The sequence below is a fragment of the Dendropsophus ebraccatus genome, chromosome 14 (assembly GCF_027789765.1).
Source record: "Dendropsophus ebraccatus isolate aDenEbr1 chromosome 14, aDenEbr1.pat, whole genome shotgun sequence".
In the NCBI taxonomy this organism is placed as follows: domain Eukaryota; kingdom Metazoa; phylum Chordata; class Amphibia; order Anura; family Hylidae; genus Dendropsophus; species Dendropsophus ebraccatus.
The window spans coordinates 34,578,427-34,866,784 of record NC_091467.1 but is presented as its reverse complement, the minus strand read 5'-3'; the positions used below and the strand labels follow the sequence as shown (position 1 = coordinate 34,866,784).

The window sequence follows — 288,358 nt, the reverse complement described above, 5'->3', positions numbered from 1 at the left end:
CATTAGGCATATAGGACTAAATATACATGAGAAGTACCATACTTGAACACTGGGGGCCACATAATACCATTAGGCACTGATAACTGAACATGCATACAAGAAATGAATGGAATAGCAGACCTGAATACTGAGAGGGGTGACACAATGCACACAGCTTGCAGTGGACCATAGCTTTCCAGAACAGAACTGGCTATGATAAAGGTACAGAGACAAAGTGACAAATAGATACTCTGTTCTGGGACACTGCAAGATCATCTCCCAGTCCCCAATTAGTATTGATCCCATTCCCTCTCACATATTCTCCATAACAGATAATCAGTTCTGGGTCCTCTCCTTTTCTCACTCTACACTTTTCCCATTGGAAAAATTATCAAGAAGTTTGGCTTTCAGGTCCATCTCTGTATGCCTCATCACCCTAGCATTCCAATAAAACAGCAAGTGATTGTTTGTCTGCCATCATGCCTCATCCTCCATAATCCGCACATCTCAATCCCGTAGGCTTATTAGCAATGTTCCCTCTAAGCTTCAGCCACAGCTGAGCGCAATGGCAAGAGAGCTAAGCAATGGTCAGGCAAAGTCCGGCAAATCAAAAACTTGACACAGGAACATTGGTACCAGAGTCTAAAGGTGAATGTAGCAGAGCAAATTAAATCTAGTAGAACAGCTTATGTCAAACAACAAAGATGCAATGGATGCCCCCCCCCAGTATTATCCCCCTTATTGATGGCTACCCCTGCATTATCCCCCTATAGATGCCCCCCCATGTCAAACAACAAAGATGCAATGGAGGCCCCCCCATGTATTATCTCCCTTATTGATGGCTACACCTGTATTATCCCCCTTAAAGATGCCCCCCCTGTATTATCCCCCTTATTGATGCCCCCCTGTATTATCCCCCTATAGATGCTTCCCTTTATTATCCCCCTTATAGATGCCCCTCCTGTATTATCCCCCTATAGATGCCCCTCCTGTATTATCCCCCTTATTGATGGCCCCCTGTATTATCCCCCTTATTGATTGCCCCCTCTGTAGTAACCCCCTTGTTGATGCTCCCCCTGTATTATCCCCCTATAGATGCCCCCCCTGTATTATCCCCCTTATTGATGCCCCCTCATGTATTATGCCCCTTATTGATGCCCCCCTGTATTATCCCCCTTATATATGGCCCCCCTGTATTATCCCCCTTTTATTGATGGCATCCCCTGTATTATCCCCCTTATTGATGGCCCCCCTGTATTACCCCCCTTATAGATGCCCCTCCTGTATTATCCCCCTATAGATGCCCCTCCTGTATTATCCCCCTTATTGATGGCTCCCCCTGTATTATCCCCCTATAGATGCCCCCCTATATTATCCCCCTTAAAGATGCCCCTCCTGTATTATCCCCCTTATTGATGGCATCCCCTGTATTATCCCCCTTATTGATGGCCCCCCTGTATTACCCCCCTTATTGATGGCCCCCCTGTATTATCCCCCTTAATGATGCCCCCCCTTTATTATCCCCCCTTTTTGATGGCTCCCCCTGTATTATCCCCCTTATTGATGGCCCCCCTGTATTACCCCCCTTATTGATGGCCCCCCTGTATTACCCCCCTTATTGATGCCCCCCCTGTATTATCCCCCTTATTGATGGCCCCCCTGTATTATCCCCCTTATTGATGGCTCCCCCTGTGCACAGCAGATTAAAAAAAAAAAACACACACACAACTCACCTAACAATACGCTCCCCCGTCGCTTCTGTCTTCTCTTCTGCCCCCGGCTGATGTGTTGCTCCCTGGGGGATTCCCGGGCAGTGCATACATCAGGAAGCTCAATGTGTGCCGGGGCTTGCGGTACAGGGAGCGTCTCTAACAGGGGCGTAACTAGAAATGGCTGGGCCCCATAGCAAACTTTTAATTGGGCCCCCCCCCACCCGCCCCCTCGATCGACCACTACGCCATCAACACACTCAGCTCTACATAGGCTCTGTACACCATATAAATTACAGTACAGTTATATCAGGTGACTTACATGTCTTATCTGATAAGAGTTGTTTCCTTTTCATCTTCTTCTTCATCCGTCCTGGGCCATTAGAACTTCTCGGAGCCACGAATTCACAGAATCTGCCAGACAAACATATTAGGCTCCACACTCTGTCACCATCCTCATCTCTCTACACACTGCACATCTGTATTGGTCCCTTTACACCCTCATTTAGTGGGTAGCCCTGACACTATGTGATCTCCCTTATAGTATATGCCCCTCTGTGTATTCCCCCTTACAGATGTCACTCATGTTGGCCCCTTATAAATGACCCCCCTGTGTTGTCCATTCCCCTTATAGATGGTCCCCCATGTTTTACCCCTTATAGATGCCCCTCATGGTGTCCCCCTATAGATGCCATCTCATTTGGTCCCCCTATAAATACCCCCTTATGGTGTCCCCCAATAGATGGCCCCTGTATTATCCCCCTATAGATGGCCCCCTGTATTATACCCCATAGATGCCCCCTGTATATCCCCCATAGATGCCCCTTGTATTATCCCCCTATAGATGGCCCCCTTATGGTGTCCCCCAATAGATGCCCCCTGTATTATCCCCCAATAGATGGCCCCTGTATTATCCCCCTTTAGATGGCCCTCTGTATTATCCCCCATAGATGCTCCCTGTATTATCCCCCTATAGATGCCCCCTGTATTATCCCCCTATAGATGCCCCCTGTATTATCCCCTATAGATGCCCCCTATATTATCCCCTATAGATGCCCCTTATATTATCCCCTATAGATGCCCCCTGTATATCCCCCTATAGATACCCCCTGTATTATGCCCAAAAGATGCCCCCCTGTATTATCCCCCATTGATGCCCACTGTATTATCCCCTATAGATGCCCCCTATATTATCCCCTAAAGATGTCCCCTGTATATCCCCCTATAGATACCCCTGTATATCCCCCTATAGATACCCCCTGTATTATCCCCAATAGATGCCCCCCTGTATTATCCCCTATAGATGCCCCCTATATTATCCCCTATAGATGCCCCCTGTATATCCCCCTATAGATACCCCTATATATCCCCCTATAGATACCCCCTGTATTATCCCCAATAGATGCCCCCTGTATTATCCCCTATAGATGCCCCCTATATTATCCCCTATAGATGCCCCCTATATTATCCCCTATAGATACCCCTGTATATCCCCCTATAGATACCCCCTGTATTATCCCCAATAGATGCCCCCCTGTATTATCCCCTATAGATGCCCCCTATATTATCCCCTATAGATGCCCCCTGTATATCCCCCTATAGATACCCCTATATATCCCCCTATAGATACCCCCTGTATTATCCCCAATAGATGCCCCCTGTATTATCCCCTATAGATGCCCCCTATATTATCCCCTATAGATGCCCCCTATATTATCCCCTATAGATGCCCCCTATATTATCCCCTATAGATGCCCCCTATATTATCCCCTATAGATGCCCCCTATATTATCCCCTATAGATGCCCCCTATATTATCCCCTATAGATACCCCTGTATATCCCCCTATAGATGCCCCCTATATTATCCCCTATAGATGCCCCCTGTATATCCCCCTATAGATACCCCTGTATATCCCCCATTGATGCCCCCTGTATTATCCCCCATTGATGCCCCCTGTATTATCCCCCATAGATGCCCCCTATATTATCCCCTGTAGATGCCCCCTATATTATCCCCTATAGATGCAGTCTTATAGAGGCTGTCTTCTCCTCTTCTCCCGGGGGGGGGGGGGCTTCCTGGAGGTAGTTCCGCCAGTGGTCTCTAATACATGCTCCCTGTACAGGAAGTCCCGGCCGGCGCACACTGAGGTCCCTGATACATGCACTCCCTGGCAATCCCCGGGACACCCCCAGGGGGGCAAGATTGCCGCTTGCGACCGCAAGCAAGACAGTGCTTGCGGTCACAGGAGGGTGAGGAGGGGAAGGAGGGGAGATCTCGGGCTGAGCGGGCGGCTGGAGGCACTGAGCAGGGCCTCCCTGTCAGCTGCGTGGCCGTGTCGCGCAGCTTAGAGGGTATGTTGCTTATTAGGTCCCCTAATTTGGTCATCCCAACCCCCCACCCCTACTTACCAATCATTTGCCCCTAACACACCTTCAAAATGTATATCTACAGTGTGGGTACCTGCCAGGTATTCCCCGAAATAATACAAATCAATTTCATCTCTGTATGCTCAAAGACTACATCTAGTCATCTGGGCATTTCTGCAGGTCCAACTAGTCATGGTCCCGGGGTTGGTTTCGCTGTAATTACACCTCTTTGGGGGATAGGACACTGCTGTACTGCGCATGTCCCCTAGAGCGAAAATGTCGGCTGCTAGGCCTGCCTCAGCATGATGACTGAATGACAAATAGCTGTAGGCAGCCTAGCTATAGATATTTGGAAAGTGTGCTAGGGGGTGTATTAGAATGGATTAAGAGCGTTATAATGTTTTTTCTCCCAAAGTACTATCTGGGGGTAAAAAATTAATATGGCTAGGGGCACCATAAAAATAAGCAAAAAGTGATACCTCCCCTGATCCCCTGCTGCCGGTAATTGGCTGAGTGAGGCAGATCCTGAGAGGATAACACATGAAGAGGTGGAAGTAGAGGCTGGGAGCATTGTAGTGGTGGCTGATGGGAATTGGGTAAGGTGAGTATTACTTTTTTTATTTTCAGTCAGCAGCCATATGTAAATTAGGAAAATACCATTGGACATCCCCTTTATGCACTACTACTTCTTCTACTACTGCTGCTGCTACCACTACTACAAATATACTACTACCATTATTGCACTTGTAATTCTTCATGATAATCTGGAGTTTAACACACTAAAGCCTATTGAGACCATCTTGGCAGCATGAGATGAAGGAGAAGGATCAGTATAAAAGAACAGAGAAGACTATTCATGGGAGTGAAGCACAACATGGAAGTAAAGGTCACTGGATATTAGTCATGGAAATAATGGGTTGGATGAAAAAGAGAAAGAGAGTAAGAAATCACTGATGAGGACTTTGAGAATGTCAGGAAATCTACAGAATGTTGAAAGATGACCTAAAGTCAATGGATAATATACAGAAAATATCAATATAGCCTAATTAACTAGTGCCTAAGCTTGCAGCTGTCAGGATGTGGTGCCCATGAGGAGGATAAGTGGAATAGTCCAGGGTAGAAGAGTGAAGTAGTCCCGTAGTCCCTCAGGCAAAGTCATTTATTATGTCAAGGATGGTTTTGTGGCCGACTAACTCCGGAGATCCCCCAGAGGACCTATGTACAAGGTAAAGAGTTCTTTGACACCAGAGTACACTTAGGGTCCTAATCCACGGGCCGAGCTGGGCCCGATCAACGATGTAAACGCTTGTTTACTGGCCCGACAAATCGTTAGCGAGGGCTTCAGGGACATCGTTACCGATGTCCTTGCAGCCCTTGTTTCATACATTACCTGTCCAGGTGCAGGTCTTCTCCTTCTCCCGATCTTGCGCGGCAGCATCAGCTGTGGAGCGGCCTGACTGAACTGACAGAACGCTCAGCCAATCACTGGCCGCGGGAGAAGGAGAAGACCTGCAGCCTGGACAGGTAATGTATGATGTTTGTGAAATCGTCGGTTGCCCGCCGCGCCCACTATTCCATGTAGCGATGCCAGGGTGGGGACCGATGATTTTAGGTCTAAACCTAAATGAACGATTAGCTGATGACACGATCATCGGCTGATCATTCTCTCTATTACACGGATCGATAATCGGCCGAATCAGGCCGATTATCGCTCCGTGGAATAGGCCCCTTAGTGAAGTGTCTGGGGGGGGGTAATCTGTGATGTTGTATGTAACACATAAGTCAAATACATTATTAGACCTTTCGACAATTTTTCCTTTTTTTTTATTAATTGTTTATTTTTATTAATTTTTCAATACAGACATAGAAGCAAAGATGCAGATGAAGGAACTGAGCAAGAAAGGAAACAGTTCCAGGCAATGAATAAAAAATGGGCAACACAACAACATTGTGTAGCAAAAAAAGTCAGTTCCATAACACTTTCAAACATATCTGACCAGGTTGCAGAGAAAACATAAGCATATAATTAAACATAAAACCAATGTAGAGAACACTTAAGACAAAACAATGACAAGACAAAGGAAACAGAAGGGTCAAGGGGGACAGACATGCAAAAGGAGGACTACGAAAGAGAGATCAAATTGGTAGGGGACACATCAAAGTACTTATCCCGCCAATACCATATTTTCCGAAAATGCTCTATTCTATTCTCCCGTGAAGCTGTTAGGAATTCCATCCTCCGAACCTCCTGTATCCTATTGATAAGTTCCACAGCTGAAGGAACCAGTGTCTGCTTCCAGTATTTTGCCAACAAGCACTTAGCGGCAGTCAAGATATGGAAAAGTAGTCTGGCTGAGTGCTTTGGTAAAGTTTTGAGCGGGAGATTCAGGATGTATGTCAGAGGATCCAGAGGAAGCAATCTACCTAATACAGTCGCCACCAACCCCTGTATACCCCCCAGTAGGGCCCAAGCTTCTCACAATCCCAAAAAATGTGCGGGAGAGTACCAGTCGCATTAGAACAACGCCAGCTTGCCAGGGTGTGTCCGGATAGAGGCTATGTAATAAATCAGGTGTGTGGTACCAATGGAGCAGTATTTTGTATTGGTTCTCCCGAAATGCTATACAGGAAGAAGATTTGGCCTCTTGGGACCAAATGATCTGCCAGAGCTGGTGAGGTATAGTTCTACCAAGATACGCCTCCAATTTCTCCATATAAAGATGACCGGTAACTTGACCCTCCTGCGGGGAGTTAAGAAAAGAATATATAGTGGAGATTAATCCCCTGGTAGATGGGTTACTCTTACACAATCTCTCGAAAGGCGTAGGCTTGGGAAACGGTTCATAGCCCGTCATCAACGCAGCTGCATGAGACATGGCCTCATGATAGGAAGCAGATCGCAATGGAAGATCCCGTCTCTCCCTCAATACCAAGAAAGGCTGGACCATTCTAGAGAAAGGGTCAACAACATCAGCAAAATGGAATAAGTTAGCTGCCTGCCATGGGGCCAAAGTCTCAAACGTACAGCAGTTAGCAATCGAGCTAGTGTAGATAATGGGCGCTAAAGGAGATGGGGTAGAACACAAGGGAAAAGAAGACAACACCTGTTGCCACACATCTAGTAAATGCTTCATTGGGCCTAACAGCGGAGAGGATACGTTGCTGTTTACGGGGGACCACAGTAGTTCACAGGAGTGAATGGGAGCCAGCCATATTTTCTCAATTTCCATCCATCTGGTGTATGCAGGCCTTGTGATCCAGGACGGCACCCACCGAAGGTGGACGGACATGTAGTATCTATACATATTAGGAACGCCAAGGCCCCCAGGCACTTTCCCAGCGCACATGACCGACTGCGAGACTCTGTGCCGACCCCCATTCTATATAAATCGGATCAATTTATTTTGGAATTTAAGCAGCGCCAGATATAGGAACAGGCAATGTTTCTAGCAAATAAAGGAAGCGAGGGAGCACATTCATCTTGACTGCGTTAATTCTAACAAATAAGGATAGCGGTAGAGATGACTAGAGATGAGCGAACCGGGTTCGGGTTCGAGTCGATCTGAACCCGAACTTTCGGTATTTGATTAGCTGGGGCTGCTGAACTTGAATAAAGCTCTAAGGTTGTCTGGAAAACATGGATAAAGCCAATGACTATATCCATGATTTCCACATAGCCTTAGGGATTTATCCAAGTTCAGCAGCCACCGCTAATCAAATGCCGAAAGTTCGGGTTCGGATCGACTCAAGCATGCTCGAGGTTCGGTCATCTCTAGAGATGACTATTAAGTAAGCTCCAATTCATTTTATATCCCGAGAGTGCATTATAGTCATCCAGGAGAAAGTGCAGGTTAGGAAGAGAGACCATTGGGTTACAGAGCATTAGCAGAATATCATCCCCGAAGAGAGAGAGTTTGAATTCTCTGCCCCTCACCTGGACTCCCTGCACATCTGGGGAAAGGCATATAGTAGCCGTCAGCGGCTCACTGCTAAGTATAGATAGTAGGGGGGAGAGGGGGCACCCCTGCCTAGTTCCATTACAAATCAAGACTGGCACAGAGGTGGCATGCGGCAATTTCACACGAGCAGTTGGCGACACTGCTTGGAGGAAAGGGCCCGAAATTCCATAGGCTTTCAGGGTGGCAAAAAGAAAGGCCCAGTTGAGCCTATCAAAGGCTTTCTCTGCATCTAAACTTAGAAGCAACCCCTGTGGGCCTTACTTGTTCATAACCTTTTATAAGGTCAATAGGGCGTCACAACAAATCCAACCTGATCCTTGTGTATGAGACCCGTCAGGAGCCCCCCTAGACGCAGCACCAAAATTTTCGTAAAGATTTTGAGGTCCGCATTTAATAAGGATATTGGTCTTTAGCTAGCAGAATCTGCCGGGTCCTTGCCCGCCTTAGGGACCACAGTAATGTAAGAATTCAACATAGGGGAGGGGATAGGTTTTCCTGACAGGAAGGAGTTAAAAACCTGTAACATGTGTGGAAGCAAGAGGGGGGAATAAACCTTGTAATATAGATACGGAAGGCCATCTGGGCCTGGGGACTTGCTGTTGGGAAGATCATCCGCAGGAAGTGTGGGCAGTTGACACTTAGCAAGGCATGTAGCAAAAAAGTCACGGTCATTGCTATTCCTAGGGAGCTGATCAGGGAGTGAGTAGATAGAGGAGTAGTACTTCGCAAACAGAGAAGCAATGCGCTCGGGGTAATAATCCAACACCCCTCTGCCATCCTACAACGCTGCAGGCGAGGACACCAAGTTTTGGTCTCGAAGCTGGGAGGCCAAGAGTGTGTGTGTTTTATTAGCCTTATCATAGTATTTATGTTTCGTGAAAGACAAAAGCTTTTCAGCCGCTTCAGCGCCAGATCCTTCAGTTTATTCCGAAGCGCAACTATATCCCTTAGTGTAGACAGCGAGGGCTGATCAACAAGGAGAGCTTCCTTTTCCGTCAGCTGCCGTTTATACAGTTCAGCTTGCAAGGAGGCAGTTTTCTTAACGTGCGAAGAAAGGGATATCCAAGCGTCTCGGAGACTGCCTTATGCGCTTCTCACAATACGGAAGAGTCAGAAACCGTGCCCCCATAAATCTAAAAGTACTCCCGTAAGTCTTGGGACTTGAGACTTGGATTGTGTGTCTCAGTAACGTTTTGTTAAGTCGCCAATGGCATACCCTACGGGGCTGCGACGACAGGTTAAGTTCCAGTGTGAAAGGGGCATGGTCCAACCAGGTGGTGTATTTCTGCCATGGCTCTAAGACCTAGAATGTTTCCTAAGAATAAGTCAATACGTGTATGAGTGGTGTGGGGGTGAGAGCAGAAACTGTAGTTTTTTTTGCGGTTGGATGACCTATCCTCCAAAGATCAAATAGGTAGTGGGCTCTCATCAATTTTCTAAAGGCTAAAAATAACTGGGCAGTACGCGCAGGCGGAGCCGAGTGCGACAGAGCTGAACGGTCCCTTGTCTCTGAGGGGAGGGGGAGGGGGGGTGTTATGTTGAAATCCCCTCCTAGAAGCAGCAGTGATGGAGTGAGTCGGGACAGTTTAGCATATATCCGTCCCAAAAAGCAAATTTGGCCTTTATTAGGGGCATCAACATTACAGAGTGTGACCTGTACCCCTGCCAGTTTACCATGCAAAATGACATATCTACCCAGGGGATCAATGTCCGACGTTTCCATCTGGAAGGAAGTCAGATTACTAAACATAATGGCTACACCATCCGTCTTTTTATCATTAGTAGCGGAGTAGACCTGTGGGTATTTATAGTGTGCAAATTTAAATGAACAGGATCTGTCATGGTGCGTTTCCTGAATAAAGGCTATATCCACTTTCAGCTGCGACAGCTCTTTCAAGAGAAGTCGACATTTAACGTTGGAGTTAAGCCCTTTTACATTAAACGTCAGAATGCACACCATAACCGAGCCAAGGGCAGAGCGGGTGAAATATGTATGTACCTGGGCCCCGAAACACAGGGCGACAAGAGCAAGAGGACGTGATCCCAGCCAGTGACGGCCTGTAGAGAAGTAAACCCAGACAGTCCTGCTAGAGAGTGTAGACACCCAGCCAGAATACCTCTCCGTCCGTAGTTTGTACCTGACTTCAGGAATCTAATCTGCAAAACATAGGAAAACACATAAGAAAGGGGGACAAGACACAAGATCACACAAATAGACCAAACATAGAATAACAAACCTATGCACTGGATGGGCTCACGGCCTCGATCCAGTATCCACTGAATTTAGTGAGTATGGCAAGAAGGAGAGACAGAGAAATTTTCCCACCCACTAAACCAACCAAAGTGGGTGAACGGAGAAATACTCAGTAGTATATAGGGGGAAAAGAACCAAAGAAAAAGGAGGAAGAGGCATAAGAGAAAAAGAAAGGTGAAAGACCAAGTAGCAATATACATTTCCATCCTAACATAATCGCTCCAGAGCAGCTTTCAAAGCATGGTAGTAAGCAAACTATGGCCGTCCATAATGTAGAAATGAGCCATGTGTAGTGCGAAGGGACAGAAAAGACAGAGAAGGAGTGAAGCTCCCAAACAGGAAAACTGTCTATCAGAGCAAAGGCAAAATAGTATATGAGCCACAGGGCAGATCACAACACATCATGGTTGCTGTGAGGTACAAGGCTGCAGGGGGCCTAACTGTGATGATCTCGGGCAGCCCGTTTCCTTGGAAAGGGCACGGGGCTGCCAGTTTAAAAGTTGTTTTTAGGACAATAACTGCATCACCTGCCGAACAGACCACAGGGCAAATCTTGGATTAAAAGCAGCTATCTGAAGGTACAAGCGGTTTGGGGGGGGGGGTCAGGTTGTGGGTACAGAGTCGCTTTAACAAAGGAACGTCGGTACCTTAGTCTAAAAGCTAATGTAGCATAGCAAATTAAATCTAGTGGAACAGTTAGTGTACTTCTATTCAGGCCCGGACTGGGCATAGGGCAGTTCTGGCAAATGCCAGAGGGGCCGATCCCGACCCCCTCCTTGCCCGCCCGGCTACTTCCTCCCCCCACGGCCTTTGCCTATTATTCAGTGCTGCCGTGCTCATTACAGTATATACCAGCAGAGGGCGCTGAGGAGCAGGCATAGCAGGGACACAGGCAAGTAGCAACAGGGGGAGGGGGGTCCGTAATGGTACGTTCCAGGGCCTTTCTTCTCTGCCTGGCCCAGCATGCCTTCTTGTTTCCCATGAACACACCTAAAGCGCCCACAAGGTCCTGGCTCTGGAAACACAGAAGGGGATGGAGAATGCACAGCTGTGTATCACTGTGTGCTGTGTAAGCTCCAATTAGCTTCCTCCTGCTGTCGGGCTTTGGGGGAGGAGGAAGGAGGTTGACAGTATGGCGGCCTGCACAGCATAGAGGGAACATGGAGGCCTGGAGGCTGCCTGCACAGCACAGAGGGAACATGGAGGCCTGGAGGCTGCCTGCACAGCACAGAGGGAACATGGAGGCCTGGAGGCTGCCTGCACAGCACAGAGGGAACATGGAGGCCTGGAGGCTGCCTGCACAGCACAGAGGGAACATGGAGGCCTGGAGGCTGCCTGCACAGCACAGAGGGAACATGTAGTTGGTGTGTGTGTAGTCAGTGTTTGTGGTCAGTGTATGGGTGTCTGTAGTCAGTGTGTGGCAGTGAAAGGGTGTCTGTAGTCAGTATAAGGGTGTCTGTAGTCAGTGTATGGGTGTCTGTAGTCAGTGTGTGGCAGTGAAAGGGTGTCTGTAGTCAGTGTATGGGTGTCTGTAGTCAGTGTGTGGCAGTGGAAGGGTATAAATATTTGTGTATAAGGATACATGTAGCGGAATTGCAGAGGATTTCATGCTGTGAGTTGCGCAGCAAAATCCGCTGCTATTCCTGCTACTGCCAGTTTGTATAGGTTTACGTTCTTGCTTCCACTGTGAGTATGTAAAGCCTCGCCCCCCTTACCCCGGCCATGCCTAGTGAATACTTTACTCGTCCGCGCTCCGGTTGCTTCTGGGGCTCCCTGGTGTCCCGCTCAGCCATTCAGTGCACTGTCCTGCCGCAGCCCCAAAACTATGTAACACCCAACCCCATAGGTTGTGAACTACAACTCCCAACATGCCCAAACAGCTATAGGCCTTCAGGAACTGCTGGGAGTTGTAGTTCTCCCAACAAAATATATATATTTTTATTAAGGTAAAATGGATACTCCAGAATTGTCTATTTTGTTGGGAGAACTACAACTCCCAGCAGTTCCTAAAGGTCTATAGCTGTCAGGGCATGATGGGAGCTGTAGTTCCCAATCTATGGGGTTGAGTGTTACATAGGTCTGGGGTATTCATTTTAAAATGAATACCCCAGAACTATGTAACACCCAACCCCATATATTGTAAAATACAACTCCCTGCATGCCCTGACAGCAATAGACCTTCAGGAACTGATGGGAGTTGTAGTTCTCCCAACAAAATATATATTTTTTATTAATGTAAAATGAATACCCCAGAATTAAGTAATACCAAACACCATCAATTGTGAACTACAACTCCCAGCATGCCCTGACAGCTATAGACTTTCAGGAACTGAGAATTGTAGCTCCCGGTATGTCCAACAAGATTATATGGTATATAGTGCTGCAGTGACATTTTATCATATAATTTTCCCCCTACGGTAAGTGGGCCTGTGTGCTTTGAAATGCCAGGGCCGATTTTCAGTCCCAGTCCGGCCCTGCATCTGTTGCAGATTTGATGGGAGTCCTTCTCTTTTTCTTTTCCATTCCAACTAGGCTGGGTAATCTTGAATACTTCTACAGGCCATGAATTCTCTCTCCAGAATCTTCCAGAGAAACATGCCAGGTTTCTTGCTCCAGCACATATAGTAGTTAAAGGGGTACTCCGGCGAAAATGTTTTTCTTTCAAATCAACTGGTTACAAAAAGTTATATAGATTTGTAATTTACTTCTATTTAAAAATCCCCAGTCTCCCAGTACTTATCAGCTGGTGTAAGCCCTGCAGAAGTGGTGTATTCTTTCCAGTCTGACACAGTGCTCTCTGCTGACATATCTGTCTAAAACAAGAACTGTCCACAGAAGGAGAGTTCGGCGCAGAAAATGACGGACTTAATAAATGTCCCCCATTGTGTCAGACTGGAAAGAATCCACCACTTCTTGCAGGACACACAGCAGCTGATAAGTACTCGAAGACTGGATTTTTAAACAGAAGTAATTCACAAATCAATATAACTTTCTGAAACCAGTTAATTTGAAAGAAACATTCTCTGGGGTACCCCTTGCCCCTCTGTGCCCCATATAGTTTTAAGGCCCCCCTGCCCCTCACCAGGGTGCACCTAGTATTATAGTTAAAGGGGTAGTGCGGCGCAAAAAAATTATTCACAGAATAACACACATTACAAAGTTATACAACTTTGTAATGTATGTTATGTCTGTGAATCGCCCCCTTCCCGTGTCCCACCACCTCCACCTGTGTACCCGGAAGTGTGTGGTGCATTATACATTACGTGATCCGTGTCGAGCCCGTCCGCCATCTTGAGCCAAACGTCATCTTCGGACGGGCGGCCGAATCGCTGCCGCGTCATCAGCTGCTTAGCCGCGTTTGGCTGAGCATAACTGTGCTCAGCCAATCACGGCTGAGCACAGTTATGACGCGGCGGAGGGGGGACGGCGGCAGCGATTCGGCCGTCTGAAGATGACGTTTGGCACGTTTGTCGGGCTCGACACGGATTAGGTAATGTATGATGCACCAACACTTCCAGGTACACGGGCGGGGGTGGTGGGACACGGGAAGGGGGCGATTCACAGACATAACATACATTACAAAGTTATAACTTTGTAATGTGTGTTATTCTGTAAATAATTTGTTACGCCGCACTACCCCTTTAACCCTTCCAGGATACCCTTAGTATTATAGTTAACTCCACCACCCTCCAGGATGCCCGTAGTATTGTAGTTACCCATGCCCCCTCCCTGTTGCCCCTAGTATTGTAGTTAACCCCTTCAATGCCAGGATACCCCTAATATTGTAGTTAACTCCTGCCCCCTTCAGGAGGCTCCTAGCATTGTAGTCAACCCATCCACTGCCAGGAGGCCCCTAGTATTGTAGTTAACCCCTCCCTCTGCAGGATGCCCCTAGTATAACCCCCCCTCCCCCCACGATGCACCTAGTATATTAAAGGGGGACTATCAGCAGGTGTAGTGCCCAGGAGAAAGGGTACCTTTGATCATGGACACTTGCGGACATTCGCTATAATGGAAAGTTATCACTAACTCACTTTATTGTATTTTCAAGGGTTAACTTGTACTGTGTTGTACTGTTGTGCACACTTGGGCTACGTTCACGCTATGTAAGTAGCGTAGCGTGCTCCGTACGAACTAACGCCCGGATCGTATGCAGCGCCGTAAAAAATGAACCAGACCATTGTTTCAGGACGGAAATGCTGTAACTTACGCCCGTAGCGTAACATGCGGTCCCGTACGTAGTGGGATTTCTTCATTTTAACACCTTTTTGTGCCGATCCAAAAGGTTCTGTGGGGTGTCCGGGGCTAGGCGAAGATATCCAAGTAAAAGACCGCTGTCAGATCGCTACGTACGCCGCTCGGGAAGCGTACGTAGCTTACGGGCGTAAGTTCGCGGACCGTACGTAGCCAGCCGCAACTTGCGTAAATCCCGGCCGGAGTTTTACACATATATGTCCGGACGGACATATATGTAGCGTGAACATAGCCTTGTACTGTTTTGTAGTATTGAACTTTGCTTGATATGTAATGTCCATTTGTTATGTTCACTGTAATTGCACTGTACTAGGAAGGGGTAGTAGTATGATGATGAAGGGGCAGTAGTATGAACATGGAGGGGCAGGAGGATGACGAACAGAGGCTGACCCATCAAAGCTCCTCCCTGTGTCACTCCCAGTTCAGCAGGCCAGGGTCCTCAGATTACAGTCTGCCGGGCCCTGTCATTCAGCTGCCTTGTCAAACTGACTCGCTAATATGACAGGGCAGAAGTTGTTGCCCTCTCAGGGACTTATGGTAGAAGCGGCCCTGGATACATGTTCCCAAGGTCACCCTTATATACCTTCCTGATGATGAGTCACCATGTCATTGTGTTTATCAATGCATTACAGGAATAGCTTGACCCAGTAAGACCTTTGTTCCCTTTAAGCTGCACAGTGCCGCCAGCCGCGGGCACTGTCAGGGCCAGTATATTGTGTGTGTGTGTGTGGGGGGGGGGGGGGGGGGGGGTGTTAGGCAATTGTCCTGGGTTATTGTCATGAGTGCGCAACCTCAAGGGGGGCCCCTGAGAGGCTCTGGCACATCTCTCATATACAATTTTATGCAAATTGGTCAGACTGCTGTAACCGGTTGCTTTTGATAATAGTCTGCGAAGGCTATAACCACACCGATTTATAGAAAAATAAGAGATTTATTACAGAAAACAATACTTAGCTGCAGTTACAGATGGTACAGATGCATAGATGTACCTTCCACAATGAAATGGGGAGCCCCATTGTATATTATGGACTAATATACACCCATTTTGCTCGATGACAGGGTGCTGGGCACCTTCCATCCATGGTCCCAGCTGAGGCTGACTAGAAGCTACATACCCCCGATCTTTATAGTAAGTTTGGGTGGGGGGTGATGTGCTTCCAGAAATGTCTATGTAGACCACTGATGACCATGAATGGAAGTTTCCCAGGCTTTGTACATGTTTATCAAGCAAAATGTGGTTGTACAATTACAGCTACATGCATTTGGACAATAACAACAACTGTGTCCTCCAATGTTGACACTACTGGGGAGGTTTATGGCCGAACAGTTGACATAACAATACATCTACCTATTCCCATGCACATAGCTAAATACAAACCAATCCCACTTACACAGCCAGCTAAGATAGATAGATAGATAGATAGATAGATAGATACAAATAAGACATGAAAACACTACATTCCTTCCTATCACATGAATAAGACACTTTAACTATCTGAAATAAACCCATCCGGTTACAACTGCAATAATGTGAATGATGTGCCAGAGCTGGATAGGCCGCTCAGAAGCAGTAAAGGCCCTATTCCACGGAACGATTATCATCCGTATTCGGCCGATATCGGCCGGTACGGACGATAATCGTCCCGTGGAATAGAGTGCAACGATTAGCCGACATCGTTCATGTCGGCTGATCGTTGCAGTCGCTTGTTTTTCAACATGTTGAAAAACAAGCGACTGATATAGCAGCGATCTGCTGCCGTCACTCTGTTGAATAGGAGCGTCGGCAGCAGACACTGCTATATCCTATGGGCTGCCCGGACGATCAGCGATCACCCGGGCAGCCCCCCGCAGGTCCCCGCCGCCCCCTCCCGCACTCACCCGCTCGCTGCAGCCACGTTGAATAGCGGCGGCAGCGAGCGGGGAACGAGGAGCAAAGGAGCGCTGAGAGCGCTGAGCCCGTGGAATAGGGGCTTTAGTGTCCCATAAACTGTCCTTATCTACCTACAAAGACCTGAAATGATCTTCCTGATGATGTCATCAGGGTCCTGAAAAGGGTAATAGGGAAAAGAGTATGGGGTGGGAAACAGTTGTATGGGGGACCATTATATGTGAGATGGGACCATAGGGAGCTCTATATTAGAGGGAATGGGGACTATATATGGATGGACCAGTATGAGCAGTATATTGGGGGGGGGGGGGGACTATTATAGCGGCAGATGGAACCTATTGGAGCAGTGTACATGAAAGCAGGGCTATGGGAGCAGTAACTATAGGACAGGGATCATGGGAGCAGCAGTATATGAAGGAGAGAGGGGACTATTACAGACAATATATGTCATAGGGGGATGTCATAGGGAGTGGTATATGGGAGGGAGGGGGGCTCTGAGGCTGGTAGTATTATCGGGTCTCTAAGGCTGACAGTATTAGACTTGCGGTATTAAAGGAGAAGTTCAGCAACAAAAAAAATATTCAATATGGGTAGGGGGGGGACATAATAACCAAAGTATAACTACCTGTCCCCATGCCCCCGCAGCGCTGCGTCCCACTTCGGGCCCCCCACCGGCATCCTCATCCTCCAGCTGATGGATTCCTTCCTCCCCCAGTCAATGACTGGGGCCGGACACCGCTGCTCTTACTGACGTATCGCGAAGCAAGGAGAGAATGACATCCATCAGGGGTCCGGGAGCCTGTTGACACAGCGCTGTAAGGGCACAGGGTCAGGCAAAAGTACTTGATGTTTATTGTGTTTTTGTTACTTATTGTGTTTGATATAGTAATGATGAAAATGTAATTGAAAGCCCAAATATTAATGAAAGTTTTAAGTTTTTATTGTAGATAATCCCTGATTTCAAAAATGGATGATACAAGACGCAAGGTTATATGGTAACAGCCATGCAGCATGACGTTCCACTGCAGAAACCGCTCCTGCCATAAGCTGGAGGTGAGGACAATTACTGAGACATGTAAGATGGTTGAAGGTAACTTTGCAGATGTCTATATGAAACCCTCGATTATGGGTTAATTGGCAAATTAGAGGTTTTGTTGGGTCCCTGGGCAAACCAATGAGTAAAACTGTTCAAAGAAGAAGAAGAGCTGCCATAGAGGGTGGCTGACGCAACGTTCAGGTTCACACAGTCAACTCCAGAGACGGATGATGGATGAAGCTGCCGATTCTGTGGTTTCTATGCTCTTCCCAAGGTAACTGTACAAAGTGTACAAGGGAATGGGGAGATGTTTCCGGTCTCTTCCTGAGGTGACCATACATAGCATACAGGTGAATAGGGAGATGTGGATCTGTTTGTTTTTAAGTCTTTTCCAGGGACAAGCTGCAACAAGCTGAGAGATCAGCAGATGGAGAAGAGGTACAGGGTTTGCCTTGTATCTTACTGTGAGTTATTGGACAAAACCAGCAGAAGGAATCCATATGTAATGTGATGTAGTATATTCACATTGGGCAGCCCAGGGGTCAACAAAAAGGTTTGTGTAGAATTGTATTATCTACACCTATCATAACCTACTGTAAGTAACATAGTAAAGTGCCTGTCTGCATAGTCTGTGATCTTCTTGCCTGTTTCTGGGAATGTAAGTGGACTTCATCCAACTGCCACAGGTGGCCTATATAGGTATGTCCTTACAGGTGGCCTATATAGGTATGTCCTTACAGGTGGCCTACAGTATATAGGTATGTTTCTATGACGTGTCAAAAGTTTTTTATAATGACAGTGATATTTTCAGCATCCCACCACCAAAGGGATGCTGACATACAGTATAGTGTGGTGTAGTGCAGCAGGCCCCATTCACTATTGTAGTCAGCTAGAGACTGTTTGGGCCACCCTCCACTGATATATACTAATTCACCTGGACTCAGCAGCGCAGTATACTGTGCTTTTATGTGCTGGTAAATTAGCGTTTACCATCAGGAAGCATATGTGGAACACAGCAGGGGATCCTATACACACAATTAGAGACCTTTTCTCGTGAGCGTACAGACTAGGATGACTGGCAGTGATGTGAGAGGCAACAAGGGCTTTATTTGTCGATGTTCCAGTCATTGTACATAGAGTCTCAAAGTGCCTATAGGTAACTGGACAAGCCAGTCACAAGCCATTTTCTGAGCTAAGGTACAAGTACAAAGTAGATGCCACAAAAGAGATTATAGAGAGGATGCAGAAGGGATAGCAGAGAGGGAGATGAGATTAGGAAATGTTATAGGCGGTGCTGAAGAGATGAGCCTTCAGGGCACGCTTGAAACTGGGGGTGGTAGAAATAAGTCTGAGGTCTTTGGGTAGGGAGTTCCAGAGAACTGGCACAGCTCGAGAGAAGTCTTGGAGGCGGGAGTGAGAGGTTTTGATTATGGAAGAGGTTAGTGTAAGGTCATTAGCAGGGTAGGATGATAGGTGGAGATGAGGGAAGAGATGTATGGAGGGGCAGAGTTGTGGAGAGCTTTATGGGTGAGGAGTTTGAACTGTGTTCTGTATTTAATGGTTAACCAGTGCAGTGACTGTCACAGGGGGCAGACATCAGTATAATGGCTGGAGAGGAAGATGAGTCTGGCTGCTGCGTTCAGGACAGACTGGAGAGGGGAGAGCTTAGAGAACGGAAGAGTTATTAGTAGGGATTTACAATGGTCAAGACTCGAGTGGATCGGGGCGACAGTCAGAGTCTGAGTGGTGTCAGTGGTGAGAAAAGGGCGGATTCTGGATATGTTTTTAAGATGAAGATGACCGGAGCGTGCAAGAGCTTGGATATATGAAGTGAAGGATAGATTAGAGTCTAGCATAACCCCTAGACATCGAGCTTGATGCACAGGGGTTATGCTAGTACCACAGACTGAGAGTAAGATGTCGGGTTTAGGTTTGTTAGAGGGAGGGAATACAAGAAGTTCAGTTTTAGAGAGATTAAGCTTGAGAAACAGAGAGGTCATAGTGTTAGAGAGAGCAGATAGACAGTCACGTGTATAACTGGGTCATCAGCACAGAGGTAGTATTGCAGGCCAAACCTGCTGACGGTCTGTCCGATGGGGGCTGTATAGAGGGAGAAGAGGAGGGGACCAAGGACTGATCCCTGGGGAACCCCAACAGAGAGAGGTAAGGGAGAAGAAGTAGAGCCCGAGAAGGATACACTGAAGGAGCGGTCAGAGAGGTAAGGAGAAAACCAGGAGAGAACAGCGTCCTTAGGACCAAGAGAGCTGAGCATGGAGAGGAGGAGCTGGTGGTCCCCAGTGTCAAACGCTGATAAGAGATCCAGGAGAATCAGCAAGGAGTAGTTTCCTTGTGACTTGGCCTTCAGGAGGTCGTTTGACACCTTGGTGAAAGCAGTTTCAGTAGAGTGAAGGGGTCAGAAGCCGGACTATAGAGGGTCAAGAAGAGAGTTATCAGAGAGATAGCGGGTTAGGCGAGAGTAGACAAGGCGTTCCAGGAGTTCAGAGATTAGGGGAGATTGGAGACAGGTCGATAGTAGCGGGGTAATTACAGAGTGTTTGAATGAGGAGGAAAAGATACCAGAGGAGAGGGACAGGTTGAATATTTTTGTGAGGTGAGTAGTGACAGCGGGAGAGAGTGACGGGAAGTGTGAGGGAATAGGGTCACTAGGGCAGGTAGTGGGAGGAGAGGAGCTTGGCGACTGGATCAAAAGCAGAGAGTGAAGAGAAGTTGGGAGAGGGGATGGGATTAATGGGGCTTTGGGGCGGGGAGGTGATGTCAGAACGGATAGTGTCAATTTTGGATTTGAAGTAGGAGGCCAAATCTTCAGCGCAGAGGTCAGTGATAGGTGACTGAACTTTGGGCTTGAGAAGAGAATTAAAGGTGTCGAAAAGGCGTTTTGGATTGTTTGACAGTGAAGAGATGAGGGAGGTGAAATAAGATTGTTTGGCGAGGTGAAGGGCAAAGTAATAAGATTTGAGGGTGAATTTGTAATGAATAAAATCTGTATAGGTTCTAGATTTCCTCCACAGACGTTCAGCCGTCCTAGAGCACCGCCAAAGAAAACAAGTTTCGGAGGTGTGACAGGGCTGCTGGCATCTGTGGGGGGGTGTGCGGAGTGTAGGGGGAGCTACGGAGTCTAGGGTGTTGTAGTAGTGTTGTGTGGCCATGTTTGGGCAGGTGAGGAATGAGATTGGGGACAGTGAGGATTGTAGGGAGTCTATGAGTTGTTGAGTGTTGATGCCATGCAGATTTCTGTATATGTATGGGGAAGGAGTGTCAGAAGGGGGGCAGTTGTTAGTAATTGTAAAAGAGAAGAGGTTGTGGTCGGATAACTCTGAGGGATCTTTTGTGAAGTTGGAGATTGAAAAGTAGCGGAAGAAGATCATGTCCAAGGAATTCCCACTCTTGTGTGTAGGAGAGTTTGTTAGCTGTGAGAGGCTGAAAGAGGAGGTTAGAGAGACGTGAGAGGAAATAGGAATATCGACAGGGATGTTGAAGTCGCCCAGGATTAGTGTTGCACATGGTCCGAAGTTTTTTGCGCAGCACATAAAAAAGTGCACTAGCGCAAAAAATTGTGCCAATGATATCTCCCCCCCCCCCTTAGTCTATGGGCTTTTGAAAGTCCCGTCCCTCACACATGGACCCTCACACCAGTTATGTTCTGTGTAGGGGCCGTGTCTTAGGGTGGTATTACACGGGCCGAGCAGGGACCGATAATACCTGTAAGCGAGCAGCGATCTGCTAGATCGCCGCTCGTTTACTGGGCCTATTACACAGCCCGATAATCGTTAAACAAGGGCTGCATTGACATCATTACCGATGTCCTTGCAGCCCTTGCATAACGATATACATTACCTATCCACATTCCAGGGCTGCTGCTGCGGTCTTCTTCTCCCCGGGTCCCGCACACTCTTACGTCAGAGTGGCCTGTCAGCTGACAAGCCACTCAGCCAATCACAGGCCGGGACCGCCGTGGCCTGTCAGCTGACAGGCCACTCTGACGTTACAGCGCGCGGGACCCGGGGAGAAGAAGACCGCAGCAGCAGCCCTGGAACGTGGATAGGTAATGTATATCGTTAGTCGCTGCCCATGCACCGCTATCACACGTAGCGGTGCGCCATCGGCGCCGGACAAAAATAGGTCAGAACCTATATCAACGATCAGTTGATGATCGTTGTCATCGGCTGATCGTTGTATTTATTACATGGAACGATAATCGGCCGATTATCGTTCCGTGTAATAGTACCCTTAGGGCAGCAGCACAGTTATGAGATTACAGCAGGCACACTGAGAAGATGAGAGTGTGTGTGCTTACTGTCATTAATGCCGCCCAGACATCCTGGTGTGACCCAGTGGCACCCCTCTCCCCCTACCTAACACTCTACAGATGCTCCCTCTCCACAGCAGATTAGCGATACCTACCTCCCCCAAAGATCGCAGAGATGCTACCTTCCCACACAACATTTTCCTGAGCTGCTCTATATAGGCCCCCCAGCACCCCCAGTGTGTTTCCGGTTATCACTGATGTCAAGGTGTTTACTATATATAGATTGTTAACAGGGAGATAACTACATATGGGGATATGGGCTAAGTAACGGGGAAGCCTAACATAGGGATGCTATCTAACTAACAGGGGAACTACCTATTGTGGAATGCCTACTATATTGGGGGATGATACATACTTGGGGGGGGGGGGGGTTACCTGTGGGGGGGAGATACTTAATCAAGTGGATATTATCCACTGGGAGGCTAATTACCAGGGGAATTATATACAGGGGGATGTCAAAGGGGGCAATAGTCGACAGTGTTACAGTGTGAAGCAATACAGATGGGGAATTTGTACAGAGGTGAGGAGAGAGCAAATTGCCTAAAATGTTTGGCAGATTATCTGGAGACACATGTTCTGCTGCAAAAACTCTGCAGCGTATGGCACTACACTATGACAGCAATAGGAAAAGTGATTAGGGTTGCTATGGGGGCATGGTATAGTTATGGGGCATGGCACATTTCATTGAATGTTTCTCTTTGCTCTCAGCAAAAGTTGGGAGGTATGCTAATGGGGGACAGGTGAGAAGGGGGAAATTGCAGCTGCCACTTGGGCTTAGGATAGGGACACTACTACAGCCAGTGGTATATACTGCGTTAGGTGTCTCCCACTGTACAGAGTAGAACCAGCAGTGGTGTCAGACAACATAGATGGTGACTTCAATGTCTGCCAGCTCTCAGGAGGACATGTCCGCCTCAAGGCCCTATTCGGCCAATAATCGTTACGGCCAGTAATCGTCCCATGGAATAGAAGGCAACGATCCGCCTACATAGTTCATTTCGGCTCATCGTTGCAGTAATTTGTCTCTTAAACATGTTTAAAAACAAACTACTGTGTTAGCAGCGATCTGCTGCCACCGCTCAGTGGAACAGGAGCGTGTAGTAGTGGTAGCAGCAATCGGGGAACAGGGAGCAAACGATCGCTGACAGCGCTCTTTTGCTCCTCTGCATCACCCCGTGGAATAGGGGCATCAGTACTGATGTAAAGGTGGTGGTGCTGAAAAGGTCTGTCTATAAGGGGGGGGGGGGTCTTTTTTTTTTTAAAGTGGTATTGTACCTCAGGCCATGAGCCTGTGGGATGAGTAGTTATAGTTATTGTGGAACACTGGACCCACCTGTGAGAGGAGTGTGTGTCAGATTACAGGAGAATCGGCACAGGACCAGGGATGAGGCAGCAGCGTTGTCAGGTGAAGGATTGGGGCAGGTGGCTTCGGATGCAGGTCGGACAGTCAGCAACGGGAGAGGCAGATGGCTCCGATCAGGTCAGCAGACAAGCGGAATTTAATAAAAAGGCAGAGGTCACAATACATGGAATAGCAGATAAAAGAACAACACATTTTCATGAGAACATAAAGAACAAGCAACACTCAGGCACGGAGCAACAAGCAGAGCAGTTTTAAATAAATGCATGGACCTAGAGATGTTATGGTGCCTCCCTCAGGTTCCTGTAAGTGTTAAGGGAGTCTTGTCCCCATTTACTGATGTTAAAAGGGGCCATCTTATGCCCCATATGAGGCAAATGAATCCTCCTGATGTTCAGGGCGCCTCATTTGCCTCTAGATGTTATGGGCGCCTCCTCCAGACTCCTATAGGTGTAAAAGGAGTCTCATCCTCCAATTACTGATGGTAAAATGGGGCTCCTCCTTCCCCTCTATGAGGCAAATGAATCCTCCTTATGTTAAGGGCGCCTCATTTGCCTCTAGATGTTATGGGCACCTCCTCCGGACTCCTATAGGTGTAAAGGGAGTCTTATCCTCCAATTACTGATGTTCAAAGGGGCCTCCTCCTCCCCCTCTAAGAGGCAAATAAATCCTCCTGATGTTAGGGGGCGCCTCATTTGCCTCTGTATATTAAAAGGGGTTATCTATAGAGCTGAAAAGGTGTTTCCTTTCCACCGTTACCAGTCTCTCGCTTCCAGTTTAGCCACATCTCATCCCAACATCTTCTGACCTGGCATAGGTCTGAGACAGTAGATCAGGTACTATGGTGTGATCACCACATGTGGGTGAAACTCGCCGCCAGCAGTGGCCAATACATACACAATGTTGTGATGACATCTGCAATATTGTGTGTACATTGACTGCCACTGGTTTCACCCGCATGCAACAATCGCAACAAAGTACCTGGCCCACTGTCTCAGGCCCTCACCGGTATGCCGGGGCGGAAGATGTTGGTCTGAGAAGAGACCAAACCGGAAGTGAGACGCTGGTGAGGGAGGAAAGGGAATGCCTCTTCAGTTACCTGAATAACCCCTTTAAGGGCGCCTCCTCCAGACTCCTCTAGGTGTTATAAGGGTCCCTTCCCCTATTAATGGTGGTAAAAGGGGCCTCCTCCTTTCCTATTTGAGGTAAATGATTCCTCCAGATGTTAAGGGCGCCTCATTTACCTTGTAGATGTTACAGGCGCCTCCTCCTCCAGACAACTCCCAGATGGTACGGATGTCTTCTCCTCACACTGTTGACGCGGTGTTACCTGGATGGGAGGTAAACCAAGCAAAGTGTTAACATTATATAAAGATGATATAACATTATTATTGATCACATTTTACATTTATAGGCCATGTTCACATGGTGTACATGACCGGCCGCAGACAACTGACATGTCAGTTGTTTGCGGCGCCGTATGGGAACCCGGACGGAGCTTATACTATGTGTATACGCTCCGGCCAGGATCCTACAGGAACCTGAAGCGCACCTAGGTGTTGCCGATGGCAACAACGGCCGTAATTTTACACAGTGTGAACATAGCCATAAGCTGTATATAAAAATATAATCAGGATAAAAGTGACCTCAGGCCTGAGGTGTGATGAAATATTGGTTACTTACTTTTACTGATCTTCTGTGATGCAGCTGCAGCAGAAAAGCGCCCTCAATCTATAAGGGAAAGAGAAAAACCAGCATGACTTTCCTGAGATCGCACACATCTTCTGGGGTCACAGCAATGATGGGAGAATAGATATTACACTGGACAGAGGGACATCAGCGCTATCCTAGTGGGTGGGATACAGGAGGACTATGGCGGCACCATGTAACTTATTAGGTTGTATTAGGTACATGAGGGCTTTGTTGGGTTTTTATGTTCCTGATAATATAATATATAGTGATCACATGAACATATGCAGTACAGCAATAGACGTGTGTTATCATGTAAATGTGCTGTCACTTGTATTTACCTGGATATGATGGATCTCCAGCTGATTCTGCTGCTGCTGCTTCTTCTGAGGAGAAATGACCAAGAAATGGTCAGAAATAAATGGTTAGTGTAATGCTACGTTTACATGGAACGATAATTCGCCCGATCGTATGATTAACGATGTCGAAGTAATGATGTGTTTTTCATAACGATCAGCGTTTAGACGGTACAATGTATCGTACGGAAAATTCGTTTTGCGATCTCTTAAGCCCATATTACACATAGGGTAAATCGTTGAACGACTGTTTACACGGAACGATAAGCAAATTTTTTGCGAACGATCATCAACGATTTGAGAACTTGTTGAAAGATCAAAATGAACAATTTATCGCTCGTCGCTTGATCGTTCCCAGCATTTACACGTACGATTATCGTTCGAATTCGACCATTATCGTGCGAATTCGCACGATAATCGTTCTGTGTAAACGCAGCATAAGGAAGCAGAATCCCTGAGCACATCCTATAGAAACAATACATAGGAAATGTATCCCTATACCCCGGCCATCAGCTCCTGTAGCTATATATTATAGTCAGGACTCTAGTTCTAGGACAGTAAAGGCGGTGGGTGCAGCTCACTATAATCTCCGGGGCCGAGGTCACAACTAGGCAGTGACTACCCTGATCACTAAATATCAAACAGAGAATAAAAGAAAGAAGCCTAGACCTCAAAGCTAGTGTAGGTATGCAGATGGGTAAAAATTGGTATGTGAAATGAAAATGGATAAGTGAAAATCCACAAAATGACAAGAACAGAATAAAAGCAGTTCAGGCAATGGCAACCCTAAGTAACAAAAAAAAAAAAAGGAGAGAGAGAGAGAGGAGCCTGGATGTCCAGGCAATATACCTAATGTCCACTTGACATTCCAAATAAAAAGCAATTTAATATTGGTAATAAAAGTAAAAATAGTGAAAATCTCAAAGCATGAATCAATGCGTCAGTGTAAAAACCGAGATATAAATATAATTACTAACAAACAGTGTCGGATTAAATGTACCCTGGGCCCCGGGCTGTCCACCCAACCTGGGCCCCCCCCCCCCCCAGTCAATTCGCCCACATTATAATCTGCTACTGCGCCTCCCCCCCCCCACACACACACACTGTCCCCAATAAACACTGCCTGCCTCCCCTCCCTGCTGGCCCCAATAAACATAATGTTTGGTCCCTTGCTGCTACCCCCAGTAAGCATTGCCCACCCCACCTCCACTGCCCCCAATAAACATATCGCCACCTCACCTGGTCCCCTGATGTTGCCCCCCCCAAGGTCACAGCAGCACAGAGGATGTCAGGAGAGGAGGGTGCTGATCTTATAGGAGAGGTCCAAGCAGCACAGAGGATGTCAGGAGAAGAGGGTGCTGATCTTATAGGAGAGGTCCCAGCAGCACAGAGGATGTCAGGAGAGGAGGGTGCTGATCTATAGGGGAGGTCCCAGCAGCACAGAGGATGTCAGGAGAGGAGGGTGCTAATCCTATAGGAGATAGTCCCCCTTTATAGATGGTCTCCCTCTTTCCCCCCCTATAGATGGTCCCCCTCTTTCCCCCTTATAGATGGCCCCCCTCTTTCCCCCTTATAGATGGTCTCCCTCTTTCCCCCCCTATAGATGGTCCCCCTCTTTCCCCCCCTATAGATGGTCCCCCTCTTTCCCCCTTATAGATGGTCCCCCTCTTTCCCCCTTATAGATGGCCCCCCTCTTTCCCCCTTATAGATGGTCCCCCTCTTTCCCCTTATAGATGGTCCCCCTCTTTCCCCCCTTATAGATGGTCCCCCTCTTCCCTCTCCCCCCTTATAGCTGGTCCTCCTTTCCCCCCTTATAGATGGTCCCCCTCTTTCCCCCCTTATAGATGGTCCCCCTCTTTCCCCCCTTATAGATGGTCCCCCTCTTTCCCCCCTTATAGATGGTCCCCCTCTTTCCCCCCTTATAGCTGGTCCCCTCCCCCTCCCTTATAGATGGTCCCCCTCTTTCCCCCTTATAGATGGTCCCCCTCTTTCCCCCCTTATAGATGGTCCCCCTCTTCCCTCTCCCCCCTTATAGCTGGTCCCCCTCTTTCCCCCTTATAGATGGTCCCCCTCTTCCCCCCTTATAGATGGTCCCCCTCTTTCCCCCCTTATAGATGGTCCCCCTCTTTCCCCCCTTATAGCTGGTCCCCCTCCCCCTCCCTTATAGATGGCCCCCCTCTTTCCCCCTCTATAGATTGTCCCCCTCTTTCCCCCCGTATAGATGGTCCCCCTCTTTCCCCCCTTATAGATGGTCCCCCTCTTTCCCCCTCTATACATGGTCCCCCTCTTTCCCCCCTTTATAGATGGTCCCCCTCTTCCCCCCTTATAGATGGTCCCCCTCTTTCACCCTCTATAGATGGTCCCCCTCTTTCCCCCTTATAGATGGTCCCACTCTTTTCCCCTTTATAGATGGTCCCCCTCTTTCCCCCCTTATAGATGGTCCCCCTCTTTCCCCCTTATAGATGGTCCCCCTCTTCCCCCCCTTATAGATGGTCCCCCTCTTTCCCCCTTATAGATGGTCCCCCCCTTATAGATGGTCCCCCTCTTCCCCCCCTTATAGATGGTCCCCCTCTTTCCCCCTTATAGATGGTCCCCCTCTTTCCCCCCTTTATAGATGGTCCCCCTCTTCCCCCCTTATAGATGGTCCCCCTCTTTCACCCTCTATAGATGGTCCCCCTCTTTCCCCCTTATAGATGGTCCCACTCTTTTCCCCTTTATAGATGGTCCCCCTCTTTCCCCCCTTATAGATGGTCCCCCTCTTTCCCCCTTATAGATGGTCCCCGTCTTCCCCCCCCCTTATAGATGGTCCCCCTCTTTCCCCCTTATAGATGGTCCCCCTCTTTCCCCCCTTATAGATGGTCCCCCTCTTTCCCCCTTTATAGATGGTCCCCCTCTTTCCCTTTTTATAGATGGTCCCCCTCTTTCCCCCCTTATAGATGATCCCCCTCTTCCCTCTCCCCCTCTTCCCTCTCCCCCCTTATAGCTGGTCCTCCTTTCCCCCCTTATAGCTGGTCCCCCTCTTCCCCCCCCCTTATAGCTGGTCCCCCTCTCCCCCCCCCCTTATAGCTGGTCCCCCTCTTCCCCCCCCCTTATAGCTGGTCCCCCTCTTTCCCCCTTTATAGATGGTCCCCCTCTTTCCCCTTTTATAGATGGTCCCCCTCTTTCCCCCCTTATAGATGGCCCCCCTCTTTCCCCCCTTATAGATGGCCCCCCTCTTCCCTCTCCCCCTCTTCCCTCTCCCCCCTTATAGCTGGTCCTCCTTTCCCCCCTTATAGCTGGTCCCCCTCTTCCCCCCCCCTTATAGCTGGTCCCCCTCTTCCCCCACCCCCCTTATAGATGCCCCTCTTCTCCCCTTTATAGAAGCCCCCCCAGTCAGTAAATAACACACAAATAACAAAATATAACTCACCTACCCTGCGTTCCCCCGTCGATCCTCTCTGCGTCTGCAGTCTCCGGCTGATGCGCGGCTGCCGGGGGTGTCCCGTCCTCTCCCGGCAGCGCGCGCATCACACAGCTCCTAGTGCCGCCTGGGCCCTGACTTCCGGTACGTGCGCTCCCAGTACCGGAAGTCAGGGCCCCAGGCGGCACTAGGAGCTGTGTGATGCGCGCGCTGCCGGGGAGAGGACGGGACACCCCCGGCAGCCGCGCATCAGCCGGAGACTCTTGTGACCGCAAGCGAAACAATGCTTGCGGTCACAAGATTGCAGTGGCAAGGGGGCCTCCCGGGCGGCATTATAATGTGGGCGGCAAGGCATGGGCCCCCCCGGAGCCTCGGGCCCCGGGCGGCCGCCCAAACCGCCTACATTATAATCCGCCATTGCTAACAAACACACATATTAGAAAGAACAAAAAAAACAAAAAACAATAATACATAGTTTAAAATGTGACATGTAACCATAGGGCCCTTATGGGGCCCTAGCATAACACCATAAGGACCCTATAGTTACATGTCACATTTTACATTTTAAACTATGTATTATTGCTTTTTGTTTTTTTGTTCTTTCTAATATGTGTGTTTGTTAGTAATTATATTTATATAATATCTTTCTCTCTCTCTCTCTTTTTTTTTTTTTTTTTTTTTTTTTGTTACTTAGGGTTGCTATTGCCTGAACTGCTTTTATTCTGTTCTTGTCATGTGGATTTTCACTTATCCATTTTCATTTCACATACCAATTTTTACCCATCTGCATACCTACACTAGCTTTGAGGTCTAGGCTTAGGACTCTAGTTCTGTCCTTCCAACATTTTTTACCAGCTCTATTCACTCCTGCAGTAATATAATATTAACCAGTACCCACAATACACCTGCAGACTTCATATATACCATATGTGCCATATAGAAGGTGATATAAGAACTCTGCACTATACTTTCTAAAACTTTGGAAATACACTCTAGGAGAGGTATATTTGCAATTCCTATGAATGTTATTGGCTTTGATACCATACCTGGGGGTCTCCACGGTCATCTTCTCTTCCTCCTCTTCTTCCTCAGCACTGTATATAGAACATAAATTATTGCATGCATAAATATTGTTACATTACACATGATATAGTTTATTATGGGGTAGGTGAATACAAAGTGCATGGGTTGAGTTGTACAATGCTGTAAGTGCTGACCATATAGTAACATAGGTGTGATCAGTCTAGCATCTCAACACAATCTGTTTACACCAGATTTGTATTTTCTGTCATGTTATCAGCAACTACAGGAAAGGCCAAGATCACAAGATCCCTATATGTGTTATATGTTGGCATTGAACTATATAGAAAATAACAATCCCACCTCTACCTAGAGCGCCCCCTGTCCTCTCTCTATACAGGATGGTAAAAGAAAAAGCAATTTAGCTTCCTCACCTAGAGATGTCCGCTGTCTCCTCGTCCTCGTCGATGTCTTCACTGTATATAGAACATAAACCAGCTCATATGTAAATGACTTGTTATATTACACATTATATAGTTTATTATAAAGAAGGAGATTGCAGACTAATGGACTTTGCAGACTATTGGAATTAGCTGTACATTGCTTTATGTGTCTACTGTCTAGTATAAGAGGTGTTAGGTCTCGCATCTCAACACAACCTTATTTTTCCTTTTCTCCATGTTCTAAACAGTTACAGGAAAGGCCAAGATCACAGGATCCCTATATGTTTGTAATGTTGGCATTGAAGTAAATGAGAAATATGGTTAGACCTCCAACTAGTGTGCCCCCTGTCCTGTCCTCCCCTGTTCCCTAGATGGTAAATAAAAACAAGTCCATGCATACACAATGTTATTGGGTTTGATTCCTCACCTGGGGGTGTCCTCGTCCTCCTCTTCGTCCTCTTCACTGTATATAGAACATAAATTAGCTTGTATATAAATGTTTTGTTATTGGGAATTGAGTGGGAAGTTTGTAAACACTGATATACCTGGACTCATATACCCATATACCTGCCTATAGAAAGCAGACTTATGATTTCAGCTCTGCTGCCTTCTCATACTTACAAGATGGTGCTCAGGCTGGGGAACCAGAAGTTGGGCTGAAATCTGAAATGCCTATAACAGAGAACATTTGTTTGGTTAGGATTATTCTATTTGAAGATTACAGAAAATCTTTTTGTTAATATCTCAATTAAACCATAATCCAGTCCTGTGATTTATTACACTCCCATTAGATTAGAGAGGAGAATTGTCTTTTATGTAAGATACATATCCCAGACTATTGGTATATCCCTTTGCCAAGAAGGTGCATTGTGAGACACTTACTGGAACATCCATGGTGCTCTCTTCACCTCCAGCTGCCATCTATTACATGTAACGCCCGGAGTAGTGGATCCACTGAACCGTCACTAGCGATGGCACAAACCTCACCAGGGAGCGGAGTCTAAGGGGCCGCTGGTTTTCACCAGAGCCCGCCGCAAGGCGGGATGGACTTGCTGCGGCAGGCGACCCCCAGGTCGCTACCCCTGGCTTGGTTGCTGGTGACGGCAGGCGAGGCGTGACAGGAGCAGGTACTGACAGTGGCGTGTAAGCGTACCGCAGGTGACAGGCTGAACACAGGAACAGCAGAGAGACGGGAAGCAGGAACCAGGGACTAGGAGTAGGGACTGGGTAGCGGACAGGAATCAGGAACAAGGACTAGGGACCAGGTAGCGGACAGGTATCAGGAACAACAGGGAGCTGGGCCAAACGCTATGGGAAGCATGTAGAGGCTCCAACACAAGGGACAGGGCATGCTGGGATTTATAGGGGAGTGATTGGTGCAACTAACCAATTAGGAGCGCACTGCCCCTTTAAATCTGAGACAGCCGGCGCGCGCGCGCCCTAGGAGGCGGGGACGCGCGCGCCGGCCGGCACAGACCGCGACATGCACGGAGGAGAGGTGAGGCGCCCCAGGGACCGAAGCAGCAGCAGCGCCAGGTCCCTACACAAGGACCCCGGCGGCTGCACGGGACAGGAGGCGGTCGCGGCGGCAACCCGGGACACGGGAAGCCGCCGCGGCCGTGACAGTACCCCCCCCCTTTGGCCTCCCCCTCTTTCTTGCCTGCAAATGGCACAGGAAGCCACAAAGTCTTTGACATCTTGGGATAGACTGGGCCACCAGTAGTGGCGAGAGATCCGTTGGCCGGTCTTACGGACTCCAGGGTGCCCGGCCTCCAACGAGGAATGTCCCCACTTCAAAATACCTCTTCGAAGCGCAGGGTGAACATGAGTCTTTCCGGGGGGTACTCTCCGAAGAGAGGAGGTGACGACTGGTACTAGGCGATCAGGCGGTAAAACGTGGCAAGGGAATGTGGGTCTGTGGACGAGGTCCTTCTGTAAGTTCTCCCGGTGGTGAGAGGACATGACCTCAGTCTTGGGTACGGAGAGAGGGTACACCTCGGCAGAGAAGGCATCCGCCGAGTCTTGGTCTTCTGCCGGTAGGCCGGATAGAGGCTTGGTAGGGACAGAAAACGACATAGTACACTTGGTCTGAGGTGACTTGAGACACTGGTTGGAACAGTCCTGACCCCAACTGAGAATCTCCCCGGTTCTCCAGTCCAGCTGAGGGGCATGTTCTTGCAGCCACGGGAGTCCCAGGAGGACCGCGGGGGAAGAATGGGGCAGGACGTAGAAGGATATCTCTTCTTGATGTAAAGGACCCACCTGGAGGACTAAAGGTGCGGTCTGGTAGTACACACGGTCGGTAAGAATTTCGCCCGTGACCGAGGAGATAGTCAGGGGCCTGGCTAGTCGTGTCACGGGTAGCCGCCATCTTTGGACCAATGTTGCCGCAATAAAACTGCCTGCTGACCCAGAATCGAGGAAGGCAGTAGTCTGATGATTTTGTCCTGAGGGGGTCCGGATGGAAACTGGCATAGACAGACTTGGGAAGGTGGCATTCACACCTAGGGACACCTGTCCCACCGGACCTAGGTGCGAGCATTTTCCGGATGTTTGGGGACGTAGGGGACATCCCAGCCGGAAGTGGTCGGAACCACCGCAATAGAGACAGAGATTCCGCTCCAGGCGCCGGATTCTTTCATCAGGCGTCAGGTGAGCCCGTTCCACCTGCATAGGAATCTCAGGAGAGGGCTGGGACATCGAAAGGTCAGGATTCTGGAAAACCGGCGCCAGCTGGGGATGGCGACGGGAATGGGTTAGTAAATGTTCATGCCGAACCTCCTCCTCCCTCTCCGAAAAACGAGTATCAACTCGGGTGGCCAGTAGAATGAGTTCGTTCAGGGAGGTAGGCAGGTCTCGGGCAGCGAGTACGTCTCTCACTCGACTAGACAGGCCCTTCTTGAAGGTGGCCAATAGGGCGGCCTCGTTCCAGTCCAATTCAGCTGCCAGGGTGCGGAACTGGATGGCGTAGTCACCAACAGAGGAGCTGCCTTGAGAGAGGTTGAGGAGAGCAGTCTCGGCTGAAGAAGCACGGGCAGGTTCCTCAAAGACGGAGCGAAACTCGAATAGGAAGGCCCGGAGATTGGCAGCAACAGGATCATCACGGTCCCACAGTGGCGTGGCCCAGGCCAGGGCTCTACCTTCTAATAGGCTGATGATGAAAGCCACTTTAGAGCGCTCGGTGGAAAACTGACTACTCAAAAGTTCAATGTGCATGGTGCACTGAGTCAGGAATCCTCTGCACAACTTAGAGTCCCCAGAGTACTTGCTTGGGAGGGCCAGTCGGAGTGAAGAAGCAGCGTCAGGAGGTGGTGTGCGCTGGGCAGTAGTCTGCTGCTGTAAGGCGGCAGTGAGTTGCTGGATCTGCTGTGACTGTTTCTGGATTTGTTGAGCCTGTTGCGCGACCACTCTGGCGACGTCACGGAGATCAGGCACCTCGCCGGGATCCATGGTTGGAGCCTACTACAACGCCCGGAGTAGTGGATCCACTGGACCGGCACCAGCGATGGCACAAACCTCACCAGGGAGCGGAGTCTAAGGGGCCGCTGGTTTTCACCAGAGCCCGCCGCAAGGCGGGATGGACTTGCTGCGGCAGGCGACCCCCAGGTCGCTACCCCTGGCTTGGTTGCTGGTGACGGCAGGCGAGGCGTGACAGGAGCAGGTACTGACAGTGGCGTGTAAGCGTACCGCAGGTGACAGGCTGAACACAGGAACAGCAGAGAGACGGGAAGCAGGAACCAGGGACTAGGAGTAGGGACTGGGTAGCGGACAGGAATCAGGAACAAGGACTAGGGACCAGGTAGCGGACAGGTATCAGGAACAACAGGGAGCTGGGCCAAACGCTATGGGAAGCATGTAGAGGCTCCAACACAAGGGACAGGGCATGCTGGGATTTATAGGGGAGTGATTGGTGCAACTAACCAATTAGGAGCGCACTGCCCCTTTAAATCTGAGACAGCCGGCGCGCGCGCGCCCTAGGAGGCGGGGACGCGCGCGGCAACCCGGGACACGGGAAGCCGCCGCGGCCGTGACATTACATAACAAGAAGAAATAAGAATAACAGATATTATAAGGTGGTAACAGTCAGTCCCCCAAGAGCTGCACATTGAGGAGTTTTATCAAAATATATATATTCTACCCATAGTAATTAATAAGGGTGTATTCACATGGTCCAGTTAAATAATTTACTGTATAACACGTAACTATAATTTTTCTATTCTGTATTTTTTTTCTCATTTTTTTTTTTTATTTTGTGCCTTAAAGGGGTTCTCCAAGCTTAGAAAAACATGGCTAGTTTCCTCCATAAACAGCTCACCACCTTCCTCAGTTTGGGGGCGGTTTTGCAGCTCTGATCAATTAAAGTGAATGGAGATGATCGGCAATGCCAAACAGAACGGAACAGGAAAGGGTTAGATCCTAGGTATTGGGTTTCTCTAAATTGTATTTTCTTGTGTTGCCTGTGAGTGTCCAGAAGGTGTGGCCTAGCAGGTGAAGTGCCACCACACTTACAAATCATGTGATTCAAAGAAAAACCTATGAATCGCCTGATCTGTGACTTAAATAATCAGTTATAGGAAAAACACCACAGAAATCAAACACCAAAAAACCCAGCTATTAGAATGTATCATTTACACAAAATAATACATGCTAAAGAATAATATAACACAAAGCAAACTCCAAACACTGGGATTTTCAGTGATAACTTTTTTAGGTCTAAACCCCCCCCAAAAATGTATGTGAACTCTCCTCCAATAACTCTGTTCATTGTACAGTATTTTACTATAAGACACTTACTCCCATTCCAGTAACGCCTCCTCGATGTCGGGGTCAATCCTATTAGTGACAGAATAGAGAAGATGGTGAGGACGCAACACACAATAGAGACTCATTCACTTCATCCCATTAGTATTATGTCATTTAAAAATACAATATATTTATTGAGATCTCTTTACATTCGTACAGTGATGATTGATGTCTATGGGGGAGGGGTTGGCTTTAGGCTCACACAAATGTTACATTTACAGGTAATATATACTAACCAGTCTTCTAGTTCTTTATCTAAAAAAAGGAAAAAAAAGTTTAAAATGATGTATTATAGAAAAAGCAATAATAATAATAATATTTTCACTACTTCAGGAGTCAGTAACACTTTTATTTTTGGCCTCCTCTCATTCTAAGATCCATGACTTTATCAATCCTCCCATTTTTATTATCTTTACCTCTATGCTTTATCTTTTATTTTCCATCTATGGAGCGCTATAGAGTCATTGGGGGAGATTTATCAAAGGGTGTAAAATTTAGACTGGTGCAAACTGCCCACAGCAACCAATCACAGCTCAGCTTTCCTTTCAGCACTGCCTAAAGCTGAGCTGTGATTGGTTGCTGTGGGTAGTTTGCACCAGTCTAAATTTTACACCCTTTGATAAATCTCCCCCATTGTGTTTTTCATGGTAAACTGTGTTTTTTTAATGATATCATTTTCGGGGACAAAAGACTTTGCCCGTTAATCCAAGTGTTATGGCAATGAAATTAATATTAATATTACCAAAGGGGTACTCCAGAGAATGAAATAGTTTTCTCATCAACTGGTGTCAGAAAGTTATCCAGATTTGTTATTTACTTCTATATAAAAACTATATCCTACTTATCAGCAGCTGTATTCCCAGTATTCTGTCCGTCTGAGACAGTGCTCTTTGCTGCCACCTCTGTCCATGTCAGGAAATGTCCAGAGCAGTAGCAAATCCCCATAGAAAACCTCTCCTGGCCCAGACAGAGGTGGCAGCACTGTGTCAGGCTGTAAAGAATACACCACTTCCTTCAGGACATCCAGCAGCTGGTAAGTACAGGAAGATTGAGATATGGGAAGTGAACAAGCAATGGCTCGGAGATGATATTCATAGACTGGCAAAACTCACCCCCACGCCGTCCTCGCTGTCGCTGTCCTGCATTAGGAAACACAGAGTAAGTGGAGTATAGAGACATGTCACTTGGGATATTGTTATAAAACAGTCAGTTTACCTTGAAGTAACTGGTCATGTTCAAATTTATGTATCCGGATATCACAATCTAAGAAATAATATAATAAAAAGCATGTTATCTTTCATCTTATTTGTAGCTAGAGTAGTATTTTTCTACTAATAACTTCCATAGCTGTATAGATACTTGGTATTGTGAATGAGCAGTGTGATTGTCTTGGACAGAAGAATATACAGTGGTCCCTTAGAATCATACTGATTGGCTCCAGGACGACCATTGTATGGTGAGTATAATTGTATCTTGACACCAAAACTCTATGGAAAACTGGTAATTGGTTCTGAAACTCCCAAAATGTAATTCCAAACTGAGAAATAATGAAGATTTACATAAACTAAGCAGGTAACTAATATGAATAAAGCAAATCCTTATATACGACAGTCAGACTTTCTATGTAGAGGACCGGAGTGTTTTCAGGGTCCTGTACAGATCACACAGGGTCCCAGAAAAATAAAATGAAGCCGCCCTCACCTGGTGCCTTAAGGAGCAGCTCATCCTGGCACAGGTAAAGAGCAGTACACGACATGTAGTATCACACTGTACTGTAGAGAGGCGCTACTAGAGCCCCAATCCAGCCGGCCGGGGGCAGATCAGTGTTCTGGGTAGCGGTAGTCCCAGCTCCAGTGCTTCAAAGCGCCCGATTAGCCTGGGCTATAACTATTAAATACACATATGGCACTGAGGATGAGGGTAAGAGACTTCCCTTCATCCTCAGTGCCCCATTCATAGAAGGGAGATATCAGCAGGTTAGATTAGTCTAACCTGCTCATGGTTTCCCCTAAAAAACTCTTTATTCATTCTCTGCCTTTATGTCTAAAATGGGAAAACTGCCTTAACCCTTTAAAGCGAATGTACCGTATTGCGTAATAAAAACTTTTTAATAAAACCTATTTGGCGCTGACATGTAGATCCCGATAGAATCGTCCATTTTTCAAACTGCCGCCCAGTTCCCATCAGTTTCTTGATATGCAATTAGGGCTGCTTGGTGCACTGGGAGCGAGCCTGTTCACCATTATACTTCCCCTCAATGATACGGCCAGACTAGATCCTGAAGGAGGCGCATCACCCGGGGAAGGAAATAATGGATGTTTCCCTTCAGTTTTTTCCTGCTTATGTTTAAAGGGCCATACTGCTTTATTTTTTTTTTACCTACAGACCCTCATGAGCTCCTAATTTTTGCGACATCATTTGTACTTTATAATGACACGCTTAATTTTTCCTCCAAATATGCTGTGAAACTGAAAAAAATTATTTGTGCTGTGAAATTGGCCTACAGGGACATATCAGCAGGTTAGATATGTCTAACCCGATAATAGTTTCCCTTCAAAAGGTTAAGTAACCATGTATATAGGCTTGTCTCCATTCTTTTCTAGGGGACTTACAGAAATAGTGGGTATAAACCTCGGCATAAAAGAGCGGGGTACAGGGACTCACTTCCTAACATATGTGGTTCTCAGAGGTGAAGAGGATACAAAAGGAAATATCCCTTTAAAGGGGTCATCCAGGATTAGAAAAATACAGCTCATTTCTTGCAAAAACAGCACCACCCCTGTCCCAAGGTTGTATGTGGTATTACAATTCAGCTCAATTTACTTCAATAGAAGTGAGTTGCAAAACCAACACCCAAACTGAGGACAAGAGTGGTGCTGTTTCTGGAAGAGTGCAGCAGTGTTATTGTAACCCTGGGTAACCCTTTTAAAACTAATATTTCCCTTAAGAATGTTTTCTTTCTCCATAAGCTATTGAAATGTATAGAACATGTCCTGTATCAGTGTTTCCATACCTTTTCAAGTCAAGTACCCCCATGAGATGTGATATTCCAACCATGTACCCCCAAGAATGGGATTGGTTATAAATGTTGGCTAAATAAGGCCAAGATCAGACTGCTGCCATAGGCTCTGTATACAGTCTCTGTTTATTCCCAAATCAGATCCCCCTGTAGGTCCCAGTCATAATGCTCAAAAAAAAGTAATGTGAAATAATAATGCCCCCTGTATCCAGTAATAATCTCCTCTTCCCTAGTAGGAATGCCTTCTGTAGCCAATAAATATGGTCCCTATAGCCGGCTACAATGCTCTCTGTAACCAGCATGCCAACTGTAGCGAAATGCAATCCTTCCTATAGCCATATATGCCCCCAGTATCTAGATATAATGCTTCCTATAGCCAGATATACCCCAGTAGCTAGATATAATGCTTCCTATAGCCAGATATGCCCCCAGTAGGTAGATATAATGCTTCTTTTAGCCAGATATGCCCCAGTAGGTAGATATAATGCTTCTTATAGCCAGATATGCCCCCAGGAGCTAGATATAATGCTTCCTATAGCCAGATATGCCGCCAGTAGGTAGATATAATGCTTCTTATAGCCAGATATGCCCCCAGTAGGTAGATATGATGCTTTCTTTAGCCAGATATGCCCCCAGTAGGTAGATATAATGCTTCTTATAGCCAGAAATGCCCCCAGTAGGTAGATATAATGCTTCCTATAGCCAGATATTCCCCCAGTAGCTAGATATAATGCTTCCTATAGCCAGATATGCCCCCAGTAGGTAGATATAATGCTTCCTATAGCCACATATGTCCCCAGTAGCTAGATATGATGCTTCCTATAGCCAGATATGCCCCCAGTAGCTAGATATGATGCTTCCTATAGCCAGATATGTCCCCCGTAGCTAGATATAATGCTTCCTATAGCCAGGTATGCCCCCAGTAGGTAGATATAATGCTTCCTGTAGCCATATATGCCCCCAGTAGGTAGATATAATGCTTCCTATAGCCAGATATGCCCCCAGTAGGTAGATATAATGCTTCCTATAGCCACATATGTCCCCAGTAGCTAGATATGATGCTTCCTATAGCCAGATATGCCCCCAGTAGCTAGATATGATGCTTCCTATAGCCAGATATGTCCCCCGTAGCTAGATATAATGCTTCCTATAGCCAGGTATGCCCCCAGTAGGTAGATATAATGCTTCCTGTAGCCATATATGCCCCCAGTAGGTAGATATAATGCTTCTTATAGCCAGATATGTCCCCAGTAGCTAAATATAATGCTTCCTATACCCAGATATGCCCCCAGTAGGTAGATATAATGCTTCTTATAGCCAGATATGCCCCCAGTAGCTAGATATAATGCTTCCTATACCCAGATATGCCCCCAGTAGGTAGATATAATGCTTCCTGTAGCCATATATGCCCCCAGTAGGTAGATATAATGCTTCCTATAGCCAGATATGTCCCCAGTAGCTAGATATGCTTCCTGTAGCCATATATGCCCCCAGTAGGTAGATATAATGCTTCTTATAGCCAGATATGCCCCCAGTAGGTAGATATAATGCTTCCTATAGCCAGATATGTCCCCAGTAGCTAGATATAATGCTTCCTATTAAACTGTATACATTACCTATCTATACTGCAGGGCTCCTCTTGCGCTCTGCTTCTCCCCGGGTCCCGCGCGCTCCAGCTTCAGAGCAGCCAGACAGTCAGTTCAGACAGGCCGCTCTGAAGCCGGAGCGCACAGGACCCGGTGAGAAGCAGAGCGCAAGAGGAGCCCTGCAGTATAGATAGGTAATGTAGTCTGTTTGCATAGCGTCAGCCGCTGGCCGCTAGCGATGCATGGTCAACACTCGACAATTATAGGTCCAAACCTATATCAACGATCAGCCGGTGACAACGATAATCGGCTGATCATGTTGTGTATTACACAGAACGATAATCGACCGGATAGGGCCGATTTGGCCAATTATCGTTCCGTGTAATAGTACCCATACACCGCTGTAGATGATTTAAAAGAGGAGTGACAGTACGCAGCTTTATGTAAATTGTGATGGCAGGAGCTGTGTAAGTTGTGTAAGTTGTGATGTGCAGTTTTAATGTGTCTGGTAAGGCCTTTTAGAGCATTGCCCCACCCCCAGAGCAATGATCTGCAGCACGCCAGCCCGTCCCTGATCGGCGCTCTGGGGGTGGAGCAATGCTCCAAACAGCCTTTCTGGAAACATGACTCCGTTAAAACTGCACAGGAACGGCGCTGAGGATGAAGGTAAGATGAAGGTAAGCTAATCATCAGCTCCCTGTGCGCAATTGAGCTGCTGATAGTTCCCTTTTAGGCCATGTTCACACTCTGTATAATAATTGCTGCTATTTGATTTTAAAATAATGGCTGTTCTTTTAATTCTTCAATGATTAACATTAAAGGGGTTATCCAGTGAAAATCTTTTTCTTTCAAATCAACTGGTATCAGAAAGTTATATAGATTTGTAATTTATTTCTATTAAAAAAATCTCAAGTCTTCCCACACTTATTACCTACTGTATGTCCTGCAGGAAATGTTATTTTATTTTTAGTCTGACACAGTGCTCTCTGCTGACACCTCTGGCCGAGACAGGAACTGTCCAGAGCAGGAGAGGTTTCTATGGGGATTCCCATGGAAGCCTCTCCTGCTCTTGACAGTTCCTGTCTCGGCCAGAGGTGTCAGCAGAGAGCACTGTGTAAGACTGAAAAGTAAAACATTTCCTGCAGGACATACAGCACAAATAGCAGCTGATAAGTATGGGAAGAGATTTTTTAATTAAAGTAAATTACAAATCTATATAACTTTCTGAAACCAGTTAATTAAAGAAAGTTAAAGAAATAGATTTTCGCTGTACAACCCCTTTAAAGTCTATGGAAACAATGGCCATTGGTTCACACAGTATATTAAGTAATTAAGTATATTAACGGACTTTGTCTGTCTTTGTACTAAAGTCAATGGACTTTTTAACTAAAGACACAGCCTAAAGGGTCCTCAGTCACCCAGACCCAGAATAATGTTACAGTGGCTGTCATTGCATGGCTGCTACAACATGCTAAAACATGGCCGTTATTTCATCCTCAAAACAATGGCCGTTATTTTGAGGAGCAAATAATGTCCATTGAAAAACAGCGTGTGAACATAGCCTTAGGGTATGTTCACACTGAGTAATAAAGGCAGAATTCCCGCCTGTCTCAGTTTCACACAGTGTCTCTATGGGATTGCTTGCGCGTCTCTGCTTCTGTCACTCTCCGCTCAAAGAATTGACATGTCAGTTCTTTGAGCAGAGAGTGGCGGGAGCAGAGACACCAGATGGGATTCCGTGGCTGGGAGTTTTGCCGTGAAATTCCGCCTATATTACTCAGTGTTAACATAGCCAGTGGCGTAGCTATAGGGGTCGCAGGGGTCGCCATGGCGACCGGGCCCCTACGCTAGGGGGGCCTGCACGGCCCCCCCTTGCCACTTCTGGACCTCTTGCCACCGGACCTCTTGTAAATTCAGTGAGCTTCCGGGACGCCGGCCCCAGCCGGAAGCTCACTGATGCAGGACCGCGGCGCCCGGACTTCTCCTCGCTCCTCCTTGGCAGCTGACATGTGACGTCATCACGTCACATGTCAGCTGCGTGCAGTAGAGAGGAGAAGTCCGGGCGCCACGGTCCTGCATCAGTGAGCTTCCGGCTGGGGCCGGCGTCCCGGAAGCTCACTGAACTTAAAAGAGAAGCTGCCAGGCCTGAGGGAGATCAAGGATCCAGGTGAGGTGAGTTTATTTATTTATTTTCATTTTTTACATAAATGTTGTAATGTGGGGGGCTGCACAAGGGGCCTATACAATGGTGGGGGGCTGCACAGGGGGTCTTTAAAATGGGGGGGCTGCACAGGGGGTCTATACAATGGGGGGGGCTGCACAGGGGGTCTATACAATGGGGGGCTGCACAGGGGGTCTATACTATGAGGGGGGGGGCTGCACAGGGGGTCTATACAATGGGGGGGCTGCACAGGGGGTCTATACAATGGGAGGGCTGCACAGGGGGTCTATACTATGAGGGGGGGGCTGCACAGGGGTCTATACAATGGGGGGGCTGCACAGGGGGTCTATACAATGGGGGGGCGGCTGCAAAGGGTGTCTATACTATGAGGGGGGGCTGTACAGGGTGTCTATACTATGAGCGGGGGCTGCACAGGGGGTCTATACAATGGGGGGGCGGCTGCACAGGGGGTCTATACTATGAGGGGGCTGCACAGGGGGTCTATACTATGAGGGGGGCTGAATAGGGGGTCTATACTATGAGAAGGGCTGCACAGGGGGTCTATACTATGAGGGGAACTGCACAGGGGGTCTATACTATGAGGGGGGATGCAAAAGGGGTCTTTACTATGGGAGGGGGGCTACAAAAGGGGTCTATACTATGAGGGGGGTTACACAGGGGGTCTGTACTGTGGGGGATCTACACAGGGGGTCTATACTGTGGGGGGCTACACAGGGGGTCTATACTGTGGGGGGCTACACAGGGGGTCTATACTGTGGGAGGGGGCTACATAGGGGTCTATATCTACATTATCTGTACTCAGAGATATCACTGTGTTATCTGTTGTGTTACATAGGACTGTAGGTGACATCTACATTATTTGTACTCAGAGAAATCACTGTTATCTGTGGTGTTACATAGGACTGCAGGTGACATCTACTACATTATCTGTACTCAGAGATATCACTGTGTTATCTGTGGTGTTACATAGGACTGCAGGTGACTACTACATTATCTGTACTCAGAGGGATATCACTGTGCTATCTGTGGTGTTACATAGGACTGCAGGTGACATCTACTAGGTTATCTATACTCAGAGATATCACTGTGTTATCTGTGCTGTTACACAGGACTGCAGGTGACTACTACATTATCTGTACTCAGAGGGATATCACTGTGTTATCTGTGCTGTTACATAGGACTGCAGGTGACATCTACTACATTATCTGTACTCAGAGATATCACTGTGTTATCTGTGCTGTTACATAGGACTGCAGGACACATCTACTACATTATCTGTACTCAGAGGGATATCACTGTGTTATCTGTGCTGTTACATAGGACTGCAGGTGACATCAGGTGACTTATCCAGGTTGCAGAAGTTCAAACGTCATCGTGCCCTGCTGATAGTTTGTTATGGGAGTTTTGCAGCATGTGGCTCTTCAGGTTGCAGCACAACAACCCCCATCATATCCAACTGGCAGTTCATGATGAGAGTTGTAGTTTTTCAGCTGTAGAGTCAAAGATTGGAATACAATGAATAGACAATGACACAGTACAGTCCATTAATTATAGGGGGCAGTAGTGCAGTACATGAGGTGGAGGCAGTGACAGGGCATTAGAACATGGTGGCACATTAGAGTAATTGGATATAACGTTAGATAGGACTTTCCCTGATCGGGTGAGATGGGGGGCCCCAAGCTAACATTTTGCACCAGGGCCCATCAGCCTTTAGCTACGCCCCTGAACATAGCCTAAGGCCGAGTTCACTGTCACTGAACGGGCTGTGTCAGTTAAGTTCATCCTGGCCAGTACTGCAGTACCGGATGACCTTTTGATTTGGAATGCGGGCGCATTCGGGTGCGGCTGCATTCCAAATCACCATAACCGATATTGTAAAGTTTGGCCGGTGCCGTACTTTACATTGTCTGCTCTGCTAGTCTTGTGTGGCCGCTATACAATGAACGTTGGCAGCACAAAACTGACATGTCAGTTTTCGGTGTGGCCACAAGGTGTGTATACACTCCAGCCGAGATTCCATAGAAGTAAATGCAATGTATTTATTCAATTAACAACGGCCGTTATTAATTGAATAAATACGTTGCCTTAATGTGTAATGATCCCCAATCACATATTTAGCGGTAACTGGACCATCATACACAAGGTCACATGACCACATCTCTTCAGGTTCTCAGGTCAGGGGGGTGGAGCTGTAAAGCATGTGTCTGGAATATAATCTGGGGCCTGTATATATTTAGGGGTTTATCACATCGATTTAGCCAGTATTATGCCCCCTGTAGCCTTTAGTATTCCCATCTGTAGACAGTAAAAATGTTTCCTTAAGCCAGTGACATAACCCTGGTTGCCAGTAATGTTCCATTTACCCAGTAATGTCTGCTCATGTTTTATGCTATTGATCTGAAGAAGAGGGACCCCCTCGAAATAAATACAGTTTTATTAGACCTACTACGACTCCCATCGTCCCTTTATAATGAGGGACCCCCTCGAAATAAATACAGTTTTATTAGACCTACTACGACTCCCATCGTCCCTTTATAATGATCTTGGACTTTCTGTGCAGCGCCTAATCCTCCAGGAAAAATATTGGACCTCTGACTGTGTTCATCTTTCTCAGATGCCCCCTAGACAGTAATATGCCCCTTATATCTAGTAATAGTTCCCTATTGACAGTGATATGCCCCTTATATCTAGTAATATTTCCCCTATAGACAGTGATATGCCCTGGTGTAGTCAGTAACATGCCACACTATAGCCAGAAATATTCCACACTGTAGCCAATGATTTGCCCTCTGTACTCAATTATACCCCCCCCCCCCCCCCCACCTCCATAGCAAGTAATGTGCCCTATAGTTTATAATAAAATTGTCTACTGGAGAGGCATCTAACAGGCTACAGGGGTTGAGAATATTATTGACTATAGAACGGTATAACTATTATGGTATACTTTTGCTGATACCCAATAGTTTTTTGTAAAAAAAAAAAAATAAAAAAAAAGAACTAATTATTACAGCAACATCTACAACATGTCTACTTTATGGTGACATCATTTTTGTGAATGTCCTTTTAATTTTTAGGATGTTAAAGGGCTTCAAAATTTTGCAGCGGTTTTTGAAAAAAAATTTAGGGACCAGATCGGTTCTAAAGTGGATTTGTGGGGTTTGTATGTTACCCCCATAAATCCCTCCATTGCACCCCTCAAAGTATTCAAATTAACATTTTATAGGATCATTAACCGTTTAGGTGTTTCACAGACGTTTAAGCAAGTTGGAGGGGAAATTAAAAAAAAATAATTTTTGGCAGATATTTCATTTTAACCTATTTGTTTTCTCTAAGGGTAGGTTCACACTACGTTACCCGTGCAGATTCCGTGGCTCGTACCCGTTCACGGTGGAGCGCATATCCACCAGCTCCATAAGCACCATTCTATGGGCGGGCTGATTCCGCTATATTGTATATGACTAGAGATGAGCGAACCTCGAGCATGCTTGAGTCCATCCGAACTCGAACTTTCGGCATTTGATTAGCGGTGGCTGCTGAAGTTGGATAAAGACCTAAGGCTATGTGGAAAACATGGATATAGTCAGCCCGGCCGACCCCCGCTAGTGACTCTTATACTTACCCCATTCACGAAGTCCTGCTCCTGGAGCCGCTCCCGCCGCCGAGATATCACCGTGGGAAGCCCGGAGCGTGCTTATCAGAGTCCGATGCTCATAGAGAATGAATGGAGCCGTCTTTCTTTATGAGCGTCAGACTCATCTCTGATGCGCGCGCGACGGGCTTCCCACTGTGACATCTCGGAGGCGGGAGCGGCTCCAGGAGCGGGACTTCGTGAACGGGGTAAAGTATAGGGGTCTGTAGCGGGGGTCGGCCAGGCTCTGTCCTCGCATGGGGGTGACAGGTTCCCTTTAATATTTTTAGGGGGAGAGATTAACAAAAAATGTAATTTTGGTTTGTCTTTTATTAATTGTTTTCTATGGCGTCAATCGGGCCAGTTGTACAAAAACACACATAGGAGGTGTGCCCATGGGCTAGACAAACACTAGCTGTTGTATAACTTTGGCTTTAAATAGAGCAACCAAAAAGGGGTGTGTGTAATGGCCGCACATCAGCAATAGAGTAATGAAGCTTCTTCCATTCTGCTGCCAGCAAATGTCCTATGTGAGTGTTCTATTCTCCATGCAGTGTGGTGCACACAGCTTATTATGTCAGGACAAGCACCACCTGCATAGGCCGATTTATAAATGAATGATGAGAAATCCAAAGAAACATTTCTCCATGTCTGACACTGACCGCACACTTTATTTTTATATCAATTCAGATCACTTTATTAGGTTTTCTTTATATAAAACAAATGTAAATGACATTATACACCCATCATAATGAGAGTACATACACTAGACATAGGAAAGATAAAACCACTTTTTATGAAAAGAACTTTTAATGAAAAGAACGGCCGTTGTTTTCATAGTGAAATATGTTGCATTGAAGTCAATGCAAACAATGGCCGTTGTTCACACAGTGTTTGCTGCGTCCATTAAAGTAATTAACATGTCAGTTATTTCCGGCCATTGTGCATTGGTTTTAATGCAGTTTCCAATGCAACAATGGCTGTTGTTTGACACTCAATACAACGACCGTTATTTCCAAATGCTAAACTACAGCCATTGTCCGTACATTGTATGAACATAGTCTTAGGCTGAATTCACATCCTGCACAAAATAATTATACTCTGTGCAAATACCCCTTAAATCTAAATAACATGTAGATTTGGTTGCAGATTCTGATGAAAGCTATGTTGCCACACTGCCTCTTTTTGGCTATTTTACGGCCGCCTTTATGGATGGCTGTCATAATACGGTCGTTACATTGCTCCAAAATGACGGCTGTCCAAAAAGACACCCAACAAGCGGCCAAGGAAAGACCTTGTGGGAACATAGCCTTAGGCTTTTTTTTCTATAGAGAAGCCTATGGAGAAATGCCATACTATAAGCATGCTGCAAAATATTGCAAATACTAAAAGTGCCAAAATCCAATGCAAACATAATAAAGAGAAGGTTTTATCGATCGTGAATGCAGAAATTCAAGCCATTATGTGATATCAGTCTAATGGTGCATTTAACCAGGCAGATTTATCTGACAGATTTTTGAAGCCAAAGCCAGGAACAGACCAGGAACAGGGAACAGGTCATAAAGGAAAGACTGAGATTTCTCCTCTTTTCAAATGGATTCCTGGCTTTGGCTTCCAAAATCTGTCAGATAAATCTGCCTGTGTAAAAGCACCATTACACTCTTTGTGAATATGTTTTCTTAAAGGGACACCAGAGAATTTTTTTTTTTACACATCAACTGGTTTGAGCAAATTATACAGATTTGTAAATTGCTTTTATTTAGAAATCTCCAATCTCCCAGTACTTATCAGCTGCTGTACATCCTGCAGGAAGTGGTGTATTCTTTCCAGTCTGGTATGTTACTCTTTGCTGCCACCTATGCCTGTGACAGGAACTATCCAGACCAGTAGGAAATCCCTGTAAAAAACCCTCTGTTAGGGTAAGTTCCTGACATGGACAGAGGTGGCAGCAGAGAGCACTGTTTCAGACTGGAAATACTCCCTGCAGAACATACAGCAGCTCATAAGTACTGGAAGACTTTTAAATAGAAGATTTTTAAATAGAAGTTACAAATCTGTATAACTTTCTTACACCAGGTCTGAAAAAGAAAACATTTTCTCTGGAGTGCACCTTTAAAACCCTCAACCAGTCCGCATCGGAGGAATTTATTGTCACATTTGTGTCACTTTATTGTGTGGATCAGTTACAATGATGCTGCATGCCATAGTTGTGCTATAATCTGTAGCTTTTCTTTTCATTTTTCTCAATTGTGTGAGGTGGGAAAAAGCCAACAATGATCTGAAAAATTAAAGGGCTATTCTATCGAATAACAATGATTACTGTTTGACGACATTTGTTTAATCAAGTTATATACCTTGAAAATATGTGTGTGTGTGTGTATATATATTTATTTATTTATTTATTTTAATACATAGAGTGGTAGCACTCTACTGTGGATTCCGCTTGAGGTTCTGCCTGTGCCATTAATTCAATGGGATTTCTCAAGTGTAATCCACCCAAAGAGTTTGTATGTCAATTCTTTTGGCGAATTGCGCTTGACAAATCCCATTGAATCAAGGGGACAGGTGGAACCCCAAGCGGAATCCGCAGCACGGATTCTGTTAGAAATTCCTCGCCTATGCCATAGTGTGAACATACCCTAAATATACCCAAAATATTAATTTATCACACTCCTGATCTCGCACGGTAAACGGCGTAAGCGCAAAAAAATCCCAAAGTGCAAAATTGCGCATTTTTGGTCGCATCAAATCCAGAAAAATTGTGAAGTCTAATCTAATGCTAACAGACATAAGAATGGAGCTTAAAAGGTACCTATAATTATTTTTTTTTACTCATTTATTGATACATACAAATCATATGATCGCATAAGGGACAATAAAGACATTAGAAAGAAAACAACAAAGTTGTGGTCCATTTTAGGCGCATACTTTTACGATGCAAGGAGCGCACCTCAGAAAATAACAGCATAATGCATGGTCAGTACATATCTAGAACAAGCGAAAAACATGCAAGGAAACCGGAACCCACACTCGCTCCTGTATAGGAGCTTATCGGCATATTGGCAATAAAGTAAAGAAAAGTAAAATAACGTGAAGCATCATGAATAGTTATTTAGTCAAAAAGGGAAAATAGATAGGTACCTATAATTGAAACAAACTTCTGACGTGTCATAGCAACATGTCAGAAGTTTATATCGGTCAGGATCCGGGTGCTGAGACCCTCGCCGATCGCTAGAATGAAGGGGCAGAAGTGTGCGCTCTGCATTTCCATCTCCGTCTCTTTGCTAGAGTAGCAGTCGATGGAATTATAATGGGAGTCTATGGAACTTCTGGTAATCGCTGTACGAGAAGTTCCATAGGGCTCCATAATAATTCTGTGGACTGCTACTTTAGCAGAGAGATGGAGATGAAGAGGTAGAGCCCACGCTTCTGCCCTTTCATTCATTCTTGGTGGAGGTCTCAGCATCCAGACCCTGACCGATATAAAGTGACATATAAACACTCACTTGTTTAAATGATAGGTACCCTTCAATTGTAAACCACATCTGAACTGGAGACAGAAAGAAAGTGGCCCCTTTAAAGGGTTTATCCAGTGTTAGGCAACTTTTAATATACTGCTGCTGTATAGAAAACAATAAAGAGCCTATGCTTACCTGTCCACGCTCCCCCGCTGTATTCGTCTGGTATCCCTACAGCATCTCCTTTTCTGAAACAAACCTGTCTCAGGAGTGACAGCCTGGTAAGCCAATCACTGACTGAGAGGGGAGAGTGCCACTGCAAGTGATTGGCTGAGCAGGCTGTCACTCCCGATAGAAGTTTGTCTCAGAATTGGAGCTTCTGCAGTCGGGGGGTGGAACACCGGGGACACCAGAGGAGGATACCGGGGGAGCATGGATACAGAGAAGGCCGGACGTAACGCAGTCAAGGGAGGCCAGCATGACAGGGGAGCTGGCACGGGAGGGGTTAACAGGAGAAATGCTCAGAGCGGGAGTTGCTAAGGGGAGGGGTAAGGGGGTTAGGGGAGGATATATATGTAAAAGGCTCTTCCTGTAGCTGGTCAGCACATGCGGAGCAGCAGTGAAGAGTCCCGCCCTCCCTCCCTTAGTTGTGGAGGACAGGAATGGGGTTGTGGTTGGTTCGTCTCGAGGGAGAGGGTTGGAGTGTAGTTTGTCATAGCAGCTGTTGGCGTGTTAGGGGGTCCTTGGGGTTGGAAAAATTTAAATAAAAGGGGGGTACACGAGGTGAGGTGCACCCCCATTCCCCCTCATTTTGATTAAGGATCATCGGGGGACTTGGAGGAGTCTGGGCTCCTGAATGGGGGGTGTCCCGGGGAGTAATGCGGGGTTTTTTTGAATATTCGGCCAGTGACATTGGTGTTGGGGTAGGGCTCCTGAGCCTGTGGGAACCGGCTGGGGGTCGGAAGTGAGTGGTAATAGCCAGATACTTTGTGGCACAATTATGGGTGGCCGGTTATAGTTTTAGCCTCAAGGACCTCCTTCCCGTTCAGGTTTTAGATAGCTGGGGGGTTAGTAGTGGCATGGTTATTTTTGCATAATGGTTTTATGTCATTTGTGTGTTTGTTAATAAAATTGGCTGCTGTGGCCAAAGTTTTTCCAAAACTGGGTCATTGTCTTTATTTTCTGTGGGGGATGGGGTCTTTGGGGGGTTTGAAGGGGGTGGGGGAAACGGAGGGATCAACTTCCCCATGTCATGGTTTTGCAGTGTTGCAATCCAAGGTCCTGTCAGTTCCCATGTGAATAATTACTTGCAGCAGATCTTTCAGACCACTGTGAGTATGTAAATCACTTGCCCCCTTAGGTGCGCTCACACCTTCAGGATCCGCAGCAAATCTGCAGCAGATCCGCAGCAGAATAGATGTTGCAGATTTGATGCTGTGTTCAGTTATTTAAATGAAATCTGCTGCGGATCCGGTAAGTGTGAAGCATCCTAAGGGTATTTTCTGCTGCGGATCCGCAGCAGATTTCATTTAAATAACTGAACACAGCATCAAATCTGCACCATCAAATCTGCTGCAGATCTGCAGCGGATCCTGTAGGTGTGAACGCACCCTAACCCACACACTGCCTGAACATACATCGCCCGTCCTCAATCCAGTTAGCTGCACAGGGTACTGGCTTCCTGCTCTCCTGCCCAGCCAATCAGTGCGTTGCCCAGCCACAGTCACTGATTGGCTGGACGGGATAGCAGGAAACCAGGACCCCATGCAGCAAACCGGATTGAGGACAGGCAATGTATGTGCAGGCAGCGTGTGGGTGAGTGATTTACATAGTAGCAGCAGTCTGAAAGATCCACTGCAAGTAAGTATTCATTCAGGATTGCAAAAGATCTTGCTGCAAAACTCGCAGCAAGAAATCCGCTGGGATTAGTTACGAGTGAAGGCACCTTTAAAGCAGTAATCCTGGATTTAGAAAACATAGCTACTTTCCTCCAAATAACAGCTGCACCCCTGTCCTAAGGTTGTGCGTGATATTACAACTCAGCTCCATTCACTTCAATGAAATGAGCTTCAATATGATATAAATTGAGGACAAGGGTGATGCTGTTTTTGGAGGAAAGCAAATATGTATTTCCAGTCCTGGATAACTCCTTTAAAGGGGTTATCCATTGAAAATCTTTTTCTTTCAAATCAATTAGGTTTCAAAAAGTTAAATAGATTTGTAATTTACTTCAATTTTAAAATCTCAAGTCTTCCCATACTTATCAGCTGCTGTATGCCCTGCATGAAATGTTTTATTTTCAGTCTGACACATTGCTCTCTGCTGACATCTCTGTCTGAGACAGGAAGTGTCCAGAGCAGGAGAGGTTTTCTATGGGAATTTGCTGCTGTTCTGTACAGTTCCTGTCTCGGACAGAGATGTCAGCAGAGAGCACTGTGTCAGACTGGAAAGAATACACCACTTCCTGCAGGACATACAGCAGCTGATACGTACTGGAAGACCTGAGATATTTAAATAGAAGTAAATTACAAATCTATATAACTTTCTGACAACAGTTGCTTTGAAAGAAAAATATTTTCGCTGAATAACCCTTTAAAGGACGAATCAAAATGGGCCACATTTAGGGGATCACACACAGCTTTGTTTAGTAATTCTGCTGAATGAAAACTTGCTAGAAAAAAGCTGCGACCTGTGACCTCCCACCTTATTGAGGTCTGTGCCTCTTACTAAGTTTGGTGTAATTTAGTTTAAATCACCTCAGTAAGGCTATGTTCACACAATGGATTATTTATTAACAGAACGGCCGCTGTTTTCAATTAAAACAGCGACCATTCCTTGCAGCCTGGGCAGCATTGCTTTAAAATCAATGCCGCCTCTTCCATGCTCACACTGCACCAACGGCCGTGCAAAAAAATGAGTATGTCAATTAATAACTGCCGCTGTTTTACAGCAATCTGTGTGTATGGAAATCAACGCTTAGGGTATAAACCCACACACCGTATACGCAGCAGATATGCAACAAATACGCAGCAGATTTGTTGGTACAGATTTGATGCTGTGTTCAGTTATTTAGATCTAATCTGCTGCGAGTTTGTTGCGAGTTTGCTGCGTATCGCAGCAGTAAATACGCTGCATATACGGTGTGTGGGTTTATACCCTTAAAGGGGTTTTCCAAGTTATTTTACCATAGCTTTAAGAAACTTGTATTGCCATAAAATTAATATGTACCATTGACTTCTATAGCCAATTCTGGCCCTTTCTCTTGTTTTCCACTAATTTACTTGGTGCAGTGACGTCACCGGCCCAGCCAGCCTCTGTCTAAGTATGGGCTTTCAGAGCCTTACAAATTGCTGTCTGTCGGCTGGATTTCGGCCATTATATCAACGGCCGTTGCTAAGCAACGGCCATTGTTATACAGTGTGTAAACATAGCCTGAATGTAAAAAGCAAAAAGTACCAAACACTGTATGACACACTCTATGTATCTTTACAGTATAGGTTCCACATTATGAGGGAGATTTATCAAACATGATGTAAAGTAAAAATGGTTCAGTTGCCCCTAGCAACCAATCAGATTCCACCTTTCATTCCTCAGAGACTCTTTGGAAAATGAAAGGTAGAATCTGATTGGTTGCTAGGGGAAACTAAGCCAGTTTCACTTTACACCATGTTTGATAAATCTCCCCCTATGTGTATATTAGACTAAGGCTGGGTTCACATTGCGTTTTTGCAATCCATTTTATGCCAAAAACACATGCGTTTTGATCTATTATTTGATCCTATTTTTATAATGAAAGTCAATAGAAAATGGAACAAGAATGCACACAAATGCATAAATTTTTTGCATAAAACGGATTATGAATCAAGCCAAACAACAAATCAGTGTGCTTAGCAGGCTCATGGCTTGCGGTCAAAAGAGTCTGGCTCCGTCTTTCCCACGGCTGCTGCTCGGCTGCCGGGGGTGTCGCGTCTTATCCCCGGCAGCGCGCGCATCCCAGAACTCCCTGCGCGCCTTGGGCCCTGACTTCCGGTTTCCGGCGCGCAGGGAGTTCTGGGATGCGCTCGCTGCCGGGGATAAGACGCGACACCCCCGGCAGCCGAGCAGCAGCCGGGGACAGATCGAAGGAGTGAGGATCAACGTGGGAGCGCGTTGTCAGGTGAGTTAAGTTTTGTTTTTTTATCAGCCTGTACGGGTGGGGGGAAAGGAGGGGGCATCTATGAGGGTGGGGGGAAAGGAGGGGGGCATCTATGAGGGTGGGGGGAAAGGAGGGGGGCATCTATGAGGGTGGGGGGAAAGGAGGGGGGCATCTATGAGGGTGGGGGGAAAGAGGGGGGCATCTATGAGGGTGGGGGGAAAGGAGGGGGGCATCTATGAGGGTGGGGGGGAAGGAGGGGGGCATTTATGAGGGAGGGGGGCCATCTATGAGGGTGGGGGGAAGGAGGGGGCCATCTATGAGGGTGGGGGGAAGGAGGGGGCCATCTATGAGGGTGGGGGGGGGGAAAGGGGACCATCTATAAGGGAGGGAGGAAGGGGACCATCTATAAAGGGGGGGAAAGGGGACCATCTATAAGGGAGGGGGGGAAAGGGGACCATCTATAAGGGAGGGGGGAAAGGGGACCATCTATAAGGGAGGGGGGGAAAGGGGACCATCTATAAGGGAGGGGGGGAAGGGGACCATCTATAAGGGAGGGGGGGGAAGGGGACCATCTATAAGGGAGGGGGGGGGGAAGGGGACCATCTATAAGGGAGGGGGGGGGAGAGGGGGCCATCTATAAGGGAGGGGGGGGGGAGAGGGGACCATCCATAAGGGAGGGTGAGGAGAGAGGGGCCATCTATAAGGGAGGGGGTAGAGGGGGCCATCTATAAGGGAGGGGGTAGAGGGGGCCATCTATAAGGGAGGGGGTAGAGGGGGCCATCTATTTGGGGGGCAACATAGGGGGAGAGGGAATACACAGAGGGGGGCATATATTATTAGGAGGTCACATAGAGTCAGGGCTACCCACTAAAGGAGTGTGTAAAGGGGACAGTACAGATGTGCAGTGTGTAGAGAGATGGAGATGGTGTCAGAGTGTGGAGCCTAATATATCTGTCTGGCAGATTCTGTGGATTCGTGGCTCGGAGAAGTTCTCATAACGGCCCAGTGCAGATGGAGAAGATGAAAAGGAAAGAACTCTGATCAGAAAAGACGTCTCCTGTGAGTCACCTGATATAACTGCACAGTAATGTATATGGTGTATAGAGCCTGTGTAGAGCTGGGGCCACCTCTATATGACTGGATGAGGTGATTTAGTATACTGGATTTGGTCAGTAACAATATGGTGGTGATGGTAGTGGTTGTGGTGTGGCGGTAATGTTTCCTCCCTATATACTGGTATTACTGGTAATATTGGTCTCAGTATACAGGATTTGCTAGGTAACAGTATGGCGGTAATAGGTAATATCTGTCTTGGTGTGTGTGTGTGTGTATATATATATATATATATATATATATATATACAGTGGTACCTTGGTTTAAGAGTAACTTCGTTTAAGAGCGTTTTGGTTTAAGAGCTCACAGTTTTTCAAAATTGTGACTTGGTTTAAGAGCATTGCTTTGGTTTAAGAACTTCCTGTATTGGGTGGGAGCACGAGTGGAGAAGGGGCATGGCCTGCATAGCGGGGTCTACAGCACTGTACTCTAAACACCTTCCAAATCATAGCAGATCCCCTTCAGGCTGGGGCTTATATCAGGGGACAGGACTGTGGGGGTAATCTCTCCATAGCTGTAACCCCTCTCTCCCCGGACAGAGAGTGCTGCATGTATGTGCCCACATCTGCCCTGCTCATTCCTTCCTGCTCCCTGCAGTCTATGTCAGCCCTTGTGTTTCCCATCCTCTCCATTATTGTACAGTACAGAATAATAAATATATTTGGGGTGTGGAACCAATTGTCTGCATTTACATGATTTCTTATAGGAAAATTTGCTTTGGTTTAAGAGTGGACTTGGATTACAAGCACGGTCCTGGAACGAATTATGCTCATAATCCAAGGCACCACTGTGTGTATATATATATATATATATATATATATACACACACACACACACACAACAATAGCATCAGTTGGTCGTGAAAGGAGGGGGGGGGGGGGCCCAAGTTGGCCTCTCGCACCAGGGCCCAGGAGACATTAGCTACGCCCCTGATCAGAGGCAGTGCAGATCACATAGCACACACAGTGCATGAGCCCGGCCATAGAGCATGATGAGCACACGGCAGTTACCATGCCAACTAAGCCCCGCCCCCTACAGGGAAGATGGCAGAATGGCAGTTGGGAAATGGCTGAACATGGGGACTGAGTGACACAATGTAAGGTATATGCAGTGTCCCAGAACAGCCCTTCTTATGCTCACACTTTCATTATAAATAGTTCTGTTCTGGAAAGCTATGGTCCACTGCAAACTGCATGTATTGTGTCCCCCTTCTCAGTATTCAAGTCTGCCATTTCAGTCATTTATTGCATGTGTATTCAGGTATCAGTGTCAAAAGGTATTATGTCGCCTCCTAGTGTTCAAGGATGGTACTCCTCATGTATATTCCTCTGTATATGCCTAATGGTGTGATGCAGGGCCGGGACAAGGAGTTTTGGTGCCCTAGGCAGAGAAGGCAAATGGTGCCCCCCCCCCAACCCAGTGTTATTAGAATCAGTGTGCCACAGATAGTATTATGCCCTGAAAGTGCCCCCACACTGTATTATGAGCCCCAATACATTTGGTAGTTACCTTAACATTCTTACCACCATACAGTGATTACATATTGCCTCTGAACAAAACCAAAAGATATCAACATTGATACCATTGAATAATACCGCCACAGTTGTATATAGACCCCCTGTGTGCTGCCCTCAGTAGTATATAGCCACCTATGTTCTGCCCTCATTTGTGCTATGATGAGATGCCTGCACTGCACCCATGGGAGCTTGTAATATCAGCCCTATGAGGTGTCTGCATACAGAGATTTATTGTCTATGTGCTCCATGGTGCTCTGGTCAGTGCAGGATCAGGATTATTATTAATAGACAACAGACTGCAGCCCCATCAATGTCCCCCAGTCATCAGACACACATCTGCCCACTGTCATCACACACACATCTGCCCCGTCATCACACACATCTGCCCCCAGTCATCACACACACACATCTGCCCCCTGTCATCACACACACATCTGCCCCCAGTCATCATACACACACAGCTGCCCCCTGTCATCACACACATCTGCCCCCTGTCATCTCACAAACACACACACACACCTACCCCCAGTTATCACACACACATCTGCCCCAATCACACACACACATCTGCCCCCTGTCATCAAACACACATCTTCCCCCTGTCATCACACACATCTGCCCCCTGTCATCACACACACCTTCCGCCTATCATCACACACACACACATCTGTCCCCTGTCATCACACACACATCTGCCCCCTGTCATCACACACACACACACACACATCTACCCCGTTATCACACAGACATCTACCCCCAGTTATCACACACACATCTGCCCCCAGTCATCACACACACACACATCTGCCCCCTGTCATCACACACACATCTGCCCCCTGTCATCACACACACACACACATCTGCCCCAGTTATCACACACACATCTGCCCCCCCCAGTCATCACACACATTTGGCCCCTGTCATCACACACACCTTCCGCCTATCATCACACACACACATCTGTCCCCTGTCATCACACACACATCTGCCCCCTGTCATCACACACACACACACACACACACACATCTACCCCGTTATCACACAGACATCTACCCCCAGTTATCACACACACATCTGCCCCCATTCATCACACACACACACATCTGCCCCCTGTCATCACACACACATCTGCCCCCTGTCATCACACACACACACACATCTGCCCCAGTTATCACACACACATCTGCCCCCCCAGTCATCACACACATTTGGCCCCTGTCATCACACACACACATCTGCCCCCATTCATCACACACACACATCTTCCCCCTGTCATCACACACATCTGCCCCCTGTCATCACACACACCTTCCGCCTATCATCACACACACACATCTGTCCCCTGTCATCACACACACACACATCTACCCCGTTATCACACAGACATCTACCCCCAGTTATCACACACACATCTGCCCCCAGTCATCACACACACACACATCTGCCCCCTGTCATCACACACACATCTGCCCCCTGTCATCACACACACACACACATCTGCCCCAGTTATCACACACACATCTGCCCCCCCAGTCATCACACACATTTGGCCCCTGTCATCACACACACACATCTGCCCCCATTCATCACACACACATCTGCCCCCAGTCATCACACACATCTGCCCCCTGTCATCACACACACACACATCTGCCCCCATTCATCACACACACATCTGCCCCCTGTCATCACACACACACACACATCTGCCCCCATTCATCACACACACATCTGCCCCCAGTCATCACAGACATCTGCCCCCTGTCATCACACACACACACACACACAATCTGCCCCCATTCATCACACACACATCTGCCCCCAGTCATCACACACACACCTTCCCCCTGTCATCACACACATCTGCCCCCATTCATCACACACACATCTGCCCCCAGTCATCACACACACACCTTCCCCCTGTCATCACACACATCTGCCCCCATTCATCACACACACATCTGCCCCCAGTCATCACAGACATCTGCCCCCTGTCATCACACACACACACACACACAATCTGCCCCCATTCATCACACACACATCTGCCCCCAGTCATCACACACATCTGCCCCCTGTCATCACACACACACACATCTGCCCCCATTCATCACACACACATCTGCCCCCAGTCATCACAGACATCTGCCCCCTGTCATCACACACACACACACCTGCCCCCTGTCATCACACATCTGACCAGCCACATACCTGCACTCATACGTTCTGCTTCTATAATGGTGATGGACTAACCAGGAAGTTGAAAAGTCACCTGTGGGGTCCTCATGCTGATCAGCCTCAGGACCCTGTGTGGACTTTAGCTGCCTGCAGCCCCACAGTATCTTGAGTTCGGGGCCTCACAGCAGGGGACACAGGAAGTGATTAGTTAGGCAGGTCAGAGGCCATTCTGTCAGGGAACTGCAGTGTGAGATGGAGGCAGCTACTCACCTATCACTGCTGCCTCCGTCTCACAGTGGGAGCACAGAGCAGGGACTGGGGGCTCCTTACAACCCGACCCCTGCATCAGAAGTATTACAGCGAGGGTGCTGTGTACATGCAGGGCTCCAACACACCTCCTCTCTGTCAGGATAAAGCTGCTGCTGAAGGCATTATGTAACCGGGGGAGACTTTGGCCTGGGGCAGCTGCCCCCTCTGCCTACGCTCCTGGTAACAGTGCAGGGGGTGGGCGGGCCGTGGGTGCTGAGTCCAGCCTTGCAGGGGGGAAGCATGGATGGGTAAACAGATTAATTACCCATCCAGATTGCGCCCCGTGTCATCTGGCGCCCTAGGCCATCGCCTACCCCTGCCTACTCTTTGTCCCGGCCCTGGTGTGATGATGCAATGGCTGGATGTCACGTGACTGTGCCCTGCTTCCATGGTAACACCAATGGTCATCGAGCTTTTGGCTGGGGTTACCATGTGACTTCCTGTGCTACCTCAGTCTATTCCCTGCCACATAGGGGGTAGGTCGTGAGTCGAGTCTTGTCCTCCACCATCAGGAGACAAGTTGGGCTTTTGTCCTCTCTCTCCCTGCAAGAGAGAGAGGCCTGCGTTGTGCTCTGCTGCTCCAGTCCACTGGCTGTGTTCCTGTCTCAAGTCTCAAGATTCTCATCTGGGTGTCGATTCTTCAGTCATTCTTCAGCTCCTCTCATCATCATCTTCTCAAATCATCAACAGCAAGTATTTTATTCAAGTCTCATTCCACCCAGCATCTCTGCTTCAGTATCACTACTACTCCCATTATTCAGCACGCTAATCTCACAGCCTATTGCAGCATCACCCATTATTCTGCTTTATTCAAGATTGCCTTATACCCGGTTGCATCCGGAGAGACTGTTACTACTAGTTACCACCGTTACAATAAATACACAACTACCGTTGTTTCTGAACCTTGGCATTGGTGTGATCATTGGTGCCCTGACTAAGGACAACGAAGAATCGCATGCCCAGTATTCCCGCATGTTAAGGAGCCCGGCTTCCAGCTGTAGCACCCTCGTGCCTAAACCGTGACCACTACTTCCTACAGCTGCCCCGATTCCTGCACCCATCCAACATCTGTATAGCGGAGTGGCCCCTAGGGGCCAGGGCGTTGCATTTGGCGTCACGAACAGGATTACGATCACATTGTGTGCCCCCCAAGACTGTGCCGCAACCCCAGAGAGACTTTGCTATATCCCCATGGGGGTAATCGAGGCGCTCAGGGCCCTAGACTGTACACAAGATGGCCGCTGTCTTCTTCAATTTCGAACTGCGCCATACCCCAGACAGGAGGGGGTTAACCGCCATGTTGCCAAAGCGCGGGAATCGCCCGGCGCCATAGACTTTGCATTGACTGCTCCTGATTGGCTGCCTGCGCCAGATGACGTCACTGTTACCGGGCAGACTCTGGAACCTGATCCTCCAGCTCTCTGCCCCTCCCCTTCCTGCTACAAGATCCGGTCAGAGAGCAACAAGATGGCGACCCGCAAGGACGGTGCGTGTGTGGCTGCTACCGCTACTCTGCCTATGCAGCCTGCAAGTCTGCCTGAACTGGATCCGGCCTGCCTACTGGTCCCACTCCCGTCCGATGACGACTCCAGCTGGGGGTCCGCTGCATCAGACAATGCCGGTCCCGGTCGAGCTTCCAGCCCGGATCTCGGCCAGCAAAGCGAGGACTCCTCTCCGAACCCCAGCCTCTCCCCGGAGCTAGGGCGCTCCAGCGACTCGGACTTGGCCTTCTCGACTGGGGGATCCACTTCGCCTGACTGCGATTTCAGAGTGAGTACTGACACTCCGTGGGCCCCTGTCCCCGTCCCTAGCAAGGGAAGAAACTCCAAGGCATCCCGCTTCGCCAGCCCCTGGCGGCTCCCAGGACCTAGGTCACCTCCCTTACCTCAGTGGGTGTTTCGGGATGAGCCAGCCATCCTTAAGTTGGCCGAGGATATCCGACAGGCGCTGTCCCTGCTGCCGTCTGTTACTAAAACTGCGCCTGCCATGGCTACCCCGGCGCCTGCAGCAGCCACCACCGCCCGGCAGTTCACTGCAGCCCCTACTGCCGGTGATACCTTCTCTCCCCAACGCGGCCTAGCACCGGAACCACCTCCATGTGTGCCTTATTCAGATTATGCTCCGCTGTGGGGTCACCCATATACCCCCTATCTGGAATCTCACGCTGCATCTGAGCGGTTGTTCATCCACAAGCTGGAAAAGCCCTGACCCGGTGCTGCCCCCCTAGAAAGGAGGAGAGGAACCGTGACCAAATTTGACAAGCGACGGGGGTACGGCCTGGTCATGGATTCGTACACCGGGTTACTAGTGCTGGTGAATAGACGAGCTGTAATGCGGGACTACCAACCCGCCTATCTCAATAACCTTGTTCCTGGAGAAGTGATTGAGTATACCCTGGTGGGATCCCCGAAGGGTCCATGGGCTGCAGCAGTCACCCGGACTAAGAATCCGATACAACGGCCTTTCCTACCAACTCCCTCAGAGGACTGGAACGAAGATTGGCAGGATTTTAAACCGTTGGGTTCTATCACTGCTGCTTCCAGGGCTCCAGGTTCAGCTACCACCGCAGCCTGCTCTGCTGCCTCTGCTGCTGTGGCTAAAGCCGCTTGCTCCACCACTACGGTCACCTACCATGTGGCGCCCATCATCTCCCCCGTCACCACAGTGACCCCCAGCGTTGTGGTTACCACCGCGTCTGCGAACGCCTCTGCTCCAGGGTCCCCACGCTTCTATTATCCGTGGGAGAAGGAAAAGCAGAGGAAGGAGCAGGGGCCTAATGAGGTTCCTCCTGCCTCTTCCCAGTAAACAGAGACCAAAGTCCTTAACTGTTCCTGTTCTGTTGTTGTTTGCTGTGTGAAGTTCCTGCAACGTTCAAGGTTCGTGCCTGGTCCTCCTGACCAAGTCCCTGTACTAACCAGCTATGTGCTGATGGACACTCCTTGACTCAAACTGTTCTTCAGTGCCTGTCCCAGAGCCTTTACATGGACGATGTTCTATATTGCCTAAAGAGACTCTACCTAACAGAGACACTTATCCATTCCTTCCTAAAGCATTTTCCAGATTATGTGATTGTCAGAGGTTTATTATTGTATTTCAGTATTGCACTTCAGCATTGCACTTCAGTATTGCACTTCAGTAGTCAAAAGTCTATTTTCATGTCAGAGTCTTATATATATATATATATTCCTACCTCTGAGTAAGCAGAAAAGTCATTTAGATAGTCTCAGAGTAAAGTGTGTCTTTTGAAAAAGTATTTCTTCTCACAGTGTATATTTTCATGTCAGAGTCAGACAGTTTCCTCCTCCTCTGAGTAAAGAAGTCAGCTTACATATTTATATCTATAGCCTCAGAGAAAGTGTATTTTCTAAAAAGTGTATTTTTCAGAAGAATCTTCTATTTTCTCCATGCATGGTCTCATTGTGTATTATTATTATATCTACAGCTGGAAAGATTTAGTTGAGCCAGTTTGTATGCAGATTTTCCTCAGATTTTCATTCAGATTTCTCTCAAGGTTTCCTTCAGAGTTATGTGAGCCAGTTCTCCTCAGGACCTCGCAGTATTTGTTGTCTTTTGTATTTCCCTTCCTTTTGTCTCCAGTGTTTGTTCACCTCTGTCTTGTCCCAACACAGTAGTTGCTACACATAGTCTTACTTAACATTCACACTTGTCCATACATATTGCACCTTGGATACCCTTTCGTGTGTTTGGCCTATTGAGTAATTGTGTTGTATGATTGACCCGTATGCATGGGCGCCCAGATGTATGCTTGCTTTTATTATTTTGTTCTATTCTCTTCCAGGTATCCAAGACATTTCACAAACACGCCAAGGGAATACACAGGTCTTCACAGTTCTCCTCCAGTAGGGTAACATTTTATACAGGAAACCTACTGTCAAACTGACTGGAATATGGAGGGTCGCCCGCCAGCAGTTAAGTTGTCCTGGCTTCCATGTCAGATGGTCCACGCGCTAACTACCTGTAACCAGAGTACGTTAGGCACCCCTAGGTGAAGTCCTGCCACTAGGGTTTTTCTTTCTCTCTCTCTCTTGTCACCTGTGCCTTGAGCGTGGGAAACACACATCTACAGATTCACTCACACTAACATTCCTTCCTCTTGTCTTGTTGTCCTGGTCCTCTATGTTCTTTCGGCCACATCTACCTCAGCTTGTGGTTCGCCGAGGTCGGCTCATTTCTAGTAGGGAGGTATGCAGTGTCCCAGAACAGCCCTTCTTATGCTCACACTTTCATTATAAATAGTTCTGTTCTGGAAAGCTATGGTCCACTGCAAACTGCGTGTATTGTGTCCCCCTTCTCAGTATTCAAGTCTGCCATTTCAGTCATTTATTGCATGTGTATTCAGGTATCAGTGTCAAAAGGTATTATGTCGCCTCCTAGTGTTCAAGGATGGTACTCCTCATGTATATTCCTCTGTATATGCCTAATGGTGTGATGATGCAATGGCTGGATGTCACGTGACTGTGCCCTGCTTCCATGGTAACACCAATGGTCATCGAGCTTTTGGCTGGGTTACCATGTGACTTCCTGTGCTACCTCAGTCTATTCCCTGCCACATAGGGGGTAGGTCGTGAGTCGAGTCTTGTCCTCCACCATCAGGAGACAAGTTGGGCTTTTGTCCTCTCTCTCCCTGCAAGAGAGAGAGGCCTGCGTTGTGCTCTGCTGCTCCAGTCCACTGGCTGTGTTCCTGTCTCAAGTCTCAAGATCCTCATCTGGGTGTCGATTCTTCAGTCATTCTTTAGCTCCTCTCATCATCATCTTCTCAAATCATCAACAGCAAGTATTTTATTCAAGTCTCATTCCACCCAGCATCTCTGCTTCAGTATCACTACTACTCCCATTATTCAGCACGCTAATCTCACAGCCTATTGCAGCATCACCCATTATTCTGCTTTATTCAAGATTGCCTTATTCCCGGTTGCATCCGGAGAGACTGTTACTACTAGTTACCACCGTTACAATAAATACACAACTACCGTTGTTTCTGAACCTTGGCATTGGTGTGATCATTGGTGCCCTGACTAAGGACAACGAAGAATCGCATGCCCAGTATTCCCGCATGGTCAGGAGGCCGGCTTCCAGCTGTAGCACCCTCGTGCCTAAACCGTGACCACTACTTCCTACAGCTGCCCCGATTCCTGCACCCATCCAACATCTGTATAGCGGAGTGGCCCCTAGGGGCCAGGGCATTGCATATATATATATCCCTATTCTATACATCTCTTCCCCATCACCACTATCTCCTGGGGGAGGGGGGGGTGCTTTGGGGTCACCAATGTAGCTTTATGTGATCAGGGAGATTATACTGGTACAGATACTTTTAGACATTACAACCCACAATTCTGACTTACATCATCGGAGAAAAACGGCTGGTCGTCCATGTCCGCTAGCTGGGGCCGGTCCGAATCCACCTCGATGGTCTTCTCCTCGATCTTCTCCTCGTCCACTATCTTCGCAATCTCTCAAATAAACGCCTAAAAACGAGAACAGGAAAGGTTTAACCGAAATTAATAAACAAAAATATCAAAAATATGCAGGAGCCAATAAAGGCACATCCTTACACTCCAACTCTCCAACTGTTTCTGAAGCCTCTGTGTATGTCGCTGTGATGTCACCTTAAAGGGGTACTAACCATATAAGCCAATGTCACTTTCAATAAACTTTATAGATATTGGAAATAGACAAAAATAAAAAAAACTATTTTGTTATCTTTAATAACTATTTTATTACATATTAAACAGTAGACAGCTGCCATAGAATTAGTACTTTTGATAGTATAAATAAAATCTTTGTCTGTGCTGTCAGTATTTTATGTGGTTTATGCTGTTATTTCTTAATGGTGCTTAAACAAAAAAATATATATACATTTAGCAAAAGAGTCAGAGCCCCTTCCCATAAGGATAGCGTCTCCCATATACTAACTAGAATTACTATTTTTAGGATTTTTTCTGAATACATTTATTTATTGAGATAAAAACTACTTAGGTCAAATATGTCTGCGGGGGGCATATCTGTCTGCAGGGGGCGTATCTAGCTACAAGGGACATTTCTGGCTGCATGGGTATTGTATCTGGTCACAGAGGCATTATATACAGCTACAGGGGGCATTACTACCAACAATGGCAGGGGGTATGACCTCACACAACGTAAGCAGGTGCTAGTTTGAGTGCTCACCCTTTTTTACCCGTTTTGACTACAGCACATTATGGGGGAAGGCAGTGAGAGCATGGAGGCAGCATCCAGATCTTGGGATCCAGCCATGACCAAATCCAGGAGAGCAGTAACAAAGAGCTAGAGATTCAAGATGGCGCTGACGCACCAGCGCATGGTGCAAGCATGACAAACAGAAAGTTTCTAAGTGTACTTTCACAGTGGAGGATAGGGTCAGCACCATTGATGACACTGCGCTCCCAAGGAGAGATGTGAGCAAGAGAGGGATTTTATCTGGCTACATGAGCACTGTGGCACAGGGGCATTATTACCGGCTACAGAGGGTGTTATTATTGGGGGAAAAGTATTATTATTTGTTAATAATGGCTAAAGAAGCAATGTTAGTGGCAATAAGGATGTGTTATTTTTTTTCTACAGGGGGCACTATTACTATTAACAGGGGACACTGTATCTGGCTACAAGTGGAATTATACCTGGTTACATGGACCATTGTATCTGGCTATAGGTAGCATATAGGTGACATATCTATCTACAGCAGGGGTGTCAAACTCAAGCACACAATGGGCCAAAATGAAAAAATTGGACAAAGTCGCGGGCCAACCTTGATAGTTATTGAAGCGCGAAAGCGGCGGTCCTAGAACTGTCAGAGCAACGTGCTGTGTTCCTGGCACTGTCAGTGGTATGCGTCTCCTAGCGCTGTGCGCTATGATTAAACCTCAACCCATGTAATAGCCAACCCCCCAAATATTGCCCCATGTAGTAGCCAACCCAACCAAAATTGCCCCACATATTAGCCAGCCCTCCCAATAGTGCCCAAATAGTAGCCAGCCCCCCAAGTGTCCCATATAGTAGCCAGCCCTCCCCAATAGTCTCATATAGTAGCCAGCCCTCCCCAATAGTCTCATATATTAGCCAGCCCTCCCCTATAGTCTCATATAGTAGCCAGCCCTCCCCAATAGTCTCTTATAGTAGCAAGCCCTCCTCCACAGTTTCATATAGTAGCCAGCCCTCCCACATAGTCTCAAACAGTAACCAACCCTCCCCAATAGTCTCATATAGTAACCAGCCAACCCCCCAATAGTGTCATATAGTAGCCAGCCCTCCCCCTAGTCTCCTATATAGTAGCCAGTCCTCCCCATAGTCTCTTGTATAGTAGCCAGCCCTCCCCATTGTCTCCTGTATAGTAGCCAGCCCTCCCCTGCAGTCTCATATCGTAGCCAGCCCTCCCCAATAGTCTTATATAGTAGCCATTCCTCCCCAATAGACTCTTATATAATACCCAGCCCCTAAAACAGTTGGTAAAGGGAACCTTTCATCCATGGATGGCCCCCCGAACCCACCCTACCCCTGGATACAGCCCCTCCATACTTACCCCATCCTGACGTTCCCGCCATGGATATACGGTTGCCCACTCATCTTCTTATGTAAGTATGGGGGGCCGTATTCAGGGGTAGGGTGGGTTTAGGGGGCGTCCAGGGGTGACAGGTACTTCCATTTGTTTGGACTCACCCTTTTCTGTGGCCCCAGAAGCCGCAGGAGGCGCCCAGCACAAGACGTGTGTGATGATGTCACTGCACTGCCGGCGTCGGGACACAACTCACATACTCCTAGGTTACAAGCTAAAAACTGCCTGTGGCCTACAGGATTAAAATATGGGCGGTCCGTACGACCCATATTATAATCTAATGCGATGGCGGGCCAGATGTAATTCAAACTCTGAATTGCCTGGCGGGCCAAAAATAATGGCATCGCAGGCCAGAGTTTGACATGACTGATCTACAGGGTCATTATTCCTGGGAAATGGGGAATTAGTGGTTATATGGCTCATTGTAGCTGACCGCAGGGGAATTGTTACTTGCAAGAAGGGGATTTTATTAGTGATTACAGAGTGTATTACTGTTTGGTATGGGAGCATTATATATGGCAACAGGGATCCATGTTACTGGGAAAGGGGGCATTATATATGGCAACAGGGGACACTATCACTTGAATAGGGGGCATAATAACTGGGACATACAGGCAGAGCCGGAATTAAAGGCCAGATTAAAGGGGCACGTGCCCCGGGGCCTCCACAACTTAAGGGCCCCCACTAGCCTGAACCCGGAAGTGGTGTTTGGGAGCCAGTCCCACACAAAAATCATGTACAAACACCCCCTGGACACAGCACTGCAATACATGCTGTCCAGGGAGGTGTAGGATTAACTCTGTGTTGACCCATCTCCCACAGCAGGCACATATACTATGGGGGGCACATTAAAGCAGGGGGTATATACTATAGGGGCACAGCAAAGCAGGGGGCATATACAATGGGGGCACATTACAGCAGGGGGTATATACTATGGGGGCACATTACAGCAGGCGGCATATACTATGGGGGAACATTACAGCCGGGGGTATATACTATGGGGGCACAGCAAAACAGTGGGTATATACTATGGGGACACATTACAGCAAGGTGTATATACTATGAGGGCACATTACAGCAGGGGGAATATACTATGGGGGCACATTACATAAGGGGGCATATACTATAGAGGCACAGCATTTACAATGGGGACACAGTATGGCGGGGGCAATATTACTATATAGACGCACAGCAGGAGGCATTATAACTATACGTTGGCACAGCAGAGGGCATTAAAACTATATGGAGGGCACAGCATGGTGGGCAATATTACTATATGGAGGCACAGCAGGAGACACTATTACTATATGGAGGCACAGCAGGAGACATTATTACTATATGGAGGCACAGCAGGGGGCATTATTACTATATGGAGGCACAGCAGGAGATCCTACATGTGGCCTAAGCCTAAGATGTTTGTCTGGGACGGATGGAGAGGAAAAGGAAAACTGACGCCTCAGATCAAAGAAGACGTCACCTGTGAGTCACTGAATCATGTGTTGGATTTTTTCTTTTGTGTTTTGTAGAAAACTATTTGGTAGGGGTGCCTGAAGTGAAAAGGGTTGGGAAACATAACTCTATGCCATAATACACACACTGCTTTTTTATAGCAGAGTTTTACTGCATCAGCTGAAAATGTGGCAAAATTGCATGAGAAAATAATTCTAGTTGTGAATACAGCACAGGTACTAGGGGGATTCTCTACACCCATTAGTTTACTACAAGAAAAAAAGAATTTCTGTCTGGTTGATAGGCGTGTCTGGTTGACTTAGCAGGGGAGAATACCCCTTTAATGTTTTTCTAACTGTACCAGGAACCAGAAATTGAAAGCCGTGCCAAGCTGAATTTCTGTAGGTAAGAAAACTTAACAGAAGGGACTTGACGTTAGGGGGCATTGCAGGGACATTACAGTGAAAAGCTACCATATTACCTAAAGGAAATTCAGCTCTGCTACATCTGTATTGAAATTTAGCTCTGTAACGTCTGTTTAAAAATTCGACTCTGCTATAGCTGTGTTGAATTTCGGCTCTGCTACATCGGTGTGCTAAGGCGTGCTTTTACACTGACAGATTATTGAAGCCAAAGCCAGGAATGAGCAGGAATTGCAGTCTTTCCTTTATGACCTGTTTTCTGTTAGTAGTCTGTTCCTGGCTTTGGCTTCAATAATCTGTCGGATAAATCTCTCTGTGTAAAGGCAGCCTTTAGCCAGCCAAATTCAGCAGCATAACGCATTAGATTTGGAGATCAGATTACTACACGCACCATGCATTAAAATATAATGGATGTTGGGAGTTGTAATTGATTTGCTATGTGTGCCCGAATGTGTGAACAGGCCAACTCCTCTGCTCTGGTGGGCCAGTATAACTTGTCACTAGTGTACTGGTGCCATCCCCAGGCAGAACTCCAGCATCTTCATCTTTTCTTCATGTGTTAGAATTTTTAGGCTATGTTCACGCAATGTATAAACAACGTCCGTTGTTTGACACGGACATTGTTTGCCATGTCAAACAATAGCCGCTGTTTGACATGTTCCTGTGGCCAATATTACAATATCGGTCGCTGGAACATCATTTCATTTTATGCAATCCAATTAAACATTGCAGTCCATGCAATATAGAGCTGTCAGAACGGCCATACATTGTGTAGACAGAGCAGGCCGCAAATAATTAATGTGTAAATTATTTGCGGGACCTTAGGGGGAACAAGGCCGTTGTTAGTGCGGCATACCCACGGAATGGGCACCATTGCATTGCTGTTAAAGGACGGCCTCTGTTTTCATTGCAAACAGCGGCGGTTCTTTTTTTTTTTTTTTAAATACAGTGTGTGAACATGGATGTTATTATTTGGGTCATGTTTGTAGCATTACAGGAAACAGATAATCTTAGTATAAAGAATAAAATTTTACAATATATGTGTGATAGAATGTATATATGGTGATAACGCCTATCATAGGTCCCTATAGTAGGAGGGATGAAAAAAATGTAGTCACAACCATCCCATCAGATACTACAGTAGCTATAAGACTGATAGACCTATATAAGGTCAAGAAAGGGATAATGTATTGGGAGTCAAACAGATCAAATCTCTTATGGCTACGATACCATGTATGTTCTAGTCACAACCATCCCATCAGTCCCTACAATATATATAACACTGTAAAACCTGTATAAAGTGAAGCAAGTGATGATGCATTGGCGGTTGAACAGACCAAATCCCCCTATAATAATACCGTGTATAAGACTTTGATGGAGTTGCAGGGAACTACAGTAAAGTCTTATTCTAGTGAATGGGCCCCCAGTATGAAGCGGTGTCCTTCACAGCATGTGGCCTTCTGTGTCTGCAGAAGGGTTGTGCCATAGGCTCTGTTCACACATTTCCCAACATATTTATCTATATAATGTATATCACTGTATATGTATATGTGCATGTATATATGCAATGTATGTTAACCATAGGTCTCTAGGTGTAAGGGGTGTACACATCTGGGACACTTATGGCATCGCTCACAGAATATGCCATATATGCTGGTCCCACCAGGGAGCTGCCCCTATCTTTAGATCGATAGCCCCCCGGCCCCCTCAAGCCTGTTTTTGGCCACCAGAAGTGGTCAGGGAGCCAAAAATGACTGAATCTAGGAAAATTCAATTTGTGTGACTCCTTTTTGAAACATTTTGGCTTCCCGACCCCCTCTGGTGGTCACAAACAGGCAGGATGGGGACAGGAAGCCCTTATTCTGTATTGTATACCATGGGTCTCCAAACTGCAGCCCTCCAGCTGTTGCAAAACTACAGTTCCCATCATGCCTGGACAGCCAAATCCAAAGCTTTAGCTGTCCAGGCATGATGGGAGTTGTGTTTTGCAACAGCTGGAGGGCCGCAGTTTGGAGACCCATGCTGTATACAGATACAAATCCCAGAGGGGGGCCCACATCTAGGGGGCACCTATAATATATCCTGTAAATATGCCATAAGTGACCCATACCTTTATACATTTTTTGCCATATGTCTCTGAATAGAAAGTCACATTTGACTGCACATCTCTATAGAGTAACAACCCAGTGTAGCATCATGTGCCAGCCTGATGAAGGCCAAAATGACACATAGAGTGATACAGGCCTGTGAGTATATTTGCTGTATGTCCTGGTTCATACATCAAGCTGCAGTGTCGCAGCACCCATGTGCCACTACTGGTTCTGTGTATGTGTGGATCAGCGCTGAAGTATACAGTCTCATCATCCATGGAAAATTGTCTAAAGGCCCTTTTACCCAGACTGAATATCAGTAGTCAGTATTGCTAGGAACGCTCATTCACCTGATAATCGCCCAGTGTAAAAGGGCCAGGGATCCTCTTCTGCTGATTTCTGTTGCTTGTTGTTTAAACAAGAAAATGTGCGGCTGGTAACAATGTATTTCAGTGGACGCTCAGACGCTCTATTGCTCATGGTGTGTTAAGGCATTGCTGGTTGATCGCCACATTTACAGCCGCACTCGGCTGATGATTTTCTCTAGTGGGCACAAGGTTCTCCAATCCAACACTGGTGTGAAGTGAGGCTGCAACATCAGGAACTCACTATATAGTATATGGGACTGGTGTATGTTTTGCACAGGACTGAGATATAAGCAGCTCCCAGCATTCACCTCACTATACAGGGGGCAGCATATGGGGGATAGAGGCACTACGCACATAGAGCACCCTAGGATATAATTCTGTTACACAACCCTGCTGTGAATACATTCATTTTTCCCCAAGAAATAAAGACACATCAAGGTTTTAGAGGTATGACATAAAAGCTTTTATTAGTATAATACGGTGCTGCCAATATCTACGGAGCAGGGGGTGCACTTTAATTTAAATCAGAGTACCCCTTTAAAAACCCCAGGGCTGAACTGTAACAACAACCAGTCCTGGCATTCATACTGCAGCAGCCACATACCAGGGCTGCACTGCCCATACCGGATGGCCTGCTCCCCCTGTGGATGGTCTCCTCTGCTCAGCAGGTCTTCCACTGCACAGGAGGCTCCCTCTACTGGCTGCAGAAGGATGTTACACATGCAGTACACTGCAGATACAACACTGAACACTGAAAGACAACGATCAGTCGATGATCGGCTCTTATTACATTGACATGAATGCCATCTGCTGCCATCCACCACAGTATACGTTGGCATGTTGACGGTGGAATGCCCACAGGCACCTGTGAGGGAGGCACAAAATCCAGTTCTGCACCTACCCTAACCTGTTCCTCGCTGTAATAATTTGGACAGCAGACTCTAATTAGGATCCGGCTTCACAGAGTAGCCACTGTGTGTCGACAAATTCTCATATGTTATAGCCAAGTAATGATTGATCTTTCCTGCGACATCACTATTTTACTGACAGTATTGTGCATGTTTATTAGGACTTTTTCTGGCACATGATTAAAGGGGTTTTCCAAGAAAAATTAACCTGTTCGACCTCCTTACCTCCCGGCGATCTCCACAATGGACCCCAGTTTCTGTGTTATGAATAGAGCCGCGGGTATGGCAAGAGACCCGCGGCTCTATTCATTCCTGTGGAGGTGCGAGAGAGAGCCGAGTGAGCCGGTAGAGCGCTTACTCTGCTCTCTCCTCCATAGGAATGAATAGAGCCGCAGGTCTTGTGCCTATTAAATAGGGACAGTTTTATTGTGTTTTTTTCAGGCCATCAAATAAATCAATCAAAATTTGTGTCTGTTCGGAGCCTTATTGCGGTATTAATTTTAGTTCCTATGTAAATCACCACAGCTCTTTAGTTAATAAATAGGCCACATTCTGAGTGATATCTACGCTTCTCTCCCTGGAATGGATATGCTGCAATAGGGATCTCATTGCTGTTCTCTAGGGAATCGATAGGCTGTATTCTCAGGGATGTCATATCTGCATACTAATGAATGGATAGGCTGTATTCTCAGGTATATCATATCTACATACTGATGAATGGATAGGCTGTATTCTCAGGGATGTCATATCTACATACTAATGAATTCGATAGGCTGTATTCTCAGGGATGTCATATCTGCATACTAATGAATGGATAGGCTGTATTCTCAGGGATGTCATATCTACATACTGATGAATGGATAGGCTGTATTCTCAGGGATGTCATATCTACATACTAATGAATGGATAGGCTGTATTCTCAGGGATATCATATCTGCATACTAATGAATGGATAGGCTGTATTCTCAGGGATGTCATATCTACATACTGATGAATGGATAGGCTGTATTCTCAGGGATGTCATATCTACATACTGATGAATGGATAGGCTGTATTCTCAGGGATGTCATATCTACATACTAATGAATGGATAGGCTGTATTCTCAGGGATATCATATCTACATACTGATGAATGGATAGGCTGTATTCTCAGGGATATCATATCTACATACTGATGAATGGATAGGCTGTATTCTCAGGGATGTCATATCTACATACTAATGAATTCGATAGGCTGTATAGAGGCTTGGAGGGGTTAATTGGGTAGAGAAGAGGACCTGGGCAGCGTGAAAGCAGAGGAAAGGTGAGTGGGATGTTTTGTTTTGTTTTTATTTGGGACAGGCACTGGGGGGGGGGGGGGTAACTAGGCTACCAGAGGCATTACTGGGGGGGATAACTAGACTACAAGGGGCATGACTTGGGGGTTAACTAGACTACAAGGGGCATCACTGGAAGTTAACTACAATAGCAGGGGCACTAGGGAAACAATACTTTGCCTTGCCCTGTGTGCTGCAAACCCATGCTACTAACTGCTGCGCACAGTATGCGGCTTTCGAATGATTTTATTAATGCCCAACTGGCGCTCAACTCTCAAACACATACAGACACCTATAACCATACACAACACACCCCTTAGAGGGACAACTGCTGTAACATTTAGGCTGGATCTGTCACTTTAGTGCTGCGGAGAGTCAAACAGTTTTCCCGCTGCCGGCATGATATTGATACATCATGCCAGGTGGGGAAATAATTCATTACAGGGATTCCATGTCCGTGTTGTCTGTGCTTCAAGGGAGAGAATATGGAATTTGTAAATGCAGCCTAAATGTTACAGCAGTTTTCCCATTAGAGTACGTTCATACGTATAGGATCTGCAGCAGATTTGATGGCGCAGACTTGAGGTTGCAGATTCAAATCAAATCAAATCTGGGCCATCAATTCTGCTGCAGATCCTGTACGTGTGAATGTGAAGTCTGTTACAGGTATTCCACGTCTGTGTTCCCTGAGGAACATTGAACGTGTGAATGCAGCCTAAGGCTATGTTCACACTTTGTAAGAGACCGTCCGTTCCGTCCATCCCGGACGGTACTTAAGTAGCGCCCGCATAAGAACTCCCCATAACCGGAGTCGCTCGCTTCATTGTGTGAACTGACAGGGTTTCCTAAGGCCGCAATTCACTGAATTGTGGCTGCAGAAAACTGACATGTCAGTTTTTTGTGGCCCAGCATGGGATCCCGGCCGGAGCGTATACAATGTGTATACGCTCCGGCCGGGATCCCATAGAGGAATAGGCAATGTTCCACGCTGCATAAAGTACGGCCGTACTTTTACGTAGTGTGAACATAGCCTTTAGGCCGGGTTCACACTACGTAGAAAATATGGCCGTATTTCATAACAACGGCCGTATTTGCGCAAATATGGCTGTTGTTATGAAATACAGCCATGTTTTCTACGTAGTGTGAACATAGCCCTAGGCTGGGTTCACACACAGTATATTTCAGTCAGTATTTGGTCAGTATTTTGCAACTTCAACCAGGAGTGGATTGAAAACACAGAAAGGCTCTGTTCACACAATGTTGAAATTGAGTGGATGGCCGCCATATTTCAATATAACAGCCGTTGTTTTTAAATAACAGCAAATATTTGCTGCTAAATGGTGGCCATCCACTCAATTTCAACATTGTGTGAACAGAGCCTTTCTGTGTTTTCAATCCACTCCTGGTTGAAGTTGCAAAATACTGACTGAAATATACTGTGTGTGAACCCAGCCTTAGGCTATGTGCAGACTAAGTAAGAGACCGGCCGTTCCGTGACCCGGCCAGCTCACGGAACAGCCGGTCTCTGAAAAGATCCTCCCGGCTGGTACTGCAGTGCTGGCCGGATGATCTTTGCAGCTGCAGAGTTCTGATGCGGACGCATCCATGCGCGCCCGCATCAGAGCTCTCCACTGCACGCTATGGAGCGAGCGGCCAGAGCCGCTCGCTCCACAGTGTGCACTGACATGGTTTGCTGCAGCCGCAATTCATTGAATAGCGGCCACCAAAAAACTGACATGTCAGTTGTATGTGGCGCCGCTAGGGATTCCGGCTGGAGCGCATACCCTGTGTATATGCTCCGGCCGGGATCCCATAGACGGAGAGGTAACGTATACTTTCGTAATAATCACGGCCGTTGTACAATGGCCAGGATTTTATGAAAATAAACATTATGTGAACATAGCCTTATATTGTAACCCCATAGTGCTGGGTTGACACCATCTTTGGGGTGCACATCACTAGCTTACCAACAAAAAGATATGCCGCCATATAATACCATAATATACCCTGCTGAACATAGTCTACTCGTCTATATGTTTGCTTCTTTAAAGTGACATCAAACAGTTTTTCATGTGTTTTTTGCGTGGAAAACCAAGCAAACATTGCCCAAACGTGGGGGGCATGCTAAGTCATATGTCATAAGCGCCATTTTTATTAGGCACATAATATATTATGATAGTAATTTTGAGGAACTTTATCATTGACTTGTAAGTTTTTATATTTCACACATAATCACTGCGTGGGGTTAAAAAAAAAAAATCAGGGAGGGCGCCTGAGACAGATCCCTCACACAAAGGAGCTGTATGGAGGGGGAGGGATGGCGGCTCTGGCTGCTGCTGCTGATCCTGTCTCCATGGTAACCAGCAGCCGCAGCAGCAGGACCAGGCAGGCGCGCTGCCGTTGAAGGAACGGGCACGCCAGCGTTCACGTATAACCCCGCCCACTGCAGGGTACGCGCATTCCCGGTACCAGCTGTCAATCAGAAGATTGTGTTTTTAGCTCGGGAAAGCGCGGCCACGTTTGCTCCCCGCCTGTGTTACGGTACAGGACGGTGAGTTGTTCTCGCACAGCTCTGCAGTCGGGGTATGAAGAGCTGGGGGTGTCCAGGGGTAGTTGGCCTACAACTCATCCTGCGACTTCCCAGCTGCTCTGAACTACAACTCCCAGCAGGCCGCGGCCGTGAGAGCCGACAGAGCCTGCTGGGAGTTGTAGTTTTAACAACAGCTGGAGGGCGCTTGACTTGTTAAGTGGATAGGGAACCTCTATTATGGCTGTCACTAACCTGCGGCTCACCAGCTGTGGCACAACTACAACTCCCAGTATGAAGGCCATTCTGGGAGTTGTAGTTTGGCACCGACTGCAGAGCCACAGTTTGGAAATAGCTGCTCTAGGGGACACAGCAGCATCGGGTGGGGTCATCCAGCTGCTGGGAGGTGTTCCATAGAGATGGCCCAGTGATCAGCAGCAGCCGGGGGCACCCAGCTTTTCTAAGGTTCTGAAAACATCCTTTCCCAAGACTGTGGGAAATCTGGATTATATCACCTCTAGGCTGCCAGGGCATGCTGGGAGTTGTAGTCCCTAAAGATCCCTCTTAATAAATGGAAAATTAACACATAATAATCTTTCCTATTATTAACAGTTTTGCTTGTTTTATCTCCACATGGAAAAGCTGGGTGACATGCAATATGGCAGGGCCTGATAGCATAGCTACGTGTCATCTGTCATTCAGGACTCCAGAAAAGATGGATGGCAACAGTATGAGATAGATAGATAGATAGATAGATAGATAGATAGATAGATAGATAGACAGACAGACAGACAGACAGACAGACAGATAGATAGATAGATAGGAGATAGATAATAGATAGATAGATAGATAGATAGATAGATAGATAGGAGATAGATAGATAGATAGATAGATAGATAGATAGATAGATAGATAGAAAGGAGATAGATAGATAGATAGATAGATAGATAGATAGATAGATAGATAGATAGGAGATAGATAGATAGATAATAGATAGGAGATAGATAGATAGGAGATAGATAGATAGATAGATAGATAGATAGATAGATAGATAGATAGATAGATAGATAGGAGATAGATAGATAGATAGATAGATAGGAGATAGATAGATAGATAGATAGGAGATAGATAGATAGATGGAGATAGATAGATAGATAGATAGATAGATAGATAGATAGGAGATAGATAGATAGATAGATAGATAGATAGATAGATAGATAGATGGAGATAGATAGATAGATAGATAGATAGGTTAGATAGGAGATAGATAGTAGATAGATAGATAGATAGATAGATAGATAGATAGGAGATAGATAATAGATAGATAGATAGGTAGATAGATAGATAGATAGATAGATAGATAGGAGATAGATAATAGATAGATAGATAGATTAGATAGATAGATAGATAGATAGATAGATAGGAGATAGATAGATAGATAGATAGGAGATAGATAGATAGATAGATAGATAGATAGATAGATAGATAGATAGATTAGATAGATAGATAGATAGATAGATAGATTAGATAGATAGATAGATAGATAGATAGATAGATAGGAGATAGATAGATAGATAGATAGATAGATAGATAGGAGATAGGGAAATAGATAGATAGGAGATAGATAGATAGATAGATAGATAGATAGATAGATAGATAGATAGATAGATTAGATAGATAGATAGGTTAGATAGATGCCATCAGTGCTGTACAAACCTTTGACTCCCCGGAATATATAAAACTACTATTCCTAACGTGCTGTGTGCTATGCTGGGAGTTACAGTCCTCCACCAGCCCCAGGTTCCCCCGGTGACAGCGCCCCCTCCCCCGCAGGTGCCCGGTAATCCCTCTCCCCCGCTCAGCCCCCTCCGCTCCCCCGGTCACTGGTGACAGCCGCCCCCCCCCCCCCCCCCTCCTCCTATCACGTGACCCGGCTCGCCTGACAGCTCCCCTGCTCGTCCCCGCCGCCGCTCGCCCCCGCTCCTCCAGCTTTGCGGACCAAGGAGACAGCAGCCCCGGCCAGCAGCGCCAGGATAGCACCGGCCAGGTACCGTACGGCTCTCCTATCGCATCGTGTGCATGCTGCGCCATCTGCATTGCATCCTATCGCTATACGGCCATGGCGTGTTCTTACTGCATCCCTATGGATGTCTATGTACATGTGTCTGTGTGTCCTTTATGGCTAGGAGCTGCAGGGTATGATGTCACCTATGGAAACCGTCAGGATGCTGATCCTATGATGATTTATTACACATGTGTATTGGAGGGGCAGCGTGACATGTATAGATATTAGTATATTGTTATATGGTAATTATTAAATTTGTATCAAGTATATGTGCTATATGTATCATGTATATGTGAAATATGTATCATGTATATATGTCATCCTTATCTATCTATCTATCTATCTATCTATCTATCTATCTATCTATCTATCTATCTATCTATCTATCTATCTCCTATGTCTCTATCTATGTCATATCTACAAATCATGCATCTATGTAGGCTCTGGATACTATATCATTCTATATGTATATACAGAGTTGTCATTCTGTATTCCACTATGTGACGAGCAGGTGGGGAGCAGAACAAAGAGGGTTCATCCTCAGATCATCCCTTCGCTGCATTATTTTACAGATGCGGTCTTGCTGACTCATGCATTAACCCCTCTGCTGCCATGCACCTGACCTGGCATTGCACGAGTTAAGTGCGATGTATAAAGGTGGCTGAGTATATGGCGCTGCTGGCACATGCTGGGTGAGGTGTGGCAGCTGAGCCATCCCTCTATTGCATTGGAGGGGGCTTCTTCCCTGCACATACTGTTAGATCCAATGCATTGTCTGCACATTTGCTGCTATGGGAGTGACCAGGATCTTGATAGAAAAATCATCTCACATGTGAGATATTCACGTGTAGCTCTGTCTGGTCTGATATACCACGCTGCCAACATACAATGCATGCAATAGAGAAAATCTGTGTATTCCCGACAGATGGGGGTGGGGTGCTTTATCTGCTGCCAGTCTCATTGTAATGAAGAGAAATGCCTAGTAGCGTGAGCCTGTCACCCAGCAGGGTGGCATAAGCCTGATGAGTGTTGTACAGACAGCATGCAATATGGACAGGTCACATGTGTGCCCATCTGGCATCACGCATGGCTCCTGTGGGGCGTTGGAATTGCATGCCCTCACTGTGCAGCAGGTAGGATGCAGGAATTTGTAGCCAACCTACATTTGAGGCACAATTTGCCACCTCCCTTGCTTTCATCCAGGCTGGTTATACCCCATTTGGTGCCAAGAAGCTTTTTATTTATTTTTTTAAACTCCTTTGTTGCTGAATTTTGGCTAATGAAACCGTATGCAGACAATGTTGGTTTGCCTGTGGCGGGTTCATATTGTGCTGTGGGTTTTCTTACGGTATTTTATCCTGGTATTGCGCCTGGACACACCCCTTGCAGCGCAGTCCTCCACACTTTGCAGATGTTCCTCCATCGCTCTTTTACACCAGCCCTCCCTGGCTCCATCAATCCCGGCTTTTGTTTCTCTCCCAGCCCCAAAACGCTCGGTCCACAGAGCCCCCTCCGCCACATCTGTTGGTAGTTTACTCTTCCGACCATTTAGTGTTTTGTTCCTCCCTCCCCCTCCTGGAGAATACACAAGGGGACAGTCTGTGTCTCCTCTCTTGTCCCTGGCTTTGGCATTGCTTATTCTTTTTTTTTCCTCTCTTTGTGTAGTACGACGGCCTGAACATTTAATAATAGGTTCTGGGATCTGTGTTATCAAAGCATTAGATTTGCTGCAGGAAAAGCAATGAAATACAGTATGGTAATTTGTAGCCGAGAAGGAGGAAATCCGTAGGGTAAAAAATTATACAATGATGCATTTTAGCAGATATTTCCATTGTATTACCAAGGCCGGCCGTCATATATTACATTCCTGCATTATCTTCATGTGTCTGGAGTTGTTTTCCCAGAACGCACCTGTGCATTGTCTATTGTTCTGCCCATGCTTGGGGCGGCCATCCATCCTTCTGTACACATGCCGTTAATATATATCACTATTTATGCTCCCTGTAGGATAATGTAATATTATGGGTGGTGCCCATTAGTGTAGCTGGGGGGTGAAGAGGTTCTTAGCTCCTGGTGACCGAGGCGGCCAAGGAGGCTTGCGGCAATGCTAGACATCAGCAGTGCAGTGTGGCGTTACACAGATATTGATTACACTATATAGATGAAGAACCCCTTTGTCATTGAAAATACTTCTTTTTATGAAATTCTGTCATCACAGTGTGGTTGAAAATTGGCGCGGTTTTTATTATAGGCTACTATTACAATGCATTACACTTTTTATGTTAACCCTTTACCATATGTATAGCACACATAAATATTATTAATAATGCCCTATCGCTAATGCTTTTTGTGCGGTTTCACCATGGGAACAACACATGGTAAACCAGGGCTTTAATATTCATATGCATGCACTATGGTGGGAGAAGCTGACAGTGTATATAATAGTCCTAAGCATGGTCAGATACATTATCCAGTTGAAACAGCCAAAGTGCTTTTCCATAGAAACTGTTCAATGTGCATTTTCCTTGATTAACTAGCATTAAATGGATTATCCAACATTATAAAAATATGGCTGCTTTCTTTTGAAAACAGCACCACACCTGTCCTCAGGCTGTGTGTGGTATTACTTGGCTTCATTGGCTCCATTCAGTGGTGCTGTTCCTAGAAGAGAGCAGCCATGTTTTCTTAATCCTGGATAGATATGAGATTGATATAGATATATAGATAGATTAAATGTTATTATGTAATGTATTTATATTCCTTATATTATTTTAAATCCTAATAATAACAGGATAGGAGTAGTAGTACTAGGTCTCATGCAGGAAGGGTTGCTCCTAGCAACCATTTTTACAGTACAGGTTAGGGAAGGAAAAATTCAATCTGATTGTTTGCTATGGCCGTCTTCACAGCCATTTCACCATCGCACCAATGTAAGAGGGGTTTACTAGCCAGGTACATAGAGCATTAAGGTCACTGTTTACACCAGTGCAGATTAGTAATACAGTATTGGTGAAATTCACTCCTTACAGGCTGTGGTGTATGGACTAGGCCTCGTTTCCATGGTGATGAATGTACTAGGCCTTATCTGTGAGTTGCAGGAGGACTCCATTTTTCCCATTTTTCTTTGGCAAGGTTTTCAATATAGAGCAAAGACATTATCACACAAAAGAAAGACAATGTGAAAAATGTATAATATAAAAATATATATAATGAAAATATATAAAAATAAGGCTGGTCGGTTTTTGATCTTTTGCCATGTTGACTGATGGCAGCCGACCCACAGGACTAGGAAAGCAGGGAAAGTGAAAGGGGTCTTCTTGTAAGGCCTAGTTTACATAAATCCGGCGATCCAACGGCGTTTCCCTCCGTTGCAGTAGAGAAGCACCGGAGGGAAACGCATCTCTGAACTGATCCCATTGTTTTCAATGGGACAGTTCGGATGATCCGTTCTACAACTGATACCGTTGGACCGGCCGTACGGGAGAACGCAGCATGCAGTGTTCTGACTTACAGCCAGGTCAGCTATCTGGCACCGCATCCACTAAAGTCTATGGGGCGCCGGAGGCATGCCGTGTGCAGACACATGCATTATGCATCCTCCGGCTTTGGCCTCCGGCGCTCCATAGAGATATCCCAGTTCCTGCCCCGACATTAAACTCTTGTGACCCCTGGCCCACCCAGCTCCTCTATACAGTGCAGCACCATTTAGGACAGGGGTAGGAGCCTTGCCTCTCTAGCTGTTGCACAACTACAACTCTTATCATGTAAACTAGGCCTTACTTGTGGGACATGCACATCATTGTGGGTTCCTTTATTTCATTGGTCTTCAGCCTATGGCTCTCCAGCTGTTGGAAAACTACAACACCCAGTCCAAGGCTGTGAGAGCATGCTGGGAGATGTAGTTGTGCACATGTGCGGAGACGTGTCATCTCTACATGCAGTTGTACAGAGACCCTTATGAATAATGAAATGCCTGTGGGCCACTTACTGCTGCCCTAATATATTATGTATGATTGATCACACTGGACAATGGCTGCTTTTGGTGTCAAAACAGGAACCTAAACCCCCCAGCCCACATTCACTATACAACCTTAGATGCACCATGAAAACAAATATCTTCAAGAAGTCTATACAGCGCTGAGCTGGAGGTTATATAGTGAGCATGCATAATTACCTATCCCCGTGATGATGCACACTCAGTATACGGTCTCCAAACTGGGGTTCACCAAATAGCGGACGTACTATAAAGGCAGTCTCTCACATTGCACCAACAATGTGGCACAGGGGCTTTTGGACCCTATGTCCACCCCTTATAGCCACACTACGCAAAACATGTGGTCAGAGCATGGTGAATGAGGACAGGAAGCCTTTTTCTGTTCTCTCTTGAATATGTTGCAGGCAAATTGCAGCCTGGCATGGTCCCAAGCCTTCTGTTTTGCATTAACATGTTACTGTCTTTCAGTTTCACATTTGGGAATACATCATTTCCATTATGTATATTAGAGTTCCCTGCAGGAGCCTGAGCTTGTTTTGCTCCCATAATCTTTAGTGTGATAAGTCCTAACATAGTTATTATTACAGTGTTCTTCTTACCAGCTGCTGAGATGCTTGGTTCTTGTTGCCCATCAGAGAGGGTGTGGGAATGGAGTTGTCATACAGCACCTTATTAAAGTGCCTTATAATAAAGTGCATGCTTCTGTCTTGGACCTTGTGGAGCCCATTGTTGTTTATCGTGGGAGCATAATAAAGTCTGACAGCCCCGTTCCCATATTCCTGGTGCCATCGAGGCAGGGAGCCAGCTCCAGTAAAGTTAAAGTGGGCTAAAAAAGCAATACTAAGTTAAGTGCCAACATGGCAAGCTCAGTCTTCAGTTTAGCCACACAAGGCAGCCATAGTCACCTGTCATGATCTGATTAGAGTCATTTCAGGACACCTCTGCAGTCATGTCATCATGTTTAATGTATGTCATTTCTAGACCATATTGCTTAGGTGTAAAGGGTTACGAGCCGTGCTCTGGCGGCAGATTCCACTGCTCAGCTTTTGCAAACATGTAGGATATTGGCTCTGTTTTCCAAGCGAGGTACCCTGGGGTCACATGCTGGATTAAAAATGCTACCATAATCTTCTGCTTAACCATTCAGGTTTTTACTCATTTGTTTTCAGAGCAAGAGGATCACAAGGAATGAGGAAGAGATACCAGGGCATACCTATTAAGGGGCTGGCACGAATGTGCCCTATTTGCCAGGGGGCATACTAATCCATTCCTCCCCAATGGTATGGTATTAGATACAGAATGTGAGCCATGGGCGAAGCTAGGCTTAGGCATGAATTTGCTAGATGCATGTATACAATATGTTTTGGCCTATGTATTTAGGCCTACGGATGACGTAAAGGACTGTGTTACTCCAATGACCGCCTTGTAGTGCTGTAATGTCTGGTCAGCAATGGTTTTCTTAATTAGCTAAATCTTGCACTGACTTTCATTTAGAAAGATGTGTTTTTGTACGAGCTTTCTTAAAATGAGTCTTCTATAAGGCTGAAGCCATGTCACAGGTCATACAGACAAAAATTGCTCGGTCATGCTCCAGGAATCGGGCTGCCTCAGAGCTGCTGTAAGTGACTGGGGTTGTGTTGTGACACGTAAGTGATCAAGGAAGTCACTGCTGACCAGACATTACAGGGTACTCATTCAAGTAAAGCTGTGCTCAATGACATCTAGCCAAAGCATTTGACATCATAGTTGCATCTTGCAGAGTCGTTTCCAGAGGAAACATACCTTTTGCTGCCCTAGCCCCTAGTAATGACAGATTGGCCGTGTATCCCCATTGGCTATCAGAGCACATGTCTGTCAACGCCTTCCTAGCCATGTCCCTAGCATGAGGTCAAGCCCTCTAATTGCTTTCTTATCCACTTACATTAGCGGAAGTGCAGCACCATTCTGGATGCAACACAGTAATCTTTTGCCATGCAACCCTAGTCATGGCCAGGCACCGTATAGCTTTAGCCTTATGGAGCCAATTTTAAAAGTAAATTAGGACATTAGCAATAATAAAAATAGTTTATTTTTGTTAAAATTCACTATGCTTCAAGATACACGGTCATTCTATATCAAAATCACCAAGCAGAAGGAAGCCTTAGACCCCAAGAGCAGGTACCATGGTAAATATAAGGCTGATGGACTCAATGTGAAGGAGTCATAGTAACACCCCCCAGAGACTAGGCTCTGCAATAGGTTTTTGGTGAACCAGCAGATTGTTTCACTTAGTTATATGTAATGCATCTATGTATAAAGCAAGGCCTACCTAGACAGTTATATCTGTTTGAAAGATTTGCAGGTTTTTAACTTTATATTTTACCCATTGAACCTTTCATTAGATCACAATATCTCCTAGAAAACTTGAAAAAGATTTCCTATGCCTACATTTGCATCCACATTCCAGCTGTTGCAAAGCTATAATTCCCACCATGCCCTGACAGACGAATTATAGTTTTGCTGGAGCTGGAGAGCCACCAGTTGCAGAAGACTAGTCTACATGATGTCCTATGGTAATTCAGTGGCTGGAAAAAGCTAAGTGAGAGGATTGTGGAGCACAGCGTGAGCCCCATGTCTGGTGATTTATGTGGAGCATTAATTGCTTTATTATATGATAATTAGACTTAAAGGACTGTCAAGGTCTGACGGACGGCTCTAACCTTAGCGGCCCAGCTTGTGCTTTATAGTTTCTGTCAATTTATTCTTACAAACTAAATATTATGGTTTTATCAGGTGTTAAAAGAGGCTATAGTAGAAGTTTTGTCATCACTGACTATTGAAGAACATCACTGCCTAATGTACAGTTGTAATAATACCAGAATTTGTATATCGATACTTAGTGTCATACAAATGATTGGGTGGGAGAGGGTAGGTTGTTCCCACTTCATTAAATAGGAATGTTCTACAGTTGGTCGGTAGGCATTTCCAGTCGATCGGTAGGTCTTTCCAGAAGGTACTGTAGGTAGATGTTCCCTCGTTAGGTTGATGTCCCAAATAGATAGGTCATTTTTTCCTATCAGGTAGATGCCCCTGGTAGGTAGGTACTGTACTTTTCCCCCATTAGGTAGGTGCTCCCAGTAGGTAGGCCATTTTTTCCTATTAGGTAGGAGCCCCCAGTAAGTAGGTAATTTGCCCAATATTAGCTTGATGCCCTTACTTTCCCTTATTAGGTAATTGCCCCCAGAAGCCAAGTAATTTTTTCCCATCAGGACAGGTAATTTAGTAGTAAGTAAATGATGTCCCTTACTAGGTAGATGCCCCCCATTACGCAGGTAATTTGTACCCCAGTTAGTAGACGTTTTTCCCCATTGGACAGGTCCCTATCCTGCACATAAAAAGAATAATAAAAATAAAAAAACAACAACTGTACTCTTGCACACTAAGACAGGCCCCTCTTCTTCTCCTAGGTGACCAGCAAAATGCTGGGTGTGGTAGAGTACAAAATCACTCTGCTAACATACAGGAGCAGGGACTCTGGTGCTCCGTCCAATGTATACATTTTGTAGCATGCTAAGCTATACTGTATGTGTAGCTTGTCGTAGAATGCACATACCGTAGCAAGGAATCCCTGTTCTTGTACTGTACCACAGCGGCTTAGGATTTCAGGTGACGGTGGAGCATGGTGTCCTCACTGTTCCTGTACAGTTCTCAGTGGCAATGCATACATTGTTAACACCGCCACTCACTTTACATTTTTAGGGGAGCACAATGTTTTTTGCTTAACATACTGTATTAAAGAGCAAGAAATCCTGGTATTGGACTGAGTAGTATAGAGGGATAATACAGCCATATGGTACCTCCCGTATGCCTCTGATTTCCATATGAATCCAAAAGAAAATACAATTGTGGCATGCTCCACTGATACCATATTAAGTACAGAGGCGCCATATGGCAGCACATGTATCTATGTCGCTGTGCTACACACACTGTTGGTTATTAGAGATGAGCGAACCTCGAGCATGCTCGAGTCGATCCGAACCCGAACTTTCGGCATTTGATTAGCGGTGGCTGCTGAACTTGGATAAAGCCCTAAGGCTATGTGGAAATCATGGATATAGTCATTGGCTGTATCCATGTTTTCCAGACAACCTTAGAGTTTTATCCAAGTTCAGCAGCCACCACTAATCAAATGCCGAACGTTCGGGTTCGGATCGACTCGAACCCGAACCCGGTTCGCTCATCTCTATTGGTTATATAAAGTGCAACTTCTAACTTTTCAGCATAGTTATATCTGATTCTAGGAAAGCTGCCTGGCCTTTATTGCGGCTATACCTCCTACTGCAGACGTCTTCATGAATAGCAAGTCGACCTAGTTATCCAGTGCAATGCTGAAGCTTGGGTGCACTTGGCAATTTTTTTCTGTTTTAGAGCTTGGTACCTTTCCCTGCATACTTGACAAGCCTCCCAGATTGTCCAGGAACCCGCTGAATGAATAGCACTTTTAATAGGAGCTGATCTGTTGTTGGCACTATTAAGGGGGGGAGACGCAATGTGACGAGGACTTCTATCCTAGCTGTAGAAAGTGGCATGGCTTATATGTTTATTATGTAGTTTTCTATAGAAAGAGTTATACACTGTCTGGTATTGCAACTCATTCCTATTCAAGTAAGTAGGGCTGAGCTACAGTACCAGACACAACCCATGGTCAAGAGTGGTGCTATTTCTAAAAATATATATATATATTTACTTATTGCCATGTTTTTTGCTGTAATGTCTTCCTATATAGAGGAGAAAGTGGCGTGTACTGTAAAGCCTGCTCAGCACGCGTCATCATTATCCCTGGCACATTACACCGTGCGTTGTGCTATTAGCTGGAGGCTGTGAGTGTTTACACACCTCCGGGAAGTGAGCAGATTCCTCTGTGGCCTGTCCTATGATATTAAATATTAATGTAGAGATACTCAAGGAGAGGAGGATTTTACATGAAAGATTTAGACCTGGAGGGTGGAAAAAGAAGGGGGAGAGGGAGTCGGAAAAGGGGTCATAAATCCTACTAATATTACTAATAAAATGCTGAAAATATGGTAAGTTATAGCAGGGAAGTAATCAGAACTGGACAAATGCAGACGCCATGGTCATGGGGGCACAGAGGGTATGGGCACATATGATACTAGTATCATAGATCATTTTACATGGCGCCTATGAAATTAGCCATGGTGTATGGAAATGGACCAAAGGTAGTCACTAGTAGGCCTGGTTCCGTCCATCTGACTTAATCCATGTGTATGCCATGTTGTACATCACCATACCATTCTGTCAGTATACCATGGACATTGGCTATTATTTAATGGGAACATAGCCTTCTTCAGAACCTGCCATTTCTCTTTAGAAAATAATAATAATTCTTTCTGGAGGATCTTTTTTTCAAAGATTAAGTTTTGAGCTTCCTCTGTTATTCCTCCTGGAAAGTTATGACAGCTGGATGCTACTAGTGACCGGGTGTGTCCCTTTACATTGTGACACTGTTTAATCAGAGCTGACGCTTTAAGAACAGATTCCTCTGTGATGCTTTAAGAACACTCCCCTTTGACAAGGAATGGTAGCAGCCCAGTTAAATTTCTAGGAGGAGTAACAGAGGAACAGTACAATCTAATACGAGATCTAATACGAAATTGCTATTTTACAGACCTGGCAATAGGTTGTTCAATTTCCCATCAGTGCCACCACAGGATAGACTATGTATTGCACAGTGCCCATTCAAATTAGAGTTGTCTTTGTAATTCAGGACAGGGCAGGTCCTTTATTCTGGTCAAGAGGTGAGGGCCTCCCCCATCCCCCCCGTCCAAATTACTAAATAGGGTCCGTAACAATGGGAAACTGCAGAATCCGCTTAGCAGATCAGATCTGATGAATGTGATCTTTATAAACTTTGCATCCGTATTATAGACACAAGTCTCGGCCCATTCTCATAGTGATCTATGATGCTGTCAGTCTGGGTTATTAGACCCGCAGTTGGGCTAAGATTGCCTTCATAACACAGATGCAACAATGTATCCGTATGAGTCCGTATCCACTGTACACATGTGCTGATTTGCATAACAGCAGAGCCTGTTGTGTGATTTATGTATCCGGCTTATTCACAGAGAGCACATTATGGAAATGAGGATCCATTAGTAAACTTTCACTAATGTCTTACAAATTACCTAAATATCGGAAAGATCATAATAGCACTTTAAGTTAACTTTTACCCTGCTTAAGGCTGGTTTCACACTGCCTTTAAATCCTGGAAAAACGCCACAGCATTTTTTTTTTTTTGCAGAAACGCCAGCGGCCAGGTGTTAGCTGGAAGCCAGTGAAAGTTTATGATATGCCTTACACACATGCTGTGTTTTTGGGGTGATGGTTTCCTCTCCTTTTTGGTGTTTTTCAGGCTCAGTGGCAGTTTTTCCAAAATGCAGCATTATGTGGTGTTTTTTTTTTTCAGCAAACTGTGGCGTTTTGTCCCATAGACTTCAATGGAAGTTTTCTGCTCTAGTGGGCTACACTGTGGTCGGTAGGGGGGTGGGAGGTGGTTACAGTCTGGTCCCCAAGGGGATAAATTAACCCCCTGTGGGCCATACTGTGCACCGTTACGGAGGTGGGGTGGGGGGTGCTCAGACAATCAGCAGCTGCAGCAATGTCCTGCCTCAGCCGCTGATGGGAGATGTGAAGAGCCTGAGCCCGGAACACTTCAAGCTCAGTGTCCCGGGCTCTGGTGAAGAGAGAAGACAACGGAGGTGAGTATGGATCTCCCCCCAGTATCGGAAAGAGCCAGGCACCAGTAGTCCGGAGCGTCGACATTTACGCTCCTGAACTGGGCGGTAGCAGACTGGTAAAATTAGACTGAGGAGGGCCAAAATAAATTCCCACCCTCGTACTACTAGGCTGCTGCTATTAGGTTTTTTAATCTGGCTGGTTATGGAAATAGGGGGAACCCTACTTCTTTATTTTTTTATTTTTAATAAATAATTTGAAAAAGTGACTGAAGACCTGAGGGTAAGTTAACCCTCCCCTGCCCCCCCCTTGCACCAAAACAAAGCATATTTTGGCCCACAGGGGTTAAGTTAACCCCCTGGGGACCAGACTATTTGTCCTTCACCCTGTTACTCACTGTCCCAGTGACCTGACACACAGCAAACTCTATGTGCCGGGTCTGTCAACCACTTCAGCAATGAAGGGTTGTAAAGTGGGTGCATTCAGGTTGGCAATCAAAATGCCAGCCCGAAAAACGTCAAGAACACACAACACATTATTCACACATAAGGTCAAAACTCAAGGAAAAAACGCCATGTGCGGCATTAGGCTGCAAACGCATACAGGTTATTTTGGGAAAACTGCCACTGCAGTTTTTGAGCCAAAACCAGAAGAAAATCCAACATAAAAAGGAAGTACAAGTCCTCCCTTTATATTGTCCATCCCATTTGAATTCACTTCTGGTTTTGGCACAAACACTGCAGTGGTAGTTTTCCCAAAATAACCTGTGTGTGTTCGTAGCCTCAGTGTTTCCCCCGAAAAATGGCAGACAAAAAGTGTGTGTGAGTGCACCCTAATGCAATGTAGGTTGTAACTAAAAACTGATTAAAGAGCGCAGTGTTCTGTGACGTTGAACGTAGTGTCGGTGAATGGTGTCACATTGCAACATGTGCTACATAACACCTGCAAATAATTGATGGATTTTTGGTTGCACATGACATTTCCTCCGTTGATATTAATGCAAGTTGGGCGTGATTGTGACAGGCTTTCAACTTGATGGAGTTGTAGTTTTGCATTGGATGTAGAGCCACCAATTAGAATAGTGCATTCAGGAAATGATGGGAGTTGTGGTTTTGCAACAGCTGGAACCACATCTTTGCTCAGGTATCAGAGAGCACTAAGTTTGGATCCATAGAAAAAGCAACCGTTGGTGCCCATATAGTATGTGTTGTCACCTATTCTTTATAGCAATATAGCGATCAATAGTCAAGCAAAATTCAGCACCCCCCAGTGCATTAGTATGAATTCTAAAGTAGTAGATTTCTGCGAGATCTCACAGCCCCTGTAAACCATATAACTTGTCTGGGAGAGTGATCTTTGACTTTTAACTTTATTAACTCCCATATACCGGAGGAAGACATGTTCTAATGGATGGATAATTATGAACCAAGGCTCATCAATAATGTATGAGATGGACTTGTAGTATTGTGAGCTGAATGCACCTCAGGAGATAATGCCATGTGATTACTCAGCTTTACTTTATACTAGACTAATAGTTATGATTTATAGGTGTGGCAGAGCTGGATCTGTGCTTGAATGTTAAAAGGTTTGTCTGAGCACAAGCATTTATGTAATATGTGATGGTGGCAATCAGCTGATCACCGCAGGTATAGAGGGTGTCTGGATCCCTGATTTAGCAAGGGAAATTTGCCTCTGGCTGCTCAATTCTCCAATGTGATGTTAATCTATTTGTGTCTAAAAATTACTATACACCTCTAATGGCTGTCGACCAAAAGCTATTCCTCCCATGTCCTCCCATACACATACACACTCAGTTTACCTGGTAGCTATGCCTCCTGTCTTCCTCTTACACATGCATGCTTATTTCTGCTACAGTCCTCTCTCTTGTACTCCTTTTACACATGCATGTCCAGTATGGCAAACAGCTGTTCCTCCTGTACTCCTCATAGACATGCACACTCAGTATGGCCAACAGCTGTTCCTCCTGTACTCCTCATACACATGCACACTCAGTATGGCCAACAGCTGTTCCTCCTGTACTCATCATACACATGCACGCTCAGTATGGCCAACAGCTGTTCCACCAGTACTCCTCATACACATGCACACTCAAAACGACCAGTAGCTGTTTTTCCTGTACTCCCCATTCACATGCACGCTCAGTATATCCAACAGCTGTTCCTCCTGTTCTCCCCATACATATGCACGCTCAGTATGTCTAACAGCTGTTCCTCCTGTACTCCTTATACACTTGCACACTCAGTACAGCCAACTGCTGTTCCTCCGGTACTCCTCATACACATGCATGCTTAGTACAGCCAACAGCTGCTCCTCCTGTACTCCTCATACACATGCATGCTTAGTACAGCCAACAGCTGCTCCTCCTGTACTCCTCATACACATGCATGCTTAGTACAGCCAACAGCTGTTTCTCCTGTACTCCTCATACACATGCATGCTTAGTACAGCCAACAGCTGTTCCTCCTGTACTCCTCATACACATACATGCTCAGGATGGCCAACAGCTGCTTCTCCTGTACTCCTCATACACATACATGCTCAGTACAGCCAACAGCTGTTTCTCCTGTACTCCTCATACACATGCACGCTCAGTATGGCCAACAGCTGTTCCTCCTGTACTCCTTATACACATACATGCTCAGTACAGCCAACAGCTGTTCCTCCTGTACTCCTCATACACATGCACGCTCAGTACAGCCAACAGCTGTTCCTTCTGTACTCCTCATACACATGCACGCTCGGTACAGCCAACAGCTGTTCCTTCTGTACTCCTCATACACATGCACGCTCAGTACAGCCAATAGCTGTTCCTCCTGTACTCCTCATACACTCTCAGTACAGCTAACAGCTGTTCCTCCTGTACTCCTCATACACATGCACGCTCAGTACAGCCAACAGCTGTTCCTCCTGTACTCCTCATACACTCTCAGTACAGCCAACAGCTGTTCCTCCTGTACTCTTCATACACTCTCAGTACAGCCAACAGCTGTTCCTCCTGTACTCCTCATACACATGCACTCTCAGTACAGCCAACAGCTAATCCTCTTGTAATCCTCAAACACATGCATGCTTAGTACAGCCAACAGCTGTTCCTCCTGTACTCCTCATACACTCTCAGTACAGCCAACAGCTGTTCCTCCTGTACTCCTCATACACATGCATGCTTAGTACAGCCAACAGCTGTTCCTCCTCTACTCCTCATACACTCTCAGTACAGCCAACAGCTGTTCCTCCTGTACTCCTCATACACATGCACGCTTAGTACAGCCAACAGCTGTTCCTTCTGTACTCCTCATACACATGCATGCTTAGTACAGCCAACAGCTGTTCCTCCTGTACTCCTCATACACTCTCAGTACAGCCAACAGCTGTTCCTCCTGTACTCCTCATACACATGCACGCTCAGTACAGCCAACAGCTGTTCCTTCTGTACTCCTCATACACATGCATGCTTAGTACAGCCAACAGCTGTTGCTCCTGTACTCCTCATACACCTACAGTTTACCTGCCAACTATTTGTCATGTCCTCCCCATAAACAAGCATGCTTATTTCAGCCACAGCTATTTCTTGTGTAATCACCATGCACATGCATGTTCAGTTTGGTCACTACATATTCTTCCCTCCCCCATCCCCCATCATGTTAAAGGGATTATCCAGCTAAAATCTTTTTCTGTCATATCAACTGGTTTCGGAAAGTTATATAAATTTTTAATTTACTTCTGTTTAAAAATCACAAATGTTCCCATAATTATCAGCTGCTGTGTGTCCTACAGGAAGTGTTGTTTTCTTTTCAGTCTGACACAATGCTCTCTGCTGACATCTCTGGAGACAAGAACTGTCCAGAGCAGTAGCAAATCTCCCTAGAAATCCTTTTCTGCTCTGAACACTTCCTGTCTCGGACAGAGGTGGCAGCAGAGAGCAATGTGTCAGACTGAAAAAAAAACAAAAAACATTTCCTGCAGGACATACAGCAGCTGATAAGTATGGGAAGACTTGAGATTTTTAAATAGAAGTAAATTACAGATCTATATAACTTTCGGAAAACAGTTGATTTAAAAGAAACAGATTTTCGCTGAATAACCCTTTAAATAGCCAAATGCTGTTAAGTTGTAGTCTTTTAACGCCATGTCCCTAACACTTCAGGTTAGGTAAAACTGGCTTATAGTATAGAATTATTGACTGTGACATCACATTACATTGTTTAGTCACTGGTTTGGTATTAGCCGCATCAACATTAACATTACCGCCACATTCCGGCTCCATGATTGACCTGAAATCTCTGCTGGGCCGCCACGTTTTTGCTGACCTAATGACGGTTTTAGCAACCACTGCAGGGCCGGCATAAAAATATTGTTTTGCAGTAAATCTGCATTTCTGATGATACACAACCTCAGCTTGTAATAGATGCCAGTGCGTCTCTAGAAGCTGCGGACACTGATTGACTTCCTAGGACACACAAGGTGAAGCAGATTATGTCATACCTGGCCTGAGAATACAATCAAGCTTTGTATGCAGAGAATCAGTACTAGAGCATACAGGATGATTCTTTAGTGAATACCACCAGACCATAGTTTTTTTCTTTTCAAGGACTCTGTCTCAACTTTATCTCCAAAGGACGTGCAACTACCACAAGGGATTTTAGACGCTTACAATTAATAGACTGAATTGAACTCAATAGTAAAAACCATATGTGGAAAACTGCTTAGCTCCCCTAGTGGTGGTAGGTAGGTAAAATACTAAACTCCTTTCAGGGTAAAATAATGAAATATGGGGATAGGGAGAAGTTGATGACATTCACTGCAGTACTGCAGATGTTCTGCATGAGTTGGTAGTGCTGAATGAGAGTAGTGTGCACTGCATGAGAGTTGGGTGTGCTGAAAGAGAGTAGTGTGCACTGCATGAGAGTTGGGTGTGCTGAATGAGAGTAGTGTGCACTGCATGAGAGTTGGGTGTGCTGAAAGAGAGTAGTGTGCGCTGCATGAGAGTTGGGTGTGCTGAATGAGAGTAGTGTGCGCTGCATGAGAGTTGGGTGTGCTGTATGAGAGTTGGGTGTGCTGAATGAGAGTTGGGTGTGCTGAATGAGAGTAGTGTGCGCTGCATGAGAGTTGGGTGTGCTGCATGAGAGTGGGGTGTTCTGAATGAGAGTGGGGTGTTCTGAATGAGAGTTGGGTGTGCTGAATGAGAGTTGGGTATGCTGAATGAGAGTAGTGTGCGCTGCATGAGAGTTGGGTGTGCTGTATGAGAGTTGGGTGTGCTGAATGAGAGTTGGGTGTGCTGAATGAGAGTAGTGTGCGCTGCATGAGAGTTGGGTGAGCTACATGAGAGTGGGGTGTTCTGAATGAGAGTTGGGTGTGCTGTATGAGAGTTGGGTGTGCTGAATGAGAGTTGGGTATGCTGAATGAGAGTTGGGTGTGCTGAATGAGAGTTGGGTGTGCTGAATGAGAGTTGGGTGTGCTGCATGAGCATTGAGAGTGCTGAATGAGAGTTGGGTGTGCTGAATGAGAGTTGGGTCTGCTGCATGAGAGTTGGGTGTGCTGCATGAGATTGGGGTGTGCTGCATGAGAGTTGGGTGTGCTGAATAAGAGTAGTGTGTGCTGCATGAGAGTTGGGTGTGCTGCATGAGAGTGGGGTGTTCTGAATGAGAGTTGGGTGTGCTTTATGAGAGTTGGGTGTGCTGAATGAGAGTTGGGTGTGCTGCATGAGAGTTGGGTGTGCTGAATGAGAGTTGAGCGTGTTGCATGAGAGTGGGGTGTTCTGAATGAGAGTTGGGTGTGCTGAATGAGAGTAGTGTGCGCTGCATGAGAGTTGGGTGTGCTGTATGAGAGTTGGGTGTGCTGAATGAGAGTTGGGTGTGCTGAATGAGAGTAGTGTGCGCTGCATGAGAGTTGGGTGTGCTGAATGAGAGTTGGGTGTGCTGAATGAGAGTAGTGTGCGCTGCATGAGAGTTGGGTGTGCTGCATGAGAGTGGGGTGTTCAGAATGAGAGTTGGGTGTGCTGTATGAGAGTTGGGTGTGCTGCATGAGATTGGGGTGTGCTGCATGAGAGTTGGGTGTGCTGAATGAGAGTAGTGTGTGCTGCATGAGAGTTGGGTGTGCTGCATGAGAGTTGGGTGTGCTGCATGAGATTGGGGTGTTCTGAATGAGAGTTGGGTGTGCTTTATGAGAGTTGGGTGTGCTTTATGAGAGTTGGGTGTGCTGAATGAGAGTTGGGTGTGCTGAATGAGAGTTGAGTGTGTTGCATGAGAGTGGGGTGTGCTGAATGAGAGTTGGGTGTGCTGAATGAGAGTTGGGTGTGCTGAATGAGTGTTGGGTGTGCTGCATGAGCATTGAGAGTGCTGAATGAGAGTTGGGTGTGCTGAATGAGAGTTGGGTGTGCTGAATGAGTGTTGGGTGTGCTGCATGAGCATTGAGAGTGCTGAATGAGAGTTGGGTGTGCTGAATAAGAGTTGGGTCTGCTGCATGAGAGTTGGGTGTGCTGCATGAGATTGGGGTATGCTGCATGAGAGTTGGGTGTGCTGAATGAGAGTAGTGTGTGCTGCATGAGAGTTGGGTGTGCTGCATGAGAGTGGGGTGTTCTGAATGAGAGTTGGGTGTTCTGAATGAGAGTTGGGTGTGCTTTATGAGAGTTGGGTGTGCTGCATGAGAGTTGGGTGTGCTGCATGAGAGTTGGGTGTGCTGAATGAGAGTTGAGTGTGTTGCATGAGAGTGGGGTGTTCTGAATGAGAGTTGGGTGTGCTGAATGAGAGTTGGGTGTGCTGAATGAGAGTTGGGTGTGCTGAATGAGAGTTGGGTGTGCTGCATGAGCATTGAGAGTGCTGAATGAGAGTTGGGTGTGCTGCATGAGCATTGAGAGTGCTGAATGAGAGTTGGGTGTGCTGAATGAGAGTTGGGTGTGCTGAATGAGAGTTGGGTGTGCTGAATGAGAGTTGGGTGTGCTGCATGAGAGTTGGGTGTGCTGAATGAGAGTTGGGTGTGCTGCATGAGAGTTGGGTGTGCTGCATGAGAGTTGAAAGTGCTAAATGAGAGTTGATTGTGCAGAATGGTAGTTGGGTGTTCTGAATGATAGTTGGGTGTGCTGAATGAGAGTAGTGTGCGCTGCATGAGAGTTGGGTGTGCTGTATGAGAGTTGGGTGTGCTGAATGAGAGTTGGGTGTGCTGAATGAGAGTTGGGTGTGCTGCATGAGAGTGGGGTGTTCTGAATGAGAGTTGGGTGTGCTGTATGAGAGTTGGGTGTGCTGCATGAGATTGGGGTGTGCTGCATGAGAGTTGGGTGTGCTGAATGAGAGTAGTGTGTGCTGCATGAGAGTTGGGTGTGCTGCATGAGAGTTGGGTGTGCTGCATGAGATTGGGGTGTTCTGAATGAGAGTTGGGTGTGCTTTATGAGAGTTGGGTGTGCTGAATGAGAGTTGGGTGTGCTGAATGAGAGTTGGGTGTGCTGAATGAGAGTTGAGTGTGTTGCATGAGAGTGGGGTGTGCTGAATGAGAGTTGGGTGTGCTGAATGAGAGTTGGGTGTGCTGAATGAGAGTTGGGTGTGCTGCATGAGCATTGAGAGTGCTGAATGAGAGTTGGGTGTGCTGAATGAGAGTTGGGTCTGCTGCATGAGAGTTGGGTGTGCTGCATGAGATTGGGGTGTGCTGCATGAGAGTTGGGTGTGCTGAATGAGAGTAGTGTGTGCTGCATGAGAGTTGGGTGTGCTGCATGAGAGTGGGGTGTTCTGAATGAGAGTTGGGTGTGCTGCATGAGAGTTGGGTGTGCTGCATGAGAGTTGAGTGTGTTGCATGAGAGTGGGGTGTGCTGAATGAGAGTTGGGTGCTGAATGAGAGTTGGGTGTGCTGCATGAGCATTGAGAGTGCTGAATGAGAGTTGGGTGTGCTGAATGAGAGTTGGGTGTGCTGAATGAGAGTTGGGTGTCCTGCATGAGAGTTGGGTGTGCTGCATGAGAGTTGGGTGTGCTGAATGAGAGTTGGGTGTGCTGAATGAGAGTTGGGTGTGCTGCATGAGAGTTGGGTGTGCTGCATGAGAGTTGGGTGTGCTGCATGAGAGTTGAAAGTGCTAAATGAGAGTTGATTGTGCAGAATGGTAGTTGGGTGTGCTGCATGAGAGTTGGGTGTGCTGAATGAGAGTAGTGTGTGCTGCATGAGAGTTGGGTGTGCTTTATGAGAGTTGGGTGTGCTGCATGAGAGTTGGGTGTGCTGAATGAGAGTTGAGTGTGTTGCATGAGAGTGGGGTGTTCTGAATGAGAGTTGGGTGTGCTGAATGAGAGTTGGGTGTGCTGAATGAGAGTTGGGTGTGCTGAATGAGAGTTGGGTGTGCTGAATGAGAGTTGGGTGTGCTGCATGAGCATTGAGAGTGCTGAATGAGAGTTGGGTGTGCTGAATGAGAGTTGGGTGTGCTGAATGAGAGTTGGGTGTGCTGCATGAGCATTGAGAGTGCTGAATGAGAGTTGGGTGTGCTGAATGAGAGTTGGGTGTGCTGAATGAGAGTTGGGTGTGCTGCATGAGAGTTGGGTGTGCTGCATGAGAGTTGGGTGTGCTGAATGAGAGTTGGGTGTGCTGCATGAGAGTTGGGTGTGCTGCATGAGAGTTGGGTGTGCTGCATGAGAGTTGAAAGTGCTAAATGAGAGTTGATTGTGCAGAATGGTAGTTGGGTGTGCTGCATGAGAGTTGGGTGTGCTGAATGAGAGTTGGGCGTGCTGCATGAGAGTTGGGTGTGCTGCATGAGAGTTGAGAGTGCTAAATGAGAGTTGATTGTGCAGAATGGTAGTTGGGTGTGCTGCATGAGAGTTGGGTGTGCTGCATGAGCATTGAGAGTGCTGAATGAGAGTTGGATGTGCTGAATGAGAGTTGGGTGTGCTGAATGAGAGTTGGGTGTCCTGCATGAGAGTTGGGTGTGCTGCATGAGAGTTGGGTGTGCTGCATGAGAGTTGGGTGTGCTGAATGACAGTTGGGTGTGCTGAATGAGAGTTGGGTGTGCTGCATGAGAGTTGGGTGTGCTGCATGAGAGTTGGGTGTGCTGAATGAGAGTTGGGTGTGCTGCATGAGAGTTGGGTGTGCTGCATGAGAGTTGGGTGTGCTGCATGAGAGTTGGGTGTGCTGCATGAGAGTTGAGAGTGCTAAATGAGAGTTGATTGTGCAGAATGGTAGTTGGGTGTGCTGCATGAGAGTTGGGTGTGCTGAATGAGAGTTGGGTGTGCTGCATGAGAGTTGGGTGTGCTGCATGAGAGTTGGGTGTGCTGCATGAGAGCTAGGTGTGCTGCATGAGTTGGGTGTGCTGAATGAGAGTTGGGTGTGCTACATGAGAGTTGGGTGTGCTGCATGAGAGTTGGGTGTGCTGCATGAGAGTTGAGAGTGCTAAATGAGAGTTGATTGTGCAGAATGGTAGTTGGGTGTGCTGCATGAGAGTTGGGTGTGCTGCATGAGCATTGAGAGTGCTGAATGAGAGTTGGGTGTGCTGCATGAGAGTTGGGTGTGCTGAATGAGAGTTGAGTGTGTTGCATGAGAGTGGGGTATTCTGAATGAGAGTTGGGTGTGCTGAATGAGAGTTGGGTGTGCTGAATGAGAGTTGGGTGTGCTGCATGAGCATTGAGAGTGCTGAATGAGAGTTGGGTGTGCTGAATGAGAGTTGGGTGTGCTGAATGAGAGTTGGGTGTGCTGCATGAGCATTGAGAGTGCTGAATGAGAGTTGGGTGTGCTGAATGAGAGTTGGGTGTGCTGAATGAGAGTTGGGTGTGCTGAATGAGAGTTGGGTGTGCTGAATGAGAGTTGGGTGTGCTGAATGAGAGTTGGGTGTGCTGCATGAGAGTTGGGTGTGCTGAATGAGAGTTGGGTGTGCTGCATGAGAGTTGGGTGTGCTGCATGAGAGTTGAAAGTGCTAAATGAGAGTTGATTGTGCAGAATGGTAGTTGGGTGTTCTGAATGAGAGTTGGGTGTGCTGAATGAGAGTAGTGTGCGCTGCATGAGAGTTGGGTGTGCTGTATGAGAGTTGGGTGTGCTGAATGAGAGTTGGGTGTGCTGAATGAGAGTAGTGTGCGCTGCATGAGAGTTGGGTGTGCTGCATGAGAGTGGGGTGTTCTGAATGAGAGTTGGGTGTGCTGTATGAGAGTTGGGTGTGCTGCATGAGATTGGAGTGTGCTGCATGAGAGTTGGGTGTGCTGAATGAGAGTAGTGTGTGCTGCATGAGAGTTGGGTGTGCTGCATGAGAGTTGGGTGTGCTGCATGAGATTGGGGTGTTCTGAATGAGAGTTGGGTGTGCTTTATGAGAGTTGGGTGTGCTGAATGAGAGTTGGGTGTGCTGAATGAGAGTTGGGTGTGCTGAATGAGAGTTGGGTGTGTTGCATGAGAGTGGGGTGTACTGAATGAGAGTTGGGTGTTCTGAATGAGAGTTGGGTGTGCTGAATGAGAGTTGGGTGTGCTGAATGAGAGTTGGGTGTGCTGCATGAGCATTGAGAGTGCTGAATGAGAGTTGGGTGTGCTGAATGAGAGTTGGGTCTGCTGCATGAGAGTTGGGTGTGCTGCATGAGATTGGGGTGTGCTGCATGAGAGTTGGGTGTGCTGAATGAGAGTAGTGTGTGCTGCATGAGAGTTGGGTGTGCTGCATGAGAGTGGGGTGTTCTGAATGAGAGTTGGGTGTGCTGCATGAGAGTTGGGTGTGCTGCATGAGAGTTGAGTGTGTTGCATGAGAGTGGGGTGTTCTGAATGAGAGTTGGGTGTGCTGAATGAGAGTTGGGTGTGCTGAATGAGAGTTGGGTGTGCTGAATGAGAGTTGGGTGCTGAATGAGAGTTGGGTGTGCTGCATGAGCATTGAGAGTGCTGAATGAGAGTTGGGTGTGCTGAATGAGAGTTGGGTGTGCTGAATGAGAGTTGGGTGTCCTGCATGAGAGTTGGGTGTGCTGCATGAGAGTTGGGTGTGCTGAATGAGAGTTGGGTGTGCTGAATGAGAGTTGGGTGTGCTGCATGAGAGTTGGGTGTGCTGCATGAGAGTGGGGTGTTCTGAATGAGAGTTGGGTGTGCTGAATGAGAGTTGGGTGTGCTGAATGAGAGTTGGGTGTGCTGAATGAGAGTTGGGTGTGCTGAATGAGAGTTGGGTGTGCTGCATGAGCATTGAGAGTGCTGAATGAGAGTTGGGTGTGCTGAATGAGAGTTGGGTGTGCTGAATGAGAGTTGGGTGTGCTGCATGAGCATTGAGAGTGCTGAATGAGAGTTGGGTGTGCTGAATGAGAGTTGGGTGTGCTGAATGAGAGTTGGGTGTGCTGCATGAGAGTTGGGTGTGCTGCATGAGAGTTGGGTGTGCTGAATGAGAGTTGGGTGTGCTGAATGAGAGTTGGGTGTGCTGCATGAGAGTTGGGTGTGCTGCATGAGAGTTGAAAGTGCTAAATGAGAGTTGATTGTGCAGAATGGTAGTTGGGTGTGCTGCATGAGAGTTGGGTGTGCTGAATGAGAGTTGGGCGTGCTGCATGAGAGTTGGGTGTGCTGCATGAGAGTTGAGAGTGCTAAATGAGAGTTGATTGTGCAGAATGGTAGTTGGGTGTGCTGCATGAGAGTTGAGAGTGCTAAATGAGAGTTGATTGTGCAGAATGGTAGTTGGGTGTGCTGCATGAGAGTTGGGTGTGCTGCATGAGCATTGAGAGTGCTGAATGAGAGTTGGGTGTGCTGAATGAGAGTTGGGTGTGCTGAATGAGAGTTGGGTGTGCTGCATGAGAGTTGGGTGTGCTGCATGAGAGTTGGGTGTGCTGCATGAGAGTTGGGTGTGCTGAATGAGAGTTGGGTGTGCTGAATGAGAGTTGGGTGTGCTGCATGAGAGTTGGGTGTGCTGCATGAGAGTTGGGTGTGCTGAATGAGAGTTGGGTGTGCTGCATGAGAGTTGGGTGTGCTGCATGAGAGTTGGGTGTGCTGCATGAGAGTTGAGAGTGCTAAATGAGAGTTGATTGTGCAGAATGGTAGTTGGGTGTGCTGCATGAGAGTTGGGTGTGCTGAATGAGAGTTGGGTGTGCTGAATGAGAGTTGGGTGTGCTGAATGAGAGTTGGGTGTGCTGCATGAGAGTTGGGTGTGCTGCATGAGAGTTCGGTGTGCTGCATGAGAGCTAGGTGTGCTGCATGAGAGTTGGGTGTGCTGAATGAGAGTTGGGTGTGCTACATGAGAGTTGGGTGTGCTGAATGAGAGTTGGGCGTGCTGCATGAGAGTTGGGTGTGCTGCATGAGAGTTGAGAGTGCTAAATGAGAGTTGATTGTGCAGAATGGTAGTTGGGTGTGCTGCATGAGAGTTGGGTGTGCGGCATGAGCATTGAGAGTGCTGAATGAGAGTTGGGTGTGCTGAATGAGAGTTGGGTGTGCTGAATGAGAGTTGGGTGTGCTGCATGAGAGTTGGGTGTGCTGCATGAGAGTTGGGTGTGCTGCATGAGAGTTGGGTGTGCTGAATGAGAGTTGGGTGTGCTGAATGAGAGTTGGGTGTGCTGCATGAGAGTTGGGTGTGCTGCATGAGAGTTGGGTGTGCTGAATGAGAGTTGGGTGTGCTGCATGAGAGTTGGGTGTGCTGCATGAGAGTTGGGTGTGCTGAATGAGAGTTGGGTGTGCTGCATGAGAGTTGAGAGTGCTAAATGAGAGTTGATTGTGCAGAATGGTAGTTGGGTGTGCTGAATGAGAGTTGGGTGTGCTGAATGAGAGTTGGGTGTGCTGAATGAGAGTTGGGTGTGCTGAATGAGAGTTGGGTGTGCTGCATGAGAGTTGGGTGTGCTGCATGAGAGTTGGGTGTGCTGCATGAGAGTTGGGTGTGCTGCATGAGAGTTCGGTGTGCTGCATGAGAGCTAGGTGTGCTGCATGAGTTGGGTGTGCTGAATGAGAGTTGGGTGTGCTACATGAGAGTTGGGTGTGCTGCATGAGAGTTGGGTGTGCTGCATGAGAGTTGAGAGTGCTAAATGAGAGTTGATTGTGCAGAATGGTAGTTGGGTGTGCTGCATGAGAGTTGGGTGTGCTGCATGAGCATTGAGAGTGCTGAATGAGAGTTGGGTGTGCTGAATGAGAGTTGGGTGTGCTGAATGAGAGTTGGGTGTGCTGCATGAGAGTTGGGTGTGCTGCATGAGAGTTGGGTGTGCTGAATGAGAGTTGGGTGTGCTGAATGAGAGTTGGGTGTGCTGCATGAGAGTTGGGTGTGCTGCATGAGAGTTGGGTGTGTGAATTAGAGTTGGGTGTGCTGCATGAGAGTTGGGTGTGCTGCATGAGAGTTGGGTGTGCTGCATGAGAGTTGAGAGTGCTAAATGAGAGTTGATTGTGCAGAATGGTAGTTGGGAGTGCTGCATGAGAGTTGGGTGTGCTGAATGAGAGTTGGGTGTGCTGAATGAGAGTTGGGTGTGCCGAATGAGAGTTGGGTGTGCTGAATGAGAGTTGGGTGTGCTGAATCTCAGGCTTTCCTTTATGACCTGTTCTCTTTTTATAGTCTGTTCCTGGCTTTGGCTTCAATTCTTTGGCAGATAATCTGTCAGATAATCTCTCTGTGTAAATGGACCCTTAGGAGTGCTGCATGAGCATTGGGAGTGCTGTGTGAGAGTTGGGAGTGCTGCATTAAGGCCCTATTCCACGGAGCGATAATCGGCCGATTATCGCTCTGTGTAATAAAGACAACAATCAGCCGATGACTACGATCATGGGCTGATCGTTGATATAGGTTTGAACCTATAATAGGTATAATATAATAGGATATAGGTTTGAACCTATAATTGACAGGGCTCCTCTTGCTGTCTTCTTCTCCCCAAGTACCGCGCGCTGCAAGGACATCGGTAATGATGCCCATGCAGCCCTTGTTGAACGATAATCGGGCCGTGAAATAGGCCCAGTAAACAAGCGCTGATCTAGCAGATCGGCGCTCGTTTACACTCCACCGACTCATCTCCCTCCTAACTGCTTGACAGAGACCCCACGGCCTGAGGAAGGTCCTGTTTGGACCGAAACTTTGCTTGCTCACATGGTCCCTTGCTTTCTTATTCTTACTACAACAGTTGGAGTAAAATCCTGTAATTTTTCAATGTACAATAAATATTTACATTCGCATGATCCACAGAGTGGTCTTGCTGCCAATATCAGTATCTTGATTGAAGAACCTGTTGACCACTATGCACCTGCCCTAGTGGGTGGAGGTGTGCAGCACTGATTTACAGAATACGTTTACAGTTATTGTCGGGCCCCCATCGGCCCGTGTAATACTAATCCAGTGAGGTAGGGAACACAGGTAGAGAACAGTTCGTTTATGAAGTTGTGAGGAGGTTGGAAACAGACACGGGTCTACAATGTCCAGCGTATAACTCTACTGTGTTGATCCAGAAGCAGGCAAATAAACTTAACTTATGAATTAGATGTGTGAGAATTGGCAGTGCTGTGTGAGAGTTGGGAGTGCTGAATGAGAGTTGAAAGTGCTGCGTGAGCATTGAGAGTGCTGAATGAGAGTTGGGAGTGCTGAATGAGAGTTGGGAGTGCTGAATGAAAGTTGGGAATGCTGTGCGAGAGTTGGGAGTGCTGAATGAAAGTTTGGAGTGCTATTTGAAAATTGGGAGTGCTGTGTGAGAGTTGGGAGTGCTGAATGAAAGTTGGGAGTGCTGAATGAAAGTTGGGAATGCTGTGCGAGAGTTGGGACTGCTGAATGAAAGTTTGGAGTGCTATTTGAAAATTGGGAGTGCTGTGTGAGAGTTGGGAGTGCTGAGTGAAAGTTGGGAGTGCTGAATGAAAGTTGGGAGTGCTGCGTAAGAGTAGAGAGTGCCGTGTGAGAGTTGAGAGTGCCGTGTGAGAATTGAGAGTGCCGTGTGAGTGTTGGGAGTGCCGTGTGAGAGTTGAGAGTGCCGTGTGAGAATTGAGAGTGCCGTGTGAGTGTTGGGAGTGCCGTGTGAGAGTTAGAAGTGCCGTGTGAGTGTTGAGAGTGCCGTGTGAGTGTTGAGAATGCCGTGTGAGAATTGGGAGTGCTGTGTGAGTGTTGGTAGTGCTGCTTGAGAGTTGGTAGTGCTGCGTTAGCATTGGGAGTGCTGCATGAGCATTGGGAGTGCTGCGTGAGAGTTGGGAGTGCTGCGTGAGAGTTGGGAGTGCTGCGTGAGAGTTGAGAGTGCTGCGTGAGTGTTGGGAGTGCTGCGTGAGTGTTGGGAGTGCTGCGTGAGAGTTGAGAGTGCTGCGTGAGAGTTGGGAGTGCTGTGTGAGAGTTGGGAGTGCTGTGTGAGAGTTGAGAGTGCTGTGTGAGAGTTGGGAGTGCTTTATGAGAGTGCTGTGTGAGAGTTGGGAGTGCTGTGTGAGAGTGCTGTGTGAGAGTTGGGAGTGCTGTGTGAGAGTTGGGAGTGCTACGTGAGAGTTGGGAGTGCTGTGTGAGAGTTGGGAGTGCTGCGTGAGAGTTGAGAGTGCTGCGTGAGTGTTGGGAGTGCTGCGTGAGTGTTGGGAGTGCTGCGTGAGTGTTGGGAGTGCTGCGTGAGAGTTGGGAGTGCTGTGTGAGAGTTGGGAGTGCTGCGTGAGAGTTGGGAGTGCTGCGTGAGAGTTGAGAGTGCTGTGTGAGAGTTGGGAGTGCTGTATGAGAGTGCTGTGTGAGAGTTGGGAGTGCTGTGTGAGAGTGCTGTGTGAGAGTTGGGAGTGCTGTGTGAGAGTGCTGTGTGAGAGTGCTGTGTGAGAGTTGGGAGTGCTGCGTGAGAGTTGGGAGTGCTGCGTGAGTGTTGGGAGTGCTGTGTGAGAGTTGAGAGTGCTGCGTGAGTGTTGGGAGTGCTGCGTGAGAGTTGGGAGTGCTGCCTGAGAGTTGGGAGTGCTGCGTGAGAGTTGGGAGTGCTGCGTGAGAGTTGGGAGTGCTGCGTGAGAGTTGAGAGTGCTGCGTGAGAGTTGGGAGTGCTGTATGAGAGTGCTGTGTGAGAGTTGGGAGTGCTGTGTGAGAGTGCTGTGTGAGAGTTGGGAGTGTTGCGTGAGAGTTGGGAGTGCTGCGTGAGAGTTGAGAGTGCTGTGTGAGTGTTGGGAGTGCTGCGTGAGTGTTGGGAGTGCTGTGTGAGAGTTGGGAGTGCTGTGTGAGAGTTGGGAGTGCTGTGTGAGAGTTGGGAGTGCTGCGTGAGAGTTGAGAGTGCTGTGTGAGAGTTGGGAGTGCTGTATGAGAGTGCTGTGTGAGAGTTGGGAGTGCTGTGTGAGAGTGCTGTGTGAGAGTTGGGAGTGCTGTGTGAGAGTTGGGAGTGCTGTGTGAGAGTTGGGAGTGCTGCGTGAGAGTTGAGAGTGCTGCGTGAGTGTTGGGAGTGCTGTGTGAGAGTTGAGAGTGCTGCGTGAGTGTTGGGAGTGCTGTGTGAGAGTTGGGAGTGCTGCGTGAGAGTTGGGAGTGCTGCGGGAGAGTTGGAAGTGCTGCGTGAGTGTTGGGAGTGCTGCGTGAGAGTTGAGAGTGCTGCGTGAGAGTTGGGAGTGCTGTATGAGAGTGCTGTGTGAGAGTTGGGAGTGCTGTGTGAGAGTGCTGTGTGAGAGTTGGGAGTGCTGTGTGAGAGTTGAGAGTGCTACGTGAGAGTTGAGAGTGCTGCGTGAGTGTTGGGAGTGCTGTGTGAGTGTTGAGAGTGCTGCGTGAGTGTTGGGAGTGCTGTGTGAGAGTTGGGAGTGCTGTGTGAGAGTTGGGAGTGCTGCGTGAGAGTTGAGAGTGCTGCGTGAGAGTTAGGAGTGCTGTATGAGAGTGCTGTGTGAGAGTTGGGAGTGCTGTGTGAGAGTGCTGTGTGAGAGTTGGGAGTGCTGCGTGAGAGTTGAGAGTGCTGCGTGAGAGTTGAGAGTGCTGCGTGAGTGTTGGGAGTGCTGTGTGAGTGTTGAGAGTGCTGCGTGAGTGTTGGGAGTGCTGTGTGAGAGTTGGGAGTGCTGTGTGAGAGTTGGGAGTGCTGTGTGAGAGTTGGGAGTGCTGCGTGAGAGTTGAGAGTGCTGTGTGAGAGTTGGGAGTGCTGTATGAGAGTGCTGTGTGAGAGTTGGGAGTGCTGTGTGAGAGTGCTGTGTGAGAGTTGGGAGTGCTGTGTGAGAGTTGGGAGTGCTGTGTGAGAGTGCTGTGTGAGAGTTGGGAGTGCTGCGTGAGAGTTGAGAGTGCTGCGTGAGTGTTGGGAGTGCTGTGTGAGAGTTAAAAGTGCTGCGTGAGTGTTGGGAGTGCTGTGTGAGAGTTGGGAGTGCTGCGTGAGAGTTGGGAGTGCTGCGTGAGAGTTGAGAGTGCTGCGTGAGAGTTGAGAGTGCTGCGTGAGTGTTGGGAGTGCTGTGTGAGAGTTGAGAGTGCTGTGTGAGAGTGCTGCGTGAGAGTTGAGAGTGCTGCGTGAGTGTTGGGAGTGCTGTGTGAGAGTTGAGAGTGCTGTGTGAGAGTTGGGAGTGCTGCGTGAGTGTTGGGAGTGCTGTGTGAGAGTTGAGAGTGCTGCGTGAGTGTTGGGAGTGCTGTGTGAGAGTTAAGAGTGCTGCGTGAGTGTTGGGAGTGCTGTGTGAGAGTTGAGAGTGCTGTGTGAGAGTGCTGCGTGAGAGTTGAGAGTGCTGCGTGAGTGTTGGGAGTGCTGTGTGAGAGTTGAGAGTGCTGTGTGAGAGTTGGGAGTGCTGCGTGAGTGTTGGGAGTGCTGTGTGAGAGTTGAGAGTGCTGCGTGAGTGTTGGGAGTGCTGAGTGAGAGTTGAGAGTGCTGCGTGAGTGTTGGGAGTGCTGCGTGAGAGTTGGGAGTGCTGCGTGAGAGTTGGGAGTGCTGTGTGAGAGTTGGGAGTGCTGTGTGAGAGTTGGGAGTGCTGTGTGAGAGTTGGGAGTGCTGCGTGAGAGTTGGGAGTGCTGCGTGAGTGTTGGGAGTGCTGCGTGAGAGTTGGGAGTGCTGCGTGAGAGTTGAGAGTGCTGTGTGAGAGTTGGGAGTGCTGTGTGAGAGTGCTGTGTGAGAGTTGGGAGTGCTGTGTGAGAGTGCTGTGTGAGAGTTGAGAGTGCTGTGTGAGAGTTGGGAGTGCTGCGTGAGAGTTGGGAGTGCTGCGTGAGAGTTGGGAGTGCTGCGTGAGAGTTGGGAGTGCTGCGTGAGAGTTGGGAGTGCTGTGTGAGAGTTGGGAGTGCTGCATTAGAGTTGGGAGTGCTGCGTGAGAGTTGGGAGTGCTGCGTGAGAGTTGGGAGTGCTGAATGAGAGTTGGGAGTGCTGCGTGAGAGTGCTGTGTGAGAGTTGGGAGTGCTGTGTGAGAGTGCTGTGTGAGAGTTGAGAGTGCTGTGTGAGAGTTGGGAGTGCTGCGTGAGAGTTGGGAGTGCTGCGTGAGAGTTGGGAGTGCTGCGTGAGAGTTGGGAGTGCTGCGTGAGAGTTGGGAGTGCTGCGTGAGAGATGGGAGTGCTGTGTGAGAGTTGGGAGTGCTGTGTGAGAGTTGGGAGTGCTGCGTGAGAGTTGGGAGTGCTGCGTGAGAGATGGGAGTGCTGCGTGAGAGTTGGGAGTGCTGCGTGAGAGTTGGGAGTGCTGCATTAGAGTTTGATGCTTCCCTCAGTTACAACAAATGATGAAGGTGTTCAGTAATCCCATGGGGTAGGGAACACAGGTAGAGAAAAGTTAGTTTATGAAGTTGTGAGGAGATTGGAAACAGACCAGGGTCTATCACGTCCAGCGTATAACTTTACTGTGTTGATCCAGAAGCAGGCTAGAAACTCTTATGAGTTAGACGCCAATTGCCTCCTTTCCACATGTCCCTGAATCAACACCCCAGTGATGGGAATAAAGATCCATCTCTTTACTTACACTTATTTTTCTTAAAGATGTTCCTTACAGAATGAAAAACTGTAAATGCTCTGTAAATTGTTCTCCTCCTCTGTAGGGGTCAGAGTTGCTCAGTAATTGATGGCAGTGCAAGACAACAAACACCTTCTTCTTGCTATATGTATAAAACAGAACTGGAGTCATCAGTGGGTTTTGGGTGACATCAGTTTGTCACCGTCCCTCGCTGTGGCTGCTGCCCCCCTGGTCTTGCCTGGCACACGGCAGCACATCTGACTGGCAGGCCATGCATTGCTCCTATGAAAGCGACAGTCTGGTAGGCTCGCCTGTACAGCATCTCCCCCCTCTCCCCCTCCATGCTGGGAGTTATTTATAGATGCGACACAGGAAGGATTGATGAAACCCAAGCTGCCGTTCTGCCGGCTCATGTAACTTCACAGATGACACACAGGAAAAAACGGGGATCCCTGTGTGTGGCTTTCTGTGCAAGTGGGGAACTATTTAGTAGTTACTCATCCAAAGCAGAGCCAAGTATAGGGCGCCTGGCAGCTGACAGGTAAGGGCATCCTGGGCTGTTTGCAGCTTTCTGTATGGGCCTTGAAAAGTGCAGACTCACTATACAAGGGTGGTCTTGCCTCCTGTATATACAGTGACCCCATAGGCCCCCCTTCAGTAATTGTATCCATGTTTCGCACAGTTCTTTTAACTTCGCATTTTAGAGTATTTTTTATATGTTCAGATGTACAGATTTTCTGCAAGCAATCTGCAGCAGATCTGCAACTGATTCTAAATACACTGATTTGTTTTAGTAAACACTGCAGATTTCCGCAACACATCTGCAGCTGATCTGCAGCAAAGATTCATGTGGGATTTTGCTGCAAATTATTATTCACCACTAAAACAAATCGTTGTTTATATGCCAGTTGCAGCAAATCTTCAGGTGTTAACATACTCCTAGGGTTGATTTACACTTGATGTACCCCCTTAGGGTACAAACCCACTTGACGTATTTGCTGCGTGAATCAGTCTTAAAAATAAGCAGGCAAAACGCAGGTTGGCTTTATACAATTGTTCTGCGTTAAAATACGCAATTGCGTATTTTTGAATGCGTTAAAATACGCAATTGTGTATTTTTGAAGCGTGAAGCTACATGCGTTTTTCGCACAGGTTGTTAACAACTGATGCTTTGCTAACAACAAGCTTCACGCTTTAAAAATACGCAATTGCGTATTTTAACGCAGAACAATTGTATAAAGCCAACCTGCGTTTTGCCTGCTTATTTTTAAGATTCACGCAGCAAATACGTCAAGTGGGTTTGTACCCTTAAGGACATTTATATACTGTATCTAGTGTAAATAGAGTTGCCTCTTCTGAAAACGCATGCATGCTCAGCCAAACTTTCCCAGTTTCCCAGGACTGGATACAGCTTTTCCCAGCACCCGGGAAGGAGCGGCAGGCAGTTAGAAGGCAGCCGGCTGATGTAAATTCACTCATCTCTACTCCTGGGGTCCTGCAGGAGACCCAGTCAGTGCGGAGCCTTAGAGGCGTATTCCACGGGAGCGATAATCGGCTGAATCGGCCCCATTCGGCTGGTTATCGCTCGGTGGAATAGAGAAAATGATTAGCCGATGATCGTGCCATCGGCTATTCGTTTATTTAGGGCCAGACCTAAAATCATTGGTCACCCACCGCGCATCGCTACAGTGGAATAGCAGTGCACGGCGGGCGACTGACGATTTGAGAAGCAGCTGCATAAATTACTTGGCAGGACTTCTCCTTCGCTCCGTCTTCCTCCCTGGGTCCCGCGGCACAGCATCAGCAGCTCTGGAGCGGCCTGACTGAGCAGTCAGACCGCTCAGCCAATCACGGGCCAGGACCGCCGCGGCCAGTGATTGGCTGAGCGGTCTGACAGCTCAGTCAGGTCACTCCGGAGCTGCTGATATTTGTATGTGATATGATATGTGATATTTGCATTTAGACCTATTTATGGGCCCTGTATACTATGTTGAATTTATAAGGGAAAGTGTATTGTGCTCATATGTTTCCCAGCAGCACAGTATACAGCTACTGGGCAGCTTGTGGCATGTACCAGGAGAAGGAGTACTTTTATTCTGCTGCACGAGGCCGTGGAAGGGGCAGCAACTAGTCACCTTGGTGGGAGCCGCCTGTGACTAGTCACGGCTTTCTACCTACTGGCAGGCAGTGTGGGGATGATTGACAGGCAGAGAGACCCGATAGTGGCTTCCCGCCCAGATGACTAGTTGCCGCCCCTCTCTGAGACACTGACAGCAGAATAAAAGTACTTACTCCTTACTAAAGCTACTGCTGTAGGAGCGGCTGGTACATTCTGTGGGCTGCACGGTAGCTCTCTACTATGATTATGGGTACCATATGAGCACAATTCTTTAAAAAAAAATTAAGAGTCTACAGATGAGAAATCTTGAAGAAATGGCAAACTATTATTTGGAAAAGCAGCCATATCAGGTCAGCCATCCAGCACGGTAAGAACCAGTGACATTGTGGACACAGAAGGTACTTAATGGATTTTCCCTATTTCTTTGTATGTTATGGTGCTCCAGCTAATTGTTTAGGCCGTAGTGGCATTTTAAAGAAACCTGTTATGTGCTTAGCATTAAATTAAATCTTGTTACTGAGACAAAAGACAAATGACTATGCCAAATGGGGCACAATAATGGAGCATGTCTCACCCATCAGCTATGGGCAGCGGCTGAGGCTGTGCAGAAAATACAGATGAGAAGTCTTAGTGGAGAGGTTTATAATAAAGCCCTCTTGGTATTGTTTTTTGTTTTTTTTTTAGCTATGTAAAAGCTATTAAAGTAAAAACATGTTTTGAGGCGTTAAGTCAATCTAAAAATTCTGAGCAAAGTATAGCCCTCCCCGAATATCGATGTGCAGTATTAGGCACCAGAACGTAAGCTCCCTTCCTTGTGGAGGACAGCCACTTTGCATGTCCTATAAGGCTGCACATACTTTCCTCAAGTAGAAACTTTACTTGTTCAGAATTTTGTATTACATGTTCTAAATTCAACTACCTATCTACCTAGGTCTACAGTTTCTATGCAGACCTATGTTTTCATGGTGACAGACTACAAACATACCCTATGTAGTCTGATCTTGTTATCATACTGGTTTAGTAATCCCTGTGACTAACGTCCCATCTGTCTGTGGAGGACAAAACAATCCTAGAAACAAGGACAAAGTTCAACAAATACCAGAAAACTACTTCCAATTTAGAATTTAGCTGAACCCCAGGAAGGATACATTCACATTTGCAACCAGCAGCAACTGTTGCCCCATTGCATCTAAAATAAAATAAAAAATATGTACATTTCAACTTTACATATAATCTGTATTTAAAAAAAATATCCTACTGTTGTTTACAGCTCCTAAGCAAACCTATGTGTCTCCGTGGTAAAAGACTACAAACAAACCCTGTGTAGTCTCAGTTATATTTTTTTACTTTTCTGCTGCCTGAGACACCTGACTGTAGATTATGACACACACTGTGTTTTTTTGTTTGTTTGTTTTTGTAGTCCTTAACCATGGAAACAAATAGGTCTGCACAGGAGCTCTATACATAAAACGGTAAGAAATTTTTTATTTGTCCCTTCCTACTGTTAACTGGCATTGTGGTAGGTTTATTGTTAACCTACCATAATGTATTTTACCAGTAAGTAGGGAACATTTCCTACCTATTTGTGCATGCAGCTATGCAGACCTATCTGTTTCCATGGTTACAGACTACAACAAAACAAACCCTATGGGGGACATTTATGAACAGTCCGCCCGAGGCGTACGCCAGTGAGAATGTGCCTGCCGGATGCCCCGCTCGCTCGATGGGCGGCTAGGGGAGCTTGGGGGTGTGTGACAAGGCTGGGAGGAGGCGTGGCCTCCTCCCGCGCCTCATCTAGCATGATTTACATAAATCGCGCCTCATCTAGCTTGATTTACGCTGGAAGCAGGTGTAGATTTGGTACACCGGGTGCAGATTTGGGCGCCTGGCTGGACGGATTCACTAAGAGGCGTGCGCTGGGGAAAAAGTGGCGGGGCCTAAAATAAGACCAGCGTTCTTGTACGCCGGTCTTCATGAATCCCCCCCTATGTGGTTTGATTTTACAGTCAAGTGCCTTGAACTTCTCCGTAGGCATCAGAAGAGGAGAAAGATATAACTGCACTGCAGGATCAGACTACTGTTAGTAGTCTGTTACCGTGGGGACACATGTCCGTATTGGAGCTATAGATACAAAATGTTACTAGTGATCTTGATACAACTGGTAACAAGCCTAGTTTTATGTATTACTTTCTAGAGGCATAGCTTGTAGCTCATGTTTCTGAGTGCAGTAGCCCCCCAAACTAACGTAAACAAAGACATGTGTTAGCCCCATAGATGACACTTCCCATTCCTCAACTGCAGTCAATGACCGAATTAAATTCCCCGAAGCCTTGCTCACAGAGCTCTTCAGATACTGCCCTTATTCTGCCAGCTTCCCTAGATAAACTGCTGACTCTCAAGTATTTCAGAGAAGAGGGGAGCCTGCAGCCTTAAGATAAAGCATTCGCCATGTCATGAGGATCCCCTGCTGGGTGAGATAAATGGCAGAGTCCTCCCTCTGCATTTATCTGCCCCTTGTAAAGCCTTTACACACGGGGAGATATTGAAACACAAGTGCCTTATTGCACTGGGGGCCCCACGGAAAAGGTAGGTCTTGGGGTTCGGCTTTGGAGGTTCACTATACCAGTGTGTAGACAGAGAAGTAGTATAGCTTTTTTATTCCATGTTAACGGTATAGTAGTTTTATGTTTCTTAACGTTACATTGGAGTTTTCAATTATCTAGGTTACAGTGAGCAAGCGCCAAGAACATTGTGCATTGTCATGCGTCCTTATAACTGGGAAATAGAGAAAAACGTCTTCTACCTATTGTAAGCAGCAGGGGGAGTTCTGGGGTATTATTAACCATTAGTGTACCATGTTGCTCTTGCACTTTTGGAAACACAAAATAAAGCTGCAAATATATAATACTAGAACTACTCACATATAATATACAATATTAGAACTGCTCTTATATAATATATGATATTAGATTTACCCACATAGTATATGTAATATTAGAACTACTCATATATATATTATATGATATTAGAACTACCCATATCTATTATGATATTAGAGCTACCCATATATATTATATGATATTAGAACTACCCATATATATTATGATATGAAAGCTACCCATATATAATGTATAATATTAGAACTACCTGTATAGTATACGATATTGGAACTACCCATTATATTCCAACTACCCATATAATCTACTGTATTTAATATGACAGCTACCCATGCAACATCTCCTCTGTGTGTTTTATGTTTCTCTTTACTTTGCTATGAAATAAAGTAATAATTTGGGCAAAGTCACCGCTTAAGGCGGAGAAATGTTGCCAACGTTCAGCTATTGCAGTGGAGATTGAACTAAAATTATTTGTTTCGAGGGTTAAAGCCTCGTTTGTCTTAGAAACAGAAATCCTGCATAATATGCTTAACCCAAATACATTGCGTCCCAGCAATACACTGTATAGGTCCAGGAAGCTGAGATAGGGGGAGTTGTCTGGCAAGCTCCATAATCAGCAGAGCTGATAGATATTTCTTTTTATCCAGTTAATGATAAGTATCTCCCTATAGCTTAGCATCCGGGACTCCTGACAGTGTGGAAAGGGGGCACTGGGGTAAAACAGTTGTCGCAACGTGACATCCTGTTTGCTGTTTGGATGTTGAAAATGTCTGCCCAGCCAAGCTCTCGTCATGGTGGACCTTATCAATCTATATATTACATGGCTGCATTTACCAAGGGTCTTCATGGTGATAGTAATGGTAGTTCTCCTACGGTTTATTTACCACTTCTGTCGTCGCAGATGGCTATATACACTCGTAGTCGTATTCACTCCACCACACGGGTCAGCATGAATCAGACTGATTGACCACATTTTATTCATCATAATAAAATGGGCTGGCCACATACTCTGAAATGCAGGACTATGGGGAGCGTTACTTTCAGGGCTAGACAGATATCTGGAAACAGGAGCCACTACAGCTTCACATTTTCTGGAGGATCCTAAAAGTGTGTGTGTGTGTGTGTGTATATATAACAAACACATACATATTTTTAAAGCTGTCCCATTTATCTGAATAGGGCTTGTAGATATCCATCCCCAAGCACGTGCTGCTGAAACAGCGCCATTTAGATGTAGGAAAGTGATTTTCAGTCATTTCAATGGGTGCAGTATTTTCCCTATAATGAGTTACTGTCATATTGTATGTTATGGTATAAGATGTGAAATTACAGAAATGCATGGAATGTTTTGTTTTCTCTTGACTTGTATGGGAAACGTATAAGGAAGATGTATTGCTGACAGGGATCCATCCCCATTCAGGGTATGTTCACACACTACAAATCTGCTGCAGATTTTCTATAGAAGATCTGCAGATGATTGTATGTACAATGATTTGTTATGGTGCTAGAACACTGCACATTTTCTTCATCTGATCTGCAGCAAAGCCACAGCGTGTGAACATACAATCAGCCCACTTGAACCCCAGATAAGCCTAGTGTATGCTAAAATATTGGACAGAGCTTTACCTCTCTGTGTTTTACCTATGTATGCCCCAACATTTTCATTTCTGCTTCCACTTGCAGCACCACTAATAACCACTGATATTTGGAGCTGAATTTTAATACCACAGATAACTAGTATAGTATCAAGATTTTAAATATCAAACAGTACTTAAAAATAAATATATAATACATCGGTGCCGTGCACAGATTTCCTTGATCGGACAAGGAGACCAGCCCAGTTGATCCACTAACAGTAAGCTAAGGATGCATAAAGCATCCATGACTTACTGTTTTGTTAGTGGAGAAGGGGACTCCTGCCTCCTGCTCCACTTACTGTATAGAGTTTCTGTGGTTCCATATGCTGGTAGTGTAGGATGCAACAAAATCTACAGTGTAAGTGACCGGGGTATGTATGGAAATTCTCACTAATTGACAATTATGGGTTCATATATTTGCATCATTTATTTTGGGGGGAGTTTTCCTGTATTCCACAAATGCCTGCACTAGGGAGTTGACTTATACATGGACCTGGTGGGCCTATATATAATAATTTGGGGCATATAACTTGCTACTGGGCTCATGTATAAAGTCAGACAGGGAAGATGTGTTGTTATACATAGTAGGCAGGTATGTTCTTTATTTAACTTTCCTTTGCACCTCATCAGCTGCTATTAAAATACTGTTTATAAATGGTTTTGCAAAGTGACAAATTCTACAAGTCTAGGCCCGGGGTGATCATCTGTTTTGGCCAAGAGTTCTCTTCCCTTTCACTCCTGTATGAGGAAAGGAAAGTGACAGCCCCTACGGGTACCATGTACTGGTGCCAAGAAGACTTGTAATTTTTTTGTTAAGCTATGCTGCAATAAGCCTAGGCACCTCATGCCCAAAACACTTAATTTTGGTCATAAACTGAAGAGAAAGTTTCCCTTTAAGCTTATTTTTACCACTTCAAAGAAAAGCAGTGGAAGATCTTAGTCTTATATATCTCTCCCTTGGTGATCAGAAACTGAACACATCTTATCGCCGTTGCAGGTTTTTTCATACCCTGACAGTGAAATATGGTAATAAAATGGATCCAGTCCAAACATGGCCGCAGTGTTTTCGCCTCAGCAGACTCCTCATCCTCCCACTGAGGCAATTTCTCAGCAGCTTCTTGATTTTAACACTTCTCTGTGAAGTGTTGCTACCTTGGTTTCTACACCAGTCGTCCCCCTCCGCCTGTTCCCTCCATGTCGTGCCCATTGGAGGGAAAAAATTATGTAGCGGCATCCAAACGCCAGTGTTTATGTGGCACTTGGAGACTGTGCCATTCACTAAAATCCATGTGCAATACCCAGGAACAAGCAGACATAATATTTACAGCCCCATAAATGCTCAGAGCACATGACTCATGAATTTCCTTCTTAGGGGTCTATAAATACTACACAGATTACTGGGAGGTGCGACGGTCTGCTCGCAAATACACACAGCCTTCTGTGAACACACGGCACCCAAAGGGTTAACCACAAAGCATCAGCATCAGGGCAGTCTTTATGGACTATCTTGACTTTATTCTTTATGTGCAATTGTGTCCTCTTAGGGTTTTCACCTGAGTCAGTGGTTCCTGTTGGCAGCGACCGCAGCACTTTGCATTTAATTGCATCAGAAGGGAACATTGGCCGGGGTGCAGATCTGATCTCTTTGCTGGTTAGGGAAGGGTCTTGCTTTGCTCTTATTTGGACAGCCACATTGCGGAATAAGACACGTTCAATGTGTCTGTTTTATGATGGGCTCCTAGGATTGTGCGACTATATAGGTCCACACACAATAGATAAGTGTGTACCTGTTACTTTAGAAAGCTTTTGACACATTGCAGAGACACATTAAAAGTTTTGATTGTTGAAGTGCGATCGCTAGAATGAGGGGAAAGAAGCATGCTGCCAAGGGTCTCATAGACTTTCTATTGAAGTCCGTTAAGGATGGGGACAGAATGGTCATAATGGGTGAGAATGCACGTAGCACACATTTTATTGGCTATATCTAGTGACTCTGAACAATCAAAGATTTTGACGTTTCTACAGTATGTCAAAAGCTCGATCTCCAATAGCTGCATGATTAGTACATGATACAGTATAGCTTACATCCCCGACCTTCAGTCTACCCAGTAAAGCATAAGAGCACAGCCTGATTCAACCACATGGAAGCCATATCTTTTACTTTCCTATAGAGTCAATAAAATAGAAATGTCAAAAATAACCCAATGAAACATAAACAAACTTGATGGTTTTAAGGCACAAAAGGATATCGTTTTCTGGCATGATAACCCTTCATCTCCATAGCAATCTTAATTTGTTATATCCCAGATAGATGAGGTATAATAAGGATAAAGCAGTATGTCTTACAATATGGATACATATAAGGCTATTATCAGCTGCAACCGCCGATAATGGGCCAAACATGGCCGATAATCGCTTGGTTTAATAGGGCCTTTAGTCATGTTCCTCATTACTGAACAATGTCTGCAGTGTGGACCCTGGATGCCAGGACACCAGGTCTCCCAGCAGAACATTGCCCATGACGCTGCCCTCGCCATCTTTTTGTCTTTCCATAGTGCATCCTGGTGTCATCTCTTTACCAGGTAAGTGACACACACATGTGATGTAAAATAAAAAAGATTCATCAGGCTGCCTTCTCCTTCCATTGCCCCTTGGACCAGTTTTGATGGTCACATACCCAAGATACGGGTACTCTGACCTGTTGAGGGCTGCAAATACACGCATACTTCACATGTCCTACCATTTTAGAGATGCTCTGACCCAGAAGTCAACTTCAAGAACAAGTGTAGTAACAAAATAATCAATGTAACCTACACCTTCAGTTGTTTTATTGTTATGATTGATTAATTGGACATACAGTAAACCGATCAGTGCAGTTTGTCACCATATTACTCTCTATAGAATAGCCTGCAGGTTTGCAGTGTTTTTATCATTGAGATGTAATTTTGTCTGCGGATGTTAAGAGCAGAATAGGTTGAATATGCATCTTTAAAACGTCCATAGCCAGAATGTCCACATTAATAATCCTGATGTTACAGACTATGGGAAGGCATCCTGTCTGTGCACTTTCTCCCTGCGCAGCCATTGTGCTCCTTCTGGTCCCTGGCAGCCGCAGTAATTGACGTTCCCCTGCGGGGTATAGAGCCCAGCTTGTAAAAGCACATTAACGTCTTTGAGATTTTCCTGATGCCATCGTCTGTCTGTCAGTGAACTCTAGGAGCGAAGTTTTAATGTTTGCACTTGATTGCCATCTTGCCACCCATGTTGGTACTGCATTGGCGCCCGTCTTATTACGAGAATCTTGAGTAACACACAGCTCTTATGTTTTTCCTAGGTTCATCATACTCCAGGATGACTGATCAGTATCAGGACTATGATGCAGTGGGGGACCATGCCGGTGATGACTCCTACTCAGGAGGCGCTGGTGGAAATGATGGCGGTCACGCACAAGAGAGCGTCATCAGGCTGCCAACTGCTTCACACGGAGATGGTAAGTGGAGACCTTACACAGATACAGAAATATATACAGTGACAGCTCTTAGCACCGTTGGCAGCAAATAATCTACATATTACCTTTATTATGGTGTATGGGCATGTCCACGGCTAGTCTTTTAGGAGACAAGTGGCACTGACACAGAACAACCTGCACAGGAACCTTGACCATCAGGTGATGAAATACGTAAAGTGGTCCCTGCACTTGTCATTTGTAGGTTCTTTTTATGCTCTACCTCTTTCGTACCCTTTTAATTTTTCACATCATTGTTTGCACTTGGGTTTGACTACCAATGCTACTCTGAGTTTCCAACGTATTTCACAACCCCCCAAGCCTAAAAATGGCTCCTTTTATCTCAATCTTGCTGACGGCCCCTGCTGTTACAACGGCAGAACTGCCTGGTCATACACTGCTTCCCCTATCACAAAACCACATCTCAATGGCTCCTCTTGCTGGCATTGAAGAACTTTTTGACCCCCTTGTGGCCAGGGAGCAGTTTACCTGTGGTTCTCCAGGTAAGGCCTCCAGTCTCTGTGTAGAAGGTAGTGGTGACATAGATCCAATGTGTGGTTAGATATGTGTGTCTAGAACCTAGAGGATATTACTGTAGGTCTACAAAGGCAAATTTACTTACTCATTGTTGTCTGATTACTATAATGTATTTTTAGCCTTCTCCGTTCATTGCATTATGCAATATTCAGTACAGAGTCCTTCTTACCGCATTGTATATTGATGGTGAGGCATTTATAGCACTGAGGTGTCAGCAGATAACATGGCATTGATATAGTTGCTGCAGCAATGGATAAAGACAATCCTTATAAAGGGAAGCAGTGCAGTGGTGGATGTGGTTTACACAATGAAATATTTAGCTGTAAGTGGTGGTGTTGTTATACAGTATACTGAAAAATATCTGGATTGCTATATCTACTGTATATAAAGAATCCACATTGAGTTACTCATATAGATGGTACACTGTAGTGGAGCAATAAGGAAAAGATGATTGCTTTAATATTAAAGGAGAAGTCCGGTGAAAATTTTTATTAAAGTATTTTATTTCCCCCCAAAAGTTAAACAAATTACCAATATACAATTATGGTAAATGCTTATAAAGTGTTTTTTTCCCTACACTTACTACTGCATCAAGGCGTAATTTCCTGGATAAAATGGTGATGTCACGACCCAACTCCCAGAGCTGTGCGGGCTGTGGCTGCTGGACAGGATGATGGCAGAGGGATGCTCAGTGTCCCTCCAGTGCCCTGTGTCCCTCAGTGTCCCCCTGCCATCATCCTTTCCAGCAGCCACAGCCCGCACAGCTCTGGGAGTCGGGTCGTGACATCACCATGTTATCCAAGAAGTGAAGCCTTGATGCAGTAGTAAGTGCAGGAAAAAAGCACTTTATAAGCATTTTCCATTTTGGCTGGGTTCACACTACGTATATTTCAGTCAGTATTGTGGTCCTCATATTGCAACCAAAACCAGGAGTGGATTTAAAACACAGAAAGGCTCTGTCCACACAATGTTGAAATTGAGTGGATGGCCGCCATATAACAGTAAATAACTGCCATTATTTCAATATAACAGCCATTGTTTTAAAATAACAGCAAATATTAGCCATTAAATGGCGGCCATCCACTTAATGTCAACATTGTGTGAACAGATCCTTTCTGTGTTTTCAATCCACTCCTGGTTTTGGTTGCAATATGAGGACCACAATACTGACTGAAATATACGTATTGTGAACCCAGCCAAAAAGTGTATATTGGTGATTTGTATAACTTTTGGGAGGCAATACAATACTGTAATAAAAATTTTGTCCGGACTTTTCCTTTAAGCAGGGGACCATTATCCATGGATGTAAAAGCACGTAAGACTCAACACAGATGCCCAGGTCGGGACACTTCTTTATGGCTTTAGGTTATAGTTCCAGATTTCTGCCACTATGAAGTTAGTAAAGGGAAAATACCATGAAGATTTGACTATTTTTTCATTGCAAATCTGCAGCACAGAACTTTGATGCAGATTCATGACTGATTTAACCTGTATACATTGAAGGGGAGAACTCTTTGGTGATATCCCACAACAGAAGTTGACTAAGGGCCATGTTATGGTGCGTTTACACAGACAGATTTATCTGACAGATCTTTGAAGCCCAAACCAGGAACAGACTATAAACAGGGAACAGGTCATAAAGGAAAGACTGGGATCTATCCTCTTTTCAAATCCATTCCTGGCTTTGGCTTCCAAAATCTGTCATATAAATCTGTCTGTGTAAACGCAGCATTACACAGCCTGATGACTTAATGTAAGCGCTGATCTGCTTTACCTGTGCTCGCTTACAAACACAGCTCGATAATGATGCAGCAAGGGCTGCACGGTGATCATTAGCCATGTCCGTGCAGTCCTTGCCTAAAATAAGTGTAAAATAATTAACTATACATTCTTTTTCGCGCTCCCTGATGTCCTGCTAGCTTCTGCCCACTCCCCGAAGTGTCTGAAGTGACAGGCTGCAGTGCTATGACCAGTGATTGGCTGAGCAGCATGTCACTTCAGACACTTTGGGGAGCGGGCCAAAGCTAGCAGGACATCAGGGAGCACGGAGAGGTATGTATAGTTAATCCTTTTTCTTGTACATTGTCATCAGCCACCGCATTGCTATTACATGTAGCGATGCGCAGTCGACAGACAATTATTTTAGGTCAGGTCCTAAAACAATCGTTGTCTTTATTACATGGAGCAATGATCTGAGAAATTAGCCTGATGCGGCAGATTATCGCTCTGTGTAAAAGGGCCATTACTGTGGACATAAAAATCTGATTTTTTAAAAAATATATTAATTAGTATAATAAATATATTAAAATAAATAAAAAAAGAAGTCCAGCGATTTATAAAATCAGGCAGGTGAGCAGCAGGACAAGCCTTGGGACCCCCCGCCGGGCTCCGGCATTTCTAGTGCTGACACGTCATGACCTGGCTGATGGACTGGCTGCGCTGCCAGTCAGTGACTGAAGTGGGACACCACTCCAGTCACTGATTGGCTGAGTGGCCACTTCATCAACCGGGACATGCCTTCCGGAGGGGGTCCTGGGGCCAGACTCGGCGCTTACCGCAGGCACGGGGAGAAGTAAGTCACATTTGTAATCAATTTCCCCCTCCCCTTGCCATCTGCCTGATTTTATAAAACGCTATCTAATCTAATTAATGTATCTGGTACTGTAAGCCATAGTGGATTTTATCTATATAAAGCTACTGGTTAAATCTTCAGTAAAACTGCCCTGTGTGAATGCACTCATAGGCCTAAAAGATTGCGAGTCAGCAAAATAATGAAAAATACATTTTCTGGGTATGGCCTCCACTGTGCAAAATTTACTACAATTTATGGATTTATATTTTGCTCTGCTCAGTTGTCGGGATTTATGGTTGGGATCCACCCGCGAGTAAACATTTATTTCCAGAATAGGTCAACAATTTATATTCATAGAAAACCTTTTTCGGCAATGTATAAAACTGGAAAAAAAATTCTTTAAAATATTATGTTCCAACAATTTATCCAAGTACTTTCAAGGAAAAGCTTCGGTTTTCTCAGTCTGACATCAATATGTGATAGATAAGCTGCATCTAGAACATAGGAACAGTACAGTATATGAAATAATCCATCTCAACATTATAAAGCTATTTAATTGATATTATTCATTCAAAGGAAGAGACCTCACTTGCTATTTCTATCATGACTTGTCTATCGTCACGCCAATCCAAATACCCGGGCACAGGTCTAGCACATTACCGTAGGGATCAGGTTCACATTTCAGCATTTGACCGGATGCGCTGACATTCCATGTTCTTGTCACCCTCTCCGTTATTAGGAAAGAGCAATGGCCAAACCAGAGGGAGCGGAAATAAATTATACCTTCTTGGGCATGTAAAAACCAGGATGGGCTCAGACGTGAAGGTACAACACTGGGACATTAGTAATGGAATTAGTTTGAAGAAACATTTCTACTCCTTTTTCTGGGGATGTGCTATAGAGGTTTAGGGGCAGGATCCCGTGTTCTGTGTGTGTACAGATTCCTGGAGACACCATAGCAGCTAGTCTTCTGCTTCTCAGGACACGCTATAGAGATATTGAGGAGCAGAATACCCTTTTCTGTGAGTGTGCAATCATAGTAGCTAGTCTCCTGCTTCTGAGGGTGTGCTATAGAGATATAGGGGGAGATTTATCAAACATGGTGTAAAGTGAAACTGGCTTAGTTGCCCCTAGCAACCAATCAAATTCCACTTTTCATTTCTCACAGACTTTGTAAAGTGAAAGGTGGAATCTGGTTGCTAGGGGCAACTGAGCCAGTTTCACTTTACACCATGTTTGATAAATCTCCCCCATAGTGTGTGCCGTGTATAGGAGACATCATTCCTGTTCCTGATGGTGTGCTATAACCACATAGGGGATCAGAACCCCCTCTTCTGTGGGTGCAGTGTATAGAGACGTCATAGCAGCTAGTCTCCTGTTCCTGAGGGTGTGCTGTAGAGAGAGGGGATCAAAACCACCTCCCCTTTGTGTGCAGTGCATAGAGATGTCATAGCAGCTAGTCTTCTGCTTCTAAGGGTGTGCTATAGAGAAAGAGGGGAGCAGAATATCCTTTTCTGTGTATGCAGTGTATAGAGACATCATAGCAGCTAGTCTTCTGCTTCTGAGGGTGTGATATAGTGTATGTGCAATAAATGGGAGATATCATAGCAGCTAGTTTCCTGTTCCTGAGGGTGTACTATATAGATATAGGGGATCAGAACCCCTTCTTCTATGTGTACAATGTATGGAGAAATAATAGCAGCTAGTCTTCTGCTTCTGAGGGTGTACTATAGAGATATAGTGTGCGTGCAGTGTATAGGAGACATCATAGCAGCTAGTCTTCTGCTTCTGAGGGTATGTTATAGAGATATAGGGGATCAGAACCCCTCCTTCTATGTGTGCAGTGTATAGAGACGTCATGGCAGCTAGTCTTCTGCTTCTGAGGGTGTGCTATAGACATAGAGGGAAGCAGGATCCTCTCTTCTGTGTGTGCAGTGCATAGTGACATAATCTTCATGTACTAGCTGACGGACAAGTGAAAATCCTGAAGATCTGGAGACTACAGAGGGGAAAACTGGTGAAAAATGCCATATACAAGTTATATACTGTATGGCCAGAAATAGCACCACTCCTCTTGTACACAGATGACAGATGCTGAAAACTAACCCTGCATGACATATATGCTTTAGGTTTTCAAAGAGGTTTATTACGTTTTTTGTATAAATGCACTCACAATTAGCCTAACATAGGCGTAACAACAAGGCCTAACAGTAGGCCAACAAAGAGCAATGGGCGAAAATATTATCATCATCTTTAGATAACATCCTATCATGTCCCGTAACAAAATAATTAACTAATAGTCCCGATAGAGTTTAAACGGGATTCAAGACCGAGTAAAGTGGGGACATATATGCTTTAAATGTTGGTAAGTGTGTAAATGACTGTAATACTACAGATCGTTCCAGAATCAAAAATAAGCACTACATTGCCCCCCCCCATCTGATATATAAAACATTGATGTATAATCTATAAGTCATAAGCTACTCCCCATTACTCTTTTGTAAGACCCCTTTAGGAACTATGTGCAGTCTCATAAGAGGCTCCTGAAACCTGATGAGGGTGACTTTCTTATCTGACCAATATCTTCCCTGTTGAATAACACTAAAATAACAGGGACATATGGGGTTATTAAAAGCTGCGGTAATCCACACCAGCCAGACGGCGAGAGGCCATAGGTAATCTCATGCAATGCTGGAAGCAGAATTAAATGTCTTATTACTTGCTGTGGGCACCAGGCAGCCACGCGTTGGCACCTTGTTAGTAATAAACCTGGAGCATGTTATCAGGCGGGCACTTCATGGGTCGTATCTGTTGGCCACGCTGTACACAAGCTTAACCCATACTGTTTTATCATCCTATTACAGACAGAAGCCCTGGGCTAGAGGAGGATCTAGCTAATGGCGAAGCAGTAAAAGACCAGGGTCAAACAGAGATCCCTGAGGCAACTACTGGTAAGGCAGAACATGGCCGGGTTAACCACTTACGTGCCGTGGCCTCCCTTGGTACGGCTTTGCCTTTGCCATCCTTTTGCCTGTGCTTGAGTTTTGCATTTCTGCTCAGAATCTCTTGATGCGGAGCATGCGTGCATTGTGTGTGTGATAAAAGCAGGTTGTGGATCAAAAACGGACACGGAACCCTCCTAGTGTGCCACCACCCTAATGCCAACCATGTAACGTCACCTGTATATCACGTAGACTAGCAGCAATAGACTAGCAGCACATTAATTACTTGAACTAAATCAATATTGGAGTGGAGGATTTCTTTTGTAAATGAGGCTGCATTGTAATAGATAGATTCTTTTATCACACACTACAGTTGCCTTTCTGCTTCTACTAACTTTGCTTTACCACTACCATTCCTTGGATGCCGGACTTTCTTAGAGGAAATGTTCTAGTTTTATGTAATTTTTTTCTTTATTGCATGATGTGAACTAAATTAACTTTTTGTTTCAGTTTCTCATCACTAAATCTTACCATTCACTGACTGCAAGCAGAGAACTTACTAAATGATGAGCAATTGACACAAAAAGCTTATAAGGTCCAAAGCAGAAGAACTCTCTGCTGCGGAATCCTGCCTGCTTCAGTGTTACACTGTTTCTCTATGGCAGGGCTTGGGCGCCTCTGCTCTCCGCTCAAAGAACTCACATGTCAATTCTTTGAGCGGAGTGATGGAAGCGGAGGTGCGCAAGCCTTGCCATAGAGAAACCGTGTCATACTAAAGGGATTCCGCTTTTGCTCCGTGTGAATTGGCCCTTGAAATGCACATAAGACTGGTTGTATCCTTTAAAGGGGTACCCCAGAAAAACATATTATTTGTAAATCAACTAGTGTCAGGAAGTTATAAAGATTTGTAAGTTACTTCTATTTAATAATCTCCAGTCTTCCAGTACTTAGCTGCTATGTGTCCTACAGGAAGTGGTGGACACAGTGCTTTCTGCTGCCACCTCTGTCCATGATAGTAACTTTCCAGAGCAGTAGCAAATCCCCATAGAAAACCTCTCCTGTTCTGGACAGTTCCTGTCATGGAAGAGGTGGCAGCAGAGAGCAATGTGTCAGACTGAATACCGCAGAGCATACAGCAGCTGATAAGTATTGGAGGCAATTTACAAATCTGTAAAAGTTTTTGACACCAGTTAATTTACATTTTTTTTCCTTTGGAGTACCCTTCAACTCTATCACCTACACAGCATGGGAAGTACTGCCTCTTTTCTTTTTTTGCCGCCTGGTTTTCTTCTTGCCTTTTCCGACTCTATAGCTGTCAGAGAATAGCACTGCCGTTCTGTCTTCCGCAGCGATTATTCTTGATTCTGTCGCCTGCTGCTGTTTTATTTCTGTCCTGTTGAGATCTGATCATAAGACCATGCTGTTACACTAGAATAGCTGCAGCTGAGATAGACAGCGACAAGGAGCCCCATTCCTGTTTATTGATCCTGGAGTGTCTTGTTATAGGACACAGTAAGTTAATGAACTCTTTATCTATTACTACATTAGACAGGGTACCCCATTTAAAGAGGTCTTATTAGATTGGAAGAACATGGCTGCTCTTTTGTAAACAGTGGCGCTGCACATGTCCACAGGTTATGTGTTTTGTAATTCACTTTTATTGAAGTGAACGAGGCTAAGTTACAATAACACACCCAACCGGTGTACAGATGTGGTGCTATTTTTCTCATTTTGGACACTTCTTTGAACATTTCTGCAGTCCAATCTAGCACTATCAGGAGCAGGAGAGGCTGAGCAGATTGATATATTGATGTATTTTAATATTTTAACTCTTGCTATGCTAGGAGTCCATTGGACAGTTCTACTGCAGTCATAGAACCACCTACTGGATTGCTAACATAGAAAAAGCAGTGGTCTAAATGAATAAAATACATGTTCCACAGAATTTTTCTATAAAACTATATAACAGTTTGATCAGCTCCCATACACTTTAGCTGTCAGCTGAATGAGCCAACTTTATTTTTTAACTTCCCCTTAAGGGTACGTTCACACTTACTGGATCCGCAGCTTATTTTCTTCTGCAGATCCGCAGCAGATTTTATTTAAATAACTGAACACAGCATCAAATCTGCACCATCAAATCTGCAGCAGATCTGCTGCAGATCTGCTGCGGATCCTAAAGGGGTATTTCTATCCATAGTGGTTGGATTCGGACTCCCTGCGAACTCCAAAACAAGGACCCCATGTCTCAGAATTAGAATAGAGCATGCACTCTGCCGCTCTTTTTATGCTGTATGGGAGCTGCTGGAAACAGCCAAACACTGTACTTGGCTGTTTCTGTGGCTCCCATAGAGAATGAATGGAACATTAGTTTTAGATTTCACAGAGGGTCTGACTGCTAGGTTCCTGACCATACGTGTCTCGATATGTGGTCTTCAGTGGAAAGCCATTGAATTATTGTTTTGGTGAAGCTACCAAATCTTGGTTTCCTAGATTGTGGACACAGATTAGTCACATCCTCGGCCGTGCAGTGACATGGTTGTGGCTAGTTCTTGGACATCTGAGATCAGTCAGTATAGTTATCGAGGACGGTTCATTGTTCTTCACTTTATATCCTTCAGCCGAGGAAGCTGGTGTCGGTAATACTCCAAGACAAGAAGACCAGGCTGCAGAGAGTGCAGCGAAAGGTACATACCCACATGCATTTAAAAAAATTATACATGAATACTAATCCTTTTAAGATTTTAATACGCAGAAGCGTAGCTTTGCCGTTTAGGCAACTCACCAACACTTATGATGCTCCAAAAAATGTGGTGGATTCTTTTATATTTCATTGTATTGTAATGCTTAATTTTTACCTCTGTTCTCAGCTACTTTTTTACTATGCAGTTGTTTAGGTCAGCTCAATAACAATACAGACGTGATATAAAATCTTTTTCCATGCATATTTTTTTGTGGGTCCACTAAAGACCATGATCTCCAATTGGTGGCTCTCCAGCGATTGCAAAATTAATTCCCAAAAGCTGTCTGGCCATGAAGGCAATTGTAGTTTTGCAGCTGCTGGAGAGCCACCCGTTGGAGAAAATGGCTTTAAAGATTTCTGAAAGACTCAAAGTTCTTCATGCCATCCATAATTTACTTCAAGGAACGATCTTTGGTGTTGGTCGGGACTCAGATAAGACCTTTTACGTTTCTTAGGCTTTCAGTGTGCAGTGTAAAAAGGCATCACGGTAATGTTAAGTGATTAGGTGATTACAAGTTAAAATTCCCAAAAGAGCCATTGCAACCATCGATCATCCATTATAAAGGTACGGATGGAAATAGTTGTCAACTACATTGATTCACAAGCTACACTTCAATGTCACCTGTCAGACTTCCTTTGTGACGGTAGATTTGCTCTTGTATTAGTCTGGCATTTTCTGTGTATTTTGTGACAAATGATGATGCATATTCATTTCATCTTTTCATGTCAAACTTGTGCAATTTCACCTGAATCTTAGAGATAAAATCTCCGGCAGCCACAGGAAAGATGGAGACTCAGGAGTCCTCAAGTAGCACACCAGAAACAGAAATGTGCACGGAAGGAGACAGATCTATAACTGAACGGGACGCGGAGGATCTGTGTGTAATCACCGGAGACACTTATGAAGATGTCAGTCCCGGCTGGACAACCATGAGTAATGAACTGACAGAAGCTTCGGATGTACAAGGCAGACATGTCTTAACCCAAGAAACAAATGGCATTGTTACTCATAGGGATCATGAGGATGGGATGGAAGAACATGCATATGAAGGTGAGGAGGAGGAGCAGGATAACACAACATCTATGGACACACCAGTATGTCTACAGCCTCAGACAAATGGCCTCAAAGTGGATAAAGAAGATAACAAGCTTCCCGATGGCTCCGTTTTCGACAAACATGATGATGATGTGCAGAAACCACATGATGACATAGCCGCTGACTCTTTTCCAGTAGAAGACCAGCTAATGCTACCTCGCCCACGGCCGTCTGTATCTGTTTACCAAGTCGAGGTTGATGCCAACAAGCCAATAGACGGCAACAAGATGTCACCATGTGAGGCTGCCAGTACACCAAGTGAGGACACATCGGAGAAACATTTACCTTCTCCTGGTGAAGTCATGGGGATCCCTAGAAAACGAATATCTCAACATGGCTCTGGAATACCCGTTCCGGTACCTAAAGGTGTGTTCCCAGTTGTTACCAGCATACTAAAGTCTCCGATCTCCCTGGGCTGCCTTATGCTTTCCTAACTTGCTTGAAGAAGGCACCAGAATTAATAGCACATGCTCACCAACCCGTCCTGTCCTTTCTCACCTCCTCCTGTGGTTATCGTTGTTTGGTTTGCAGTTTTCTCCCAGCGCATGATGCACCTTGCATGATCTCCATTCACCTCACTGCATGCCTTTTCATGTATACTCATCTCACAGCAAGAGGCACTTACAAAAACTTGCGTGTATGACACATTTTTTGACAGCAACAAGATGGACACCATAGCAGACTTCAATGCGATTCAGTGTGTATCTAATATGTCAAATTGGTGCCTCAACTTTTGATGAGTAAATGGAATTATATCTAATGCATAAGGATTTCCTCGATTGAGTTTAATAATAGAGTTTGTATGAGAATTCTGATGTCGGAATCAACAATAGACGTCAAAGGAAGAAAGCTTGGCATTGTAATTATAAAGCACAGTGTAGAAACGTTTACCAGTCATGATATCCCAGAAATAGTATCTGTAATTCAGTAAAATGAAGCTAGTTTTTCTTTTGTGTATTTTAAGGGGTCATGAAGACAATCCCCTTCCATGTCTTGCTAAGGTATAGACATCAGAAAGGGATGTGGCGGTCTCTTGATCTTGTAGACCCAACCTGTCCTATTCCTTTGTAATGCTACATTTCCCCTAGACACTAAGGGGGGAGATTTATGATGGCTCTGTCCCAGGCATACCTGCTCCGTGGTGTATGCCAGCTGTAATCCACACTCGCCCAATGGGTGGGCAATGGGGGCACGACCACCTTCTGTGTCTCTTTTATTAAGGTTTATGCCAGGCGTAAACCAGGCAAAAATCTACACCTCCCCCAGAGCAGGTATAGATTTACACACTCTTAGTGGTCAGGACTTTATCTAGAACTGGCGAACGAGTCTTGATAAATGGCCCCCCAAGTGATCACTTTCACGTTGGGCTCTTTAAATGGGTTTTCAGGACTTGGCATTATCTGGCATTACAACTTGGCTCCTTTCATTTAGGTCATTCAGTGGCATTTATTCTCAGAAAAATACAAATATTCAAAGAACATATGCATGGTCTAACAGAGTAACTATGTGTGTTACAGGTGCCTTAGATAGCGGTGGGGGCCAGCTGTCATCAGCTTCATCGTGTTCCCCATGGACAGTAAGGCCTTCTGCTACTTATTTATAATAGATTGGATAGTGTGTATATATTCATCCAAACCAAACATCCCTCATTTGTTTACTGCTAGCTGAAGAAGTTAGATCCAGCCCTAAGGCTTTCTGGAAAACATGGATACAGCTAATAGGCTGTATCCATGTTTTCCAGGACTCCCTAGGGCTGCATCCAACTTCTTTAGCCACCAGCAATCAAATTCAGGGTGTTCGGGTTTAGACGAACCCGAGCATGCTCAAGGTTTGCTTATCTCTACACAGAATGTATTCTATTATACATAAGTAGTAAAAGGCCTTACTGCCCATGGGGAAGGACAATGAAGCTGGTCCCACCACTCTAGGCTCCTATAACACCCATAGTTGCTCTATTAGACCTTGTATATATTCTTTGAATATTTTTACTTTTGCAAAATTGCACTAGACAGTTTAGTTGCTTGCCTAACATTTAGCTAGTTTTTTATTATTATTATTATTTTTTTTTACAGCAGATCCTATACAGTAGGTATATATCTACTTCTGTTCTTCTTATTATGATTTCTGCATTTACATGCTGTAGCAGCTGTGGACTACTAAGCGAGTTAACGCCAAAATTAGCTGTGATGTCACCACTTAGACTTTTGCCATTTTGGGGCCGTGGTCTTTATACTATATTTTTAACAGCATATATCCCGCAGCCTGGAGAATGAACATGCCATTAGGACTAAACATGAGGACTAGAAATACAGGATGACTGAATGCACATACACAGCTTAGTTATAATAATGCTGAGAGCATCCAACAAGCATGCTGGGATATTTAGTTTTTTCCATCTGTCTCACTATCTGATATATACAAGTGATCTGTAGTAATCTGTAGTAATCGCGGCTGAGCGGCTGATGACGCGGCCGCATCATCAGCTGCTCAGCCACGATTGGCTGAGCATAACTGTGCTCAGCCAATCGCGGCTGAGCACAGTTAGGTCGCGGCGGAGGGGGGACGGCGGCAGCGATTCGGCCGGCCGGCCGAAGATGACGTTTGGCACAAGATGGAGGACATGCGCGACACGGATCAGGTAATGTATAATGCACCAACACTTCCGGGTACACGGGCGGGGGTGGTGTAACACGGGAAGGGGGCCATTCACAGACATAACATACATTACAAAGTTGTATAACTTTGTAATGTGTGTTATTCTGTGGATAATTTTTTTGTGCCGCACTACCCCTTTAAATACAGCCGTTGTTTTTACACAGTGTGAACTAAGCCTAAACCTGTTTTAACAGCTACTCTGTATTATGCCCTATGCAGGGTCTGCGGGGAAGGGCCATAACACAGGGATCCTCCCTTTGGTGAGTCATGGTCTGCCCCCTTGGGACCTACAGTAGGCAAAGATTGCAAAGGTTGGAGCAATAAACTAAATTCATTGCTAAAGTATAAGACTTTAGGTAGCTCGGGGACATTAAGACTACAAAGGATTCTGTGTGCCAAAATAACTCTCCTTTTTTTGTACATTTCATACATATAGGCTATGTGCAGACTATGTATTAGACTGGCTGTTCCGTGACCCGGCCGGGTCACGGAACGTGCGGTCTCTGAACAGATCATCTTTTCGGCCACAGGGTTCTGATGCGGGCGCATCCGTGTGTGCCCGCATCAGAACTCCCTACAGCACACTATGGAGCGAGTGGCCAGAGCTGCTTGCTCCACAGTGTGCACTGACAGGGTTTTCTGCGGCCAATATTCACTGACATGTGTGCGGCGCCGCTAGGGACCCCGACCGGAGCATATACCATGTGTATATGCTCTGGCTGGGATCCCATAGACTGAGAGGTAACGTATATTTTAGAATATTTCTAAAATATACGTTGTGTAAACATAGCCATAAACTGACTATGAGTCTTTTCCTGCATGGTCATCTGCTAAGCAGGGAACTGTAGATGGTCTAAGGGCCTTATTACACAGATCGATAATCTGCCAAATCAGCCCGTTTCAGCAGATCATCGCTCCGTGTAACGGTTATTAGCTGATTGTGTCTTTAAGTCCTGACCTAAAATCATCAGCCTTCAGGCGTGCATTGCTTTAATAGGGATGAACGTATACAGTTCATTTTTTATTATATACAGCAAGGGCTGCACGGACATCGCTATAATAAGCTGAGTTAAAGAGCGCCGATCTGCTAAAGTGATCAGGCAGTGTAATACTGCCCTAATTCACTCACATGCAGCTCTACTACGTCACTTTTAGTGAGGTTTTAGAGGTCAGACCCCCCCCAATCATAAAGTGATAGTGTATATAACTAATGGGAATATCCCTTCCACTGTGCCTGTCTATTCCAGGGCTTAAAACACTAAGTAAACACCAACTAAACAAGCGTGAGTAGCAACGTATTCATTATGTAACGATCAATGGTCTGCAGTCAAAGTACTTATCGAACACATCCCATGTATGATATAGAGACAGCTCTCACTGTAGTCATCCTATTACTTCTTCTTCCATGCTTCATTATTTTTTAATAAATTGTTTGTTTATTCATTTTTAACAAAACGAGAAACATAACAGCAATCCAAATCGAGAAGGTTACATCCATCATCAGAATTCTCACAATACACCAAAGAAGTACCCTTATTTTGGTTAAGTACAACATTGATAAATTGGCTATAGTTGGATCTATTTTAACTCTGGTACAAAAGAGGAACCGATTCTAGTTATTCTCTAGATCAACACTTCCAACATAAATAAACATTCAGTGCTCCATTATTGAAGAGAAATCATGTATTTATGAGGATATTTTTATTTTTGGGCAGACCGTGTACGTAATTATGTCTAATACAGTACAGCTGAGATAGGAGCCCACCATAACATACACTCAGCCTACTTGTCCACTGTTGTAGCTGGGCATCCATGACATAAGTGTGGATTGAGGGCTGTGGTTAAAGGCCCTATAAGACCAAGTGATTATGCCGTTCTGGCTGATAACCGTTTGGTGTAATGACTCATGTTCAAAACCAACAATCAGCCAACATGAACGATGCCGGCTGATCATTGTCTTTAAACATGTTCAAAAGAGAACGACAGCCATAGCGACAGTCTGCTGGCCGCTGCTCCATGCAATGAGAGCGGCAGTAGTAGACCACTGCCATCTTCTATGGGCCACCTGGACGATCATCCAAGCAGCCACTCCCACTCCTCCTCTCTTGCTGTCGGTGCATGTAATAGCAACAACAGGTCGGCAGTCGCTCGCTCCTTAATATCGGGCCATGTAATAGGGCCCTAATTTTTGTCAATGGAATAAGTTGAGAAGTGTGATAACACAGTGCTGCATCACTTAATCTTGTATAAAGAATGGACCACAAAACATAGGAATGTTTGCCTTTAGGACTTTTGTAGAAAAAGACATACCGGCTGCTCCATGAAAAGTGAATGTCGGTGGGGCTGCGGGCTGACAATTTATTCACATGCAGCTTATCCTTTTACTGCAGAATTTGGATGCAATTATAGAGGCTGATTCTTTATGAACAACCCCCACCTTTAGGAGATGGGTGTGCCTTCTTGGATAAGGACTCCGAGCTGGTACTACTTGGAGCAAGACCTATAATAAATTATATATGTATTGTTTTTTCTTGCAGCCCATGATCAAGAGAAGCATGAAAGCGACTCCCAGGAGAAAGCAGCAGAGGTGAGTGGGAAGGGCCTGATGCCACTCTTTGTAGCCATACTTCTGCCTACAGTACTGATCTACTTTAACATCTAGGTCCTTAAAGGGAACCTGTCATTACTGTCATGTTATCTGTCCTTTCAAGTCATAGAGGCAGTCCGTGGCCACTTCTCCCTGACATTGATAGAGCTCTCCCTGTCTAGATATAGGGACAGATCTATCAATCAAGGCAGACAGGGCAGACTAAAGTCCCTATGGACTGCTCAGTGACCACTGGTTCAGACAGCATTGATGATAGGTTCCCTTGAACAATACTTTACACAAGACTTTAACACTCCTTATTAAGCACAGACCAATCTTGGGTTTTCAGTACTCATAATACATAACCTACCTAAGCTGGAGGGAGGCCATAGTGACCATTTGTAAGGTGTCACCAAGAAAGAAGTAATGTTCCATTCTTCATAAGTACCCAATATAAAAAAAAAAAATAGCAGTGCTGCTGTATTCACCATCATTATGTCTCCATTCATTCATCCACCAAAGATAGGCGCCTGACGAATCTAACCTGCTGATAGCTCCCTAGTGGGCACAGGGCGCTGAAGATGAAGGTAAGTCTCTCATCTTCATCCTTGGCGCCATTTTTGTGCTGTTAATTCTGAAACCCTCTTCCTAGTAAGCCGTTAGGAGCACTGGGGGCATGGCTCCCGCCCCCAGGGCACCGATCCGCTCCTGGTTGGCCCACCCCCCTAATGATTATGAATGGAGAGGGTTGGATCTGTGCTTAAGGGCGGTAGCCCCGCCCCCAGTGCTTCTAACAGCTTACTGGACAAAGGATTTCACAGCTAACAGCACAGAGAACACAGAGAACCACGGATTGAAGGATCACTAATACAGAGATGGTAGAATATTCAGATTATACACATCCCTATAATGTAGGCAGGCATATAATGTCCATTATGTTTTTATGTTTGCTTTGCATCATTTCTATTTTTTTTTTTTCCGCCTTTGTTTTATTTGTGCTAGAATATACATAAAAAGTGCAATTCACAGAAAATGTAAAATAGCAGGAGAGCTATGTTTGGTCCCATGAGTTTTTTAAATAATTTTTTTCACCTTTTTTTTTTTTGCATTTATATTACCCAGCCAAGCTTTGAACATAAAGGGTTAAAACTGTAGCTGTAACTGCAAACGGGGAGTATACGTACCATTGATAGGTAATCCCAGTTTGGATTTTTGTGGTTCTTGTTTGTTGTTTTTGCAACAGCAGTAAAGCCACATTTTTGGGGATTACTACCATAAATAATACCCCCTGCATTGTCTCTGGACCTTTTGAGAAAAAAATATTAATACTGCCTAAGTTGGCCTTGCAAAGATTTAAGGCTCCCCGACTTCACAGCCAGTACAGTGTTGGCAACAGTCAACCTGAGGTAAAATCTGTTAAGGTCTTGTTTTGGACCCACTCTATTGTACAGAATAGAGAATGAGACATGGTTCGAAAATCTCATACCATGTTGTTGAGTACTCCGAGCTGTATGTGCAAAGGACCTAAACCAAAATATAACAAGTACTATATCTACAGAGCTATAAAAAGTATTGTCAGAGTGGGCTGACCTCGTGAAAGTAGCTGCTAATTTTTCTGGAGTTGTCAGAGTTTATTTTCTTCACTTCTGCTCCTTCAAGGCTTATAGCTGCAATGCTCAAGTACTGGAAACTTGTGTTATGTTTCAGGGCTACAGAATAGCACGTCTCCTCCGTGTTGTCACCAAGTGGAAGGATTTACTTTATATGTGAGATGCCTCACAACGATTTCAACAAGACTGAAATCCAAATTTACATTCATTTGTATGACTAAACATAAGAGTCAAGCTAGTGGGCAGGTCGAGTTACATATACCCCATGTAAGACATATACCCCATGACTGGCACAGATGCAGGTGTAAGGCATGGTATTTGCTGTGAGAGGTGGAAACATGCAGTGTGTCACAGGCATTGTGTAAATACCAGCCTGTCTCAGGAAGGGTTAAAGATTTCTGTATGGCAGCGAGATGGGCACTGGAGCTCCTAGTCCTGTCTAAGGATCTGTGGTAGTCTGAACACTCTGAACACATTTTGACGTATCTCTAAGTGACAGTGCCATCTTGGTATTCATATCGTTGTCATCTGTTGAATCATTGGCTTGGTTGCCCCAAGGATTGCACTTTTAATTTTTGATCTAGCACTCTCATCATTCATAATTTATTTATTTCATTTCCACAATTTATTTTTTTTCTGTTCACTTATTGTTTTGTTTTACCTTTGAAAGACATCCTCTACTCCACCCATTGCCAAACTCACTACAAGCAGAACTTCCACAATCCCCAAAAGATCCCCTTCTGCTAGCACAATCACACAGAAAAAAACTTCCAGTCCGACAGTACCTCCAGCACGGAGCCTTACGCAGCGGACCTCCCCTGCGACGTTTCGCCCAGTGGGCCCTTCACCAAGGGCTAAGGTAAGGGGAGAACGAACCCAAATAAGCGCTTTAGGTTTCATATGGTCAGAGTCTGCCCTAAACTAGAGACCACCTTCCCTGAGTTTCTTATAATATTTCATCCATTCTATTGTCTCTAAATGCATATGGGATTAGATATGATAGGCCAGCATTACCCATAACCATGACATCTATGTTTATTTTTGTCACAAATTGCAAGGTTTAAATATTATGTCAAAGAGAAAGAATGGGGAGGAACAGACACACAGGCTGCAACATTACAAGGGGGTGGAGAGAGCACACAGGGGCTGTACACTGAGCTCTGAACTTGTATGTGCACAAGCATAGCTCATGACAGAGAAAGCAGGTCTGGGAAATGATTGACACATTGCAGAAATCCCACAATGTAATCATATTACTACCTTGCACATCACAGCTAGCTGATACCATAGTAGTTTAGGCAACATTTTCACCTTGTGATCACTTGTGATCTCAGGACAACAATATGATTTTAGATTCGGTTTGTGACCAATTCATCTGTGTACAGGAACACAACACGTTTATTGGTCAGTATGACCCCTAACTACATCTGTGGAATCGGCTTTCTGTCTGCTGATCTTAGGCACAAGTGCTATGCATTCGGATCAGTGCAGCGTGCACTCAGTGGACACAAAAGAAATTGAAAAAATATTGATTAGAGAGTCCAGTAATCCAGAGCATCAGAACCCTATGTGACATAATAGACTATTGCCATTGTGCTGTACAATAACCTGTGTTATTCGTATAACAGGATGGCATTCATGATGGAGCAGGGGTGAAGCAGCCACCTGTCAGGAGCCCTGCCAACGCAACAAGAATCCCATCAAAGACTCCCACAGTCCCGAAGACTCCCCCTGGTGGTAAGACAGCAAGTTGCTTAATATGTCCTTATTTCCCTACTGTACAAGGGATACAGTGCAATAAAGGCAGAATCACTATATTTTGTGCTGCTCACTTTTTATGCGTGGTCTTCACTATCTGTATGAGAAGTAGCGACCTGACAACTGTCTATATTAAGCTGACAGACTTTGTGGTGAACTTGATTTCCAGACCTTGGTGTATACAGAACTTTCATATTCTATACTAACAGAAACATTTTCTTTACAGGCTTGAGACGAGACCAGAAGAAGCCGCCGTCCTCCATTAACAAAGGTGAAAGAGGTAACAGGGGAATGTTGTGTATTGCTGACCATATATTATGGCACGCAGACTTCTTGTATGATGCCATGGTATGATCATCAATATACTATACTTGTAGGACTTGTCAGGTTAAAGAGGTATTCCATTCAAATTAAACTTTTAATTTGTTGCTGCCCTAGCACATAACAAAACAAACAGCCTATTTTAGCTTTCTGTGCTCTCTGGTGTCCTCCTACGTCATCTTTCTGGCTGAACGATCCTGGCTCCACTTCATAGCAGTGACAGCCTATCGGTGGCTGCAGCATTGCCCTGTCTCAGTCAGTGATTGGCTGAGTGGGCCATCACTGCCAAATGAGTCAGTCTCGGAATATTCTCTGATATACTGCTTTTTACTTTCCGTTCCGTTGTCTAGGTTACCGACCACCTCTATGCTCCGGTATGGCTGTGGTATGGCTGGTGTATAGTATATATAGCAATAATGTAGATGTATGTAGTGGACATATATATATATATGCACACTATAGCTATCTGTACACCAGCCCCCTCCCACTTCTCTAATAGTCACAGCAATACCCCCACCCTCCACTTTCCTGGTAGTCACAGCTTCCACTTCCCTAATCCGTTAAACTTTCCTTGTAATCACAGGATCCCCTCCCACCTTTTCAGTAGTTACAGTTGCCCCCTCCCCCCCTATTTTTCCAATAATGGGAGCTATCCCTCCACTTTAGCAAGAATCACAGCAAACAACCTCTCCCCACTTCCCATTTAGAGTTGAGCAAACTTTGAGCACGCTGTCCGAACCAGAGCATGCAGCATTTGATTACTGGTGGCTGCTGAAGTTGGATGCAGCCCTAGGGAGTCTTGGGAAGCATTAAGAGAGCCAACAGCCAGCCTATATGTATCCATGTTTTCCAGGACTCTCTAGGGCTGCATCCAACTTCAGCAGCCACAGCTAATCAAATGCTGAGTGGTCAAGTTAGGACAATTCTATTCCCATTGAGCAGGTCTTGTCCAGCCCTTTATTACACATTTTTATCACATATTATGTGGCAAATATTCTCCTAAAACTAGTAATGTGATCATTTAGTTATAACAAAATCTACAATTTTCTTTTAGCTGAATCTCCAAAATCTGGTGAAAGAAGTGGATACAGCAGTCCTGGATCACCCAGCACACCAACAAACCGGTCCCGCACACCCTCATCAAATATGCCACCAGGCCGGGAGCCTAAAAAGATCGCCGTTGTGCGTACTCCTCCCAAGTCCCCTGCTTCTGTCAAAAGTCGCCTTCAGCCGCTTCCCAGTCCAGTAGCAATGCCGGACCTGAAAAATATAAAGTCTAAGATTGGCTCGATTGACAATATTCGGCACCAACCAGGAGGTGGCAAGGTATCTGAGCGTTACTAGATAAATGCTGTATATCAGAGGAGGAGCTAGCTGGGTGGGAGTATGGAAAGGGATGAGGGTAGAGATAGGAGTAAATGTGCCAATTATTTTCACTGACTCCATGTCTCTCCACCTCTCCTGGCACCACATCCCGGATTTCATGACATATCCATATACCTCCACACTTCATCGCATTCGTCCATTTCCACGCTTTGATGTCCCTGCTGCTTTTTTGTGCTGCTTTACCACCTGCACCAACCTCATTCCTCCCGCAGGTGCAGATTGTCCACAAGAAAGTGGATCTGACTAATGTCCAGTCTAAGTGTGGATCCAAGGACAACTTGAAGCATACCCCTGGGGGTGGAGCAGTGAGTGAAATCCTCTATGTGCAGAGCACCCCACGAGCTCCTCATATGCAGCACACCCAGACACTGGCACCTGTGATCACATCACGCCTTTGCACTGCTTGCATGTTGGCCTGTTGATTTACTCATTCCAGCTGCTTGCACTACACAACATTGTGCTTTACTACGTGGAGGCTATACTCAATAGTAGTAATATTACGGAAATTTTACTTTGAGATACAGTATGTACCCTCATAGTGTTTGGCGCACGCCCCATTTTTATTATAGAAATATACCCAACATGTCACTTATTCTGAATGAGCATCGAAGATTGAGGACACAGATGAGCCACATTGAAATGGGCCTAAATCATGTGCAAAAAATGTGGTTTACCAAGTCAACATACACTGCAGAAGCCCAAGGCTTCCACTGGAATTTCCGCAGTGTATTTTACCCCTGTAGGCCTCATGCACACTGAGCAATAGACGAGGAATTGAAAAGGAAAGTTTTCTGCTTGAAATTCTTCACCTATTCAGCTCTGGCAGAATTTTAGCAGAATTCAAGCAAAATTCAAGCCCCCATTGACTTCTATAGGTTTCCTCTAGCAGAATCTATCCAAATAATTGACATGTCAGTTCTTTGAACGGAAAGCAGATCTGTGGCAGAAAATTCTGCTCGGGAAGGGTAGGTTCACACTATGGAATGCAGATAAATTCCGGTGGATTCAGTCGCTTGTACCCGTTCGCGACTGCGCGCCTATCTGCCCATGCCATAGACACCATTCTATGGCCAGGTGGATTCCGCCTTCCGCCGAAAGAACTGATATGTCTATTCTTTCGGCCGCAAACAGGAATGAGCAACGGAAGTTGACATTTATCATCCAATGGAAAAATGACATGAAATGAAAATGACAACAATAAAACAGCGCAACATCTGACCATGGGTTGGATATGGTACTTTTTTATTTTACTATGGTAGGGTTTTTTTTGTAAGAATATTTTTTCCCCCTGTTTAAGAGACATGTTAAAAGTTTTGATTAGTCGGGGTCTGGGTTCTCAGATCAATTCCTCTTCTGCAGTGAGAAGGGAAAGGTGGTGAAATAAGGTAAGTACTTAGGGGGGGATTTATCAAACTGGTGTAAAGTAGAATTGTCTTAGTTGCCCCTAGCAACCAATCAGACTCCACCTTTCATTTTTCAAAGAGTCTGTGAGGAATGAAAGGTGGAATCTGATTGGTTGCTAGGGGCAACTGAGACAATTCTACTTTATACCAGTTTGATAAATCTCCCCCATAGTTCCATTTGAGGTCCCTGACTGATCAAAGCTTTTGACATATCTCTCGGATATTTTTAAAGTGCACATTTATGGGATAACTGATCACAGTTACCGTAAATTAGTAGCAAGTAATGCTGGATACTTATAGAAAATTTACAACTAGTATATAAATAATAATACTATAATTTAATTATTAATAATACTTAATATATAATACATAATAAATAATTTCTTTAATCCATCTCGTGCATAGTGATTTGACCTAATCGCCTGGACACTAATCCCACACTGCACGGCTGCTTCCTGCACTTCACTTTTACTTATTTGCAAAATTCTGATTTATTTCAATTGTGCATGCTTAAAAATATAGAATATGTTTATCTCCTTCAGACAACTTTAACATGGTATATTCCATCCTTCAACTTTAATTATTAAAATATAATGAAGAAAAAATTATGAAAGCAGCCCAGTCTGCAGGAAGCATGTTTTAGATATGATGTATGGTTTTGTGGGAAACAAATCATTGTAATAATTTATTCATTTAAATTATTGTACTTTCTCTGCCTAGGAGTCCAGTGGGTGGTCCTGGACTGATAGCTCTCTCTATAAGCACTGGTTTAAATGAATAAGTGGCAAGTTATACAAATATTTTCCCACAAACTATACAATGTATCCATGTGCTCAGCTCCTCTTCCTCCTAGTAGAAGCTGCCAGGGATCGCCCAATGACTTTTCAGCAGCTTGAACGTGATGACAAGTTCTTATTTATCCTGAAATGTTATATATGGGGAAATACAGACATTGGTGGAGATTTATCAAACTGTAGTAAAGTAGGACTAGCTCACTTTCCCCTAGCAACCAATCAGATCACATCAAATGAACAAATGAAAGGTGGAATCTGATTGGTTGCTAGGGGCAACTAAGACAATTCTACTTTACACCAGTTTGATAAATCCTCCCCCCCCCCTTGTTCTTGCTTCCAAACAACCCAGCCTTTCCAGACTTCTGAATGGCTGTATAACATGGCAGGTTTGCCATGTAGGATTTTAGGACAACTGGCTCCTGGTTTATTGGCGGCCATATTTGAAGTCATCTAGTTTTTCCCCAAAAGAGAGAGAATTAAAACCAACCTGCAAAACTAGTCCTACTGGAGGCCTTTCTAAGATGCATCCTTAGGCTGGGTTCACACACAGTATATTTCAGTCAGTATTGTGGTCCTCATATTGCAACAAAAACCAGGAGTGGATTGAAAACACAGAAAGGATCTGTTCACACAATTTTGAAATTGAGTGGATGGCCGTCATTTAATGGCAAATATTTGCTGGTATTTTAAAACAACGGCTGTTGTATTGAAATAATGGCAGTTCTTTACCGTTATATGGCGGCCATCCACTCAATTTCAACATTGTGTGAACAGATCCTTTCTGTGTTTTCAATCCACTCCTGGTTTTGGTTGCAAAATACTGAGCAATTACTGACTGAAATATACTGTGTGTGAACCCAGCCTCAGCCTGCATAGATCCTAGGCAGCCATTGTGGGGGCAGCCAGAAGCATAGTTATAGTCCTTTTATTCCATTTGCTTCTCCCTCACAATGGCTTCCTCCAGCCCCTGATCCTTAACCCACTGCCATAATTGTATGCAGCCTCCTCTCACATGTTTTTCTCTCTACAGGTGCAGATAACACACAAACCAGTGGATCTCAAACATGTGACTTCCAAGTGTGGATCCATGTCAAACATCCACCACAGGCCAGGTTAGTTCTCCCATTATGTTATAATTAGAAGTGTAGGGGTAGTTTGAAACACACGTCCTAGCTCACCAATGGCTAAAGCCGGTTCTAGGTCCCTCCTCCGTGTTTTAAAGCAACTCTGTACCCACAATTTGCCCCCCCCCCAATCGCTTATACTGTCAGTTAGCTGCTTTTAATCCAAGATCTGTCCTGGGGCCCGTTCGTCATCAATTCAACACATGTGCAGTGTTCAGATAAGTGATGAATAGGAGAAATCCTGCCTGGGGCATTCGTAATAGTGAAGAGGGTGGGAGGAGGGACGGAGAGGCATTGCAGGCCTATTGCACAGACACACTAGGTCACGCCAATTTGACACAGGGCTGAAAGTTTAAAAGTTGTTTTTCAGAACATTAACTGCATCACCTGCCGAACGGACCCCAGGACAGATCTTGGATAAAAAGCAGCTATTTGACAGTACAAGTAGTTTGGGGGGGACAGATTGTGAGTACAGAGTCATTTTACACTCCATTTACATACGATAGCTGTCAGCTGAACCCTCATACACATGCATGTGTGTGTGTTCTGAAAGGGGAGAAAGCCACCGCCAGTCAATTTTATTTTCCTAGAGAGCAAAAGAACCAGGCACTTGAAATCCCATATATCAGATGTTTAAAGGGGTTATCCAGCGCTACAAAAACATGGACACTTTCCTCCCTACTGTTGTCATCAGTTCAGGTGCGGTTTGCAATTAACCTCCATTAACTTCAATGGAACTGAGTTTCAAAACCCCACCCAATCTAGAGACAACAGTAGGGGGAAAGTGGCCATGTTTTTGTAGCGCTGGATAACCCCTTTAACCTCCCCCAACATCATCTGTCGCATAAGAGTTAGTGGGCTGCCATATGCAGTAGATAGACATCCCATCTCTTTTAGCAGGTTCTGCCCACACATACTTACATACCTTAACCCTGCTGTTCTGTTTGGCTCTACTATACACATATAATTCATGTAATTCATTCATCATTTTTGACCGGGCCTATTAAAGTCTGGATTTTTAACTAATTTAAGTGTTTCATTTGAATTTCTTTTGCATTATTATACTGTGTGTGAACATGGTTGTTCATAAACAATTAAAAATAAACTAAAAAATGTAATTTTTATTTTTTGTGTAAAAAAATGTTACATGGCCTTATTGCATTATTCATGGATATTGAACATTTGCAAAAAAAAATTGGGTCTATTTCACGCAATAACACAAATGCATTGTACGCCGACACATCAAGAATGTTATAAAAAAAACAACCATTGGCCACCGATTAGTTTTGTGTTTACAGTGGTAAGTGCCTATGAGTTGATTTAGAGCAGACATGTCAAACTCCATTATTTTTGGCCCGCCTAGGAAATCAGATGATTCCCTAGAGCTGGCCCGCTGATAGGACACTGCAAGAGATTATAATATGGGCAGTCTTCTGGACCGCCCATACTATAATCTAGGGTTTCTCAACCGGGAAAGGGGGGGGGAAAGAAACTTTTGATTTTAGTGCCGGGACACTGCTATCACTCAGCAGTGTCCCGGCACCTATCACCGCCGCGGCTCTGATCTCCCTCCCTCCAGCAGCAGCTCACCCGCAGTACCAGCATTCTGTGTGGGTGATGCTGCTGGGGTGAAGGAGAGAGGTAAGGGCCTTTCTATCAGCCGGCGAACACGGGAGACGCTGGCAGTGACATCCGCCGGACCCCGCTCAGCTTGCCATAGGATGCCGACTCCCCTTTCCTCCTGGACCGCACTCAGCTGGCGATAGGATGCCGACTCCCCTTCCCTCCCGGACTGCACTCTCCCTGGCTCAGCATCGGGTGATGGGTCCCAGGATGGAAAGGGCGGGTGCTATGCGCCCTCAGTGTCAGGGGCGCAATCGCCGCATTACACCCACACTCTCTTTCCTGGGACCCATCACCCGATGCTGAGCCCGGGCTGCCGCTATCCTCAGAGTGGGGTCTGTGAGGGAAGGGGAGTCGGGGTACTATCGCAAGCTGAGCGGGGTCTGGGAGATGTCAGTGTCGGCGCCTCCCATGGTCGCCGGCTGATAGAAACAGCTGTGACTTCTTTCCCTCCCCAGCAGCATCACCCACCGGCGGGTGCTATGGGGTGCTTGCGCCTCCAACATCAAATTCAACCCCCTTTCTTCTTCTTCTCCTCCTCTCACCCCCATCATCTCCTCTCACCCCATCACCTCCTCTCACCCCCACCATCTCCTCTCTGCCCCAACCACCTCCTCTCACCCCCATCATCTCCTCTCTGCCCCCACCACCTCCTCTCACCCCCATCATCTCCTCTCTGCCCCCACCACCTCCTCTCACCCCTATCATCTCCTCTCATCCCCTATCATCCCCTCCTCTCACCCCCATCACCTCTTCTCTAACCCATCATCTTCTCTCTACCCCCATCGCCTCCTCTCCTCCCCCATTCCCTTCTCTCACCCACATCATCTCCTCTCATCCCCCATCATCTCCTCTCTGCCCCCACTACCTCCTTTCATCCCCATCACCTTCTCTCACCCCATTACCCTTCACCTCCTCTTTTTTCCTCTCCCCCTTCACCTCCTCTATCCTCTTCTCTCCCCTGTCCTCCTTTCCCCCTTTCACCTCCTCTCCCTTCCTCTCCCCTTCATCTCCTCTCTCTTCCTCTCCCTCTTTACTCTCCTCACAGAGCAGTTCCAAAATAACAACAAAAGAATGGGGGCAGATTACCTATATATCAATAAAGTGCCAAGCTCAACTGACAAAATGCGCGTCTCAATGCAATAATATGAAAACTAAATTCATAGAAACAGGGCTATATATAGCTGAGTAAACAGCCACAGGGCCCAGAGATATATCAATAAAATTCATTAAAGGGGTTAAAAACAGCAACTGTTGTTCCTGTTTGTACTGTTTCCAAAATCACAATATTAGGTTTATGCGTTTGGAAGATATATTCCTATAACATTGTTCAAGCAGTGTGTGTAACAAGTGTTTGTAGTTAGAGCTAAAAATTGCTCACCACATCTCTTTTTACTAGTTCACTTATTATCAAAAGTATGGTGCTGGTTGCTCCTATTGTATGTGTTCAAGTGGCAGATGTGTGTGTGCCAGTAGTGAGATGTGGCCAGTGGTATCTTATCATTCTACAGTGTGGGTGCAAAATACAATACGTTGAAAGGACAAAGAACTTATTCCCACGTTCACTGAAACACTGACGGCGCGGACGGGGAAGCCCTGTAGTAAATTATTACCCCGCACAGCATCACGCAGCACGACTGTGTCATTACAGTGCCCCGAATATTCAAACACTTTCCCCACTTCCGGCATCATGTAATGACACAGTCGCGCTGCGGGGAAATGCCGTGGGGGGGGGGGGATGAATTATTCACTACAGGGCTCCCCCATCTGCGCCATCAGTGTTTCACGGAACATGGAAATAAGCCCTTAGACAGGAATGTCAAAGACCCAAGAAAGAAATGTAAGCATCGGACATGAGAGGTTTGTATCTGCACCCACTATTCATGTTGCCCTGCTCCCCAATGGCAATGAGAAACTCTGGGGTCAAAGAGTAATAAGGTGCCAATGGCCACATCCCAATACTGGCACTTTCACAGCAACATGAAGCGTACAAAATGCACAACCAGCACCATACCTTTGAAAAGAAGTGGACTACTAACATTAGATGCAGTGAACAATTTGAGCTTTAACTACAAGCAATCATACAAGCGCCAGTTGTAAAGGGTACATTTTGCAGTTTGAGTACCTTATTTTATATCATATGTCATCATGCTTGTTTCAGTAAAAAGTGATCATCTGCAGATTGTGCTACCTGGGTGGGGCTTCACAAACTCATGCCCACATCCCCGAAGGCCACGCCCCTCCATGACATTATAGGCGCATAGGCCCTGCCACCTGCGCGGCCATTGATATGGGCTGACCTAGAGGGCGTGGGGCCTAGACCTTTAGGCCAGCCTAGACGGCTATGACGTCACAGGGGCGTGGGCTAAAATACCGTTGTGGGCGGGGCTTAATGGTGATCCGGTCAGGAAATCCCACCCAAGTGGCACAATCCGCAGATGATAAAAGATCACTTTTTACCTGAACAAGCACCATGGCATATGATATAAAATAAGGTATGAAAACTGCTAAATTTACCCTTTACACCTGTGTAGAGAAGTCATAATGCAAAAAGGGGGTGACAGTGTCACTTTAAGACACAGATTCATTGACTTCAGATTTTAATTATGCATGAATTTTAAGGTGAAATTATTATGTTCTGATTTATATTTGATTGATCTATTTATTTGATATACCACAAGGGCCCTGTGGCTGTTTATCTATATATCTTGTTGTATTTTTTATATCTCATAGCATTATTAAATGTTGCACTATTAATTTTAAGTACTTTATGGGTGGACCTCTTTCTGTGAATTCAGTTCCAAAATAGTCATACTTTAAAGGGGTTATCCAGAAAAATATGGCTACTTTTATCGAGAAGCAGCTCCACTCTTGTGATTTTGTTCGGTTCTATTAGTTGTTCAGCTCAGTACATGGGGATGAATTGTAATAGGGCAGGGGCGTTGCTGTTTTTGCTAGAAAGTAGCTGTGAATATGTTCTGTGCATGGAAGATGTGCAACAGACTGGATTCACGAACATCCCAGCACCTTGTATTATGATGATGCCAGGAGCACTTCAAGTGTTTAAAGTGAATGTACCATCAGGTACATTGCTTTAAGATTTTTACATGAATAGGTCTATTCATGCAAACACCTCAAAGTGTGATGTACCTGGCTGTGTCAGTGCTGAGTCAAGGCACGATGACACCACTGGTTTAAAGGACACATATCACCTAACTTTTCTTTTACTGATTAGAGTCAGATACTAAAACATGTTCTTTTATTCTAATCTATTTCTATTTTCTGACTGTATTTTTTTTTTACTTTACTTTTTGTACATTGTTATGGGGGCTGCCATCTTGCCTGAGCTGTTTTTATCAGAATTTAGTGGCATGCTTTACAGCATGACTCATGAACATAGACAACAATAGACAGAGTCTGTCTTCTTGATATAAATGTGAAACATTACTGAGCGTGCTCTGTGATCTGTAAAGAGGTCATTCCACAAGGAGCTGCTATTGTCTTCTCTATGTACTGGTGTCACATGTTGCTGCAATGCTGTACAGATGACTTTACAGCACCCTCCTCTTATCACCACAGACACAACAGGAAGTCTCAACTTAGTTTTATCCCCAGTGGTGAGAATGAAAACTCCAAGATCTTAGAATTTTTTTTTCATAATATTATCTTTTATAGAAAAATGGAATATGAGATAAAAAAGTCACCAAAAATGATATAAAAATATGTTTACCATAAAAACACAATTTAAACAGTAAGTCTGATGACACATTCCCTTTAATACCTGCAATTTTGCAGGAGTGGGGAGCATACTTTTTCCATGTTGTGAAGCATCACACTGTTTCTACCTACCTTATGAACCTTATCCTTCTTCTGACACAGGTGGCGGAAACATAGAAGTGAAATCTGAGAAACTGGACTTTAAAGAAAGGGTTGGGTCCAAGATTGGCTCACTGGACAACATTACTCACACACCCGGAGGAGGACTAAAGAAGGTATAAAGGGCCCCCTTCATACTGCTCAACAAGAAACCTGGGTAGTAAAGCATGCCTATTAACAACCCCCATTCAGGACTACCTTTCCCTCTAAGTCACGCTTTGAAAATGAGTAATCTCCAGTTAAAAATTTCACTGGTTGCGGCCACAATTGGGTTGTCCCACTATCAACACAATAGGTTAGGACATAAATGTATGATCACTAGGACCCCAGCAGTCTCAGGAACAATGATCTCAAGCCTGTTGGAATGGAGCAGGAGTCACGTGCATCTGCAGCACTGGTGAAGACAGCTGGGTACAAAGCTAACCTATCTTTAGCAGCCTTATAGACAGTGAATATAGCACCATGGTGATCCCCAGGTGCTCATAGTGGAACAATAGAATCTTTTAGCTCTTTCCCATAGTGCACAGCATAGTGGGAACACTGTCCACAACTCTCCATATACAAAGGGAGTCCAAGGTGCGGACCCCGAACGTGAGTCTAAGTGCTCTGTGTGCACTGATGCCTTAGCAGACAAATTCCCCCATTATTTTGATGCACCAGTGTTTTTTAGAGAGATGCTAAATTACACAGAATGTTGAAACGACAGGTTATTGTATTAGTATTGTGCATAGGAGTTGTAGTTTTGCAAAGGGTTAGGGGACACATTTTTGAAGGAATAGTTACAGACATGTCTTTGTACTGCCCAGGTTTCTGAATTGTACGACTAACCCACCATCAAGTGCCGATGCTTGAGTTTTCTTCTAGCTTTGTGGAGCAGGATGTGCCATTGTAAGTATAGGCCTTGGCTGCTCCACAATCTTCTCTCACTTTGCTTTCCATGGAGATCCAGATGTTGGGTCTTCTCCACCTGTTCTTAATATGGACAGGTCAGACGTGCATTGTGCGCACAACCTCGTCGGTTTTCTTAGCTCTGCAGAGAACACTTCCCAAGTCTTTGCTTTCCTTACTCACTTTTTTTTATACTGTTGAAAACATGTCTTTTGTTTATGTGCTCCGCCAATGGAGTGTTATCTTTTCGCTGCCTCAACCTGTCACCTCTGCGGCACTTCTTCTGGATCTTCACTTCTTCAGCCACTGACTGACTTGTTGCCTTTCTCTCTCACAAACATCTTCCCATCCTGCAAACCACAAGAGGGATCTATATATGTTGCTTTTTCTGTCCACTTTCTTATTGGCCTGCAGAGCTGTTAATAGATAGGGGATAAGAACCTGGAGGGGTGCAAAGGGCATGCTAGAAAAATGAGTGACAAATGCTGCAGAATTTATTTATTGGACCCTGAATCTAAAGAACAGAGGTCAGTTGTCCGCAATTGAATGGAGCAGCGGCGTGCACAGTCTGCCAATGCTCCATTTATTGTCTATAGGATTTCTGAACATACTGACATTCTGTGCTCTGCAAGGTTGTCCCATAGACAATGAATGGAGCGGTGGCCAAGCATGTGTGTTGTCCCTCCCATTTACTCAGGGGACAATTGGTGAGGGTGCCCACTGATCAGCTACTTATCACCTATATTGTGGATAGGGTATAACTCTAAAGCATTTTACTAAATTTATTTAATTTTAGTATTTTTTGAGCATCAGTCCATATTAGTTTGGCAAAGGGAAAAATTCATTGCTTTTTTTTATTACAAAAAAACTTGCCCTATATACTTCATAATATTATTTCATAGCATTCCCATCATTCTCCAATCTCTGACTTTGTGCTTAATACAGGTCATTTGTTAGTTATACCAAGTTTATAATCATTCTTCGGAATGGATCTGTTTCTTCATATTTTAGTAGCAGGTTTAGTAGTTTACTGTATGAGACCAATGATGAGGGTTTATGCTGCCTCTAGATCCAATTGATGGGTCATTATTGTGATTCTCCAGCTGCTGCAAAATTACTATTCCCCCAATCCTGTACACAACTACAATTCCCATCATTCCTGGACAGAATTGTAGCTTTGCAACAGCTGGAGGGGCACAGGTTTGGCACCACTGAACCAGGGGATTAAAGTGCTGATCCCGGTCACGGATAGCAAATGCCAGACGTTGTCTGCAGTGTATGGTGTGGGCTGAGCTCGAGTGTACTCCACACTACTTCAATGTCACCATGATGTCACAGTACATCATGGTGCATTAGGAATGACCAGCCCTACGCTGAGACACAGCTGTACATGGAGTAGCAATCCTCTGCTCTACATGTAATCTGTATATTACTCCAGCATCTGTGGCATCCATATGGGAGAACAGTGTTTGTCCTTACACACTGCCCCTTCGTTTGCACACTTGTATATATGTTCCTCTCATCCCTGGAGGTTTGGCCTTGGGGGGATTATAAACAGGATGTGGATTAGTGACAGTGGGAAGAGATCACTGATGCTTAGGACATTCCTTCCTATCTGCTATGTCCCTATGGCTGCTGTTGTCCACATTTAACCCTTGCTGCTTAACTCACTGCACTTCCCGTGGGCTCCTAGTCCTTCCTTCTCTACTCATAGATATGTAACCAATCCTCACCTCATCCTTCCCCAAATCATCTTATCACCTTCAGAGAGAGAAAGGGAATGACGAAGTGTCAGGGGGAAATGCTTCCCCTACAAATGGGCTCGACTTGGGCCTCCCGCCACCCCCCCTGCCAGAAGAATTAGAGGTGCCCGACTTGCCCTGTGAAGAGCTGAAGAACGGTGAGTACCTTGTAGCAGAGTGTGGTTTAACCAGTTCTCAGCCAACTATGTGCAAATACGGCCAAAAAGGGCAGCGGCTATATGTTAGCTGGAAGTCAATGGAAGTTTATGCTTCTGCCTTACACATATGGCTTTTTTTTTGGTGTGGCGTTTTTATCTCCTTTCTGTCATTTTTGAGGCTCTGTGGTAGTTTTTCCAAAACACAGCATGCTACGGGTGTGGTGTTTTATCGGCAAACTGTGTTTCTTTAATAGAAGTCTTCTGCTCCACTAAAAAACGCCAGTGCTTATGTGTATGGTGTTTTTTAATGGTACTTTTCTGGGATGAAAAAAAAAGTCTGGTCCCCAGAGAGTTAACGTAACCCCCTGAGGACAAGATTGTTTTACCCCTGCTATAAACTCCATGTTCAGGTCAAAACGCTGACCGGAAAAACATCAAAAATACACAACACATTATTGACACACGGCACTGGTTCTAGGAACAATGCAGGGCCAGTTCACACGGAGCAAAAGCTCAGTGAGTCTCAATTCTGCCTGCTTCAGTCTCACACAGTGTGTCTATGGGAGGGCTCAGGCACCTCCACTCTTCTCTGAAATCGACATGTCAATTCTTTGAGTGAAGAGCCGCGGAGAGTGGAGGGGCGCAAGCCCTCCCATAGACACACTGTGTGAGACTGAGGCAGGAGGAATTCAGCTGCTTTTGCTCTGTGTAAACTGGCCCTTACCCTGGACAGTCTCTTTATAGGCAGGTGATTCTGCTGTATTTGTGTTGCAAAACCACAATTCTCATCATGCCTGGACAGCAAAAGAGGTGTCCAAGCATTATGGAAACTGTTGTTTTGCAAAAGCTGGAGGTTGCCAGATTGTGTAATACTGTTCTTTAAGGGGATTATTCCGGATTAAAAAAAAGCACAGCTACTATTTTGCAAACACAACACCACCCCTGTCCTCAGGTTGTGTGTAGTATTACAACTGCTGCTCCAATACCACACCCAAACTGAGGACAAGTGCGGCACTGTTATTGGAATAAAGTGGCCATGTGTTTCTAAGGATTTGAAGCCAATGCCAAGCATGGATTTGTAAAGAGGAGAAATCTCAGGCTTTCCTTTTACCTGATCTCTGTTTATAGTCTGTTTTGGGCTTCGGCTTCAAATCTTTGGCAGATAATCTTTCTATGTAAATGGACCCTAAACCGGGATAACACTTTTAAAGCGACTATCCACCCCACAAAACCGCTAGTACCATTCATTTGATGAGAGTAAATCATAATGGTGAGAGTCAAACATAATGATACTAATTACTAATAAGGCACATTTAGCTATTTGAGAAGGTTCAACCCCATTTACCACAGTGTACCCCAACTTTCCACATTGTAAGCAATAAGCCATGTCGTCATAACGGTCTTGTTTAAAATGAACACTTTAGGTTGTCTGCGTAATGGTGGGCAGAAGAGAATGGTCACAATGCCATTTACAACATACAGAACTAGGTTTTTGGGGTACATATTACTCATTCTTTTGTTCATTTTCCAATACAGATTGAGTCCCACAAACTGAGTTTCAGGGAGAATGCCAAAGCCAAGACGGACCATGGAGCAGAGATTGTCTACAAGTCTCCTAACCCTTCCGGAGACACGTCCCCTCGGCGTCTCAGCAACGTCTCCTCTTCCGGCAGCATTAACATGTCTGACTCCCCACAACTCTCCACACTGGCTGACCAAGTCTCTGCCTCCCTCGCCAAGCAAGGCTTGTGATGAGCTAATCGCTGGACGGAAGCTGGAGGTGCAAGAGACGTATCCAAGAGTTAATAGAAAAAAGAAAGGGAAAGTTACATAAAATTGCCCACACTCAATTGAATAATTAAACTGTCTCTTGTATACTTATTTATTACACGTCCCAACCTTGGAAGAACATCTCCACCTACTCACTAGTAGCAGAGGGGAGAAAAACACAGGTGTATTCATTGATGTTATGTATATTTTGTTTTTATTCTAAGACACAAAGGGGTGAAAAAGGTGAGTGCCATATAGTACTGCCCATTTACATTGGTTTCCTGGGACAAAGCATAGTCCTAAGCATGGGCGGGACAAATAAGAGTCCTAAGCATGGGTGGAGACACAACAGTTTTATGTTTTTTAATTCACTAGCTTTCCCCTCATAACACTGCACGATACCATTATAGGATTCAAAGGGTCTGCTTTTATTTCCAAAACAGCGCCTCTCTTAGCCATGTGTTGTGTCTGGCATTGCATCTTATACCCATTCATGTAAATAAGGCTGAGCTGCATGAATGAGAGGGGCGCCATTTCTGGAATCAACCCTTTTAAATATCAAGTTTTTGGAGGAAGCTTATTATTCATGTCCCCAATTCCCTTACAAGGGAAATTTAGTGTTGCATGTTTGCAAAGGCGAATACTGTCCCTTTGTTTAGTCTATGGAAACCATTTGCCTTCCCATAGTCTCAGCTCACACTATAGAGACAAGTCAAATCTTGTACAAAGAAAAGGCTTTTCTATAATCTGCACTGCCAAATCTGTAGTATGATCTCAATGTGCCCATTCCCTGCCCCCTCAGGTTTTATGTCTTCAAGATGATCTCACCCAGCACTGGCATGCATGCTACAGGAACAATAAAGTGTTTAGCACCTCTGGCAGTGAACAGGTTAACCTACTGAAGATTACTACCTGCATTCACTTCCTTAGGCGTCTTCTGTCAGACTCTCTGATACATTTTGACCCTGCCCTAAAGTCTGCTTATTCTGTCCGAACTCAGAACGTGACATAATAAAATTGAGACATTTGCAGTGGCTGCTATCCTAGGTTTATGTTTTCGAGGGTTTTTATGCTGTCCTTCCTCTGCAGCCCCATCGTCCCCTCCCTTCTTAATTTCAGTATTGCCTTCCTTTCTCCCCTCTGTTAATGTCATCGGTAACAACCCCTCTCCCTCCAATATACACCCCCCCTTTTCTCTCCGTTGTGTCTGTGGCTGTCCATATTCTGTGTCGTGTCTGACCAGATGGTTCACACGGTCTGTTGCTGTATAAGTGGATTTGGAAATAAAGTTATTAATACAACATGGACGTTGGGGGCTTAATTTTGTTCTAGGCACATTCCTCTCCCTATCATTGAGGTTAGTCAGCACCTGAACAGTCATGCATTATGGGGGAGATTTATGAACGGGTGTAAATAGGCAGCTGGTGTAAACTGCCCACAGCAACCAATCACAGCTCAGCTTTCAGCTCTGGTAGAATATAAGAGGAGCTGTGATTGTTGCTGTGGGCATTTTACACCCTTTCATAAATCTCCTCCCTAGTGTTCACAATCTGCTTTTTCTTGTTTGTTTGGAGTTTTCTTGTATTTTTAATGCCTGTTTTAGTTAATAAACTCCTGTGTCTCGCAATGCAAGTTTATCAACCAAAAAACAAAATGGCAAACCAACATTAGGGTGGATTGACCTACAGCGGCAGATCCAGAAGTGGAAAGGAGTTTAAATCTTTCCTTTATATTATCATTCATTTTAAATCAAAACAGATGAAAAAAAACACTGAATTCCGGCATAACCTGTGGGACTGGCAGTAATGGCCGAACAATCAGACTGCCTGTAAATATGCCTAAAATGGAAATACCCCTGATACATAACATATAGCTGGACTAATCTTACAGCATCATTTGCACTCATTTGGCTTTGGACTGGCTGTAGCAGCCATCAGCACTGTAAGTAGGCTGAGAGCCAGATTGCTTACAGCATAGGACCCATTCACATAATGCTTTTGGGGCTACATTGCTGGTAAAGTAAAAAAAAAAAAAAAAAACATTTACCGTGGAGTTTTCATAGACTTTAAAAGACTACGGATGGTCTGTTTCCTGTACAAATACTTTTTGATTGTGGAAAGAAACAGCTTCTGCGATGTAGCTCTAAAACCTGATAAGCATGAGGCCCTTGCTTAGCACACAATGCACTTCACTAAGTGTTGTATAGGATCCTTGTATCATACTCCATACCCCCAAACACATAACGGTATTGCATGCCTAACTTCAATGAATAGGGCCAAGTTGCAATCCCATCTACTGCTTCTAACAAATACAGTTTGGGGTACTTAAACACCATTCACAGATTTCAGTCCTCTGGTTTCTGATATGGATATGCACTGGACTTTTCTGGCAGGATAGGGGGCCTTAAAGGGGATGTCCATGCATTAACACTCACGATTACAGGCGTTGGACCTTCACTTATCTGCTATCCTGAAGTGTATTAATGGTCAGACAACCCCTAGTAAAGACTGTCCAGGAATGTAAAAACACAGCTTATTTATTCAAATGCATCACCACCCCCGTCCACAGGTTGTGTCTGGTATTACAGCTCAGCTCTAGTAAAGTGAACAAGGCAGAACTATAATTCCACACACAACCTGTAGCCAGGTATAATGCTGTTTTTGTAGGAAAGCAGCCACGTTCTACCAATCCTGGATAGCCTCTTTAGCCACCAGGTAGTTGATTTAATCACAGAAAGTGTGTTACCCTTAGCTGGAAATTACTTCTAATACAACACCATATTTAACGGGTTTATTTTTTATTTTATTTTTTTCAAGCACTTTTTTCTTTTTGTACTTTTACCCCAACAGAATAAGGATGTTAAACCAAAAATAATAATAATAACTCTATACACCCCAGAAGATGGTGCAGATTCTCCCATCATATGTTCTTGGGGGACATGGAAAAAAGCAACAAAATAAAAACAAAAAAGCTAATAAAAAGTTATGTACAAAATACAAGTCTTGTGTTTCATTATTATTTCTCTTTATACAATGCTAAAAGTTCTCAAACTTTTCAAAACTTTTTTTTTTTTTTTTTTAACTTGCTGGAGAACTAAAGCCATTAATGCTTAGAAGAAGTGGACACACAGCTTAAAACAACAACATCGATAACAATCACCCATTCAGTGCCAAAGACTGCCATGACTGCACAAAATATTTAAAAAAAAAAAATAGAAATACATACAAAAATTATAGGACAAGGGAAAAAAATATATACAACTAAACAAGAAGCAGGTGATAGATACAAGATCTGTTATAACCCACTGTGTGCAAAAGAGAATCAGGCGTCGTGAAGGGGATGCCCTAGTCAAGTAGGGGGAGACCATAGTATGGTAGGTGATGACATTCTGTTACCATGGCGATCTTTAAATCAACATTAAACTCTATTGCAGATTTAGCCCAGCAAATGCAGACATCATCTAGATAATATATATATATATATTTATATATTTTTTTAACCTTTCTTTAACCAATAATTGAAGAAAAACAGAGGAACTGGGAGAAACAGATTTATACATGCAACAAAGACGCCAAATAAGATTTAATATGCGCAGGTAACACGTATGTATTTGATATGTTCCGGAGGAGGGGAAAAAATGGAAGGTAGACGGGAAAAGCTATAATGGCATACATAGCGATTTAGAAAAAGACTTCATTAACCCCTAACAGCCTGCAATTCTGTTCACTAGTCAGCTACTATAAGAAACAACGCAACTTGTATAACAACCTGGTTTTGGCATTACAACGGTATTCTACGCTCCTGGATTGCATCATATATAAACATGGTAATGTGGAGTGACCCAGAACCGAGAAAGGCAACAGTACAGATTCTTGAGATGCCTGGGAATTTAATACCTAGGTCAACCAAAAGAAGGAAGTCCTGATACTCATTCCAGGGAGGAGGTATAGTTGGGCACTTACATGTTAATACAAAATTAGGACTGGTAAATCTAGTGAAATCTAAGCAGTTCAAAGGAGTTGTATGAAATATTACAAAGGGCTTGCTTCTTATACATAAACAGTGCCATTCTTGTCCAAAGGCCATGCCTGGTACTGCAGCACTATCCAGTTAAAGCAAATGTAATATAAGCAAGAGTTGCACCAGATCTGGACGACTACGGTGCCCCCGGCTAGTACTGCATTAGCTTGAACTTGACTTTGCAAACTTATTCTAATCTCATACAAATCCTAAACCGGGTATTCCCATCTTAACTTGTTATCGCATATCCATAAGAAGGAAACAACAAGCTGATTGTTGGGGACTCCAGCGATTATAGAACAGGGACAACATTGCTCTTGGAATAACTGGTTCCCCATTTATTCTCTATGAGACTGCTGAACATTATGTTGAAGAACTGAAGAATTGGTGGTTCCTTTGGTCAGTCCCACACCAATCAGGCAATTATTCCCATACGTTAAGATAAGAACACCATTTTAAAAGACTGTACTGAATGCTAATTTTTCAGACAAGGAATTTTTAACTTACAAAAACATGAGAAATTAAATTTTACCATATGCTGCAATTCTGCTACTGCTCACTACTGTGCAAATACCATGTCCGGACTAGTCACTCACTCTGCGTGACAGCCAAAAATGATAAGGTCACAATGTCCAAAATCCTATGACATCACACTGTAGACAAGGATTACAACACGCACAGGGTAGCTGTGCAATGGAGAGCAGGAACAGAATGGCAGGCAAACATCTATTGTAAGTAGGATTTTCTTTACAATGAAAGGACATGATGTGCCTCCGGTGATCAGTCATGGTCATCATGGGATGTGTACATTAGCAAATAAGGGGTGGGAAAAATACACAAAACGGTGTTCTGCCATTATCCATGAAGATTAATTATATTGAACAGATACTAGAAAATACAATGATTTGAGATCTGAAATGTCTGATTTATCCTTTAACGGCAGTAAGTGCTACAATGTAAGAAACATACAGAAGTAACTGGGACATGGCAGGTTACAGGGGTGGTCTCATTTAAGAACAAAGTGGCCTGTAGCCCAGGGCTGAGCTTACAGCATCTGAACAAGAGCTGACGTGACAATGCCACTTTGTTCTTGGAGTCAGATCCCACAGACAATTCCTTTAACCTGCATCTCTTCCAACCTCTTGGCCAAGCTGCAGGACTACCTTGGAATATAAGGAGTGCCATAGACTTACTAGTGACTACACTTCTGTTACTTGCCTTGTGCACAGGGTGTTACAGCAGCGGGTTACATACACAGTGTCACACTTAGAACATTGCTTGATTAAAAGAAACTGGGAACAAAAGCAAGGAAAAGAAAGAAAACACAATGGAAAACAAGAATGAACAGGTATCTAAAGTTCTTAAATTCACTAAAAACTGTGAAATTGGCGTTCTGCTCCTGGGATAAAGTTTGAATATCAAACAACGGATTCCTCTTAAACCAAATTGTCTCGTCGGGTTCATATATTTATATATAATTTTTTCTTCTTTTTTTCTTCCCCCTCCCCCCTCCCTATTTAACATTTTCGGAACAGCCCGCCACTCTTTATCTGTGGAGAGGTCGGGGTCTGGTGGTAGGGCAGGGCGGGGAGGATGGGGGTCCCTCTGTATCTTTGGCAGTTCTGGAGCTGCAGGAAGATCTACGTGGAGGGCGAGGCCCTCCCCAGTCTGTTGGTTCGCTGGTTCCCGCAAGATCCTGTTTGGGTTGATAAGGAAGGGGGAAATGTCGTCTCTCCCACGGCTGTACGATCTGTAAGTGATAAGGAGGAAAGGGATTAGGTAAGGTAGTAACTCAAAGCAATACTACTCAGGGAAATAATAATAACAATAATAATAAATAACAATAATAATAAATAATAATATTACTATCATTGTCAAAACTGGCAATACCATCAGATCTCGGCACATGCTGTGCACAGGACAGTAATTGAAACAGCCCCCATCATTATAAAACAGTGACCAGCTGTTACAGAATTACAACGCCTAGCATGGTCTGACAGCAGCCAGCTAGGAGTTATAATATAACAGATGGAGAGATCCCCAGGTTACAAAGCACTATCCTATACGTGGGGCACAACTCCAATCTACAAATTGTGTCTCAATATACTCACAGTCTCCTCGAACCCTGAGTCTGAAATTGAACTCTGTGTCTCCTCGGAGATCAAACGTGGGGTGTCTCTTGAAGTCGGCGTTGGAGGGGCTGATAGGACATCGGGGCTGAGCGGAGAGAAGTCTGGCATGGCTTGCCAGCTGCTTGTGTCAGGGGAGGGGGGCTGTGGTGTGAGGGGCTGTGAAGACTGAGTCATGGAGCTTTCAGATGTTCTATGAGTCCTGGAATAAAATACAAGAGAGTTACTTCCACTCGAGTATGGGCTAATACATAACAGATAATTATTAAGGCATCAGATGAAGGAGAAAAAAAAAAAATACCTGCTTCCTCGACGCTGTTGTGGGATGCTGCTGCTGACCCACCGTGCCCTCTCCATCTCCTCACATTTTGCATGCTGTGCAGCGTATGCAGCATCTGACAGATCTTCCAACTGGTTGGAGACAAGAGGAAGGTTTACACTGTTTTAGTAACAAGTCACATGATCTAAACTGGGAGACTATGGTTCACACAAAAGCTAACAATATCTATATTTACATTAAAACTGGTTTGCAATTGCAACATATGTAGTTCTACATGCAAATATATGGCCACCCCTATAATGCAGAAGCGAGGGGCCCCTCCTCTATGACATTTATATGCCATAAGGCTAGGGCTACATAGAGACTGTTTGTAGCCTAACTGAGTGAGCTTAACTATTTAGTGACCGCTGCAGTTCACAGGATTGCATACAACTCAGCTGGACCGTCATCATTGATGAAAATTAGCAGCACTACAAAAGTTTCCATGTAGCCATGGCCAAATACAATACATAGGCAGGCCTTCATCAAGAGGACCTCTAAAGAAGGAACTTACCCCTTCTAAATCTTCTTCTGGACTTGTCAGTGGAGTGATTTTCACCACCCGCCAGCTGTGAGATGAGATCAAAGGGACAAAAATAGGTTAGACTCACTTCACCCCGTACAGAAAATAAGAAAAACTTAACGTAGAAGTCAAAGTTAGGAGATGCTTTCAGAAGAAATAGGCGCTCATCCACTCACATCCCTCTGCTCATTCTAGGGGGCATAGCTAGGATTTATGGTGCCCCATAGCAAAAAACTGTGCAGAGCATTCATCAAAATCGCTCACGGTTAGAGGGCCAGTGGCCTGCGGGCCCCCTTAGTACACAGGCCCCATAGCAGTGAAATGGTCTGCCTTTATGGTAGCTAAGCCACTGAGGAAGATGTATATTCTTTACGCTACCAATGATAAAACGCACATACCTGGGAGTGAGGATCTCTTTGTATTGAAGTCTTTCGACTCTGGTGGTGGCTGCTACAGACATGGGTATCACAATGTTGTCAATGTCATAGGATGTCTCCACCCGTCGCCTCCTGGCAGCCTGTAAAGTATTATGAGAAACCAATGAACTTGATAGCCATTTGCCTTTTCTTAACTATACTATGTAACAATAAATCTAATATGAGAAAAGAGAAGATAAAAGGAAACTTAAAAAAAAAATAAAAAATACTATACTAAGTAGATATAGGGAGCCATAAACTGGGGTGGGTCTTTAGCGCAGTGTGCAAACTAACCCCTATCTTGCAATTATAAGGGAATCCCAAGTCTGAAAAGGCGGGTTTGGTGACAAGTTCCCTTTGTGTCTGGATCAGCCTTTCTGTCCATGCTTGGCGATGGAGCTCTATAATGCAAGCTAGCAAGGTCATCCATCTCCTGGCATGGCCCTTGACAAGACCACATACTGCAGCAAACATGAATTTTAGTATGGCGCAAACCGCCTCAGTCATACCCCAAGTATAGACTCTTGTTACCTATGCTGCCAGTGTAGGACCATCTGTATTAGAGTCTGGTTACTTGGGATACAGACTACAAAAGCAACCACAGCATCTCATATCCTCTTGTTAGGAATCAGGAATTGCATTGTGAGCATGTTAAACATGGCAGTCCGAGCCAAAAATAGGGAATACAATATGTGCCACAAAAAAAGTTCTGAAACTCTGCCAGCAGAGGGAGATGTCAGCTGCACATAACTACTGCGCTATACTCCCGGATTTCACTATGATGTCTACATCCCGGACACAGGAAGGTGTGACATGAATAGACTGCAATACAGAGGTGGAGGGAAACAGTCATCCAATAAAGGGCAGCAGGGCTGACAGTGCTTGCTGGTTAAAGGAAAGAGCAAGAGGGGGGTTAACCATTCACCTACCGGGAATGTAACAGGAGGGGGTGTTTCCTCTAATTCCTGCCAACAACCTATCATCCTATATATTATATTATATAAGATATGAGCTGAAAGTCTCTTCTATTCCTGGCTTGTGTAATCAGGACGACCCCTTTATATCTTAGCAGCTTCCTCAGCAATAAGCTGGGAGTCCGGCTGTCGTACTCAGCACAGCAGCTGTTTCAGCAGGGAAAGATTGGGGCACAGCCATAATTCCAGTAGATGTTCAGTTTTGAAGCATTTTCCAAGGCTGGGTGACGTACATTTCCAGCAGATAAGGAGGGAGCCGCACAAGCATTTAAATGAGCATTCTCACTTCAGAAAACTTTTAACATGTCCTAGAGACAGGTCAAAAGTTTTTAGCTATTGAGGTCTGGATGTTGAGACCCCCACTTATTGTTAGAGCTGAGAGAAGCAATCAGCTAAATGCTTTACACAAGGTACATCTTTATCGTAAATCCATAGGGCAGAGGTAGTGAAGCACTCAGCCTATTGCTTCTGCCAGCTCTAAGGGTTGATCTAGTGACAGGTAAACTTGCAAGAGCAGGCTTTGATTCTGGACTTTTGCCTACACAGACAAGTCCTATGCGAAGAGAAGCAGAACACAAGACATGAAGCAATTAGTAATTGCTACCCAAAACTTCTCACACAGACTATGCATATAATGGGGGTTCTGAGAGTGGTTGCTTATACGGGTCCCATACTCATTGAGGACACCACAAGGCTTCAAACTCTTGCACAACAAATAATTGCAGAATCATTGCAGTTGCTAAAAATAAGGTAGCTTCCACATACAGCAGCAGCGGCAGCAGCAGCACTGAGCGTTGCAGAAGTCGTCCCTTCAGATGAAGTTGAAAGTTGCCGAGATAAAGGTGTATGAGACAGGCCGGGTAGGTGTTCTGATGCAGGACTGGATCTACCACTGTCCATTTCATGTCTTGCTGCTGAAACAATGAAAAGCAGAAAATATGCGGGTCAGCGGCCAGAAGCTGAGAGAGCACAGATAGAATCCCTGCAACGGATGGCTGCTATAATTACCATCTCGCTCCAGGGGACTGTAATGCCTCTTCTTGTTGTGGGATATGGGGAGGGAGAGTGTGCGCTCCGGCTTTAGGGTTGACATGCGCTCACACTTTAAGGTGCGTGGTAAGGGTTCCAAGTGCTGTTTCATGAGATTCTCTGGAGAAGGCCTATGGATGGTCAGTTCTGAAACAGGAAAAAATAAAATAAGCCAACAGGCTATAAGGAATAGGGAGGAAAATAAGGACAGGTCTGACAGGAGTTGTAGTTTTACAATAGGAGTCCTGAATCACATACAGTGCTAGCATTAGAGAAGGGCTGTATAAGACTTACTGTGAGGATGGAAAATCCCAGGCGTTCTGTCTGTGCGAGGACCTTCAGAGGGGGTGAGGACTTGACTTTGGGTCCGTTGTTTTAACTTTTTGCTTGATTTTAGCCTCTCCATCTTGTTGTGTGAACGAAGAAGAGAGTGAAGTCGCAAACCAACCGGTACATCTGTGGGAACAAGACACACACAGCTGCTGACTTCTGCAATAGTTATATCACAGCTAAAAGGCCGGCATACAAAAGATATCAGGGAGCTACAAAAGTAGACATGTCCTTCAGGCCTTGGCTTAGGCAGCCAGCCATTAGTGAAGCCTGCTGCAGTCAATGTTACTTCCCTTTTTAACTTAATTTCTAATCTGCAGCTGTTGTTAACCACATCTACCAGTAGCTTTGCAGCAGCTGGAGAGCCACAGGTCGAAGAACAGTGCAATACAGAATCTTGGCTATGCTCACTTTCTCAGCATAGTGTTGACGCATTTTAAGAAGCGGCCAGTATGTATCTGGCTCAATCTACGAAACTGAGAGCACTGCAGAGCAATTCCTGCAACATGCCACACCTGAAGTCTATCTGCTGGTGCGTCTTTCCTAATCCATCTAGTGTGATCGAAACAAACTGCACGCTGTAATACCGCACTTACCAGCTGGAAAGGAGAGCACAGGATGAATAGCTGGATCCAGAAGGGTCAGACGTTCTGAAAGTGGATCACTGTATGGAAACTGGCTTGAAACACCCGGGTAAGTGGCACACATGACGCACGATGAGGAGACCTCACAGGGCCGGGGAACACTGCGTTGAACCTAGGCAGGTGGCAGAAAGAAATATATAAAACTTTAACATGCGAGACCTGCAGGGGGCGATAAACATCCAGTTTTCCCAAACAAACAAACAATGATTCATTTCCCTTCTTTATGCTATTGAGTCACCGGGAAGGGATGTTGCCCAAGAATTGCACATTTATACTATATTATGGATCTTACAAATTATGTGCTTCAACTCTTCTTACACGCAAGTGTAAGAAATCTAAAATCTAGACAGGATAGCTATATAATATACATGTAAAAGCTACAACACTGCACAGCAGAAGACAATTACACGTACACAGTCACCTATGACATAGTAAGTGATTTGGGCGGCAGCATGTACACTTTATTTCTGCTCTTGTGATCGGTGGTGGTCCTGTTGTTAGACCACCAACAATTTGGATTGGTAATAGTATTCATTTAGGGAAAAGCCCTTTAATACAGCAAACCCACACTACTGTTATCACAATGGGGATGGGATGGGAGTGGACAGGGTAACATTCCTGTCATGTCTACTGCAATAGCAGCATGTAGTGTGCATACAATGAAGGGAACTTGCATGTACAGGGTGGGGTCTGGATACAAAAACAGTATGATCAGACGGATTAAATGCCAGTTTAGGGGTCCCATGTCTATAAGATTAAAGAGCCCTTTAACTCCATCAAAATCTACTGGATTTAAAAGGGTTTGCAGGGTTTATAGGTTAGGTTTGAAATTGCACCTGTGTTCCAACTAAGTGAATGTGACTGCAATACCACACACAGCCTGTGGACAACTGTGGCACTGTTTTGCAAGAAAGCAACCATGTTTTTTACAATTCTACAGGCTGCAAAGAAAGATTATCTCCTTTCCGTATATAGACCCATTGGTAAGATAATCAGATAATCACCTGGGGACGTTCCTGCTGCAACATTTCATGCTGTATTACAAGTGTGTAATATAATATACTTCCGAGCATAATCTACTTTTTATGGGCCCTTCACTCTGTATGATCAACTGCACCCCCCCCTAATAGAAAACACTGACAAGGTGTATTCTCAATAGGCGACCCCTTTAATACTGACGTCAGAGAACTTTTCTTAAAGGGTACGTGTCAATAAGTGCTCTCATGTGCCTTCCAGAGATTGACGTGCAGAGATTCTGCTCACACCGGGGGATTGAGTTGCTGGGACAACATCCCAGGCCTGGCGAGTTCCAAGCACAAGCCCTCTCTTTAACCGAAGGCTCTATACTCTGTACTGAAAAGGGCAAGAACCCCAAACACAGCTGTCTACAGATGAGCACCTCTTCCTTTTTGGATGATACATATTTTTGGCTAGTGTGGTGAACAAATATAAATAATCTTTTTACCATGAAGCACTCAAATAAGTCTTCATACCACACATCACTTCATGTACTTAGCTGGCACCAGTTCTGCTATATAATGTTTTTGTCCTGCAAAGACAAACACCACATGGATCTCCATATTTAACCCTTACCTTCCTGTGGAGGGGCAGAAGCCTGTCCGGTCTCACCACCCTCCTTCTCTTACAGTGGAGGACTGGTCTTGTTCTCGCACAAACACAGCTGTTATCCACCAAGGTGGCAGTGGGCTTACTGGCCGTCTGCTCCTCCGATTCGGAGTTAGAGCGTGATGGGAGCCTGTTGGGACAATGTGACACATAAAATCATCCAGGTCTATAATAATCATGTCTATGCATACAATATATAGTGTCATACTCACATGGTAACAACTCCATTGATGGGTTTCTGTAAGATTTTAGACTCTGTAGCTTCTGGATCAGCCTGGAGAAAAAAAAAATATTAGGGAAATATTAAGGCCACTAAGGATGAGGAAATCTCCAGACAATCTGGCACAGTTACATGACATTGAATCATACGATCATAACATGTGGCTGCAGTCTCACTAATGGCCAGCAGGGGGAGCCAGAGCTCAGGCACTAGGCACTGTACATTGACCACTGTAGTGCCAGAAGATTGCTGGAAATATGCTGCAGTAATTACACCAGATGGGAGGGGTGTGAGAAAGCAGATTATAGGAGGCATGACAATAGCTAAAATAAAAGCTTCCCTCATTATATGGGGACAGAACATATGCTCGCTCGCAGGTAGACAACATTCATGCTTAAGATCAGACAGCAGCTTGTAAAGTGACTTAGGATTCAGCAAGATGCAGAGGAGGCTTTAATGCAGACAGAAGTGTAAAAGTCCAAAGTAAAGTACATACACAAAGCTACACAGACAGGGAATGTGGTCGGTCCAAATCTACAATACCCAGCATGCCCTGCCAGCCTTTGGCCTCTGCATGAAATAGCACATATGCAGTGCAATATGAGAGTATACAGGAGACAGATGCAACTATGTGCCTGTACGGTGGCATCAGCCTATGTATATCGCTTATAAAAACTGATCATGGTGAAAGCATAGTCGTTCTCCAAGGATTCAATCTTGCAGCAACTCTATCCACTAATAGCGGCTAGTGTGCTGGGGCCATAAACTTGGGCCTTATATTATTGGGTATTCCAAAAGCTAAAACAGTACTCCCTATCCTTGACTTCTTCCCCCACATCACATTCAGGTTGACACAGGCAGACAGGTGTCCCCTGCGTGAAGAGGACAAGCTGCGTCGCTTGGTCATGTACTACGATGCAACTTCTACATGTATATGGCCATACATTATACTGTAACTATAAAGGCCACCACATACTGGCAAATGCCCAAATCCAGCATTTTCAGCTTACTACATGCATCTGCAACACATCGACAACTAGATAGATGGGTATTTTTTAATTTGGTATCCACAAAATAAGGGATAACCTGTGGATCTGACCACCGGGATCCGTCTGTCCTATGGATGCAGTAGAAGTGCAGCCCTGGATGAACGGAGCAAGCCACCCATGACTATTCATTCTCTACAGTCCTTATAAAGCTGACTGCCCTTCTCAGCAATTATCAGGAACAGATATGCATAGGTAGCCTGCTGCATGTTCAGGAAAGGCGTGAGTCACAATAGTTGGACCCTTACTGATCCACAGGTAATCCCATATAACTTGCTGAGTGAGAATAACCCTCAGTCCAGCTTTACGCATAAACACTAAAGACATTTATATGTCAGGCTCTTCACCTTTTTTTCAGGGTCTGGTGAAGGAGGTGCAGATGTTGCTGTTCTTGCATCAGTGGGAGATGCTTGTAGAGAGTCCCCTGCGTTGCTTTCTGCTGGACTGGCATCTCCAAGGACAACCTGGCCCTGTGGACAGAAAGACAAGATGCAAGCAGTGCTTAATATTTCTGCAGAGAACGAAGGGCTCAGGGTAAGTAAAGTCAGTACACAAGACAGTCCCATGACACCCTGTGGAGCTGGCTGTCACCAGACTGGAGAGAAGCGCTGTCCCGGGTGACTCCACGCTTACCTTCCCTGCTCGCAGCTGTCTGTAGAAGTCTGTATGCTGCCGTATTCGGTACTCCAGGTCAGACACGTGGGCCTGCAGCCAGTTCCACCGACTCACTACATCTGCTCGCTCCTGAGCCCAAACCCACTCGCAGCGCCTCTTCCTGGAGAAACAGAAGAGAGAACATCAGTGGAAACATAATGGGAGATTACACCAAAACTAAAAGTAACAGGCATTGTAAACCATTACTTATTCATAGCGCTTATCCTGCTGCGCCGGAAGAGCAAACAGCAAAGCAACAAGACACCGGGGCAACCGTACAGCTATCTGCAAGGAGAGGGTTATGGCTGATCCAATCTCACTCGCTCCAACTAAAGGCCCTCATACACCAAGCGATTTTTGGCTGTATGTGGGCGCTTACGGCTGTTACAGCTGATAAATGCTTGGCGCAATAGCTCCTGTTAAAGGCAACGATCGGCTGACATGCACTGTGTTGAAAAAAACTAGAACAATACCAAATGTCCGCCGGGCATCGCCCCGCTTAACAGGAGCAGCGGCAGCGGACCACCGCTATTGCCTATGGTCTTGCCCAGACATTCTCTAGATTGTCCAGAGAGCCCCTCCCACAGTTCTGCATGCCCGTTCCCGCTCTTACCCGCTTGCTGTCAGCGTGTGTAATAGCACCAGCAATGATCGGGGAGCGAGGAGTAAGCGATGATCGGAAAGGTCAGCACTCGCCTTGAAGCTTCCAGACATTACAATAGAAATCTCTACATGGATGAAGTCAGAACTTCCTTCCTGTTATAACTTGGTAGATAGTCTAATCAGGGGTCCAGAAAAGCTGGGGGAGTATTAAAAGTCCACAACCTTCTGTAGAAACAGCTATTAAAAAAAAAAAAAAGTCAATTTTGCTCAGAAAGTCTCACTGCATGGAGAGCCAAGACAAACAAAGGCTATGATGATTCTCTGCAGATAAGATCTTTCCACCCTCACCATCACCACCATCCCCATCCTGAGACTGAGTGATTAACTGTCCTGTCCAAGGGGGCCTGGAGAGAGACCGGAGAGGGGGAGGGAGCCGAGAGCAACCGCACAAGGCAACAGCCAAAGACTGCCATATCACTAAGCATCACAGATATTACAGGTAAGGGGGTAAGTTACTACAACCATTACATCAATCTGCTACCAAGGCCCAACAAAACTTTTATTGTGATCTATTATTTGATTTAAAGGAGAAGTCCGACGAAAATTTTTATTAAAGTATTGCATTGCCCCCCACTTATTACGGGAAATGGTTATAAAGTGCTTTTTTCCCTGCACTTACCACTGCATCAAGGCTTCACTTCCTGGATAAAATAGTGATGTCACGACCCGACTCCCAGAGCTGTGCGGGCTGTGGCTGCTGGAGAGTATGATGGCAGAGGGACACAGGGCACTGAGCATCCATCTGCTATCTTCCTCTCCAGCAGCCACAGCCCGCACAGCTCTGGGAGTCGGGTCGTGACATCACCATTTTATCCAGGAAGTGAAGCCTTGATGCAGTAGTAAGTGCAGGGTAAAAAGCACTTTATAAGCATTTCCCGTAATAAGTGTATATTGGTGATTTGTATAACTTTTGGGGGTCAATGCAATACTTTAATAAAAATTTTCGCCAGACTTCTCCTTTGAAACCCACAAAGTTGGAGTGGTCTCAAGCTGTTACAAATACTACAACTCCCAGCATTCCCTGGCATCTGAAAATATTCTCATTCAGTGGTTTCCAACCTGCGCCTGTCCCTGTTGCAAATGTACAATTGTCAGCATGCTTTGACAGCTGTATGCTGGACCGGTATGATGAAGTCATTCTAAAGGGCCCCTTACACCTTAGACTATTGCCACTCACAGCTGTCAATCTAGGGTATATGGGACTGTCTAAAATGACCGTGATCACAGGGACCCCTTTGTTCTGGGAGAGATAAGATGTAGAAGAACACAGGTATGCTTGCCAGGTGTTATAGGTGTATGGCCACCTTAAAGCAACTCTGTTCCCACAATCTGTCCCCCCAAGACCACTTGTACCTTCGGATAGATGCTTTTACAGAGACTGTACCATCCGGCCTGCGCTGAAGCACTGGAGGCGGGCTGACCCACCCCCAGTGGGAGGAAACCCTCGCCCCTCTATGACACAGCTCCAAAGATTCTAATGGAGCCCTGTCATAGAGGGGCGGATGTTTCCTCCCACTGGGGGTGGATCAGCCCGCCTCCAGTGCTTTAGCCCAGGCCTGATGGTACAGTCCCTTTAATCCAAGGTCTGTCCTGGGGTCCGTTCAGTAGGTGATGCAGTTATTGGCCTAAAAAAATGTTAAACTTGCAGCCCTGTGTCAAACTGCCATAGCTTTGAGTATCTGTGCCCTAACCTTGCACCACCCTCCGTCCCTCCTCTTCACTATTAGGAATGCCACTTGGAGGATATATCCTATTCCTCTGCAGTGACCATTGCACAGGTGCCTTAAATGATCCAGCCCATGTGCCGTGCTCACACAGGTGATGAATAGTAGAAAATCTGCCTAGAGCATTCCTAATGATGGGGAGGGACAGAGAGGTTGCGCCAGCCTAATAACAATAACTGCATCACCTGCCGAATGGACCCCAGGACAGATCTTGGATGAAAAGCAGCTTTCCATAAGTACAAGCGGTTGGGGGGGGGGGGGGGGGGTTGGGGTCAGATTGTGGGTACAAAGTCACTTTAAGTCAATGGTCCCCAATCTGTGACCCAATCTGTAACTACAACCCAGCATACTACAAAAGATGAAGTTGTACAACAGCCAGAAAGCCACAAGTTGGAGACAGTAATCGAGCAGAACAAACATGTTCTGTATCAAACCAAGATGGCTGTCAATAGGTCATCCAGCTAACTACCAACATAGTCGAGAATAGAGGTCTCCACGTGACCCCTATTGTGGGGTGACATTTTAGGATAATATGTTTACACTATATCCCACTCCATTATAGTCCTGCAGTATTATAACAGGAAATTGGAGTATTACTACACCAGAAGCATTGCTGCGGCTTCACTTCCCGCTCTGCAAGGGTCCCCGAGGGCAGAGATTACATGCAAATAATTCTTACAAGTACAACTCAGTATATTGAGAAATCCAACCAGTGAGTACTACTTCCTCCTAGAGAGAGAGGAGAGATTCCTGGTGCCCAGTGCAGGACATAGTACTGCTCAGTGTCAATCTTCCCTCTCCTATTGTGGCCATGAACCAGGAGGCTCAGGATGTACAGTTATAGGCCTTGGTAGTACTTTGCATCAGTGTTCACTGTGGTTCTTTTTTTGGTCCATGACCCAGGAGGATCAGGATAACCAGCTATAGGCCCACTCGCTTCATTCCTCACTAGGGCTCTCACCCTCTGACCATGAATAAGGCAGATCAGGATGAACAGTTACAGAACCGGTCCACTTACCAAACAAGTTGCTACTGTGCATTTCATTTGAATCGTGAACAAAGAAGGATGAACAGTTTACAGCCATTGCTTAGTGGAACTGTAGCAGGAAAAAAGCTGCGACTTGTGCACAGTACAGTACTGTTTATACCGCTATAACATAGTTATATGTTACTTCTATATATAGTGCTGTACCTGACGTACTAAGACCCTTTGTGAGTGTACCGAGGCCCTATGATCACTTTTTACTTTGAAGCGGACGCAGGCACTGAAGCAAGGGTGCAGACGATAAACAGATGTAGCAGAGCAGAACCTGGCATTTAAACTCTTTACAGCTCCTTTGTCAGTGCATTAAAAGGGTTATCCAGCGCTACAAAAACATGGCCACTTTTCCCCCTACTGTTGTCTCCAGTTCAGGTGCAGTTTGCAATTAAGCTCCATTTACTTCAATGGAACTGAGTTTCAAAACCCCACCCAATCTGGAAACAGTAGGGGGAAAATGGACATATTTCTGTAGCGCTGGATAACCCCTTTAAAAGGGGGAGTATCAGCAGGTTAGTGGTTAGCAGATTGTGGGCACAGAGTCGCTTTAAAGCTACTTGAAAGAACGCATAAAAGGCAGAGGCTTCAAACCTGCGGCCCTCCAGGAGTTAGAGAACTAGAATTCTCATCATTCCTTCACTACCAAAGCCAATTCTCCTCATCTGTGCCAGTTCAAGCAGTTAGACCTCCACCATATCCCCTTATCCACAGTTATAATCCTTGAGATAAACCCTTTAAGGTTTATATGCAGTCCCATGTAAATGCAGAGAAAACACTGTAGTGACTGTACACTGTAGTAACACTGTTCTCCGCTACATCTGCGCAGCCACCGTGCAATAAGAACCAGAGTCCAAAGACTAGTTATCTACACAGCATCCAGTATGACATTCATCTTCTCCGGGACAGGTTTGGCACATGTAAAAAAAACTCATTAATATGAGTAATGTCTGCGACATCTGGATGGATTCTAATAGGATTGGAAAGAAATTTATTTAAAGAGGGAAAAAAAGAAAAAAAAAATTAGAAAGATATGGGAGAGCGGCTTTAAATAGGCCGAGTGATAAGAAGTCTGGTGAAGAAAGGCTGGCGGACATCAAGACACGGCAGGGAGCCTTTGGAAACCAAAGCAGATGATAACAGAGGACAATGGTCGGCTGGGAGGGAGATAACAAGGTGACATCCAATGTCACCCAGGATCCAGCATGGAATTTTAACTATTTACGTTTGGCAGTAAAGGTCTCAATACACCTTACACTTTAGGCACTCGCTGTGGATTCTGCCGTCAATCTAAGTAGTATGGGCCTCTCCAAAACGAACACTGACAGATGATGTTGATGGTGATAGGGGTCAGATGTGATGGAAAATCACAGCCAACCCCTTTGTTTCATGAGAGATAAGCCACAGCTCTTCTCCCAGCTCAGCCGTCCGTTATAGAAAGTGTACCTTAAATCAAATCTTCATACATCCATCATCTTGGGGAATACTGAGGCTCATGTCTTGTCTTAGACTCCAGGTGGCGCCCTGTCAGCTAGTAGACTAGACGTCTGCAGATTCGCATGGAAGCAGAACGCAGAAATTTGTACGTTTATAAGCAACACACTTAGGAGGACATCTACCTAAAGTAATACTCTGGCATTCATGATTTGAGGCCTAGTGTCAGATTATTATTCAATGGCAATCTGTATGGTAGAGTTGTGACTGTTGCTATATAGATATCTACATCCTCGGCTCAAGCACTAGAACAGAGAAGACTGTCGGGCCATGATGGGAGTTGTAGTTTTTCCACAGGTTACAGATGATAATGTAAAGAATACAGTATACACGAGATGGGCTCTACTAGGACTAGATAGAGACTGCCATACAATTGGAGGAAACAAGTGCTATTCATCTATAATGGCCTTATCACACACAGTCTCCCCCACCCTGAGAGGGCGCAGCACATGACGGCAGAGGAGGAGGATCTGGGCTACACCTTGTTTACTGGCTTTATGCGCTCCCTCTTGACGCTGTGCAGACATGTCACTATCAGGCCCATTGTCCGGTTAGGAAGCAGTGTGAAGCGTGCTCTGAGCTAATCCTACAGATATTTGCAGCTCTAATACACTGGGTGATGAAGAACAAGGCTCACAAGTGTCTCCTCATTTCTAGCACTCTGTTCCATCAGATCAAAAATTAAAGACTAATGGTGCGTTTACACAGGCAGATTTATCTGACAGATCTTTGAAGCTAAAACCAGGAACAGACTATAAACAGGGAACATGTCATGAAGCAAAGACAGATTTCTCCTCTTTTCAAATCCATTCCTGGCTTTGGCTTCCAAAATCTGTCAGATAAATCTGCCTGTGTAAATGCACCATTAGGGTCCATTTACATAGAAAGATTATCTGACAGATTATCTGCCAAAGATTTGAAGCCAAAGCCAGGAGTGGATTTAAAAAGAGGATAAATCGCAGGCTTTCCTTTATGACCTGTTCTGTTTATAGTCTGTTTCTGGCTTTGGCAGATAATCTGTCAGATCATCTTTCTGTGTAAATGAACCCTGTGAGCTGGATCAATTGGAAGACTGAAATCAAAGGCATCTGATGGACCCCATCTATTAACTACGAGTTTCATCATTTTACAACAGGAACAGAAAAGGATTGGACATACTGAACTTCAATACCTGATCCTTTAGTTCTTGGGGAAATAAGCAGGCGTCCGAGGAGTCTGGAGGGACAGGGGTGTCTGGCAGCGACTTATTCTCCTCCTTCCTATTGAGAACACATGCATGTTCTGCTGAATCCAGTGTGCATTTGTATGGGAAGGACAGCAGGTGTAGCTGTCAAACCAATGAGCATTTGTACAACAGCTAAGGTGGACGATCACCTTAAACCAGTTGAATATCAGGGATTATCCCAAGATTACAACTCCCAGATATGTCATAAGTATATGATCAGTGGGGCAACGACCAATGCATCCCCCACTGATAAAAAGAAAGCTGCTGCCCTATTCACTCACTATTAGACTGCTAAAGTAAGGGTCCTATTACACCGGCCGATCTAGGCTCAATCAATACTGTAAACGAGCACCGACCTGCTAGATCGGTACTTATTTATTGGGCCGATTACATGGCCGATAATGGTTTAGCAAGGTCTGCACGGACATTGTTGGCCTCTGCCCAAATATTTTACATTACCCGTCCGTAGAGAGTCAGCTCAGACAAGTCGCTCTGAAGTGCGTGGGCCGGAAAGGAGGCAGAACACAGGAGGAGACCAAGAACGTGTACAGGTAATGCAAACTGTTTGTTGGATCATCAGCCGCGCATTGCTACTACACGGCCAATGATTTTAGGTTAGGGCCTAAAGAAACGATCAGCCGCTGATCGCTATCTCTATTACACGGAACGATAATTGGCCAATTACCGCTCCATGTAATAGGGCCCTTAGCAAGTATGGCACTTGCCTATGTACCTTAGTCCCATAAATATAGCGAAGGGGACACAAGACCCGCATGACTGTGGAGGTCCCAGCAGTCAGACCCCCACTAATCAGACACCCATCTACACATGGAAGTCACTTACTGAAGGTGCTACCATGCCTGGAGGTCTGGTGGGATGATGAACGCAGGCTATATCGTCATAGTGGTGCACACTGATTTACAATAACTGGGCAAGTCCAGTTTTTAAAAGGAAAAAATTGTGTTTATTTTTTACATTTTGTAGCCACCGATGCCCTCATTCCAATGTTTGGTTGATCATCTACATGTCTCCCTGGATAGTTAGGGCCCTATTCCACCGGACGATTATCGTTTGCATAATCGTTAACTATTAACGATCTCAAACGACCGCTATTGCGAAAGACCTGAAAACATTCACTCATTTCGATGGAACGATAACAGTTACTTATGATCGTATTTGAGATCTTTTTCCTGCGCTATTGCGTTTGTATCTACTGTGGACGACCGAACAAAGTCTTATTCAATGCGAACAATTTGCGAACATTTTGCAAACAAGCAACGATAAAAATAGGTCCAGGTCTTATAAAGCGATTAACGATTTCTCGTTCAGTCGTTAACTGCATTTCAAACGAACGATTATCGTTTAGATTCAAACGATTTAACGATAACCTGAAAGATAATCATCCGGTGGAATAGGGCCCTTAGACTGGCAAGAACTGTATTACTAAAAGGGGTGATCACCTGATCACCCCTGCCTCACATTTACACCCCCCCCCTCCCACCCGCAGTCACACCCTGTACCTAATTACGGCTCTAAGGGCCCTATTCCACCAGACGATTATCGTTCAGATTATCGTTAAATCGTTAGAATCTAAGCGATAATCGTTTGGTTGAAATGCAGTTAACGATTACCGACCGAACGAGAAATCGTTGATAGCTTTATAAGACCTGGACCTATTTTTATCGTTGCTCGTTCGCAAATTGTTCGCATTGAATAAGACATCGTTCGGTCGTTCGCAATAGATACGAACGCAATATCAATTCCTTACTAATCGGCCTTCCTTCCTCTAAACTCTCCTCTCTCCAGTCAATTCTCAATACAGCGGCCAGGCTCATCCCCATGTCCAGCCGTTATACCGATGCCTCCCCCCTGTGCCAGTCACTACACTGGCTCCCTGTTAAACACAGGATACAATATAAAGTCCTCCTGCTCACCCACAAGGCTCTCCACAGTGCTGCACCTTCATACATCTCCTCCCTCATCTCTGTCTACCGCCCTACGCTCCTCTAATTACCGCCCTACGCTCCTCTAATGACTTACGACTAACATCCACCTTGATCCGCACCTCTCACTCCAGTCTCCAGGACTTTACCCGAGCTGCACCAGTTCTATGGAATGCATTACCCAAGACTGTCAGACTCTCCTCCAATACCCAAAGCTTCAAACGTGCCCTCAAAACACATCTGTTCAAACAGGCTTACCAGGTTCCCTAATTTTGACTTTACCCTCAACCCCCCCCCCCCCCCCACACACACACACACACACCTCCACCACGCACACACAGACACATACACACATACACACACACACACACACACACACACACACACACACAGCATTTAAGCACTTAGACCTGTGCATGCAGGCATTGGCTGGTGACAGGTTCACCCCCCCTTACCCGCACTGCCTTATTTATAAAGATGGCCGGACCATAAGAACAATGAAGCACTTTGCCCCTCTGCCATTCTGTCTCTCACCCCCTCCTGATAGTGTGTAAGCTCATGCATGCGAGCAGGGACCTCACTCCTCATGTATGGATAATTATATGTATCTCTGTAATGTCTATTTTTTGTCTATGTATGTACCCCAGAATTGTAAAGTGCTGCGGAATCTGTTGGCGCTATATAAATAAAAATTATTAATTATTATTATTAATAGCGACTAAATAGCGAAGAATAAACGATCGCAATTACGATCATAAGTAACGATTACGTTTTCAGGTCTTTTGCAATAGCGGTCGTTTGAGATCGTTAATCGTTAACGATTATGCAAACGATAATCGTCCGGTGGAATAGGGCCCTATTACACCAACAGATTATCTGACAGATTTATTTTTTTCAAGCCAAAGCCAGGAATAGATTTGAAAAGAGGAGAAATCTCAGTCTTTTTGTTACCTGTTCTCTGTTTATAATCCATTTCTGGCTTTGGCTCCAAAAAAAACTGTCAGATAATCTGCTGGTGTAATAGGACCCTAAGCCTCACATTCACACCCCCTGACTCAAACCATCTCAGCCACATATTCACACTCCCCAAACCAGAGACCCGATGCCTCATATTCACAGCCCTGGAGCCCGATCCCCCCAAGAAACCTCATGTTCTGTATCTATTCGGATATAGGAATATATTCAGTATATATTGGGTGTTGGAATCAGGGCTCCAAAGGTTATAAATGCTAAATAATATGATTTTTTTTTTTAAATACTAACCACAAGTCCCTTTTCATACATGGAGCATTCCCTTCCCCCATACTCCGTATGACTTCTACAACTCTTATTTGTTGTGCTGAGAACCAACACAAGTCACATGTCATGAGGACCGACGAGACAACTCGGTGATAACACAAATGCAAAATACAATAGGAGAACAGACTCCTACTGAAGTTCCCCTTTAAATGAGCTGAGACATCTGCCCTGGTCGCCGGAGCCATTAGACTAAGTCAATGTATTTTTATTTATTTCCTGTTAATGCTATTTCCGTATGAGCTGTAATAACATGGTGTGAGGCTGCCATGTGTAAGGGATTCTCAGCTAGCATCCTCCTGGGTTTTTTTAGCAGGACGGTCATCTTCCAACCGCATTTTCCAAGACGTCATCTGTAATATTCAGAGGAATGTGGCAAGGTTAATACAAAATCTCCAACACAAGTCATAAGGGGGGTCTATTCACTTCTGATCGGTAACGGCAATGGGCTCACATGTGCCAGCGGTGGTGCTTCCAGGGGCTAAAGATAAAAAGTGTTGGGAAAGTTGTGCTGTGAAACATTGGCTTTTCACCCCAAAAACATGGGTTCCTGACCTGTAACATAGGACACGTTGCCCGGCAAATATTTTAGCTATAGTAATCGAAGGCATCAAGGCAGGATTATTGCTAGACTCATGGCATGGAAGGGACACAGAGACTGAAGAAGAGTTATATGGATTCGGACAACTAAATACTCCCATAGTAGCCGCTATAGTACACGGCTATTCAGAACAGTCACCTGGTGAAATTACGAGGTTTCATTCCAACCACTGCAAGGTCAAAGGAAGTGGCTGGACACTGCCACTACTGGAGTCCATACAGTAAGGAGAAGCCATATTACAGAGCTATCACACAGTCATTCCCCTGGTAACATCAGCTAAAGCTATTACATAAGCTATATAACTTACTAATCAATGTAGTATTGTCTCCTCTCTCCATCCTGAGACAACACATCGTCCTCTGCTGGCTCAGGAGTTTTGGTTGAATCTTGTCTTTTGTCACAAGCCCCAGCCCAGAGTGATGTCATCAGCCCCCACATCACCATTGCCCTGTCATCTACACTCTTAGGACATTTAGGGAAGAACCAGGTGTGCTTACATCAAGCTGCCTTGTGACTGAACAATGGTACAGGCAGAGGAGCAGGCAGTGAATACAGAAGCTTTTGCAGAGACTCAGTGTGGAAATATAGACGGATGTATTAGTCTGCTCAGGGAAAGCAATGCATTCTGGGAATTGTAGTACTGAGCAAGGAAGCACAGCAATTTTCTAGAAACCTCATACATGCACACAGCAGAGCCATACACAGGAGACAGTCCCTGCAGCTACACACTATGGAACAATAGTCATTATTTATGCAGCCATAGGTCATCGCCCTCCAGCTGTGCAACCTGAAATACTGGGAGCGGTAACACAGCAAGACGTATACAAGAAACATTAGCAGACACAATGACAAATGACATCAGCCCCATGCATTGCATGGTGTGCACCTACACAACTCTGTTACACACGCACACCAATCACCAACCATTACAACTCCCCCCTATACAGACATGCTTTAGGGGGTGTTCACACCATTCAGGTTTTTTACTTGCAATTATTAAACAAAAAAAACCAGGAACAGATCATAAATGGAGTTCCCATATGAATGAACACCTGAATGTGTAAACATGGCTACTATACTTGGCGTATTAATTCTGCACAGCTTTCAAGATTTCTGCTTCCTGTCGTTCAATGGAAACGTTCCCCGTTTTCTTATAGAGGACTATCTTTTTTATCAGGTCATCTACTCCTCTAAAACCTGTTTATGACACGTGCTGAAAAATGTGTCCAATGCATGCCTACTGTTTTCAATAGGGCCTATCTTTTTATTGTGTGTGCACTTACAACATGCTGGTGGTTGTCTGGGTATGATGGAAGCTGTAGTTTTGCAACAGTCATAGAGCCACAGGTTGACAACCATGACCCTAGGAGGTGTCAGAACTCTATGCTTGTCTATAGGTGTAATAGAATCCATTACTAACCACCCCCCTCTGCTCAAGGTGTCTTGGGAGATTTCTTACTACAGTATTGCTATATCAAGCATTGGCGCTATACATGCTGCAGCTGGAAAACAAGGAGAGGTAGGAAAATGCAGAGGACGTCAGCATCTTTTACGAGGCCAAGGGAAACATGCATCTGGTGTATATAAATGGCTGTCAAGAAAGTCAGACTCAAGCAAGAATAGTGCCGGCGCACGACTCGTGAGATTCGGCCATTATCTCAACTACACGCTGTCAATTTGTATTTCCTATAGATGTAAAGCATAAGCCCCACGCTCACCGCAGATCAAAGCTTGTGCTGCGCCGGATCCAAGGATCCGATAAAGAAACAGTGATCTTTGTACCGCAGAATAACCGGGTAGGCAAGTACAAACCAATAGTCCATGGGTGAGAAACAGCCTCAAGAAAGAAACTGCCGAAAATGTCCAATTCTAGGGAGATATTTACAAAGCCAGCTTAAAGGATTTTAGGGGTACTCCAAGTCTCAGATAACTGGGACCCCTGGCAATCTCAAGAACAGGGCCCAAGTTGCTTATAAGTGCTACTACACCATTCTCTCTGTATACAAGATGCAGTGGTGTACTCTGTGCTGTCTGCAGCAGTAACAGTGAATAGAGCAGTGGGGCACATCGGCTCCCATCTTCTTACATTACGTGGGTTCCCAGCAGTCAGTTGTGTGCATAGGGGATAAGTGTTCCAATTCAGAATACCCCTTTGTTCCTCTGTTTAGGATTCTGACCCAGTTGTGAGTGGTTACAAAGAGTGTCTAACTCTAGAGGACCTCTCCTGCCCTGCGTTAGACATCAACTCATTGATGTCAATGGACACAGCTCATGCTGCGTTTACACGGAGTGATAATTCGCCCGATTTCGAAGTAACAATTTTTTTTTTTATAACGATCAGCCATTAGATGGAACGATATATCGTACGGAAAAATCTTTTTTGCGATCGCTTAAGCCTATCTCGCACATAGGTTAAATCGGTGAACGACTGTTTACATGGAACGATTTCCGAATTTTTTTGCAGACGATGATTTAAGAACATGTTGTAAGATCAAAATGAACAATTTCTAGCTCGTCGTTTGATCGCTCTCTGCGTTTACAAGTACGATTATCGTTCGAATTCGATCGTTATCGTGCAAATTCCCACGATAATCGGTTAGTGTAAACGCAGCATTAGTTTCATCTATGGCGGTGCTGCAGGAAAGCTGAACATTTAGGGCCGACGCCTCCAGTAAGCGAGCGACGACCTTATAGATCGGTGTTCGATTAAGAAGCCTCCTACATGGCTCAATAATCGTTTAGCAAGGGCTGCACGGACATAGTTAGCGATGTCTGTGCAGCCCTTTCCCTTAACCCCTTCGTGCTGCAGCTAGTTTTGGCCTTAATGACCAGGCTAATTTTTCAAAATCTGACCTGTCTCACTTTATGCTCTTATAGCTCAGTGATGCTTTAACGTATGCTAGCGATTCTGAGATTGTTTTTTCGTGACATATGGCACTTTATGTTAGTGGCAAAATTTGGTCACTACTTTGTGTATTTTTTGTGAAAAACATCAAAATAACATGAAAAATTAAAAAAATTTGCATTTTATGAACTTTGAAATTCTCTGCTTCTAAAAAAAGAAAGTCGTAGCACATAAATTAGTTACTAAGTCACATTACCAATATGTCTTCTTTATTCTGGCATAATTTGGTAAACATATTTTACTTTTTTAGGGTGTTATGGGGCTTAGAAATTTATCAGCAAATTATCACATTTTCGTGAAACTGATTTTTTTAGGGACCAGTTCTTTTTTTAAATGGATTTAGAAGTCTGGTATCCTGAAAACCCCCATAAGTGACCCCATTTTGGAAACTACACACCTTAAAGAATTAATCTAGGGGTATAATGAGCATTTTAACCCTACAGGGGCTGGAGGAAAGTATTCACAATTAGGCAGTAAAAAAATTGAAAATTTAAATTTTCCAATAATATATACGTTTAGATTAAAGTTTCTCATTTTCAAAAGAAATATGAGACAAAAAGCACCCCAAAATTTGTAATGCAGGTTCTCTTGAGTACAACGGTACCCCATATGTGGGCGTAAACCACTGTATGGGCACACAGTGGGGCTCAGAAGGAAGGGAGCGCCAATTAGCTTTTCCAATGCAAATTTTGCTGAAGAAGTTTCTGAGTGCCAGGTGCGTTTGCAGAGCCCCTGTAGTGTCAGCAGAGAGAAAACCCCCCATAAGTCACCCCATTTTGGAAAGTACACCCCTCAAAGAATTCATCTTGGTGTGTGGTGACCATTTTGACCCCACAGGTATTACAGGAAAGTATTCAAAAGAAGACAGTAAAAATGAAAAACTCGAATTCTTCCAATAATATGTTCGTTTAGTTTGAAATTTCTCAATTTCACGAGGAACAAGAGGAAAAAAGTACCCCAAAATTTGTAATGCAGGTTCTCCTGAGTACAATGGTACCCCATATGTGGGCATAAACCACTGCATGGGCACACAGGAGGGCTCAGAAGGGAAGGAGCGCCAATTAGCTTTTTCAATGCAGATTTTGCTGCAGAAGTTTCCGAGCGCCAGGTGCGTTTGCAGAGCCCCTGTAGTGCCAGCGGAGTAAAATCTCGCCATAAGTCACTCCATTTTGGAAAGTGCACCCCTCAAAGTATTCATCTTGGTGTGTGGTGACCATTTTGACCCCACAGGTATTAGAGGAAAGTATTCAAAAGTAGACAGTAAAAATGAAAAACTCAAATTTTTCCAATATTATGTTGGTTTAGTTTGAAATTTCTCAATTTGACGAGGAACAGGAGAGAAAACGTACCCCAAAATCTGTAACGCAGGTTCTCCTGAGTAAAACGGTACATCATATGTGGGTATAAACCACTGTATGGGCACACAGCAGGGCTCAGAAGGGAAGGAGCGCCAATTTACAGGAGCAAAACCGCAGCTAGTAATGGTTATTAGAATAGCGCAGTTACTAAAATAAAATAAAAAAAATGAGATTACAGGTAATGTGGGGTGGTTACGGGCAACCAGGGGTGGTTATGGGCAACCTGAGGTGGTTACAGGTAATCTGGGGTGGTTACGGACAACATGGGGTGGTCACGGGCAACCTGCTGTGGTTACGGCAACGTGGGGTGGTTACAGGCAACGTGGGCTGGTTACAGGCAACGTGGGCTGGTTACGGGCAACGTGGGCTGGTAACGGGCAACGTGGGCTGGTAACGGGCAACGTGGGCTGGTAACGGGCAACGTGGGATGGTTACAGACAATCTGGGGTGGTTACAGGCAACGTGGGCTGGTTACGGGCAACCTGCAGTGCTTACAGACAATCTGGGGTGGATACGGGCAACGTGGGGTGGTTACGCGCAACCTGCAGTGCTTACAAACAATCTGGGGTGGTTACGGGCAATGTGGGGTGGTTACGGATAAACTGAAGTTCTTATAGGCAATCTGGGGTGGGTACCTGTAATCTGACATGGGCACCGCAATCTGGAGGGGGTCATTGGCAATTTGGGGTGGTCAGAGGCGACGTGGCGTGGTCAGAGGCATCGTGGCGTGGTCAGAGGCATCGTGGCGTGGTCAGAGGCATCGTGGCGTGGTCAGAGGCATCGTGGCGTGGTCAGAGGCATCGTGGCGTGGTCAGAGGCATCGTGGCGTGGTCAGAGGCATCGTGGCGTGGTCAGAGGCATCGTGGCGTGGTCAGAGGCATCGTGGCGTGGTCAGAGGCATCGTGGCGTGGTCAGAGGCAACGCGCGGTGGTTACGTGCAATCTGGGGGGGTTACATGTAATCTGGCATGATTACGGGGAACCTGGGGGGGTTATGTGCAACCTTGAAGGGTTACAGACAATCTGGGATTGTTACTGATAAACTGAAGTGCTTATAGGTAATCTGGGGTGGGTACATGTAATTTGGAGGGGGTTACGGGCAACGTGCGGTGGTTACGGGCAACGTGCGGTGGTTACGGGCAACGTGCGGTGGTTACGGGCAACGTGCGGTGGTTACGGGCAACGTGCGGTGGTTACGGGCAACGTGCGGTGGTTACGGGCAACGTGCGGTGGTTACGGGCAACGTGCGGTGGTTACCGGCAACGTGCGGTGGTTACCGGCAACGTGCGGTGGTTACCGGCAACGTGCGGTGGTTACCGGCAACGTGCGGTGGTTACCGGCAACGTGCGGTGGTTACCGGCAATCTTGGGAGGGGTTAGGGGTAATTTGGGAGTAAACTGCAATTATTACTATAATAAAAAGTGTGTGTTTTAATTTTTTGTATGTTTGTCACTTTTTGTACTTTACATATTCATTTTCACTGTATTACTATGATTACTGTGATATTTTCTATCACAGTAATCATAGTTCAGTGACAGAGACCAAATTGGTCTCTGTCACTTTAAATTTTCAGAGTTGGCTGGTTGTGAAGCGCATGCGCACTTCATAACCAGCCAGGATGTCGAGGAGGAAGGAGCTCCGTGGGTTCCGGTGAGTATATGGGGAAGGGGGGGGTGACTGGGGGACGGGGGTGACAGGGGGGGACATCACTTTTTATCCCCTGTCACCAATCATTCATGGTGACAGGGGATAAAAAGTGCCGGGAGCACATGGTACAAGCGATCAGCGGTATATAGTATATACCGCTGATCGCTTGTACCGGGACCCCACAGGGGGGTCCCCGATGACTGCCCCATGCTCTCCGCTACCTCCGGTGGCGGAGAGCATGGGGCTTTCATTCATTTTAACTCTTTCATCGCTGTGAACCGACGTTAGTCGGTTCACAGCGATGGCGGCGGCCATCTTGGAAATGATGGCCGCCGGGGGAGGGGGGTTAGTTATCGGGGCACTAGGGGGGTCTGATCTGGGGTCTGATATACACTTATTTCATCTCCCCCCGCCGTAGATTCACGGCGGGGGAGATGAAAGGCGGCGGCAGCACCGGTAATCCTCTTTACCGACGGCCGCCGCTATAACGTTAATAGCGGCGATCGTCGGTAAGGGGGGGGGGGGGGGGGGCCGGGACGGACCCCACACACTGCCCCAACCCCTCAGCTACCTCCGGTAGCCGGGGGGATGGGGTGGGGGCCGTCCCGGCCCCGCAGCCTTATTCTCTGCCATCGCCGTAAAAAGCTGATGGCAGCAGAATAAGGCCCATTAGTGACCGCCGTAGAAAGCCGTATCGGCGGTCACTAAGGGGTTAAAGTGTAACTGTCATGTTTTTTTTTTTATTGCAGAAATCGGTAGTATAAGCGATTTTAAGAAACTCTGTAATAGGTTTCATCAGCCAAAAAAGCCTCCATCTGTACTCAAGAAGCAATCTCCCAGCCTCCCCCCCTGACTTCTTATCTGTGCATTACCAGGCAAACACGTCTTCATTACAGAGAAGCCAGTGAAGACGGGCTCTGCTCTCTCCATTGTAAGCCTATGAAGGGGGGAGGGGGGAGGGGCTGAGGGAGCAGGAAGAGGTGACATGAAGGTCAGCTGTTTGTAGACTCTCGGCACCTAAACCGCTAAATTCAGGTGTCAGAAAGGTCAGTGCTTATCTATGAACTTACTGAGAGAAGATTGCAGGGTGTTGTGCTGTGCAGAAATCCTCCGTGCTCAGTCACTCCTAACAGCCCCTCCCCTCTCCATAGCCACATAATGGAGACAGAAATCCTGCTTCATTTGATGTGAGGGGGGAGGCTGGGAGATTGCTTTTTCACTACAGAAGGAAACTCTTTTAGTACATAAAACCTATTACTATGTTTCTTTAAACATCAACAGTACAAGCGATTTTTTGTTTTCAGAAAAATGACCCTGAAATGACAGTTACGCTTTAAACAGTACACATTATCTTTCCATGGAACCGGTGTTCTTCTGCCCTCGCTTCCGCTGAGGCTAGTGACTGGCTGAGCGTCCTGTCAGTTCAGAGACCTGCTCTGAAGCTACAGCGGTGGCTCAGAGGAGCGAGCACAGGAGAGAATACTAGGGGCTATGGAGAGGTAATTTACACAGTTTTTTTTTCTTTCTACGCAATCATCAGCCATGCATCGATATTACAGGTAGCAATGTGCACCCACCGGCCGATGATTTTAGGTCAAGACCAAAAGACACGATCAGCCGATGATCATTGTTATCAGCTAATCGCTGTCTCTATTACAAGGAGTGATGATCTGACTGATTCGGCCGATTATCGCTCCGTGTAATAAGGCTCTTAAAAATCAGGTCTCTTCCCGTACCACACCAGGAGGAAACTGTCATCTGTTTATAGTCAGTGAAGCCTTCTAACAAGCAGGGATTGTCCAAAGTGGAGAACGCCTTTAACCAGATGACTAACACGGTTGTGTGGATTTTTGGGTCCATACTATACATATGTCCTATGGATTCATATGGAAACTATGAAAAAACTGTAGCACGCTCCATTAAATGCAGTATATATCAGGCCTAAAGCTATAAGATACAAAAGTACCAGAGGTGTAGCTAGCTTTTCCTGCACCCAGGGCAAAGATCCAATCGACACCCCACATGGCAATATAATATAGTGTATTATATATATATATATATATATATATATATATATATATATATATATATATATATATATATATATATATATATACATATACACACACACACACAAAAAGAAAGTCCTGCATCACTCCTCAAATGAAAAAACAGGTGGTGCCCAGTGGTCTGCACTCGAAGGACCACAAGTGCACAAAAAGGGCACACAAAAACGCAGCACTCCAGAGGTAAATTTAAAAAGATATGGTGTTTATTTCACCCAAAAAGTTTCGACATTTCGCTCTCACAATAAGAGCTTTTTCACGCTGCTTGAAAAAAAAAAAAAAAACTCTCATTGTGAGAGCAAAAAGTCGCAAGTTTTTTTGGTGAAATAAACACCATGGGGGAGATTTATGAAAGGGTGTAAATATATACCTGGTGTACACTGCCCACAGCAACCAATCACAGCTCAGCTTTTTATTTTACCAGAGCTGCAAGCTGAGCTGTGATTGGTTCCTGTGGGCAGTTTACACCAGGGGGCAGATTTATCAAAGGGTGTAAAATTCACCCCATGTCTTTTTGGATTTACCTCCGGAGTGCTGTGTTTTTTTGCACATATACATTATACATATATATATATATATATATATATATATATATATATATATATATATATATATATATATATATATATATATATATATATATATATATATACACATACATACATACACACACACACACACAAACACTATAAATCCAAAACATCCAGTACACAAACAATATACTTATGGGCATGTAACACATATAAAATTCATACATTATACGGATACACATTAAAACCACACAAATACAAGTGCACTTCTCAGAAGCTAGCTGGGTACATTGGTACCCATTCACGAAGTCCATGGCAGGAGCAGGTTGTGATACATTGCCTGCAGACGTTCTCCATCATGCTCAGCACCCCAACTGCTGTAATATTACACCATATCACAGCAGGAGGATGGAGGTCAGATCAGAGCAGGGAGAGGAGCTGGAGGATGGGGGGGGGCTGTTTAGGTGTTTCTGCCGCCTCTGTGATCCTCTGCTAATAGCAGAAGCTGTAGGGAAGCTCCCTCAATGATGCAGCTGCAAGTAACCAGCCAGGAGCCTCAGAGGAGAGAATGGCCGATTTTCCCTGCATGTGTCAGGGAAGGAGGATGGCGCCCGCCTCAGCTGCCCAACCAATCCCCCTGCTAGATCACTGCTCATTTACTGCGCCTATTACACGGCTCAATCATTTAGCAAGGGCTGCAAGGACATAGTTAGCAATGTCTGTGCAGCCCTTGCCATAAACTGTTAACCATTACCTCTCTACGCTCCGGGCAGCCCCCCGTTAGCTGTCTGTGTGTGATTCCAGCAAAAGAACGAACAGCTTGTACATTTCCTGGCCAGCTTAAAAGATGAGATCAACGACACACAAACGATTTTATCGATCGTTGTCTGCATACACACGATTGTTGTTTACATTTGAACAATGTAACGTTTTTTTTCACACGATAATCGTCCCATGTAGTAAGTCCCAAACACAGAAACATACTAAGAAAGTTCTGTACTAAAACAGGGTTTTATAGTGAGAATAGAGTCAGCCACCATTGCTGTAATTACATGGGAGCAGATGTGAGGAGGAAGCGACAGTCTATAGCAAATGCCATAATGTAATCTCAGCCACTGTAGATGCTACCCGACACTACTATAGTCTCCAATAAGCTTCTAAAAAGTCATCGGATTCTGTCCATCCCTGCACGAGATGAATATGACAGGCAGACATAATATACAAGGTTTACAATACACTGTAGTAATTCATAGGGGAAGAACGCACATCCCTGGAAATGCCATTAGGAGGCCGCAGGTCACGTGACTGATCTGTACACAACAAGGCTGTCAATACAGAGTCAGAGGCTTCATTGAGCAACATCACAGCAGATGACAGTGTCGGCTTACATGCTGCTAACAGCAGCCAGCAACACAGAATAAAGAGGTCTCGAAGCTGATGCAGAGAAAGCAATGCAAATGCAATGGAGGCGGCCTCCTAAACACTTCTAATACACAATATCCCAAAAGAGTAAAGGCCTTTTACATGAAACGCTCCAGCAGCTGATCGGCCCATGTAAAAGTGAAAGTGATCAGCCGAGGAGCTGAAAAACGCCTGACCCTCGGCTAATCTGTTCTTCTGAACCTGCTTTAAAAATTATCAGCTGCACATCTCCCTGTTTCCAGATGATCACAAGCAGTGTATACTTACCTTCTGTGCTCCTCTACTCCGGCTCTCCAGTAACTTCAGACCGCCACCTCCTGCAAAGTGATTGACAGTCGAAGGAGGCGGGGCCTGAAGATACACCCGGAGGACCATAGGGCCAGAGTAGACGATGTGAGATCACAGGCAGCGCAGAAGTATGCACTGCTTGTGATCATCTAAAACAGGGACAGGGAACCTTCAGCGCTTTAGCTTTGGCTGTCCAGGCATGACGGGAATTACGTTTTGCAACAGCCAGAGAGCCAAAGGATTCCCATCCCTGATCTGGAAACTCACAGCACAGGTATAAGTATGCATTAAAAAATATAATCCTCAACACTGAATCGCCCACCTTTACCATACTCTTTACGGATTTTAAGGTTTTGGCTAGCAGAGTAAGAGAGTAAATATCAGGCAGGGAGGAGGGGGATGCAACTGCAGTTTTCTCTGTGAGTTTGCATGTTGAGAGAGGAGGCGCTAAAGGAGAAGAGGCCTCTGATTGGCTGAGGAGAAACTATGTATTACACTAGGTTGAGTCTGCTCACACAGTGGACATAAAGAAGGATATAGAGTTACCCAAGATGAAAACCTATCACCTATCCACAGGAAGGAAACCTGTGGCTCTCCAGCAGTTGTAAAAAACTACAACTACCCAGTATGCCCTGATAGACACAATGGAAAATGTAATTTTGCAACAGCTGGAAACCAGCAGGTTGGAGAAAAACGGCCTAGATAATATGAGTCATTTGGCTCCCAGGATCCAAAAAGGCAAAGTATTAAAACTGAAATTCCAGTCTCTGCAAGCTAACAAAAAGCAAGAACAACAAAGTAATAAAGGTAACAGATGTAAAACAGAGAGCGGGTGCAATCCCTTCCATGCAGAAGGCCAATGCGGTGGTGGTAAACATGTGGGCTGCTTCCATCCTCTGACATACTTGAGTAATGATGAAATCTATGGCATGGCCAGCTCCGGGCGCTGCAACCATTACTCACAGGGAGTGGAGAAGTGAAAAGCACATAACAGGCTCTCGCTCACTTTCACAGATCATACTGCCGGTCATACCATGCCGGGCCCGCCCCTTCATCATGGGACAAGTCTGATGATTGCATACACATGGCCAGGTACCGCAATGTCTTTACCATGTGCAATAATGATTATGGAGTATAAGTACTTGAACTGCTGTGCAAGGCCCATACATGGCTCTCCAGCTGCTGCAAGACTGCAACTCCCAGCATGCCCTAACAACAGAGGCGCCACAGGTGGGGGAACAATGACTTAAAGAAACACAGAAGTCACAAACCCCCAGCAGTTTTTCTATAATTCATACAGACATTTCTTATTTTTTGTGGTTAATATAAGTACAATGTTGAAGTAATTATTCCTGTTATTCTGCGATTTCTCTCATTCTATTATTCCTGTATGGAAGAACTGACAACTGGTGTTCCTGTCCCTTGCGTCTAAAGTGATGTGAGTGCAGCGTTTTCCAGCACGCTTATTCACATATTTCCAGGAGGAACAACAGAGGAGTGTCCATAGAATATATAAGCACGCTCCACCACTGTCCTATTATAAAGAATGAGTAGATGCTCATCTCGCGCTGTCGACATTATCGTCAGTTAATGTGAACTTGGTTGCGTTTCGACCTACAAAGTTTAGCGACCAGTAATCTACCCTGGATTTCTAGTGTCTGAAGTCACGGTAACTTATGTGCTGCAAACACATTCACTGCAGACCGAGCAACCTAAATTGTGGCAAAAGCCACCGTATAGTCCAAGCCAGGAAACCTACTGCTGTCACAGAGTAAAAGCCAATAACCTCTTTAGAGCTGGCTATATAAATCACTCCATCCCAGAATACTACCGATTGTAAGGGCATACACTTGTAAGATATAAAGACTCAGCATTGCTTCAGCCTGCGTCCTTATACCCCCTAAATTCCCTCTTAAAACAACAGAGGACCCAGACACATTTGCAATAAAAGCAAATTTTACTTTACAGCTGTTTGTTTTCTTGCAGGACTTCCAAACATCTTGGTCGGTTCCCCGGCCTCCCCGCAGCCATCGCTGGGCCCTTTAACCCTCCGTGCGCTCGTCCGCTCATGGTTTTAATTTACTGCTGACTCCATTGCTCTAGGAACAACAACCTCCCTTTTATCTCTTCCATCTATAACTTGTAGAAGAAAAATAAATATGGTAAAGTTCCTGCAATCCGTCGTCTGATAATCCAGCTCTGATCTGCATGATAATCTCCAGCCATGGCCCAAGCAAGAGGCCCATTGCATAATCTTCCACCAATATATGATGCCCAGTATAAGTTGTATAGGTATATTGCATATAATCTTACATGATTATCTTGTATCCCCGAGGCCAATTACCTATATCACTAGCTTGTTATAGGACAGTCATTGTGACATGTAGGGTGTTCCCGGCAGCCGGCAGTGGTGCCTCTGGCAATCAGGGTTAGCCCTGCCTTTGTGTGCAGGAAGCCATCCCAAGACCGAAGCCCAATAGTTCTGCGTATAGGAGGATGGTTTCCTCCAATATACACCCAGCTTTCCATGACTGCAGACTGATAGAAGTTTATAATAGACTACCCAAGCCCTCCTTGTTGGGGTCAGCACCAGTGCTTCAGTCCACCTGTATATCTGTTCATGTATAACGAGGAGCTGCTGCCCTGGCTCTGCGGAGGACATTGTGAAGCCACTGAAGCCTCAGTGATTGGTTGCAGTGAAATCCCCACCAGGGTGGAGCAGAAAAAAACAATACAAAAAAAAAAAAAAAAACCTAAACATTGACAATATAGCTGCTTTCCTCTGAAAGTCTGTCCAAAGGTTGTGTCTGGTATTGCAGCTTAAGAAGTTGAAGGGGCTGTTCTGCAATACTACACACAACCAAGGGACATGTGTGGTGTTGCTGAAGGGACAGGGGTTAGACCTGGAGGCCATGTCTAGGATTGCGGCTCATCCTTACTCTGCAGATATATGTAGATGCATATATCCCAGGGCCCCCTGAGCAGTGCTTACCACCTATGCAATACTCCAATATGGACTTTACTGAGGTGTAAGGCATCTCACACCGGCATGCCAAATGACTTCGGGATTTCATGCTATTCTCTTCAGCTAAATACCAGACACACTGGTCGGGACCGGTGCTTCATAAATAAACCCCATGGCCACAACTCTGCTGGCAATTGTGGTCCCTCCATTTCTAGGATCTGTTTGGGTACCAGAGTTTAGACCCTCACTAGCCAATAAGCCATCACTTTATGAACAAGAAGCAAACCAAAATGCAACCTGTAAATGTGAATCTATGAGAAGTACTGTACACAGCTACCAACATCCCAGCCGCAGCCGTTCTTCTGCAATATCCACTCCTTTTCTGTAGTCTGTGGAACAATCTCTCTAAACAATACTTATTCAGGAAACCCTCCAGGCCTTCCAGCTCTGGGCTGGGTCCAGGCCGCTTCACTCTAGAACAAAGAAAAACTCTCAGAAGTAACCCTGAGCTGTGGCCGAGGACTTCCAGATGACAAGGACACAAAAAGGGACCCGAGATGGTGACCCTGAAAGATCACGTGCATTCTCCCCAATGGACGTTTGTCTTTTTGCACTAAATTATCTGTTGGAATAGTTCTGTTTGTTGCAATACCACACACACCCTGAGGACAAGAGTGGTGCTGTTTTTAGAAGAAAGTGGCCATATATTTTCCTAGTTCTGAGAGAACCCTTTGATGTGTCACATATACATGGAAGTGTGAGTTTTATAGAGTAGCCTCAATTATAAGCACAGGCGTATCTCCTCACAAAAGCCAAAACATGGCAATGGGACAAGTAGCCAGAAAAGCAAGTGGCCCGGCAACAGTACAATGCCAGAAGCCTATACAAAAGACCCTATCCTGATGGTTACCTAAGGCAACCGCACAACTGAGGTTCCTGGCTGCACCCCCATATATTCTGACACACACAACCTTTTGGAGTGTACTTTGAGGAACAGAACTGTGCCTCAAAAAAAAAAAAATTACAACCATTTTGCTCCCCAATAAATTGCAAAAAAATGTATTTAAATAAACGGTTGTGTGGGCATTTTGCAGCTGGTGAGCCACAGGTCAGGGAGCATTGCTCTAATGCATTAGCTCCATCACACATAGGACAACTCACTACAGCAGAAGCCCTCCCCCATGGCTCCAATAGGATTGATAAGCTCCGCCTTCTCACTTAGCTAAAATTTGGAGGAATTGAACAGAAGAAATAAGAAAAGCTATATGTTGTCCTCTATCTGTACATGCCAAACACTTGCATAACTGTATATTGTGGTTTAAGATAAGGTGAGGCCAAAAGCAGGAAGTCATTAGTCTAGATTGCTTAAGGAGGAAGGAACGAAAGGGCAGGAGGGGGGGGGGGGGTGACTCCTATCACTAGTGTCACCCCACACACCATGTAACATTATCCCTGCCACGCTAAGATTTCCTCAAGGAGGAGGAAAGAAAAGTCACTGCTGGTTGAAGTTGACAAACATCAAGCCCTCGTGTTCATATTTCTCCTAAATACCCAACACATATGCATGCTCGCTTCACTCAAGTGCACACGTCCTGAATAAGCAGTGGAGACTACAACCCCCTTTCAAGAAGAAATTCCAAAAAGGGCTTGGACTTGCAGGCCTGAGTGAGTGCAGCGCTTGTGCCCACATGACAAGACTCACAGGGATACAATGGGAGCAGATGAACATCCATGTCTATATCCTGACTTTAGAGGGGTCATTTTGTAGAGTCTAATACCAATGGCCTCTCCTTTGCTTAGGACCTTAATATCAGATGAAGCCAAGTTATTAGAAAGGGCTGCAACGATCCAGGGAGTGCAGTGTCCTCTTTGCTTGCAGGTTTTATAGTAGCTGTGCCTGGTATTACAGCTCCGTCCTCACTGCATGCTAACACTATAGTGGCAGCACCTGGTACTGCAGTCCTTACTGCTTGCATAAGTTTCTTTTTAGTGGTGGTATCTGGTACTACAGCTCCGCCCTCACCACTATGCCTGGTACTACAGCTCTCTGCAGCTCCGTCCTCACCACTATGCCTGGTACTACAGCTCCATCCTCACCGCTATGCCTGGTACTACAGCTCTCTACAGCTCCTTCCTCACCACTATGCCTGGTACTACAGCTCTCTACAGCTCTGTCATCCCCGCTATGCCTGGTACTACAGCTCTCTACAGCTCCATCCTCACCGCTATGCCTGGTACTACATCTCTCTACAGCTCCTTCCTCACCACTATGCCTGGTACTACAGCTCTCTACAGCTCCGTCATCCCCGCTATGCCTGGTACTACAGCTCTCTACAGCTCCGTCCTCCCCACTATGCCTGGTACTACAGCTCCGCCCTCACCACTATGCCTGGTACTACAGCTCCGTCCTCACCACTATGCCTGGTACTACAGCTCTCTACAGCTCCGTCCTCACCACTATGCCTGGTACTACAGCTCTCTACAGCTCCGTCCTCACCACTATGCCTGGTACTACAGCTCTCTACAGCTCCGTCCTCACCACTACTCCTGGTACTACAGCTCTCTACAGCTCCATCCTCACCGCTATGCCTGGTACTACATCTCTCTACAGCTCCTTCCTCACCACTATGCCTGGTACTACAGCTCTCTACAGCTCTGTCATCCCCGCTATGCCTGGTACTACAGCTCTCTACAGCTCCGTCCTCCCCACTATGCCTGGTACTACAGCTTTCTGCAGCTCCATCCTCACCGCTATGCCTGGTACTACAGCTCTCTGCAGCTCCGTACTTACCGCTATGCCTGGTACTACAGCGCTCTGCAGCTCCGTCCTCCTTTCTATGCCTGGTACTATAGCGCTCTGCAGCTCCGTCCTCCCCGCTATGCTTGGTACTATAGCTCTCTACAGCTCCATCCTCCCCACTATGCCTGGTACTACAGCTCTCTACAGCCCCGTCCTCCCCACTATGCCTGGTACTACAGCTCCGTCCTCACCACTATGCCTGGTACTACAGCTCTCTGCAGCTCCGTCCTCCCTGTTATGCCTGGTACTACAGCTCTCTACAGCTCTGTCATCCCCACTATGCCTGGTACTACAGCTCTCTACAGCTCCGTCCTCACCACTATGCCTGGTACTACAGCTCTCTGCAGCTCCGTCCTCCCTGCTATGCCTGGTACTACAGCTCTCTACAGCTCTGTCATCCCCACTATGCCTGGTACTACAGCTCTCTACAGCTCTGTCATCCCCACTATGCCTGGTACTACAGCTCTCTACAACTCCGTCCTCACCACTATGCCTGGTACTACAGCTCTCTACAGCTCCATCCTCACCGCTATGCCTGGTACTACAGCTCTCTACAGCTCCGTCCTCATCACTATGCCTGGTACTACAGCTCTCTACAGCTCCGTCCTCACTGCTATGCCTGGTACTACAGCTCTCTGCAGCTCCGTCCTCCCTGCTATGCCTGGTACTACAGCTCTCTACAGCTCCGTCCTCCCCGCTATGCCTGGTACTACAGCTCTCTGCAGCTCCGTCCTCCCCACTATGCCTGGTACTACAGCTCTCTGCAGCTCCGTCCTCCCTGTTATGCCTGGTACTACAGGTTTCTGCAGCTCCGTCCTCACCACTATGCCTGGTACTACAGCTCTCTGCAGCTCCGTCCTCCCCAATATGCCTGGTACTACAGCTCTCTGCAGCTCCATCCTCACCGCTATGCCTGGTACTACAGCTTTCTGCAGCTCCGTCCTCCCCACTATGCCTGGTACTACAGCTCTCTGCAGCTCCGTCCTCCCCGCTATGCCTGGTACTATAGCTCTCTACAGCTCCGTCCTCCCCGCTATGCCTGGTACTACAGCTCTCTGCAGCTCCGTCCTCCCCACTATGCCTGGTACTACAGCTCTCTGCAGCTCCGTCCTCCCCACTATGCCTGGTACTACAGCTCTCTACAGCTCCGTCCTCACCACTATGCCTGGTACTACAGCTCTCTACAGCTCCGTCCTCCCCGCTATGCCTGGTACTACAGCTCTCTGCAGCTCCGTCCTCCCCACTATGCCTGGTACTACAGCTCTCTGCAGCTCCGTCCTCCCCACTATGCCTGGTACTACAGCTCTCTACAGCTCCGTCCTCACCACTATGCCTGGTACTACAGCTCTCTACAGCTCCGTCCTCCCCACTATGCCTGGTACTACAGCTTTCTGCAGCTCCATCCTCACCGCTATGCCTGGTACTACAGCTCTCTGCAGCTCCGTACTTACCGCTATGCCTGTAACTACAGCTCTTTACATCTCCATCCTCACCGCTATGCCTGGTACTACAGCGCTCTGCAGCTCCGTCCTCCTTTCTATGCCTGGTACTACAGCGCTCTGCAGCTCCGTCCTCCCCGCTATGCTTGGTACTATAGCTCTCTGCAGCTCCGTCCTCCCCGCTATGCCTGGTACTACAGCTTTCTGCAGCTCCGTCCTCCCCACTATGCCTGGTACTACAGCTCTCTGCAGCTCCGTCCTCCCCACTATGCCTGGTACTACAGCTCCGTCCTCACCACTATGCCTGGTACTATAGCTCCGTCCTCACCACTATGCCTGGTACTACAGCTCTCTGCAGCTCCGTCCTCCCTGTTATGCCTGGTACTACAGCTCCGTCCTCACCGCTATGCCTGGTACTACAGCTCTCTGCAGCTCCGTCCTCCCCACTATGCCTGGTACTACAGCTCCATCCTCCCCGCTATGCCTGGTACTACAGCTCTCTGCAGCTCCGTCCTTACCACTATGCCTGGTACTACAGCTCTCTACAGCTCCGTCCTCCCCGCTATGCCTGGTACTACAGCTCTCTACAGCTCAGTCCTCCCCGCTATGCCTGGTACTACAGCTCTCTACAGCTCCGTCCTCATCACTATGCCTGGTACTACAGCTCTCTACAGCTCCGTCCTCCCCGCTATGCCTAGTACTACAGCTCTCTACAGCTCAGTCCTCCCCGCTATGCCTGGTACTACAGCTCTCTACAGCTCCATCCTCACCGCTATGCCTGGTACTACAGCTCTCTGCAGCTCCGTCCTCCCCGCTATGCCTGGTACTATAGCTCTCTACAGCTCCGTCCTCCCCGCTATGCCTGGTACTACAGCTCTCTGCAGCTCCGTCCTCCCCACTATGCCTGGTACTACAGCTCTCTGCAGCTCCGTCCTCCCCACTATGCCTGGTACTACAGCTCTCTACAGCTCCGTCCTCACCACTATGCCTGGTACTACAGCTCTCTACAGCTCCGTCCTCCCCACTATGCCTGGTACTACAGCTTTCTGCAGCTCCATCCTCACCGCTATGCCTGGTACTACAGCTCTCTGCAGCTCCGTACTTACCGCTATGCCTGTAACTACAGCTCTTTACATCTCCATCCTCACCGCTATGCCTGGTACTACAGCGCTCTGCAGCTCCGTCCTCCTTTCTATGCCTGGTACTACAGCGCTCTGCAGCTCCGTCCTCCCCGCTATGCTTGATACTATAGCTCTCTGCAGCTCCGTCCTCCCCGCTATGCCTGGTACTACAGCTCTCTGCAGCTCCGTCCTCACCACTATGCCTGGTACTACAGCTTTCTGCAGCTCCGTCCTCCCCACTATGCCTGGTACTACAGCTCTCTACAGCTCTGTCCTCACCACTATGCCTGGTACTACAGCTCCGTCCTCACCACTATGCCTGGTACTATAGCTCCGTCCTCACCACTATGCCTGGTACTACAGCTCTCTGCAGCTCCGTCCTCCCTGTTATGCCTGGTACTACAGCTCTCTACAGCCCCGTCCTCCCCGCTATGCCTGGTACTACAGCTTTCTGCAGCTCCATCCTCACCACTATGCCTGGTACTACAGCTCTCTACAGCCCCGTCCTCCCCGCTATGCCTGGTACTACAGCTCCGTCCTCACCGCTATGCCTGGTACTACAGCTCTCTGCAGCTCCGTCCTCCCTGTTATGCCTGGTACTACAGCTCTCTGCAGCTCCGTCCTCACCACTATGCCTGGTACTACAGCTCTCTACAGCTCCGTCCTCCCCGCTATGCCTGGTACTACAGCTCTCTACAGCTCAGTCCTCCCCGCTATGCCTGGTACTACAGCTCTCTACAGCTCCGTCATCACCACTATGCCTGGTACTATAGCTCTCTGTAGCTCCGTCCTCCCTGCTATGCCTGGTACTATAGCTCTCTGCAGCTCCGTCCTCACCACTATGCCTGGTACTACAGCTCTCTGCAGCTCCGTCCTCCCTGTTATGCCTGGTACTACAGCTCTCTACAGCTCCGTCCTCACCACTATGCCTGGTACTACAGCTCTCTACAGCTCCGTCATCACCACTATGCCTGGTACTATAGCTCTCTGCAGCTCCGTCCTCCCCACTATGCCTGGTACTACAGCTCCGTCCTCCCTGCTATGCCTGGTACTACAGCTCTCTACAGCTCCGTCATCACCACTATGCCTGGTACTATAGCTCTCTGTAGCTCCGTCCTCCCTGCTATGCCTGGTACTACAGGTTTCTGCAGCTCCGTCCTCACCACTATGCCTGGTACTACAGCTCTCTGCAGCTCCGTCCTCACCACTATGCCTGGTACTACAGCTCTCTACAGCTCCGTCCTCCCCGCTATGCCTGGTACTACAGCTCTCTACAGCTCCGTCATCACCACTATGCCTGGTACTATAGCTCTCTGCAGCTCCGTCCTCCCCGCTATGCCTGGTACTATAGCTCTCTGCAGCTCCGTCCTCACCACTATGCCTGGTACTACAGCTCTCTACAGCTCCGTCCTCCCCACTATGCCTGGTACTACAGCTCCGTCCTCACCACTATGCCTGGTACTACAGCTTTCCGCAGCTCCGTCCTCCCTGTTATGCCTGGTACTACAGCTCTCTGCAGCTCCGTCCTCACCACTATGCCTGGTACTACAGCTCTCTGCAGCTCCGTCCTCGCTGTTATGCCTGGTACTACAGGTTTCTGCAGCTCCGTCCTCACCACTATGCCTGGTACTACAGCTCTCTGCAGCTCCGTCCTCGCTGTTATGCCTGGTACTACAGCTCTCTACAGCTCTGTCATCACCACTATGCCTGGTACTACAGCTCTCTGCAGCTCAGTCCTCACTGCTAGTATTACTGTAGATGATGAATAGTGCCTGTGCCTGGTACTAAAGCTCTTTGCAGCTCTGGTCTCATTCATGTGAAGTACGAGGAACAACCACTACCAGATGTTTGTTACAGTGCCTGGTAAGGAATGAGGAGGGTGCAGGGCTCGCAAATGATGGGTAGGGTTCCTGGCATAAAGACCCAATCTGATACTTACAACCTATTCTAAAGGAAGGCCATCGTCATCGAGGTCCTGTGTGTATAAACACTGCATAATGCAGGGGTACAATGTAGATTATAGTGTTTCTCACCCTGTAGTGCTCCAGCTGTTCAGGTGTCAGGGGGCATGCTGGGAGTTGCGATTTTGCAACTAGGAAACACTGATCTAGTTTAAACACCCTAAAGAGAATAAAAACACAGACAACGTACAAATCTTGAACTTTGAGACATAAAAGCGTCACCAGTATCTGTCTGTATTCTTCCCATAATCTGCACAGATTTAGGACGGGTTTAACCCCCACAACACTCACACACATCCAATCCACAGACTTGAAGCTCTAAAACCCTCCTAAGCCAACAGCATAAAAGACTGCCGCCGGTAACTGTGCCGCCTGCTCTCCTGAGCCACGGACACTTCTAGACTTCACAAAGGACAATTATTTTCTTTGGAATTACAAAACCGCAGCGAGTGATTTCCCAGAGTACAATGCATGAATGCCCGGCAAGAGGAGAGCAGTCTGTCTGAGAATGAAATCTCTGCTTAGACAAGGCCAAATCAGCAGCTTTTATCCCCGGGAGGTCCCCTCCTTCATGCCCACTTCTGCTCCTAATCTGCCATGCAGGGAAGCCTAGCCTTGGCCCATGAGGAGGCGCTCTTATGTGACGTCATTTACAATAGGAATGAGTTACTGTTTATACAAAGTAATCGTAATATTTACTAGTATGATTTACAGAATGCTGTTGTACAAGTAGGCCTGGATAGGTGGATATAGCGGCATGCAAGCTCAATGGATCAATGCAATATTAAAGGGAACCAATCATGAGGATTAAGGGTTCAAAGTTACAATAATGATGTTATGAAGCCTGCTGTTGCACTTCTTACCATATAAACTACTTGCTTGCTCTTGCCTCGTGCTATATGCAAATCAGAGCTAACTAGTCATGTGGGCGTCTTTCCCTCAACTAGTCATGGCTCCCAGGCTGTAATCATTCCCCTCTGTGCAGTAACCCCACCTCTTTGGGTGTGATTTACAGGCCGGGACCTGCTACATCAGTCAGAGGCAGGGCTACAGCGCAGAGGGGAGTGATTACAGCTTGGGAGCCATGACTAGTTGAGGGAAAGACGCCGCCCACATGACTAGTTAGCTCTGATTTGCAGGGGAGAATAACACTACATTTTCAGGAAGAAGGAGGGAACAGTAAACAAGCGGTTTATATGGTAGGAAAGGCTGCAGGATGCATCAGAGCGTCCTTATTGTAGCTTGGAACTCGAAATTCTCGTGATTGGATCAGGGCTGGGGAGTCAGTATGCAGCTCCGACTCAGACTCCTGAATTCTATCAGGCACCAACTCCAACTCCTTCATAAATGGCCGGACATCAGGGGAGTTATTTACCACACTAGTGTAAGGTAGATCTGGCTCAGCAGTTTCTTCCTAATGTCCTACAAAATCCTGGGGCGACTTCTGGGTGAATAAGACAAAGATATAAAGCAGATTCTCCTGTGTGTGCAGTGGATGCAGCCAGTCTCCAGCCCCCATATTCTGAACAACTCAAAACTAGACTAGATGGAGCAGGTGGTCTTTTTCTGCTGACAGTCTTCTATGTTTCTTACTAAAACTCACCATACACAAAGAAACACTGCTAACAATGCCAGATCTCTGTGATATAGAGGGGTCAGCCATAGGCCCAGATTTATCAGCTCTCTGTCAGCAACCACGCTCCTGAATTATCGCCGCCCCACAGGAACTACCCACTCAGCCAGTACAGCTGTGCCCCGCCTCAGCCCCCATAAGTTTTGGATGGTGGGTGGGTTTGAACAACATCAATTGAATGCATACCACCAGCATAACCCTATATAATAAGTGTGCACATCATGAAATGGTGACATTGTGCAAACCAGTATATATTTTATAAACCAATTAAGACTTGTATAATCAATGCACATCATATACTGGTGAAACACAATGCCTTTTTTTTGGGGGGGGGCAACGGAGAAGGGTGGCAAGACAATGAACATTGACTGATACAGCAGTGTCACAAAAGCTGCCCACAAAATAGTAGTAAGCACATGACGATACCGCAAAAACTGTATATATGAGGAGACACATTAGAAGCAGATTGTCCCTCACCAACCTTGTCCTCAAAGCCCAGCTGATATCATCCAAGGTTGTGGGAATGTCTTGAGAAAAGGGAGGGCGGATAGGAAGGAAAAGAAAACAGATAGAAGTAGGTCGCCGACAGACTGCAAATGGATGGAAAGCAGATGGATAGGAGGCAGACGTTAACTAACCCCCATGCTCCATACACTGCGGCATCTGACATGGATACGAAAACCAACCACAATGTTACAGCTACAATAGTGTATAGAAAGCTTATTGCCAGTACTGACCCACTGTAGTCTACCACATTTAACCCAAGATTTATTCCACTTACTGAGATGGGTTTAACCAGCCTGTATTCCCTATAAAACATTCAGGAAATAATCAGGAATCAGAAAAAAATATATATATATTTTACAATAAAAAAAAATCTATGCAGACTGGAGCCCATGGGCGACGCGGTCACATGTCGGTCACAAGGATAAGGATGACCGCTGCAGCCTTGTATAAAAGACGTCTTCACACAGCTGGTGACTATGTAGGTTAGCAATTTCCTTTCTAACTGTTCATAGAAACTATTACAATACCAGCGGGTTAACAGGTTTATGTCATGTCTGTATGTATGGGTAGAAGGCAATAATGATATCTGCCCCAACACTGAAGACCAACTCCACTCCTGGATGAACTTCACCCTGGCTCATGGCCACTGTAAACAAGGATATGCAGCTCTCTGACAACACCCTATGGAGTCAGCTCTCCCTTCAAGTCAGTCAAGAAGAAGCCGAACATGTCTGCAGCTTGAAGCCTATTAAGGGGGTTATTGTCCCTTGTCAGTACACAGCATGTGCTGGGTGGCTACAACGCGGACCCATAAGGCAACGTTCACACAAATTTTTATCCACAAAAAAAAATCATCCCTAGTGCATCTGTATTTTGCAAATACGCATATTAAGGCCATGTTCACACTATGTACATATGGACACTATGAACATCGGCCATTGTGTGTGATGTTCACCCGGCCGATACTATAGTATCAGCCGGATGATCATCACTTTATTTGAAATGGAGTGTGGGCACACTCGAGTGTGCTCACACTCCAATTGGCCATGGAGCACAATGTAAAGTACGGTCGGGAGCCGTACTTTACATTGTGTGCACAAGGCTATTCACTGAATGGCTGCCGCACAAAATAGACCTTTCAACATTGTGTGAACAGATCCTTTCTGTGTTTTTAATCCACTCCTGGTTTTGGTTGCAATATGAGGACCACAATACTGACTGAAATATACGTAGTGTGAACCCAGCCTTACAATGTAAGATCTTACAGCCCTATCTTCAGATGTGTGTAATTGCATCCACTACAGTTGCAAGACGCCTTATAGAGCACAAGACAGAAAAGCAATGCCAGGGCAGCCAGCTGTATAACACTACTAGCACTGCAAAACAATGGATGCAACCAGGTTATCTGCACTCAGTGCTTTATACTAAAGGAACAACATATTAATCTAGGCCACCTGCACTGGGGCTCTCATCTGCCACCACGGCAGTGGCGGAGTTAACACCCCCCTTGGCCAGGAATTCTAGGAATGCCAACAAATCCAGGGATATCACTGGCTGGAAAGGAGACGAAGGTTACCATGGCAGTAATGCCCGCCTCTCAGGGACACAGTGGGCACGGGTAGCAATGCAAATAATGGACAGAAATGCTATCACCAAGACTGGCTGCTGCGTGAATGATGCAGCTCATTACACCGAGAAGTAGGAGAATCGACAAGGGCCTCGCAGAAAATGCACTGACACAGCCTGCGTAATAAAGACGGGGACATCTCTCGCTATTTAAGATAGCGAGAGCGAAGACTGTACAGAAAGCAAGCGTGCAGGAAAATCAATGTCACTAATGCAGTAAATCCAGCAGATGAGACACAAAACCCAGTCATATGCCATAGACCCTGAGCACTGGTGGGCATCCTTCGCTGGTAACTGATACAATCTGAGAACTATTGACCACAGGGTAGAGTTTGCAGCGAGGGCCGAACACGCTCACTTACTCAGTATTGTAGGAAAGAACAGAGCTCTGTCAGTCCCCACCTAGCAGAATACAAAAGGCCTCACAGATCCTTGTGCCATACACTGGGACCAGAATCCAATTCAGCTGGCAACAGCTGTGCCAAAGACTGCATTGAAGAAATACTTATGCATGCGTCCTACACGCCCAAAGAGAATACACAAAAGGGGGCTCGAGACGTGAAATATACATCAGACAGAGGAGCTTTAGAAGAGTCGACAAAATAAAAAAAAAGTAGGATTCCTTATATAAGTAGGCACAGATAATCACAATAAGAAGATCATATCGCACATCGCACCAACTTCAACATAGGAACCTCTGATCAATATTGGTGCCATAAACAGAGGGGTGCCCCTTTAGGCAGCCTATTCTTGAGACACTTTGCATGGTGACCACCACACTTACGCTGCATATATGTTAGACCATGCCCATGTGCACCAATAGGAGCACTTATTATACCATGTCTAAAATTGGAGTACCCCCTTTAAAAGGGTCTTCCCACAAATCCTCTAGCTCTGTTTGTAGAGGGTCTGACAACAAGGAGCCCCACCGATCATACAAAGAAGGGTCCCATGAATCTACCCCACAGGATGGACATGTACATTACCTCTCCAGTTGACTCTATGGGCTGAAGACAGTCAAGCACTGTAGCCTGCTATCAAGTTGGCAGCATGTATGTCCAACTGTTCTCTATTGAGGGGGACAGAATCTCCGTCCTCATGATCAGTGGGGGTCCCAGTAGTCAGATCTCCCCTGATCATACATTTAGGGTATAAGTGTCCTTCATGGAAAAACCCATTTAAAGCAGCACTATCAGCAGGTTCTTCCCAGAGAACCTGCTGATATGCCACAGTAGCTGTGTATCTCCGTAGTACATAGCATTAGTTAAACCCCTGACCTCCACCGCATTGTTTGTAAAATTGCTAAATGCTCTCATGCAAATTACTAGCATAAGAGCATCGCCACCTCCCAGCCCGCCCCCTCCCGTCCTGGCCACTATGCATATTCATAACTGTATAGTGGGCTATAGAATGTATAGAGCGCATAGACACTGCCGCTGCGCAGGGAAACAGTCCCGCTGGAGGAGGCTGCTTCCCGCGCATGCATAAGAGTATAGACTCTATACTTACGACTTGAGGAACCTCCGGGAGGAACAGTGGCGGCCCGGGGGGTTCACGCATGCGCGGGAAGCAGCCAGTCTCCAATGGCTATATAGCCCAACTTTGCAGTTATGAATATGCATAGCGGGCAGGACGGGAGGGGGCGGCTGGGTGAGGCAATGCTCTCCAGCCCCAAGCAATGCCTTAAATGCTCTTACGCTACAAACAATGCAGGGAGGACAGGGGTTAAACTAATGGCCATATACTACTGAGGGATCCAGCTACTGGGACATATCAGCAGGTTCTCTGGGAAGAACCTGCTAATAGTGCCGCTTTAAACATTATGCAAACTTATACTGTCACCCCCTTTCTGTATGAGGACTTCTCTACACAGCTGTAAAGCCTAAATTCTGCACTTTTCTTACCTTACTTTATTGTAGATTGCTTGGTGCTAGGTCCAGTGAAAAATGTTTATCGTTGGTGGTTGTGCCACCTGGGCAGGGCTTTACGACCACTGCACCAATTTGTCCCACCCACGCCCCTCCGCGATGACACAGCCGTCTAGGCCACGCCCCCTCAGCAGCCGGTGGAATGGGCCGGCCTAGAGGTCTAGGCCCCCATTGCAATGTCTGCCAAGGAGTTTGGGCCCACAGAGCAGATATGGGCGGGGTGAAGTGGCTGTGAAGCCCCGCCCAGGTTGCACAATTCCCCAGCAATGAAAAGCATTTCCCACTGGACCGAGCACCAAGAAATCTATTATAAAGTAATGTACGAAAACGGCAGAATTCAGACTTTACAGCTGTGTAGAGAAGTCCCCATACAGAAAGGGGGAGACAGTATCACTTTAAGGTAGGTAGGGCTTCAGTTTCAACCCCAACTTACACTTCCTTTTAAGTGTCATCCTTCCACATTATTAAAGAAATTCTGAACTAATAAAGATGGGAGAAGTCCTCTGTTCTGGATCCTCAGAGTGAAAACTTGAAACAATGAGCATCTTATCAGGAGGACCTGTCCTGTACTACAAAAGACTAAAGCCCCTATTAACGGAAAGATTATCATTTAAAAATCTGCTAAAACGATCTAAACGATTACCTGTCCGTGTAATGACACCCAACGATGAAGCTATGAATGAAAAAGTGTTCATTTTGGTCTTTTAACATGTTAAAAAATTATCGTTAGTAGTTTGCCGATTGTTCGCATATTTGTTTGTGTACCGATAAAACATGCCGTGTGGGTTGTCCTGAGGAACGATTAGTGACCATATAACGACGTAAAAGCAATCATTCATAACAGTAATCAGTTAAAGGGGTTGTCCGGCGATAAAAAATTATTCACAGAATAACACACATTACAAAGTTATACAACTTTGTAATGTATGTTATGTCTGTGAATGGCCCCCTTCCCCGTGTTTCCCCCCACCCACGCTAGACCCGGAAGTGTGGTGCATTATACTCACCGCATCTCGTGTCGTCCACGGTCTCCGATCCTCAGCAGTGACGTCTTCTTCGGGAGGCCGGCGGATCTTCCCGAGTGCCGGCCACCCTCTGCAGCGTCATCCGAAGCTCAGCCGCGATTGCCGAAGAAGACGTCACTGCTGAGGATCGGAGACCGTGGTCGGCACGTGACAGGTAATGTATAGCGCACCACACTTCCGGGTACACGGGTGGGGGTGGTGGGACACGGGGAAGGGGGCCATTCACAGACATAACATACATTACAAAGTTGTATAACTTTGTAATGTGTGTTATTCTGTGAATAATTTTTTATCGCCGGACAACCCCTTTAATGTATTAATCTCAGAACAGTTAGCTAAAAAAAATAAAAAAAAAATTAAAAATCGCTAGTTATCGCTAGCAAACGATTGTTATAGTGAATATTTAAACGATAATAGCTATGTGTAATACGCCCTTAAGGCTATATTCACACACCTGTAGTGCAACCCGCACTACGAATGTGCATCTGTAGTGCTCCGTGCTTCATGGAGCACTACATTTCATTCACTTAATTACCATAGCAATCCGGGCCGCAAAATGCGGTCCGCATTATATGTCCTCTTCTCTTGCGGCACGGATCGTGGCCCCGTACACAGGTACGGACGTGTGAACGCAGACATGGAATACCATTGGTCCTATGCTCCACAATTCGGATAGAACAATGGATGTGTGAATGTAGCCTAAGGGTCCTATTACACAGCCCGATATTCAGGAGGAAGCGAGCGTGCCCTCTGGTGATCTCCAAATTGGCCTCTGGCTCCTTTGTTTTAAATAGAGATGGAACAATTTGGCGGTTATAATGTGTTCTCCTCCCACACAAGAAACTTACCATAGACTCTGGCATGTGGCAAAAAACAGGAAATTTATAACTATAAGCAGGTTATACAAGATTTTACACTGTCCAGACTAGTGATGCACGATGCACCGAAATAGCGATACTAATATCGATATTCGGGGCAAAAAAACGGTTCGGTACCAGGATTTCCTGGTATCGATACTTTATGTTAAGATGTACAATAGCGCAGCTTAACATAGAGTATAGTGCAGAGAACACGGCGGGCGGCTAGCTCAGCACCAGCCGTGCTCTCTGTCTGCTTCCCACCCCCCCGCGCGGCTCACCAACTTCTTCTCCATGCTGCCTGGTCCAGGTGTCATCTCGGACATCTCTCTCCCCCTCCCCAGCAACCAGCGGGGGCCGCCCGGGTACGGCATGCAGCTGTCACTATGGAGCAGCATTCATACTGGACTGTACTGCTGGCTCCTGGCCCCCGCACACAGGCCGCAGCCTCCTCACTACGGGACAATCTCCAAAGCAATCGGCTGCTGCGCACGGAGCGGCTCGGATGCTGCTGACACAGCGGCATCTACATAGTTAAACCGGCTATTTAACTGTGTAGATGCCGCTGTGTCAGCAGCATCCGAGCCGCTCCATGCGCAGCAGCCGATGGCTTTGGAGATTGTCCCGTAGTGTGGTGGCTGCGGCCTGTGTGCGGGGGCCGGGAGTCACAGCGGAGCGAGGAGAGTGACGCCGGGACCAGGCAGCATGGAGCAGGAGGTGAGGAGGCTGCGGCCTGTGTGCGGGGGCTGGGAGTCACAGCGGAGCGAGGAGAGTGACGCCGGGACCGGGCAGCATGGAGCAGGAGGTGAGGAGGCTGCGGCCTGTGTGCGGGGGCCGGGAGTCACAGCGGAGCGAGGAGAGTGACGCCGGGAACGGGCAGCATGGAGCAGGAGGTGAGGAGGCTGCGGCCTGTGTGCGGGGGCTGGGAGTCACAGCGGAGCGAGGAGAGTGACGCCGGGACCGGGCAGCATGGAGCAGGAGGTGAAGGTTCTGCTCCACTACAACTATTACTATCCCCAATGTACTATACTAGTGCTGGGTCAGCACCAGTATAGTATGTTGGGGATAGTAGTTGTATAGCTATATGTCCATAGTATAGCCATACTACTACCCCCAACCTACTATACTGTACATCTGCCCTACTACCCCCAACCTACTATACTGTACATCTGCCCTACTACCCCCAACCTACTATACTGTACATCTGCCCTATTACCCCCAACCTACTATACTGTACATCTGCACTACTACCCCCAACCTACTATACTGTACATCTGCACTACTACTACTCTACTGGCATCTGCCATACTACTAGTACCCCCAACGTACTGTACATCTGCCATACTATTACTACTACTACTACTACCTCCAACCTACTATACTGGCATCTGCCATACTACTAGTACCCCCAACATACTGTACTGTGCATCTGCCGTACTACTACTACCCCCAACATACTATACTGTGCATGTGCCATACTACTACTACCCCCAACATAATATACTGTGAGTCAGCTTCACTACTATTACCCTCAAAGTACTATACTGTGTGTTAGCCATACAACTACTACCCCCAACATACTATACTGTGTGTGACCCATACAACTACTACCCCCAACATACTATACTGTGTGTGACCCATACAACTACTACCCCCAACATACTATGCTGTGAGTCAGCCATACTACTACTACCCCCAACTACTATAATAAAAACAAAAAAGGGGAAATATCGGCATCACCACATGCGTAATTGCACGTTAAAATGATCACCTTCCCAATCTCGCACAGTATACAGTGTTCCAAAAAAAGTCATATATCCAAACATGGTACCAATCAAAGCTGCAAATCATTGCGCGCAAAGACTCTCAGACAGCCCTACAGGCTGAAAGATATGGGAATCAGAAAACAGCAATTTTTAACACATGTATTTAAAAAACAAACAAAAAAAACATAACTTTTGTAACATTTGTACAGTGTAAGTTGTGAATTAAAATGAAAATATATTGTACCATCGTAATAGTGCGGACCTGACGAATATAGATAACATGCCAGGTATATTACATAGTGAACATTGGGGAGTGTTATATCTGCAGTTGAGGGGGGAGGGGCGTTATATTGAGTTATTATTGGGGGGGGGGGGGGGGGTTATACGCTAAGTATCGAAATGGTATTGAGTATCGAAATAAAAAAAGTTGGTATTGGTATCGAACTCAAAATTTTGGTATCGTGACATCCCTAGTCCAGACACTGCCAGATCCTAAGGTGAGCCTGGGGTAAAATACAAGACCTGACCATATAGGATAGGGCTAGGGGTCTGAGGCTAGGGATCAGCAGAGAAATTAGTCTACACTCCATTATAGGAGATCAGACTACACACAGCCACAGAGGTTCCCTGCAAGCAAATTCGGAAGCCAGGTGTCTCCATGCATGGCAGTGGATGTAGAGACACCATCAAGGACCATGTTTCCTGGAAGAAGTGGTCACAGACAGACGCAACAGCTGTCATGTAGTTTCCTGCAGGTAGGGGTCAAGTTGCAATTTAGAAATCAAGTACATGGTGGCGGCCCTAAGCCTAAACAGTGGGCAGATGACCCGTGCTCGACCCCCACGGAGTGCAGCGCAAGCTCTTCTCTGCTTTCTTTCTTAGGGGAAAACAAGTATTTCTCGCACACAATCACATTGTCTGACGCCTTTTCCGCAAGTATAAGATATGTGCTGGAATATACTTGGACAGTTGCATAGCAACCGTCTATACCTCTATCAGGTGACAACAGCACATCATTGGGCTGCCGCCATAGAGATTTGATTGAGGGGTTGTCCAATATCCGAAACACAGAGCAGTAACAGAGAGACCAGGACAAAACAGAGGGAGCAGGGGGAGGGTTTAGCTAATGCAGACTCATTATTGTGCCAAGCCCTGTGTGCACACATCCTGAGTCTGCTGCCTCTTCCAGAGGGTCCACACTGTGCCTGAAGGGTAAATCAAGGCTTCCTTCTTGTATTCCTACCCATCTACACAGAGCAGTCTCCTCCATCCCCATCCCTATGGTCTATGCAAGGGACTTCTCCGGCTGATAAACTAGAGTTGATTTTGAAGTATCTGTTTTGCCATCATCCGAATGTTGTCATACTTTCTTCTCACATGGCACCTAGCAAAAGGGTTATCCACAATTTGCTTTCTTCCAGACACAACACCACTATTGTCCTCAGTTTGTGCATGGTATTATAACTCAATCTCATTGAAGTGAATAGAGCAGAGCTGTAGTACCACACGCAGCCCAAGCACAGTATCAGCCTGTTCAGCCCAATCATAACTGCAGGGAGTAATATGTGCTGTGCTGTCATTGGCCAGAAAAGGAAAGGAAAGGAAGTCCCTGTGAAAGTGCTGCTCGTAAGGAGTCCAGGTCTGGTGCTGCCCTCCGATATGGAGAGAAGAAACAGCTGTACACTAGTGGGAGCACTAAGGGTGTGTTTACACAGACAGATTTATCAGATTTTTGAAGCCAAAGCCAGGGACAGGCTATAAACAGAAAACAGGTTATAAAGGAAAGACCGATTAATTCTCTTTTCAAATTCATTTCTGGCTTTGGCTTCAAAAATCGGTATAGAAAATCTATAGAAAGTCTCTCTATGTAAACATATACCATAAAATGGAAAACCCATTATACACACCATAAAATGGCCTTGGCACCACTCCAGAGGGCTAAACCAACAAAATCATGGCTTACGTATAATACGCCAATATAGTAATGTACAATACTAAGGTTTGGGGGGGGAAACTGGATTCAAGTTTTTTTATTACTAGAGATGAGCGAACCTGGAGCATGCTCGAGTCCATCCGAACCCGAACTTTCGGCATTTGATTAGCGGTGGCTGCTGAAGTTGGATAAAGCCCTAAGGCTATGTGGAAAACATGGATATAGTCATTGGCTGTATCCATGTTTTCCAGACAACCTTAGGGCTTTATCCAACTTCAGCAGCCGTCACTAATCAAATGCAGAACGTTCGGGTTCGGATGGACTCGAGCATGCTCGAGGTTCGCTCATCTCTAGTAAAAAAAACTCATCTCTATTTTTTACCTCATTCTTTTTTGGCCTGGAGCAAAGCTTTTTATTTGGTCAATTTTAAGGGAGTCTTAGACACTTGATTGTTTTGAGAACACACATGACAAAACGGAGAGGACCCTAGTATGTGGGGCAATGATAGGCTAAACAGGCTGAAATCGCTCTGCGTAATAAGGCTAGCAACTGGCCAAAAATAGGTTGACCCCATCAAAAAAAATGATCGGCTATCGGCCACGTATTATATAGCTCAGGATGGGGTGACAGGTCTCCTTTAACGCAGAAGTCTGGCAAAAATTTTTATTAAAGTATTGTATTGCCCACCAAAAGTTATACAAATTACCAATATACTCTTATTACAGGAAATGCTTATAAAGTACTTTTTCCCTGCACTTACTACTGCATCAAGGCTTCCATTCCTGGATAACATGGTGATGTCACTTCCTCGATAAAATGTCCCAGAGCTGTGCGGGCTGTGGCTGCTGAAGAAAATGATGGCAGGGGGACACTGAGGGACACAGGGCACTGGAGGGACACTGAGCATCCCTCTGCCATCATCCTCTCCAGCCACAGCCCGCACAGCTCTGGGAGTCTGGTCGTGACATCACCATGTTATCCAGGAAGTGAAGCCTTGATGCAGTAGTAAGTGCAGGGAAAAAAGCACTTTATAAGCATTTCCCGTAATAAGTGTATATTGGTAATTTGTATAACTTTTGGGGGGCAAAACAATACTTTAATACTTTCCTCGGACTTCTCTTTTAACTTACACCACTAAACAAGCTCATCAGCAGTTTATCTCACATCATCCAAGTGCAATGTCCACCAAGTGCAAGGTATTTCCGAGCAAAGTCACCTAGGGTGCAACACAACTTACAATATGCATTCACTCTCTGTAGTAAAGTAAAAACATCCTTCCCAGATGTTCAATCCTCAGTTGCTTCTTTGCCCAAGTGCCTTGCACAGTCTATGATGATACTTGCCAACGCTACAACCCATAGACACTAGAGAAAAAGCCGCCAAGACTGGCGAACCATCTTATTTGTGTGAGGGCCTACAGAAGGATCAAGCATTTGGGATTTCAACATCCGTTCACCCCTAGCAATGTCTTGCATCAACTTTCTACCCTGTCACCAATGAGAAGTGATGCATAAGTAGATAACCTGAACATGCATGTGCATGCAGGAGTCATGAGGACCAGCAGTATAAGTTTAGAGTATCATTCAACCAACAACTATCCCTCGTGACCCCCTCCCCCCAACACACATGCATACTCAGCTCATCCAAGCATGCTTGCTTTCATCAGGGTGAGAGAGCAAAGCCATTGCCTGACAACTCTGGCTCATCTCCCACTGTTACAAGGGACAGGGAATGTTGAAATACACTATGCCCAATCTTCTCCCCCACCTTCAACATCTGCCATCATGGAAGAGGAAGGGGAAGGAGACCCCCCCCCCCCCCCCCCAAATAAACTTTTGTTGTAGTCAGTAAAGTCTGCAGAATATGCTAAGTTAGGGGCCCATTCCACTGGTGCGATAATCGGCCCGATTCGGCCGATTATCGCTTGGTGGAATAAAGAAAACGATCATTTATTTAGGGCCAGACCTAAAATCATCGGTCCCCTACCGCGCATCGCTACGGTGGGATAGCGGTGCACAGCATTTGAGAAGCACACCATACATTACCTAGCAGGGCTTCTCCTCGGCTCAGTCTTCCTTCCCAGGTCCCGCGGCACAGCATCAGCTACAGAGCGGCCTGACTGAGCAGTCAGACCGCTCAGCCAATCACAGGCCAGGACCGCTGCAGCCAGTGATTGGCTGAGCGGTCTGACAGCTCAGTCAGGCCGCTCCGGAGCTGCTGATGCTGTACCGCGGGACCCGGGGAGGAAGAATGAGCCGAGGAAAAGTCCTGCCAGGTAATGTATGGTGCAAGGGCTGCAAGGACATCGGTAACGATGTCCCTGCAGCCCTTGCTCAACGATCGGGCCGTGGAATATTCCCAGAAAACGAGTGCCGATCTAGCAGATCGGCGCCCGTTTACATCGTTGATCGGGCCCCCATCGGCCCGTGAAATTGGACACTTAGTCTGACTTTAATCCGTTCCCACGTAGGTGCGCACTGCACCAGTCTATTCCTGGGCCCCGCATGGAGCACTAGGGGCAGACCCACCGGCCCCCAGTGTGAACCTCCCCTCTGTCACGTGGCTTTATTAAAATCAATGGAGCCACGTCAGAGGGGAAGGGGTTTTGTCACACAGGGCGCCGGCGGGCCTGCCCCCGAGTGCTCCATGCAGGGCTTAGAAGGTTCAAGAAGAGGACCATGGCACCAACATCCCCGCGCCGATCCATTCATGTAAAAAACTTAAAGCAATGTACCTGATGGTACATTCGCTTTAAGCATCTCAATATATGTAGCCACCCTTCAAGATTCTTTACAAATACTGCGACTTGTTTCAGGCTTTAAGCAACAGAACAAAAAGATCTATCTATATGCAGAAAAGCTCAGAATAGCTCCACAGTAGCCCAATGACATTCAGAAGATTGGATGATACATTAGAAAAAGAAATCCAATGAGACGTAACACTAAAGATTAGCATACAAGTAATAAAACATTACACAGTTCTGATAGGGTAGAAGGGGTACCAATACCATATAAATACAAATTTATGAAAAACCCAAAACATGAAAAGCCCTCGATGGATCTGCCACATCAAGTACTGGACTACAGGAACAAGGGAGTACTCACAGAGGGATGTGACTCTGCCGGGTGTCCACTTGCCTCAGTTCATCCTCTTCCACATCAGAGTCCCCTCCTGAACTACTCTCAGTGGCATCGGAATCAAACCCTCGTTCACAGGCCCGTAGAGTAGCTGACCCCGAGCAGCTCAGCCTCTCAAGTTCACAAGCAGTTCCCTTCAAAAAAGCATCCACGTTGCCACTTCCCGCTTCCCCTCGGCGCTGGGCATCCGCTTTGCGCGTCACTATGGTCAGGCGATTGCGAGAAGTTTCTGGACCCGGACCAAATGCCGCCCCTACCAGACCACCGAGCTGTTGATGGAGATGACGTTCAACCTGCTTTGCTTGGACTAACTGAAGCCTCTTCTGAATGGATCGCGCCCTCTTTTCCATCTCTCCATGGCGACGTAACAAGGCTTTCAAGCGGGTATCAGAACCATGCTCAATATGAGACCCCTTCTGTTCATGTTCCTCAGCAGGAGACCCTGGGGGAACCACTGGAGCCTTGACCCAAGGATCCAATGCAGGAATGGCAAGGCTTGGGGGCTTGTCCACAGCTGGCTTAGCAGGTCTTTTGGCCAGTCCATTTAAAGGTCCTCCTTGACCCCCTCTTCCAGAATTGGCAATGCCTCTCAGCTCCTCCAGGTTGAGCTCCAAAATGGAGGAACGCCCCCGACACAGTGACTGAGACAAGATAGACCGTGGGGTGAAAACTCCAGACAATTTTCCGGGTGTTCCACTGTAATTTGTTACCAGGTCTGGTGGGGCGGGTGGAGGAAGGCAGCCGCCGTTGGTCTCACCAAGGGGAAGGGAGGAAGATGGGGGCGCCAGCTTGAAGTGCAGGTTGTGGGCGTCAGGGGCAGGGTCAGTGAGAGCAGGTGCCATCGCAGCCATTCAGCACAAGGAATAGGGCAGGGGAGGGGGATGTTTCCCCAAAGGGGGGGCTGCCGTAGGCCACACTGCCCCCAGGCAACTCCAGTGAGGGGTACCTGGAAGAAATGGTACAGAAAACAATTAATGTCATGATGCAATTAAAAGAAAACACGTGTACAAATAGCAAAAATATATCCCTATCAGAACATAGAATACAGCACTAGGGTTTTTCCAAGATTTAAGGGTATGTTCACACCACGGAATCCATGCGGAGAACTTCCAACGGATTCCACTGCTCGCTCCCACTTTAATCTCCGCCTGTCCCATATACTCCATTCTATGATTGACCAGATTCCGCTGTCTGAGATGTCAATTCTTTGGGCTTTGAATCTGCCCGAACATTGAATGGAGACTATGGGACCGGCGGAGATCCAAGCAGGAGCGTGCGGCAGAATCCGCGGGAAGTTCTCTGCGTAAATTCCGTAGAGTGAACGCAGCCTCATAGTGATACACAGGCTATGAAAGTTGGACTGGTGAGGGTCTATTTTCTGGCATCCCTACTAATCAGCCACAGCACTCGAAATGCAATATACCCTTAATTGTTTACCAGGCACAGCGCCATCTATTCTGCACTGGCTGCGCCGAGTACTGCCTGAACTTTAGAGCTGCAAGGCCAAACCCAACCATTGGGAAACATACGGTGCCATGTCTGATAAAGAAGAAGTTGCATTTCTACCCTGCTCTCTTAGTCCCCCAACCTTCCCCCATTCTTCCAGGCTCCAGTGGTGTGTCATACCTGCAAGAACTACCTCGCCCAGTTCATCAGTTCTTGCAGGGATAACACATCACAGGGACCAGCAGCAACACCAAAAAGTAGGTAAAGGAGAATGGGGGAGGTGAGTATTTATTCTCCCCCCCCCCCCCCATCACCCCTAGCCATGTATACAATCCCAACCCCAGCCCCAATCTCCAGACAACCCTTAGATAATTTTTCAATGGCCCAAAAATAATTGGGTCAAAGATAAAAAGGACTAGTAACACCCAAAGCAGTGGTGACCTCTCATCTCACTTTCTTTTCTTTTTTTAGGCTTCGTTTACCGGGTGCATCATCACCATATGGCTACAAATGTGAAAGTGAATCATAAAATCTAAAACTGACAGAGACATGTGCGTAAACTGAAATATAAAACACAGAATCTCTCTCTTCTGCTATTGCACATTGCATTTAGAAGCCAACTGGTCAAAACTAGAAGCCAGTGGGGAAATATGTAAAGTACTAAAAAGAGGCATGCCCGTGTCCTGCCTTAGAGATGGATTCACACGACTACGAATGCAGGATTTCTACCTTTAGGAACTGCACAGAGCGCCAACTTAAAAAAAAACAAAAAAAAAAAACAAAAAAAACCTACATGCTGTACTCACCTGCCACCAATGCTTACCAGGGCTCCCTGCTCTCCATCCTGACACACAGGAAGTGCCCACCTAGTCTATTACTTGTTAGGGTTGGTCACTTCCTAGGTGTCACAACAGAAGCAATGAGAGTGGATTGGCACCCTGGCAGTTTTTTTTTTTTTCCCCAGAATACCTTTTTAAAGTCTAGTTGTCTCCCAGGACACCAACTAATGTAACAAAGATACAGCAATTGACTATATAAATCTTATCATAACTCAACCTGGTGGTCTAGTCTAGGCCATCACAAACCACCTTTCCTTCATGTCATGCAAACTGCCCTTCATTTTCCGTATAACCACCATTTTAACATCACTACTAAACGCAACCATAAAACCACCGCCATGGTGGCCAACATGCTAAAACTTGCTGTAGCCGCCTAACCTTCTAGTTGATTTGCATTGGCACCAATAAAAGTTCTTCTTAAAAGGCCACCCACAAAGACAACTTGGGTTCTCCAGTCATCTACTTGGTTAATAGTGTTCTCTGACCCAACAATGTACCGTCACCTTGAATTTTTACAACAATGTTGTCTAAAACTATTGATTTCTGTGGGACTGTCCAAACATTTGTTGGCGCCATGATTCTCCCTATTCACCATGCAAAATACATGCAAGGTGGGGAATACATGCAAGCATGGGGGGGGGGAGCATGCTTGGAACTGTAGGCATGGGCAGATAGCCAGTCATGCTTACCTTCTTAGCCCAAAAGTTGTGAAGGCCATGCTGAACCGCAGCATGCACACCTCCTCCCTCCCCCACCCCTCCTTGCTTTGTTTCCAGCACTGAGCCCTGTACATAAATCATCCAGGGAAGGGAGAGGGGGAGAAGGTGTGCATGCTGCAGTTTAGAATGGCATCCACAGTTCTCAAGCTTAGAAGGAAAACATGATTTTATTACTTTACATACAGCCATCAGCCAAGAGACTGGTATCATTTACTTTATTTTCCCAATATAAATCTCCAAGCATGATATACAGCTGACAGATTCCCTTTAATTTATTAAGGACCCCTAAAGCAGATACAACATTTTCAGACCCTCCAGCAGCTCCCATTCATGGGCATCTATAGTGCCATACATCGGCAAAGTGTTATCTTTGGGCCCATAGATTTCAATGGGCTAAACAATCTTATTGTAACTAGATTTCCTGAACATATGTGTCCTGTGTGGGACTGAAAAACGTGGCTGACCACAAAGCATATGTTCGAGGAATGGAACAAACATAGAAGTCTAGGGCCTGTCTGCAACACGTCAGGTCCCATTTACATCAAGTTTCAGGGCGTCCATTCCGTTTCACATCGGGAACAGTATACCAATATACAGCCTGACGGCTGCCCCAGAATGTGATATAAATAGGACCTTCAAGTTTTTATAGTGATCAATAGAAAAAAAACTATGGGTTACCAAGGCTGGCCTCCACCCAAATCAGTCATCAATAAACCAAAATAAATTTTATTTTTCTGTATTATTCTGTAAAACTTCACACAGAAATAGGACCACATGTCCCCACCATATCTGGACTTTCTGAACAGCCAATGATGGGTGCCCATAGAGCTGGTAAGTCTGACTCATATCAATATTACACAGACTAGAGTGGTGAACGCACTGGGCGCTGCGCCATGCCGTATATAAAGCGTGGCCATCATCTCCACCACTCATTACAATACAACGTCCATGTCAGCCGGCCCAAGGAAACTTATAATGTCAGCAAAACCAGCCGGCTAGAAGAAATCCAAACATGTTCAGCACTCTAGGGCGGAATAATAAATTCCTAGCACTGCAGGAACTAAGTCACAGACAAAGGCTAAGCGAGAGGGCTCCGAGGCTTGCAATCTAAGCCGGACACCCTGGCATGTCTGTGGAGGGTCCACACATGGGGGGGGGGGGGGGAAGGATGAGAAGCACACTGCAGGGTAATGTCAGGCATCAGTGATAGTAAAGGACGGACACAGAGGTTATGGAGACTAGGATGTGCAAAGAGCATAGGAAATAACATGGGCGAGGAGCCTACAGCCTAGACCTAGGAGCAAGTAAGGGCAGAAGAAGGGGGCACAAGACAGAAGGGCAAGAAGGAGCAATGCAGAACACAAAGAACCCAAGAGGAGAAAGAGGTGGGTGGAAGTGATCTGCGGAGGAAAGTGCTGGGCACAACTAGTACAGGGGTGCGGGCATAGAGAGGGGGGACCCAGCAGCCTGGATAGCAGCATGCAGATTAGAGCAGAGAGCGGGCAAGGCTGCCAGGGACTGCAAGATGGAGCAAGCGGAGGGGGGGGGGGGGGATGCAGGCGACAACACTAGCCACACTTCCATCTGTCACATGACAGCCCCTACATATAACCCAGCTGTGATCTATACCTGCCTGCACCATGGGCGACACGCCAGCCCTGCTACATACTACTACAGCACAAGACAACAAGAAGCTAAAGAAGAAGGAGAAGAGGAAGGAGAAGCAGCAGTCCCCCCACCCCCCTCCCTCCCTCCCTCCTCCAGCAGGGTCAGGGCGAGGCAGGGAAAGGGTTACTGGAGGGAACTACACACTGCACGGGCCCTTTAAATCCGGATATTTAAAGTCTGCGCCAGACAGGGAAGGGTTAAAGGTGAGGGGGGGGGCAGCGGGAAATAAAGGGGGAGACTTACACAATGTGTGTGGGGTCCGCCAGTCCGGCCAGGGAGCAGGGGCCCCTCCGCTGCAGTCCTGCTAGCCAACAGATTCTTCTATCTACCCTCCCCCCCCCACAGGGGGGCAATAGGAAAGGTCGGGGGGGTAGATAATAAAAAATGTAACGTGCTCCCAGCCAAGAGTTCCGAGAACACAAGGCACCGAGCCCCGGAGGCTCCCCGAGAGAGAGAACGGGGTACGGGGGTGCTGCCGTCACCCCCCCGATCTAGCGCCGGATCCTGGGGAGGAGAGGGGCAAAATGGCGCCGTCAGAGAGACGGACGGAGAGGAAGACTGCGAGGGAGGGGGAGGTGGAGACTCTGATAGATGGGGGGGGGGGGGGGGAAGCGTGGAGAGGAGGAGACTGACACTAAAGGCGGCTGCTCCCAGGCTCCCCCGCCTGGCCGCACTGGGGAACGACAGCGGCGAAGATGAGCGCGGAATGCGAAGAAACTACAAGGGCTGTGTGAGGAGGGATGGCGGCTGTTCACACCAGTGCCTGACCGCATGGAGACGGCGCTGTGCTGCCTCCTTACTGACTGACACACAGGGGGCGCTGTGCTGCCTCCTTACTGACTGACACACAGGGGGCGCTGTGCTGCCTCCTTACTGACTGACACACAGGGGGCGCTGTGCTGCCTCCTTACTGACTGACACACAGGGGGCGCTGTGCTGCCTCCTTACTGACTGACACACAGGGGGCGCTGTGCTGCCTCCTTACTGACTGACACACAGGGGGCGCTGTGCTGCCTCCTTACTGACTGACACACAGGGGGCGCTGTGCTGCCTCCTTACTGACTGACACACAGGGGGCGCTGTGCTGCCTTCTTAATGACACACAGGGGGGGCTGTGCTGCCTCCTTACTGACACACAGGGGGCGCTGTGCTGCCTCCTTACTGACTGACTGACACACAGGGGGCGCTGTGCTGCCTCCTTACTGACTGACTGACACACAGGGGGCGCTGTGCTACCTCCTTAATGACACACAGGGGGCGCTGTGCTGCCTTCTTACTGACACACAGGGGGCGCTGTGCTGCCTTCTTACTGACACACAGGGGGCGCTGTGCTGCCTTCTTAATGACACACAGGGGGGGCTGTGCTGCCTCCTTACTGACACACAGGGGGCGCTGTGCTGCCTCCTTACTGACTGACACACAGGGGGCGCTGTGCTGCCTCCTTACTGACTGACACACAGGGGGCGCTGTGCTGCCTCCTTACTGACTGACTGACACACAGGGGGCGCTGTGCTGCCTCCTTACTGACTGACTGACACACAGGGGGCGCTGTGCTGCCTCCTTACTGACTGACTGACACACAGGGGGCGCTGTGCTGCCTCCTTACTGACTGACACACAGGGGGCGCTGTGCTGCCTCCTTACTGACTGACACACAGGGGGCGCTGTGCTGCCTCCTTACTGACTGACACACAGGGGGCGCTGTGCTGCCTCCTTACTGACTGACACACAGGGGGCGCTGTGCTGCCTTCTTAATGACACACAGGGGGGGCTGTGCTGCCTCCTTACTGACACACAGGGGGCACTGTGCTGCCTCCTTACTGACTGACTGACACACAGGGGGCGCTGTGCTGCCTCCTTACTGACTGACTGACACACAGGGGGCGCTGTGCTACCTCCTTAATGACACACAGGGGGCGCTGTGCTGCCTTCTTACTGACACACAGGGGGCGCTGTGCTGCCTTCTTACTGACACACAGGGGGGCTGTGCTGCCTTCTTAATGACACACAGGGGGGGCTGTGCTGCCTCTTTACTGACACACAGGGGGCGCTGTGCTGCCTCCTTACTGACTGACACACAGGGGGCGCTGTGCTGCCTCCTTACTGACTGACTGACACACAGGGGGCGCTGTGCTGCCTCCTTACTGACTGACTGACACACAGGGGGCGCTGTGCTGCCTCCTTACTGACTGACTGACACACAGGGGGCGCTGTGCTGCCTCCTTACTGACTGACTGACACACAGGGGGCGCTGTGCTGCCTCCTTACTGACTGACACACAGGGGGCGCTGTGCTGCCTCCTTACTGACTGACACAGGGGGCAATCAGTAACCAGGCCAAGGCCTCATAGGGACACAACATTTCAAATAGAACAAATTAAAAAAAAAAACACACCTCAGAAACCTTGATGTATTTAGTGCATAAACCCTCACAGTGTACAGCGCTGCAGCGTAGGGAGGTGATAGACTCAAAATACACCTCAAAAATCCTAAAGCTTTCCATGGAACCTGCGGCTTTTGAACAGTAACTTGAATTGTGATGTAAGGCTCATTTTGCTAGTAAAACAAGCTTATTTAATAAAAATAATGACCAAAAAAACATAAGCCTCAATGTTCTGGCTTCTGCAGGGTTTTTTTTTTTTTGTTTGTTTTTTTAAAAGTGACTGTACCACCAGGCCCAGGCAGAAGCACTGGAGGCGGCCAACCCCCCCTTAGTGGGAGGAAACCCCCGCCCCTCCATGATAGGGTTCCATTGATTTTAATGAGTGATGTCATGGAGGGGCTGGGGTTTCTTCCCACTAATGGTGGGTCGGCCTGCCTCCAGTGCTTCTGCCTGGGCCTGGTGGTACACTCACAAAAAAAAATAAAAAATAAAAAAGGGGTCAGGAAAAACACCAGAAACTCATGGAGAAGCCTATGGAAAAACCTCAGAAACATGAAAGTAAAAAAAAAAAAAAACGGACCACAAACACAAAATAAGAAAAGCACCATCACAAAAAAAGTGCTGTTTCTGGGAGAAAGCAGCCATGTTTTTCTAGGCCTGAATAACCTCGACTTCTATCTCCATAACAATTATGGACATAGAATTAAACTAAGTGGCATCTAAGACTTTACAATGCTAAATGGAAATTAAAGGCCATGTTTTGGATGTGTTTTTCTATTAAAAAAAATACTCATTTATGGGCCGTTTTCAATCCCAGAGAACATTCCCCAAAACATAGTGGAAACAGCCTATTTACAATGTGTATACGCTCCGGCCAGGATCCCATTGAAAGTAAGGCATTGTTCCGCCGCACCAAAAATACGGCCGTTGTTGTAGTGTGAACATAGCCTAAGGCCACATTCACACGTTCCGTACAGAACGCGGACATGGAATGCCTGTAACGGAGTTTTCCCCCCCACCCAGGCAGCATCTCTGATATGATGTTGTGAGCAGGGGTACTGTATGAATATGTGCCACGCGGCTGCTTCATTACGGCGCAGCGCATATTCATACAGTGCGGAACACGGAGCGTGTAAATGCCACCTAAGGCTATGTTCACAGTATTTTTGCACAGTATTTTTCAACCAAAACCAGGAGTGGATAGTAAACACAGAAAGGCTATAGAAACATAGAAGACTGTCGGCAGAAAAAGACCACTTGGTCCGTCTAGTCCGCCCTTTTGGTTCACATACTGTTGAAATTGAGTAGATGGCCGTCATTCAATGGCAAATAATTGCCGTTACTTTAAAGCAACGGCCGTTGTTTTGAAATAACACAAATATTTGCCATTAAATGACGGCCATCTACTCGGTTTCTACAGTGTGTGAACATAGCCTGTGTTTTCAATCCACTCCTGGTTTTGGTTACAAAAATACTGAGTGTGAACACAGCCTAAAAGTAACCAAGAGTACGGATTTATTCCTTTAATCCAGAAACATTCTGGAAAGCAGGCACATGCCAGAAGTAAAGTGTCGGCACTATATCAGTGTTGATAACCTATATTACTAATCAGACTATTCTACGATTCACAGCCAATAACCTATAACTGTACAGGACACATGCATTTTCTGTATACACACACACAGGACGGCAATGTCAACCACTGCCAGTATGTGACCCCGGCCTACTGTCCTCATGTCTATAATCATTTTACTGTATTTGCCATCATAAGGAGTAGTGAGTAGATTTTATGGAGGGGCAAAGTTCATGTCAATAGAGGGACTGGCTATACCTAGTGAACAAAACGCTAACAGTGTAGGACTATGTGCTGAGGAGACTGTCACAATGACAGATGACCCCCATAGGGAAGTGGAAAAAAGGCCACCGCTACAATGTCTACAGCGATCATACAGCTGTCAGAGCATGTTGGGAGTTGTGGTTCTATAACAAAGCTACAGGCTGTAGACCATTGTATTGGCATTTAAGGGTCAGTTCACACTAAGGAATCGGCACCAAAATTCCAAGCAGAATCACAGTCGTGGACTCTGCTCGGAATTCCGAGCCACACATTTTTGCCACACATGATAAACAACACCTTGGCTTCTAAAGGCCCTATTCCATGGACCGATTATTGGCCGATAATCGTCCTGTGGAATAGAAGGCAACGATCAGCTGACATCGTTCATGTTGGGTGATCGTTGCAGTCGTTTGTTTTTCAACATATTGAAAAACAAACGACTGATACAGCAACGATCTGCTGCTGCCCCCCCGCGTAGTAGGAGCGGCGGCAGCAGACGCTCTATGGTATGGGCAGCCTGGACGATCTAGCGATCACCCGGGCAGCCCCCCCCCAGGACTCATCCGCTCGCTGCAGCCGCCACTGGAGTGGGCGGGGAGCGAGGAGCAAACAAGCTCCTCAAGTCGGCCTGTGGAATAGGGCCTTAAGTCTGAATGGACCCTTTAAAAAGGGTGTTATGCAGCAATAATATGGCTTTCTATCAAAAGAGCATCACTCCTGCCCTATATGGTATTACAACTCAGCTCTATTTACTTCAATGGAACCAAGTTGCTGTACCACACACAGTACAAGAGCGGCACTGCCTCGAAGAAAGCAGCTATGCTTTTCTTATTCTGGACAATCCCTTTAAGAGTACAAACACACACACCGTATACGCAGCGTATTTACTGCTGCGATACGCAGCAAATACGCAGCAGATACTCAGCAAATTAGATCTAAATAACTGAACACAGCATCAAATCTGCACCATCAAATCTGCTGCATACACGGTGTGTGTGTTTGTACCCTAACAGTCCAATATGCAGGAATCATATTACAGAGCAGGAGATTGATCTATAGTTTTGTGGGATAACTTGTCATTTACTCATGGAAATCTCTGCTCACTCTGGTCGTCAAGTGGGCGGTCCAACTCATACTGAGGGTCCATTAACACTAAGCTAAACAGGCTGGAAACTCCGAGCGGAACCCGCGCCACAGACTCCACTCAGAATCCCGCCTGCCTCACTGTCTCAATGTGAGGTCTCGCGCGCCTCCGCTCTCCGTTAAAATAATTGACAAGTCAATTATTTGAGCAGAGGTTCACGAGACATCACTAGGAATTTCCGCCTGTTTTGCTCAGTGTGAACATACCCTGACAGTCTATGGGTATGTACTGTAGGCAGCTGTCAATCATGCCACTCACTTGAGTACTTAGCCCAGAAAGCGTTAAGTAGTCAAGTGGTCGATTGACAGCTCTCTCTACAGACAGCTGTCAATCACTAAGTAAGACCACCCACATGACTACTTAGGCCAGAAATTTATGCTAATAAACAAGTTTCCCTAGATCTTTCCCCACATTGTTATATATCAATCTGTTCAGCTTCTCCTGCTCTATAACATGGGGCCTGAGCATCAGATGCATTTTCTGCATGACAGGTTCCCTTTAAACACTTGTAGGGGAAATTGAGACAAACCAAAAAAAGGTATTGCCCATAGCAACCAGTCTTTATATAGTAAGCCCAGGCATATATTCCCAGTGGGGTCTGACTTCCAGGATTAACAATTCTAAGAATCAGCTTCTCTTGCCCAGCATGGGTCCACACTGGTCTATTTAAGTGAATGGGACTGCATTGCATTTCCTGCACAGCAGGTAGGGAGAAGCGGCACCGTGCAGGGTAAATCTCTGACACCCCCTCCCCCCTGCACAATTCTAGGAACTGGCGGGGAATCCAGCAATTGAGGATCTAGAACCAAAAAAAGTGATTACTATTATCCATAAGGAAAATCATTGCTGTTGCAGCAGACATCACAGAGCCCTGAGATAGGAAAAATATCATCACACATCCAGGGAAAGCGTATGTGTAGACAACATTGTCAGTGCTGTGGGCTCTGGCTGCCTGCAGACAATGGTGAGACTGTGGGTGTGTATGTCTACAATGAACACACACCTGTACGCATTACGGCACTCCCTGGGAATGTTAATCACTCTGCCCTGGCCCGAGCACCAACTTTCGTCACTAAGGGTGCGTTTACACAGACAGATTTATCTGACAGATTTTGGAAGCCAAAGCCAGGAATGGATTTGAAAAGAGGATAGATCCCAGTCTTTCCTTTATGACCTGATCCCTGTTTATAGTCTGTTCCTGGTTTGGGCTTCAAAGATCTGTCAGATAAATCTGTCTGTGTAAACGCACCATTAGTTAGGCCAATGGCACTAGTAAGCGCCAAGTGTGGGGTTGTATTATCCAGCACCAATACAATGGTGCTATTCCAGAAACATTACAACCGTTGCATGCAGGCAATGGCATCACTTTCAGGTGGCAAACATACGCCACTATCACACTGCAGTGCGGTGTTCAACAACCATGTTATTTTACAGCAAGATACAGTGCTACCTCGGTTTAAGAGTAACTTGGATTGAGAGCGTTTTGCAAGAAGAGCTCACAGTTTTTCAAAATTGTTACTTGGTTAAAGAGCATTGCTTTGGTTTAAGAGCTCCCTGTACTGGGTGGGAGCAGGAGTGGGGGAGGGGCATGGCCTGCATAGTGTGGTCCACAGTACTGTACTCTGACCCAGGCGGCGGCCGGACTATCACGCAACGACTGTTTACACGGAACGATTGGCGAATTTTTTGATAACATGTTGAAAGATCAAAATGAACGATTTCTCGTTCGTCGTTTGATCGTTCGCTGCGTTTACACGTACGATTATCGTTCGAGTTTGATCGTTATTGCGCAAATTCACACGATAATCGTTACGTGTAAACGCACCATCAGGAATTAATTATGCTCGTAATCCAAGGCACCACTGTATATGTTAATTACAGGGCCAACTGCATTGCCAACAATCACATGTAGTGGGCCACAGACATAGGAATGCTTAGTCCCTGCCAAGGTGCACTGCTAGAAAGTATAAATTATCTCTCTATAGTACAACCTAACAAAGTAGCAGCACTGAGGACATTATAGAGCAGCTCTGTGCTGTGTAAGCTGGAAATCAAACTGGGGGGAAATCTAATAACCACAGTTGGCTCATGTAATATATTTGCAGCCTGTATTCAGTATTGGTTTGCTTCTAGGTTTTTCAACTCACTCCCCCTCGGAGTCCCTCCCCTTCCCATAGACTTGTCTGGGCAGCTCCTAAGCTGATCGCTCAATGAGCTGATGTAAGCCCAAGAAAAACTTGAGCTGTTTTTCTCAGAATGAATGAAAGTTTTCTGAGCGTGGTAGAAACAAGGCCCATTAGAAGGACTGAGGCATTTTTCTCTGATAAGATACATTATAAAGTTTCTTAAGGCCCTTTTACACGGGCCAATTATTGTTAATGAGTAGAGATGAGCAAATCGCTCATCAAAACGAAGCAAAGGGATTCGTCTGATCAGCGCTCTGCTCATCAGGCCACTGGCATTTTAGCGCTGCTCTGTTCCCTGACGCTCCACCCTGGGTGCCAGGGAAAAGCTGGATCCAATCCTGGGAAACTGGGAGAAGTAGCAGAGAGTGGAGCAGCACTGAAAGGCAGGTGGCTCGATGAGCGGATCACTGATCAAACAAAACGACTTGCCCATCCCTATTAACGAGCTTCCCTAGGGACCCTCATTCACCCGATAAATGTCCAGTGTAAAAGGACCAGCAATCAGCTGGTGATCAGCACGCTTATCGGTGGATTTAATCATATGTGCAACGGTAAAGTCATCCTTATAGGCCACACATCTCTCTGTCTAAAGCCAATAATAATACATTTAAATGGCTGCACAAACAACACAGTGACTGTTTGTGCTTTCAGGCTGCTCAGTTAATCGTGCCATGTAAAATGACCCTTATAGTCGTTTGCATGAATTGTTATCTACTGACCTTTATAAAAGGGATATTCTTCATAAAGGGAGACCCCAATGATGCAAAGATGAAGGGGCCATAGCTTTGCAGCCCCATCATCACCAAGATGTGTTAGGAAATGCTGGTTTATACTATAATTATATATATATATATATATATATATATATATATATATATATATATATATACACACACATTGTTTAGTCCCACACCTGTAGGCATAGTAAGTGTCTTCATAATAGAGCATAAGCCTGTACATGCCATTTTATTTTATCATATGCAGTGACCCCCATTCCTCCACCTTTTCCGACCTTGCATTTTCCTGCAATAGATTTTCAGCCCCACCATTTATTATGCATGCTTCCCCTCTTCTTTAATAAGACCCCGCTTCTCCCCTCCAAGAAAAACACTTTTCAATGAAGTTTTGGGTGGTCTTCCCAAAGAGGCTGCAGCATATTCTGTAAGGGACTATACAGTCTATGGGTCCACTGATGCACTGGGAATACACCCCATGGACGACCACTTTCACATTACAATTCAATACACAACCAGTTATTACACACAGAACTTTTTTTTTCCTGTTTGGTGCATTTACACCTGCAATAATATGGCACATTGGCAGTGACAAGCTAGATACAGACACACAGCAGGTAAAACTTCCCGGGCCTTCTTTTCTTGACTGTCTCGGCGCACTGAGCTTAGTCTTTGTTCTCTACTGTACAGCCCTGCAGGATATGTTGACACTATAAATAAAAGCACACTGTCAGCAGCTGCAGCAGTGACCACTAGTGGGAGCCCTGCACACACCAGGAATGCACCAAAGAGCCTCCCGCGCACAACACAAACAACCTAGGGAGGGGCGTGACGTCACAGGGGGGAGAGGGAGTGAGGCATGCAGGGTAATGTAGTCCTGGCAGAGCCCACAGGCACAATGCAAAACAAGCATGCTGCTGCCTACAGCTCAGTGCAGCATGTTCCTGCTTACAGATAGGGGCTGTATCTGACTCCCACACGGCATGAGCACTAGCTCAGCATTCAATAGATAGAACTAACAGAAAACAGCACTGCAGCTCCACACTGACAGCCTGAACTGGAAATCTGCAGTGTAGGAAGTGGCTACAAACCAATTTATATAACCACAGAAACTCAAAAACAACCACTCTATACTACACTGCTTCCATGATGGGGAATCAGTCTGTCCTCTATTTAGCTAAGCTGTTACAGGGACTGACATTGCAGATCTGTTATCAAGAACCAGACATAACAGAGTGACAGCGCTGTGCAGAGAAGCTTGCAATCCAATAGGCCAGAATAACTAGCGTGGCTCAAGAGCTTGCAATCCAACAGACAGGCCAGACATATAGGTCAACCTAATTAGTATTGATAAAGAGCTTACAATCCAGACAAATAGGTAAATATAACTAGTATGGTAGCAAACAAACAATCAGAAATACTTATAACTCATTACAAATACACAATACAAGCCTGGCACGCATAGAATCTTATTTCCGTCTCATTACAGTATGACGTATGCATTAGTCCAGTGTGATGATCCCAAGACAATACACTCGGGATTAAAGCAGTCACCATTACGATCACTATACGGACCGGCCCTGGCGACCTCTATGGAATAATTATTTCTTGTTTCTATACAATCCAGGGGTGTCCTGGTAATCTGCAGGCAGGGGGTTCATTGTGCTAATGGAAAACAAAGCGCACATCCCCATAGTCTGCAATTCTATCACATTAGACACCAACCACGAGGTCACAGTACATTAGGCAAATACCCAGCCTGCCCTGATAACATTTAGCCAACATGCCCACGGACGGCACTGTGAAATCGCCCTTGTCTCATGCCCATTTGTTTAAAAAAAAAAAAAAGTAAAATTTTATATTAGCAAATTGCTTATGCCCCCCTCTGGCCCTTCAACACAAGTGTGTTACATAAGAGTTATATTTCCTTAACGCATTGTGAAAATACAGAATCTACTGCAAGACACAATGTAACATTACAAATATAAGAGAAAAAAAAAGACAATAGGATATGAACAAAAACCCAAAAGGGGTAATGACGGATCACGCCAAGGCATATCATGTAGTAAGACACACAAAAAAAAACTACAAATCCCATAATGCTCTAATGAAAAGAAAAAGTTACATAAATAGGTAGTTTTTAGAAGCGTAATCAGGGGTAAGTGTCATGTAAAAAGTGAATGGGGGGGGGGCTAGTCTGCAGAGCTTACACTTTTGCAGCAGAATTGCGGGGGTTGGTGGGGAGGTTCCTTAGCATGGCAGGCTGACATGGAGGGAAATTCCAAAACAATAGAGGTAAGGAAGGCGTGTACCTAAAGCAAATGTGTAAGGAAGCCCTATTAAAGGCAAAGCGTGTACTTACAGGCAGACGAAGGGCTGCTCCGAGGTGCTGGCGAGAGAAAAGCTGCGGATCTCAGCACAGAGACAACACAGATCATTGCTGCTGTCTCTGAATCATATTCCAGCTTTGCACTAACCACACACAAGCTGCACTAATGTGAGCTCCTGCAACACCCCCTCCCCTCTCCACAACACCAGGATGAGTCCACACATCCCCCGGGGGAGGACACCATGCACATCTAAGCCGCACAACCACAATACAGAAATATAGCAGACTAAGGAAGGCTTGCACGTCGCTCTAGGTCACACTGCATTAATGCACATGAGCAGGAGTTTACGCTGGAGCACCGAATAGGCAAAACATTTGCATTTATGTGAGGGCAGCTCTACCCTTTGTGCAGTCTCAATGGTATTTTCAACTGCTGCTTGCTGAGAAAAATGAGGGTTGCAATACCAGGCGGTGGCCACCAGAGGCAGCAAAGCCATCACAACGTGTCATATGCCGGAGTTCATTTCACACGGGTCCTATTATGCAACAGGCGTATAACGCAAAGATCAGACAAGCTGCTAATAGCTTACAACAGAAGAAAAAGCCTCGAGAACAACAAAGTTCTAATAAATCCAGACACAATAAGTCAAATTAGTTCATCAAGATTTGATCTAAGTGCAAAAACAGGGTAAACTCACATGCTGCTGATTCATCGCAGATTTTACCTGCGGATTTGCATGTTCACACAGATCTTAAAATCCACAACGTGTCGATTTCTGCAGCCGATTTTCGCCAATTTCAACAGCTGGTAAACCACAGGTTAATGCCTCCATACACATTAGAAAAAGGTTTGTCTGCCAAGTCCCTGATGCAGTGTTCCCAGCCTGACACAAAACCACAACTTCCATCATAATATTGGGAGCTATAGCTTTCAACAGCCACGGGTTGGGGGGGGGACACTGGTATAATGTGTATGGGGGCCTGCTGAATGTCCTCACAGATGATTATGGGAAAGAGAAGGATAGAGCATGTTGAATTTCACCCAAGTGGTTCTTTTGTTTTCAAAGAAATAAGCCTGAAGACAGAAGTGTCTTGCAGCGACCTACCCCTATATCTCCATTCAGAACACATGAACACTCATCCGGATGAAAGGTTCATGTGTAGGGAGGAATCAGGAGAGAAAACATTTTGGCCTTCAGCTACCACATGGATTTGACTACCTCTGGAGACTAGAGCTCTATAGCATGAACCATCTACTTACGTCACACCAGCCACCAGTCACATATGGCGGCATCTTTTATCCACTGAAGTGTTAAGATAACAAGAATTCTAATCCAGAGATGAGGATTTTCTGTCACTGAATCTAAATGCTAAATATAAGAACGTAAGGCTAGGGCTCCATGGCAACCATGGTCACTGAACCTAGACTCTTGGGTAAATGTCTGACTGGGCAAAATGCGTTTGACACATATGAGATCCATCCCGCTTACGTGCATCCAGAAGATCCACATGTTTATGGCCGGATGCTCCCACTTGTATGTCGATATGAGGCTGAAACCGCATTCAAACAAGCCAACAGGGATATCCATCCTAGCCATGGAGCATCTGTAAAAATAAATATATAAGAAATAAATAAGAGCCACATTGTCATGTATAAAAAAAAAACTAAAAAGTAGTTGGTGCCCATTTCTAAGCAATTTTTTTTAAAATAAATACATAAATACATTCTTAAGGATTTAAACAACAAAGACCGCATACTCACCTCCCCAACCCCATGTCTGCTGTTCTGTCTGCATCCTGTCCCCTTCTTCCACTAATGTTTTGGGCAAACAGGAAAGAAGAAAAGCAGGGGGAAAAAAGGAAGCAGGGACTGGGAGCAGATATAACAGTAGATATATGGGATCGGGGGAGGTGAGTATGCCATCTTTGTTGTTTTTACAGTACAGGAAGGAATATGAAATAAATCTTCCTTGGAAACCAAAAACAAAATTAAAGCTATACAAACCAGTTTGATACTTGCTGCTTTCAGTCTGGCTGTGTTTACATGGCTGCAGTAGTGACTTGTCATGTACCCATCCCAAAATACAGGTGCTAAACTAAGAGGGGGAGAGAGGATTCAGAAACTCAGAAAAACACATAGGGCCTCCTCATTTATGGAAATAGAATGGAATATTAATAAACATATTATTTTATAAAAAATACAATAAAAGTGACGCTTTATTGAGGGCTATTTCCATAAAAGATGAGGCCCTATTGGGCTTTTGGGCCTGTGTTTTTCTTTGTCATGTACCCATGTCACTGCTGCAGTCACAGAAATAAATACATTTGTGAAAAAAATTGGTTTATTATTATAATTTTTTTACAAAAACACTATGTCAGGAACCAATTGCACATAGCATTTAGCTGTGTATTCCTTTGCGTATTGTGCAGATGTTTTTTGGGAAATTGTTCTGGGGATGAGGTGGCATGTTTGCTGGAAGTCTATAAGATTATGAGAATGCCTAGGTGCTGCATATTAGTTTTTCCTTTAATAAAGGGGTTGTCTCCAGAACACAACCCCCCCCCCCCCCCCGCGCGCGTGCACGGGCAGTTCCCCTACACCCAGCATCTCATCACGGATGCTGCCCGGGTGGGGGGGGGGGACTCCGTTACAGACATTCCACATCCATGTTCCATGCGAAATACGGAACGTGTGAATGCAGTCTTAGGCTAGGTTCACACTACGTATATTTGAGGCTGTATTTGGTCCTCATGTCAGGTCCTCATAGCAACCAAAACCAGGAGTGGATTGAAAACACAGAAAGGATCTGTCCACACAATATTGAAATTGAGTGGATGGCCGCCATATAACGGTAAATAACTTCCATTATTTCAATACAACAGCCGTTGTTTTAAAATAACAGCACATATTTGCCATTAAATGACGTCCATCCACTCAATTACAACATTATGTGAACAGAGCGTTTCTGTGTTTTCAATCCACTCCTTGTTTTGGTTGCTATACAGCCTCAAACATAAGTAGTGTGAACATAGCCTTAGGGTATACGTTGTCAGAGCTCATGACCCTGTCTATAGGTCAGGACACGGAGCAGCTTTAGGGTGTGTTCATACTGCGGAATACACACTGAGACTTTAAGTAAATTCTTTGGGCGGACAGCGGAATTCGCCAGCAAATATCATTGAGTCTCTGTGCGTATTCCACAGTGTGAACATACCCTTACTTCTAAATGGCCACCATGTAAGGCCCCGTTCCCACTGAGCAAAACTAGCGGAATTCCGTGGCGGACAATGCCGTTAGCCTCCCGCTCATAATGGGAATCTATGGGAGGTGCGCGCTCCTGCCCTGTCCGCGCTGAAGAATGAACATGTTCGCGGACAGGGCAGGAGCGCGCACCTCCCATAGACTCCCATTATGAGCGGGAGGCTAACGGAATTCCGCTAGTTATGCTCAGTGGTAACGGGGCCTTATACTAGATTTTCCAAGATATAAGGTAAAAGACATCCTGACAATTTAACGCTAAATGCGGGCAGATGTCTGCTGGTAGTGAACAGAATATCCTGTTCTGTGCACGCTGTGGGTCTCAACTAACTATGAAACCGTCCAGCAGGAAAGTAGGCCTCGCTGTCCTCTTTAAGAAATATAAAGCTGAGCTCTGATTTGTTGCTATGGGCAACAAGGACAGGACAATTGATACTTGGGGCCTACAGCAACCAGACTCCAGCTCCCATTCTCTAAGCTACCCTTACAGTAACGGAAACAAAAAAAAAAACTGAATCTGATTGGTTGCTATGGGCAACTGCTTCATTTTCCCTTTTGTGCTATCTTTGATAAATCTTCTCCAGTTTGTCCTATTCTTACCTTAAAGGGCTTGTGCCTCTAGTGCAGTAGTTCCATATCCACACTAATGCAGTGGTGCACAACCCGCGGCCCTCCAGCTGTTGCAAAACCATCATTCCCATCATGCCTGGACATCCTTCAGCTTCCAGGCATTATGGGATCTGTAGTTTTTCAACAGCTGGAAGGCCGCAGGTTGTGCACGACTGCATTATTGTGGATATGGAACTACTACTTTAAACCAGTAAATCATGCTGGGAGCTGTAGTCCAACAACATCTGTTCAATCCAGAGTATATCACCCCCAGCTAAAATACACATATGTTTACATAATATATATACTTACCGCTCTGGCGACTGCACTATTCTGAATTTTCTCATAATTCTGGACCCAAAAGAAAAAAATGATGCTAGCGGGCACAGAAATATTTTTGTCCTAAAAAAAATAAATAAATAGCATTATTTTTGTTTATTGTAGATTTCTAAATATTTATATTAAATGTTTTTTTTCATATGCTTTTTATCTTTATATATTGCATAACATACTGAGCTTTTTCTCATCTGTCAATTGTTAACCTTCAATATGGAATGAGTAGCTGGAGCCTCCATCTTAAATAACAATGTTCTTTTTTTTTCATTGTGTAGCGGCTTATTAATCAGATACAATAGATACATTTTAATTCCATAAGGAAGCATGTCAAGCCTTTACAAATGGCTGTTTTTCTGTGCTTAGTTTTTTTGGTGTTCATTTTGCTATTAGGCGATTTTCAAACTAGTCTTTTGGGACTAAATAGCGAAACAGACTTTTTTGAGCCATAAACGAATAAAACAATGAAAAGACCTAGCACTTAATTTTTGGGCCGTAAAATTACAGATAGTTTTACTCAATTCCTTTCTCTTTTTGTTCGCAGTTTTACATAATTGTCATTAGCAGTTCAATGGAACTCAATATTTAAAATAAAAAAAAATAAACCATATGTTTTACAGCTCAAAAAACAGACTATAATACTGCATCTGAACACAGCTTTAGGACTATGTGCATTTCATGGTCCAGTATAGGTGTTTCTATGATGAAGTTACAAAATTCCTTTAGATTTTTTTTGGTTATTCTTGTTTGATTCCCTAGGAATCTGCAGAACCTGCAGTGTGAACTGTGCCGCATATTCCTAAACAACGGGCGTGCCTTTCAGATGTTTTTCACGGCTAATTTTGGCGCATATATAAGGATGCTTCCACACAATGTGGCAATGTGTGCAGCCAAAACTTTAGCCTAAAAACAATGCAGCAAGCCACAGAGATTTCTTCATGACAGGTAGCCGTTAAAGAGGTTATACGGGTTCTTAAAGGATATTCCAGACCCAGAGAAAAAAAATATTAGAGATTAAAAAAAAGGAAGTGATACCTGGCCCAGTTTAGACAGCTGCTGGTCCACCACTGCTTCCTGTGACATGTCATCCTACAGGAACTGCCCGTACAGCCAATCACTGGCCATAGCAGTAACCTGCCTCAATCAGCCATTAACAGAGTGGGCAACTCCTTCGAGATCAACATCAACAGGAACTGACAACAAAAGGTGGACACCAAAAGGCATCTGCAGGGATCAAGGCAGATAAGTTACTTTATTTTTTTTTTTCTGGGGCTGGAAAACCCCTTTGAAAACTGATGACCTATCCACAAGACAGGCCATCAGTATAAGATCAGTAGGGGGTCGTGTAAATACAAAAATATGGAGAGTCTTGAGGTATGTTCACTTGGCAAAAAACCATTGAAAAAAAAACATTTAAAATCAGCTTGGAATCTGCTTCTATAGAGTGAAATTATGTTTTTTTTGTTTGTTTTTTTTAAATCACCAGTTGTTTTTTTTTAAACACTTACCTATGTGAAGTCAATGGGAGGTGGAAACTGCATTTTAGTGCAGCTTTTGATGTGTGGACATAACCTAAAGCTCTTCCCCTCTTTGTGACAAATTCATATGTATAAGTAAAAAAAAAAAAAAAAAAAACCAGCAGTTTCTCTTTTGTGAAAAGTGGGCAGAGCATCAGTGTCCCATGCCAATCCATCCTGCATGTATACATGTGTATGACTATATGCACATACATTACACATTAATTGTAGATATCAATACATGACCGCATGGATATGTTTGCATGTATGTATGATTATGTATGTGATTGTATGGATATAAGATTAAGAATGTGTTTGCATGAAAGTATAATTATGCATGTATGTATGATTATATCAGTTTTTAAATATATATATTTTTATGTATGATCACATGTCTGCCTGTATGTTTATATGTTTATATATGTGTTTACATGTATATGATTATGTATGATTGTATATTTACTTGTATGTGTTTACATGTATATGATTATGTATGATTATATATTTACTTGTATGTATGTGTTAACATGTATATGAATATGCATTTATGATTACATATATATATGAGTGTGTGTGTGTGTTTAAATGTATATGATTATGTATGATTACATATTTGCTTGTATGTATGATTATGTATGTGTTTACATGTATATAATTATGTATGGTTACATATTTACTTGTATGTGTGTGTTTACATGTATATGTATAAGAACATGGTTACATGTTTGCTTGTATGTATGATTATGTGTGTGTTTACATATAAATTATTATGTATGATTGCCTACTTGTTTGCAATTTTTAATTATGTATGTGTTTACATGTATATGATTATTCATTATTACCTATTTGCTTGTATGTATGATTATGTGTGTTTACATATGTATATGATTACATGTGTAACTATGTATTGCATGATTATGTATCTAGAATCATGTATGGATGTATTATTATGTGCATATGTGTATGTATGCTTATGTTTACATGTATATTATGCATGATTACCTATTTGCTTGTATCTATGAGTATGTGTGTGTGTTTACATATGTATATGATTATGTATGTTTTGCTTGTATAATTATGTTTACATGTATATAATTATACATGATTATGTATTTGCTTGTATGTATGATTATGTATGCTTACATGTATATAATTATGCATGATTACCTATTTGCTTGTATGTATGCTTACATGTATATAATTATGCGTGATTACCTATTTGCTTGTATGTATGATTATGTGTGTTTACATATGCATGATTAAGCATGATTACCAACTTGCTTGTATGTATGTATGATTATGTATGTGTTTACATACGCATATGATGTATGTATGATTATGTATGCTTACATGTATATAATTATGCGTGATTACCATGATTATGTATGTGTTTGCATGTATGTATTGCATGGTTATGTATCTAGAGTCATGTATGCACTGTATGGATGTATTATTATGTACATATGTGTATGTATGTGTTTGCACGATTATCTATGCGCTTGTATGGATGTATTATTATGTACATATGTGTATGTATGTGTTTACATATGCATATGATGTATGTATGATTACATGTGCATGTATGTATGTATGTATGTATGTATTGCATGATTATGTATCTAGAATCCTGTATGCACTTGTATGGATGTGTTATTATGTACATATGTGTTTGCACGATTATCTATGCGCTTGTATGGATGTATTATTACGTATATATGTGTATGTATGTGTTTACATATGCATATGATGTATGTATGATTACATGTGCATGTATGTATGTATGTATTGCATGATTATGTATCTAGAATCCTGTATGCACTTGTATGGATGTGTTATTATGTACATATGTGTTTGCACGATTATCTATGCGCTTGTATGGATGTATTATTACGTATATATGTGTATGTATGTGTTTACATATGCATATGATGTATGTATGATTACATGTGCATGTATGTATGTATGTATTGCATGATTATGTATCTAGAATCATGTATGCACTTGTATGGATGTATTATTATGTACATATGTGTTTGCACAATTATCTATGCGCTTGTATGGATGTATTATGTACATATGTGTTTGCACAATTATCTATGCGCTTGTATGGATGTATTATGTACATATGTGTTTGCACAATTATCTATGCGCTTGTATGGATGCATGCATATCAGCATATGAGTGTACATGACTATACATGTGTGCTATCCTCCATCTCTCTCTAGATTAACTCCTTAGTGCCTGGCGTCCCCCGATCCTCCCAGCATGCCCTCCTGTCATGTAGCAGCTGCCTCCTGCCCCGTGCACTGGCACAGGGTATCATAGCCCAGCTGATCATACAAAGTTCCAGTATCTGGCCTGTTTATAGCTGAGGAAGACAGAGGCATATATTCCAGCCATTCTGCACACCCAGCTCCTGCAATGGTCCTTACCTGGCCTGCCCCTGCTTCCCTACATGCCCAGGGGTGCCCCTCTGCCCCCACCCAGTGCCACCTGGTGCATGAACCCCACTCCCCACGCACCCCTCTGCCTGCACCTACCTGCACAGCTCAACCAGGGCTGCTGGCTACGGCCTCTCCCCTCGCCCTCCCCTATGAGGTACCGATTGGAGGATGGTGCTGAATTCGATAGGGGATTGGCTGATGAGGTGTCAATCAAGCAGTTGAGGGCTGGTGAGTGGGCGTGGTTTAGTGCCGTTACTGTGTGCCTGGGTTCAGGCTTGTTATGGGGGAAGGGGCGCAGGCATGTCATGGTATGAGAGTGTGACCCATGACTGTGTGACAGTGCCCCCACTGTGTGCCCACCCTGCCCCCTGTATGCCTTGCTTATAGCAGGGCAGGCTGGCAGCAGTCAGGGGAGGATGCACCCCTACCCCCTATATAACACCTCACATACCTGTGCCCCCAGTTTCTATGGTTTACAGTTAGGATATATTCACATTTACCAGCAGTACTGCTGAAGCCCTGAGGTTATGTCAACAATCATCCAGTCTCATGTACTTAGGACCATCAGCAAAGGCCATAGACAGCCTACTGGGCCTATGTTTACATAGCTGTACATTGGCACCTATAGCAGGGACCAGAAGTGCCAAGTCTGATCATATGCTTGCCTGTAGGGGGGAGAAATTCACCCCTGATCCCCTAAAGAGTTAATAAAGTATGTCACCCCTACATGAATCAGACAATCCTGCTCCTCATGCCAATGCCTGGCCTGGAGAGTCCCACATTTGTGCCTTATAGAGGTTCTGGGAAGGGTCTTAAGGTGTTAGGTCTGGTGTATAGGGCATAAATAAATGAGCCGGATAAGATGGCCATAAACGTAAAGAATTGCGATGAAAACACTCCTTCAGGAAGGAGCATACATGAAGCCTCGTTTTTCACCCGTGTATAAATGTTCTCATCCTCTCAAAAGAAAAAAAGCATATGCACAAAAAATGGTAGCACATCACAAAAATCTTTATTATAACACTGACATGGATACAAAAATACCACATAAATAAATGAATGTACAGGAGTAGTAAAATGAGGGAGACAACACCCCAAATACTGCTCTACATTAAAAACACTAAAATGTCACCATAAGTCCTGCTGGTGTTCCAGCCAGGACTAATCTACCACTCTGACCCGTATGTACAATAACAAAAATCCAACATCTCTACCTAGACAGAGACCCAGTAAAACAAAATATAACCACAAATAATGGAGCATAGGAAAAAAAAGAAAATTGGAAAAGATCACCATATACAGTCCAACAGAATGAGAGTCAGATGGGATAAGAAATCACCTCACGCGTTCCGCCGTCTAGCGGCTTCCTCAGGGATCCCTATGCTCCATTATTTGTTCATATATTTATGTGGTATTTTTGTATCTATGTTAGTGTTATAATAAAGATTTTTGTGATGTGCTACCATTTTTTGTGCATATGCTTTTTTTCTTTTGATAGGATGATGTACTACTTATATGCATTGGTTTAGCACTCCATGATTATTAGTGGTGCCCACTAGCTTTATATATATAACCGTGTATAAATGTGTCTGTCACTTTAAGAAAAGTTTGAGGGTATTGTGCCACGCTTGCTCTGCTCGTAACAAAGGGAAAATCCCCTTAAAAATGCCTATAGTTCTCGCAATATGATCTGTTCCTATACATGTGGACAGCCATACAGATCCCCTGAAGCGGCCATGTTTATATAAATTACTAGACATGTAATACATGGACAGGTTGGATCCACCAGAGATGATCTTTGATGGAAACCCTGTAGTAGTTCTTACTTATTCCCACTCTGCTCATTAAGTGTACCGCACATGTAACCATAAAAAAAAAAACTTTTGACATGTCAGAGTCAGTTTTGATCATTCGGGCTCCCCCATCAATTGCAAGAATGAGCAGCGAGAAGCACTCAGCTAAGTGCTTCTCTCCCCTGTCTCTCTCCGCACTAAAGAAATTCTATGGAGCCTGTCTTAGGGTGGGTTCACACTGATGAATTCTCGCGGATAAACCTGCATGCGTGCATGGCCGCGCGCCTTTCCACCGGCTCCATAAACACCATTCTATGGGCCGGCTGATTCCGCATTCCGTTGAAAGAATTGACGTGTCAATTCTTTCGGCGGAATGCGGAATTCGCCCGTGCAAAAAATGGTGTCTATGGCACGGGTGGAGAGGCGTGCGGCCGTGCACATGTACAGGCGACGGAATTCCGCGTAATTTATCCGCAAGAATTCCTCAGTGTGAACCCACCCTTATGCAAAGACAGAGAGGGGTTGTGTGTACTACATGTTCTCTCCCAGCTCTGTGTCCTTTTCTGACCTGGTCAACGGCATAGATTTATGGTGAATTTATTCAGAGAGATTTATCTGACATATCATTGAAGCCAAAGCCAGGAACAGACTAAACACACAGAACAGGTCATAAAGGAAAGACTGATATTTCTCCTCTTCTCAAATTCATTCCTGGCTTTGGCTTCAATAACCTGTCAGATAAATCTTTCTGTCCAAACACATTATGCAGCTGTCCAGATCGCATAAGACAGAGCTGGGAAAGAAGCACGGCACACAGACTTCTCCCGGCTCATTCTCCTTATCATTGAAAATCAAAATTTTGTCAAAAGTTTTTTTCCCAAGACAGGTACTCTTTAATGTTATTTTTTTAGCTAAATGAATATATCTACCGTACTAGATATTACTGTACCATAATTTATTTACCGTACTAGAGATAAGCATGCTTGAGTCCGATCATTCGGCATTTGAATACCGATGGCAGCCATTTTAACAAGCGGCTTCCCACTTTTACAGATCCGCAAAAAATTTGGAATACAGAAGCACTACGGATGTATTTTTTGCAGATTGCAGATGTAATATACGGTCCTGAAAGATTAAAAAACGTGTGAATATTGTCAAATTCTCTGTAAAATAAAAAAATACCTTGCTGTCCGATTAACTTATGCCACACGTGAGTGGATTGCTGAGAAGTAGGTTTGCAACAGGATTCAGACCACTGGTCTAATGCGTCATGGAGGTGGGCGCAAACATATTCAAGCAACAGCAAAAATCTCAGGCAAAATTTCTGGCAAATTCGATTTTCTCTTCATTCCCATTGAACATCATAAGGAAAATGCACAATAGAAATTTAGTCTACACCTCTCGTCAATTTCTTTGGGAAGTCTCTGGAAAGTCTCACCTACTTGCCTACTTCTGTTGGGGATGTACATCTGTTGGTAAAATCCATCGAATTTCTGTTCCTAAAACCTCCTTGTATAGAACTGCACAATTGTCACCTAGTATTCAGACAAGGCTTTATTTACAGCTTGTGTTGCCCTAGGCACTATAGCCCACAGCATGGCAGCATCATTTACATCAAAACTATATATATGATTACCATCCTGCACTCGAATATCACAGCTGGCACAGTTGTATTCTGCGATGTCAAAAAAAAAGAATAATGTTCCATCACTCAGTAGAGGTAAAGCTCAACACAAAGGTATTAAAAAAAAAAAAAAGTCAAAATGTGCATAAACATGTTTGCCATTTTCTTTCTACCTTTATATTTTTTAATTAATGAAATACAGGATTGATCTTTACCAATGTCACCATTATGGTGCATTTACACAGAGAGATTTATTTTACAGATCTTTGAAGCCAAAGCCAGGAACAGACTATAAACAGAGAACAGGTCATAAAGGAAAGACTGAGATTTCTTCTCTTTTCAAATCCATTCCTGGCTTTGGCTTCAATAATCTGTCAGATAAATCTCTCTGTGTAAACCCACCAGTACCAGCACTAATCCCAGGAACGATTATCGTTTGAATTTTCACGATAACGATCGCATTTGAGCGTTAATCAGCGAACGATCGAGCGATGAGCGAGAAATCATCAACATGTTCTCAAATCATCGTTGGTCGTTCACTTAAAATTAGCAGATCGCTTTGTGTAAACAGTCTTTCACCGATTCATCCTATGTGTGAGATGGGCTTAACCGATTTTAAAACGATCGCAATAACGATTTTTTCAAATGATATATATTCCGTCTAAACGCTGATCGTTATAAAAAATAAACACATTGTTACTTCGAAATCGTTAATCGTTTGATTGTGCAAATGATAGCTCTGTGAAAAAGGACCATTAGGCTTTCCTCATGGTGTGTTTACACAGACAGAATATCTGACTGATTTTTTTAAAGGCCCTATTACACAAAGCGATTATCAGCCGTATTTGGCCGATTATTCGCCATTACAGCCCATAATCACTTGGTGTCATAGAAGACAACAATTAGCCGACATGAAAGATGTCGGCTGATCATTATCTGTCATTATTTCAACATGTTGAAAGACAAACGACTAGAGTTGCCTTTACACAGAGAGATTTATCTGACAGATTATTGAAGCCAAAACCAGGAATGGATTTGAGAAGAGGAGAAATCTCAGTCTTTCCTTTATAACCTGTTCTATGTTTATAGTCTGTTCCTCACTTTGGCCTCAAAAATCTGTCAGATTAATCTCTTTGTGTTAAGGCACCCTAAGATAGCAACAATCTGCTGTCGTTACTCCATGTAATAGGAGCGGTGGCAGCAGACTGGCGCTATCACCTATGGCCTCCCCGCACTTGCCCGCTTGATGTTGGCGCGTGTAATATCGCCGGCAGCGAGCAGGGAATGAGGAGCAAATGAGCGCTGACCTGACAGGTCGGTGTTCGCTTGCTCCCACACATTGCCACGCGTAATAGAGGCTTAAGCCAAGGCCAGGAATAGATTTGAAAAGAGGAAAAATCTCAACCTTTCCTTGTCTGTTCCTGGCTTTGGCTTCAAAATCTGTCAGATAATCTGTCTGTGTAAACGCACCATTAGGGTGCCCCCAGACACGTTTTTCTTTGTGTTTTTTTCCTGTCCTTTTTTACTTTATGCTTGAATGGCTTTTTTTGTGCCTTTGGCGTTTTTCGAGACCAACAGAAGAAATTCCATTGAACTCTATGGGAGAAAAACGCCACTGTTTGCAGAAAAAAACGTCAAACCCTCTTGCATGCTACATTTTGCAAAAACTGCCACAGAGCCAAAAAAAGGAGAGAAAAACGCCACAGAAAGAAAAACAAGTAAAAAAGGCATTTCATAAAACTCCATTGATTTACAGCTAACATCTGGTTGCTGCGTTTCTGCTCGGAAAAAAAAGCCAGTGTGCAACCATCCTAAAGGTGTCTTATCGGTACAAGTCATATGATTCTTTATCATGTTATTCCAGACATGACATTTTTTACCTTCCAATAGAAGTCCATGGAAAGTTGGAAAGCACCAATGTTTCTGGGGGCAAACGCCAAATGCGGGCCCTGTTTCTATCTAACAGAAGAGCAAATGCACTAAGAAAAAAGCCAAACTGCCCTGAAAAACTGAAAAACATCCTGTGGGTATTGCATTAAATTTTTCCCCATTGACACTCAGCAAACATCTAGCCCCAGCGTTTTTGCAAAAATACAATTCCTATCATGCCTGGACTAGGCTTTACATAAAAAGAGCCCTTGGAGCCTCATTTAATAGTCTCAAAACACAGGACTAGCCAGATATCTCTCCAGGAAGGGCACAGCCAGAGGTGGCTCCTAAAGGGAGATCACCAACAACACTATATTAAGTGGTCTTATAAGTCAATGTAATGAAAAGGGAAAAGCCAAGGCCAGGTATCCATTCACATACAGCTGTTACGGGGTGTTGCCCCAGGATTCTGGCTACTTGGGAGCAATGCCTAGTAATGCCATAAGAGAAACAGCTGTCTGTGGATGGATACCAAGCCTTGGGTTTTCCCTTATCATTACATTGACTTATAGGGCCACTTAATATGGTGGTGTTGGTGATCTCCCTACAGGAGCTGCCCCTTGGCTGGGTTTTGAGACTCTTAAATGAGGCTCTACGGGCTCTTTTTTGGCATATTCATGTTTCCCAGGGGGCAATGCACCTAGGATTTCACTGTATTGAGTGATTTAACTAGCAGCCGGCAGTGTTATCATTTGGCTGGTCTCCCTAAGATCAGTGATCTGTTTCTCTTATGGCTTTACTAGGCATTGCTCTAACCTAGCCAGAATCCTGCTCCACAATGATGAGGGGCAACACCCGAAACAGCTGTCTGTGGTTGGATACCTGGCCTTGGTTTTTCCCTTGTCATTACATTGACTTATAGGGCCACTTAAAGCGACTCTGTACCCACAATCTGCCCCCCCCCCCCAAACCACTTGTACCTTCGGATAGTTGCTTTTAATCCAAGATCTGTCCTGGGGTCCGTTCGGCAGGCGATGCAGTTATTGTCCTAAAAAACAACTTTTAAACTTGCAGCCCTGTGACAAACTGGCGTGGCCTAGAGTATCTGTGCCCTAACTTTGCACCACCCCTCCGTCCCTCCTCCACACCCTCCTCATCATTAGGAATGCCACAGGCAGGATTTTTCCTATTCCTCTGCAGTGAAAACTGCACAGGTGCCTTAACGATCCAGTCCATGTGCCGTGTTTACACAGGTGAGTAATAGGAGAAAATCTGCCTGGAGCATTCCTAATGATGAAGAGGACGGGGAGGAGGGATGGAGAGGTTGTGCCAGCCTAATGCATAGTCACTCTAGGCCACGCCAGTTTGGTACAGGGCTGCAAATTTAAAAGTTGTTTTTTAGGACAATCTTGGATTAAAAGCAGCTATCTGAAGGTACAACGGTTTGGGGTGGGCAGATTGTGAGTACAGAGTCACTTTAATATGGTGGTGTCGGTCTAGGTCCTTCCCGGAGGGATATCTGGCTAGTCCTGTGTTTCAAGACTCTTAAATGAGGGTCCACGGGCTCTTTTTTTGCATATTCATGTTTCCCAGTGAATAATGCACCTAAGATTTCACTGCATTGAGCGCTTTAACCAGCAGCCGACAGTGTTATCTTTGGCTGGTCTCTCTGAGATCAGTGATCTGTTTCTCTTATGGACAAGACTTTGGCTGTCCAGGCATGATGGGGATTGTAGTTTTGCAACAGCTGGAGGCAGGGGGTTCACTATCCCTGCTCTAATGTTTGACTTTACACTGTGTGTTAACTGTATATACTGACTATAGGAGTTGTCAGAAGTAATCATAACTCCCAGTTGTCAATTTAGGATTTGTTCGCAACTAGTGTTGAGCAAATGCCAGAAAATTGTCCTGGTTCGGCCATGCCTATGGCTGTATCCATGTTTTTCAGGAATCCCTTGGATGGCATCCAACTCCTCCACATGCCGGAAGTTGAATTCTGAGCGTTCAGGTTCAGCCATGTGTCCTGTTGCAGAGTCTGTCATATTTACCTGAATAAAGAGAAAAGCACAGGATCAAGCACTTTTTTGTCTGTAAAATGATGGACAATATAACAGAAACCATGGGACCCTATTATATGTCAATTAGGTCTGTTGGACATTGTGTCCGCCATGAGATCCAGCGCTCCAATTACCAATGAGAATAGAGCTGATAACAGAGCATTATTTATTTCCTCCCTGTAAAATGCATTGTTCTAAAAGGGGCCCTGAAACCTGTATTATGGCCACAAGACCCAGAACGTAGCCATCTAAGTACTGTTCATGTGAACTAAAGGAGATCTGGATCTTGCAGTTGTAATACATTCGGTCCAAATTTATTAATCTTTCTGAGACAAAAATCCCAGCCTGTTCTGAGAAATGAAAGCTGAGCTGTGATCGGCTGTTATCTGTCTGAGACAACAATGTGTCAGATTTTTTGTTTTAGCCAGATTAATAAAGCTGGGCTGCTGGGTCATGAACTGCAGTATTATGCGCTTTGATCCTGGAGGGTTATAAAAAGTTCTGCTCTATGGTTATGTGTGGTGCTGTAAATAACAAAGATGGCATACTCACCTCCCTTGATCCCATACATCTTCTGTTCTGTCTGCTCCCAATCCGCTAAATCAGCTAAATCTAGCTGTGAGTTTGTCAGGTCCTGGCAGTTCACTGTCACTACATACTCGCAGCTGTCTGAACGACCGCTGGGTGTATGTAATTCTGCCGACCCCTTAACCCCTTCTGCTGCCGCCTGGCTCCCACTCTGTATACATTACCTCTCCTCGCTGCACGGGGTCCCGGCGTACTGCTCTCCCGCCCGGCCAATCAGTAGCTGCGGCTAGGCAACACACTGATTGGCCGGGCGGGAGACCAGTACGCCGGGACCCCGTGCAGCGAGGAGAGGTAATGCATACCTCCCAACTTTTGCAAAGAGCAAAGAGGGACATGTGCGCCGCGGTCCCCATAGCCACGCCCCCATAGCGACCCTCCATAGCCACACCCCCATAGCAACCCTCCATAGCCACGCCCCCATAGCAACCCTCCATAGCCACTCCCCTACAGTCACCACATGCTGCTGACTGAATAGTGCCCTATACAGTATCCAATCCCGCCAAAAATGCCCTATATAGTATCCAATCCCCCATTATAGTGCCCCACATAGTATCCAATGCCCCCATATAGTGCCCCACATAGAATCCAATCCCCCACATAGTGCCCCACATAGTATCCAATGCCCCCATATAGAGCCCCACATAGTAGCCTATGCCCCCATATAGTGCCCCACATAGTAGCCAATGCCCCCATATAGTGCCCCACATAGTAGCCAATGCCCCCATATAGTGCCCCACATAGTAGCCAATCCCCATATAGTACCCCACATAGTAGCCAATCCCCCCATATAGTGTCCACATAGTAGCCAATCCCCATATAGTGCCCCACATAGGAGCCAATCCCCCATATAGTGCCCCACATAGTAGCCAATCCCCTCATATAGTGCCCCACATAGTAGCCAATCCCCATATAGTGCCCCACATAGTAGCCAATCCCCCATATAGTGCCCCACATAGTAGCCAGTCCCCTCATATAGTGCCCCACATAGTAGCCAATCCCCATATAGTGCCCCACATAGTAGCCAATGCCCCCATATAGTGCCCCACATATTATCCAATCCCCCATATAGTGCCCCACATAGTAGCCAATGCCCCCATATAGTGCCCCACATAGTAGCCAATCCCCCATATATGCCCACATAGTAGCCAATCCCCCCTTATAGTGCCCCACATAGTAGCCAATCCCCCCATATATGCCCCACATAGTATCCAATCTCCCATATAGTAGCCAATCCCCATATAGTGCCCCACATAGTAGCCAATCCCCATATAGTGCCCCACATAGTAGCCAATCCCTCCATATATGCCCCACATAGTAGCCAAACCCCCATAGAGTGCCCACATAGTAGCCAATGCCCCCATATATGCCCCATATAGTAGCCAATCCCCCATATAGTGTCCACATAGTAGCCAATCCCCCATATATGCCCCACATAGTAGCCAATCCTCCATATATGCCCCACATAGTAGCCAATCCCCCATATAGTGCCCCACAGAGTAGCCAATACCCCCCATTTGTGTGGCCCCAGCGGAAAAAACAATAAACCCGTAACTCACCTGTCCTCCGGTCCCAGCAGCACCTCTCCCGGCAGATCGCGCACTCCCGTCATCCTCCGGGGCGGGCAGCGGGGTACAGAGACACTGACTGTACTGGAAGTGATTCATGACAGAGGCTACAGGTCACTTCCGGCACAGTCAGTGTCTCTGTACCCCGCTGCCCGCCCCGGAGGATGATGGGAGTGCGTGCTCTGCCGGGAGTGGAGCTGCTGGGACCGGAGGACAGGTGAGTTACTGATTTATTGTTTTTTTCGCTGGGGCCACATATAATGTGGGACACTGGGGGCCGTTCCGGGAACGCGGGACGGCACCTCGAAAACGGGACTGTCCCGCGAAATCTGGGACGGTTGGGAGGTATGGTAATGTATACAGAGCGGAAGCGGAGAGGGAGCCGGGCGGCAGCAGAAGAGGTTAAGAGGGCGGCAGAATTACATACACCCAGCGGTCGTTCAGACAGCTGCGAGTATGTAGTGACAGTGAACTGCCAGGACCTGATAGACTCGCAGCAAGATTTACGCTGCGAATCTGTACGTGTGAACTGACCCTTAAGGGGACATTATGCTGTGTGGGGAGACAGAGAGTGTGTCCTTAAAGGAGTTATCCAGCATTAGAGAAACATGGCCACTTTCTTCCAGAGGCAGCTCAGTGCTCAGAGGAAGCGGTTCAGTGCTTTTTTGGTGTCCAAGTTCATAGTGTTCCTGTATCAGCTTAGGTTTCGAGGTTCTTGCTTGCTTGTGCCATCTCCAGGTTCTTCCTGTGTTCCAAGTTCCTGCTGTACCACTACTTTGGACTAGACTTTTTATGATTAATAATTGCAAAAGAGAGCTACCTGAAATCATTCACCATACACCAGGGCCGATTCTGGGGTTTCTGCCGCCTGAGGCAAACGTCAGGCGGCCGCCCCGAGTGATGGCCGGCACTCCCCCCCTCCCCCCCGTCGCCGCAGCCATCCACTCACCTGTCCCATGCCGCAGCCGGCCCGCGCTCTCTGCTGTCTCCACATCCCGTCAGGTCCCGCGAAGTCACCCTGCAGCTGTCACGGACCTCCAGGCTGTGGTGAGTGAGTGGGGTGATCGGATCGCGCGGGGCGGTCCGGCGCGACCCGATCACCCCAGCGCGTCCCCCACCGACCCCGGGCACTCACCACAGCCTGGAGGTCCGTGACAGCTGCAGGGTGACATCGCGGGACCTGACGGGATGTGGAGAGCGCGGGCGACGGGACAGGTGAGCGGCCACTGTCATTTTTGTTAAGTGATACTTAACAAAAATGACAGCAGGGGGGACATAATGCCGCCCCCTGCCGGACCGCAAAATCTGCCGCCTGAGGCGGAAGGCTCATTCCGCCTCATGGCAGAAGCGGGCCTGCCATACACAGAACAACAGTTGTTAGTTACGATTGTTACTACGATGGTTTATTCCATCTCATCCCAGCAAATTAATGAACAGTGTGGAATAACACTGAAGTATTAGTGAACGATTGTGGAATTACATGACTGAGGGAGAGGTGATCTCCATGTGTCCCTATCTACCCCATACCATAAAAACACCCAGACATAGGTTAAGTGGTAGAAAAGGCCACGGCTTTTATTGTAAACGTAATAATTTAACATGAATTTCCAAAAATATACCGTATATTCCGGCGTATAAGATGACTTTTTAACCCCGAAAAATCTTGTCAGAAGTCGGGGGTTGTCTTGTACACCGGGTATGGTCGCCCCATACGGTGGGGGGCCTCAAAAATGGCCTGCATCTCCACCGTATGGGACGACCATTAAAAAAACAAACAAAAAACAGTTACCTCACCCGGGCCCGTTCACCGCAGGGCTGCGGCCAGGCAGGGGTTAACATTTTCTGGCATATAACGCAAATCCCTGACAATCTGATTAAAAGTCAGGGGTCGTCTTATATGCCCAGTCGTCTTATACGTCGAAAAATACTGTAACTTTGTAATAAAACTTTATTACTTAAATCACCTGTAAACTTATTTAGTGCAAACTGTATTTTTACCCCTGCTACATAAATAAACAAAGGTACCCTGAAGGCACACATCCACCAATTCCCCCGGGCTGGACCTTGCCCACAGCCATGACTCACCTGGCCTGCGGACACCGCTCTTCCAGACCTCCATAACCCTTCCCGGGGACCCTGCTCAACAGGAATTCCTTTAAAACTTCAAGCCACCGTAAATTAGGTAAGGGAGTCAGTCACCCCCAAACTCCTCCAAGTATATTCCTACCTCAATTGCCTTCAAAGGAGCCCTCCTCCCCTCCATTCCTTAGCAGCCAAGGCGACCGCTCGTGATTCCTTACATGCGGTCGTCCCTTTACAAACGTATGGCTTTCTCAATGCCCTCCTTCACATTCAAGGTCCAGATATCCAGCCCCACCGCATTCAAATGCACTCCGTCTGGGGGCAACAAACTAGGGTCCACTTTCTCCAGCTCCCGATGCCTCACCACAATCCCATCGTTCTTTGCCACAAACCTGCCAATTATATTGTTGACTTTTACCCTGGCCTTATTAACTACAGACATAGAACGTCCCAGCTTCCATACCTTGCAGGCAACAATATTGGACCATACGAGGACTATGCCCGGGAAGGAACACCACAGCCTCAATAAATCCAATTTTACATCCCTCACTAGCGCCAGAGATGCCTGCACACATAAATCATTTCCTCCCAAGTGCACCACCAGCACATCAGGGGACCGGTCCAGGCTAGCATAAAATTGCAACTCTGGCAACAGCCGTTGCCACAACACACCACGGGACCCCAACCACCGCAACTGCACTTCCGCCGGGTCAAAACCCAGCTGCCTTCCTGCTGGCCGAACATCCGCCCGGAAGGCCTCCCCAGTACACAAACCAATGGCCCATGATCCATATAAGGCACGGCCCAGCTCCTGCAAAACAACAGAAAAAACAAAGCCATAAACACAGAACACAACAAAGCACACAGTACCCAACCAAACAACAATAACAGCTGGGGCCGCACATACAACCGATACCTTGCCGACTCCCACCTGTGCGCCTTACCATGTCCCCAGACAACCCCCACCGAGCAGCCTCCGTCGCCGCACCAATACGAAAAGAGTGCAAACTAAATTTGAAACCCCCAAAACCTAATCTGTGTAAACACTGTTTGAAGACCTGCACAAACTGAAATTTAGACAAAGAACTATCATCAGCATGGATCAAGAGAGGGGCCCCCCCACACAGGGGGACGCGCTGCAATATAATTAACAAAACACTGAATCGGGCACATCAACCTGGCAACGAAAACAAACGCACCACCGCCCCCACACCTCTCTGGTCAGCTTTCGAGCTGCTTACCACACACTCCAAAACATCCCCCACCTTCTGAACCTCTTCCACCATCAAGCCCCTCCCCCACACACCCTACTACCCCACACTACCCTAAAAGGCTAAATGGAACAAAAGCACTTTAAATGCTGAAGAAAATACACCACCAAACTCCACTTCCAAAGATAAAAACAAATCAAATGACACCGAACACCTATTATCCCGCACAACAGACCCCTTCCTATAGCCCTGCATTGCCTGTCACACAAGAAAACGCATAATCACGTCTTCCTCACCCCGCGATTTGAACCGAAAGGCAAGCGCCGTCAGCTTCTTTCCCATGACAGACGGAAACACCCCATCAGCAAACTGAGACCCCACAAAATACAACAAACAAGCCTCCCTGTAACCCAATTGAACCCCTTCTGGCACCGACCCCAACAAGGCCTCCCACACAGTCCACACCTTACCATAAGCTGCCCAGGTTCCACTACTAACCGACCTCTGAACTAAAGGCATTGCACTACTCAGACCAGTCCGCTCCTCCGGACAGTGGAGACCCTCGACCTCCGTCTTTGGCACCAAGTCCCGAAAGCGCTCCCACTGAAAACGTGAAAGAGAGTCAGCGATGTCATTAGAAACTCCCGAAACATGTACCACAGTGAAATGAGCATTCAGCGACAAACCTGCCAACACCAGTCTCCACAACAACAGTCTCCAAAACCTCTGCTTGCCTATTTGGGTAGGCCACTAGATACAGTCGCATCGCGGACACTGTCACTGGCGTTACCCCCCTTTCCCTCAGCGTCCCCACTCCTACCTTTTCCCTTCTTAAAGCAACGGGACAGTCCATGTGCCTCCCCACAACTGGAACACTCATGTCGGTAGCGACAATCGTTCCAAATTTACAGGACCCCTTGTTGAATTGCCAGCAGCTTCAATCAAAGCCCAATATCTTTGTGATCCCATATCAACGAGAGGCGCACCGCCTTCCGCTGTCGGTATTGCTCGTCGTACCTGAGCCAAGCATTCCCACTATACACACGATAGGCCTCCCCTATCGAATCCTGATAGCAAAAAAGTGCAGAACAATTGTCCGGCGCCTTTTCCCCGATGACACTGGCCAAAATTGCGAAGGCCTGCAACCAATTAATAAATATCCGCGGTATCAGTCGATACCACTGGCGCTCCTCCTCCTCTTTTTTGCTCTCATCCGGTTTAACCCGGTTAAGATTTAACTTCAGAGGTAAAAGAGAAAATATCTTAACGTATTCGTCCCTTCAAATTTTCTCCTTTACCTCTGGCTTAAGGTGCGCCCCCAATGGGCCTTCAAAACAAACATACACCCCGCTGCGCAACCTTCGACCTTTGCCTGCATTCACACAAAACAATTATCGCTTAAATTTGAACAGTATAACGATTTTTTGCAGTAAAATCATCCTGCGTAATTGGGCCCTTCGTCTGGTTTAAACAAAACTAGGTACAAAGAATCTATGCCCTCTTTAGAGGCTTTCTTCCTCATCTGAACACATTTACTTTTGTTGCGTATTAAGGCTGGGTTCACACTACGTATATTTCAGTCAGTTTCGTGGTCCTCATATTGCAACCAAAACCAAGAAGTGGATTAAAAACACAGAAAGGATCTGTTCACACAATGTTGAAACTGAGTGGATGGCCGCCATTTAATGGCAAATATTTGCTGTTATTTTAAAACAACGGCTGTTATATTGAAATAATGGCCGTTATTTACTGTTATATGGTGGCCATCCACTCAATTTCAACATTGTGTGAACAGAGCCTTATTGTGTTTCTAATCCACTCCTGGTTTTGGTTGCAATATGAGGACCACAATACTGACTGAAATATACGTAGTGTGAACCCAGCTCAAAGCTTTAATAAAGACTTGCAAAAAACACAAAAGGGGACATTATATTTATGGGATTGTGTAAATAAGTAACACTCACCCCGACCCTGATTCCGTACAGTTCCAGATCTGATGGTCCCCAGTCCTCATCACTTGGTTCCTGTTAACACATCCTTTTAGTGGAAACTGCCAGCAAAGCCAATCACTGAATGAGGCGGGACAATGCTGAGGACTGTGATTGGCTGAGTGGGCAGTTCCTGCTGAGATGACTTGCCTTGGAAGAAGAAGTGACAAGTAGGGGAGCAAAAACAGACTAGAAGTTTTGGGGGATCAGGGTAGGTAAGTATAACTTTTTTTTTAACAACCCAAGATATATATATATATATATATATATATATATATATATATATATATATATATAAATTTTAATTCTCCCGAGTATAATCTTTTTGAACCATTTGACTTAGGTTAAGACATTCTATAAACCTGCATTTGGTGAATGCTTTGATGGAGCATTTCTATATTACTGTTTGTCAAAATGGGTTCGAGAAATGGACTATTAGTCATCTCAAAGGAATTACACCATTTTCTTTTCCAGGAAATGGATTAGTCAGTTGTATCTCCTCAGCTGCAGAAGGTGATGACCACTGCCTTAGTATCAGCTGTATCCTCTGTTCAATACTATAGCAACTGCATATAGTAAACATCAGGCGTGCCAGTCAGATCCTAGCACACGTCTGTTTGATAGAGCCAGCAATGATCAATCAATGACGGATGTGCCCTAGGGGTCTGTGACTACAAAGTCTGATCCTACAGGGCTTGCACCCCCAATCCCATACTTGGTATCTAAAAGGTAGTTGCACAGGATTTAGCTTTATCCCTAGAGTTATTTAGGCCCTTTACACTTACACTTTTTTTTTGTTCACGGTGGCTCAGTTACAATATTATTGTAGCCTTGCAGCGCTGGGGTTTTGGGTTCGAATAATACCAAGGGCAACATCGGTATGTTTGTATGTTCTCCCTGTGTTTGCATGGGAGATCAAGAGCTCTGTACAGTGCTGCAGAATATGCAGAAACCCACTGGCGTAGCTACCATGGGGGCAGGGTACGCCGTCGCTATGGGGCCCGGGGGTTCAGGGGGCCCGGGCCCCCACGTTAAAACATGCCCCAGCCCCCTGTATTGCCGCTCACTATGCAGGTGAGTAGCCTGTTTGTTGTTTTTCTGGTCGCAGGGGGGATTGGCTACTATGGGGGACATTGTATGGGGGCATTGGCTACTATATGGGGGCATTGGCTACTATGGGGGCACTGGCTACTATGGGGGCACTGTCTGGGGGCATTGGATACTATATGGGGGCATTGACTACTATGGGGGGCACTGCCTGGGGGCATTGGCTACTATATGGGGGCACTGTATGGGGGCATTGGCTACTATATGGGGGCACTGTATGGGGGCATTGGCTACTATGGAGGGCACTGGCTACAATGGGGGCACTGTATGGGGGCATTGGCTACTATATGGGGGCATTGGCTACTATGTGGGGGTATTGGCTACTATATGGGGGCATTGGCTACTATATGGGGGGCACTATATGGGGGCATTGGCTACTATGTGGGGGCATTGGCTACTATGTGGGGGCACTATGTGGGGGCATTGGCTACTATATGGGGAGCACTATATTATGGGGGCATTGGCTACTATGTGGGCACTATATGGGGTCATTGGCTACTATGTGGGGCACTATATGGGGGATTGGCACCAATTACACTGCTGCTATCTCCAAACTGTGACAATGAGCAAAATATTTTTTTTTCTATTTTCCCCCCTAAAATCAGGGGTGCGTCTTATCAAAAGGCGCGTCCTATAAAGCGAAAAATACGGTACTATATGGGGGGGGGCAGAGAAGGGTCTAACTACTTAATGAGGGACACAGTTGTCTAACTACTATATGAATACAGAGGGGACCACTATATGAGGGAACAGATGGAGCAAATAGATGCGTAGGATATTGGGGCATGAGTGAGGAACCTAAACTGTTTGTCTGTCAGATCCTACTGAGAGAAGTCCTTATGGTGGCCAGGCTGGATGGAGAAGAAGGGAAAAAGTGAGCAACTCCGATTGGAGAAGACGCCTGTAACTGCACTGTGATCACTTGTGGTGTGTAAAGTCTGTGTGGAGCTTATACATGCCACTATATGGCCAATGGTGATATTGGACTGTGGACTGTGGATTTTATTCCGTAGCAGTGGTAGCATTATTCAGTATGTGGGGGTTTTAGTCAGTGAGAGGTGGTAATATTTGTCCCATGTAAACTGGTACTGTTTGTATTATTCATCTTAACATACTGGATTTGATTGGTAACAATATAGTGGTAATGGCTGTGGTCATGGTGCTATAATGCTTTTCCTAATACTATGTATACATATTGCTCTCTCTTCACAGCTTAGTGGTCAGTTGTTTGAGGGGGGGGGGCAATCAAAAGTTTGCTATGGGGCCCAGTTAGTTCTAGTTACGCTCCTGCAGAAACCTGTCATACTATGTTACTACAGAAATGTATAAATGCCCTTTTGTGAATGAGATTTTCAGAAATTCAGACTTCAGGGTTGTGGATTTTTTTTTTTTTTTTTTTTGTTTTTCAAACATTGTAAATGATATCCACAGATTTAGTGTATTTACCACTGTGGAGTCACATGTGGTTTACAGAAACTCCACAGCGGACCCGTCCAGTGTGAAAGCACCCTTTTATATTGAGTTCACCATGACATCTTTCTCTGGCTGGTCATTCATTTCTCAGATATGCTCGATTGGATTCAGGTCTGGGGTACCGGCGGACCAGTCCATATCATCAATTCCTTCATCATACAGGAACTGCGGACACACTCCAGCCACATGAGGACTAGCATTGTCCTGCATCAGGACCCACTGCACCTGCATATGGTCTCACAATGGGTCTGTGATGACTGTGGTGGTCGCACCTTTCAGTGCCCAACCACCGGGATGATGTTATGTCAGTGGTTGGAATATAGCTCAGCCTGTGAGGATGTAGTCATGACGCCAGTGCTAACTCAGCACACAGATGTGATGGTATACCTGCTTTTAGTGTGTGTGGGTGGCTATATTGATTCCCAATGGTCAGTGACCTGTCGGGCTGTCCCTTGGGCTCTTATCACGGTTGTCCAGAGTGGGGAGATGACCCACCCGGACGGTCGGTACCGTCACCCACAGATAGGGGAAAATGACTCAAGGACGGTGTAGCATGTGTGTATAGGTGCTGGTGCAATTATCACTGAGTCCCAGTAAAATAAATAAGGTGATCTTTACTAATAAGTCTCTCATAATACAGGATAGTGTAACAGGTGACTTCTATGATACAGACTTGAGTTCACTGGATCTGTGCTGAGAGATGCTGACATGCTGAGGTAGGATAGAAGAGTTATGCTTCAGTTGAGTGCTGAGTAGATTTGAGGAGTTTAGAAGAGTGGAGAGGAGTTTATCTGGAGAGCCCCAACCCAGTTTAGTAATGTGCTCTGCCAGAACTTGTGAGAAGAAATACTTGGAAGATACTTGAGAAGAAAAGAATACTTGTGCCCATGTTTCGACCTGAATGTCACTATAACCACCCTGCCCTGCAGTGTTGGGTTACCCGTCCTACGAGGGTGACACAAGCCCCAGTCTTGGTTACCGTAGTGTAGCTAAGTGTCCGAGCATTTCCCAGTTTTGCCTACGCTGCGAGATAGAGTATGTAAGCCTTGGATACGGCTGTTTTGCTCTATTCGGGTCAATTCCTCTGTCTAGGATACCACCCTACTCTTTTAAGAGAGGTTCTCGGCGTGGGCTGGAGTGTTCTCTGACTTGTCCTCTTTAGCTGTTTAGCACTGTATCTTGTCTATAGTGATAGCTTTTGAAAAGAAAGTCTCTTCTTTTTCCATATGTGTGTCCACTACAACAGCTGGTCTGTCCCGGACAAGGAATCTGGCAGAGCCAGGCCCTGGCTAAGTTCAGCAGGGATGCCTGATCTGTGTGTGTCTTACTCCTCAGAGAATCAGAGGGAAACTAACTAAAGTAGCGCTAAACTTCCTCTCCCCATGTGACGACTTCCTAAAGGGTGTGTAAAAGTCCCTGTGAGTGGTGGAGAAGAAAGTGGGCAGTCCCTCCTACTGCCAAACCAGTCATGCTGGAGGATGTTGGAGAATGTTCTTCACAGCGTCTCTAGACCCATGTGCTCAGTATGAACCTGCTCTCATCTGTAAAGTGCACAGGGCCCCAATGTCCAGTCTGCCAATCTTGGCATTTGCCCTACACGGTGTTTGGCTGTAAACACAACACATACTTATAGACGTTGGGCCCTCATACCATCCTCATGGATTCCCTTTTTGACAGTTTGAGCAGACACATGGATATTATTGGCCTGCTGGAGGTCATTTTACAGGGCTCTGGCACTTCTGTTCCTCTTTGCACAGAGGAGGAGATAATGGTCCTGCTGCTGGGTTTTTGCCTTCCTATCGCTCCCTCCATGTCTCCTGGTGTACTGGCCTGTCTCCTGGTGTCTGCTCCATGCTCTGGACATTGTGCTGACAGACACAGCAAGCCTTCTTGCCACAGCTCGCATTGATGTGCCATCCTGGATGAGCTGCTCTACCTGAGCACCTTCTCTGGGTTGTGGATACTGCCTCATGTTACCTCTATGGGTGAGAGCAATGACAAAATACAAAAGTGACAAAAACAATAGAATCTGCAGAATCTCTACTTAATAGGGGTTGTCTTGCTTATTGTCGATCATTTCTACCTGTTGTCTGTTCCATTTGCAAAACAGTAGCAGAAATTGATTCACAATCAGTATTGCTTTATAACAGGACATGGTGATTTCAAAGAAATGTGACTGACTTGGAGTTACATTGTGTGGTTTTAGTGTCCCCTTTAGTTTTTTTTAGCAGTGTATATATCTTTATTGCAATATTCTGTTGATCGCTAGAATGAAGGGGCAGAAGCGCTTTACAGTGCACGCTCTGCCTCTTCATCTCTGCTTCTATTACTGGTAACGTAGCAGTGGACAAAATTATAATGGGGTCTATGAAACTTTCGTCAGTCGTGTATTCTGGAAGTTCCATAGTCTTCCATTATAATTCTGTCCACTGCTACTTTAGTAGATAGAGCGGAGATAAAGGGGCAGACGCATCGGGGATCTCAACACCTGGATTCTTACCTATACAAACCCCTGGCGTGTCACTATGATATGTGAGAAGTTTGTTTATGTGATATGTACGCTTTAAAGTGTAAATCCCATCTCAAACATTTATAGTGTATCCACAGAATATGCCATAAAAGTCTAATAGATTTCTTCTCTGGTACTCGCACTTATCTCTGGCATGAGAGGGCCCAAGCCATGTCCAGCCTGATTGTGTCCTGTGGGTAGCTCTGCACCGTATACTGATTTAGACAAACAAACACATACACAGGGGTCCTAATATAGAGTAGTAGATCAGAACAAGTCTATAACAGCTAGATTCAATGCTTGTGAACTAACCTGTTGGAGTTGTTCTCCAGTATAGGCACAACTATATGGAGAACATATATTGATCAATTTGCAGCCGGGTCTGTGCGATCCCAGCCAACAGCATCTGTCACAATGTGTGGGCTCTATACAGAGACCCTCAACCAAAGGAATGGATCACACTTATGGCCTTGGCGCAGTGGAATGAGCAAATTCCAAGCAGTAATTTCTTTTAATGTAAGACCTCAGTCGGACAATTACATAAAAGTGCAAAGTGGCGCGTTTCAATGCAGAGTCTGAGTCTTCCTCAGGCTCTGTTGAAAAGAAATTGCCCGACTGAGGTTTTACATTAAAGGAATTTACACTACTGCTTGAAATTAGCTTGTTTCTCTACGCCAAGGCCATTCATCTGATCCATCCCTTTGGTTGAGAGTCTCACCATAGTTTACATAACTCCCATAGATGTCCCCATGTCCTATTTCTACCGAGTGGTGCCTCTGGGACCTCTCTATCGGACAAGTAAGGCACATTCTGTGGATATTCCATAAATGTCTGCAATAGGAAACCGCTATAACTCACACAGTAATTTAAAAAAAAAACAACTTTTGTTTAATATCAAGGAAGAAAAGAAAACATTGCACAGTTCCCAATCTATCTGATTTTATTACTTTATCAAATAAAAAGAGGCTCAGGTGTCTTCTACCACAGAAGTAATCTGCACATTATAAAGAAAATCCACTTCATATTGTGAAAATTGTGATTCAGTGCTTCAGGACAATGATCTACATATCAATACCCATCCTTTCATTTGTACGTACCTTATCTTAGTCATACATCTATGGATTTCTCTCATGTACTTACCATTTCCTACCACATGGTGTCACAATAGCTCATACTGACAAAAAAATGCAGATCACAGTTCTATACTTTGCAAGAAAAAATAGTATGTTATATATATATATATATATATATATATATATATATATATATATATATATATATGCAACCTGGAAGGGACCAGGATTTCACAAACATGGCTGGTCAGATGCGTCCAGATCTATGTGGCATCATGCTGATGGGTCAGAATCTGGCACAAGCAACATAAGTAAATGACCCCTACATGTCATGTGTTAACAGTCCAGGTATGTACTAAAACATACTATTTTTTTGGGTGGGGAAGCCTCAAATGTGGGAATAAAACACTACTAGTAATATGGTGTTCAGACACCAGCCTACATACTAATGGCAGGATTGCGTGTAGATTAATCTCTATTACATCATTTAATGTGAATTTAATTGTGAGCATTTCATCTCTATAGACACATAAAGCAACAGGAGCTGACAGCTCTCTAGCCTGATGTGCGCTACCCCTAGACTTCTATCAGACAGGATATTAATACTATTCTTAATTATTCATTCCTGTCAATGTTCTGGGCTCGGTGACAAATGAGAGGCAAGTGACCCCACTATGGTGCGGAAAGGTTTGTGATCCCGCTGCCCTCTGTTCTAAATGCCATAGGGTTCTCATTCTGCTTCTAGGGCAATTCTATTACTGTACAACTTCATGGCCTTCAAGGAATTGTTTGCTTACATATTATACCAAGTCTTCAAGATATCATTATTATTGCTGTTTCTGTATTCCATTAGTTTGGGCAGTGGGTGAAGAGGTGGTGGCAGATATATAGGACACTCCAGATATGGACACACCACGGTAGTCTTTATTTCACAGATTTTCTTGTAATTTCACAACCCCTTCCCAGTATGCAAAGTTAAGGCATTTTGGTGTCGAGGGGGTTACCCCCCCCCCCCCAGGGGGTTACCCCCCCCCCCCCTTTATGATTCTTAATGGAGAGCCACTGTGTAATTCATTTAGTACATACATGAACTACAAATGGATAACTCATCTGAATGGCCCCCATGTTATATCAGGTTTCCCCTGCACCAGGAAACGCTGGCCAGACAAGGACTTCCCCCAGCAAGGGTTACACTAGGATTTCTGCCATGGGTTTGCGGTCACCCCAGTACATGAATAGAATAAGGACTGGTGTCAGACCTTATGGGAATTTTAGAACAGAATTCTCACAAAAGTCTGTTAGAAAAGACTTTAGAAGAGAATGATTTGAGAGTAGTGAATAAAGGGGGGCTCTTGCTGGGACCACTTTTTCAGCAATGGCTGGTGATTGGGTGGTTGAAAACAATAACATCCACTTACCTCCCTGCCTCCAGCAATGCAGTATGCATTCTGCCGCTCCGAGACGGGATAGGCCCCATTTGTTGTGACACCGGTACAGCCGCTGAAGAGCTGAGCGGGTCTATCACGTAACTTCCCAAACCAGGAAGCAGCCATACACCAGGGGAATTGGAATTCGGAGCATTGGAATTCAGATAGCAGTGTTGGAAATGGGGAGGTACGCGGATGTTGTTTTCACCCACCCCCTCCCTGGGCATTGTCAAAAAAGGAGAACCCCTTTAAGGATCTAGATCTGTATAGTCTATAGGAAAGAAGGGAAAGGGGGACATGATCGAAATCTTTAAGTATTTTAAAGGACTAAATAAGGTTCAAGAGGGAAGGGTTTTTAATAATAAAAAAAAAACAATTTGAGATTAGTTGGGGGAAAGATCAGAAGCAACATGAGAAAATATTCCTTTACTGAAAGAGTAGTAGATGCTTGGAACAAACTCCCAGCAGATGTGCTTGGTAAATCAGTAAGCTTGGTAATACAGTAAGTGATTGTAAACCTGCCTGGGATAAACATATAGCTATACTAAGATAATAAGAAAGAAAAAATATAAGCGCAGACTAGACAGACCAGGTGATCTTTTTTTTATCTATTATTTGTCTATTTTTCTTTCCATTTCTGTGGTTAGAAGTAGAAACCAATTCATCAAGTAGGATGAAGGTAATGTTATCCCCCGTCATTTAACTATTACATTAGTTTTATTCAGGTTCCAATGAAACTGTTCACTTCACAGGGGGTATAAAGTTTACAGCACAGTATATAAGTGCTTCACTACAGCAGACAAAAATCTGAATCGCTGGCATCACTCCTGGGTTCAAACCTTGTTCAGGGTCTGTGTATACATGGCAATACCAGAAAATAGGCATGCAGCCTTATTAACATTAATGGAAGGTACACTGCAGTATACATTACTATACCGTATACAGATCCTGCCCCACCCCTTGGGTGATGTCACCATATGTGACCTGCCCCTACAGCCTACATCACCATTTCCATCATATATTGTTTGCAATCTCACTGATGCAATATTCTGCATGGGGGCACAGGAGGGAGGATTATGACTACATGGGGGCACAGGAGGGAGGATTATGACTACATGGGGAAACAGAATGGAGGATTATGACTACACAGGGGCACAGGATGGGGGATTATAACTACACGGGAGCACAGGATGGAAGATTATGACTACATGGGGGCACAGGATTACATTGGGGCACAGGATGGGGGATTATGACTACATGGGGGCACAGGATGGAGGGTTATGACATGGGGGCACAGGAAGGAGGATTATGACTACATGGGGCACAGGATGGGGGATTATGACTACATGGGGCACAGGATGGAGGATTATGACTACATGGGGGCACAGGATGGAGGATTATGACTACATGGGGGCACAGGATGGAGGATTATGACTACATAGGGGAACAGGAGGGAGAATTATGACTACATGGGGACAAAGAAGGGGGGATTTTGACTACATGGGGACACAGGAGGGAGGATTATGACTAAATGAGGACACGGGGGGATTTTAATAGTGTGGAGGTGCAGAAAGGATCTCATTAAATGTCAGGGCAAAGGGGAGGTATTTAGTGTGGTGGAAGAGAAGGGGCTTATTACTGTGTGGGTGTAAAAGAGGGGGAATTATTCATGTTGGGGAATTACAGAGGGGTATTGTATAAGGGGCGGAGGGTGCTGGAAAAGTATGGAGCCTAGGGGTCCTATTACATTGAGCAATTTTTAACGATTTTTAACGATTAATGACTAACTATTGCAAACGAGATTATCGTTAACCTGAAATCGTTCACCATATTACACAGAACAATAATCGTTAGTTACGATCGTTACAATGATCGTTATTGCGATCATTACTATGATTGTTCATTGTGTTTCTGGGATCAGAAGGAATAAACTATGTGCAATTACATTGAACCATTAGTGAAAAAACGCAGAACTTGAGCGAACAATTTAACGATTTTTCGCACAATAATCGTCCCGTGTAATAGGGCCCTAAAATGTTTTTTTTTTCGATAGATGCTGGACCTGGACCAAATGAAGAAGAGAGAAAGTGAACTACTCCCAGGTGAGTCAATGGATGTAATTGCACCCTGATCACTATATTGTCACTATGTGGGGGTAATGCTGGACTCTCTATAGTGTTTTTTTTTTTCAGTAGCAGTACTGGTATTGTTAAATCATTAAGCAGTGGTAGTGTGTTCAAGATGGTGGTATTTCTCCCTTGTGTAGTGGTAATATTTAGTCACTATGGGGTGGTGATATGCGGTCCTTATGTGGCGGTATTATTTGGTGTTTATATGATGTTGATGTAAGTATAGCAGGCTTTGTTCAGGAGCAGCATGGTGGTAATATGTGTGGTGATTTTCTGGATGTAAAACTTACTTTTGATTTTCAGGGGGAGGGGCACCACATAGGTTCTCGCCTCAGGCAACAGAAAATCTTAAAGGGAACCTGTCACCGGGGACGTGAGCACAGAGCCTGTCAGACCCTCCGGTGCAGCCCCCGGATACTTACCCTTTCCGGCCAGTCCCGCTCCTGGAGTTGTTCCAGGGACGAAGATATCAGCGCCCGAAGCCATGCGCTCGCTGTATGCAAATTACCCGAGATGAGTCCGATGCCCATAGAGAATAAATGGAGCAATCATTCTCTATTGGCATCGGACTCATCTCTGCAGTGGGCGCGCACGGCTTCGGGCGCGGATATCTTCGTCCCGGGACCGGCTCCAGGAGCGGGACTCGCTGGAAAGGGTAAGTATCCAAGGGCTGCACCGGGGGGGTCGGGCAGGCTCTGTAGCCGCGTCCACGGTGACAGGTTCCCTTTAAAGCCGTGTACCCGCTGGTACATCTGCTTAAATCCACTGCAAAGATATTTCAGCAAAATATGATGCCAAGACCTGTGCACGAACAGGCACAAGACCCATTGATTTCAATAACCAGAACGCAACCAGCTGACTAGATGTGGGTCACTTTGCAGGTGTACATAAGATTTTAGCACATCATGCTTTTGAGTAAAACATAGCCACTCGCTGACTACATTCCAGCCACTGAAATGAACAGGATCCATACTTGTATGTGCAGATATGCTGATAACCCCTTTAAGGCCCTATACACATTACAGCATGGGTCTAGAGCACTGCTGCCCTTCAGCTGTTGCAGAACCACAATACCCATCATAACCAGACAGCTAAAGCTTTGGATTTGGCTGTCCAGGCATGATGGGAAATGTAGTATTGCAACAGCTGGAGGACTGCAGTTTGGAGACCCATGCATTAGAGATTCAAGGACCCAACCTCCTGATTTCAATAGGTATGTTGACCAGCTAATGCGGACTCTTTCCCCCCCAATGAGATGATGCAGGGTGAAATAAGTATCAGTCATGTTCAGTAACATTTGTTCTTAGGTAGCTAAGCCACTGCCAGCATATCTGAGTGTTCATGTGTGTGGGAAATGGTAGAGGTAGCTGTTGGCTGAACAGGCTGACAGCTATTTTAATACAGCATTTAAATTTCATCCAATATAGTTCATGACTACGCCAGTTTCTACCAATAAGTTATTACACTCTCTGACATCAAGCTTCTATGGTATGTTTCCACAGGGCTGCAATGGTAACAATTACAGCATGTTATACCTGGCTGTATCAGGGCAGCGCAGTTCCTACGATGGCATACTCCACTCACGTCAATCCATTAACTTTCCTGATTACATTTTTAAAAGAAGTTTTTATTTTTTCACATCCTTAAATGATTCGCAAAATATATTAAACAGGAACCTCCTGACCCAAATAATGGAACACTGTACACTTCCCAAAATAAAATAAAAAAAAAAAAAAAGGAGGGGGCGTTGGGAAATAAAAAGACAAAAATCACATCCACACAATAAAAAAGGGATCCCGCTTCACCAGAGAGACCAGTAATGAAGAACGACTGTCCGCCGCGGGAAAGCTGGCCTGGTCGGCAGTGAGGGGCACGTGATCAGTTAGACATAATGTCAGCAATTTTAGAGGGACATGTTTTAGCCTCCTGATTCTAAGCAAAGTCACCGAATGCTAGATGACAAAGGCTGCACGGGCCTGAAGCATTGGGACAGGAAACCTGAGCAGAGAGAAAGGATGATGCCAATTTATTGAAAACCTGAACCATTAGCTGGAAGATGGTAGCTTTAGTTCACTGTGATAGGGACAAGAATAATAAAATAAAAGTTGCAAAAAGAAAAAAAAAAAATTATAATAATTAAATTAAGACAAATTGTAAAACTTGAAAGGAAGGTAGGTGAGAATAAAACCGATGTTGTATTATTTTTTTTAACATATGCCCTTTAGGAAATAAATTATAGTATAGATTCAATGACAAGAGGAAGCCATAATCGTTTAGAGCAATGCCATTCCAGTTCATTAGGAACAAGGGGGACTTCAGCATAGCAAACAGTGCCAGCCCTGGTTTCCTAAATGGGCAGAAAGAGTGTAATTCATCAATACTTTTACATAGTACCATGATTATTATGACAAAGCTGAGCAACAACAGGGACAAGGCCTGGAAGATTATGGCTTTCACTCTTTATAGGAAATATGAATTTGCAATGAATTTGGGTCTTTTGAAACAATGCTAAAATTTAGAACTCTTTCACTGTCAAGTACAAAGTTACACAGGCAGAGAAGCAGTTAAACTAAAATGACCCCTGGAAACGGTGTCAGCCCATCATTTTGTAAAGGGTTGCAAGGGTCTTAAAGGGTATAACATGTGAAAGGGGCATCAGAGGGTCCACACTGGAATGGTTTTCAGGTTCTCTGTAGGTGTCCGGAGAAAGGCTTCCATGATGCTGCTGCCTTTAGATCAATATGCTGAATAAATGTTATCCAAGCAGAAAGGCTTCTCATATCTGTTCTCAGCAGAGAGAAATATTGTCATCTCAAAGATTAAACTTGGAAGTCAAGCCTTAGAAGTCTTGTGCTCCCTTACCGTTACCCATCTTCTTGGATATTAACAGGCCACGTATAGGGTTCAACCTCTGCATCATACACCAACATGACAGCCCCCGGAGTCGCAAAAGGCAGGAATAAAAAGAACAGTAAAAAGAAAAAAAAAAGCAGGAAGCCATGGGAGTGCTACCCACATATTGCACAGTCTTTAATTCTCTGCAGGACTTTAAAATCAGGAGTAGGTAGGGTTGGGGGAGGAATGGCTGATAATGATGACAGAGGCAATGATGATGATGATACAAAATGGCGGCCCATGAAAGGCGTCTGAGAAGGCAAGGGTGAGGCTGGGGTGGTGTGGAGTAATAGTAACAGTCAGACACCACAGCGCCACATGTCCGGTGGGGAGCGAGGGCCGCTCTAAAACTCATCACTCTCAGCTGCGTGCAATTGTGTGTCATCTGCATCCGTCATGCTGCTCTCCTGCGACTCATCAGTTCCCACTTGAAAGAAACAAAAGGAGATGTTTGTTACTTATCACAAGAACGATGCCAGCTCAAGCTGACGGCTTCTGATTTCACAACTAAGACGGCAGGCTCTGGGTGACATATTAAAGCCTTGAATGCTAGTCTTTAAATAACCTGGCGATAAAGATAAAATACGGCTGCCATTTAACATACATCTGTCCGCTTTGTTTTTAAAGCAGAGCTCCATCTGCAGGTCACAGATAACAAAAAAAGAGAAATAAATATAAAATTAAAAGCTAGGGCTTTTCCTACCTCTTCAACCTTGTTCATCACATTCGGCTTCAGTAATTTATACCTATATGTGTGCTATGGCCTATCAAAGTTAGCAGATGTTTTTTAGCTGCATTTAAACTCTATGGCACTGATGGAAAATGCTAGCCAATAATATTTTTTTTGTGATTTGCTTCTTTCATGCATTGATTTGTAAGAGAGGGGATGGTATATTTGGATTTGGGCAGCTAGTTGTGCATCTCTTTCTTTTTTGTTTCAGAAAACTTTGCAGCTGTCGTGTGTACATGAAAAGTAACACCAATTCTGCCCACTATATAACTTGGATTTTGTACCGATACACTGCATGCAATGAGGAGGATCTCCCCTATACTTCCATAGCAAATGAATCCTCTGAAGCAGTATGCTAGCTGGTATGAAGTCTCCCATACACACAGAAGAATGGACCCTGAACCCTACTCTATAGTGCTAGCTACTATGATGTCTCCCATACACTGCACACATAGAAGGAATTCTGCTCCCCTGTGTTTCTAAAGTGCAATAAATAAAAGTACCAGCCGCGGCTGCAGCAGTAGCTGTAAGCCTGAAAAAAAGGACTTAAATCCCCCAGGCGCGTGACAGGCAGTGGCGGGGAAGTAGTCATCTGGGCGGCTCCCCGTTTGTATCTAGTCACCACGCTCGGAGGGATGATTGACAGACAGGAAAGGCCAGTAAGGGACCTCTCTGCCTGTCATTCATCCTCTCAGAGCGTGCCGACAGGCAGAGCGCGGTGACTAGATAGGGACAGGGAGCCACCCATATGACTACTTCCCCGTCGTTGCCTGTCACATGCCCGGGGGATTAAAGTAATTTTTTGGGGTATACAGCTACTGCTGCAGCCACAGCCGGTACGGGCCGCTGCTGCTGCAGGAGCTGTAAAACAGCAGTTTAGGGAACCATATCAGCCCGATTGGGTTGATTGGTTCCCTTTAAAGAGTTAAAAGAGCTACAGCAGAGAAAAAAAATGCTCTCTTTCTCTAGTAGACCTACAGGTTTACATGCCTTTCAATGGGCACCATGTAGAGCATTTGTCCAGGCCCTCCCATGCCTGGCAGTGATGTGGTGTGGAATTCAAACCTTCAACCCCAGTAATGCAATTTCTGCACCAATTTTGCTAGATATCTATTGTAGATAATTGCTATTTAGTGTTGACGCTATTGTTGCGCATTAACCACATAGCAATATCTGCAGCACCGCATAGATTTTTAGTGCAATTTATTAAAGATAATTTGCAGTAGAAAAATCTATTTCTGCTGCATGTTGTCTTAGGGTCAAGTTCACACAGCAGAATTTGCACTGAATTTCAAGTGGAGTCCACCCTGCTTGAAGTTCCGCCTTTCCCACTGATTAAGTAGGATGTCCATTCACACTACGGAATTTGCGCAGAATTTCAAGCGGAGTGCACGTGATGTCTTACTTCGCTTGAAATTTTGCGCAAATTCCGTAGTGTGAATGGGACCTTAGGGTTTATACACATGGGCTGGCTTTGCACTGTTTTTTTCAGATTTTTAGCAAAACAACTTTTTTGCAGTACAAATCAAGTGAAAACTGGCCCATGTGAATACACCCTTAGACTAAGGCCCCTCTTACCTGTTTCATAAGGGTAGCACTCACTGATTTGTTCCTCCTGTATTACAGCCTCTTCATCATCTGGCAGGTATCGCTTATCTATGGCCTCTTTGATCTGGTTATTGGCTCCTTTGGGATCCAAGTCCATGGCCCATGAAAAGTTCATAAGGGCTAAGTGTGTCTGACCGAGCTTCTTATACACCTGTGGGGGACAGTACAGGAGGGGAAACTGCATAAGCCAATAAATAAAGTATAAGGCGAGAAATCAAGGTTAACCAGATCTATTATTTATAGCACTTCTACCTTCTGCATTTACAGGGGTTTCTGCCTTTCTATAACATTAGACAATCACTGCCTAAAGTGATACTGTGCAAGACCTTCCCAATTGTTTTCCCAAGACCTTCCCAATTTTTGCATTTTTGTTTTTTCCTCCTCGCCTTCTACAGGGCCATGTAAGGGCTTGTTTTTTTTCAGGAACAAGTGTACTTTGTAATGGCACCGTTCAAACTACTGTAACATGTATGACAGAACCTTAAAAATATTATTTATGAAAATAAAAATTGGAAAAATTCTATTTTGTAACTTTTGGGAGGGTTCCTGTCTAGTAAAAGTGACATGATACCGTTATTCTATAGGTCAGTCTGAACACAATGATGTGCAAGTTTACACAGATTTTCATTTTCTTTTTCCTAATGAATTCTTTTTTTTTTTAAATACATATTAAAATGGTCCTATTGTAATTCTTTTGGTCTAATTTGGTTTAATTTTTTCACCTATGGGGTGTAATTTTTTTGTGCTATGATCTCTTTATTAGTATCATATTTGTGTAGATCGGATGTTTTGATCATTTGTATAAATTTTTTTTATATATTATGTAACAAAAAAAAAAACCAAACAAAAAAAAAACCAAACAGCAATCCTGGCATTTTTTTTTAACTGCTGTACGGGGTCGCTATTGTTATATTTGAATAGATTGGACAATTATGCATGCTACGGTATATAATATGTTGTATGTATGTATTTTTTTACAATATTTTTACTAAAACATTTTTACTATTAGCCATGAATAAGAGTGCTTGATCACCAGAAACACGTTGGCGCTGATTTTATGGGACATTTATAAATAAAGCTAAAGATTTCATTTACTGGTCTTTACTATTGCTTTCCAGACATTTTTTCTGTGATTGGGAAAGGAGGTTTGCATAATCTAGAGATTCCCTCAACTTGTTCCAAAAAGCAAGAATGGCTTGTTTCATGTGCTAAGTGTTGAAACAAGGAATCAAAGCAGATTGCCTCAACAGATGAGACCATCAGGCCCAGCATCTGCATGCAGTGACTGACCCAAGTGACCAACTCTTGTTGCAGGAAGGAGTTTTTTTTCTTTCAAAAGGGATCCTTGTCCTGAAAGGAGAGACCTAGAGAGGGCAAAAGGGCTGATTTCTGTCAGTTGCTAAACCAACCAAAACAATGGCAAATTGCCCAGCGTTGTCAGAAAGCTTTCCAAGTTGCCTCCTAAATGGTGCAGGAGGACAAGCTGGCAGTAAGATAACTAGATAACTCCAAAAGTGGTGAACAACAGAGGTTTAGCGGAGACCTAACTCCTTTTTTTCCTCTGAAGGTAGGGCAGATAAAGAAGTTAGGCCACAATGTTCTCCCTCCACATAGTGGGATTACAGGGTGATCTAGTTAACCTGGTACTTACAACCTAAAAGGACACAAAGGAAAATAAAGAGTAGATGGCAGGTAGGCAATGGGGCCCTCACGTGGACACTTAGCTAATAGTTGTCAGTTCAGGGTCTGCAGGAGGAGTAATCTGGTTAGAGGAGTCTCCTAGAGGTAGAATCTTATAACCAAGGCAATTTGTGTGCCCTAATGACAAACAAGAAGCCAACTTGAATATACATAAGGCAAGGTGATATGGTCAAAAAATATTTTTTCTTTTTCTTTCAAACATTGACGATTCTCGTTGATTTTGCTAAATAAACAGAAAATTTTCTACTTGCATGTGGCCTCTGATGCCATTATACCAGTTTTTGAGGCAGCATCTGTATTGCTTCACAAAGCACAGTGTTCCCTCTGTGCCCCATATAAGTTCAAAATAGTACAGGACTACTTTGTGCTCCCACTGCCTGATCTTCAAGGAAAACTATCAGCAGGTACCTGTACCAGCTAAGCCGGTGATCTCTTCTTTCTTCCATCAGTGGCACAGTTTTCCGGTCGTATAATCTGAAGCAACAGTAAAATTATTATGTTTGGTGCACTGGGGGCGTTCCTTGGCTCCTCAGTGGACTGTCCCGTCCATTGCATCCTTAGTCCCCTCGTACATGTATATTCATACATGCATAAGAAGCCACGTCTACAGAGTGAGAGTAGGAGGGGGATGTAGGATGTGGTGGGCAGGTAGGACAGTGCATTGAGAAGCCAACACCTCCAGTGCACTGAACAGAGTAATTTACATATTTGCTTCAGGTTAAACTACAGTAAAATGAATAAAAATCAGTGGTCTTCAGGAGCACAGAATGCCATATAATTCAGATCTCTATAAAGGTAAAGCCAAGAACAGAAACCATTTGGAAAACTCGAAGAGGGAAGTGTAGCGGATACAGAGTAAATAGTGGTAGTCATAGGTTACACCTTACACTCTTACCTTTCCTATTAAAAAGTAAACTAAGGATTCCTTAGGGACAATCTGCTTTAATTCCTCCAGCTCTTGTAGTGCAGACTAGGAAATAAGAAAATAAATAAAATTATACACAATATCTATTTATCATATATTATACATATACACACATACATATATATATATATATATATATATATATATATATATATATATATATATATATATATATATATATATATATATATATATATATATATATATATACACACACACACACACATTTGTGTGTGTGTGTAAAAACAAACTATTTAACTCATACTATGGACAGACCAGGAGCCACCATAAAATATATCATATTACCTTATATTTCTCATTGGCAAACAAGATGGAGGCTCGGTGGAATTTGCATAGCGGGTTTTTGGGATCTATGGAAATAGCTTTGTTGAGCGTGTCTAAAGCCTTATCGGATTTCTTGAGTGCATGCTGCACCTATAACAGAGACACAACATAGTACATATGAAGTTACTTGGAATTTCCAGGACAGTGAGCTTACATTCTCACATTTAATGACGGAGAAAATGAATAACTATAATTCACTATTAAGAGGAATAAAAACCACTTACAACTCCTATATGGCACAGCAATACTGAACTTTGCGGATTGATATCTAGTGCTTTCTGGAAATGCATCTCTGCCAAGCTAAACTTCTCTTGCTTGTAGTAAATCATTCCAAGACCATACCTGGGGCAAAAAAGGACAATGTTAGTGGCGGACAGAGTGTAAAGCTATGGCCCGAGAGGTTAAACTGCTACAATGTGGACACAATATTACAGAACCATTACCATGCATTGTAGTGTCTGGGGTTGACACGGATGGCATTTCTGAAACAAGCAAGTGCTTTGTCCAATTCCTCTGTTAGTACAAATTCATGGCCCAGTAGCGTGAAGGCATATGCATAGCCAGGGTCCACTTGAATAGCACGCTGGAAGAACTTAATGGCAATATCATGTTCCCTTTGTAGACTGAAACAGTTTCCAGCAGCGCACCAAGCCTGAAATGACAAATAAATAGAGTTAAATATTCCAGACAATGGGTATGTGGCACACCAGTAAACTCTGCCATTAGCTGTGCGGGGTTCACTAAAATGGAGTGTGTCATGTTTCCTCAGAAACAGAGTCTGGGAGAACAGCACCCTCATAACCCCCCCATTGTGTAATCACACAGCTATAGGTACCAGGGGGGAAAACTCCTATCCCTTACATAGTTATGGTATATGGTACAGATGTGTCAAATGTAAATTGACAGAATATCTATTTAACTACAGCTAGAAAGCTATGAGCTGCTGGACCTTATTTCTTTATTGCTTTAAGGGACAACGGAGATTTATTAAAAAAAAAAGTCAAGTCAAATCAAAGTCAAGACAATCACAGCTCTTACCTCTGGTGAATTCTTATCCATATCCGTGAGATCCTTGGAAAGTACAGACAGTGCCACATCCTTCTGTAAATGCCACAGTGTGGTGGAATAGATTTCCATGCCCTCAACACGGTAGTTTTCGATCCTACGTACCTCAGAGAACACACGCTCTGCCTGCACAGACAAATGACAGCACCGAAGTATTATACACAAAATATAGCTAAACAAAGTATGTTACAGTGTTCTCCCAAGACTAAAGGGCCTTATTACACCAGCAGATTATCTGACAGATTTTTTTGAGCCAAAGCCAAGAATGGACTATGAACAGAGAACAAGTGATAATGTAAAGACTGAGATTTCTCCTCTTTTCAAATGCATTCCTGGCATTGGCTTAAAAAAAATCTGTCAGATAATCTGTTGGTGTAATAGGGCCCTAAAACTGAAGGATAGACTATAGACTCCCAACTACTATACTGTACAGACACCCCCATCATTGTTTACTAGAATAGTAGAATTTTCTAGTGGCTGTGACTGGTACTGCAGCTCTGTGAAGTTCAGCTCCATTCTCAAAGATGGACAGTGCTGCAATACCAGGTGCAGAAACAATGAAGGGGACATGGCGCTAGGTAGGGCATTGTGGTATCTGAAGCCAACTGATCATTGGAGGGTGTTTGGAGGAGGAGTCTTACCAATCATCTAGCAATAAGCCCTCAATATCAAAAGTTCAGGAAAACCAAGATCTCCTTAATGAACAAGTTATTGATCAAATCACCAAACACACAAAGCGGCATGAAAGAAAAACTCAGCATCTTCTGAGATCATAGGTTAGACTTCAATGTCTAAAAGTGCAAAGTGTAATAAGAAGAGATGAGTGAACCTCGAGCATGCATTCGTTCAGCATTTGATTAGCGGTGGCTGCTGAAGTTGGATAAAGCTCTAATCTTGTCTGGAAAACATGGATACAGCCAATGACTATATCCATGTTTTCCACATCGCCTTAGGGATTTATCCAACTTCAGCAGCCACCGCTAATCAAATGCCGAACGCTCAGGTTCAGATGAACTCGAGCATGCTCGAGGTTCGCTCATCTCTAGAAATAAGCCATCAGGAGGGGGAGAGGTGGTGATGGAAAGCAGATTTTATGCTTGAGGTCCTCCATAACAACCAGATAATTCTCAGTACACACTTATTTAGGGAAAATAAAAGCAAAAAAAAAAAAAGCAGGCAACAAATTCAATTAAATTACACCGTTAAAGTAAAGGTCCTTTTCCACAGGCTGATTGTTGAGAGGAAGTAACACTCACCGCTGATCATCTGCCTGTGTAAAAGGGACAGCGATCAGCTGATGAATGAGAAATCACTTGTTTGTCAGCTGATCGCATATTTTGTAAAAGGGAATGGGCAGCGGACTAGTTAATTGGCCGCACAAATGATCCAGGGATTCATTGAGCCTAGTAAATGGTCTGCAAAAGAGTGTCAATCTCTCTGACCAGCCTTCATTATAGCAGCGCTGTGTGTAAAACAGTCCTAACTCTCTAAATTCCTTTGCTAAACAGTCAAAAACTGTGATCCTCTGCAGGCAGTAAAACGAAGGTTCTGTTTAAGCAACCATCATGGCTCCTATTACAATCGAAAAACAACTGCACCCAAAAGACCATACTTTAGTCCAGTGAGGTTCGTTGGGTTCCATCCTTTTAATGCAGCATGCAGAGTTTCTAAAGCATCCAAGGGCTGTGAACGCCTCATTTGATTAAATATTTGAAGGATTTTAACTCCTTTATGACCGAGGTCATTGATGCTCTGATGTCTGGGTCAAACTGAAGCAGTGCCATCTCCTCATCTTCTAAGAGCTATAGCGTGTTAATTTTTCACCTACAGGGCTGGTTGGTGTGTCCTTTTTTGCACCATGACCTCTAGTTTTTATTGGTATCTTATTGGTGTGATAAAAGAATTTGGAATGTTATGAATTTTTTTCTAATATATAATTTTTCAAAATTTGCAATCCTGGTGTTTTTTCACGCTTTTCATTTCCGTTGTTCACCATGCGGGAACAATACTGTTATATTTAAATATATCTGACAATTCTGCACGCTACGATATGTAATGTGTTTGTTTTTTTTATATTTTTATTTCTATAAATGATAAAAGGGGTAATATAAATCTTTATTGGGGCATTTTATTAGGGTTTTTTTAAAAATAGGTTTTAAAACTTTTTTTTGTTTTTATACATTTGGAATTGCATATACAAGTCCCTTAGGGGACTTATATGCAATGCTCTAATTGCATATACTGATGAATTCTATGCCATAGTATAGCAATCATCAGTGTCATTGGCGATCTGTATATAGAGTCTGCCTTAGAGCAGACTATGAACAGATTGAAGATCAGTCAGGACAGAGGTAAGTGGCTTACCCCTGCGGGGGTACCGATCAGTCAGTGACAGTTTCTTGTCCAGTCACTGATTACCTTGAAGGAGGGGTTTAGCTCTTATGAATGAGCACAGATATTCTTCCTTCAAAGAAGGAAGAAAATTAATAAATAAATAGTTCTCTTAATTAATGCTAGTATTATTCTATAGATCACAAAACCTGGCTGCAGTCCAAGATGGACATACATGTACACAGTTCACATAGGAGGGACGGTATCTACCAGCGTTTAAAACATATGTGACACAAAAAGTTTTTAATCGGTCTAGACAGGGCTGTGGAGTCGTGAAGTCGGAACTAGTTTTGGCTGGAGTCGGAAAAAAAGTACCGACTCCAGCTTTAAAAAAAAAAATCTTAGAACAATTTAAAATTGAGTTTTAATATGAATTTTATAGGTACAGATATCTGGCATTGTTAGCAGTGTGTCTGTGTGTATGGTGAATATTTAGTTAGAAATATAGAAGATTCTCAGCAGGAAAAGACCACCTGCTCCATCTAGTCTAGGTGTGAGTAGTTCAGGACATGGAGGCTGGAGACTGGCTGCATCCACTGCACACACAGGAGAAGCTGCTTTATAATGTTTCCTCATTCCCTTAGAAGTCACTCTAGGATCATGTAGGACATTAGGGAGAAGCTGCTCCATTTATGAAGGAGCAGGAGTCGGTCCTGATAAAATTCAGGAGTCAGAGCTGCGGCTTACCAACTCCACAGCCCTGGGTCTAGATGTAAGGCTGCATTCACACGTTCCATGCTCCTCACGGAACACGGAAGTGGAATACCTGTAACGGACCCCGCCTGGGCAGCATCTGTGATAAGATGTTGGGAGCGGGGGAACTGTACAGATAAGCGCCGTGCTGTAATGAATCAGCCGCATGGCTAGGTCATTACAGTGCGGCGTATATCTGTACAGTTCCCCCGCTCCTAGCATCTTATCTCAGATGCCTTTACAGGCATTCCACGTCCGTGTTTCGTGTGGAACACGGAACATGTGAATGCAGCATAAGGGTTCAGACCCTGACCAATCAGTAGAACTAAAGAGGCAACTGCACTGCTGCGCACTCCTCTCCCTGGATCTGTGTGTATGAGACCTGGACCGGAGCTCCTGGACTGGAGCAAACGTGCCAACAGCTTACTTCTGGCTCAACCTCCTGATTGTTTGCAATATGAGCGTTCCAGATCATAATCAATCAAAACATTTGATATGTCTGACACATATGAAAAAGTTTTGTTTAATAAAAGTTATGCTTTTCTGTCACATATCTGCCAGAAGGTTCAGTTGCTTTACAAAGAGATTTTCTGATAAGAATTCTAGTTATCCCCCACTGTACAGTCAGCCTTTTGTTTATCAGCTATAGTAGTTATATGGAAGAATAAACCTCATCCCTTACCTGCAAATATTCTGCCAACTCAAAATAGGCTCTGCCGATCTGACACAGAACCCAACCTGTGTTGTAGTGATGGGAAGGGAGGTGGCTCAGGATGTTGATGGCTTCTTTGCAGTTATAGGAGCACAAGGCTACATAGCCTTTTCCCATATCCCTTAAGAGGCTCATTAAACCTTCTAAAAACAAAGAGAAAGATATGAAACCCTTTAATTTTCACAAACATTATTTAGTATCCTCAGGTCAAATACAATGACCTGTAAGTGTCCACCGTCACCCCATAGCACTGATAATTTGGAAAGATGTGCAGTATCCCGCTTTTTTCTGTGTATAAATGTTTAATCCTCATGTTACTCACAAACATCCCAAGCATGTCTATTGTGACACACACATTTACATTCCTCCCTCAAAAAAAAGAAAAACTAGACTCCAGACACACTGTCCTGCTCTGGGTCTGGAACAGAACAATCTGACTTCTTTACAGTATAGCACAGTATGAGATCACTGCTCACCTGCTGCTGCCTTCTGTATGGTCAGTGCTTGGATTTGGGGACCTACACTGGAGATTTTGCCCTCAGAGATGATCGAGGAATCCAGCTTGCTAATTTCCAAACTCTCATTCATGTTGGCCTGGGTGACGCCACCTTTATTTGTTTTGCTTTTGGTTTTACGATTTGGGATCTTGGGTGGAAATTTCATTTTCAGTTTTTTACTGTTCTCCTGTAAAATAAAAAGTCAGATACTATACGTGAAAAGGGTATTTATAGGCCAGCAGGTGTTACTGTATGAACTGAGCTCAGTATAGGAACTGCTGGGGCCACAACTGACCAATCAGGAACTGCCATACAGGGCTTGTTAAAAGAAACCTGGTATGTGACAGAGCCCTAGGGGACAAAGAAGATGGACGACAGTCGTGGCATGAGGTGCGCCAGACAGCAGCACAGACGTAGAGCCAGAACTCCTCTCTGACTTCATTACAGGAAGAAAATAAAGATTGCTCAGCTAAACAAAAGGTACTTCAAAAGATGTTCACTAGGGCCCTGTCACTTACATAACACTGTCAGCAACTCAGGTTGGGTCAGAGGTCTGACAAATTCCCTTTGATCTAAATAACTGAACACAGCATCAAATCTGCACCAACAAATCTGCTGCGTATCCAGTGTGTGTGAAGGCTCCCTAAGAGTGCGTTCACACGTACAGGATCCGTAGCAGATATGACTAAATAACTAAACAGCATCAAATCTGCTGCAGATTCTGTACATGTGAACGCACTAAAGGGGTTATCCAGGATTCGAAAAATCACTGCTACTTTCTTGCAAAAACAGTGCTACCCCTGTCCTCAGGTTGTGTGTGGTATTACAGTTCAGCTCCATTTACTTCAATGGCACTGAGCTGCAATACCAAATCCAAAAGGAGGACAAGAGGGGTGCTGTTTCTGGAAGAAAGCAACAATTTATTTCTAAGCCTGGACAACCCCTTTAAGTGGGATTACACTCAAGGACAGTTCCACAGCCACTTTACATTTTCATTTTTGTTTGTGGGAGAAGAAATCTGGGGTGACCTATACTACTGGTGTCACACAGGGATATGTGTAGTTAAAGGGAAACTGACAGCATGGAGAAGCATGTGTTTCATGCTGCCAGTTACCTACAAAGCAAGGTAAGAAAAGCAAGGTCTTTAGAAAAAAAATACTATCTTTATTTCACACTAACTTATTTGACAGCTGTAGGAGGCGGGCGCGGTCTGGAGACAGAGCATTGGCTGGAGAGCAAGGCAGGTGAAATTGTCAATGTGAAATAAAGATATGCTAGATCACATAGGTCACAAAGGGATGTCAGATTACAGAGGTAAAAGGGAACTACTGGATGCCCACTTTGTAGGTAACTGGCAGCACGGAACATATGCATCTCCATGCTGTCAGTTTCCCTTTAAATACACATATCCCTTTGTGGCACCAGTAATATAGTTCACCCCAGATTTTCTCTTTCCTTTTGACACTGTTAGCGCACAATAAAGATATTTTTTCAGCATATGCGGGATCACATGTCAGTTCAGTCACTTTCACTTTAAATTACTCTGGTGCCTACAGAGTAGCAACACCAATTCAGGGGACATCACACTGCTGTGATCTTTCTAAGGCCCTATTCCATGAATAGATCTGACGAAAGATTATCTGCCAAAGATTTTAAGCCAAACCCAGGAGTGGATTTGAAAAGAGGAGAAATCCAGTCTTTCCTTTATGACCTGTTCCCTGATTATAGTCTGTTCCTGAGTTTGGCTTCACATCTTTGGCAGATAATCTGTCGTTATGGCTTTCAGACTTATGCTTCTTTTTGCATGCATATCTGCAACATCTATTAACGAAGCTCAGCTAAAAGTCTTACCTTGGTGGTGGAGCTGTCGCTGGTGAAAAGGCGGGAACTTCTACGTGGTAATGCGTTAGGAGGAGCGGCTATAGTTGGGCTCAGTACCTGAGGTGTAGTGCTAAAGAAGTAATTTAAAAAAAAAATTACATGATGATCATCATATGCATTAAGTTTCAGGGCTGCTGTTATGTCAAATAGAATCTATGATTATCTGGGTTCTAATCAATGCAATATTACCACCATACACTCAAGAAAGAATTGACTTGACTTGTATTTGGTCAGTCAGTGAGTGTATTAAGTAGTTGTCTGCCTGTTTAAAAGGAGCTTTATCTGCTAAATTAGTTAGTTATTTCTCAGATGTTGCTGCTTGGTTGCTTTTAGTTGAGCTCCATTAAGGCAGAGTGAGGACTGACTTAAATAGGTACTCCAACATTTTTATTTTTCTTTCAAAATCAACTGGTGCCAAAGATTTGTAATTTAGTTAAATTAAAAAAAAAAAAAAAATCTCAAATCTTCCAGTACTTATCATCTGCTGTATGTCCTGCAGGAAGTGGTGTATTCTTTCCAGTCTGGAGAGCAGGGGAGGTTTTCTATGGGGATTTGCTACTGCTCTAGATAGTTCCTATCATGGACAGAGGTGGCAGCAGAGAGCACTGTGAAAGACTAAAGAATACACCAATTCCTGCATGACATATAGCAGATGATAAGTACTGGAAGACTGAAGAGTTTTATTTAAAGTAAATTACAAATCCTTGGTACTTTATGACATCAGTTGATTTGGAAGAATTTTTTTTCACTGAAGTACCCCTTTAAGCTTAACTACAATGTCTACGGGGAGTCTGAGGAAATAAAAAGCACAACTCTTATCTTGTCATTGGGTTTAAAAGAATATCCAAACGACTAAACCACCACAGAGAAAAAAAAAAGAGGGTTATAAGGTAATGGCAGCACATATACTAAGAAAAATGAGTGGAGGTACTCTAATATTCCTACCTTGTCTGGGGTCCAGAACCCTGAGTCTGTACAAGAAGCACAGGGGTCATGTCCCGGCTGTTGCCGCTCTGTGAGAACACGGACTTTGTTCCTGCTTGGCTTATTCTGGTTACAGACTATGGAGAAGCAGTAGCAAGATAGCATTTAACCAACACAGCAAGTAGGACATGGTAAAGCAGTATTGATAACAAGCGCTACAGACCTTCTTAGCAGGGGTTCCAGAAGATGGCACATCAAGGACGCAGGAGGAATTATAGGTTTGTAAGTAAGATCCATCACCTGGGCTAGGGGTTTCTAGTGGCAAAATTCCAAAACTGGCAAAAAAGTGTAGAATTGTAAAGTCAGCAAAAACACGAAGTGTCAAGTTTTATATAGTATTTATATAGTATTAAAGCAAAGCTTACCTGGGTGTGAGCGGGCTCAGAGCTGCTGGCCCTCCTAACAGGCTGCGCCCACTCTTTGGTTTGTTCTGCGCCTGTTTCACTAAGATAGAGGATCCTGTCCCCAAGGGTAAGGAGTCAGGGGAGATAACAGCTGGGTCTATGTAGGACATTGAGGAGTCCGAGTTCAGGGAGTATTTTACATTGGAGGATTCCAGATTTAATCTATTTAGTTCCTGCAAGAGAGCGACATAAGGACAATTAGTAGGAATCTAATGGTCACATGATACACAATCTTTTAAATAATTTTATCAGCATAAAACATTCTCTACAATAGAGTCTCGGCATCTGTACCACCCAGTGTGTAGTGTCTCTCTCTATACCAAACATTGCAACAGGGAGAGCAATGTTGGACTGAGAGACATGTCAAAAGTCTGGACTGATTGGGCTCTGGGTTTTGAGACAACAACCAACCACTAGAGATGCATGTGACCTTTTTCTCCCCATCTCTCGCCTCGCTGTAGGAGACAGGCTACATAGAATTACTAGGATTAATCTCCTGCAGAAAGGAGAGACACAGGGAGGGAAGCGCTTAGCGTCTATATTAATTAAACGGATGAGCATAAACTGATCAGCAGACTGATGCAAACTGATTGCAAAATGTTCATCTTTTTTTAATGGTCCGTTTGTATTTTGGCTTTAAAAAAACTGACTTTTGTACATCAGTTTGCATCAGTCAGCATCCGTTTTTCTATCCGTTTATTTTTCTTCTTTGGTTTCTTGCTGCTTCTGCGCATGCTCAGTGCAAAAACGGATGAAAAAAACGGATGTGAACGGAAATACCTTCCGTTTTAGATCTGTCCTCATTGACTACAATGTAAAAAAAAAAACGGAAGTGCACTTTCAGTTCGTGATCCGTTTTTTTAAGCGGAAAGAAAAATACTGCAAACACTATTTTTTCTTCCGTTCAAAAAAACGGATCTTGAACGGATTGCATGCAAACGGAGCACACTAATATATCATGGGAGTCTATGGGGATTTTAACGGATCTGACAGTTTCCGTTTTGCTCACTCCAAAACGGAAAAGGTAGACGGAATGGTTCCGGATGGTCAAACGCTGATGTGAACGTAGCCTTAGTTAAGGCCCTATTCCACGGAACGATTATCGTTCGTTTTCGGACGATATCGACCGCTACGGACGATAATCGTTCCGTGGAATAGAGTGCAACGATCAGCCGACATCGTTCATGTCGGCTGATCGTTGCAGTCGCTTGTTTTTCAACATGTTGAAAAACAAGCGACTGATATAGCAGCGATCTGCTGCCGTCGCTCCGTTGAATAGGAGCATCGGCAGCAGACGCTGCTATATCCTATGGGCTGCCCGGACGATCAGCGATCCTCCGAGCAGCCCCCCCGCAGCTCCCCGCCGCCCCTCCCGCACTCACCCACTCGCTGCAGCCGCGTTGAATAGCGGCGGCAGCGAGCGGGGAACGAGGAGCAAACGAGCGCTAATAGCGCTCGTTTGCTCCTCTGAAACGACCCGTGGAATAGGGCCATTATGCTCCTCACCCGGTTCATTCTAGATATCAGTGCGGACCTGGGCACCCAAAACCTAATTAAAATTTCTTTTGATATATATCTAGTCTTTTTCTAAAGGGAACCAAGGTTTTTAGGATGAAATCTTTTCACATGCCATAGTAATCTGGTCCTCTGGAGAGTTCTACATGTATTGTGTTAGGGCCCTATTCCACCGGACGATTATCGTTTGCATAATCGTTAATGATTAACGATCTCAAACGACCGCTATTGCGAAAGACCTGAAAACGTTCAGTCATTTCCATGGAACGATAATAGTTACTTATGATCGTAATTGCGATCGTTTTTCTTCACTATTTATTCGCTATTGCGTTCGTATCTATTGCGAACGACTGAACGATGTCTTATTCAAAGCGAATGATTTGCGAACGTTTCGCGAACGAGCAACGATAAAAATAGGTCGTCTTATAAAGCGAGCAACGATTTCTCGTTCGGTCGCTAATCGTTAACTGCATTTCAACCGAACGATTATCGTTTAGATTCGAACGATTTAACGATAATCTGAACGATAATCGTCCGGTGGAATAGGGCCCTTAGGCTACAAATCTGAGAAAGTAGCCTATGTTCTGTCTATGCCAATATATACTCCATTGTACCTGTGCCATGTCTGTTGATTTCAATGGACTGAATGCAGTCTATTAGTGGTATGTACAGCAGGACCAGAAAGGGACTGGAGACAGGCTAGTTTTATTTATTTTTCCAGAGCCCTGGCACTATATTATTGTTTTCTACAGTGCCAGAATACCCCCTTGAGGCTGTTTAAGGGGTTGTGCGGGTATGGCACTTTTCGCTGACTGGGTGGGCCTGTGATTCATAGCCCTGAACCCAGAAGCGCACGTCTAAAAATGTGCAACTTTTCTACAGAGTATTCGCTTGTTTTTTACCCAGCTGAAAAAGACTATTGTAACATAAAAAAAAATTTGCAAAATAGGTACAAAAAGTCACAAACAAATTCACCAGGTACTGACCAGATGTAGGTCTGCACCAGTTTGTATGACTTCTAAAAAAATCCCTGATAATGCAAATTCTGGGGTGAATACTCAAAACAGGTAGACGTGTAAAAAAAAAAAAAAAAAAAAAAAAAAAAAATTAAAAATATTTGCATCTAAAAAAAAATTTAAAACCTGTTGAATACTGGTTCTTGAAAAGAACTTCGACCAAAAATGAAAAATGAGCAAAAAATCCAATTCACCTAAAAATAGCCGCAAAGGCCTTCATAAATTTTCCCCATTGTCTTTTCGTTGGGAGATAGATATGTGTATATAAGTAAGCATTTTAGCCTGTCAATAAAAGTAAATAAACCCATATACATATCTACATACACTTACTATAGTGTCTTGAGGCGTCTCCGTTAATACTGTGTCAGCTTGCCTGTGGGATATAATGTTGTGGTTGTTTACCATTAATGTGCAAGTGTTCGGCAGACAGCTACTAAAATTTTGAAGGGAGGTCAGTTTGAAGGTCTGCTCGGGGTCTGGCTTTTCACCTTGAAAACACATCAAACAAGTAAAAGGTATAAGGGGAAAAAAGTTGTTTTTTGTTTTTTTTTACAATGCTGCAGCGACATGTACAGAAACAGAGAAACGCAAAGGTTTATTACGGCAGGTATGATATGTGATTCTCTACCTAGAACAAACATTATAAAACAAAAAGAGGAGACCTCTTCAGCGACTCATACCTATTTCACATAATGCTTCAAAGGGGGACCACAGGAAAGGATTTAGACTAAGGCTCTTTTGGTAACATTCGGATCCTTTGGCCAACCGATCAGTTTTACTGCAAAGAGATGAGAGATAGTTAGGTGCTGCAAATCCTCATATCTGAAATTTATAACCTATAAAGGGGTCACCCCATGAAAAAAAGTAACACACACCACTATTCTACATCTATTCATTGTAATCAGCTGCTCCCCACGGTCATACTTATCAGTTTTGGCCACTTTGCTGCTCTAGTCTTTTACTTTTTGTGAGCAGCACCAGTGTGATCATGTGACCAGGAAGCGACTGTATTTTCCAGGAGCGAACACCACAGATCACTTCTCCTGTGTCTCCCTCCACTGCCCTGCACAAAAAGTAGTCACTCTGCTCCATAGATTTCACCAATATATAATGCTATGGGAGGAGTGTTCACAAATGGAAAATGCAGAAGGTGGAGCCATAAAGCAGCAGAACATGGTACAGTAGGGGGCGCTACCACTAACATCAATGCAAGAAATCTAACAAACTGATTTTTTTCTAACTAAATTTGTATACGTTTATTTTCATACATAATATTAGTTCGTTCACACATACAGCAATGAAAATGCAATGTGAGTTTAATTGCAGATTGCTGTCCAGCCGTCCTTCATTGCATTTATACGACATGTACGAACATACCCTTACAAACCCTCTTTACAAACACCCTATTCGGGCATTCTGAGTTAAAGGATAAGTCCCGTGAAACTAAAAAAATGACAGGAAGGCAGGCAGGTATGGGAACATAATAAAGTATATGTACCCATCCTGGTAGATGCATCTCCGGGTCTCTCGGACAGCCACTGGCTGTGATTTTTGATATTTTCCTGCAACGTCATGGCCCCACTGATGGACTACCCATACAACCAGTGACTGAGGCGGTGTCCATCAGCAAGGTATGTGACGTTGCGGCTGGAGAAGCTGCAGAAGGCCAGTGACTGTCAGTGAGACTCAGGAGCACTGCTAAGGAGCATGAGGATAGGTAAGTATACTTTGTTTATTATGTTCCCGCACCCCTGTCATTTATTAGTTTCTCAAAGAGGAGGATGAGGGTGCATAATTTGCTTGCCTGTTTCAGATCACAGCCAACACAAATCTGCAAATACAGACAGAATTAACAAATTTAAAAGAGGCAGTCAGAATCTGAGTATATTTTAACAGTTATAACCCCAGTTTAGATGTGTCTTTTGATGAATAGGAAACTAATATCCATTGTTTATACAATGCTGTATTACTGCTAAACTAACAGTAAAAAAAAATGTCTCCAAAGCTAAACGCCTCACCCCTAAATCCTTATAAAACATTTTTTAGGGCTGTATGAGTCAAAATATAACATGTGCAACCTCAGTTATTGTTAATCTACAATAAGTTTTAGACATGACAGAAGGAACAGCTTACCAATATACATGGCCGAGCAGCGACAGTGTAAAGCAGGCAGAGTCTCCAAACTCTGTAACTATTTCCTCCTGGCTCTTCTGTTTATTGAGTACCCCACCGGACAGGATCTGCTCACCCTCAGCCAGTCTGTAAGGAACAAATCAGAACTCAGAAATGGTCCAAGAAGTGGTGGGTAAATTAGGAATGTAAGGTAATGGGAATAGTAAATCAGGGTGTAGTATATGTCACAGGGATTTATCGCATACTTATGTGATCATTGAAATAAAGGGGTAGCGACCCTGGTGTTGTCCTATGACCCTTTAACTGTTTTCGCCCTACATAATGACCCCATTCAAGTACAGGAAAAAAAACTCAGAAGGAAAAAACGCAACAGTAGCACTTTTTCCTCAACCCCCCTAACTGCATTAGATTGTCATATCACTGTCCAAAAAATACACAAGAGAATCATAAAGGCATGACAAAACTTTAGATTGGTGTGAATGCTGAGACCCCCCCCCCAGTGATCTCCAAACCCAAAAGATGGAAGTGTTCATAAAAGTGCTCCCTGTTTCCCTCTTCACTGCCTGAACTGTATAGTCTTCTACAAAATCCATCTACTGCAGGAAAAAGACAGGGAGAGAAGACCCAAACCAATAAATACTTTTGACATTATTCTATGACATGTCAAAAGTTTTGTCATTAAGTGACAGTGACACTAGGATCTAGGTACCAACCATGTCTGGCGCCAGGGGCAAAAAGGCCTTCTCCTAACACAATCAAATATATAGTTATTAGCGATGAGCGAATTTACAGTAGGAACGAAGCAAAGCGCATTCTGCTCATCAGTCTGCAGGCTTTAAAGTCTGCTCCGCTCCCCCCCTCCCCAGGTGCTGGGAAAAGATGGATCCCATCCTGGAAAACTTCTCCCAGTTTCCCAGGACTAGATCTAACTTTTCCCAGCATCTGGGGAGGAGCGGAGCACACTTCAAAGCCCCACAGACTGATGGGCAGAATACAGATAGAAAAAAAGCACTTTGCTTTGTTTTTACTGTAAATTCGCTCATTCCTAGTTGTTATTATTGTTTACAGATTGTTGCCAATATTGTTAGGGTCTTGAATCCCCTTAAGGGTGTGTTCACACCTACAGGATCCGCAGCAGGTCTGCAGCAGATCCGCAGCAGATTTGATGGTGCAGATTTGATGCTGTGTTCAGTTATTTAAATGAAATCTGCTGCGAATCCGCAGCAGAAAATGCGCTGCGGATCCGGTAAGTGTGAACGTACCCTAAATGTAGAGGTTTAGACTGTTAAGCACATCCACTGACCAAATCGGCAGTTAACTTCTGTCTCTGCGGCTGGATAGGAACACACCGAGACCATAATGAGTGTGACCCTAGTTGGATCAGAATGGGGATCATGTGCATTAGTCTCTGCGTGGAGAGAAATTCACTGCCAATCGAGTCATTGGACATGCTGACAGGTACACTTTAAGGTTACTAGAAAGAAAGGTAAAAACAAAACAAAAAACAAATAATGACTCACTTGCTAAGGTCCACGCAGCATTTTGCGAGAAGATATTTACATTGTGGGGTGGCACAGCTGTGGGTTTTCAGGAGACGGTAAGCCTTATACGCTTTTCCTGAGCGGTAATAACATGTGGCTAGGAGAAATAGCGCCTCTTCTGAATGCACTATAGGGAAGAGAATACATTCAGACACATTATCCTGCTGACCAGAGTACAACAAACCTACTGAACATGTGCAACAAATTCTATTACAGCAACACAACCACATAATTCTGCTGTAGAATATAGAGGAGCTTCTGTACAGATCATGTCAAGTACCAGTAGGGAAAGACAGCCGAAAGACAGGGGTCATCCAAAGTGACCAACACATTTTAGGCTATATGAACATGTTTGAAGTGGCATTCTTTCCAGCCTGGAGAGCAGGAGAGGTTTTCTATAGGGATTTGCTGCTGCTCTGGACAGTTCCTGACAGAGGTGGCAGCATAGAGAACTGTGTCAGACCATAAAGAATCTACCACTTGTTGCAGGACATACAGCAGAAGATGATGAGTACTGGAAGACACAAGATTTTTTTTTAATAGAAGTAAATCACAAATCTCTGGCACTTACTGGGACCAGTCGTTTCGAAAGTATTTCTCTTTTTTTGGTGAACTACCCCTTTAATGTTTACCTTCTCCATATACCATTTGCCTGTGATAAGAGATAGGCAGACACTAGCCCCGCCTTCTGTGGATTTCACATGAGCAGTGCTATGTAGTGTTTGCTATACATAGAGATGCTACAACTATGTGATATTGTTGCTTAGGATATAAACTACCTTTGCAAATATTCAGCCTGTTGGGTCAGGAGTGAATACACTGACTTATGCTACAGTGTATGAAGACATCATTACATACCTTCAGCATATAGTCTTTCTGCCAAGAACACGGCATCTCGGTAAGCGTAGTGATTCAGCGCTTGCCATATAGCAGCCTGGATCATCAGGAAAGAGAACAGTACATTAGACATCTGGAGAGCAATAAAAATTGTATACACTGAACTACTGCTTGTAAATTGTCAGCTGCCATAACAGGGGACTGTGTAATGTGAACAAAGCCCAAGCTAAATATTGCAGGTCTGTTTTTTTTTTTTTTTGTAGACTATGTATTCCATAATGTGACATGTATCACCTCTTTCTGTTAATAGTATATTAGGAAATCCTCACGCTTTATCCAATAGAAGCCTTAGGCTGGGTTCACACTACATCAGGATAGCATGCAGTGTATACACACTCCACTCCCCAATGATACATCTGTATTTGGACAGTTACATCCTTCTGGGAGTTGGTAACAAATCCCAATCCATGGGCAATGTGTCAGAAAGATGATAGGAATGGGAGTTACCCCCTGTCCACAGAGAAGGTCATAAGCAACTGATCAATGGGGGTCTGACTGCTGGGACCCCATGAAAACACAGGAACAGAGATCAATTGTCCCTGAGGGAATTGTCTAGCAGCAGGCACCAAGCTGTTCACTGTGTATGGGATGATTGCTGAACCCAGCTCATGTTTAGAAGCCCCAGTGACGGTGTATGGAGCTTTGGCCGAGCCTAAACGCTGCAACTCCGAAGATAAGATTTCAGCTGAACATCAGCCCGATTTCAAGGGGAAGTACTGCCCAACACCCACAGTGTTCTCATTGTCACTTGAAGTGCCTCCATCACTATAAATATACAGGGCTACCTCGCTTCTCAAACTGCTCTGAACTCAAACAGTATTTTCAAGGAAAGTTTGCTTTGGTTCTCAAACTCTTTTCGGACACCCAGTCTTGAAGTACTGTAATACCGCGGTATTCGAACGAAAATTTACCTGGAAGTAACATTCAGAATTCAAACTTTGCTCGGTATCTAAACGTTTTTGTGAGCGTGGACGGTGGGTTGTACCTTGTGAGTTAAGGACTGGTGAGGCTTCACATACCAGTACAGCACTGTATAAGACTGCTGGAGTGCATATACAGTACAGTAGTAGTACAGGCAGTGCCCCACCATCTCCCATCCTGTACAGTACAAGACTGCTGGAGTGCATATACAGTACAGTAATAGTACAGTCAGTGCACCACCATCTCCCATCCTGTACAGTACAAGATTGCTGGAGTGCATATACAGTACAGTAGTAGTACAGCCAGTGCACCACCACCTGCCATCCTGTACAGTACAAGATTGCTGGAGTGCATATACAGTACAGTAGTAGTACAGGCAGTGCCCCACCATCTCCCATCCTGTACAGTACAAGACTGCTGGAGTGCATATACAGTACAGTAGTAGTACAGCCAGTGCACCACCATATCCCATCTGTTAAAGTGCTGTGGTTGGGGGCAGGGGGGGGGGGGGGCTGGACTCCATACAGTAAAGGATGAGTGAGAAGTTAGTGACTATTGTACTATAATTACTGGTTTTGTTGAATATTCCTTGTATATAATGTATTACTGTTCTGTAATGTACTGCAGGGATTAAACTGGGCACTTTTCAATGTAATAAATGATACTGTAGTAAGGTATTGGTGGGTTCTGGAAATAACTAGACACAGTTACATTATTTCTTATGTGAAGACATTGCTCGGTTCTCAGACTGCCTTCGTGAACCTATTAAGTTTGAGAAACAAGGTACCACGGTAAATAAATGTAACATCTCGGAGGGACATATAAAAAGTTCTGATGAGGGAAGGAAGCATATGGCTGGCATTCTCTCTCCCTAAACCATCCGATAGACTTAGAATGGGAGAGCATCTTGGTCATATGGCAGAGAGCTGGGAAAGAACATGCACTCATGGCTTGTTCTAGTCACATGTTTGGGTCTAAAACACACTCGATACATCTCTATGAAATATAAAAGCTTTTTAAAGTGTACAAATTACAGAAAAGTTATCTGAACCCTCCAATTTCAGCAGGACTGGCTGACTAATGTGTTCATGGGTCTCCAAACTTCCCAGTGAAGGATCAATTTCAATACCCCATCCTCTTATAAGGAGTCTGGCAGAAGCCTTCTGTGCACGTCTGGCCAAGCTGAGTGTGCATGTGTTAGGGGGAAGACAGGATGAATAGCTGTCAGCTAAACTGGTGTGTCCCACCCCTCTGTGACTATGATTTCCATCATAAGAAATTGAGGGGGCATCCACATGTCTGCATAATTAAGTCTGTGCTACTGTACCGACACAGTCTGTGTCAGTACAGTAGCGAACATTTTAAACAGCTCTGTTTCGAAGTTCCCGGCATTATATTGCATCATGATGCTAGGATCTCCGAGGTCTGGTCTGCAGAATATCGCCCGTGCAGACAGAAGTTGGTAAATGCCCCCTTAAGCTCTTGTGAATGGCAAAGAGATTTATGTCATCCTCCATAAAGGATGGATGGAATGGGCTATTTCTGGGCTAACCGGGCCATGATGTTCTCAGCATTACAGAAGAGCTATGTGAAGCCTATTACATGCAACTAAAATTAAATATAAAGGAAAACATTATATGACGGGGACTATGTCAGGAATGTGAATTGTGAGGAGTCACAGATATAACCCGTATCCGGTCATTGCTGTATGGAAAGCAGCTGCAGCCAAAGAGGTGTGTAGGTACCGGTAGGTATGTCGCCATACAGGAAGGATTCTATATACTATACACACCTGCTTTGGGAAAGGGGGGGCATGATAAGAGTTGTAGTTTTTCAACAGCTAGAGGCACATGTGTCGGGCCAAATTTTCCCAACCTGTGGCTCTCAAGTTGCTCTAAGCTTACAATTTATATCATGCAGCTGTAAGGCCATGCTGGGAATTGCAGTTCTGCAGCAGCTGGAGAGCCGCAGGAATCATAAGGAAACCAACAAGCACAGCAGTCCAAGTTGTCACATTAATAAATTTCTGACGTGCCCTTAAAGGGGTTGTCCAATTTTGAAAACCTACTGTCATACACCCTATGGGACAGGGGTGGGGAATAGTGGTTACAAAGAATCTTTCACTATGTTGGATGTGTACAGCGCGATTTGCTGCGCATTGCTCTGAGTTAAATGGGACACCCACTGCTCCCACTCTATCTGTGAGTGTAATAGCACAGGCAGCAAGTGGGGACGAGGGGGAAGCAAGCGGTCAGCTGCTATTTCCCTCCCACACTTAACAACTCGTTGTCTAGGTTGCCGACCATCACTCTGCTCTAAAAGCAGTGGTCTGTCTGGTATACATATATAGCTATAGTGTATAAATATATAGCTATAGTGTATACATATATATATATATATATATATATATATATATATATATATATACACACACACACACACACATACATACATACATACATACATACATACATACGCACACACATACACCAGACAGACCACTGCTTTTAGAGCAGATGATGGTCAGTAACCTAGACAAGGAGATGGCAAGAATGGGAGGGAAAGAGCGGCAGTACCAGGAGGAGGCGGCAAGGGTTGGAGCTTAAAGGGATTATCCAGCGCTACAAAAACATGGCCACTTTTCCCCCTACTGTTGTCTCCAGTTCAGGTGCAGTTTGCAATTAAGCTCCATTTACTTCAATAGAACAGAGTTTCAAAACCCCACCCAAACTGTAGACAACAGTAGGGGGAAAGTGGCCATGTTTTTGTAGCGCTGGATAACCCCTTTAACAGCTGAGACCTCTTGCAATCTTGAGATCAGAACTCCTGAAGTTCCTCGATGAATATTGTGGAAACGTGCACTAGACAGACACTCCGTTTGTTATATATAAAGCGCAGAAAGTTGATTACAAGGTTCCACTATCTTCGGCACACTCAGACAACAAACTGGACCGACACAATCAAGACCTTATTACATTAAACTATTATCAGCCAATAGTGAGAGTTCAGGCCAATATTCGGTCAGTGTAATAGCACATGTTGGATTGCAATGATCAGCCGACATGCACAATGTTTACCATGTTGAAAGATTACAATTAGAGATGAGCGTACCTGGAGCATGCTTGAGTCCATTCGAACCCGAACATTTGGCATTTGATTAGCGGTGGCTGCTGAACTTGGATAAAGCCCTAAGGCTATGTGGAAAACATGGATATAGTCATTGGCTGTATCCATGTTTTCGAGACAACCTTAGAGCTTTATCTAAGTTCAGCAGCCACCGCTAATCAAATGCCGAACGTTAGGGTTCGGATGGACTCGAACCCGAACCCGGTTCGCTCATCTCTAATTACAATGTGTGCAGGTCAATGGGCCCCTCCTGCTGCCCCCACTATCTGTGGGTAATAGCACAGGTAGCGAGCAGGGAACAAGGAGGAAGCGAGCGCTAACCTGACAGGTTGGCACTTGCGTCCCCCCGGATTATTAGGCTATATAATATGGCCTTTATACCCTTAGGCTATGTTCACAAGGCGTGAGACCGGCCAGGTCAAGGAACGGCCGGTCTCTGAAAAGATCATCCTGTCCTGTACTGCAGTACAGACAGGATGATCTTTCCGGACGCAGTGTTCTGATGCGGGAACATCGGCGCGTGCCCGCATCAGTACTCCCCACAGCACACAATCAAGCGAGCGGCCGGAGCCGCTCGCTTCATTGTCTGAACTGACAGGTTTTTCTGCGGCTGCAATTCACTGAATTGACATGTCAGTTCTTTGCGGCGCCGCTTGGGATCCCGGCCAGAGTGTATTCAATGTGTATATGCTCCGGCTGGGATCCCATAGAAAAATATGTAGGTGCCTAGGCGTATAAATTACGGTAGTTTTTGCCAATGGCAACAGCCGTACTTTTACGCTGTGTGAACATACAGTAGCCTAATCCTGTGAATAGGAAGTGTCCATGGGGAAAAATCCTTTAAGGTTTACTTCATAGGGGACAAAGTGAAAGGTTTATTTAAAAAACAGTGCACTAATCATAATCAACCATATGGCATTTTTATTTCAATGTCCAATCCAAATGGGTCACATACAATAACATCAATGGGGTCTGTAAGCTGGTACCCTCAGCATTTCCCAAAATGAAGGAACCAGAGCGTTTAGATAGCACTAACACCCTGTTAGAGGCTATACGTATTCATTTCAAAGATGCTACATGGTGCCTATGTACGGTAGCACCACACCAATGATATGAATGAATCAAAACAGCAGCATTAGAACTATATAGAGTGTAGCACCAGTGAAAAAAGGGGTTAAATAGCTTTACCAAGAGGAACTGACTATTTATCAAGGAAAGCATCTACCATGGGACAAGGTCAGATGGTAATTTTATCCCAAAAGCCCCCACTGAAACAAGGCGCCAGCTGCAGAAACCATCCCCTGCAACAGGGCACCAGCTGTAGGAGCCCTCCCCCATGACTAGGCACCAGCTGCAGAAGCCCTCCTCCTCAACAAGGCGCCAGCTGCAGAAGCCCTCCTCCTCAACAAGGCGCCAGCTGCAGAAGCCCTCCTCCTCAACAAGGCGCCAGCTGCAGAAGCCCTCCTCCTCAACAAGGCGCCAGCTGCAGAAGCCCTCCCCCTCAACAAGGCGCCAGCTGCAGAAGCCCTCCCCCTCAACAAAGCGCCAGCTGCATGAGCCCTCCCCCTCAACAAGGCGCCAGCTGCATGAGCCCTCCCCCTCAACAAGGCGCCAGCTGCATGAGCCCTCCCCCTCAACAAGGCGCCAGCTGCAGAAGCCCTTTCCCGTGACAAGGCGCCAGCTGCAGGAGCCCTCCCTCTCAACAAGACGCCAGCTGCAGGAGCCCTCCCTCTCAACAAGGCGCCAGCTGCAGGAGCCCTCCCTCTCAACAAGGCGCCAGCTGCAGGAGCCCTCCCTCTCAACAAGGCGCCAGCTGCAGGAGCCCTCCCTCTCAACAAGGCGCCAGCTGCAGGAGCCCTCCCTCTCAACAAGGCGCCAGCTGCAGGAGCCCTCCCTCTCAACAAGGCGCCAGCTGCAGGAGCCCTCCCTCTCAACAAGGCGCCAGCTGCAGGAGCCCTCCCTCTCAACAAGGCGCCAGCTGCAGGAGCCCTCCCTCTCAACAAGGCGCCAGCTGCAGGAGCCCTCCCTCTCAACAAGGCGCCAGCTGCAGGAGCCCTTCCCTCTGCGACAAGGCGCCAGCTGCAGGAGCCCTTCCCTCTGCGACAAGGCGCCAGCTGCAGAAGACCTCCCCCGCGACAAGGCGCCGGCTGCAGAAGCCCACCCCCGCGACAAGGTGCCGGCTGCAGAAGCCCACCCCCTCGACAAGGCGCCGGCTGCAGAAGCCCCCCCCCTCGACAAGGCGCCAGCTGCAGAAGCCCTCCCCCTCGACAAGGCGCCAGCTGCACAAGCCCTCCCCCTCTAACACGGCTCCTGTGTGACATGACGCCAAGGGCAGATGTTCCCCTCTGCCCATGAGGGGGAATTAAAGATTTGTGCCCAATATTCTGCCCTGTAACAAGCCCCCCCTAACCCAAGGCATCCTTCCCATACCCCCTCTGGTATCACAGACCCCCCACTTCTAACCTCTGGCAGCAGATCGCATCCTGGTATTAGACACCCATGGTCTCCACCAACAGGACGACCACCTCCCCCTCCCATAACATGGTGCAGAATCCCTCTCCCCCACCCGCCCACTATGCCAATATATGAGGGAAATCTGTGTATTCTGGAGCTGCAGACTGTGCTGATAACCTTTACAATTAACATGTGCAGCTGTATCCTCCATCCCCCGTAGGTCACTGGTCACACTGTCAGTACGGTACCGCAGCTCCTGTCACCACAGCAGCAGCGCTCAGCCCCCTCCCTCCCGGCCGGTAATATGGTAATGTTCTGTCATCCTCGGCCATGCTCGCCCCCTGTAGTCTCCCCGGCAGCAGCTTCCTCCCCCGGCTCGTCACTAGGCCTCAAGCCTGGCCCTGTAGTGTCCGGATCAGCCGGGCCGCCCATTACCTGGACGGGTTCCTGCAGCACCGTCATCCTCCGGCCTCCCGCGTCCGCTCGCTCTCCCGCTGTCGGGGCCTCTCTCCCTATCGGCTGCTCTCAAGACGTCAGACGGGCGGCTCCGGCTCATTTAAACTCACAGCGACCGTTACCGGGGAGGCCGCCGGAGATAGCCGAAGCTTTACGAAGAAAACCGAAAGCGGCCGGCCGAAGCCGAGACCATACGGAAATTACCGACAACTAACGAACTGCCGAATGGATACGGAAGTTACCGAATTCTAGAATGCGACCGGAAGTAACGTAACATAGGCTTCTGAGAGGAAGAGCGCCCTCTAGCGTCCAAACATATATATAGCACTGAAGCTGAATAGCATAGCAAAACGTATAGCATCATGGATGTGAATGTATCTGGCCATAGTTGCTATTCAGGGATCCAGAGGTTCCTCACTTGTTTGCAGTACCCAGCATATTCTTTTATCAGCATGCTAGAAGATGTAGTTATGCAACAGCTGCTGTCAGGGCATGATGAGAGTTGTAGCTTTGAAACAGCTGGAGAATCACAGATTGTTAGGGCATGCTGGGAGATGTAGTTTTCAAACTACTGGAAAGTCAGAGTTGAGAATCACTGCTATGGAGAAGATATTTTACAGTCTTAAAAGCGTACTAACCAAACCGAAAACAAACAAAACAATCAGAGAGTGAATATAATCACATTTTATCAAACTGTCACTGTTGTTTCGCAAAAATTTTGACATGTCATAGAGACATGTCAAAACTTTTGATTGGCCGAAGTCTGAGTGTTCAGACGGGGTACCAATCGAGAGATAGAGCAGGGAGAGGACGGCGCTAAGCGTGGCCGTCTCCCGGCT

At 45.5% G+C, this 288,358-nt stretch overlaps 3 protein-coding genes across 17 annotated transcripts; 1 reads left to right on the top strand and 2 right to left on the bottom strand.

The window, feature by feature from the left end:
- Positions 1-74,496: 74,496 nt before the first annotated feature.
- Positions 74,497-151,167, top strand: MAPT (microtubule associated protein tau). Of its 11 annotated transcripts, XM_069952507.1 has the most exons (15): positions 79,574-79,636; positions 116,109-116,264; positions 122,253-122,339; positions 124,952-125,017; positions 125,831-126,535; positions 131,362-131,411; positions 133,692-133,880; positions 134,650-134,758; positions 135,006-135,059; positions 136,155-136,426; positions 136,699-136,791; positions 139,714-139,795; positions 145,310-145,422; positions 147,962-148,094; positions 149,631-149,719. In XM_069952507.1, exons 1-15 carry the CDS (start codon positions 79,600-79,602, stop codon positions 149,633-149,635), a joined length of 2,151 nt encoding a protein of 716 aa, XP_069808608.1. In that variant the 5' UTR covers positions 79,574-79,599; the 3' UTR covers positions 149,636-149,719. The 11 variants fall into 11 exon arrangements, with proteins under 11 accessions (XP_069808607.1, XP_069808604.1, XP_069808603.1 ...); XM_069952506.1 differs by lacking the exons at positions 79,574-79,636; positions 147,962-148,094 and adding an exon at positions 74,497-74,564 and having other exon boundaries at positions 149,631-151,167; XM_069952503.1 differs by lacking the exons at positions 79,574-79,636; positions 147,962-148,094 and adding an exon at positions 74,575-74,665 and having other exon boundaries at positions 149,631-151,167.
- Positions 151,168-152,640: 1,473 nt separating this feature from the next.
- On the bottom strand, positions 152,641-228,239 carry KANSL1 (KAT8 regulatory NSL complex subunit 1). Of its 4 annotated transcripts, XM_069952497.1 has the most exons (16): positions 228,153-228,239; positions 225,463-225,577; positions 208,657-209,635; positions 163,774-163,915; positions 163,488-163,610; positions 162,087-162,148; positions 161,842-162,004; positions 160,201-160,360; positions 159,569-159,730; positions 159,254-159,421; positions 159,011-159,159; positions 157,254-157,372; positions 156,847-156,901; positions 156,315-156,424; positions 155,996-156,215; positions 152,641-155,634 (listed from the first exon to the last, which is right to left on the bottom strand). In XM_069952497.1, the coding sequence occupies exons 3-16, from the start codon at positions 209,538-209,540 to the stop codon at positions 155,431-155,433; spliced, it is 2,721 nt and encodes a 906-aa protein (XP_069808598.1). In that variant the 5' UTR covers positions 209,541-209,635; positions 225,463-225,577; positions 228,153-228,239; the 3' UTR covers positions 152,641-155,430. The 4 variants fall into 4 exon arrangements, with proteins under 4 accessions (XP_069808598.1, XP_069808597.1, XP_069808596.1 ...); XM_069952496.1 differs by lacking the exons at positions 225,463-225,577; positions 228,153-228,239 and adding an exon at positions 224,006-224,121; XM_069952495.1 differs by lacking the exons at positions 225,463-225,577; positions 228,153-228,239 and adding an exon at positions 213,605-213,919.
- A 29,996-nt stretch (positions 228,240-258,235) lies between these two features.
- Positions 258,236-287,716, bottom strand: CDC27 (cell division cycle 27). Of its 2 annotated transcripts, none has more exons than XM_069952098.1 (19): positions 287,499-287,716; positions 280,524-280,599; positions 279,645-279,792; positions 278,125-278,250; positions 276,672-276,769; positions 276,322-276,479; positions 273,422-273,633; positions 273,220-273,331; positions 273,018-273,133; positions 272,043-272,142; positions 270,171-270,378; positions 269,665-269,837; positions 265,872-266,024; positions 265,277-265,485; positions 265,058-265,175; positions 264,795-264,923; positions 264,459-264,533; positions 261,857-262,013; positions 258,236-259,951 (listed from the first exon to the last, which is right to left on the bottom strand). In XM_069952098.1, the coding sequence occupies exons 1-19, from the start codon at positions 287,523-287,525 to the stop codon at positions 259,869-259,871; spliced, it is 2,478 nt and encodes an 825-aa protein (XP_069808199.1). In that variant the 5' UTR covers positions 287,526-287,716; the 3' UTR covers positions 258,236-259,868. The 2 variants fall into 2 exon arrangements, with proteins under 2 accessions (XP_069808199.1, XP_069808197.1); XM_069952096.1 differs by having other exon boundaries at positions 261,833-262,013; positions 287,499-287,715.
- Between the last annotated feature and the right edge of the window lie 642 nt (positions 287,717-288,358).

Bases quoted from the DNA above. Each gene is read 5' to 3' on its own strand.
- KANSL1 (XM_069952497.1), bottom strand. From the start codon at position 209,540: ATGGCTGCGATGGCACCTGCTCTCACTGACCCTGCCCCTGACGCCCAC. The intron at 159,422-159,568 runs GTAAGTCTTATA...TTCCTGTTTCAG, and splicing joins TGGGATTTTCCATCCTCACA to AACTGACCATCCATAGGCCT. The intron at 156,425-156,846 runs GTAAGTTCCTTC...GTCTCCAACCAG, and splicing joins CAGAAGAAGATTTAGAAGGG to TTGGAAGATCTGTCAGATGC.
- CDC27 (XM_069952096.1), bottom strand. From the start codon at position 287,525: ATGACGGTGCTGCAGGAACCCGTCCAG. The intron at 270,379-272,042 runs GTAAGACTTTTA...TTTATTTTACAG, and splicing joins GCGACAGCTCCACCACCAAG to GAGAACAGTAAAAAACTGAA. The intron at 264,924-265,057 runs GTAAGTGGTTTT...TCTCTGTTATAG, and splicing joins TGCTGTGCCATATAGGAGTT to GTGCAGCATGCACTCAAGAA.
- MAPT (XM_069952500.1), top strand. From the start codon at position 79,600: ATGGCCGTCTTCACAGCCATTTCACCATCGCACCAAT. The intron at 133,881-134,649 runs GTAAGGGGAGAA...TTCGTATAACAG, and splicing joins GCCCTTCACCAAGGGCTAAG to GATGGCATTCATGATGGAGC. The intron at 134,759-135,005 runs GTAAGACAGCAA...TTTTCTTTACAG, and splicing joins CCCGAAGACTCCCCCTGGTG to GCTTGAGACGAGACCAGAAG.